General features: G+C 46.2%; 4 protein-coding genes and 2 long non-coding RNA genes across 16 annotated transcripts; 3 read left to right on the plus strand and 3 right to left on the minus strand.

The window, feature by feature from the left end:
* Window positions 1-220: 220 nt before the first annotated feature.
* Window positions 221-130,936, plus strand: RASSF7 (Ras association domain family member 7). Of its 7 annotated transcripts, XM_048854301.2 has the most exons (8): window positions 221-365; window positions 662-734; window positions 40,723-40,888; window positions 102,990-103,144; window positions 109,501-110,396; window positions 116,053-116,221; window positions 125,827-125,934; window positions 128,118-130,936. In XM_048854301.2, exons 4-8 carry the CDS (start codon window positions 103,042-103,044, stop codon window positions 128,147-128,149), a joined length of 1,308 nt encoding a protein of 435 aa, XP_048710258.1. In that variant the 5' UTR covers window positions 221-365; window positions 662-734; window positions 40,723-40,888; window positions 102,990-103,041; the 3' UTR covers window positions 128,150-130,936. The 7 variants fall into 7 exon arrangements, with proteins under 7 accessions (XP_048710258.1, XP_048710257.1, XP_048710259.1 ...); XM_048854300.2 differs by lacking the exon at window positions 40,723-40,888; XM_048854302.2 differs by lacking the exons at window positions 221-365; window positions 40,723-40,888 and adding an exon at window positions 393-411.
* Window positions 60,525-68,512, minus strand: LOC142072324 (uncharacterized). The gene is made up of 2 exons (XR_012668717.1): window positions 68,200-68,512; window positions 60,525-63,272 (listed from the first exon to the last, which is right to left on the minus strand). It is a non-coding gene; the product is annotated as an uncharacterized LOC142072324 (long non-coding RNA).
* Window positions 130,937-145,255: 14,319 nt separating the features above from the next.
* LOC125638899 (uncharacterized) lies at window positions 145,256-149,640 on the minus strand. The gene is made up of 2 exons (XR_007357315.2): window positions 149,467-149,640; window positions 145,256-148,226 (listed from the first exon to the last, which is right to left on the minus strand). It is a non-coding gene; the product is annotated as an uncharacterized LOC125638899 (long non-coding RNA).
* A 17,338-nt stretch (window positions 149,641-166,978) lies between these two features.
* On the plus strand, window positions 166,979-212,627 carry PHRF1 (PHD and ring finger domains 1). 3 transcript variants are annotated; one of them, XM_048854777.2, is made up of 18 exons: window positions 166,979-167,135; window positions 175,409-175,517; window positions 175,919-176,038; window positions 178,545-178,789; window positions 179,951-180,034; window positions 181,194-181,318; window positions 183,704-183,804; window positions 184,295-184,467; window positions 188,665-188,794; window positions 189,197-189,321; window positions 193,822-194,009; window positions 195,347-195,466; window positions 198,520-198,674; window positions 200,357-203,161; window positions 204,503-204,654; window positions 205,222-205,482; window positions 207,227-207,355; window positions 211,651-212,627. In XM_048854777.2, the coding sequence occupies exons 2-18, from the start codon at window positions 175,433-175,435 to the stop codon at window positions 211,786-211,788; spliced, it is 5,136 nt and encodes a 1,711-aa protein (XP_048710734.2). In that variant the 5' UTR covers window positions 166,979-167,135; window positions 175,409-175,432; the 3' UTR covers window positions 211,789-212,627. The 3 variants fall into 3 exon arrangements, with proteins under 3 accessions (XP_048710734.2, XP_048710735.2, XP_048710736.2); XM_048854778.2 differs by having other exon boundaries at window positions 166,980-167,135; window positions 204,503-204,579; XM_048854779.2 differs by lacking the exons at window positions 166,979-167,135; window positions 175,409-175,517; window positions 175,919-176,038; ... (3 more) ...; window positions 183,704-183,804; window positions 184,295-184,467 and adding an exon at window positions 186,538-186,651.
* Window positions 212,628-221,259: 8,632 nt separating this feature from the next.
* Window positions 221,260-239,197, plus strand: LOC125638690 (malignant fibrous histiocytoma-amplified sequence 1 homolog). 3 transcript variants are annotated; one of them, XM_048854782.2, is made up of 11 exons: window positions 221,260-221,299; window positions 222,963-223,842; window positions 224,457-224,748; window positions 225,784-225,970; window positions 227,337-227,527; window positions 228,860-229,341; window positions 232,492-232,649; window positions 234,405-234,564; window positions 235,729-235,799; window positions 236,867-236,973; window positions 239,008-239,197. In XM_048854782.2, exons 1-11 carry the CDS (start codon window positions 221,281-221,283, stop codon window positions 239,023-239,025), a joined length of 2,565 nt encoding a protein of 854 aa, XP_048710739.2. In that variant the 5' UTR covers window positions 221,260-221,280; the 3' UTR covers window positions 239,026-239,197. The 3 variants fall into 3 exon arrangements, 2 of the variants coding, with proteins under 2 accessions (XP_048710739.2, XP_048710737.2); XM_048854780.2 differs by lacking the exon at window positions 221,260-221,299 and having other exon boundaries at window positions 221,535-223,842; XR_012668858.1 differs by lacking the exons at window positions 221,260-221,299; window positions 235,729-235,799 and having other exon boundaries at window positions 221,535-223,842.
* A 1-nt stretch (window position 239,198) lies between these two features.
* On the minus strand, window positions 239,199-260,734 carry IRF7 (interferon regulatory factor 7). Its single transcript, XM_048854783.2, has 12 exons — window positions 260,521-260,734; window positions 258,624-258,760; window positions 256,571-256,733; window positions 254,035-254,242; window positions 252,994-253,082; window positions 251,546-251,594; window positions 250,377-250,574; window positions 248,294-248,530; window positions 247,048-247,296; window positions 246,071-246,454; window positions 245,575-245,693; window positions 239,199-244,561 (listed from the first exon to the last, which is right to left on the minus strand). Exons 2-12 carry the CDS (start codon window positions 258,644-258,646, stop codon window positions 244,412-244,414), a joined length of 1,869 nt encoding a protein of 622 aa, XP_048710740.1. The 5' UTR covers window positions 258,647-258,760; window positions 260,521-260,734; the 3' UTR covers window positions 239,199-244,411.
* Window positions 260,735-286,625: the final 25,891 nt, after the last annotated feature.

Here is a 286,625-nt window from a genome sequence, read left to right on the forward strand (position 1 = left end):
TCGTAAATGTTCCCAATACAAGTAGATGGAACTGCGCGGGTGCCTGCCCCACACAGTTATGTCCCTATAACTCACCAGCTGCCAGCTCCTGCTCCTCTGTGGGTTTTGTGATCATAATCATACTGGCTGCATGTCTCTGTCCCTGGGGCCTACTTAGGTCTCTGTTGATGTCACCATAGTAACCGTGCTAAAGGGAGGGGCAGACCACTGAAACCTGTTGCTGAGAGGCAGAGTGGCAGGAAAGAGCCATGTTTGGAGAGTGTAAAGCAAAGTCAGTCTAGGTCAGATGGGGCAGGCGTGGGTGATCCGCTTTCACTGTGTGCTGGAGAGAGATCAGTGGAGGAACTAGTCCTGGGAGTGGCAAGGTGACTGGACTGGACCCAGGTTTCTCTTTCAGCTGAAGGTGATGGGGTGGGTTAATCCAGTGGCTGCTGTTATGCCAGCTTTGTAGCAGCACATGCCAAGGGAGCTGGCATCCATGTCCATAATATCTGGAGTCGCAGCCATCTCATAGTACACTGCAGTGGGACATTGTGACATGGCTGCCTTGGCTCCTGATATCACAGGCTAAACATGATGATGGCTAAACAAACCTGGGGAGGGAAAGAACTTAATAGGCCACAGAATAACATCATAAACAGACAAAATCTCTATCTTCCAGAAAAATCCAGCAGGCCCTGGAACCGGCAGACTTGGATAAGCTGGCAGGAGAAAAGAGATGCAGGAGAAAGACCGTAAGTACTGAATGCTGCATGCAGAGTGTTTCACTTGTGTTGCTGGTTCTCTCTTATTTTTTATCTCATGCCGATCGTCTCATAACAGAAAGCTCCTATCCTGGGTCATTTCCTCTCACAACCCCCCCGTATCTTCCACAGGGCAGTCTGTCTATTCTGGTAGACCATAGTGAGAGAACTACTGTGTCCACCTTGGACCTTTGAAAATGTTGGCTCTACTGGCCGTCTTCAGTTAAAGGAGCAGATTTACCCAGGACTGGACAAAATCTAGGAAGCATTTATTTTCTGGGAGTCAGAATTTACGACTGTCTCACCCAGGTAACACTCTGGCAATGAGACTTTGCAAGGTCCTTTCACTTAAAAATACAGAGGGAGGTGGGTGATGCTTCCTAATTCATGGTTGGTTACGACAGCGACTGGGGTGTGCAGCTCTGAGATCAATGGCTCCAAAGCCGGACAAACAATTTCTATTTCCTGGATTGATCTTAAGTGCTCAGGCTTCAGTTTATTTTCATTTATTTTAGGACAACGGTTCTCAGAACCTTTTATTTTTTGCAGCTCTCTTCCTTTGTTTAGGTGAAGCCCTCTACATGTTATTAATAGACATGGGCAATCATAGGCATGGGCACAAACCAAAACCCCCGATCCAAACATCTCTTCCAAACTTTCAAGGATTTCTTTCCAAGGTTGGAGGCTGTCTTAGGGCTTGTCTACACAGGGACATTTACAGGCATTATGAATCCAGTATAATTATACAGTGCCCTCTTTCCACCACTCTTGTTGTGTAAAGGGGTATTAGTGTAACTGAGAATCAGGCTTGCCTAAAGTCACATAGGATAGGAAGCCTGTGTTGCAGCCAGGAATTGTACCCAGTGCTCTGAGTCCTAATCCAGTGATAAACCCTTCCAGAAGTTTGGGTCCATGCAAATTATAATGTCAACATACAAGCAGATTGGCTACATCACCAGTCAGAGATGCAAAGGAGAGGCTGTGCTATTCCATAAGAGAGACTAGTCAGCTTTGAATGGGAGGAAAATAATCGCTTGGCTTTTTCCTCTTGCATCCTTCATCCAAGGGATCTGGGCTGGGTTCCCTGGCCAGACCCAGGTGTTAGCTGGGTCTGGAAAGCAAATGCATCAGGCTGATAAATCAGCAGAGCCATTATAAATTAGAATCAATTTGGCAGACTGGGGGAGTTTTGCCCAACTCTAAAAATGAGGAGGGAAAGACCGTTCATCTCCGATGGAGGAGAAGAGGCTGAAAAGAAAGGAGAATTCCCTTTGTTAAATGTGGTCCCTGCAAGCCCTTGGTTATACCCCCTGCCAGGTCTCAGAACTGAAAGGCAGAGAAAAGAGCTTGTTGACCCAATGTTAACCTTCAACTGTCAGCCATTCAGTTTGCTGATCCTCACACCCCTCTCCTTAATCCCAAAGGGAGAAGGTACAAAGCCTACCCAGGGACTGTGCCATCTAATTAACATTAGGCTTGGGCAAGATTTTATCCTTCTTTGTGTTTGCAGCAACTGAAATTTAAATGGTGCTTTCGCTTGCTCATGTTCTAGCCTGGGCTGTCACTGGCCTTCATTATGTCCTAGCCAGTATATCTAATTCCTAGCCAATAACACATACAAAATGTAATGCTACTGAGCTGTATATCTGTCAGATTATTTAGTAGCAAAATAAAAGCCAAGTGTTGGTCATTGGGGGGAGGGGAGGGGTGAGGGGAGAGAAGGGTAGATCTTATAGGACAGAAAGCTGGAAAAGACCTCTGAGGCTGTATGCTCCATCTTTTGGCCAAAACAGGATAGTTCCCCGCGATGATGTAGATGAGAGATGGACTGATAGGGCCTGATTTCCAGAGGTGCTGGACAGCTGCAATTCCCACTGACTTCAGTTGGAGTTATGGATCCTGAGCAGCTTTACAAATGAGGCCATAGTATCTGACTGGCCATTGGTGGTCTCACTATAGGCTGACCTAGAAGGAGGGAAGGAAATTTAGACAAAGTTCCCCCAAGCCAATGGCTCATTGGGCTGATGCAGGTTAAGGCACGTCAGTTTCACAGCCAGCTGTCCACAGAGGCCTGATGTGGCCAGCATCACATTTGACTGCCTTTGACTGCCCTAACTTGATGGAGCAAGTACCTATTTTGCAGCTGGGTGAACTGAAGGTGGCCTTTCAGCCTGAGATTGACTCCAACTCATGCCCTTCAGGATGGTAGCTGAGTGCTTTAACCACTCAGCCAGTAGAAATGAAGTGGGAGGAGAGGGAGACAAGGGAAGACAGTGGGAGGAGAGGGAGACAAGATGCTGGCCTCTCTATAGCTTTTTGATGTCTAGGAAGCAAATTTTGCTCTCATTTATGCTGGGTACATGTACGCCTTAGTGACATGGGAATAGCCGAGGGTGAACTTGGCCCTAGGGATGGAGTGCTCTTATAAGTCACTTTATAGTGGAGTTAAAGCTGCGGCCACATAACTCCGCCTTGTGATCACTGTACCCTTCCCCACTAGAGCTAGTGAGCTTTAATTCTTGGCAGGGAGACTGGATGCCCCAGGAGCTTGGTAAAGGGTTATAGACTATTTTACCTTTCAGCTGGAGATTCAAGAACTCGTAGCGACTAAAAGTTGTTTCGATCTGATGACCACTGAATGGCATGAAATGAGCTTGACGCTGTTGGTTTGGTTCCCAGTGGACAAGTACCCACCTTCCCCAAAGGAGCATTACATGGCCTCCTTGTTGGTAAACACAGAAGAAGAAGACTGAATGAGCATGAAGACTGAACACTCCTTTGGCCGTAGGGGTGGTCCCTGTCTGCCAGGTGTGGTGGGACAGTATGAGGAGAATCTTATTCTGCCGTTTCCCATGCCATTCTGGCTCTGAGGATGAACCATGTGCATTGTATCGTAACATCTAGTTAAGGAGGCTGTTACGCCCCCTGCACACACACTAACAGTTTAGCGATGCCAGGATTGTGTGCCTGGATCATTGTGATCCCAGCTTCATGCAGGATCAAAGACACTAGAATGCGGCTTTCTAACACTCTCGCGTCAGAACAATCATCACATAGAGAAATGGGCCTGCACCAGAAACCCATGTATAGAGACTCCCTCCTCCGCTGCAGAGCTTTGGGGAAGTTCTAATCCAGGTCTCTCTAATGGGTCTGAATGAAAACCTGTAATCTGTTTGGATTCAGACCCACACTTTGCCTCTCTTGCCCATCTTTACTTTTGGGTAAGTTGTTTTTGATTAGCTACATGCAACTAACTATCTTTTGATGCCATGGGGAAGGGTTGTATTCGGGGCACTGACAACTGTGGTCAGTCGATCAGATTACCGGCCTTGTAGCCTTCCCCTCTGCCCAGACTCTCTGTTTCACAGCCTCTAGCTGTGCCAGCTTTCCTGATCCTGTTTGCTTAAGTAATTGGCACTGCATACCGTGGGTAATCGGATTATTTTTTTCTCTTCATAATTTGTATACAGTTCTCCCTTTCTCTTCTAAAGAGATAATTATGTAGCCTGTTTTTGTGAGCTGTCTAGGTATTTTGCCATGTCCTGACTGCAGTAACACACTTTTCCCATCATTAAATCCATTTTGTTTTTCTCTATAGACATTCCACTGCAAACACTAGAGAATTGACTCTAGAGCCCAATCCTGCTTTGACTGGGAGTTGAGGGGAAGAGACTAGATGACATAACAGGTCCTTTCCTTTTCAGTTTTTATTTTACCGTGGGTTGATATTTAAAAGATAGGGGGGAAAACCCCAACATAATAACACATTCTTTCCTGGTTTATTCCTTTTCATTATACTAGAGGAGAGGGGACCCATTCTGGAAAGTTTGGATCTAGTTTCAAACTTCCCTGAAGTTTGAAGCTATTTGGGCTACTAAAGAGCTAGGGGCCAGCTGCGATATTTGGATTTTGAACGTTGCCAAAGCTAATGTTTTAGTTTGAACTCCTCTCCAGGTAAAACTCCTCTTTTATTTATTTTTCATTAAAATCTTGGCATCTTCCTCTTGCCCAGCTGTAAATCTGCTCTTACCTCTCCACTCTAATCCTTTCCTTGGCTGCTAACATTATCATCCTCCTTGTTTCAGGGCCTGGCTCCCTACTGTTAGATCTCCTTATTGGATTTTTACCCTCCAATCTATTTAGTCTCCTCTGTGTGCTCAATATAGCCCTTTAACCCTTCAACACTCTTTCATCTCTGCCTCCCAACCTAGTTACCCTCCTGTGCCCTCCTCAACACATGCCTACAGCTCCAATTTGCATTGCTCCAAACAGTGTCTTTCAAGTTCCCTCCCTTCTCTCCAAATAATCATGCTTAGGTTTGATCTTGTTTTGCATGGCTCCTTTTTGTAAGCTGTCCAGAGAAGGCTTCTGAACCTGTATCACCGTCTCTAATCTCATTCTCTTTGTACACGATGGGTGGTTTATTGTAATCTCTTTTTCTATTTTTGGGTGGTGCAGCATGACAAAGATCAAATTGGTTTAAAAAAACCCACATTTTTCAAGAGGACATTGCCTAGAGATTTTAGTTCTCTGCAAGAGCCAAAAGGGTCACAATGCTCCTGGAGAGATTTTGGAAAGAGGTTAAGAAAGCTGAGACTCTTTCTTTTTTCCCTATAGAGGACTTGGGGTGATCTGATTTCTTACAGGAACTCTAAGAATTCCTCAGCCTCTCTCTGTTTTTCCACCCTTGTATGCCCCATCTTGCAGCCACTCTGAGCTTATGAGCACTAGCCAGAAATCCCTTCTGCACCAGACATTGTGATCTGCAAGAGGAGTCAGGTTTGGGCCAAGATTTCCAGTGGTGCCTACTGATTTTTGGGTGTCCAGTGGGAGGCACCTTAAAGAGGTCTGATTTTCAGAGGACAAATGCGATGCAGTTTCTGAAAACTGGGCCCCTTTTAGGTATCTCAAGTTGAGCACCTAAAAACAGAGGCACCCAAAATCACTAGTTGCTTTTGAAAATCTTGGCTTTGAGCAATTAAAAGCTATCCCTCTGTTTTGTCCTGTGTTGGGATCCATGCCCCAGGCTGGGTGAGAGAGCAAACAATCAAGACCAGAAACCAATCCCTAATTTCCTGGGGTGCATTACAGATTGTTAATTGCTAGACATCCAGGTCATCCTTAAAAGTCTGGAACTGAATCTTTACACCAAGAAAAAAATAATTGATTTTAGTCAAACGGAAAATTACAGAGCAGTCTGGGTTCCAATCCTGCCTCTGCATTGAGGCAAGTCTCACTGTGCCTTAGTTCCCTCTCTGTAAAATAATAATACTGTATGTATGATAGCAATACCCAGCTCTTATATAGCACTTGTCATCCATAGATCTAAAAACGTTTTACAAAGGAGATCAGTAGCCTTATCCTCATTTTACAGATAGGAAAACTGAGGCACGGAGCAGGGATGGGACTTACCCAAGGACACTCAGTAGGCCAGTGGCCAAGCTGAGACTAGATAGAACCCAGCTCCCCTGAGTCCTGACAGGGACTGACAGTGCGTTTGTTTAGCACGTGGTGGGATGGGGTCCTGATCTCAGTTGGGGCCTCATGGCACTGCTGTAACGTGCAGTATCTCTTCTCTGGATAAAGCAAGAGTTCAGTTCGCAGGGCTGTCCCTTCAGCACCACCTCAGGGCTAACCGTACAGTGATAAATGATGGGCCAGATCCTCCGTTAGTGTAAATCAGTGTCGCTCCGTGGCAATCAGTGGAGCCAGGCTGACTTACACCAGCTGAGGTTATGGCCCAAGTTGTCTGTACTCTGTGTGCTGCAGAACTGGCGATGATGTGGCACCTGTGGTATCTGTCTTGCCGCCCCCAGCCCAGAGAGCCTGTTAATGGAATACAGTCTCACTTGGAAGGAATGTGGAAATCCAGCCATTGGATGAATGACCATTGGTTCCCGGTGCTCTAATCACCCAGCCTGCCTTACAATAGAGGGATAAAGCAGCTGAGACAAACACTTCATATTCATTTTGTTTCACAGCCCCCACACTGACGCAGCACCATTATTTTTAGACAATCTGGTTCTTTGTTTGTGGCATGTCTTTATTCGGGCACCATGGAATGATAAGCATGCTTTATTCTGTGTGTTGGCCAAGGCAGCATGTTTATATTCAGAGGGGTGCTGGTGGTAGCAGTTTAAGTCGGAACACAAGCCCTTGTCTCACTGAACAGCCAGAGTGAGTGTGAAACACGGGGAGAAAGAGTCAGACGTACCAGTGTTCAAATCCAGAGACACGTGATCCATTTCTTACTATGCCTGGCTTTTCATCTTTCTGCGCCATTGCCTCCTGCAACCAGCCAGCCACTCCCTAGGCCTTGATTGGCCCATCTCCTCCTCCTTTTTGTGCCTTTCCAGCTACTTTGTGATCTCAAAGCCTTTGTCTCTATAGCACTGATATGTGTTGCTATGGCTAAGGCTGTGATTCACAGCAGTGTTTACATCTTACCTGTAACTGGAGATATATATGTGTGTGTTTGCACTGAGCACTTTCCCACTGTTCAGTTTTATTTACACTGGGGAAAAAAATCCCTGGGAAAGAGACCCTACTACAGAGGCAGGTGGGGCGGGGGGGGGGGGGGGGGGAGGAAGAGCTGTCACAGAAGGCCTAGTCTGGAGAAGAGAGTGATGAGCAAAAAAATAAAGGGTCAATTTGAGTGTGGGTGGCTGGTTGGTGGTGTGTGAGAGAGAGATGGTTTTGATTTAACTGGGATGGGTACATGGTCAAACCCAGACTGGCTTCATGGGAGGGGGAAGGATGTGTATGGAGTGTCTGTATAGGTGGGGGTCATATGTTCTGACCTGCACATCATCCCTCCATAGATCACATTTAGCAATGACTGCAAAACCTTGCTCTCAGCCCTATACTTTCCTGGGTGTCCGTTTGCATATGATATCAATGTGGATTGTAGGGAGCTTCTTTTGGGTCATGATTTGCCACAGAGGAAACTTGAGGAGATGAGTATTACCAAGAACGGCTGGGGAGGATGGAAGGAGGAATTCTTCTCAGACATCTTTAGTCCTTTTGTTTTTTGAGTTCCATTTAATGGAAGCTGCACATCTCAAGGTTGCTGCTGGCCTGGACCACAATTGTTTTCCAAAAACGAGACAGTCAGTCACAGTCCCACCTAGGTTGTTTTACTGCGTGAATGCCAGCTCTGCTGCCATGATGACAGCCACATCCTTTGGTACTAAGTGGATGGTTCCCAGTGCTTGTATCCCAGCTCGGAAGGTCAGATTCACACTCCAGGAAGTACAGGGTGCATCACCAGCTGACAATGGACTGGTTTTCTTCATTCTATTTTTTGCTCACCAACAACTTATTTCCACTCCTAGCCTCTCCCTTCCCATTGACCTGTCAGCCTGGATAGGACAGAGCAGAGAGGGCCACAGAGAGTACCTCTTGCCTCACCCAGACTGGGGGTAAAAATTGTTAGCTGCAAGTACTTTTACAAATGACCCTCTTTTATAGTATAGATGGATCCTCTGCCCACCCAACCCCTACTGCCTCCTGTCTCCTTGTGTCTCTATCTTTCTCTTCACTAGACATGCTACATGTGGCACATAGGTAGGAGAAAGCATACTGCATTCTGGGCTGACAGAGGGTCCTGCTGTCCTGTGTAGCCCTAGGCATTGGCTGCGGTACTTGGACTGCAAGTATAGCTGGTAGTGCTCTCTGTATCAGGCAGTCCGTGTTTAGCATGGCTGTCTGTCCCTAATAAAGCAACGTACCTTGCAGCAGTCGATGCTTTCCTCATCTTACTCCAGGTCTCAGATCTCAATACTAGGCTCATCCTTCTCTGATTTAATTGGGAGTCAGGGAGAATCCCAGGCTTTGGCTGGTTGCCATGTAACAAAACTAGCATCTTAAGAGGAAATGGGTCTCTTGAGCGGCTACATGGTTATGAACCCACTGCACATTTGGTTTCTTCCCACGCTGGGGGTCCACGTGTAAACTGGCTCCTTGGGAGAGGGACAGACACTGTGCATGTTGATGCTCTTGCCTTGTGCCATCCGGATTTGTGAGGGGATAAGGAGCAGGCGTTGCTAGGGCTCACAATTGTTGGCTGCTGTTCTGCTTTGTGGCCCAGCCTCTTTTCCACCTTTCCCTTTGCTTCCCCGCCACACTGCCTGGCAGTAGCCTCTTCTTTAGGTGCCTCCTCCCCCTTCTCCTATATGTCATGTGTCCATATACCCCAATTTGTAACTTCATTTTTTTTTTTTTTTGGACCTCTTCCCCCAACAACAGCAAGGACAGATGAGTTGCAAAGTTCCATTATCACCTTGTGAGTCTTGGCTGTGAAGATGGAGGCACCATGGCAATTTGCATATACTGATGATTATCATCTCGGGATGAGGGTGTTGTTCCCCAACATTAACCTTGCCTCAGATCTCCAAATTCCTAATAACACTACTACTTGTGCTCTGCCTGCAGCATGTGTTGATCAAGGCTGTATTGAAACTTCTGAACATTGCTTGGAAATGCAAGGTCTCAGTAGAGCTTCTAAGCAGTGCTGTGTCTGGCTGAAAAGATCCAGGTTGAAGTTCCTGAGTGAGGAGTAGAGTTAGAGGCTAGGCTCACTCACAGGACTACGTGACTGAAGGCCAGTCCTTAGCACACACCCTAAAAAAAATAGGGTTTTAAAAATTGTGACACCTGTCTTGGAAACTCAGCTTCTGGCTCACTCCACCCTGGAAACCAAATTTAACCCTGCAGTAACTCCACAGAAGGGAATGGGAGATGAGTTGGATCCCTCAGTGCTTAAATGAAAGGTCTCACTTCCCATAAAACAGGGATGTTTCTTCTTAGATTTCAAACTCTGCTGCCTAATTTTACATCAGCAGATATAGGATCTGATATAGCTCTGTCAGAGACCGAGACCTTTAAAGATGGAGAGCCCATGAAAGCACAACCATCGTCCATTAATATTCAACTAGGTCGTCAATGCTCTCTGACAGGGAACTCGCTCTATGTGTGCCGTTGCTAAACCCTCCTACAATTGTTAGCATGAAAGGGTCAGTGATGCACAGCTCAGCTTCAGAAATGCACCAAAGCCTGCAGTTCCTGTTCCTTCAAAGTGATCCCCAATTCTCTGATGCTCACCTGGTTCCTCCTTCAGGTACTGCAGAGAAGAATGTACCAAAGGAATAATGAAAAGCTGCAGGTGCCAGGGAAACAACTACAACCCACTTAGAAGAAATGCATATAGCTCACCAAAAGGTTGGCCTGGTAACAGTGCTCTGCATTACCATGGACTCCCAAGTAAGATTCCTGGTCCTGCCTCCCCAGGTTACCATGTGCAGGTAAAGCTGCCACAGCAGCATGCTCAGACCCTGAGGGAGAGACACGACATTGTGTTGCTGGCTAATCAAAGATTGATGCTGATGAACACCAAGGGGGAACTTTCTTCAACTTTTCTTAGCCAGTTTGTGGGTGGCTCTGAGATTAGTTCAAGGACCAGTGACTATAATGATTTATACCAGTAGAGGTTCAAACCACAGTGTTTTTGAGAAAAGATGGTCTAGTGGTTAGGCTACTAGTCTGGTGCTTGGGGGGATCTGAGTTCAATTCCCTTCTCCGCTACAGATTTTCTTGGGCAAGTCACTTAATCTCTGTGAGTTTGTCCCTTTATCTGCTCCCACGTAGTTAGTTAGTTCTGTTGTTCAGAAAAACAACCTCGGTGCTAGCCTCCTGGTGTATCAGTTTGGGATCTGATGATTCTATCATTGTTTGTAATAAATTGGCCTAGAATAATGGATCTTTTGTGAAAGGCTGACGAAGCTCTTGGGTTGTGTGGATAATATTATTAGACAAGTTTGCATTGATGGAATAATTCTGAATTACTTCACATAAACATGCATTCAATTAAGAATTAAATCAATACTTTCTGGGCCTTCTTCCAGATCCGGAAGTAGAGAAGGCACTCTACTTAGGGTTGGGTTTTATTTCTGTCAGCCTGTCTCTATCTCTAAGGACTTGTCTACACTACCACTTTTGTCGGTATCACTTATGTCACTCAGGGCTGTGAAAAAACCACTTCCCTGAGCGACATAAATTACACCGACAAAAGCACTGGTGTGGACAGCACTACATCAGCAGGAGAGTTTCTCCCACTGACCTAGCTCCCACCCCTTGTGGAGGTGGTTCTATTATGTCAATGGGAAAGCTCCCATCTATTATGTCTCCCTTCAGCATAGAGCAGCTACATGAGTGATCTTACAGCGGCATAGCTGCAGCGGTACAGCTGTGCCACTGTAAGCTCACTAGTGTGGACAAGCCCTACTAGTGGTTTCATATCGCATTTTGGGGGGTTCCCAGAGGGGTTGGCCCCTTAAAGAAAATTACATTGTGATGCTGCATCTTGATGTTGAATCTTCACGTTGCAGCACTGAGTCAGTGCATGAAAGCATTGTGAAGCTGCACCGTCATGTTGATGGGGCATTAGCACACCATATTAATAATTGGCTTTCCTGTGCCAGTCCCAAGGAGATATTGAACAGGAGCAGCAATGCTAGTCACGAAACAAACCAACAGAGCCTGGAAAACATTACTTACTTTCAGACATGGATTATTAAATGGGTTATTTTCCCATCGTTAAACCTGTCTAATGTTTCGTTATTATCCTTTGGCCTTTTGCATAGTAATATTGTAATTGTTGGGAACGAGGAGGTGTCCTCTGGGATCCCCGTCCATTTGATCTATTTAATCCTCTGCTACAAGGCATGTCTCATCTGATGGCCCCATCCTTCTGGCTGAATGGAACTCCTTCTGGAGCACATCAGCTCCACCCCGTCTCATCCACAGGAAGCTGCTCCAAAGCCAAGTGGGATACTCCCTCCCTCCCCGTTGTCAAATATGTCACATTAGCCACATCCCTGGAACCTGCTGCACTGACAGATTGGAATTGAGCTTGGCAGGCTGCTCTAGAGACCCCTGTGGTGACAGTGTAACCTGCAAGGAGCATGTGGATATTTGTCTCCCTCTAGGGGCTGCTCCACATACGAGGTTTATGAGTCTACGACTATTACTTCCGGTTTAAAGAGGTTTATGAGCCACGCTACTATTGCTTTAGCTGAAACAGTAATGGTTCATGCTTTCGCGCTGAGGTTTCCGATTCCAGCCCTGCTGTTGGCCCAAGCAGTGTCGGTTAAAACGGCATAGTGGAACAGTGGCTTAGCACATACAGGCACTATTCCTATTGTGTTTGAAACACTGGACATTTTATTTTCTTCATTAGTGTGGCCATTTAGTAGCTGGAATGATAAAACATCCCCAAGTGTAAGTTGCGGTCTAATAACCAACACTCCTCATTGATGGCCGGTGGTGATTTATCTTTCATCATTCATGCCTAATGATGCAACCCATTGTGGTGTGGGGTTACTATGCAATAATGCCCAGCCTGCTGTGCCATTTTATGTAACCATATAATTATAAGCTGGGAGGTGGTGTTTATATAGCTATATCTATAATAGTAATAATATAATATAATAACACTGCTGCTGTTCTTTAATGTCTGACTGGCTTGATCTGATGGAAAGGCAGTTCCCTTGTTTCCTTCTCAGCTACCCATAGGACGTTCCTCAGACATGCCCTTGTTTTATCACTCTGGTCTGCTATCATCCCACCTGTGGGGTCACTAATGGGGCTGCTGGCATTATTACCATTCCCCTTGGGTGCTACAGCGGTTTTATTCCTGTGACAGGTTGACTGGCCCCTTTAAGAAGGAGCGGGGTCCAGGACACCTGTGACTACTAGTCAGCTGCCTCCCAGTTAAGCTCAAGAGAAGGCCCCTGGGCCATATAAATTGGAGACTGGGTGAGTCAGAGCCTGAGAGAAGTAGGGCAGGTGAGCTGCCTGAGGCCAGAGGAGAGACAGAAGGTGCAGTAGAGAGAGTTGTCAGAGGGAAAGGGCTGCAGGAGACCTGAAGGAGGACAGTATATATGTGAGCTGCTGGTGATGAGCTCAGAGGAAGATTGTTGATGAGCACTGGCCATGGCCAGAGCTGAGGAGCCCTTGCTGCATTATAGAGAGTTTGGGCAGTGACCCTTATGAAAAAGGGAAAGATCCAGCTCCTCAGGGTTGCTGTGCCAGGAAGCAAGAGAGCTGGTGTGGGAGGATGGGCCCTGCTGAGCAGGGGTAGGACTTGCAGGTAGGGATACCCAGAAGAGTGGAACACTGTAGGAAGCCCTCTGGGTGAAGGGCTGTGGGAAGACTGGCCACTCTCAGGCAGGGAAGTGTGGAAATTGGAAATTGGAGCCCTGCATCGGGGCAAAAGGAACGGGGTGGGGGAGGAGGAGGACGAAGAGTGCGGCTGTTGACTCTCAGGTGGGTGACTTGGAGGTGAGGCCCCTGGAGATGGGAATGGAAACCCCCCCCCACCCCGTATGTTTACTGTGGGAATTAGAGAGTACTTTTATTACAAGGCTTTTGGGGAACTAATGCACTGGTGTATATGAACACACTAGGCCAAGAGAAGGGCTTTGTATCAGTCAGTGAGAGAATGTTCCTTTCATGGGTGGACAAACAAGGGAAACAAAGGCTGGGCCTGACATTGCAGGGTGCTCGAGCTGTTGCCGTGCCAAAGCTCCACACCCACTCAAGTTAAACAGCGTGATTAAAAAGAATTGGAGCATGAATTCTTACCCCCGGAACATATCCATCCATTGTTGGTTTCAGTAGACCCTAATGTCCATGGTTTTGCTGAGCCCAGAGGCCAGGATGGGTGTATGGACATTGGGTACTGTACAGGTAGGAAAACAAGTCCAGCAGGAAAAGGCCTATTTCTGAACAGCCAGTAAAACTCATTTGTCCATTTCTCTGACTGGACTGGATGATTCACCCTCATTGTTTTGTTAATTGTTTTAATAGCAGACACAGAGCTCTTTGTTTTCCTGCATTCTGTAACTAACAATGAGGAACCAGTGAGCAGCATATCATTCTCAGTAACACACTGTGCTGAGGTATGCGTTTGTATGCCTCACATCTCCACTATACCCTAGTAAATCAGTGGAATTACACTAGGATACAGTAGCTAAGGTAATGGAGTGGAGAATCAGGCACATAGACCATTCTGCATTGTACATAGAAGCCAAACTCACCCCTTCCCCGAGGTTTGGATTTATTAATGAAGAAAACAATAAAATAACTCATCTCAAATCTTCTCCCCAGGCTGTTTCTATGGCTCTTCCCTCCAGACTGCTGAGCCCACACCCTAGATCCTCTCTTCCTGCGAGAGAGCCACCTTCACCTCCCTTCTATTCAGGGCGGGTAATAAGTCCAGTGCATTAGTGAGCCAGCAGAACCTATTTAACCCTGGGATCAATACCAGCTAACTGGGTGGAGTATTTCAGGTAAACACTGCCAGCCTATTACAGTCACCAGCTATGGAAGGTTCAAACTTCCCCCATAGAACAACAGTGAGCTAAGCCCCACCATCGCTAGCCCACGAGCAGAAGGGGAGAGTGCTTTCTTTAATTTCCAGTGTGAACACCCCATGCATTTGAATGGGAACGAATGGCATGAAGGGGTCTGTAGCTGAATTGTGTTCCTCATCATCACCTGCCTTAGGAGGGATTTGGTATCGCTGCTGTGGATTGTTCAGAAAGCATATTATGGGGTGTATGAACTGAACAGAAGGACAATGGTGTGGTTACAGGTATCATGTCAGAATACACACATGCTGCCGCTGCTCCTGTGTCCCAAGGGGGAGAGGCACAGCTCTGCACCAGCCCCAGAAAGCAGTACTGCTGAGTGCATGTGTCTGCATTTGTATCTGTGGGGCAGATACAGGACCCAGAGGAGCTGCAGGTGGTTGTGCAGGAGCAGTGCAGGCAGAGGGATGGTCCTGGGGATGGCGAGAAAAGTCCGGATCATGTCAGTTTCCAAAAGAACTCACCACCAGGGCCTGGTGAGAGAAAACTCTCTTCATTCGCAGTCCGGCTGGCTGAGTCATTCGTTCTCCAGGGAAGCAGCTGTTGGATCTTGGGGTGGAATAAAATGGGGATGTGAAGAGGATGAGTAGAAAGGGCCAAGCTTTTGAATCCAATTTTGGTAGGCATGGGGCAGGCTTTAGTGCACTGGCTCAGCCTTTTCTATTCTCTCAAGCAGGGGGCTTTCTTTTCTCCCTCCCTCAGGGGCTGTAGCTCAATAGAATGGGCTTTTCCAGTAATAAGGGGGTGAAGGGGAGGGAGATGGAATTGCCCATTCAAAGGCAGCTCCCCCTGGTTCTCTGGACACTGTCATCCTTTTCACTCACACAAACGCTGGCATCACATGACCCAAGGCTGAGTGTGCTCCAGCCCGAGGTCTGATTGGTCACCAGCTCCTGTTTGAAAGCCTAGGTGGCCGTGGCAACGAGAAGCAGGCCAGCCATGCTTTCCTGGCCCCCAGAGAAGTGCCCCAGGCGCTGAAGAAAGGCAGGCGGCACACATCAAGAAGCATCAAGTGGGTCACCAGGCCTTCTCCAGGTACCTGCTTGTGTTAATTCCCAGCCGTCTCTTCCTTTCTGCTCACATGTTTGAGTTGCAGCTAGCTTTGAGTCTATTGCGGTGTGCATTCGGGGGTCACTATTTGTGTTAACTCGCTTGTCACATCACCCATCTGTCTCCTATTACCAGGAGAGTGCGCTCAGGCCACCCCAAATCTGTACATGTACAGGGGAACCTGTTGCAAGAGGCTATTAAAGAAATCCATCGCCTCAGACTGGTGTGCAACTACAAGTCAGACAGAATTGTAGTCAAAACTTTAAAATGGTTGAGTAAGAGAGGACTCAGGGCCAGATCCTCAGCAGGTATAAATTGGTCTAAGTCAGCACAGCCTCACTGATTTCAGTGCAGCCACACCAGCTGAGGATCTAGAATGTATGCTTACTAGAAATGCTCTTTACTGCAGGTTTGACTGTGGGACAGAGGGATATCTCAAGACGTGTCCACTGAAAAAGGCTTAAAAAAATACAAAATTATTTTAGGGGCTTCAGGGTTTTTTTTGTTTTTTGTGTGTGTTTTTTTTTTGGTAAGGTGAAAAATTAGTACTAGCAAGTGATGTCAGGTTGGTTTTGGTTTCATTGATTGATCAAAATCCATCAGGACCTCCAGGACTTGCAGTTATACTGGATACATTGTGCTTCAGAGAAGGTGGATTTGGGCTGTCTTGCTGAGAGAGCTTCTCTTGAAAATGATCACTTTGCTTTAGCACAAACGGAGAAAAACCTGTCTTATGTTCTGTTCTTCTGCAGCCTGGAGGAGGGGTGAGAAAGGAAGGGCTCAGTTAAATCTAGGGAAGCTGCTGTGGATTGTGAAGAGTGCATTGTAAAGAAGGGGCTGTCTGAGAAATCTGGCATGCAGAGTGCAGAAACAGAGGGTGAGTCCAATCATCCTTTGTGGGGGAAGGGCTCTTATCAGCAAGAATTGCAAGGTGTTGTGCAAAGGCAAAAAATCACAGAGCAGCATTTGTGAAAATATGAGCAAGCAAATTAACAGCATCATCATGCAAGGCTCTTGGAGTTATAAATCCTCTCTTAGGGTTGCCTTCCACCCCAGAAGAGCCCCAGTTTGTGCTGAGGGGGTGTTCTGCAGGCCTGGCTTGTGAAAGAGGACGGATACAGTCCTGAATGTATGATGTGACATCGTAATGCAGTGTCATAACACGTTGCGTCACTATGTGATGACACTGTCACAATGCAAAGATCTTTCTGTTTGCAGCTTATTACTTATATTGCAGTAGCACCTTGAGACCCAGCTCCCATTGTGCTAGGTGCTGTACATACACTTAGTCCTTGCCCCCAAAGAACTTGTAGATAGACAAAACAGAGGCAGTATTATTATTCCACATTTTACAGATGTGGCACTCAGGCACAAGATTTCCCCAACGTCACACAGGGAGTCCGTGGTCTCCTGAGTGCTAGTTCGGTGCCTTAACCACAAGACCATGCTTCCTTCCTTGGTCAGTTAAGGATCACAGAAGATCACAGTTTCCTTGTAGCTGATAATATCCACCCCAAGCAGCTCTAAGCTTGGAGGCAAACTTGTACTCTATAAGCGGGTTCTCATGTACACTATGGAAGGATTCCTTCATTCTGTGACACACTCATGCACCAGACTGGAAATATGCAGTAGTTTAATTTACATATAAAATATAGGTCTTTAATGGTTTTAAAAGTTAGGCAACTGGTGTACTGAGACTACTGCCTATCATTCTGACTGATATTGTCTCATTGTTTCCCTGTTTTTATTCCATCTGTCTGTATCCACCTGTTGTCTCTTGCTTTGTACGTGCCTTGTAAACTCTTCAGGGTGGGGACTGTCTCACTGTTCAGTGTATGTACAGTGATTAGCACAGTGGTGTATGATTGGGGCTGCTAGGCACTACTGCAATGCAAATAATAAATAATTAATGAAATTGAATAAAGAAAAGGAGTACTTGTGGCACCTTAGAGACTAACCAATTTATTTGAGCATGAGCTTTCGTGAGCTACAGCTCACAGACTAACACGGCTGTTCCTCTGAAACCTGAAATTGAATAGCAGTACAGTTGCCCTGTATTTATTCTGATAGTATATTCATTTTTATGTGGTCTTCAGCTTTTGATATACCAGAAAGTAAGCATGGGTAACACGATTTCTACAAATAAATTGTCAGGAGGAAGCGTCAAGTTGTGGCAGTCAAGCAGGGAGCATTTGTGGCATTAGGAAGTGAAGGTAGGCAGTTGGGAATTGTAGGAGGAGCACATTAGCTGGATGTTTCTAATAATATAATCAGCAGTGAAATAGTTAACAATGTTGACAAATTATTTTTAGGCCCAAAATTAACAATACACTGGGATTGATTGACCAGTTCAGCCACTTTTAGTGCTATTTTGTTCCGGTTGTCTTCCGATCCAAGGAGACATCACAGCATTCATTTATACTTGGTTCACATTTTCAAGGTGTTTTTTGCAAGCGTAAGAGCGAGGGAAGGAAGGAAGAGATCTGAGGTTCTGCAGCAAAGGTTGGATTCTACAACAAATTCTGCTGTCACAGAATACGTGGGATTCCAGCAGCCCATGTTCCAGCCCACAAATTCTGTTGTTCACAGGCCGTCAAAGAGTCCTGATGACATGGAAAGTTTGGGGGTCTGGGAAAGAGCTATAAGAAAACTTGCCACACCAATGGTGGAATAGGCCAAGAATTGAACAGACTATGTGAGGATACTGTTAAGAAGCAGGCCATTTGGGGTGATTTTTTGTGGGGGGACATCTGTCAAGTGAATTGAGTCCTCAAATGTACTTCACAATAGCTCATTTTAGAAAAACAACTTTTGGTTGCCATTGGCCTGCATTTGAACTAATGATCAAGAAATAGAGGCCCATGACCAATTCCTTGAGCCCTCTTATCCCTTTTCATTGCTTCTAAATGGATAATTTATCACCTGTTTTAAATAGCTTCTTCTCATCAGGGGAATTTGCCAGGCATTTTTAGCAAAAGAAAAGTGCTTTACACAGTGTTGCCAATGCACATATTTTTATTACATGATATTTGATACATTTCTTAGGAACCCAGAAGCTGGGGTTTTGTGATTATGTGAGGCTTTTTTTTTGTTTTGTTTTTTAAATAAAAGCTGATATTAACTTTATAGCCCTCCTGGTTCAAGAGAAGAGCTTCAGAATGTGACTCAAGTGGACCTTGAAGACTCAGAAACCCGATGATTAATGAACTGAGCCCAATGTGTGTGTGTTTTTTAAATTCCATGATTGTTGGCCTGATTTAGTGTGTTTAATGTTTGAGGTTGGCAATACTGTTCACATCCAAACCAAGACAGACCCTGACCACTTTATCCAATTATGATCTACTTTGTCTTCCTGGTGGGTCAAACAGGAAAATCTGCCAGATTTCAGGCTCTGGACAGTGTTGTAAAATAATCTAAGAACAAGCTACAAATCCATTCCAGGCAGTAAGCAGGAATTTCAGCTCTGTATTTGGCTGTTCTGTTCTTTTTAACTGGGGAAGCTAGTATTAGTGAAGAAAGGCCATCCCAGAGAATCACTAAATAATTTGTCTTTTCTGGTTTTTTTTTCTTTTTAAATGGAATAAACACGCACTGTCTCTCATGAAGAAAGTTTGATTTAATTAGGATGGGATTATGTTTTATAATGTTCCCTGTGCTGTTTGCGCCTGAGGTAAATATCTCTAGCAAATAATTACTGGAACAAGACTGTGGCTAATAGTAAATTCACTCCAAGAAGGTTTAATGTGGATGTATGCTATTGATTGGAGGAGCTGACAATTGTCAGTTTGTAGCACTGGTAATTAAGGTGGAATGATTTGTCACAAGATGATGAAGTGCTAATGAGGAGCTAGTGGACTGGAGAAGTTCTGGTTAATGCACATTATCTAAAGAGGTGTGTAGTTATTAGGACCGTAATTCTAACGGTAACCATGTATCAGGAATGATTTTTTGCCTTGTTTGATATTGCTGATATCTTGTGGCAATAGCCATTTGGAAGGTGCGCTGGGCAACCAGAAAGGCTAGAGACTTTTTTTTTAATGACAGGTTTCAGAGTAACAGCCGTGTTAGTCTGTATTCGCAAAAAGAAAAGGAGTACTTGTGGCACCTTAGAGACTAACCAATTTATCTGAGCATAAGCTTTCGTGAGCTACAGCTCACTTCATACGAAAGCTTATGCTCAAATAAATTGGTTAGTCTCTAAGGTGCCACAAGTAATTCATTTTTTTTTTTAATGAAATGCAGATGTTCCTGACATTCCTCAGGAAAGATTCCTGCTTGCCTTGGGTGCATGGATCTTTCAAGCACTGATAGATACCAGAATTTGGGGTTCCCCAATCTAAATAGGCTAATACAAGCTATACAGAATGGCCACTCAAGATACTACCTAGCCTGAGTGCACAGGAGAGCCCTGAGTTTTCACCCAGCCCTTGGTTTTAGGGCTGTCTCTCTCTCTCTTTCTCTCTCCCCCGCCTCCACACCCCCCAGTGCTTGTATTCATTGCAGCAACTGCACTAGCAAGGCAGTCGTTCTCCCCTACTATTTGTATGTTTTCAGTCTGAGTAGGTGCCAGGAGGGAAGCAAGCCCTCCATTGCTTGCTTTGAGCAGGGGGTTGGACTTGATGATCTCCTGAGGTCCCTTCCAACCCTGATATTCTGTGATTCTATGAACACATAACAATGGATCTACGCTGACTACTCACTGCTGCACCCTATTCCACCTTCTAAGGCTGGGACCATCTCCTCCACATGGCTAGCTCTTATGTGGTGCTTTTCATCAGCAAAATCTCAAAGTGCTCTACAGCGGTGGTCATTATCAGTCCCATTTTATAGACATGGAAGCTGAGGTGGGGGTGGCAGTGGGGAGCCTACAACATGAGCAAATCTTGAAGCGCACTTTATAGACAGGAGCAACTGGCTGGCTAAGATTGGGGCCATTTGAGATGGTGTGAAGAAGGGAAAGTGTTAACTGAAGATAGCCAAGGGGCTGTTACAACTGCCACCTCCACTCTGTCAGTACAGCAGCTAATCAGGTGGATCTGACACTCTGTGATTGCTCTGTTAAATTGACTCATTATTTACAGTTGTCTGCCAGGGCCCTTTCCAATTTGCCTGATTAAGAGGCAAAGAAAAGGAGTGTTTCTCTCTCCTTTTTAACAACTCTTCCTCTGGCATATGGACAAAATTACACACAAAATAAATCTCTACACTAGAAGATTGTCTTCCTAGGTTTTTTGATGCCTATGGCCGTATGTATTTTTTCCTGAAGCAAAGAGCCTGGTCCTATTTATGTGACTAAGGGTGGGATCCGCAAGGGGGCTGAAGCCTTGCAATGCCACCTTAAAGATCTGTTAGCATATTGGGGAACCATCCTAGTACCCATGGTTGTTTCCAAGGTTGAACAAAATAACATTGTTATGGGTGAGGATGAAATGGATGAGTTTCCCTCCAATATTCTGGGACCAACACAGCTACAATAACACTGCATACCGTACTTCTAGGGGGGGTTTCCTTCTAAAATTCTCTCCAGCTGAAGGGAAAGCAGTGCAGATGTTGGCAGCGACCACCACCTTGTGACAGCCTCCATCAAGCTAAAACTGAGAAGTGTGGGTCCACCAGACAAGGGACATAGATGTTATGATATTGACAAGCTAAAGTCCCTTGAAATACAGAAAGCCTTTGTTCTGCAGTTAAAGAACAGATTGCAAGCACTTGCAGACCTTGATGAAGAGGAGGGGAATGCAGATGAGGAGATCAACAAGAAGTGGGACAAACTAACAGCAATTTATAAAAAGAAAAGGAGGACTTGTGGCACCTTAGAGACTAACAAATTTATTTGAGCATAAGCTTTCGTGAGCTACAGCTCACTTCATCGGATGCATAAATTTGTTAGTCTCTAAGGTGACACAAATACTCCTGTTCTTTTTGCAGATACAGACTAACATGGCTGCTACTCTGAAACCAGCAATTTATAAATAGAGTAGAGAAGCCTGTCTAGGCTACAGGCAGAAGAGAAGGAAGGGGTGGATTACACCCAGCACATGGAACGCCATAGAAACCAGATGAGCCCTGAAGAAAAAAGTTTGACACAAAATCCCAGAAGCTAAAGCACAAGCCGTATAGCAAGGCACACCGGGAGGTCAAACGCCTTGTGAGAGCGGACGAATGGCATTATATTGATAATCTGGCACACAAGCAGAAGATGCAGCTGCTCATGGTGAACAAAAACTGTGTCATTTTGTAGACGGTTCAATCAGTGGTAAACGGCAGACACCAACAAACAGTCTCATCAGGAACAAACAAGGACACCTACTAACAACCGAAAAAGAACAAGAAGTTCGCTGGACAGAGCATTTCAAAGAATTGCTGAACAGGGAGCCACCTAAAGAGGAAGAAAATCCAGGAAGCAGAAGAAGATCTTGATATCAACACAGACACCCCAACTAAGGAAGAAATCATTCAAGCCATCAGATTGTTAAAAAATGGGAAAGCTCCTGGCAAGGATAACTTGAATGCAGAATTGTTCAAGGTAAATCCTAAACTAGCAGCATCTATCCTGGCCCCTCTATTTACATCAGTCTGGGAAAGGGAAAAAGTGCCAGATGAGTGGACCAATGGGGTTATAGTGAAGATACGAAAGAAAGGAACTCTCAGTGATTGTAATAACTGGCGTGGTATCACACTTTTATCTGTGCCAACCAAAGTATTGTGTAAGATCATAGTCCCGCATATATCAGAGGCAGTTGATAGCGTTCTCAGAAAAGAGCAGGCTGGTTTTCGGAAAGGGCGTGGATGTACAGGCCAGATCTTCAGTCTACGAAACATAATAGAACTGTGCTTAGAATGGCAACGGCAACTCTACATACATTTCATAGACTTTGAGAAGGCTTTTGATAGCATTCACAGGACCAGCCTATGGCGCATTCTGTGGGCACATGGAATTCCTTTCCATATAATCAACGTCATCAAAAGCTTCTATTTCAACTTTACATGCAGCATTGATCACAGTGAGCTCAGTTTTGAAGTCAAAACAGGAGTATGTCAGGGGTGTGTCACATAGGAAATCCTCTTCAGCATTGTCATCGACTGGGTAGTGCGGCGTACAACAGAAGACATGCCAAGAGGCATCAAATGGACACTCTTCTCATCCCTTGAAGACCTGGACTTCGCAGATGATGTCGCTCTCCTATCACATACCCAACACCATATATAAGAAAAAACAACTCGACTCAATTCATTCAGCCAGAAAATTGGACTGCAAATCAATCGAAATAAGACAGATATCATGACCTTTAATATTGCCTCACCATCACCAGTACGGATAGAGCAGGGGTGGGCAAACTATGGCCCGCGGGCCAGATCTGGGACATCAGGGCTTTGGGTCCGGCCCACAGGATTTCCCCCCATGGTGCCACAGGCCCCGCGCCGCTCTCAGAAGCGGCTGGCACCACGTCCCTGGGGCCCCGGGTAGGGGGGCGGGGGGGTAGAGGGCTCCGTGCGTTGCCCTTGCCTCCAGGCACCGCCCCCCGCAGCTCCCATTGGCCGGGAACGAGGAACTGTGGCCAATGGGAGCTTCAGGGGAGGTACCTGGAGGCGTGGCAAGGGCAGCGTGTGGAGCCCTGTGCTCCCCCCTCCCCCAGGGGCTGCGCAGGGACATGGTTCCGGCTGCTTTGCAGAGCGGCGTGGCATGGGGCCAGGGCAGGCATGCGGGGAGCCTGCCCTGGCCCTGGTGTGCACCACTGTCACCCCAGAGCCCAAACCCCTCCTGCACGCCGCCCCCCAACTCCCTGCCTACACCTCGCACCCTAACTCCCTCCCCTGGGCCCCTTGCCTGCACCTCGCACCCCTCCTGCTCCCCAACCCCCTGCCCTGAGCCCCTGCTGCACCCCACACCCCTGTGCTCCCCAACCCCCTGCCCTGAGCTCCCTCCCGCAGTCCGCACCCCTCCTGCACCCCTGCCCTGAGCCCCCTCATACACCCCATACCCCTTCTCTGCCCCAATCCCTTGCCCTGAGCCCGTTCCTGCACACTGCACCCCCTCCCACACCCCCTTCCGCACCCCAACCCCCTGCCCCGGCCCTGCATACAATTTCCCCGCCCAAAATGTGGCCCTCGGCCCAAAAAGTTTGCCCACCCCTGGGATAGAGGATTATGTTCTCACCAATGTAGAAACATTCACATACTTGGGCAGCACCATCAGCCAGGATGGTTGAACAAGCCAGGACATCCAGAACAAAATCAGTAAAGCCAGGAATACCTTCAGGAGCTTAAATACAGTCTGGAAATCATCAAAATACAACACCAAAACCAAACTCAAGATTTATCAGAGCTGCGTACTTTCAGCAATACTTTATAGTGCAGAATGCTGGGGAATGAGAAAGTATGACATGTCCAAACAGTCTTCATTCCACACCACCTGCCTCAGAAAAATCCTCCGTATCTTTTGGCCTAGAACAATCTCAAACCAAGATCTGTTGACACAGTGGAGGCTCTGAGTACCATCATTGCCATGAGGCGCTAGAGATGGATTGGTCATGTGCTTCGGATGGAAGCTGATTCCATCACCAGAGTAGCCATAAGATGGACACCAAAAGGCAAGCGAAAACGAGGTTGCCCAAATACAACTTGGTTAAGAGTGGTGGAAGCCAAACTGAAAAACCTGGGGCACAGCTGGGGAGCCATTGAAAGACTTGCCAGAAACAGACAGGAGTGGAGGAGCTTCGTCACTGCCCTAAACGCCAGAGGCATAATAGAAACATGATGATTGATGACTAGTTTAACTATGTAGATTTTTTTTTAATTGATGTAGATAAATCAGTAGACACACAGGGCCTGAATCTGCTCTCACTTACACTAGTGTAAATCAAGAACAGCACCCTTGAAGCCTGTGGAATTACCCCGGTGTAAAAAAGCAGTGATGCTGAGAGGAGTTTAAGGTTCCATGCACAGGGTATTTGCGACTCTTTCTCTTTTTGTGAACTTGTAAACAGAATTTAGCTCGTATATATGTTAGTGGAAACTGGTTAGATGGGCCACAAGTACCACAGGAGTGAATTTGCAGCTCTTAATCAAACACATGTTCATAAATACTATTCACCCATCTCTGCTACCAACCGCCTGGTCTTTTTGCTCCCTGTGTTATAAGCAGCTCGCTTATTGGAGTACGTAACTGACTTCCTCACGTGCACAAGATAAAGGAGATTATTCTAGCAGCAGTGCAGCCTAATGGATAGACTCCTGGACTGGGGCTCTGACCTGGGTTCTATTCCCAGCTTTGCTGCTGAGTGACTTTGGGCAAGTCACTTCACCCTTCTGTGCCTTTTGTAAAGCACTTTGAGATCCACAGAGGAAAAGCACTATCTGAGAGCTAGGTATATTCTACACCTTGCCATAAAGTGGGATGGCCTACTAGTCTGAGCACAAGACTGGAAGCCAGGAACTACTGAGTGGTTTTTTGTTTTTTTGTTTTTAATTCCTGGCATTATTACGACTCCCTCTCTGGCATCAGGCAAGTCACTTAACTTTTCTATTCCTCATTTCCCCCCCAGGTGTAATGTGGGGATACTAATTCCCACATGACAGGAGAGTAGAAAATAAGTTAGTTAAATGTTTCAGACTGCTTTGAAGATGAAAAGCAGTAGACATATAGTAAGTAACATATACAGTACAAAGTAACAGCTGTGTTAGTCTGTATTCGCAAAAAGAAAAGGAGTACTTGTGGCACCTTACAGACTAACCAATTTATTTGAGCATAAGCTTTCATGAGCTACAGCTCACTTCATTGGATGCATACTGTATGCATACTGTATGTAAATAAATTGGTTAGTCTCTAAGGTGCCACAAGTACTCCTTTTCTTTTTGCATATACAGTACAAACAAACTTAGCTGTGTATCTCACAGACTATGACTAATGGAGCAAAGAGGCTGCTTTAACCAGGGGTGTTGCATCTATCCCTTAATTAAGAGATTGTCTCAATTATCCCTTCAGTGCGCTGTATCCTCCTGGATGTGTAGTGAATGACATTGTAACAAACTGGCAGAGGTAGATGGAGAAAAGCTTGTCAGCCAAGTGAACTAAAGCAACATATTTAGTAGGAAATAGCTTTTCAGAGGACTCCAGTGGGTGCTTGCACTTGGATCTGGCCTGAAATAAATTTAGACTCAACTGTCCTCGGTATCCTAAACTTTATGCCCCTCAACACATAGGGCAAACCCAGAAGCTTTCCCTGGTCCCAGGCAGTGTTGTAAGTGGGTCAGTCTGGCATGAATAGTTCCCTGCTGTGATGAAGCTGTCAAGATGCAGAGATTCTTCCTGGTACGTCCCCCTCAGCTGGCATCAAAACAGACCTGAGCGGGTGGCCCCAGGGACAAACACTCTCGGGTGAGATTGCCATATAGACAAATGGGAGACCCAGACTAAAAGTTGCTACTTGTCCTGAATATTGCAGGACCTGGAAGGCAGGCTTACAGGAGGTGAACCGTGTATATGCAGGAAGGTACAGTGTGGGGTCCTTTTTCCAATGCACCTCAATCCGGATCTATAGCATGCCTTGCTGTTCTTATGCCAGGTTCCCCACCAGCTCTGCCAATGCATCTCCATCTGGACCTACATCACCTCCTGCTACTCTAGTCCTGAGCCCATAGCACGCATAATGCACCTCAGTTCTGACCCAGTGTCATTTGTTACTGCCCAGCCCAGGGGCACCCATTCTCACAGTCTTGACAGAGACGTGTGGTGTGCATATGAGAGACAAGGTGGGTGAGGTAATATTTTTCATTTTGGACCAGCTTCTGTTGGTGGAAGAAGCTCTTCTTCAGGTCTGGGAAACTTACTCCTCTGAGGCCTGCTCTACACTAGGAAATTAAGTCAGTATAACTCTGTCATTCGGGGGTTTGAAAAATCCACTCCCCCCTCCCCCATACAACCCAGTTAAACCAACCTAACACTTGGTGTAGACAGCATTAGGTGAATGGGAGGATTCTCCTGTCGACCTACTTATTGCCTCTTAGGGAGGTGGGTGGAGTACCTACATCATCTCCGGTCAGCATAAATAGTGAGCATCTTCACTGAAGAGCTATAGCATCTGCATGCACTGCTGGAACTCTAAGTGTAGCCAAGCCCTGGGTGTCCAAGCTAAATACAAGGTGGGACAGATTGTTAAACATAAAGGATTAACACATGTTGTAAAAAACCACTTAAATGAAGTGGGCACTTAACACCACTGCAGTCGGAGGACAAAAGAGGGTTAGTAGGTGAGAACATGATTTTTAGTTTCTCGCAGAGTTTTGAATTTACGTTCCCAGGCCTGTCTCCTGAAGGTCATGTGGACAAGTCCCCAACCCAGTTGTCAGCTATGTAGATATTCACAAGACATTTACTCTCAAAATAATATAGAATAAAAGGAAGCAGGATCACCAACCCCCAAGCCTTTAGAAATAATGAGTCCAGCCTCCCAAAATCATGCTATGTTTTTAAAAATATGGGTTTTTCTTATTTGCCCTCTAGTTGCTTTTTTTTTTTTTTTTTTTGAGCCTTTGGAATACACTCAGGTCATGACAACAAGACCTTTCTCCATTACTATGCATGTTAAAAGCCTTTTTTTTTCCAGTGAAAGGTGAGATCCTATGTAATAACATGCCACCTGGAGCTAGGGTTTTAAGAAAAACACCAAAAATTGTGAATTGATTGGGGCAGGAGAAGGGGTTTAATTGTACCGTCTGGTGGTTCCCTCTGCCTCTAACTCAGCAGAGTGAGCGGTACCAGTTCAGAACAGGCACAAGAGCCTGCTCTTCCCTGGGGAGCCCCATGAGTTAGTGTGTTTACCACATGCTTTCTCCCATGATCTATGTGCAACAGGCTGGAAGATCATTGGCCCTGCCCACCCTGCCTGTCAGGCAGATGTTTAAATCAGCAACTGATGTATCAGCTTTTGGATTAAGAAGCTGTTTAAAATGGATTCCCGGCTGGGCCCCTCTGTTTTAGCTTTGATGTGATTTCAAGCAACTTTCCTTGAAGTTTTATCTCTTGTTCAGCTATTTGCAGGTCCATAGACAGCTAGGAATTTACTTCCTCAGAAGCAGTGGCCCATAGTACTGATGGACCAATACTCCATATACAGTGGGAGTAAAGGAGAGAGGTATGTGAAATGAGTTTATTTACTGCCATCTCTCTGCTTCCCTCTATGGGCCTGATCCAAACCCCACTGAAATCTTCCGTGGGGTTTGGAACAGGCCTTGTATTACTAAAGAAGAGATTGCACTGATGCAGGTGCAGGAATCAATTTCCTCTCGGCTTTTCCTGGGGTAGTGCGCTGTGCCAGTCACTGTGGAATCACCACTAGTGCCTGGTATGCTACCATGGCACAGCTATATTCCTTAAGGGCTTTAAAAGTGTGAGGGTAACTATCCTCTAGAAGAGGGGTGGGCAATAATTTTCACAGGGGGGCCACTCCACAAATTTTGGTAATTTGTCTTTGGCCCCACATTTCTACTATATTAATGGAGAGGGTGCGGGGTCTGGGAGGGAGTTGGGGTGCAGGAGGGAGCTCTGGCCTGGTGTACAGTGTTGGGGTGCAGGAGAGAGTGAGGGGTGCAGGGTCTGGGAGGGAGTTTGGGTTCAGGAGGGGGTTCTGACCTGGGGCCAAGAGTTGGGATGTGGGAGGGAGTGCGAGGTGCAGGCTCTGCCCGGGAGGCACTTACCACAGGTGGCTCCTGGCTGGCAGCGCAGCGGGGCGCTCAGGCAGGCTGCCTGCATGCCGTGGCCCCATGCTGCTCCTGGAATCGGCCAGCTCCTGGCACCATGGCACATCTCCGCACGCCCCTTGTGGGGAGGGGAGCAGCGGGTCTCTGTGTGCTGCCTGCGCCCGCAAGCACCACCCCGGCCAGCCAATGGGAGCTGTGAGGACAGTGCGGGGGGTCGGGGCAGTTCATGGAGCTGCCTCTCCCCCACACCAGAGGCGCGCAGAGACATTCCAGCAGCAGCTGGCCGCTTCCAGAAGCAGCGTGGGGCTGCAGCAGGCAGGCAGCCTGCCTGAGCACCCTGCTGCGCCATGGGACTTTTAGCAGCCTGGGGCAGCCAATGAGCCTGGCGGGCCGCACAGAAATGTTAGATGGGCCAGATCTGGTCTGCAGGCTATATTTTGCCCACCACTGCTCTAGAAACACCTCCTTCCTTGGATTCCTCTCCTCCTCCTCCTGATCAGCTGGGAATGGGGATAATTTCCAGTCATGTTGTTGGAATGTGTTTTGGGTATGGCAACATTACTTAGACAATTGTGGTTGTTGGTTGCGGGGGAGGGGAGAGGGGGCAGCAATGGAAGACCTTCAAGATAGCCAGATAAAACATGATCTTTACCCACTGCTGTAAGTTTGCCTGAGGGTAACTTTTAATCAATTCTAAGTACCTGCTCCCAACTGCTGCCATCCTAAAGTGCAAGGTTCTCCCCATTGGTCCTTGAAAGTCTTTATTTTGCTACTTAAAAAACAAATGGCCTAACTTCTGAAAAGTGCCTAGGGATTTTTGGGTACCTCCATTTTCTGGGCTCATCTTAAATTCTGAGCACTTGCCCTTTGAAAATCAGGGCCTTCTAAGTTGTCTCAAGAATCACTAGTCAGTTACACAGGTTCAGTTTTATGCTCTGTTGGACACTGTGGGCAAGTCACTTGAGCTATGTCTACCCCACCACTTATGTCTGTATAACTAAGGTCGCTCAGGGGTATGAATAAGACACCCCCTGAGTGACATCAGTTACATTGACAGACGTGGACAGTGCTACCGCCTCTCGTTGGGGTGGATTCATTATGTCGATGGGAGAGCTGTCTCCTGTAGACTTGAGATCTTACAGTGGCGCCCCGGTCGGCTCTAGTATAGACGTAGCCTTAGACTGTCTGACTCAGTTTCCCATCTGTAAAATGGGGATAATAGGGAAATGCTATCTCACTGGGGTGTTGTGAGGGTGAATACATTAAAGGTTGTGAGGCACTCAGGTACTGTGGGTATGAGGGCTCTAAGTACTTCATGTATTAAGAGGTAACTGCTTTTTTATTTTATTTTTTTTTGCCTAAGCATTACAACCAAAAATGAAGTACATGCCTGAGTGTGCATGGAGGCAGTATTTCTATCTCCGCAGTGTTTGTGTCATGTACAAATGAAACCATATTTGGGTTTTATGATTTCTGTAGTCACTAGAGAACCCTAAATTAAGAATACAACCTTACAGGGTAGATCTTAGACTAAACTGTTTTCTCTCTAGGTAACGCATTTTTATTATATCGTTGCATTTCCAACTGTTCCAATTGCCTGAGACATGGTCCTGTGGCCTAACCTAGCACTACATTCCTGACAGGAAAAGTAAATAAGACACATTAATGTTTTGACCTATTTGCTGTTGATTTAAAACCCCTGAGGGCAGTGATGTTATTATAATAAAAGAAATTGCAAAACAGAAAATAAATCCCTGCTCCTCTGTAGCGTGTCTATAATAGTTATTCTCTGTTCCAGTAGCATGGAGGGCCCCCAACTGTAGTATCATTGTTCTAGGCCCTGTAAATATATCTACCAAGAGACAAACTCGGCTCTGTAGAACTTTGTCTAAATAGACAAAGGTTGGGAGAAAGGCAGTAATATTATCCCCACTGCATAGATGGGGGACTGATGTAAGCAACTTGCCTGAGGTCATACAGGCAGTCTGTGGCACAGCTGGAAATTGTACCCAGATCTTCTCAGGAGTTCTACCCCAGTGCCGTAGCCAAAAGCCCCTTCTACCTCACCCTGAATCATGTTCCACTAAGGATCCATGATAGCTGAGTTATCACAGACAGTGAGTGCTAGAGCATCCCATTGGAGCAGGAGGCTGCCAGGGGGTTGGCTGGCAAAAGCCCAAATAAAGGGGAATTGCCGTTAAGGTAGTCAGTGCTGCTTATTAACCTGACTCGGACTAGAGGGGGCATTCAGTACCCCCTGCTCACAGTTTGCTAATTCCAGCTGCAGCTCAACTTTCATGAAAACAAACTTCAACACAGGCCATAGCAATGCTGAAGTAAAGTCCCAGCAGCCTTTCCTCACCACTGGTTTTCGCATTGGATTGTGTCGTCATTTTAGGCCCAGTGAAGCTATCTATCATTTGATTAAGAACCAGGGCACAACCCCAGATTGGTTGTGAATTCTACACTTAGAGTTCACCAACCAATTATCAAGTGTAAACTCCTCAGGCACTACCACAACCTAAACATGGAGTCATAGAGCAGAGTACCCAAGGGGACTGTCTGTCTCAAGTGTGTGTATCTTCCTGATAGATGGTCCCTTATACCAAGAATCATGGCAACATCTGAAGAAGTGGGTTTTTTTACCCACAAAAGCATATGCCCAAATAAATCCGTCAGTCTTTAAGGTGCCACTGGACTCCTCGTTGTTTTTGTGGATACAGACTAACACGGCTACCCCCTGATATGTGGCAGCATCCAAGTTACTCCAAGTCCCAAAGGTATCTCAGGTCAATTGCACCTTACCTCTCACACTAAAGACAATGCTTGTAGCCAATCCTATAGCAAACTATATAAAGATTTATTAGGCAACGGAAACTAGAGTTACGTATAAGATTAAAGTAGATAAACACGGATAAACAAATGAGTTACAATCTTAAATTTCAAAAGGTGATACACTTCTATAACCAGCAAGCTCTTTGTGTCCTACAAAGCTAGCCCAGGCTAAGTAGTTGAGGATCTCTTGCTTATGCCAAAAAACATCTTGTTCCTCCAGAGGCCAAGCAGCGTAGAGATAATTGGTTCCTTCTTGGTAGGGATTTTATTCTTTTCTTCCCACATGCTTTTGACTGCAAAGCTCAGTCGATAAGGAACCCACTGCATGACTCATCTTTCGAGGTGGGGTGGGGCGGGAAAAGAATAACAAGGAAAGTCATTTGTCCTCTTATTGATAGTAAGTAAGAAAATTCCAGTTGCAATTTCCCACAATTGTCCCTCTAAGGATTTTTAATGAATCTGTAAACTTGGGGGTTGTACCCTGTGATTGGAGAATTGCTAATATAGTTCCTGTTTTTTAAGAAAAGGTGGGGGGCGGGGGGAAGTGATCCAGGGAAATACAGGCCTGTTATTTCGACCTCAGTTGTATGTCAGGTTTTGGAACAAACTTTGAAAGACAAAGTAGTTAAGGACATAGAGATTAATGGTAATTGGGATAAAAAAACCCATGGTTCTAAAAAGGTAGATTGTGCCAGACCAACCTGATCTCCTTGTTTGATAAGATAACTGATTTTTTAGACAAAGGACATGCAGTAGATGTAATCTACCTGGATGTCAGTAAGGCATTTGATTCAGTTCCACATAGGAAATTGTTAGTTAAAATGGAGAAGATGGGGATTAATATGAGAGAATTAAGGAACTGGTTAAAGGGGAGACTACAATGGGTCATACTGAAAGGTGAATTGTTAGGCTGGAGGGAGGTTATTAGTGGCATTCCTGGATCGATCTTGGGACCAACCTTATTTAACATTTTTATTACTGATCTTGGCACAAAAAGTGGGAGTGTGCTAATCAAATTTGCAGATGGCCCAAAGTTGGGTGATATTACCAGTACAGAGGAGGATAGGAATATCCTACAAGAAGATCTGGGCAACCTTGTAAACTGGAGTAATAGAAATGGGATGAAATTAAATAGTGCAAAATACACAGTCATGCATTTAGGGACAAACAACAAGAATTTTTGCTATAAACTGGGGACGTATCAGTGGGAAGTGACAGAGAAGGAGAAAGACCTGGTGTAGTGGTTGATCACAGGATGACTATGAGCCACCAATGGCTTTAAGGTGGTGGCATAGGTTAGAGCTTCTCCTCAGCAACTTTAATTTACACCAGGGCCTGGCAGTTCGAGATCAAGGAGCCGCAATTATCTGTTGCTCCCCTTTCTCTGCAGAGCTTGGGCAGGGTGAATCTGCCCTGATGTGTTCAGAGATCTGTTTCCTCTCATGGAGCAAGTCTGAAGCCTGACACTGACTATAAAATCCTCTCTTTCATCCCTGCCCATAAGTTGTGGAAAGGCCATGTGCGTCCTCCCCCCTTTATATTAAAACAACAGGAGTCTGGTGGCACCTTAAAGACTAACATTTATTTGGGCATGAGCTTTTGTGAGTAAAAAACCCACTTCTTCAGATGAAGACTAACATGGCTACCCCCTGATACTCCCTTTATATTGTTTTCCTGCCTGGCTCCTTCCCTTGCTGGCTGATGCTGTTGACAAACCAGTGTTGTCTGTGTAAAGGACAAGGCATCAAGCTCCCACGGCTGAAAGATTCTAGTTGGACTTTTGCCAGCAAGTGGGTGTAGCAGCTGGCGTGGGGAAGCTTTCCACTTGAGGGGAAGAAGGGAAGGAAAACTAACAAGAGATGTAGCAATCAGATGGCTCCGGACTCAGACCACTCTACCTGCTAGGTTGTTAATAATCATTTGCTCTTTAATAGTAACCCTCTGCCCTTAAATCATAAATCCCTGATGCTTACGTTGCCCTTTCATTCAAGGAGCTTAAACATCATTACAAATGTTAATTAATTCTCCCTACCCACCCCTTGCTGATGGGAAAATGAAGCTCACCATGTCAGATGGTGGCAGAGTAGGGAAAGCGAACACAGTAGTTCTGACAGCCAGATCCCTGCTCCAACTTCTAGAGTACCCACACTTCTAAAGTATAAAGAACGGGGGAGGGGGTTCATTAATGTGGCTCGCTGGGGCATGCCTACTGATGTCATATAAGGGGGAAAATGTAATGTCTTAAAATAGATAATTGGAGTTCATGCAAAATACAAAAGGAATGTCTCTTTTCACTAGTAGATTCCTCATTTTCCTAGTGTGTGGAGTAAACCTGTATTTGACCTAAAGCATAGAATGGAGTCTTGCAGGAGAGGGCAGTGTGGTCCAGTGGCTAGATTTCAGGCTTGGGAGTCAGGAGGCCTGGGTTCTATCCCCAATTCTGCCAGAGACTTGCTCTGTTACCTTTATGTGCCTTCAGTTCCCCCTCAGTAAAAATGGGGATAAGCTGTTTGAGATCATGAAGGTGTAAAAGCACTCTGAAAAGGGTAAGCATCACTGGAGAAGTTTGCCAGTGCAATAAAATACTGCCAGGGGTGTGTTGCTCCAAGTCTTCCACAATGAGATTGTGCTATAGAAATGTGTGAAACGTAACTTTGAACAATGACAAAGTGTAAACATAGGTAAAGCTAATTAATCATAGGGAAACAATGCATCAAGGTGTACAGTTACTCCCAGATCTACATTTAATTGGCCACTCAGATTCCTGCTGTTTCTCTCCCCCTCCCACACCCTGGGGTCCCACACATTCCCGTCACAAAAGCCTTTCCATGTTTATCACCCCACCCCTGAATACTTGGCTATGGTATTCAAAATGTGACAGATACTATGTGCAGGCCTAAGGGGTTAGCTTTGCTTTGCAGTTGGTTGCCCTGCCAGATACAGCTATCCCCTTTAAGGATGATCTTCAGAGCCTGTCAAGTTTCAGAGTAACAGCCGTGTTAGTCTGTATTCGCAAAAAGAAAAGGAGTACTTGTGGCACCTTAGAGACTAACCAATTTATTTGAGCATGAGCTTTCGTGAGCTACAGCTCACTTCATCGGATGCATACCGTGGAAACTGCAGCAGACATTATATACACACTCTCAATTATCCTGAATGAGCTCAAGGCTCTCCCTCAAGACCTGAGCATGCTACTCCCCCATGCCAGCACAGTTGGGAAGCTAAGGGCTGGGAATCTACCTGCTGTTTCCCAGCCCAGGTACCACTGTGGAGCACCAGCCATTCTCCAGACCTGAATTCTTCCTTTATTATAAAGTACTTTAATGACCCAACCTGCAATTGTGTTTCATTAAACTCTCCTTTGTCAGTACTGGTGGCTGATCCTAATCATACAACCTAGCAATGGGAGTTCACACCTGGACACACCTATCCCACCTTTTCCCTTCTTTCCACTCCATGTGGGTTCTTTCTGGGCACCCAGGCCTCACTCTCCACTGTGGGTTGTCCTTCATACTTGGATGAAGTGTGTGTGAAACAACCCCTAGTGTGATGGAGAATTCTGACTGGTAGCACTTTGCACTGTAAATAAATACAAAAGTTACATCCTTGGAGAATCAAGGAATATATTAGTTCCCACACTCAGGCCTCAAGCACATGTCTAACTTTAAGCACGTAAGTGTAAGTCGTCCCGCCATGGCACAACATGGGAGTTAAGTCTTAAAGTTACACACAAGCTTAGGTGCTTTTGCTGGATTGGGGCCTCGGTCCATGAGGAGAGGTATCTCAAATTGCCTCCACCAGTGATTGCCAGGCAATGATGTGCACTAACCACACTCAGCCCACCGCCTCTAAGGTTAAAATTGCTAAAAAGCTGGAGGCTGGGGGACGGAACATCTACATGGGGTAAGGACCCTGTGTCGGGGGACTGATGATGATAACCTGTTAGCCTGTTATATTTTCAAAAGTGAAAGGTTTATTTCTGGAGGCTGAGTGAAGCCCCAGATCAAAGTAGGAGAATAGAGGGTTAGGTTTCATAGACAAGCCAGGGCAGGTTAAATGCCTTTACTTCTGCAGAAAGATAGACAAACCAGATCACCCTTGGGAAGCCCGACCCCCAGTGGGGGACAGATTAGCAACGCCACTGGTATATTTACACACTTGGAAGGAGTGAGCGCCAGTCAGTGACTGTATCTAAGGTTGGGCTTGTGTGGTGCTGCAGTGAAGAGGCTTCTCCATGTTCAAAGGAGAAAGGTCAGGTCTAGATAAACAGTACGTGGTCCCAGTAGCTTTAGTCCCCATCACAGAATCACTGAGGTGGTAAGAAAAACTTTAACAGCTGTAGTGCTGCTTTTAAACCTAACAGTAAAGGATGGGTCAGGAGGTCACTGCTTCAGTGCCCCTGGGAAGGAGAGAACTTTTTCCTGGAATCCTTTGAAAACCTTAACTAAATTAGCGTGACTGCATTTGCTAAATGCTTGAGAAATCCAGATGGCTCAGGTCACAGGCTTCCCTATAAGCACAGACACCGATAACTGTTTGCATTCCCATACCCAGAGACATAAGTAATGGTGCTACTTCCTGGGATGATTATATAAAATAGTATATATAAAATAGTAGCCAATACATGTGAAAAATAAACATTGGTGGTATTTGGAGTTTTGTCTGGTATCCCCTTCTCTGCTCCTTCCTTTTTTTCTTTCCCTCCACCTTCACTTCTTCATCTCACCTCCTTTTCCACTATCTCTCCTTTTGCCCTCTTCTACCTCTACTCTGCCCTATGTCGCACAGCTCAGTTCACTGCTGGTGGTGGGACTGGGACATCAGTGGGGAGTTCTAATAAAGATAGACAAGAGCCTGAATCAAAACTCTAAATCCAAATAACCCCCTCACCTGCAAACTTTGCAGGTGGGAAGTCCTGAAACCTAGATCTAATTTTTTGTTAAATATTATTATTAGTATTTGCTGTCTCCTTTCCTTGTAATGGGATGAACCAAAGCTGATCCAAATTTCTGAGGTGTTTATTCACAATATGATTAGGATTTGGCCGCTCAGGTCTGTCCCCTAACTGGTATTTCAGGTAAATAGCTGATGCAATGGATTAGTAGATGATTAAACCAGTGGCAATCTCAGAGTGCTACTTATTACACAAAAATGTGGTCATACTGTTCCCTCTTCCCCAGTTCCCTTTACTCTGTTTCATTTATCTACTGGGTCTTGATTTTGAGCTCTGTGTGTCAGGGACTGTTTGTAAAGCACTTGGTGCAATTGAGCCAATGATCCTTGGCTGGGGCCCCAGGTAGTGGTGTAATGCAATAAATATTAACAACATGATAGGAGTGGAGGGGGAAGACAGCTACGTATGGCAGTGTCAGCTGTTGTTATTATTGATACAGCTCCATAGGTACAAGATGCTGTACAAACACATAAGAAGATCAGGGTCTCAATATCGGAGGTCTCTTACACTGTAAAGATCTGATCCTGCAAGGTGCTGCTGAGCTCCCTCAGTTCACATTCAAGTCACATGAAATGCTCAGGCTGCCCTGAAGTACCCCCGAGGGATGGGAGAACTCACACAGCTTTAGAATCTTGAAATTCTGTCCTTAGACAAGAACATAACCTGAGAAAGGCAGAACTAGAACCAAAGGCTGGGAGTTAAGGCCAGGCAAATTCAAGTTAGAAATAATGCACAAAGTTTTTAATAGGGAAGGTGATTGACCATTGGAACAAATGACCTGGAGATGTGGTGAATTCTCCATCTGTTGAAGTCTTCATATCAAGACTGGATGATTCTCTGGAAGATGGGCTTCTGCCAAACACAAGTGATTGGGCTCAATACAAGGGTCACAGGGTGAAATTCTCTGGTCTGTGTTGTTCAGGAGATCAGACTCGCTGATCATTCTGGTCCCTTCTGGTCTTAAAATCTTTGACTCTGAGACCTGACCTCTGTTTGGCTCTGACAAATTACAGCTTCCCAGCTGCTTTGATGTTGTATTACTTTTTATTTTTCATTCCTCTGGTTGTCCTGGAAACAGAGCAAGAAATACTTTTAAACAAGATCACTTACTTTCAAGGTGGCATCTTTCACAGCACACTCTGCTGCTTAGTTAAACAAAACATAATGGTTTTAAATTAAATTTCTCTTCGGGGAGTGGAGAACAGTTTTCATTTAGGGGGAGAGCTGGTTTTGAGAAACATGAAAAATGTCACCAGACTTCAAACTTTCCAAAAGTTCTAACAATTCCATGAAGCCTAAGTCCTCAATGAGTCCTCTCTATCCAATTACAGGGCAAGGTGAAGGAGGTTAGCATTGGAAGGCAGGTGAAACAAATTGGTTCGAAGGAGGAAAGGAAGCCAAATCCTTGTTTCGTTGAAGGCAATGGGAGTTTTGTTAAGGACTTAGGAAGGATGGCTGAGGAACTGGAGTGGTTCTTGGGAGTTCAGGTTTCAGTTCCTGGCTCTGCCACAGATTTCTTGTATAACCTTAAGCGTGCCATTTAATCTCGCTGTACTTCGTATGTAAAGTGGGGATGATAATATCTGTCTAGCCTATTTAGGTTGTAAACTCTTTGGAGCAGGGACTGTCTTGCTTTATGAATATATAGCACCTCGTACAATGGGGCCCTGATCTTGGTTGGAGCCTCTCTAGGTGATACTGCAATGCTAATAATAATGAGAATGACGTCAGTGGCACCAGGTTTTGTCTTGTGCAGAAATATGACTTTTTTGTGGTCACTGGATCCTCAGTTAAGTCGATCAAAATTACAAGACCTTTACTGCACATCTGTAGAGCACCGGTTTTTAAACTGCACGATTGACACCCTAACTGGTGTAGCTTCTCTGTGGAAATAAAGTAATTCAGATCAATGTGGGAAAAATTATAGTAGAGCGGCACTTTACAGATGACTAGGAGCTTGTTTGATTAATGTACAGGTTTAAACAGAAAAGCCACTCTGTTTCTGACCTGGTCGCTAACTGAGTGGTGGGTGAATCAGAATTTGGGCCATGTGGTCAATCCTTCATGCCACGGGCTGTGCGTGGTGTGGTAGCAGGATGCTCAGCCTCCACTGGGAGCAGTAGGAGGTGTCTGACACTGCTGACAAAGAACCCAGGGGTAGCAGGGTTGTGTTACAGAAGAAGGCATATCCAGTTCTCCTCATATAGAAAGACGAGTCAGCTCACTGCATGGCCTTTCAGTGTGGGGAATAATTGGGAAAATGTAAGAGCCCATCTGTCCTAATGAAAAACAAAACTGCTTAGACTGTTGGTCTTTCATCAGTTGAGACTGAGCCGATCACAACACGTCTTCCAATCTTCTCTCGCTCTGGCCATCCTTCACCATGCTTGTCCATATCTCCTTGTTAGGAAGTCATCCCACCTTTTTGGAGGCCGACGGCATGGCCGTTTCTGTTCTCGCAGATACCACTCGGATATAGCTGCGGTCCATCTGTTGTCCCTGAGTCGGGCCACATGTCCCACCCACCACATTTTGCTGAGCCTGCTTTCAACAACAACATCTCGCACTCCAGACTGCTGCCTAATTATTTCATTGGGGATGTGATTGCGGAGCGAAATGCCCAAAAATATTCGTTCCATCGCCCTCTGTGTGACAAACAGTTGATGTTCTTCAATCTTTGTCAGCGACCATGTTTCGCTGCCATATAACATTGCTGGAAGCACGGTCGAGTTAAAAAGATTCGCACAAGTTGTTTTGCTGATCTTTCCTTGGAGGATGTCCTTGATGTCATTGAATGCGTACCATCCAGCTTTTTTTCTGCGTGACAATTTGCCTTTCTGATCGTGGCGCATATTGACTTCCTGGCCCAAATAAAGTATTTATCAACCTCTTGGATCTGCTCTCCTCCAAGAGTTATTTGGGTTCTTGGCAGAACATCTGATCTCATGTATTTTGTTTTTGACCGGTTCATTTTTAATCCGACTTGACTACTTTTCGCGTTCAGTTGTTTAAGCATTCTCTCAAGCTGGGCTGTATTTTTGGCTATCAGCACAATATCATCTGCAAACCTGAGATGGTTTAGCCGCTTGCCGTTGATATTAATCCCACCTTTCAAGTTTGCGTGTCGAAAAACCAATTCAAGACAGGCTGTGAATAGTTTTGGTGAAAGTGTATCTCCTCGTTTCGCACCTTTCTCGACGGGGATTCGGAGGAGAGTATCGAACAGCAATATGTCTGTGCTGCAGCCAGAGTTTGCTTCCTTTAGTAATGTGATATATTTCGCGCTGATGCCCTGTTCTGAAAGAGCTTCAAGAACAGTGTTAGTCTCTACGCTGTCGAACGCCTTCTCATAATTCACGAAGGCAATGCACAAAGGGCACTTGTATTCCCTTGAACGCTCTAGTAGTTGGTTTAGAGTGAAGATCTGGTCTATTCTGCTGTAATTCCTTTGAAAGCCAGCCTGCTCTCTAGGTTGCTGTTCATCCAGGTTTCGCGACAGTTGATTTGTTATTATTTTAGTGAACAACTTATAGATATGCGAAAGCAGGCAGACCGGGCGCTAGTTCTTTAGATTTTCTCGATTGCCTTTCTTATGCAGCAAGATGGTATTGGACTCTTTCCAACTGGACGGTATCTTCTGGCTGAACCTTTGGGCGAGAGCTTTCCAAACTTTCTGACCTCTCTCCTTAAGCACTTCTGCTGTCAGACCATCCTTACCTGGAGCCTTCCCCTCTTTCATTTGATGGACTGCGTGACGGACTTCGCTGATGAGAACCGGGAGTATGTGTTCATTGGTTTGTTGAAGTGATGGCATTGGGACATCTATACGGTATGCAAACAGCTGGGTGTAGAAATCCCTGCAAATTGTCTCCATCTCTGTTCGATCAGTTACTGATTTTCTGTCCCTGTTCTCCAAAGCTGATAATGATGACCTGTACAATGCCAGTTCCTGTTTGAATTTTTTGAGACTTTTACGATCTTCAGCAGCCTTTAGGAGCTTTTCGGTTCGAAATTTCTTGAAGTCTTCCTTCAACTTCATTCGTATGAGCTTGCAGAGAAGGGAGTACTCAAGCCTGTCGCTGCCATTTCTTTTCATTTTCCTCCTCTTCTCCAGTAAAGTCTTTGTATTCTCCAAGATTCTTCCGCTAGCTCTTCTTGGTCTTTCACTCTCAGCTGATTTCACACAACGTTTCAGTCTCTTACTGAAGTTCTCATAATCGTCATCGCAGTCGTCCAGGAGGCTCCAATCTTCCCTAGAAATGTTTTCCTTCAGGATTGCCTCGTTGAAAGCTACCAGTTGGTGCCTTCTGTTCACCATACACAGCGCCTTTTTCTCCACCTTCACAGTGAATGTGAGTCTGGCTCTCAGCAGGCGATGAGCGCTACCGATATTGAATGATGGCACTACTGAAATATTCTGCACGATGCGTTGTCTATCAATCAGAAAGTACTTTCTGAAAAACAAAACAGCGTGTGTTATTCCTGCCACTTCTTGTCCAGTGATGCCAATCAGGGCCCTGATCGCCAGCAAAGTCAGCAGAACTGAAACTTTTAAACTGGGCAGAGCTTACAGTGAGACTTCAGTAGGTCAGGCGCCAATTCCTCAGATACTGTGGTGCTCAAATGACTCCGAAAAGCCTATAAATAAAGACATTAACCATGGATTCACAGCATGGCCCACAGTGAAACAAAACGGATCAGTCGTCAAGGGTACTGAGGAGCTGTGTAACATTGTGGTTACCTGGGTTATACTTCCCAGATTGCACTTGTCTGCCTTTAAGGCAGCCTGTCACACACTTAACATGGTATGGTTTATTTATTGCAAGACCCAAGGTCGCCCGTCCTCACTTCTGGTGTCAGGTTACAGCTCTTAGGTGGGCTTCTCTTCATGGAAAAATTTCACCCCAACATAGCACATGACCTCTTAGGCTGAGAAAGTGATTCTTTTTGTCTGTTGATGCAAATGCTTCTTTGGGAACACTTGGATTCTGGTATTTCCTATCTTTTCTAGGGCGGGAAAACCTCCTCTTGAGAACGTGCCCTTTCATGTGCTGAGCCAGGCAGCCAGTGTGCTGTGTAATTTCTCTGCAGTACATGAAATATAGCTGCTGAGTCAGGAAAGAACTGTGACTCAGAAACTCCAGGAGCATCAGAAGGTCAAGAGGTATACTCCCAAGGTAAGGAAAAATCCTCTATAAGAGGAAACAAGGAACGTATAGTGCAGTGTGCATTATATAAACAGGGCACCCTACTCAAAACTGAAATATAAGCTCCAGCTCCTTCACCAGGCTGCACTGGTTGGTTGGTCAAGAGGCAATAGACACATTTAGTGATAAACTTCGGGCACTGCAGAGAGCCTGATTTTTCACAAGTACTGAGCATACACTGCACCACTTGCGATCAGAGGGTGCTGAAGCTGCTTAGCACATCCTGAAAATCAGACCCACAGTGCTTAATTGTAGAGTTGGGTGAGAAGTGGTTTTTTTCCCCATGGAAAACTTCAATTTTGGCAGAAATTCAAATTCCAAAATATTTGCTTTGGAAATGCTGGTGTGGTGACTCATGGAGACTGCAGTTCGGGTGCCTCCAGCTCCCATTCTCCTTTATAGACAGGGATCCCGCATTGTTGGACTACATCTCCCATGATGTACTGTGGTCTCCACAGTTGGAGAAGGGAGGCAGTCCATCATGGGAGTCCCTAGCCATGGTGCATTATGGGAGATATAGTCTGGCCATGTCTACAGACCTCTGTTGGTATAACTACGTAGCTCAGGGGTGTGAAAGATTCACATCCCCTATGCTGATGCAGTTATGCCAACCTTGCCCCCTGGGCAGACAGCGCTGTGTCAAGGGGAGAGTTTCACCAGTTACACCAGTGCAGCTGCACCACGGTAGCACTGTACATGAAGACAAGCCCTGAGTACCTTTCCCAGGCCTGTGGAAGAGCTCTGCGTATCTCAGAAGCTTGTCTCACCAACAGAAGTTGGTCCAATTAAAGATATGACCTCACCCACCTTGTCTCTCCAAAATAGTTGTTGAGCATAAAGACAGTGGTAAATACAGTTAACATTTGAAACCCATCTCAGTGGATAGTCTCAATAACACATCAGCTTCCAAGTTCAGTGGAATTGCTCATATGCGTAGAGGTACTCATGTGCATAAATGTTCATAGGATTGGGGACTAAAGGACCATTTTGATCCTGAAACTGGTATGTTTTTATTTTATGGATCCTATAAGGTATCACACTGACCTCCTTTAGATTTTAGATCTCTTTTGGTTCTTGCTTTTTTTTTTTTTTTTTTTTTAAATTGAAGAAGTCTACCATACCTCAGACCATTTAGTTTGGTTCTGATCAAAATCGTCCAAGTGAGTCCAAACAAACACCAAGATATAAATCTTATCAGAATAGTCTTTTTTGTGTGTGGGGGGAGGCGGACGAGGCGGATACACTTCTGTTTCTTCTAGATTGTAAACTCTCCAGGGCAGTGGACTGTTTTATACTGTGACAGATGCGTTATCTGCTCTTAACAAATAATGAATAATAATAAATAGTAATCCAAAACAACAACAAAATTAATTTAAAAAATCACTTAAAGCTGCTGGGTGACAGGAATATACTAACCTATTGCATCACTTACAAACCCCAAGGGACACTGTAAGTCTGACACAGCTCACCCAACAGGATACAAAGTATTCTAGCCAAGTATAAAGTAATACATATGTAAGTATAATAATGTAATGCAGCCCAACAGTCCTGTAACCCGTCACAGAACAACCGCCACAATAACTAGGATCCAGCGTGAATACTATCCTTTCGCCAGTAATCTCAAAATAGAAACGCACCACAAAAACCTTTCGGGGAATAGAAAAACACATAGAAAGTGTACATGTTCCACTTAATGACACACAACCCCAGATTCTCTGTTGAACTCCACGCCCTTTGCACTTCTCAGGTATCACAGATGGAACCTCTGTCAGTTGTAAATAGCCAGTGGAGAATTTCCCTTGTGGAATTCCCCCTGCTGCTGTAAAGCTCCTGAGGTAGCTGCCCCCCACTGTCCAGCAAGGGATGGGGAAGGGGAAGGATGTGTCAGAGATGCTTCATAATGCTATGCTGGTCCTCCGCTCGCTGCTTTAACAAATGCTGGCACTGGTGGCGCAGAATCAGAGTGCTGGCAATTAGCTCCGACGCTTCCCCAGCAGCAAATTGTTGGCCCACAATAGAGAATCCAGCCCATGCTGTTTAGTAACAAAGGGCCTGGTCCATCCCTGCATTCCTCTAATGTCATACTGGTGTTATTCCATTGCAGTTGTACCAAAATAAAGTAATTTAGTGGCGAATCAAATGCAAAGTATCTTTGGTGCGGGGCGGGGGGAGATGAGTTTTGGATTATTTTTTGTAATCTGTTGTTTGCTAAAATCAGATAATGAATTTGGCACTGTACCTTTCCTGGAGAGTTAACAATCTTGGATCCCAAAGACTTAGTCATGCTTCATGTTAAACATGTGACAGTAATCTCATCAAACCCACTGACTTTGATGAGATGATTCAGATGCTTAATACTAAGCATGTGCACATAAGCCTTGGCAGGATCAGGGCCTAACAGATACATAGAGGATCGGAGTCTGATACACTTGCACCCATTGAGTAGTACCTTACCCTCAAGTAGCTTCATTGATTTGTGGAATCAGGTATGAATCCCCAGGAGTAAGCGGTTCAGAATCTGGCCCACAGAGAAGATATTTAGATTGTAGGTAGATATTCTATGTAGATACTGATATTTATGTTGTGGGCCTCATGGAAGAAATGGGTCTTCTGAGTGAGAAAATGGTGAGGAGAAACTATAACATCCACAGCACCAGGGATCTTCTACTATAGCCCTTCACCATGCTGGGAGGCACCTGTATGTTCCCAAACCTCCTTTTCTCCTTGTATCATGTTTGTTAAGTTTGTAGTGGGTAGACTGCAAAATACCTAAAATGAAGGGCCTGCCCCACAGTCCTTTAGTCAGGTCTCAGATCTTTTAAAGCTCTAATCCTTAACGGCTTTGGCAGATGATTGGAGTTTAGAAAACATCAAGTAGGCACATTTCATTCCAGGCAGTTCCTCTCTAAACAGAGATTATTTTCTCAAACCCCATGTAGATCTCTGCGAAGAAAGGCGACAGTTTTATGGCACAGCCCTATCGTTGGAAAAACACAGGCTTTTAATTATTTTTATGAAGCAAGTTTATCTTGCTGTGCTTGATAGTAACTCCCTGTTGGCTTTTTTACTCAGTAATAATCCAAATCAACATGCTGTAGGGATTTCCCTTAAAATTCACAGACTAAAGCCTGTAATTAAGGAATCTGGAATCTTATAAGCCGCTGTGATATGATCAGACTGACGTTTTGTAACCCTGGTTTGTGGAACATTTGAGCTGCTTCTCTGAGCAGTGCTGATAGAAAACTTTCCCATATGCCTACGTGAGCCATGTGGAGTCTGAACAATCTAAAACTAGCTCACTCTCACATTGAGATAATTCTCAGCTGATCATGGGCCCAGTCCTGCAATCTTTGAGTACAAACTGCTTTGATACAGAGAGGGGAGGATGAAGGAAGAAGTTGAATAAAAATATATGGCCTGGTTCTGCACTACTGAAGTCAATGCAATTTTAAAATCGACAAAGAAATGCTTTGTCCACGCAAATAGCCTGTGGAACTCATTGTCACAAGATCTCATTGCTCCCAAGAGCGTAACAGGATTTCAAAAAGGACTGGATATTTTTATGGATAAAAAGAACATCCAGAGTTGTAGTAGCAAGGCTGAAAAAGAGAGTTTGGGAGGGATATAAATCAGTCAGTTTATGGGCACAAGCCAGCCCCTCAACTATGGAGTTTAGGAGAAAACTTTGTTTGAAGACAGATTATGCTATAACCACCTACTGGAGGGTTTCTTACACTTTCCTCTGAAGCAGCTGGTACAGGCCACTGGCAGAGACAGAATACTTGTCTAGATAGAGTCATTCAAATCCTGTACGGCAATTCCTGTGCTCATATTGGAAGTCTTCCAACTGACTTAAAAGTAAGCAGCACTGGACCCATAAGGACTCCAGGTGCACTTGGTGAAAGTACCAGCTGATTAGCTGGCAGCAGCTCAAATGGTGTAACAGGTTGTTTTCTTACAGGTGCAGCTTGGATTACAGCAGAGCACTCCCCCCTTGTGTGGTCATATCAGCTTCAATTACTGTTGTCACCTGGTTGCCAATGAGGCCCTGAGCTTGAGTTCTCTGTGTGTGTATTATCTCAGCCATTGTCCTAGAGCTGCTTTGTTTAAAGAACCATTAACCTTTTATGGCCTTGAAGGATCTGAACCTTGGGATTTCTTTAGGCTTTTAAAAAGTTACTATTATTAGTCAATGAAAGTGGATGGCCAGCAATACTGTGACATAGAAAGCAGAGGAAGATTCACCAGGAGTAAAACATCAGAGAATATTTATTGACTTTGAAATGCTAACCGAGGAGATTTATGGTTACACTGCAGGACTGGGCCCTTGATACTAACTCTGCATAGATTTAGCATTGGAGGAGAAGAAGGTGGCCTCATAATTGATTTCTGTACTTAACTATAATGCTTAGCTGCAAGTGGGTGCTGGGTTTTAATTCTAAAACAACTGGTCTATAACACTAACTTTGAAAAGTGAAATAAACCTTCAGCACTTTGTAATGAACAACAGCATTGTATTCACATTGCTCTTTATGTATTGTTTTAATGGAGAAGCTGGTGTGCCAGTTAACTTCGACTAGAAAGGGATTTGTTTTTTAAATTGAAATGTGGTGTGCTCATAAAAGGTGCTAGCTTTACAGCCCTGGAAGCTGAGGAAGTTTTAAGCAGTGTTGTAGCCTTGTCAGTCCCAGAATATTAGAGAGACAAGGTGGGTGAGGTAATATCTTTTATTGGACCAACTTCTTTTGGTGAGAGAGACAAGCTTTTGAGCTTACATGGAGCTCTCTTAAGCCTTCACAATGCAGTTGGTAGTGCAACGGCAAACTGCTTTGTCTACGACAGGAAACTGGAATGGTCATTTTGTACTTGGAAACCGTAAAATGGCCCAGGTTTGCTGTGGTTCACAAACATAGTCTGAATTTTCAGTTTTGGAGTGAAACCCAGAAGTAGGGGAATGTGGGCTGGTTTGGGATTTCTTTATGGTTCCACATAGCTCTTCTCAACCCTCCCCCCATTCCCTGAGGTGGGAGATGAGGTGGAACAAAGGCCCTACAATGAACAAATAACAGGAGGTGATTTAAGATATGTAGGATAAATAACGCTTTCCATGACAGGTCAGTATTTTTTCTATTAACTTTTTATTAAACTTTAAAATACACAGAAAAACAAACATTATAAATGGTATATAAACTTCTCATAATGTATTAGCCATGTGCTAGCTAACCTTAGCTATACATTAAACATATCAGTACATATATAATATGAATGGTTAAAATCATATTAGTGTAGGACTTGAAGGGACCTCGAGAGGTCATCTAGTCCAGTTCCCTGCACTCACGGCAGGGCTAAGTATTATTTAGACCAGGGGTAAGCAAGCTGATTTGCAGAGGCACTCACACTGCCCAGGTTCTGGCCACCGATCCGGGGGGCTCTGCATTCTTAAACATTTTAAAAACCTTATTTACTTTACATACAAAAATAGTTTAGTTATATATTATAGACTTATAGAAAGAGACCTTCTAAAAACATTAAAATGTGTTACTGGCACACGAAACCTTAAATTAGAGTGAATAAATGAAGAGTTGGCACACCACTTCTGAAAGGTTACCAACCCCTGATTTAGACCATCCTTGACATCCTTGTCTAGCCTGCTCTTAAAAATCTCCAATGATGGAGATTCCACAACCTCCCTAAATTTATTCCAGGACAGGAAGTTTTTCCTAATGTCCAACCTAGACAGCTCTTGCTGCAATTTAAACCCATTGCTTCTTGTCCTATCCTCAGAGTTTAAGGAGAACAATTTTTCTCCATCCTCCTTGTAACAAGCTTTTATGTACTTCAAAACTTTTATGGTGTCCCTTCTCAGTCTTCTCTTCTCCAGACTAAACAAACCCAATTTTTTCAATCTTCCCTTGGAGGTCATGTTTTCTAGACCTTTAATCATTTTTGTTGCTCTTTTCTGGACTTTCTCCAATTTGCCCACATCTTTCCTGAAATGTGGCACCCAGAACTGGACATACTACTACTGTTGAGGCCTAATCAGCGTGGAGTAGAGTGGAAGAATTACTTCTCATGTCTTGCTTACAACACTCCTGCTCATACATCCCAGAAGGATCTTTGCTTTTTTTAGCAACAGTTACACTATTGACTCATATTTAGCTTGTGGTCCACTATGCCCCCCAGATCCCTCTCCACAGTACTCTTTCCTAGGTAGTCATTTCCCATTTTGTCTGTATGCAATGGATTGTTCCTTCCTAAGTGGAGGACTTTGTATTTGTCCTTATTGAATTTCATCCTATTTACTTCACACTGTTTCTCCAGTTTGTCCAGATCATTTTGACCAGTTTGATATGAATCAGTTATTTGTATTACACAATTTACAGTTTGTTTATAAAGAAAAATTATTAGGATAACAAAAGAATAGAAGCAAAATTCAGAGGAGGGGGATAGAGTTGTGGAGAGAAGGAAGTGGGCAGAGAGGAGGGGACAGGTCAGAATTTCTGATAAGAACATACGAATGGCCACAGTGGGTCAGACCAGTGGTCCACCTATCTAGCCCAGCAGTCACAGGCTAGGGACACCCAGAGCATGGGGTTGCGTCCCTGACCATTTTGTTTAATAGCCATTGTTGGGTCAGTCCTCCGTGAACTTATCTAGTTCTTTTTTGAACCCAGCTATACTTTTGGCCTTCACAATATCCCCTGGCAACAAGTTTTACAGGTTGACTCTGCATATTATGTGAAGAAATACTTCCTTAAAATCTTTGTTTTAAACCTGCTGCCTATTCATTTTATTGTGTGACCCATGGTTCTTGTGTTATGAGAAGGAGTAAATAACACTTTTTCTCCACACCATTCATATTTTTTAAGACCTTTATCATCTCTCCCCTTAGTCATCTCTTTTAAAAGATCGGGAATTTTCAACTTGGAAATCTCTCCTCATATGGGAGATGCTCCATCCCCCTAATAATTTTTGCTGCCCTTCTCTGTATTCAATTCAAGATGGGACAACCAGAACAGCACTCAGTATTCATATGTGGCTGTCCCATGGATTATTATAGAGGCATCATGATTCACTGTTTATTATATATCCTTTTTCTAATGGTCCCTAACCTTGTGAGGTTTTTGACTGCCACTGCAATTGTAGCTGATGTTTGCAGAGAACTGTCCACACAGTGCCTCCAAGATCTATTTCTTGAGTGGTAACAGTTGATTTAGACCCCCATGATTTTGTATGTATAGTTAGGATTATGTTTTCCAACATGCATTTACGAGCATTGAATTCCATCTGCCATTTTGTTGCTCAGCCACCCAGTTTTGTGAGATCCCTTTGCAACGCTTGGCAATTTGTTTTGGATTTAGCTATTTTGAGTAATTTTGTATCATCTGCAAATTTTGCCATGGGTGACAATGATAATGGTGGGAAAGAGACTTTCTCAATGGAAGGCCACCCCTTGACTTGAAGGGAATGCAGATCAGCCCCCCCCCGATTTGAGTGTAGAAAAGTAAGACATTTGAAAAGTGCAGGAGGGGACCTTAAAATCCCAGGCTTTTTTTTAGTGAGGGGACTAAGCCACAGGATAAGGAACAGGATCTGGATTTGGAAGACCCCAGGGCTTGGATCTGTGGCTTTTTGGGGGAGTGGGAGGGGGCTTTTAAAGATAGGGGCATGTGGCCAAAATTGGAGTGGGGTGGGAATTTGACCCCCCCCCCCGACCCAACGAGTGGGGGGGGGGGTGCTCAGCTGAGGGGCTGGCTGAGGAGCCTGGGCCAGCAGCATAAGCCTCTGGCTTTACACAGATCCCTGCCCACACCTGCGAGCCCTGGCAGGGCAGGGGGCGGGGCCGGGCCGAGCCGGGGGGCGGGGCCGCGCCGTGCAGAGGGAGGCTGCAGGTTGCTCAGACCTTCGCAGCGAGGAGTTGCGGCTGGAGACGCCGCCGCCTGAGCTCCGGCGATCGCCGCTGCCCCCCGCCACCGCGCCTTGGAGGCGCCGGAAGAGGATCGGGCCCGAGCTCCCCGCAAACAAGTTTGCAAAGGGGAGCGGAGAGCAGCCGCCGCCTGAGCTCTGTGTGTGTGTGCGCGGGGAGGAGGCGCTGCTCCTGCGGGCTGGGTGAGGTGCTCTGCCAAGAGGATTTGCTTTGCTGCGTCTGTCCCGGCTTCTGGGAGAGGAAATTCAGCCAGGTAGGTGCAGCTGCTGCTCGGCGATCGGTGCCCCCGCTCGCCTCCCTGCTTTCCTGTCCTGTCTCCCCCCAGGGCGCAGCCCACATCCACCCAGCGTCCTTCCTTTGCCCCCGGCCTCTTAGTGCAATGACTGTCCCTCTGCTTTCTCCTGTGGCCCCCTGGCAACCTGCTCCATTATTTTCTCCTCCCCGGAGGAAACCTCCTTTAGCTCTTTCTTTAAAATACTTTATGTATTTAAAAAAAAATCCTCTGTGGGCTTTTCACCTGGCCTGCCTTCTTGTGTGCGGCTCGTTCCGCTCCCCACATGCCACTCTTTGAGGTCTAAGTCCCCTTTCATCTCCTGGGCTGTTTTTAGATGGAAGTGCAGCCTGCTGTGAAATCAGATTATCTGGAGTTTCTGGTTTATTCCTCTTAAGGCAGAGGAGAGAGGGACACGGCTTGGGGGTGGGGTGGTGGAGGAGGAAATTCATTTATTCTTCTATAAGTACTAAAAAGTTCTTAGCCTAGCCTAGGAAGAGCTTTTAAATACAATCTGTTGAAATTAAAGCCCAGGGTGGGAATTAAGACATCAACAACAACCACCCACCTACATTTAATGCAGTGGATTGTCTGTCTGAAGCGATTTGCATGTGGCATAATCAGCTGCGGCTCAGAGACATGCATGCTACACCTTGTGTTTGGCTCACATGTATTTAACCTTTTACTTGCTGTCTAGCTAGCTGTATTCCCCCCCCCCCCCCGCCAGTCACTCAGAGTTGGTGCGTGAATAGAAGATTGTACCACTGGCAGACCTAACAAATGAATAATTCCATTGTATGTGCCGGCTCTGTGCCCCAAGACAGCCAATTGTCACTATCTCTGACATTCAGGAGATTTTGTGCCACCCCGGAATGGGTACAGGTGGCACCGGTTGCCGCAGGTTTAGCTTTTGTTGTGTAGGTAATTGTATTTACCCTCTCTTGGGCAACAGGATTTTCAGTTGTCTCACAGCTAGTTGTTAAGTTAAAACCAATACCGTTTTATGGCATAACTTCTGCATGGAGGGTTTAAACACTTCTTATGTGCCTTAAGTGGACCTGTTGTGGTTTTTGGTGAACAACAGATCTCTTTTCCTTCCACTACTATTTCACTCCAATGCCAGACAGAGCAGTAATAGCAGAAATATTGGGGAGAAGGTGAGACCAGTGTAGCCTAATACAGGTACTGTAAAATCTGCAGTGAGAGGTGAAATGGCCCCCTGAAGCTGTATCCATTTACCTTCTTTAATGGCTCTTTCCATTAAGACACACTACAGCATGCCATTGTACCTGTTCTACAAGTCTGTCTTCCTTGCTGCTGCTATGGGGCTTGTCCTGATTCCCTTCTATTCTACTCCTTATTGTCCCAGGCAGTCCCCTGGGTTCTGTTCCCAGTTCTGACACTGACTGGCTCTATGACTGTTGACAAATCCTTTGACATAGGTGGGCAAATACAAAGTAAAGCACAGTGGAAGGACTAATCTGAATTACTCCTGCACCTTGTATTCTAAATTAATTGTAACCCCTCAGGAGAAGAACCAGGGTGTCAGTGTGGACAACTCAATGAGAACTTCTGTTTAGCATGCAGTTGCAGTAAAAAAATAAAAGCAAACAATGTCAGACTGCAGAAGAAATGGACTAGAAAATAAAATTGCAAATATTATTATTTTAATATAGAAACCAATGGTACTCCTTGCCCTGTAAATGTGCCACAAGATATCCCTGATAACAAGAGCTTAGACTTTTAAGTCACTTATATGAACAAGAACTTCCATAGTCCTACCTTCTTTGCCTCAGTCTTCATCAAATGGGCATAATACTGAGCTATTTCCCAGGTTGCTAGTTAGATTCTAATTAACATTTGTAAAGTGCTCCTGATTTTCCCAGATGAAAGGTGCTATAGAAATGTAAAAGCTTTGTTCATCATCCATCTGATTATGGGCTCTCCAGACCCTTTATCCACACCCATGATCACACTGTCTGATCTTAGTCTGAACAATAACCTATGTTTCAGTAGCTCTGTCCCAGTTTTGAAAAAGTTCATATTTTGGTGTGGTTTATGATATAATTGAGGGTGTTTTTTAAAGCCTTTCCATTGCTAATTTAATGGGTATAATTTATGCTTAAGATGAAGACCTGACATGTCAGGTGTCCAGAAGTGAGTATTAATGTGGTTGGTCTACTAGGCACTTATAAAAGCTTTTGGGGAGGAAGAATATGGTTATGGTACTAGATGGGAATCAGCAGATCTGGGTTAATTGCTGGCTCTGCCACAGATGCCCTGTATGACATTGAGCAAGACGCTTAATCTGTTTATGCCTCAGATCCACCGTATGTAAAATCAGAATAATAATGTTGCTTTTCTCCATTCTTTTTGTCTGGCTGATCTATTTAGATTGTAAATTCTTTGGGGCAGGGACAGTCTTTTACTATGTACAGCAGGTAGAATAATGGGGTTAATTACTATCATAACACACAAACCCTGATCCTGGAAAACAGTTACATCTGTGTTTAACTGTACTACCTTGAGTAATTCTGTAAAGCTAAGCCCGTAAGTCTTTGCAGGGTCCTAATAATAGTCACTAATGTGTGTCGATCCTAGTAGAAATACTTTTGCTTTATGAAATTAATATCTTTATATGTTTCCCTCAGTCTTTCATCTTAAATGAATAAACAAACTCAAACTGATCATAAATCTTTACTGGTAGATAAGGAGGTGTAATATTCTGTGGTAGTGCCCAGTGGCAACAATAAGGATGTGCTAGGTGCTGTACAAACATGCAGTAAAACACTGTCCTCTCCAAAAAGCTTGCATTGTAATTTAATTTAGGAATGTGAAGTAGGTGAGTTAGTTTCTGTGTCCCTGCTGCATTGCACTTCCCTGAAAATAAGAAATAGGTAGTACCTACTGGGATTAGTCTTGGGCACTTGAGAAATAAATTGGGAGCAGTCAGTCCCTCCAGAGAAATGGTAGGTTTTCATTTTATTTGAAAATTCAAGTGGGCAGAGTATAAATGCGCAAATGCCATTATTTTTTTCCTTTGAAGTGAAATAACCTCTTAGCGAGGCCAGCTTCACGGGTATTATAAAAAAAAAAAGGGGGGGGGGGAAGGGAAGAAACGATCCAAATCCTGAGATCCCGTAATTTGTTTGTCAGCTTCAGGCGCAGTAATGCAGCTCCCATAAAAATTGAAATCTCTTAATGACCGCTCAGGATAAAATGACTTGGTGAGCTGTGCAAACTGTCCTAGCCATGACCCTCCTGGCATTGGCAGGGTTCTAAGCCCATTTACCATCTGCACAGCAGTGGCAAAAGCTACTCTCAAAAATGCATCCGATGAAGTGAGCTGTAGCTCACGAAAGCTTATGCTCAAATAAATTGGTTAGTCTCTAAGGTGCCACAAGTCCTCCTTTTCTTTTTGCAGTTACAGACTAACACGGCTGCTACTCTAAAAGCTACTTTGTGCTTGTCCTTGTGCTGTTTAATGTTATGAGTCAGCTTAGCCCCCCCCCCCCCCCCCCCCCCCCCCCCCCGGTGCAGCTGGACTTGAATTGGAGCAGCAAAGGCATGTGGGATGAATAAAAAATCATTTTAGGTTTGTCTGTGTCATCTTGAGTGATGATATTCTATTATAAATGATAAATCCCTTAAACACTGCACATGAGTTCAAGTGGAAGCACTGTATTTTTGTCTGTTTTGGAGGCTTTAGTTGGAGCACCAGAGTGGAGTCAGTTCTGATGTAGGAGGGTTCCAGCTGGGTGCTGGAATGATTTCCGTACAGCATCTCCATCTCTACAGTAACAGAGATGAAAAAATTCCCTGTTTGAGCTGGGTGCCGGGCTGGGCTGGGCTGTTGTGAGGACCACCCTGAGTTGAGCAGAGGGTGGGCTTGCTGGCTGGTGGAAGGCATGTTCGGCGGGGTGGGTGGATGAACTGAAGCTGGCATGGCCGGAGTAGCCCTAGAAAAAGGCTGATGTCTTCTGTATGATCCTTTTCCTGTTACTGCCAGTTCAAGGAAAGATGTAAGCTTTGAGGTTTCTCCAAATCTCTCAAGTACACATTGCCTAGGAGGAGCTCTTGGGACCAGAGAGAGTCTTGAATGGGGGCGAAGTTTAATAGAAATTGGCCAGTGTCCGTGTTTGCATCATTCCGATTCTTTCCTTCTGCAGAGTATGATTACGCTCATCATGTTTTTTCATCCTTAGTCCATAACATGTTTCAATAGGAATAAACTTGTCTTTTAATTTCCCTTGCCTTGTGACTGTTGCTTATAGTTACAAAAAACAGCGGTAGGCTGGTGGGGGAAGGAGCTGCCCTTTGATAGGATACTGTTATAGGGACATAGAGGAGGCCACTTAGCCTTGAGCACTTCATTGGAACAAAGTAAGTGTGTTTGGCAGCATAAACAAGCTCAGTTATCACGTGCTAGAAGTAACCACCAGTATCCTTGCTCTGGTCAGTTTGGGGAGCGGGGGGAGCTGGTTTTAACTCTGGTTCATTGTCCGTGCAATAGTGTTAGAGACAGGGCAGTTCTACAGTACAGAATTAAATCAGTATTACTAGGTCGCTTGGGGGGTGAAAGATCCACTCTCTGAAGTGACAAAGTTATACTGATCTAAGCGCTGGTATAGACAGCACTCTGTGGCCAGAAGAGCTTCTCCTGCTGGTAGAGGTACCACCTCTCGCGGAGGTGGATTAACTATACTGACGGGAGAGCTCTCTTCTCTTGGCATAGAGCATCTTCATTAAAGCACTACAGTGGTGCCGATGAAATGTAGACCTGCCTAGAGCAGCTGATCCTCAGAGGCACTGAGAACTCCACTTCCCTTAACTGCCATTTGAATTTTGGGTGCTGGCACTTCTGAGAATCAAGCTTATAGTGTGTTGTTTGGAGGGAGGTGGGAAGGAGAGTGATTGACAGCGTGTCCCAAAAGGGTGGGAAGGACTTATCAGAAATGAGTTTGCATGGATACAGTTGGGGAGGGAGAAAGATGTACTGAAGGTTTTGATGTGTTCATGGAAATGATCCAAAGAGGCATCTCTGACAAGATGTAACTTTCACCACTCCCTCTGATAACACAGCAGACTCCTAGCACAAATGCTACAGGATTCTGTGATGCCAGTAAGCTCTGGGATAAGAGAACTTTGGTGGTCCTAGTGTGGTAACCTCTGAAGAAAATTGTTTGTGCAGTCATAACTTGCAGTGGCTTGACACCTTGAGCTGTCAGCAGAGGAACACTGGGTTGTGCACACTTCCATTCATGTTTCCTCCTTGTTCCAGGAAAATTCAAGTCACTGTACTTGGAATCCTCAGTGGGGTACTGGGGATGTCCCTAAAGAAGGCTACACACAGTCACTTGTACAAGGAAAATGGGGGCTGGATGGAAATTGTGTGTGCATGTATCTTGAAAGCTTTATTGGAAGTGTATGGAGGGTAGAAGGTTCTCTCTTAAACGCACTTGCCCTGGTTATGTAGCAGTGTTTCTCATCCCATTAATGAAAAGGCATGACTCCCAGAGGGCAGGGGTGTGCAGGGCAATTTTGTAAGACATGGTGGGAGGCCTCAGATTTCACTTATTTGAAGACCTTTTGCCTGCTGGAATTCCAGGAATCCTTCACTGTGCTTTGCAGTGCTGCTCTCTCTGTCACAGATATCATGGGCTCCTCTGGGATGTCTTTAAAATAACCCCTATCTTATCTCTGAGTATGATATCTTGTTGACCTTTCAGCTGCCTTTTTTTTTTTGTAAGTGTAGGTTTTACTAAAATCTTTTTTCCTTCCTTAATAACAAATTTATGTGAAACTAGCCCTGCTTATTAATTGGATGCCTTGAGCCCATGCTTAACATGGCTGAGAGAATTGAGGCTTCCTTACCAACTGTAAATACACTTCAGTCCTGCCCTGTGCTTCCCTTGTATGTCTTGTGCATGGGGAAGAGGAGTGAGTGGTTGTTCAGAACAGACACACAATGTTCATGTATGTGCAGACTGAAGATGTAAATCCAGATCTCCAGGCAAAACAGCAACCCACAGCTCCTCCTGAGTCCTAAGAAATGTATCTGTTCCTAAATATCTGCAGATGGCTTGGGTAAAAAAACTTACAATATGAAAAATCTACTGCAGAACTTGCTGGTTGTGTCCAAATCTTCTGGCAATTGGCTCTGGCTACCTGGCACAATGGATCCAGCACAGTATTTGATTGAATGATCTGAGGATGCAGTGCCCAGTGCTCTTTCGGTTATTATGCTGTTCTGCCTCCTTTTGGTTTAGCACAATGAACTTCAGAGTCTCGGATGTGACATGCAAAGGCCTCAGATGACCAGATAGCAGACTGAGTTCACTTTTTAGCGTTAAGTTCCATTTTTCTGCTGTTCTTGGTATTTTTATTCTGCATTGTTGTTCTGATTTTCCCCATTGCCTCTGGGCTTGTGTACGCTAGGAAGTTTTGCAACATAACTATAGCAGCATAGTTAGTGGAAATCCTTCCCTAGCATAGAGGCAATTCTACCAGTATAAAAGTATTTATACAAGGATATCTTATGCTGGTTCAGAAAACAAAATAGGCTTTAATGATGTAAACCATCTATTATGTACTGGTAGAACTGCGGGCACCCTAGGGGCTGTACCTGTATAATTATCTTTTGTTTTTTTTTAAAAAGCATGCAACTTTGTGAACCCTCCTATCTGTGTTTAAACTTGGCTTATATTGCTTGAACTTGCTTCTATAAATCATGAGGGCAAACTAAGCCAATACAAGTGTGTCCATACGCTGCAAGCTTGTATGTAGACAGGATCACCTTACAGATGCAGCTAAACCCTTTTAACAGTGTCTACACAAGGGTCTCCACTGGTTCCCTGGAACTTGTGTGTGCAGATTAGCCCTACAGGGACCTGTTGGCCCTGGTTCCAGATGTTCTTGGGAGTAGTTAGTTCCACAATGGGTGATTGTAGCAGGCTGACCCTGTTTGCTTGAAACACCCCACCCTCTTAGCAGGTATTGATTGTGCTGGGTTCTGCTGAGTCACTGAGGTAGGTGGCTCACTCCCCCATCTTGGTAGAAGGGAGGTGGCAATGGCTTTTTGAGGGAGAGGAAAAACTAACTCAAGATTCTTAAACGACTAGTGGTTTTTGGGTGCCTCAAATTTTAGGTTCCCCCCTAAAAGGACCTGGATTTCAGAAAGTGCTGAAAATCAGGTCCCTTTCAAGAACCTCAGACTAGGCACCCAAAATAGGTGCAACCAAGCTTGGAGAGAAGTCTGGAGCTGAGCTTTGTTTAAAATAATTGACACCATGAGGTCAAACACTCAAGAAGGTGGTGAGGGGTGAGTGTTTGACCCTAGGCAGTGTGTAGACTTCTCTTTAGAACAAGCTGGGAAAGGCACCTGCTCATGGTGACATAATAGCCTCTCACATTACTTAATGTTAGCTTTGCTAGGATGATGACAATCACCCCACTGCCTAGTATCTGGCTCTGAACTTGGCTTCTTCATGCTACAACACCTGAGTCACGTGGTAATGATGTACAAGTTCCAAGCCTGTGACACGTTTCAGATACTTAAGTAGGCACAGCCTACAATAACTGGAGATAGACGGGTGATTGAGTTTCCTTGAAATAATAATTGAACAGATCGGGCTTGATATGCACCATGTGTAATACACAGGCATGCCTTGTGAGTCTTGCCTTCCTGAGAGCAGCTATGCATTTATATGCTGGGGAGTGTGTGTTTGCGTGTGTCTGTTTTATAGTGTTCATTCTGATTTAGTCACTGTTAGATCACTGAGAAATTGCGGGGGAAGGGGGAGAAGTTAGAGACAGTAATCTTACAAAAGATACATTTGCTTCATTCAGTATCTTACAGCTAGGTTAACTTAAAAAAAGGGTTCAGAAGAACATGGTTGGATCAGGGTAACCTGTGCAAGGTGGTAATGGTTAAAGCAACAGCCAGCCAGAAATATTCTCTATCTTGTGTTGAGTGGAAGTTAAGTTAATGTGTCACCACGAGTTACATGCATGGGAAGAGTCTCTTCCCCAAACTTCCTAATCCCAGTCTAGACCATGGACTGGAAAATAGTTTTCCCAAGTCCTGGCCTTGCAGTGTAGGCTTATATTTTACCAGACTTGCCTTCTTCCCAAGACAAGTTGATGTTCTTACACTTGCTGTACAAAGCAACGTTGTAAGGGGAATTGGGGTGGGTGGGATGGGGGAACCCCAAGTTTGGGGGAAGTGGGGCAGGGGAGTCCTGGGTTTGGCGGGGGAGCCCCCAGTCAGCAAAATGGCTAAGCGAGCCCAGCTGCTGGGGACAGGCTGAGGATGGGGGGGGGCAGGAGGGATAGCTCAGTGGTTTGAGCGTTGGCCTCCTAAACCCAGGGTTGTGAGTTCAATCCTTGAGGGGGGCATTTAGGGATCTGGGGCAAAAATTGGGGATTGGTTCTGCTTTGAGCAGGGGGTTGGACTAGATGACCGCCTGAGCTCCCTTCCAACCCTGATATTCTATGAAACACTCCACGTGGTTCTCCGTAGGCAGGTGCTGAAGGAGTTAGATACTCAATGGGCCTGCTCAAGCAACCATTGACGTTAATGGGAATACTTACACTGGGCTTGATCAATGATTTACCTGCCTTTGGCCATTCTGGTTTTGAGTTGAAGGGGGTGGGCGGGGTGAAGTAAAATCTATTTGCATGCTATTAAGGGGAATATTGTCTCCACCTATTGAAGTGAAATGCTGGTGGGGAATCTGCTTCAGCTATGGAGACTTCTGCATAGCGCAGTCTGCTCTCTGCTCCACTGGCTACTTCCTGACTTGAATCTGTCTGACCGTTCTGCTACAGCACAGTAGTGGGAGGAGAAAAGTATGTATATTTACTCTGTTTTAGCCTGTCTGGGTAGAGCAAATGCCTACAGGTGGGAGAACCAGACAAGCCTCCAGCTTGTACTTCTAGTTACCCAGAATCAGTATGTCAAAGAAGGTCTTCTAAGAATGCTTCCAGTGTTCTTGTTAGTCTAATTATTACTATAGGGAATTGTTTTCACCAACAGCTCCCTGGGGGTAGCAAGGGGCACAATGGGAAGTGTTTTGTCTTTGCTTGTGGCTGTTTGTGTCACATTGACTGACTATTTCAAGTGGGGAGCTGGATAAAATACATCTGCCATCTCAAAGAATACACAGTTTAGTTTAGCTCCGTGGTATCTGCCATCACTTTTTGGTTTGTATTACAGTCAGGCCTAGAAATCCCAGCTAAGATGCGGGATCCGTTGTGCTGGCACTGAGCAAACACATGGTAAGAGTTCCTTCCCCAAAGAGACAAGACAAAGGGTGCAGGACAGAGGCAAAGTGACTTGCCCAAGGTCACACAGCTGGTTAGTTGCAGAGCTGGGACCAGAACCCAAGTCTCCAGAGTTCCAGCCCCATGTCTCTTACCCACTGGACTATGGTGCTATACATCTGTATATGTTCATGGTGCATTTCATCCAGATTCTACAACAGGGACAGCTAAAGTTATCTGAAAGGTTTAGCTCCTTCCCCACTCTTAGCTGTATTCATTTATGTGACAATTGTTGCTATAATACTTATGTTTGACTTTTTTATATAGTCATAGGGCTCTTGAGTGCCTTCGAGTGTTTGTTGCTTACAGTAATTAACTTAATGTTACTTTTTTTTATTCGTTCCAGGTTTCTTTTTCTTGTACCTGTGTCCCCCTCCTTTGGACTTGTATAAATCTAGATCAAGGCCTTGCTCTTGTGACCTGAAGCCAGATCACTTGCTTTGACTGTTTGTTGTATCCATCCTTAGTCTCTTGTCTTGTAGTTAGGTCGTAACTCCTTGGGCGGGGACACTCTGTGTTCCTGGTTGGCAGACGCACTACCGTACTGTCCCGCATCAGGAATATCTGCCACAGTGCTAGATTCTACCTGCACTGATGGTTTGCCCCAGGGTAGCTACACTGTGGCCAAAATTCCTGTGCCAGCATGGCTCCCGTATCTTTCCCCAGAACTGACTCTACCATTACCTGTTTGGTTTTGGTCTAAGGGGGACAAAACTATATTATGAAACTGCTTTTAACTATACTTGAAATCTAGTCTGTTTCAAGAAGAACACCTGCCTCTTAGGCATCCTGACAATCTTTTGGATTTGCAAACATATTTTCCTGTATTTTAAAGTGGCTTTTCTCTCCCTTCATACTGTGTGAAAGACCCGCAATGAACAGGGGAAACTGTGAAATTGACCGGCTACAGTGTGCTGTCAAATGCAGAAAGTAAACTGAGAAATATTTTTTCTCTCATCACTTCCCATTACAGTAATTTTAGATGTTTAAACACAATCTTAGTTTACAAATATAATATATATGACTTAAGTTGATGTCCCTTTATTGGGTATTTAATATCAACCTAGAGAGAGAAACAGTTTAAAAATAAATAAATAGGGATAACATATATTTTCAAAAGCTTCTGAGACTTAAAGTCCCAAATGCCTGTCACTTTTGAAAACAAGACTTGGGTTCCTAAGTCATTTGCCTTTGAAAATGTTACTCTAGATTTCTATATACCCCCAATTCATGCTATGGAGAGGAACTGTGAAGTACCACGCTCTAAACTGTTCTAGTATGGTGCATATTACCTGGAAACTTTGTAAGCTAGCATCTGATGTAGTTCCACAGGTGTTTTAATGGCTCAGTGCCAACTTGTGCCAGCTGAGGTTCTGGCCCTGAGAACTTAAAATGCAACACCTACATACTGAGAAGGACTGGTTTGTCCGGTTCTGGAGAAACAGGTCTGTGTATAGCTAAGCTAGCATTCAGATGGGTCAGTCTTGCAGCCATAAATATGAGGATTCTCTGTTTTAGCAAAACAGATTCTAAGATTACAAATGCAACGTTAAAAAGCGCAGATAAATCAATGAAGCTGCAACAAACACAATCTTTGTTGCTTCCATTCAACTTCAAAACACCACCTTACTGTGAGACTGTGATTTGTATTTACTAATTGGAAGCTCTTTCTTTTGTACTGCAGCCCCCTTTTAACAGTTTATTTTTACAGGGCTGTTAACTGAAACTCAAATGCTGTTGTGGAGGGTGAGATAGCACCAGGCATTTTTGTGAAAGATAAGGGATTGAATTGCCTCACTGCAGATGTGGTGGGGTTTTAGCTGTTTAAAGAGCCCATTATGTACGTGTGTGTTCTGGTTAAGATTTATGCTACTTTTGGCTAATTAATCACATGTGAGATACTCTGAAAGCAGAGACTTCAAAAGTACCCAAGTGTCTTTTATCAAAGGTTTCAACCTGGATTAATCCTAGGTCTCTTGTTTACTTGATTGTGTGTATGGCAGAGGGGTAATTGCAACTCTTGGCAAACAGTCATTTTAAAGGCCTTTTTAATCCAGAAAGGTGTAAATAAATATTCATAAAGGTGTGTGTCTGCATATTTATTGAGTAATTCAACAGAGTTTCTCATGAGACACAGATAACAACTATTCAATACCTAGCTGCTTTATAAAGAAAATTGTGAACTGTTCTGGAAATACAAATAATCAAGATTGCACCAATTCTTGCGTAAAATACTCATTTCTCTGCTGCTACCTTCAATCCAGTTAATATTTTATATGATTGTAGATTCCTGCTCATCTCGGTGACTTATGTAATCCCTGCTTGTGGGGGGAGGGGGAGAGAACAAGGAAATCAATTATTTAAAAAAAAAAATTCTTTAGCTTGTAGTCCTTCTAGCTATTCTTGCTGGGTAGGAGGGTGTTCTTTGGGCCCTTACTCCATCAAGGAGATCTGCTCCCTTGGTGGCAAGAGGTGTGGGTACCCTAACAGCTGATTAAGCCCCTCTTGGCTTTCTGTAGCATCAGCATGCAGAATGGACAACATGCTTCACTCATAAGAATGGCCATACTGAGTCAGACCAATGGTCCATCTAGCCTGTCTTCAGATGATGGCTGGTGCCAGATGCTGTAGTAGGAAGAGACCCTAAGACATAAGCCCTGGTATCAGAGGCCTGATATGAGGCAGGACTTGCTCACAGAATCTGGCAAGAACAGGGCTGATACTGCAGAAATACACATTCCTAAAAAGTGCAAGTCACAAAGTACTCACGCAAACACATCCTGATACCAACTGGTACCAAAACATCCCAGTGTCAAGGATGGTACAAAAACATTCCTCAAGGATAACAGGAACACACTGACCCCTCCTAAAAGATAAGGTCAGGATAATAGTACGTAATAAAGATGTTTTGTTTGAACCATGTTCAAGGTAATGAGTAATAATACTCACGTCAGGGGACAGTAACTAACTATGTCAAGGGGACAGTACTAATTTGTTTGTATCAGGGTATAAAGATGTATTTCAGAGGGAGTATCTTTGTCTGGCTTAAGGAGGAACAGAAAGTCCCGCCGTTCACTGAGGGGGTCCATTGTTTCAGGCATACATGTATTAGTGGTCTGGTAAAGTCTGTGGGATACTAATACCGTGCTTCCTCGACAATAAACCTGGCTGGGTGCCTTCGTCCCTTAACGGATCTTGTGGTCATTGGGTGGTTAGCTTGAGGTCTGCCATGGCCAGCTGTCTGCGCAGTGCTGGGGCGGCGCACACAGGGAAAATACACACAGCCAAACATCTACCAGCATCTAACCACACTGGTGACCCATGACCGTTGATCTGGTAAGTAAGCGAGCTGTTCTCTGTAGAAATTGCGATCTAACATGACAGAAAACCACTGTTCAAATAAATCTCAATCTACCATATTTGAACAATTAAGTTGGCAATGAGCTAGAAACCACTGTTAAGTTAAACTTGGCTACTGCATTATTGCTGAACATCATTTACAATGCGCGTAACATTGCTAAACTGTTTAACCAACACACAGGTAAAAATCAACAAACGACAGCAAACCACATGAAGGCAAGGAAAAAAACAAATTGGTAAATTAAATTACACAATAACTACAAATTGGGTAAACAAATTCCCTGGTAGTACCAGTCACACTGGTTTTTACATTAGCTATTCTCCAGTCATCTGGTACACACACTGATTTAAGTGATAGGTTACAGACGAGTTAGTAGTTCTGCAATTTCATATTTGAATTCTTTCAGAACTCTTTGGTGAATACTATATGGTCCTGATGCCTTATTATTGTTTGTTATATCAATTTGTTCCAATACCTCCTTTATTGACACCTCAATCTGGGACAGTTCCTCAAATTTGTCACCTAAAAGGAATGGCTCAAGTGTGGGAATCACCCTCATATCCACCCTCATATCCTCTGCAGTGAAGACTGATGCAAAGAATTAGTTTAGCTTCTCCACAATGGTCTTGTCTTCCTTGAGTGCTCCTTTAGCACCTGGATTGTCCAGAGGCCCCACTGATTGTTTGGCAGGCTTCCTGCTGCTGATGTACTAAAATTTTTGTTTTGCTGTTAGGTTTTTATGCCTTTTGCAAGTTTTTCTTCAAATTCTTTTTTGGCCTGCCTAAGTATACTTTTACAGTTGACTTGCCACAGTTTATCCTCCTTTCTATTTTCCTGAGTGGGATTTGACCATCAGTTTTTTAAAGGATGCCTTTTGGTCTCTAATTGCCTCTTTTACTCTGGTTAGCCATGGTGGTATTTTCTTGGTCCCCTTACTATTTTGCTTTTTATTTGTGATATAAATGTAATTTCCATGCAGCTTCCAGGCATTTTGCTCTTGGGACTGTTCCTCTTAATTTCCATTTAAATAGCTTCCTTGTTGTGTAGGTCCTCTTTGTAAAGTTAAATATTACTGTGGTTGGTTTCTTTGGTATTTTCTCCCCTACAAGGATGTTAATGTGTTACCTTATGGTCACTATTACTGAGTGGTTCAGCTATATTCATCTCTGTGGACCAGATCCTATGCACCACTTAGGACTAAATCAAGGATTGCCATGCCCTGTGTTGGTTCCAGGACTAGCTGCTCCAAGAAGGAGTCATTAATGGTCTCTAGACATTTTATCTCTGTTTCCCATTCAGAGGTGATTTGTACTCAATCATTATAAGGATACTTGGAGTTTTCTGTTTTTGTAGCTTTTCTCATCTTGCTGATCATTTCACAGTCACTGTCACCATCAGTCAGGTGGTCGGTAGTATATTCGTACTGCTATCCTCTTGTTGTTCAAGCATGGAATTTCTGTCCGTAGAGATTCTGTGATATAATTTGATTCATTTAAGATTTTTACTGTATTTGACTTTTTGCTTTCTTTCACATATAGTGCCACTCCCCCACCAGCATGACCTACTCTGTTATCCTTATATATTTTGTACCCGTTGTCCCATTGATTACCATAGCTCCACCAAGTTTCTGGATGCCTATTATATCAATACCCTCACTTAATACCAGGCACTCAGATTCACTCATTTTAGTATTTAGACTGCTAGTATTCGCATACAAGCGCTTATAAAATTTGTTTGCCTTCATGTGACATAACTGAATGGGACTCATTTTTGTTCTACTATTTCTCTTCAGTTTCTACATTATCGACTTCTATCCTCTCCTCTCCTTATCTAGGATATAAAGAATCCCCCTCCCTCCCCTTGGTCTGAAGCCAGGAGTGGGCACAGGGCTGAAGCCGATATCTCTTCTCTCCCCCCCCCCCGAAGCCAGGAGCGAGTGCAGGGCTGAAGCTCCTCCCCTCCCCCCCCCCCCCCAGCCCCGTCTGAAGCAAGGAGCAGCACAGGGCTGAAGCCGGTGGCCACCCTTCTGCCAAAGCTAGGAGCCCCAAACACTGCCCTGCCCACCCACACACACACTGAAGCTGGGAGCAGCATGGGTCTGAAGCCCCGAGCCCATGGGCAGAGTTGTGGGGGCACAATGCAATTTCCCCCCCCAAATTGCAGTGCCTTACCCAGAGTGGGGCAGTCCGGGGACAGCTCCATCCTCCCCCACTTCCTGCTCTCCCTCAGGCCCAGGCCTCTGGCCAGGTTGTAGGTTAAGAAGCCAGAGCCAGGCAGCGCAGGGCAGCTGCTCCTCTCGCTGTGGTTCCATGGAGCGGGCAGCTGTGGCATTCCCCCGCCTGCTGCTGGTGCCTGGGATTGCAGCTGCTCCTCAGCTCCCAGCCCTCTTTGGCTGCTCACGCAGTTGGTAAGAGCCGCCCAGGCAGCGGGACCCGGCTCCGGGGCCAGCAGAGCCCTCGGGGAGCAGCCACTGTGAGGGGAGCCCTCCTGGCACACAGCCCCTAGCTATCCTTCTCCCTGCAACCTGAGCTACCCCCCTGCCTGCACCCTGAGCAGTTTTTTCAAACTTTGAGCTGAGTCCCCCTGCCTTTGAGTTATATTTTTTTTGGTTGCATACCCCCCACAGTCCATACAGGCCAGGTGGGCTGCTGAGGTGAATCGGGGGTGCAGGTGGCGCTCCCTCCCTGGACCCCGCTGTGCGGAGCTGCCTCCCCCCCAGATAGAAGTCAAACTATGCCTGTGCCCAAGGGGCCACCCCTTGGCCTGGAGCCCTGAGTCCCCTCCCCCACCCCCCTTGGGCCTTGGAGTTTTTATAGCCTGTTGAGGGAGGTCTCAGAAAGAAAAAGTTTGAGAACTCCTGCCCTAAGGGATGCCTCTGTCTGACCTGTTTGCTCCTCTGCACCTGTTGGCTTTTCCTCAGCCCTTAATTTAAAAACCTCCCCTACAAAGTCTTAATTTTACATGCCAGCAATTTGGTTCTGCTTTGGTTTAGGTGGAGCCCAACCTTCCTGTATAGGCTCCTCCTTTCCAAAAAGGTTCCTCAATGCCTAATAAATCTAAATCCCTCCTCCCTCTCCATTGTGCCATCCACGGATTGAGACCCTGCAATTCTGCCTGTCTAAATGGAAGCATTTCAGAGAATGCTACCATGGAGGTCTTGGACTTTAATCTCTTACCTCGCAGTCTAAATTCGGTCTCCAGGACCTGTTTCCTACCTTTTCTGTACCTATATATACCACAACCAATGTCGTCTTCTCAGAACTGCACTTAAGTCTACATAGATGTCTTTGGATGTTTGCACCTAGCAGGCAATTCACCATGCGGTTTCCCCGGTCATTGCAAACCCAACTATATATTTCTAATAATAGAATTCCCCCTATTACTGTTACCTCTGCCTTCCTAATAACAGGGGTCCCCTGCCCTGGAGAGGTAGCCACAGTGTGAGAGGATACCATGACATCATCTGGAAGGAGGGTCCCAGCTCTGGGATCATTTCCCTCTGTTCCAGCTTGATGTTCTCCTTCCTTTCATCCTTATTACCACAGAGGCTGTCGATCGGGAGGTGGGACTGTTCTACTGTGTCCCAGAAAGTCTCATCTTTGTATCTCCCTTAGCTCCCCCAGTTCAGCTACTCTGGTCTCAAGAGCCCTTACTTAATGTCTGAGGGCCATGAGTTGCTTGCACTGAATACATGCACACGCTGCCTGCTCACAGGGCTCCCATTGGCTGTAAGGGAAGGACTGGAAACTTAAAAACAAAATACAGCCCACTACCTAATCTGAATAGGACAGAATGGATATTTTCGCTGACCAGCACAGATGATCACTGCTCAAAGACTGTTTCTGGATAGGGCACTGAACTGGCTGCAACTGGGGAGACCTGGTTCTGTTTCTGACTCTGTTTCTGAGCCCCTTTGGGCAAGTCACTTCACTTCTCTATGCCGCTGTTTCCTTATCTGTAAAATGAAGTTACTTACCCCAAGAGCTAGTTGGTATTATCTGTACAGCACCAAGCACACTGTGGGCTCCCGTTAAATCAGGTACAACTGTTCATGATCTGCCATATTGGACTTTCACTAGACAAAGTATACAGCTTTGATGGGTAGCTAGATTCTACCCCAGCAATCCTTTAATATAACTTAGTTTAAGTAAGCCTTGCCAGACTGGAGGCAGTACAAGGCTTAACTCTTGCTTACTGTGCTTTCAAGGCTTTGGATGTTTGTCCATCTAAGACATTAAAACCCCCTGGTCTGCTCTCTGGCTAAATGGCTGGCCTCTTCTAATAGGTTTCCCCACATGGGTTGCCTGCCTCTGAAATGAGTTTTACCTACAATACCTGCTGTCACAGTGCTTGTTAGACTCTCTCCTCCTTCACATAGCACGAGTGCCTGCCTCAAATAATGGACAGATCTTTCCGGGAGAGAGGGCCTCGGAATTTGTGCAAGTTTGTTTCCAGAGCAGGATCTTGGAAGAATTTGGTTGCCTAATGCACAAATAACGCTAAGAGATGTGATTTAATGACTGGGGAGGGGAGCATGTCTGGTCTGTAGGTGACAGGCCTGCAAAATAACCAGTTTGAATAGCTTTTCCCATAGCCCTCAATGGGATGGGTTCAAAATAAAACATCCTCAAGACACAGCATCATCAGCACCCTTAGTTTTCCCATTGGTAGTTGGCAGGGGAGGGGGAGCCCTACCAGCAGCATGCCTGATCTGGTGAGCTGCTGCATGTCTTCAGCTTCCACTGAGGGGAAAACGGAATTGAGGATGTGCAGCATCTTGCTGGTACAAACTCCGTGCTGGTCAGCATTTAGCAGCAAGCCTTATGAGTTCCAGAGGTGGTTTTTCACCCCTACTTCTGCCACCTTGGGCACTGGGCCTGCCCTAATGTCCAATTTGATTCTGTCCTGCTCCTGTACTGAGAGAAGTCCGTTCACACAGTACAGTTGAGATAGACAAGAGTGGTGGGATGAGTGTGCTGGGGAGTTTGGTCCGCTACACCAGTGGCCTCCAAAGTGGGGTGCGCACACCCCGTGGGGTGCGCAAGACGATTGATTGGGGGGCACAGCAGGAGGAGCACTGCCAGAGGGGGGGAAAAAGGGGGGGCCCTGAGTCCTCCGGCCTGTGGAGGAGAGGGGCAGCCGCACAGCCAGCGGCCGCAAAGAAGCGGCACTTTTCCCTTCAAAGCCGGCTGGAGAGAAGCACCACTTTGAAGGGAGAAGCGCCGGTTTTCTCCAGCCGCTGGCTGCGCAGCTGTCCCTGCTCCTCCTGAGTCCTCTGGCCTGTGCTCACAGGGCCACATTCCAAAAGGGGCTTTAGAGCTTCAGGCCGGGGCCCCCTTAGCCCAGGGCCCTAAAACCCCTGCGTTCCGGGTGGCCCTGCCATCCGGGGAGGGGGCAGCTCCCAGAATCGCGGCGATGGGGGTGGTGCTGCGCTGTGCAGAGCCACCTGCACACCCCCTGCACCAAACAGGAGCTGCCTCAGGTAAGTGCTCTGCACCTCCTGCCTGCCCCAGCCCTGAGCCTCCTCCCGCACCCTAACTCCCTCCCAGACCCTGAGTGCCTGCTGTATCACAAAGTGTTAAATCAAGATTTTTAAAAATAATAAAGCATATTCAATCACGTTGCTCTAACTAAAAATATTAATAATTTTTTTTTTGTGAGAGCAAAAAGGTTTTTTGTACGGTTAATAAAATAAAAAAATATTTAAAAAATATTGTTTCATCTTTATCTCATCGCTTTTTAATTTCTATTTTTTGTTTTATAATTTACGTAATATATTAGTACAGTAGTACATGTATATATTTTATACATATACATATATTGGGGGTGCATGCTCAAATTTTTTAATGATAGGGGTGCGCAATCAAAAAAGTTTGGAGACCACTGCGCTAGACTGTCTCTCTATATTCTGCAAGGTGGCAGAGATAAGCTGCTCTCTTGACAGAGAACAGTCCCTATGTAATGATTACAAGGGAACGTTGGTGAGCCGTGTCCGGTTTTCATTTGTCTCTCCAGTTTGCTGTTGGGAACGCGAGTAGAACTAACCTTTCTGTGTATGTAACACATTTTTCAGGCAGCTAGTTAGTTTGGATGGCTCGATTTTGGGGAGTCCACTCTGACACATCTTAAAGGGGCCTGATGGTTGAAAAGATAGGTGCTGAACGCTTTCTGAAAAAACAGCCTCTTCAAGGTTTGTCAAGTTGGGTACTGTCAGAGGGCGTGCCTGCCTTACAGCAACCTCTTCTGGTCAATTGTGGTTCTGCTGAGGCCTGCCTCAGTTTCCTCTTAACTCTGACTCCCTTAAGTCCACACAGGCCAGAGATTCAAAACTTTCCCCCTTTTGGGGTCCAGTTTATTAAGTCCTGCACAAAGTATCTCAAAAGAGAACGCAGCCTTACCAAGTCTTCATCCCAGTTTCAGCTGAGCCCTGAGGATCTGTCTCTTCCCTTCAGAGTTCCAACACTCTTCTGTTCTGGTTGGGCAAAGCCCCCTCTGTAAGGTTCTGTCTTCCTGCTCTCCCAGCACCTCTTGCCTGTATTTTGTCTCTCTCCACAGGCCTTTCCTGCTGGTGTCTTTCCCCTGCTGACTCAGGGCCCCGCAGGAGCTGCCTTACTTCCCACAGTGTATGCAGGCATCTGCCTACAATCTGCAGCTGTCTCCCCCTTTATAAGGCTCGAGTGTCCTTCCCCAAGTCCTATTGGGCAGTCCGAAGTGCACTGGACCTCGTTCCCTCCTAAAGGGACCAGTCAGCTAGTGACAGGCATCTAAAATTGCTGCTCACTTCCGCTCTTCATTTAGACCTCAAAGTCCATGTTTACTGGGAAATCTCTAGCGAGGAAGGGATTGCCCCTATTTTATCTCCTTTGTGTATGATTGCACACATCACACCGCTTCTGCTTTGGGAGCTCCTGGGTGGGCCTTCTTCTGAGCGACTAACAATGCCAGGAGAGCTGTGGGGAGAGCACATATTGGGGGAATATTTCTAGAAAAATTGGACTTTTTCCAAACCCCTCTAATACGTATAACCCCTCCCCTTTTTTTTTTAAACTCAGAAGCCCTGCTGGCAAGAGCACCATCGGACAGAAACGTGTGTGCATACGTGTGTACTGGTGGATAGCAGACACACCATTGCCATTTCTTCTAGAATTGCTACCTAGGCAAGTAATCACCAAGTGCTTAACTATCTGGGAGGGTGCAGTTGCCCTAGAGGAAATCAGTGCAGAAGTTAAACTGTAGGGTTAAGGGTCTGACTCACGCCATAGAACCATACCTCATTCATTTCCCTGGCTTCCTTTTTTCTGGTCATGTTGCTAACTCTGCTTCATGTGGGGGGACAGGACTGCCATGGTGTCCTGAAGTCAAATTTTAGTCAATTTGGCTAGAGCTGATCACAGTGATTACAGCAATAGTTAAGGGTCTGCCAGCAAATCCCCTCGTAAATCTTGATCTTTATGGCCAGTTTCATAATTGTCACTTTTGTGATCTGTTCTCCCCACAGGATAGCTTCCGTTAATGCTAAATGGGATTTACACAAAGCAGCAAATAGACCTCCTCCTCTTCCCACCTTTCAGGCTGACGTGTGTGTGTGTAGACATGCTCTCGCTCACTGTAAATGCAGTTGGGCAACTTTTTAAGTTATCCAGCATTAAGCAGTGTAAAACACAACCTTTTTTTTTTTAATAGGTCATTGGCTTTCAAAATTATAATGTCCTAGGTTGGAGCAGCTCTAACATTGTCTAGCTGAGGGATGGAATGGCAAGTCGTTTCGTGGAGCTGTACCTCTTGTGCATAACATGAAGCAGCTTACAGCCGTCGCCTTCTCTGTCTAGCTATACATATGAAAGGCAGAGGAGCTCTAGAGGTTGGGTTCAGGAGCAAAGCGGTGGTGAAAATCCCACATGCTCTATTCTGTGTTACTGGGAAAAGGGAGAGTGTCAGGAGTTCGCCATCGTGCTGTCCCAGGATCCTGTTTGGGGGTCATCTCTTATATCTCCCTCTGGTTAATAGGTGTCTAGTGAGTTGGTAGCTTTGCTCCCATGACCAAAAGAGCAGAGGAGCTATAGGTATCATTCTTCCCTCCTGGTTGCTGCAGATGGAGAGGCAGGAGAAGAGGTATCTGGCCCTTCTTAGGGAGCATGGAAAAGTGTGAATGGGGGCGGCAGGCAGAAAACCAATGTGTCCTTGTACTCCACTGTCTGTATCCATCTGTTGTCTCTTGTCTTATATTTACTTTGTAAACGTACAGCATGTAGCCTAGGACTAGGGCATGTAGTCCCATGACTAGGACTCCTAAGCACTATGATAATACAAATAAAAAACAAAGAACTGTAGTGCTTGCCTTGGTAGGTTTTCCCAATAGCAGTAGAAAGCTGATTAGACATATGTAGTTTCACATCTGCCTACAAGATTCTGAACAGAAGCAGTGAAACTGAACAGAGACTTGTTAATTTCACATTGCTGCTTGGCAAAAGCTATGCATTGCAGCAGAGGCACTGGCTGTGTGCGCACTCAGGAAGACAGTACTTCATAACCTCCCATCTGAGAATCATGTGGAGGTCTATCTTTGCAATCAAAAGGGTTAGAAACTTAGGGCTTGTCTACACAGTGAGGTAATGCATTCTAAGGGGAGGTGTGATTTCTGAAGCACACTACTTTATTGCACATTAATTAGTTCACGTAGACGCTGCTGGCGCAACTAAACATTGCCTAGTGTGCTTCAACATAGTACTGTTTCAAATGACACTTAAAGTGCACCAACAGGGCCTACATCGACCAATTAATAGATGACGAGTAAGTGTGTTTTCGAAACAGCATACACCACACCATACTGTGTAGACAAGCCTTTAAAAACAGAGAGAACCTGAATTCTGCAGGTGGTGATAGTGTAGGCCCCTCACACAGCATGTCACTTAGCCAGGACAAATCGATTTTTCAAGCACTGCCTCTCTAGATGCTTATGTAGCCCTCATCACTCTAGTATCTGAGCCCTAGGTAAGTAGCCTCCATATTAAAGAATAACCATGGACCACCCTTTGATCATCCTTGGCCTATTTGTCTTCAAATATTTAAAGTTTGAAATCACTTTCTCTATTTTTGTAGTAGGACAGATGCACTAGCCCAAGTTTCTGTCCTTGAGTAAGACAATCATTGAAACAAGATTTTTCAAATCAGTTTCTAGTGATCCAGCAGGTTGTTGTATTGGGATGTCACTGGCAACTGCAGTTATGAGATGTGCAGATGCAAGGAAAACAGGCCTCCCTAATTAATCACTAGAGCATCAGTGTGAATTTTCTGCTGTATCTCATGGGAGTTACCAGCTTAGAAATAATAAAACTATCAAAGTTATGGACTCTTAATTTGTATGTCACACCTAATTTAGTTACAGTGAATAAAATACCTTGCATTTTAATTGAACAGCTGTGGCTGTGGGTGCTGGTGATGTAGTGTGGCTTTTTTTCCAGGTGGGTAGGTAAGTGGGGGTGGGCTATTGAACCATGGCGGAATATGCCCCTCTATCTACTCTGGAAGGTCCGAATCAGCAATTACCTTCTACTTTCTCTCCAAAGGTGACCCAGTTTATCTGCAGCAGCATTATTTCCTGGCCAGGTGAGGCATTCAGGTGCCTCAAATGTTGATATCCTTAATTACTGAAATCCTAACACAGCTCTTAACATCTTCAACCAGGCAAGAAATAGCTAATCCATTATTTACCTGGCTCTCTCTGTCTAGGTCGTTGTAACCCCTAGAACTGCTGCATTCATTAGTCCTGTACAGATGTATAGAGATGCACACGGACAGACTCATTTTATCTAGCTGCATTTTGCTTCCCTGAACACGACAGTGTTGATGCAGTCGCATGCTACCTCTATAAACTAATGCTACAGGTGACAGAAGCCCTACAAACTTAAAGCCTCTTTGCAGCCTTATGATGAAATTCTTAGACCATGCAGCTTGCACTGAATTACAGAGTCTTGTTTGAACTCTGCCGAGGCCCTGGCTGCATTCTGGATGGTTTTTGTTTTGTTCGCTGATTTTTGTGTGTGTGTGTGTATTTTTTTTTTTTCCTGCTAATTTTTAAACAAGGCCATTTAGAGCTATTTCAGGGCAGTAATAGGAAGGAACCATCCAGATTTCTGCTCTAAAGAGAACACTTTTAGTGAAGAAACTTCTCATGTATTACAGTAATGCCTATGGGTATGTCTCTACAGCAATGAATCACCTGCATCTGGCCCGGGTCAGCTAAGTTGGGCCCGTGGGGCTTGGGCTACAGCGCTATAAAGTTGCTGTGTGTATGCTTGGGCTGGAACCCGAGCACTGGACCCGGCGAGGTGGGAGGGATCCAGAACCAGAGCTCCAGCCTGAGCTCAAACATCTACACTGCAATTTTTAGCGCCCCCCTCGCCCTCCAAGAGCCTGTGTCAGCTGACCAGAGCCATCTGTGGGTCTTTTATTCCAGTGTAGACATACCCTTAGAGCAGTGGTTTTCAACCTTTTTTCATTTGCGGATGGAGGTGCAGACCCCTTTGGAAATCTTACTCACTCTGTGGACCTCCCCCCAGGGGTCCGCGGCCCACAGCTTGAAAACCACTGCCTTAGAGGCTCTAACTGAGATCAAGGCTCCCTTGTGCAAGGTGCTGTACAGAAACACATAGTAATCCAGATGCTGCCCCACAGTGTCAGTCTAAATAGATAAGGCAGACACAAGAAGTATCATCCCCATTTTGCAGATGGGGAGCTGAGGCCCAGAGTGACTTGTTATCATGCAGGAGAAGAGAAATGGTAAAAACACAAGCTGATAGAATTGTTTTCCAACCAGGCTCACTCTGAGCCTCCCATTAATTCCCTATATAAGTAGGCGTTGGGCCTCTCCTTCCCATAATCCTGTCTCTCTAGGAATACGACAGGATCTCTGAAAGAATGGTGCAGCCCCTCAAAGGAAATCCTGAGATCCTTACTTTGTTCTTGTTCAGGCAAACTCACAGTGAAGTAAACCAAAGTTTGCTTGATCAAGCAGCTTGGATCTGACCCTTTGCTCCTGGGAGGGACAGATGAAATGACCTTTGTGTACTATTCCTTTCATTCCCACAGGAAGCAGGGAGATCATTCTTATGGGTGTGCTGCAGTTCTGGTATTTGATTTTATTCCTCCCCCCACCACCTTTTTTTTAATACTTCAGATAGCGCTGTAGGTCCCACAACGATCTCTCTTTCTCATGGCATTTGAATTCCTGGACAATGGAAATGCCACAAGTTGTGGCCTTCCTGTGGAGGTGTTGGTCCCACAAAGGCTCCCAGAAGCAAAAAGGAAAAACAAACACAAATATGAAGACGTTCAAATTCTTAAACCTGAATGCAAATGATGTAAATGCAATACACACACATCTCTGGATCTCCCCCCACCCCAATGAAAGCTGATTGCTTCCTCAGTTTAAAAGAGCAAGGATGGCATGTGGCTTGGGACAGATTGACATTCACAATTTCCCCCCCACACTGAAGAAAGCTTTCTGGAACTTGCAAAGGAGGAAGAGACAGATTCTGTGAAGTTCCCTAAACTTGCTAATGTCAGTCTAATGAATGTGGAAGGTGCTTAGATACTCTGGTGGTGGGTGGCGGTACAAAACCCTTAAGCTAAGAGAGAGACTTGGGAAACTGCTGCCAGGAAATATGGGGAGAGTGGGTCAAAAGGAAACCAAGCATTCAGTCCCTCATTTTTAACAAACTAGGCTCCTGACTGGCTTCTGGGTGTTTGTGTTGCTCAACGCTGGCTCTTGTCATTAGAAATAACTAGCATGGGGATGCTTGTATACAGTGTATAATGGGGTCATGCTTTGGAATAATATTAGAGGGGTGGGGAGAAGCCTCTGTAGTTAAGTGGTGCTTTCTGACTGGCTGAAGACAATGGCCTACCCAATGTGAATGATCCCAAGGTACTGTTGTCTCTTGCTCTTTTATGCAACCGATGGGTTTGGAGTCCAGGTAACCCTGTTTAATAGCTGCAGACGGCATGCAAGTATTAGCTTCATATACAGGCTGCTAGGCAGGGTTTTGCTGGTTTCTGGAGCATGGAAGACCGAGAGGGACACTAGAGGGCTTGTAAAAGAGTTAAAAGGATACACCTGCATTCCCAGACACTACATGACTTTTTTTTTTTAATTTTTTTAACTCACTTCCTGCCTTTTAGGGATTAATTGGCACCTTGCCAGGGGATTATTTCCCATCACCCATGCTTCCAAATGTATGTGGAAATGCGGATTGAGCTCACTGCAGCACAATGCACGACCACGTAGGGATCTTAGGCGAGTTTGTCACTAGCAAACTCCTGGGCAGAAGGATGGCTGCTGGTGGGGAGAGCAGGTGGATTTGGGGTCTGGGCTTTCCCTCAGGAGGACCGTCCTTAAACGTGCCTTCTATTTATGCTTACCTTTATGCTCCTCCCACCCCTCCACTCCCCACCGGTCACCCCTAACTTCGGGAGCACTTTCCCATGCCTATTACACAACCAGCCTCTCTCCGTTCACATCTGGCTCCGAAGCTGAGCGAAGAACGAGGCTGGCTGGGTGAAGAGCCGTCCTCCCCATCGCCCAGGGCGCGCCGTGCTCAAACTGCTCGTTAAAGCAGCGGTGTGTGACCTTCGCAGCCTGGAGGTGAAGCGCTATTTCAGGAAGATCAAAGGGTCACAATCAATACTTGTAACTATTTTCCTGGCCTCTGCCTGAGCTTGTCCTGCTCTCCAGGTTGCTCCCTTGCCAGCTTCCCTCCTGGGTTGTGGGAACTACAGGGAGAGCCAGCCACTCCTCTCTCCTCTGTAAGGCAGCAGGCTGCCTGTGAGGAAGGGAGAGCTGCTGCAGAGCTCTCCCAGCTCAAACCCGAGCTGTTCTGGGGGCTGCAGGGCAGGTGGGGAGGTCAGCAGTGCCCCTGTTTCCTCTCATAGCAATGGGGCTGGCTCAACCGCTGCAGTTTTAGAAGTTGTGGGGCATGGCACAAGGAGCCCCCTTTCAATCCACAATCAGATGTACGTTTTCTAAAAATAGTTGCCCTCAAGGGCTGGGGATTGGACATTTCTTGGGGCAGGGATGGCCTCCCTCTATGTCCTGTGCAGCACGGAGTTTGGCAGGGTGCAGCACCCTTTAAATTACAGAGCATCTTGTGGTTCTGCCACAGGATTGTTTGATAGCCAATTGTGCTAGTTTATTTTCTTATATTTACAAGTAATCTGTCTCCCTGCTAGTGTACTGGCTATGCAGGATGCTACCTTTCGTACAGGGAGGGGCCTGTGGAAGCATTAAATAACTTTATGATGTGTCATTGCAAGCAGCTGATTGAGCTCTGACTCATAGTGCCTGCCAGCGTACATACGTGACATTGGCACGTGGCTCCTCTTATGTTCAGATCTGTCCGCACTCGGCTTTGGCTGGTATTTATAATTTTCCTGTCATCTGAATACATGGAGCTTCTAGTGACATCTGGTCAATAGTGAGGATTAAATCCCAATCGTCTCCATTCCTCCAGCTGTTACGCAGGCTTCCTCCACCAAAAACAGCACCCGGCATCTCTGCCAGCACGCCCTCAGCTTGCCGAAGAGTGTTGAGATTTGTCCCTCCTGCACCCTCCCTCATCACCTACTAACCGAGAGGGTGAATTGCAGATCCCTACTGACATCTTCTGGAGTAATGTCATGGCCAGGACCGTGGGCCCTCAACTGCCTGGTCCACACTATGGTGATGTTACATAAAGCTTCCCAGGGTTGCTACCATCAGCTCAGCCATACCCCTGATGGCAGCACACCTATCAACCAGAGCAGATATCTAGCCGCTGGCTATCTTTGTGGGAGAGGGAGAAACCCACTGTGTTTTTATGAGCTGAGAGGAGGTGAAAGGTACCTTCGGTCAAAGCCCCGTGGAAGCCATTGATGCAACAAGACGATCCCATCTTTGAACTTGCCTAGGATTTGCTTCTGAAGGGCCCTTTGTGTTCACAGAGGAAGCCATTGTATGGGGTGGTGATGGGCCAGGTAGAAAAACCTCCAGCCTAAGTAGCTATTTTTCGGGAAGTGCAGAGTCGTGACAGGGGCCTTTGTGCCTTAGAAGAGGAATGTGCTGACATCCAGGATGTTGTGCAGCATTCCCTCCTGTGCCAACGCTGAGCGAGCTGCTCTCGTGTAGTAGGTGTGGGTACTGCTGGCTGACATTTGTCATAAAATGGAGATTCTGTCTACACTGGGAATTTGCCATCAGCGTAGTTGCACAGCTGCAAACTCCTAGTGCAGACAGGCAAAGCCACTGTTTACACTGGTGGAAATCACTCTCTTGAAGTAGAGGTGAGCTGCAGCCAGCCTGTTGCACTTTACCTTGTTTATTGCTAGAGGTGTTGCACTGTTGCACCTACCCCTGCAATCTAGTAAAATACCTGACTATAGACAAGGCCTAAGACATCATAAGGGTGCATTGGAAACAGTCTAACTTCATATCCCAAAACGATTTGAGTCTCTTCCCATTAGACTTTTTTTTTTAAACTTCTGAAAGGATTCTCTTGCCACTGGTTCTTCATATCCCTCCCGTGTTCTCTGCTGATTAGAATAGTATAAAATGCAAAACCTCTATGGAAAGGCCGTGCTGCAGCTGAGATTATAGCCACCCGTAAGTGGGGAAGTACCTTTCCACCCCCAAGTCCATAAGGGGGTAGGGGTGGGGGATCTGTGCACTGATGTTGAAAGCATTATTGCCTTCAAGTAAAAAAAGTATTGGACTCTGTCAATCAGAAGCCGCTGATTTTGAATTGTCAGGTCTAATTAGGGTAGAAAATAAAGACAGTCTTTTTTAGCTCCAGGGTATCGTGACAGACAGCGCTGAACACAAATGAGCCTGGCTTAAGGGGCAGGGCAAGTGGTGGGAAGTGCAGATTAAAAACCAAGACGAAATGGCTAAGAGACTGCCTGCTATTATCTGGATGGCCAGGGTATTGCTTTTCCTTCCCCAAGGTGACCGCATCCGCCTCTCCCTCTTGCTGCCTGTGGCCCCAGTCCTAGCGAGAACTTTGTGGCACTCCTGTTGTTCTCTGCTTTGTGCTTTGAAATGACAAACCCTAATCCTCACGACAGCCCTGTGCGGGAGGTTGGGAGTAACCCCTCCTTTACAGGTGGCAAAAGTGAGGCGCATCCAGCTAGTGTTAGAGCTAGACATAGAATTTCAGAGGTCCCGTTTCCAGACCACTGCTAGATCATCGGATGCATGCAGTGGATCCCATGAAGTGAGCTGTGGCTCACGAAAGCTTATGCTCAAATAAATTTGTTAGTCTCTAAGGTGCCACAAGTCCTCATTTTCTTTTAATCTGGAGGTCATGACCCCCCACCAGAAGGGTTGCAGGCACATTTCAGTGGAGTTGTGCTCTGTGGTTAGACCTGTGGCAACGGAGGGGCACAACTCGAAGAAGGTCCGGAACCATGCCCCCTCCCGCCCCACAAGGCCACGCTGGACCAAACTGCCAAATACTTTCTGGGCTTTATTTTTGCCCTGAGCACAGGGATGCTGCCATTTATGTTAAGAAGGCCACTTGTGAGGTGTCATGGTTCAGTTAAAGTACTAGCCTTTCAATAGCTCAGTTACGTGGGTGCACTGGTAGGACGTGATCTGTTTTTTAAATGCACTGCATGGAACAGAATGCTCTGGGGAGCCCAGCGATTTCCATGCTAGAGAGGTTTTGTCAATGGGTCCATTTGGACAGCGGAACGAAATTAAAGATGGCCGGAGTAGACCTGGAAGCATTGTCTTCCATTTCCAAACACTGTAGCATGTGTTAGTTGACCCTGACCTCCCTTGCCCTCTTGCCTTTATCTAAACTGACCCTTAATGTCGACAAGGCCCCTGTGGCCAGACCCCCAGAATATACATGGGTTCTTCCACCATTCAAAAACATGACTGTGTTGCTTTTGAATGCTGCTTTGCTGTGTGTGTGTGTGTGTGTGCGCGAGCGTGTGTGTGGAGGGGAGCAAATTGCTTGGGGGCATGTTGGAGAGGAGCTAGATGGGAGGGCAGATGGTGTTGGAGGGGAAGGTGGGTAGGAAGTCTGGGTGTGTGCAGAGGGGAAAGCTAGGAAGGGTAGGGTAGGAGAATATTTTGCGATAGCCATGGTGTTTACAGTATAGTGAATTATATGTCAGGTGGGGTGCGGTTTGAATGGATGGATGCTGTGTGTGTTTCAATTTCCTTATGCTAGATCTCTTTATTCGATCTAGCCCCAGGATAGAATCCGACGCCTTCTGGAAGACTGACTGTAGTGTGACTGTTTTCTATGCAAAGAGGGCTTAATGGGTAAATACCTGGATGCAAAGTGGAAAAGGAGCATGGGTGCTAAGGTGATGGAAGGGCATGAAAGTACTTAGAGACACAGGTGCCGACTTTCCAAAGTGCGGAGTGCTCTGCCCCAGGCCCTGCCCCCAGCCCACCTTTTGGGGGGAAGGCCCCACCCGCACCCTGCCTCTTCCTGCCTCTGCTCCACCCCTGCCCCGCTTCTTCCCGCCCAGTTCCACCCCCTCCCCTGAGTGCGCCTTGTCCTCCCCCTCCCCCCAGCCTCCTGCACACTGTGAAAGAGCTGATGGCGGCGGGCGGGAGGTGCTGATTGGCGGGGCCCGCTGGCAGGTGGGAGACATTGGGAGGGTATAGGGGGAAGCTGATAGAGGGGCTGCCAGTGGGTGCTCAGCACCCACTATTTCCCCCCCCCCCCAGGTGCTCGAGCCCCGGAGCACCTACGGAGTCAGCACCTGTGCGTAGAGAGGCAAGGTATCTGAGGCTTTGTCTACACTGGAACTTCGTTGACACAACTTTTGTTGTTCAAGGGTGTTAAAAAAACACGCACCCCCAAATGACACAAGTTTTACCAACAAAAAGCGCCAGTGTGAACAGCGCTTTGTCGGCGGGAGAGCTGTCTCCTGCCAGCAAACAGCAGCTACGCTGAGCACCTGTTAGCAACACGGCTGTAGCCGCACAGCTGTGTCGCTAAAAGGTGAGTAGTGAGGACAAAGCCTAACTGCGTCAGGAAGGCATGTCTGTCGCAGCAGTGAAGAGGTTAACTTTTACCACCGGAAAAGATGGCAAACTGCTACCCAGGCATTTAATCTGCATGTAACAAACACGACAGCCGGCACAGGATGGACTTAAAACCTAGTTGCATGCCTAGTTCCAATACACAGAAGTTTGTTGTTTGGTGACTGAAGGTGCAAAAGAGGAATAGTTTATTCCAGGGCGTGGTTGATTTTCTGGCTTGCTCTGCAATAATTTACCAAAAGACCTTGTGTCAAACAGGGATGTGATTTCTTCTCCTCCCACCCTCCGCCAGCCCTATTATTTTGTATGATCTGTCAGATCAAAGTAAGTTGAGGCTCTCCCAAAGGGGAAGGGGGGAAGAGGGTAGTTTTAATTAATTGCCCCTCCCCTGTATCCAGTTTCATCAGATGATATTTTCCCGGCACCTGCTGCGATACTGAATCAGTCCCTGTCGTCGTGGTCTCTGCCAGCGGACAATGGAGCATGGTGTGAGTCATGCACCCCCAGCTGAAAGCAAGGGCGTCTAACAACATAAAGGCTCATTCTCTGCCCGAGTGGGGGCATGGCTACCAATACCCTACTTTCAAAAACAAACCCTCTTTTCTAAGTAGTAGTCACCCCCTGGGCCCCTCCACAACCCAACCCCAGACATAAACAGCGTGAAAGGAAAACTCTCTTCTTTGGCCCTTTTGAAGTTTAATGAGATTTGCTTGCTGCAAAGCTGTTGTCGGTTGCTGAGTTTCCCCACTACTGCCGGGCACTGGTCTCTGGCAGAACAAGAGTTAGCAGCCATTCTCCCGCATCAAGCAGTTTGGAATGCTCCTCGTGTAGGCGGCTGAGCCAAAGTTCAGCCCGTTCCACCCGGTGCTCTGGATTTTGAGTGACCTGCCCATTCTATGGAGGATGATTTACTTCATTTATATTGCTCTGGCGCCCAAAGACTCTGGTTGGGGCACTTTGGTCCTGGGTGCTGCATGGACACATTGGAACGTAGAGACCTCACCCTGAAGAGCTTACAGTCTGTCAGGTTCAGATACCGTATTTAGCCAAGAGAGGGCTCAGGTACTGTAACTAGCCAAGAAAAAACACTGTTTTCTGCATTTTTAAAATGAGAAGTGAGGAGATGGCTACTAGGTTTTCTGGTGGATAAAGAAAGCTTATAGGAAGGTAAAGTCCCTTTCTAAACAAAAGAAAGTCATGTCTGAAAACCAACACATTCCAAACATTATCTTTACCTAGTGTAGACACAGTTAACATGTTATTAAGGGTGTTAATCCTAGGATGGAAAATACGTTTTTAAACATACCTGTTCCTAAACAAGGCCTCTGGAGGTGTCTACTCTGCAATTAGACACCCCGGGCTGGCCTTTGCCACCTGACTTGGACTAAGGAGCTGTTAAATTGTGGTGTAGACATTAGGGCTCTGGCTGCAGCCTGAGCTCTGAGACCCCATGAGGTAGGAGGGTCCCACAGCCCCTTAGACTGAACCCCCACTAGCCCGAGTCAGCTGGCACAGGACGGGATGGGTGTCTATTTGCAGTGTAGACGTATCCTAACTGTCTCTGAATTTCACTTTGCGTCTTGTTCAAAACTGACAGTGTAGCCTCCTCTTCCTTTTCCCTGGTACTTAAGGGATGTCTTTGAGCCAGGATATACCAAGGTTTGGTTTGGGGGAATTTTTTGAGGGGGGAGGCAGAAGTTTGTGGTGGAAGGAAGCGGGTTTGGCACCTTTCAATATAAACAGTAGAAACAACCCCATGACTCTCCCCTAGGAGCAGATGTAGGGCAGGTCTGCACAACACAATTACTTTGGTATAACTGCATCGCTCAGGGGTGTGAAAAACCCACACCCCTGAGTGATTTAGTTACACCGACCTAAGCACCAGTGTAGAAGACAGCACTATGTCGGCAGGAGAGCTTCTCCTGCTGACATAGCTACCGCCTCGTGGAGGTGGATTACTGTCGGCATAGAGCGTCTTCATTAACGTGCTACAGAGGCCCAGCTGCATTGTAGCAGCTGCACCGATGTAGTGTTTTAAGTTTAGAGCTCAAAAAGAAAAGGAGGACTTGTGGCACCTTAGAGACTAACAAATTTATTTGAGCATAAGCTTTCCTGAGCTACAGCTCACTTCATCAGATTGCTCAAATAAATTTATTAGTCTCTAAGGTGCCACAAGTCCTCCTTTTCTTTTTGCGGATACAGACTAACACGGCTGCTACTCTGAAGTTTAGACCTGATATTAGTCTAAATTTTCCAAGGCCAAAATGTTGTCTGCTCAGAGCACACACTTCTGTTAAAAGGAAACCATCCACTGAAGAACTTCTCTCTCTCTCTCTCTCTCTCTCGAGTGTAAAATCGTAATGTTTCCTAACCAAACATTATCCTTCCTCCACTGTGCTGAACACAAGCTGCATTTTGTAAGACTGCCTTGCAGTGCTGGTCTGCTGATCAATATGGACTCTTTATAAAGAAGCATGGAAGTATGTTAGTTCTGGGGAATAAAATACCACATAACTACAGCGGTGATGTTCAAAGCTGCCTTGGCGATTTAGACAATCGATTCCTATTAAAAATCTCAGCCTGCATTGTTTCTGCAAACATACAAAAAACAGGTGATGCTCAGGGCTTCTCACTGTCACTTCTGCCTTGTGTGCTCCAGACATTCCTCTGTAACATGGCCATCGTGCCCGTTTTGCGGTTCTCAGATGAAAGAGCTTATTATACAATCGCAAGGAGTTGCTGCTGTTCACAGGGCTTGTCTAAATGCAGAGATTTCTCTGTCCGACTCATCAGTTTGAGTTGGTTACTTAATTAAGTCCAGCCTCCTTATAATTGAATGAACTAAAATGTTATTGGTCACTCTGATCTAACAGGTTTCAGAGTAACAGCAGTGTTAGTCTGTATTCGCAAAAAGAAAAGGAGTACTTGTGGCACCTTAGAGACTAACCAATTTATCTGAGCATGAGCTTTCGTGAGCTACAGTTCACGTTAGTCTCTAAGGTGCCACAAGTACTCCTTTTCTTTTTTCTGATCTAACAGTGTCTGCACAAGGGGTTTGCACCGATTTTAACTAAATTGATAAACAAACCAATTTATGTCAACTAGTTGTGTGTGTGTGGACCAAGCCTGTGCAAGAAGTGCACCAAGGCAGCAGCCATAGAAGGGGATGTTGGCAGTCCAGTGGCCTGTCTGTAGATTGGAGCATGAATTCCATTGCCTAACGAGCACCCCAATAAAAGCCTGATTATCCACAAGCTTTTCTGTGTTTTGCATACAAGGCTGCCTGCCTTGGCTGGTCTAGCTATTATTTCAGATTCTGTGAGGAGACCAAACCATTGCTAATGCCCAAAGGCATCTCTAATTGGATGTTTCATTTATAAATGCTGCTCTTGTCTGTGCAGGAAACCTGGGCAGGGATGCTTCGTTACAATAGGACATGGGGCAGAGGACTGGAAAGGACCCTCCTCCATGTCATCTAGTCTAGTTGCCTTCTATTGCAGGTCACACCATCATGTAGGACACCAGCACAACTTCTTGTGTATGCAACTAATGACCCTGGCAATTGGAGACTGCTGGAGAGTGAATAAACACGTGTTCGTTTTTATAGTGTCTTGTTCTAACTTTGGAAAACAGCGCCTTTTTGAAGTGAAGGACAAATACGTGTTTTAGTTTCATAGTTGTTTTTTTTTTAAAGGCCATTATGACCATATAGTCTGACCACCTTTAGAACACCAGCCATAGAATTTCATCCAGTAATTTCCACGTCAAGCCTAGTTATGGCTTGACTAAAGCATCTCTCTTGGAGTGTTTTAAAACTTTACATCTAATGGAAGCCTGCATCAGGAGTCTTCCAGCATCTTATGCTAGTTTAGGCTTAACTTTTTTTCCATGTGAGTGGTTGAAACTGAAACTCCATCATGAGGTAAAATCCCTTGGCTAGCAGATAGCTAGATCTCTATCATGTTGAGGCTTTTTTTTAAAAAAACAAAAACAGAAAAACAACAAACCAAAAACTAACATGCAAATTTGTGCCTTTGCTACTTTAAAACTTATAATGAAGCTAATTATAACAACATTTTTAATGCCACTGCTGCTAATTTATCTTCTTTGAATTTTACCCTAAAAGCCTTGAAAAGTAAGCTTCTGACTCTGCAAACGCCTAGAGCAGGTACATAACTCTTAGTCACATGAACAGTGCCATTGGAGTGAGTGGGACTACTCCATGCTTAAGTTAAGCGTGTTGCATAATTGTTTGCAGCATCTGGGGCTAACACTGTCTTTTTCTTTCTTTTCTTTTGGTGGCATAAAATCTTTTAATTTAAAAATTGTTTTAAAAAGTGCTTTAGTGTTAATAATTAAAATCTATTTAGACTTTTGATATGTTATATTGAGAACACTTTATACATAACAGACCAAAATTTTCAAAAATTAAGAGCTTTAAATTAGGCTTCTCTCCTCATCCGTAGATAGGTCAGAGTGGGATTTTCCAAGGTAGTTAAGTTACTTAAGAGCACACTGACTTCAAACTGCAAACCTAGATGGAGAGCTGTAGCCTTTTCAGAGCGGTTCTGCTTTTTTGACTTGTGGAAGTTCATTATCTGTAGAAAGGTGATAGAGGCTGAAAATAGCACATGGGCTGTTTGCTTATTGATTTGTGCATTTGAGTTTGTGGTGTTAATAAAGCCCTGGACTTTTCTTGATCAATGAAGAGGAGCATTTGAAGTTTGAAACTTTAGTACAATTTCAGATTTTATATAGAGCTTTTTTCCTGGCTGTCAATTAGGAAATGAATGAAAGAAGCTAGTATAGAACAGCCACATAAGCAATCTAAGACTCTAATATGGGAAGAAAGAACCACAGTATGATTCAGATTATAAAAATTAATTTAAAACTTTTTATTAAATAAAAATGATGGATTTGTATCCGCCCTTTTGGCTAGTGATAGAAACGTTGCCTTGCTCACAAACGGCACTATATCCTGATGCCTGGCCCACACATGGAAAAGCTTACAAAAATTTCCAAATGTTGACACCAGTTTGGCTCCACCAACTTTAGCAAAGCTGGGAGCCCTAATGTGAATGGGCCCCTGGTGTTTTCAGACTCATGCCAGTTAGACCCATTTTGAGTAGAGTTAGATGACACCATGACAAAACATCAGAGCTCTGTCTACACTCAGGCCATGTCTACACCACTGCTTATGTTGGCAAAACTTATATTGCTCAGGGGTGTGGGGAAAAAACCACCCTCCAGACATAAATTATGCCTGCATAGCAGTCGTGTGCACAGCGCTATGTCAGCAGGTGAGCTCTCTCCCGTCGGCACAGAGTGGCTACATGAGCGATCTTACAGCAGCGCAGCTGCATCGATCCAGTTGCAAGCTTACAGCGGCACTAGTGTAGACATGGCCTAACACTGTTGCTGCTGCCACTGTAAAGCTGCACCAGTGGTGGTTTCTGCATCCAACTTGTAGAGGAGGCCGAAGTGGCCACAGCAGTATGCTCTGAGGGTTTGTCTTTGCTGCAGTTAACTCAGGCGAGTGGCACCTAGGTTAGCCTGGTATAGGCGTGAGCGGCCACACTGCAAAACCACACTCAAGTGTCACAGATGCCATGCTCACTTGTGTGTTGTGAGCACTTCTGGAGTCACGTCCTGTAGTTTTTTTGTGCTGCAGTATCTGAGTGCTCTGATTCTTTCCCATTAAATTATGGGAGAACTCTGGTCTTCCTGGGCCCAGGGGGTAAATTCTAAAGACCCATGTAGCCATTAACTGGGAGTGAAGAGCAAAGCTGGGGGGGGGGGAACGTATCTTTCTGGGAAGGCAATTGAGTAATCCCAATTATTTCTCCCGGGATGCATCTTTTGAAAAAGGATGTGTGTAATGAGTGAGTGTCTGGGAGGATTAACTGCAAAGAAAGCAGTATAGCTGGGCAAGATAAAGAGGTTTGCTTTGTCTGAGATCTGGTGGCTTTAGAAAGCTAGGTCTATTTGAACTGGTTTGATGTTTCCCAGCAACTGGTAATACCTGTTACTTGGGATGGGGGGGGGGAGGGGAGGAGAGGCTGTGGGCTTTTATCTGTGTGAGACCTTGTTTTTTGGTTTTTTCTCTCACACTCACACACGACATACACGTGGGGAACCTGGCACAGCTCTTCCTGACTTTTGGAAATCTTTCAATTAAACCCCAGTGATAAAACATTTGAGATAAGCCCCTTACACGTTTGTGAAAGGATTACTGGACCTTTGTAGCCCAATTGTTCCACTGTTGGGTTACTAGGGAGGAAGAGAGAGAAATGGGATTGGGGGCGGGGCGTTCTCTGGCCTGTGCTCTGCGGGAGGTCAGACTCGATCAGAGTTTCCCAAAGGCTACGTCTCAACAAGGGTCTAGCTGGGTTACCATGTCCAGGGCCAGATTAACCCATCACTGAGCCCTGGCCTAAGCAAACATACACTTCACCCAGCCTGATGCGCACAGGAGAGCGAGCTCCCATCCCACGCTTCCCACTCAGTGGTGGCTCCGATCCCAGGGGACTGCGACCCCATGTGCCAGGTCGCAATGCCCAGAGAGGGGAGCCAGGCCCAGCCCTGCTGGGTGAGTGTAGGGCATGCTCACGCTCCAACCACTCCCCTCTGCACCGAGTGTCAATGAGGATTGTGGTGCCAGGATGGAGGGTGCAAATCTGAAATGGTGATTTGCACAAAAGGACACAATGCAGTTGGTGAGCCACCTTAATAAAAAGTTTGGGAACCCCCAGACTAGATGATCCTAGTGGTTCCATCTGGCCTTAAAATCTGTGTCTGCAAGTTGTCCATTGTGATTCTTTACTGGCTCATTTTACAGGGAGGATGATAGGAAGAGGGGGGAAGCTAATGTTTTTAAACATGTGTCTTGATACAACTTTGTTTTACAGTTGCATTCACTTGACACAGTTTCTTCACATCTTCCTATATCAGGATATTCTCTGAATTTTACCAAAGGAGTGGGAGGTGGGTGGGTGGTGGGATGAGGAGGTTTCGTTTATTGGTGTATTTTCAAAGTGCATTAACAGGGTTTTGAAAAGTGCAGACGGAGGCAGAGAAATTAAAAGAGGGGGACTGTGGAGTCAGGAGAGCAGAGATATTATTGTCCTAGAGATCAGTCTGGCAACTTCCATGGTTCCCCTTTAACAGAAATTGTTTGCGTTGCCCCAGCACCTTGGCGCCTCCTGGATTAGGACCCCATTGTGCTAGGTGTTGTACAAACACAGGACAAAAAGACCGTCCCTGCCCCAAAGAGCTCACAGTTGAAGTTGTCTTCCACATTACCATGTTGGTGACCTAAAGGATAGAGAGTTTTTTTTCTAAAATAAGAGTTCCCTTGTAAAAGTATCCCTTTAAAAGGATTTGCATACTTTGAATCACTTTCAAATAACATGCAAGAACTGAAATTCATCTTTCTGACACCAGCGCTGTCTTCCAGTGAGAGTTGACTCCTTTCTTACCTGATTTTGAATTTGACACTTCAGGCAACAAATGATTTAGTGCTTTGGGTGCTGGCCTGGAACTTGGACACTTAGGGTGAATTCTCTTCTCTGCTATAGCTGCCTTGTGTTGTCTTGGGCAAGTCACTAAGCTTCTCATAGAATCATAGAATCATAGAATATAAGGGTTGGAAGGGACCCCAGAAGGTCATCTAGTCCAACCCCCTGCTCAAAGCAGGACCAATTCCCAGTTAAATCATCCCAGCCAGGGCTTTGTCAAGCCTGACCTTAAAAACCTCTAAGGAAGGAGATTCTACCACCTCCCTAGGTAACGCATTCCAGTGTTTCACCACCCTCATAGTGAAAAAGTTTTTCCTAATATCCAATCTAAACCTCCCCCACTGCAGCTTGAGACCATTACTCCTCGTTCTGTCATCTGATACCATTGAGAACAGTCTAGAGCCATCCTCTTTGGAACCCCCTTTCAGGTAGTTGAAAACAGCTATCAAATCCCCCCTCATTCTTCTCTTCTGCAGGCTAAACAATCCCAGCTCCCTCAGCCTCTCCTCATAACTCATGTGTTCCAGACCCCTAATCATTTTTGTTGCCCTTCGCTGGACTCTCTCCAATTTATCCACATCCTTCTTGAAGTGTGGGGCCCAAAACTGGACACAGTACTCCAGATGAGGCCTCACCAATGTCGAATAGAGGGGAACGATCACGTCCCTCGATCTGCTCGCTATGCCCCTACTTATATATCCCAAAATGCCATTGGCCTTCTTGGCAACAAGGGCACACTGCTGACTCATATCCAGCTTCTCGTCCACTGTCACCCCTAGGTCCTTTTCCGCAGAACTGCTGCCTAGCCATTCGGTCCCTAGTCTGTAGCTGTGCATTGGGTTCTTCCGTCCTAAGTGCAGGACCCTGCACTTATCCTTATTGAACCTCATCAGATTTCTTTTGGCCCAATCCTCCAATTTGTCTAGGTCCTTCTGTATCCTATCTCTGTTCCTCAGTTCGCCATCTGTAAAATGGGGATAATAGCACTGCCGGGGGTGTTTGTGTAAAGAGGGTGAGACATTCAGATACTATGGTAAGGGGTCTGGGCCACATAAATACCTTTTAGATAAACAACAAAGAGGTGTCATAAAAATATGGTTAGGACTTCATTGGTCAAGGCAGAAGGAGAAACTGGGCTGAGAGGGGGATAAAGCTGTTAGTTAAAATTACCCCCCACACAGAGACCTGAAAATACTGGGGAAGGAGCATTCTTGAATAAAGTTCTTCCCAAGTCATCTGCCCAGCTAAATAGCTGTATCCAAACAAAGCCCAGGTGCTTTGGTGAGTGAGTTTGGTTTCTGATGCATGCCTGTTGTTATGCATCAGCCCATCAGTTCCTCCTTCCCAGCCCTCCTGGGATGCACAATAAAGAGGTATGTCCAACTGCGCTGGGTGGGGTGAGGGGAAGAAAGAGGCTCCCAATGAATGCCTGAGCTGAGGGTATTATGTGGGGGAAACTCGTTCTGTTCACAAAACAAAACGTTTGCATGGAAATAGCCTGTCTGACCTCTTGAGAATAGCCCCCCCTTTGTGCCTCCACGGAACAAAAGCCAAAAGCGTTTCCCTGAAAGGCCACATCAAGGCTCTGAGCTGCTTTGTATTATAAAAGAGGGGTTACTGGGGGGCTGCTAAGATCTGGGAGGGCTTTGCAGACGGGAGATGCTGGCATTTGATTTCCTGCAGAGTCCGGGGTATAAATTCTGCTAAAACCTCCATCAAACTTCTCCCAGTGCACCTTGCAAAACAAATCAGATTGGAAGTCCCTGAAAGGTGATACCAGTGAAGTACCAGCGGCTCTTCCCATGCCTTCCAGCGAGTGTTCTGAACAGGGCTAAGGGCTCAGCAGGCCTGGAGCGGTGGTTGCTTCTCCCTGCCTCCCCCCCCCCCCCCCAAAACAAGTAAGACAAACACCAGCCATTTGTGTAGGTCTGTAAAGCACTGTGGTGCTTCACAGATATTTGAGGAAGAGGAGAGACATACCCTGAAGACGTTGGTCTAAGGACCCAGCCCTGCAGTGAGTTCTCTGCAAGCAGATTCCTGCATCAGCTCAGACCCCCTAGTGATTTTAATGGGCTTCAGTCCGGGTGCAGGGAGCCCCATTGAGGTCAGTGGGGCTATGTGCATGGATTTCAGGAGTGGGGCCCAATTTGGACGAAGGCAGAACACGAGAGACCATGGAGGGAGGAGGATTAAATCCTATTAAACAGCAGGTGAATCACATCGGTTCTATGTGGCCTCTTAAGGCTGAGGCAGGTTGAGATGGGAGGAGTGGAAAGCCAAGCCAAAGGAGTGGGTTTTGAGGAGGGATTTGAAAGATGGGGAGAAGACGCCTGGCCCGTAGGAAGGGAAGGGTGGGGGTGTTTAGGGAGTAGTGTGAATTTGATGATCGTGTGTCCCTGGGACACCCTGGTCACTCTTTCCAGTGTATTTGTCCCATTTTTTTGGTACCCCTGACCGCTGTAAACTGCTCACCTGAAGGAGCTGTGTGGGCAGCAGCTGTCCCAATGACACTCTTGATAGGTTGGCTGAGTGCAGGTGGGGGGAACCCCTGCCCTGTAAACCAGGCCTCTTGTATGCTGAGCCTCCCAACCCCACCTCCCCTGCCTAAATCCTAAAACAAGGGCGTGCCTTGCACACAGTTGGTTGCACAGGGAAGAATTGGGCAGGGGTGGATTAAGAAGAGGGAGGGATAGACACAAAAGGATTGAGGCCCATCTTGTTAAAAGCTGAGGCTATGCTGAAAAGGCAGTTTGGTGGGCAGATCCTGTTCTGTCAGCAGGTTTTGTGCCTGGGGAAGGGTGTCTTGGGATTTTTGGTAGATGTGTTTTGAAGCAGTCTGAAGAATTTAAATGTTCCGTACATGGTAAGAGAGCATGCCCATATCTGATGGAAATAGATCATGGATTATAAGAAAATCGGCAAAAGTAGATTGGAGCAGAGTGAAGTGGCCCCACCTGCCCTCTTTCCCCTCCTACTTGTAGGAGGTGAACACACATGCTTAGTAGCTTTGGAGAAGTTTACGCAATTACTGCATGAAAGACGTCAGCTGTAGGAAGTGAATAAACTTAACTGAGGGAGAAAGCGTGTGTCCGTCCCTATTGTTTATCTTTCTTCCACTTCTTTCCCTGTCCCCCCCTCAAAAATCCTCACCAGTGGGCATGAACGTTGACAGCAGACTAAACCTGTTAGCACACAGACTGATGAGAGAGATGGGGATCCCAGTGTCCTAATGCAAAACAAATACCCTTGGAGCTGCTGAGATTCCTTCCAGGGTCCTCTCCTTAGACGCCGCTTGGGAGTTTCATCTGTAGTGTTTAGCCTTTGGCTAGTGAGTGTTAGACAAATTCAAAGGCCTCAGGAATTGCTGGGCCAGTGACGAGTGCTTGTATTTCTGATATCCCTTGAGCTCCATCCTCTGCACAGGGTGTTACTGCGGAAGCCGAGGGAGTGGAACGACCACCTGGCCCTACCTGTGACTGAAACAAACTTCCATTAACAATAAATGTCTCAAGCTTTTAAAAACAAACAAGCAAAAAAACTCCCTCACATTCTTTTTTTCTCCTTGCTTCTCTGTCTCCCGTTCTAAACCTCTTGCTGCTGAGAATGGTCTCTGCTGCTCTGCCACCTGGGGTATGTCTACACTACAGTCGCTGGAATGGTACAGCCACGGTGATGCAGCTGTGTAGACGCTTCCTACGTGGACAGAAGGGGCTTTTCCATTGTACGACATCGTGCATCAACTATGGGAAAGGGACTGAGAGACTTTTCCATTGGACCATATGAACGGGAACCATAAACTCACTGAACATTAAATCCCACCAAATGAGGGTCAATCCATCCTCCTCATCGTATCCGCTCATTATACTCCACACCTGAACATAGCCATCATATGAACAACATACCCTCATATCTCAATGTCTGTACTTTGACCCGTTAAACTTTTACTCCCAATCGGGGAGATTGCAGATTATGTATTCCTTATGCCACCCGTTCCTAAACCGAATTTCGCACCCCTTGATAATCTGTACCTTATTCCCGGATAACCAGAAACGTCTATGCTTAAACTCTGTACCGTTTTCTTTTTACTTCAACATCATCTTAAAAAAATTAAGTCCACTTCTCCAAGAGGCAGTAGCTAGGTTGACAGAAGAATTCTTCCATCAACCTAGCTGCATCTACACCGGGGATTAGGTTGACCTCATGATGGTACTCAAGGCGTGAAATTTTTCACAGCTCTGAGCGATGTAGCTAGGAAAATCTAATGTTTCAGTGTCAAGCAGGCTTGTCTCTTGTTTGTTGCTGTATTGTGGGAATGTCTTTTGCACTCTATCCTTCCCTTAATCTCTGATTTTTGGGAGTCCATAGGGGTAGGTCCACTGCCTGCCAGTGCTGCTGCTGCTTGTAGCTTTCTAAAGCAACAACGAGAAATTGACCCAATTCTTGTCAGTTTCAGTGCTGCCTATAGGATTCTGAATAGCATCCCTGAAAATTGAGGGAATTCTGATCTGGGTTTTACAGCTTGGCAGAGCTATGAATACCAGCGGAGGTACTGGAACTGCATTTGGAAGGTCACCTTCACAAGCCTAGAAACTTAATATAGTATGTTAAAATGAGAGTTTAAAATTTTGAAGATGACAGTACTTATTTGGGAGAGATTGCTATATGACTTCAGTGCTGGATTTTCTTCAAGCCCTCTTACTGGGGAACATTTAAGAACTTCTACTGGATAATAGACAGATGGAGGCCATAAGTTTAAAAAAAAAAAGCTTATCTACAATTGAGGCAGAACTAAAATCAAATGTTACTTCTGAAGTGCATGATAGAAGTTAAGAACATTACACTTGCACCTACTTCCCCTTTACATACTGGTTGTAGTTAATATTAAAAAATAACAGCCCCTTTTCCTCAGAAAATGTAGCCCAGGAGGAGTTTACACGTAGGCCACCGGTGAAGGGCCTTGAGGAGAGAGGTGCTTTGGTCAGGGCAGGAGGGAGGGAAAGTGTTCGTGTTAGGTGCTGGATGTTAGGTAGGTTGAGGAGAGGGGAGTCACGGAGGCAACAGGAGAGGAAGGAGAGAGCCTGATCTTGGGATTGGGAGGTGAGGAATGAAGGGATGAATTTTAGAAAGGCCTTTAGAGGGAGAAGCAACAAAAAGAACCAGTGAGCATTTGGGGGCGAGATGAGGAGGAGGCAAAGGCAACCCCAGCATTAGGAGGCTGAGCAATGAGAGGTTTTAGAGCAGTGGCTTGCAGACTTTTTTTCTGGGGATCCAGTTGAAGAAAATTGTTGATGCCCGTGACCCAACGGGGCTGGGGATGAGGGATTTGGGGTGCGGGAGGGGCTCAGGGCTGGGGCAGGGGGTTGGGGTGCAGGAGAGGGTCTGGGCTGTGGGTGCAGGCTCTGGGGTGGGGTTTGGGGTGCAGAAAGGGGTTCCGGGTTGGGGGGGGGGACGCAGGGCTGGGGCAGGGGATTGGAGCGCGGCGTTGGGGCCCGGACGTACCTCTGGCGGCTCCCAGTCAGCAGCGCAGGCGGGGTGCAGAAGCAGACTTCCAGCCTGTCCCGGCACCGCGGACTGTGCTACGCCTGAAGCAGCCAGCAGCAGGTCCAGCTCCTATGCGGAGGTACTGCAAGCGGCTCTGCACGGCTCTCGCCCACAGGCACTGCCTCCCCCCAGCTCCGGCCAATGGGAGTGCGGAGCCAGTGCTCGGGGCAGGGGCAGCGCGTGGAGCCCTGTGGCCCCCTGTCTAGAAGCCGAACCCGCTGCTGGCCACTTCTGGGGCACAATGAGGTGTGGGAACAGGTAGCACTGCCAATGGGATTTTTAACATCCTGGTCGGCGGTGCTGACCAGAGCGACCCAGTGCCTGACATGCCACGACCCAGTACTTGGTTGCGACCTGCACTTTGAAAAACGCTGTTTTAGAGGAGACGGCAACAGGGATGGGGAAGAGGGTGTTGGCAGAACCATGAGTTTAGTTTTTGCCATGTTTTGTACAAGGAAGTGGCAGGATCTCCATGAGGATCTGCCCTCAGCTTGGGCAGAGGGCAGGGGTGGGCAGGTAGGTTTGAGCTTGTTGGTGCACAAGTACAAAACCAGGGCAGTGGATGAGGTCACCTGAGGACGATTGTAGAGGGCACCAGTGGAGAAGAGAATCAGGAAGAGAACAGAGAGAGGCTTCAAGGAGATGTCCATGGCTGGTGTAGAAGGCAGAAGAGATGATGTATTTGTTTTTTCAGACAACACAACCCCCAAAGGTTTAACTTCCAGTTAGAAGACAAGTCCTTCTCTTTAGGGAGATTCGGGGAGGTCGGCTTGTTCTATTTGCTGTCCATGCTGCCTGCTGGTATTGCTTCCTCACCAAAATAGGCCAGGGCAGAGAATCACTTACCTGGGGTGAGGGAAGGAGTCTTATGTTAGCCATAAACAGAAGAGAATTGTTAGTCACTGTAGCTATTTTAAGTGATTTTAAAAAACAACCCTGCTTTATGATTAGCTCCAGTTCAGCTGGTTCCTCCCCCGCCACCCCACCCCCTTTGTGCCCTGGGAGGGAGACTGCTGGAGGAATGTGGGTTAATGATTGCCAGAAGTAATCAGCTGGCTAGGGCTAAACGCTTTTTTCTGACATGCACAAAGTAAACTTTGCTACCAGGGCATGAAAACAGCTGTGTGTGTCTGGAAGTAGATGGGTACACACACAACGCTGTGCCGTCCAGCTTTTCCTCGTCGCCTATCGAAGAACGGCAAGTGAGTCTGATTTTTGTGTTTTTTCGATAGCTAATGTCTACCTTGCGAAACAGAGTGTGTGTTTCCAGCAATACCTGTCAGACTATAAAATCCTAGTGGAGACGAGGCACAGGTAGTTTGTAAGGCAGTGTAGCTAGACAAGGTCAACTGCAGATGAGGGGTATAGGGCTGACCTCACCTAGCCACATCAAGGTACAAACTGCCGGTGCCTTGACTCAACCTGGATTGTCCAGTCAGATAGGCACTGCCACGTAACAAGGAACCAGTTTTTGCCTTGAAGACCAAATGTATGAGCTAATCTCCCTCCTCCACCTGACAGCGAGAGGGGGTGTAACAACCAGATGGTCTATTCAGTTGTTAAATGCTTTCCAAGAAATTCTGATGCCTCGAACCTGACATTGCTACAGAACAATCCATTTAGAAAATGTGACACGCAGGCAAGGGAAGGATTACCAATGGATTAAAGGAACGCTGTCCACTTGAAATATAGGCAATTTAAAAAATGAGTGAAATGTAGCTTGAGTTACCAACTAGCTGCCCCGAATCCCTGTACCTTTTTGGGGGAAGGAGGGGTTAATGTCCTATTTATTTAAATGTTTTTCTCTTCTCTGTCACTGACTCAGATTTGCACCAACAGTAGACTGTGAAATGGGCTATTTGATGTATTGCCAAGTGCAGAAGATTCAAGGAAGTATTTTTTCCTCTAATCTTTTCATTATAGTTTTGTGTGTTATATCAATAGTAGGATAAAAAAAGCAATGTGGCGTAAATTAATGCTGTCCCTTTAAGATAGCAGACCTCCTTGGGGTGGGGGGGACTAAGCCAGTTCTCTCTACCAGAGTAATGACATAAACTCGTAATTTTGTGGACCTTGCTCTCCGTCGCCTTCTGAAGTGATATCAGTAGGCTGATTATGAGGCGTGTAGCCATGGTGCAAGCAACGTTGTGGGTTTGGAGGGAGCCTGTCACCACCATCCATCCGAGAAATAACACGATGGGATAGAAGTCCTAGCAGAAGACCATATTTGCAGTCTAGCTGATGATATTGCCTTATGTGTGAGGGAAATCGGTAGTCGCTGGGGTTTCTGTGGGGCAAATATTGATCCTTCTCCTCCTCCTTTCCTCCCAAGTCCTGTTCCTCCCATGGAGCTGAGAACTTTAATATTTAGCTTGGGGTTCTCTGTCTGGTGTGTCTTCTCTTACCCCGTTCTGTGTCTATCCTCACCTTCCGTCCCCTATTGGCTTACTCTCTTGCTCTGCCTCCCTTCTCTCGCCTGGACTCTTCCTCCCTCCTGATCGTTTGACTCCTATATTGCCAGGTCTGTTTATTTGGCATCCCTGCCACTCCACTTCCTCCTCTGCCTGAGTCATGCAGAGTGGGACTGGGGGGGTGGAAAGCCTGGCACAGGCTGATGGTGCCTTGGGCGGTATTGACAAGTAGCGGCTTTGGTAGTGAGCCCAGGTGGGGAGCCAACTCTGAGGCTATGTGTGTGGCGACGTCATTGCAGGGATGATTGGTACAGGTGGGTCCTGAGTCACCCATGAGTCAGTGTCTCCTGAAAAACATTCTTGGGTTCTGTTGTCAATGTGACTAACCCACCCTGTCAAAAGGGCTTTGTGGTGGGCTTGGAAGCAGATGGGACCCATTGGCGTAGCGTGGCTCTTCCTGTGCTCTGGTTACACTTGTGCATGTGGACGTCTGACTTGGGCAGTGCCTCAGAGGATCTGCAGCTTGGGCGCAATTATGGAAGACGCTCTGGACTGCAGCTGGGGCAGGTGACTCTTTTAGAACCTTGTTCCTGCAAGGCTGGGCTCGAAAGAAAGGGGACGAACAAGGAGGATACAAGTGCAGACTTAGCGCTGCATCCAGACTAACAGGATGTCTCCTTTATTCTAACAAAGCATGAAGGGGGAAGCAAGAAATTAGAAAAGTGCTTCTGGCCCAAAGATTGACTCCAGCTACTATTACAGTCTCGGAAACCTGTGAGAATGAGGTGACATAACCAGGGCCAGTCAACATAGGGGATTGGTAAGAATAAAAACTAGCATAAACCTGCAGACTCTCCCAGCAGCGGAAATACATATTTCTTGTTCTTGTGCCACTGGATTGTTACTAGGGAGAATGGCCCAGCATGAACCTAGTTTCTTGGTAACGAGGATGGGAAATGGTACAAACTGAAACAAGTCCTTAGTTGTTATGAGTCTGACTTTCCTTGGGGTGACTGGCTGAATGCTGTGCTCTGCACTGAAGGCAATGGCTCAGCACGGAGGCTGCGATCGGGTCAGAGTGGTTGCTCTCAGATGCCATAGACTAAGTGTTGCCTGTAAATCCTTCTGAGCAGCGTGACTCAGTAGCTGTGCTTGTGCAACTGGGCTGCGAGTTTCCACGGGTCATGCTGAATGAGCTGTGACAGGAGTGTCTCGCCTCGCCTCGCGCGGGGAAGAAGGCAGCTGTGATACTAACTGCTCCCTGTGAAAAGTTGTTGTGCTTGCCCAGTTCAGGAAATACTGCCCAGTCTTTATCTCTGTGCCTACCAGCACAAAAATACAGTATGGTGGCTGTATACGGACCATCTCCAGAGAGAGGAAGCCAATGGGAGCCGAGAGTGGTGAGCAACTCTTGGCCCCCTTCAGGAGGTACTTGGCGCCTTCAGGATTGGGCCTTGTGGGAGAAAACACATCGTGGAAAGTAGCATCGGCACAGCTGAATTTGCAGGAGACCAGAGCGATGCACGTGAACTGTCCACTTGAATAAAGGCCAGATCCAAAGGACATTGAAACAAATGAAAAGAGCATCCACCAATTGCAATGAACTTTGACTAGGGCCCTAAGTGTTGGGGAAAATAGCTGGTCACTATTGGGTGTCTTAGGAGTATTGCGAAGCAGGAAGTGTTTCAATTTTCAATACCCCTGGCCATCTACAGCATCGTATTTATCTGCAACTTGACTGCTCTTAGACATGGTGTGTTTATTTCTATATGAAACTGTTGGCATTGAGCATCCATTGCCTAATTTAGAACCATGGTCCTATAGAAACCTGTGGAGAAAAACTGGCGAAAGCCTTAGAATTTGACCAGCCCTGCCATGCTTCCAAAGGGTTCCTTTCTATAAGGAGTTGTGCTCTGCAGGCATACTTGTGAGGCGTGCAAATAAGGAACCTTCTGATAGATCTGAGAATTATGGATCAATAAACATGGCTACATGGCTTTCGGTAGCTAATGGAAATATGTATGTTGTGGCTTGCTTGTTAAAAATGTTCTCTCGCATACATACTTGCATTTCTTTAGCATCATCAAGAGAGCCACCCTTCTGGGCCAGCCTGCAGATCCATTTTTTTCTGACTTCCTATTTGCCATTGATTGCATCACTGTAAAAACCTGACTTTGGGGACGGTTGGCATGATGATTCTCATTTGAAACTCATTTGACCCAAAAACTGTTGGGGTGGAAGGAATCCTCTCCGAAGCAGTGGCGGTCCAGTGGATAGGGCAGTGTACTGGGATTTGAGAGGCTGGATTCTATTCCCTGCTCTGCCACTGACGTGCTGTATCACCTTGGGCAAGTCACTTACCTTCTCTGTGCCTCTATTTCCCCTAGCACCGGACAACGCCTTGTCTATTTAGACTGTAAGCTCTTTGGAGGAGGGACTATCCCTTACTAGTGTATATACAGCACCGAGCACAGTTGATCTTAGTTGGAGCTGCTAGGCACTGCAGGAATGCAACAAATTATCATCCCAGGTATGCTGCTTAAATTGGGCTCAGCTGCTTGTTCCATTGAGGCCTAATAGTCTATTTGTGTTGGGATTGTTTGTAAGGCTTTTTGCATGGAAGAAGGGCTAGAAATGCATTTTTAACCAAAGCTGAGTGTCTGTCGCATCTAGTTCCCTCATGCAGCCCTCCTCTTATGCACTTGCTTGTTGTGTGCAGCACGTCAGGACACCATGCCCTCCTCCTGATTGAATAATAGGCCTGTGGCAACTAAAGCGATGGCTCACGTGAAAAAGCCATGTTAAGAAACTATTTTTAGCTGCCTTTTGTAGAGCTGGAACTGAAAAGGCACTAGCATCATATGGGCAGCCAGTTCTCCATAGACCCCAGTCTGAGAGCCTCCTGGGTTAAGGCAGGAGAGCTCACCACATGCAATCTCAAAGGCAACTTATAGGCCCTCTCAGCAAATCCAGGGAAGACCAGAGCTGACTTTCTAGGGTTTTAAAAAAGCAAAAGCGGTTGAAGGAAGCTTTAAAAGACTCAGCTTTCAGGCCTGCCTTTGTACATAATAAAGAGCACAAGCCCAAATATTTAAAATCCTTGGCAGGTCATTTTAAGTCTTAGGATTGTTCCAGGCGCTTGGCTGTGGGGATCTACAATAGCCAATTTATCAAAAATTAGTGAGCGTGATGTATACTGCCTACTAGAAAGAAGGTGAAAAACTCCAGCAAGCTAGGTAGCTATCAGTCCCCACAGTAGTCTTCATGGTAGCGGACCATGACACTACTGCAGAATGTGCAAAACCAAGACCGAGCTTACCACATAAAGAACCAATGATCTCACACAAACTAGAGTCCATGAGAGAGACTTCACACCCAAGTAGGCCAACTCTAGAACATGTCTAAGGTGAAACTGAAATGGAGACACCTCCCACCTCAGACTAGATGAATGTGTGAAAGAGAGAGCTCACTTAAAGTGAGGAACAGACTGTATGCAGTGTCTGTGGCTAACCAGTCTGTTCAGGTCTTCATGGTCGCTGGGTGATCCCCAGTATTTAAACTGTGCATTTCCAACCCTTCCTTGTGATATACATAAAGATGCAAACTTGCTATTGCTAATTGGATCCTGTCAAATAAGACTCTAGGGTTAACCAGGACCAACTAATATGCCCTTACAGTGGACAAGGACAGTTGTGTTTAAGGGCAACCTCGTGCTAAGTAGAACACGTGCATTAACACATGGGTTCTCAGCCTGGCCTTCGCAATAGCTTTCAGGAGGTTGTGACTATACTCCGTTCTTTGTGGCTAGATGGTAAGGATGGGAAGATCTTGCAACTTATGGGCGCAGGAGTTCCAGTACCCTTCTCTTCTAACCTGGGGTCAGGGTACTGGAAAGGTTGTTGTTCTAACTTGATACGTTTTTCCAAGTATAGAAATTGCCTCCCAGTGTCTCACTGTAAAGCATTAAGTAGCGAGTTTCACTCGGACGCTGATAAACTTGGTGGGGGACTCTGACAAAGACCCTCTACAATGAGTTTGTCAAAGGCAATCTGAGCTCTGAGGTTTTCTTCAGCACACTCCTCTGGTACATCTTGGAAACCTTTTAATGGCTTATGCTGTTTTGTAAAGGTCTTTTATTTCCTCCCAGATAAAGATAACTGGGAGTAAACAAAAAAATACCTACGCCATCACCTTTATACCCCACAGCTGGGGCGGGGAGAATGACTGAGAGCTGCTTTTTCTGCTTCAGTTATTGCCTGGAAAATCCCCAGTGAATTGTTGCCAACTCATTGGAGTAATTGAAATAAAAAGAAGAAATAAATCCAGCTAACCCACAAGAACCCATGCTCTCAGCAGAAATACTTGGGCACTTTCGCTGCACTGAGCCAGCCTCATGGAAGAAAACATTTCTGGCTGGAAATCTAATTGCCAGAGAAAATTCAGCAGCCACTACCCAGCCAGACACTGAGATGCCATCTTGTTCTGAGTTCTGTGTATGCTGGGCTGGGAAACCTGAACCCCTTTTAAATAGCCTGAACCAGTTTCCAGTAGTAACTTGGTCTGTACTCTGGCTGCTGTGGAAGGGGGTTAAATGGAGATCAGAGACTCTTCTAGGCTAGAGATGAGTCCAAACCATCTCCAGTCTTGCCAAAAGGTTCTATCTTGGTCTGAAATCAGCAGTTTGTGCCTATCTCTAACCCAGCCCCATCCATGCTGGTCACGCGCACCATGTTAGAACAGCTGGAATTCATCATGGAGTGTTTTTAAACCAGCTGTTCCCAGTCAGATATAAATTTTGGGGGAGACAAGGGGGCCTGGAATAGAACTACTTCACTGTTGTGTACAATGTGACTGTCTCCATGAGTTAGTTTCTCTAGTTGCTTTGGCTAACATAGTTATGTCTATCTGATTCTTAGCCCAATGGGGTATTGATCCTGTGAAACTCTTTGCCACAGGATGTCGTGAAGGCCAAGACTATAACAGGGTTATAGAATGAACTAGATAAGTTCATGGAGGATAGGTCTATCAATGGCTATTGGCCAGGATGGTGTCCCTAGCCTCTGTTTTGCCAGAAGCTGGGAATGGGCGACAGGGGATGGATCACTTGATGATTACCTGTTCTGCTCATTACCTCTAGGGCATCTGGCATTGTGACCCTCTATGGCCATTCTTATGTTCTTCTTTGGGTTCCTAAGGGTTACTGTAATACAAATTAATAGCTTTAAAATGTCCCTTCCTTCCGTCATCCCATCCTTGCCCAAAACTCAAACCAAGTATTTTTCAAGGTGGGTTTTGTTTTTGTTTTTTTTTAAATTCCATGATCATATACTTCAGCCCTTGCTGGCTTGGGGAAGTATTGAAATCCTGTAGGGAAGAGCTATTCCTGGGGTGGTCCTGCCCACCCTACTAGAGCAGGTGGTTGTGGAATCTTCCTCATTCAGCCAGGCTGCAATCGCCCTTATGTAGAGAGTTCAGATCAGAGGCACCAACTCCGTGGGTGCTCCGGCGCTCAAGCACCGGCGGGGCGGGGGGGGGGGGAAAGGTGGGTGCTGAGCACCCACCGGCAGCTCCCCCCAGTGCTTCCCGCCCAGCAGCAGACTCCACCAGTCAGCACCCTCCCCCGCCCCCCGAACAGTTCCCGCCCGCTGCGATCAGTTGTTTTGCAGCGTGCAGGAGGCTATGAGGGAGGGGGGAGGAGCAATGATGCGGTGTGCTCCAGGGGAGGGGGCAGAACGGGCAGGAAGATGCAGGGTGGAGCAGGGGCAGGAAGATGTGGGGTGGGACCTTGGGGGAAGGGGTGGAGTGGGAGCAGGGCCTGGGGCAGAGCTGGGAGTCAAGCACACCCCAGCACATTGGAAAGTTGGTGCCTGTGGTTCAGATAGACTTTGGCGAAGTCTCCAGACAATCTGTAGTTCATCCATCGCTAGAAGATACGTATGCAGTGCGTTCTCTTAAACACTCGTGCTTCTCGTTACACCTGCCTTCTCCCAGTCTTCTGGCAACAGCTGTGAATAGTTAAGATGTCAGAGTTAGTCACATACAGAGAGTGCAGTGGGTTCCTAGGTGGAGAGAGAGAGGAATTCAAAGCATTTAGCTAGTTGAGTTGAACCCTCCTCCCCCAACTTTCTAGGCATCTCCGAGCATTGTGTTCTCTTCTGGGTGAAGTCCTATTTCTGGAGTTTGCTTTGGCTGACAGCAGGGAACATACCAAGGTGTGGTATTGTGGCCAGCAAAGTGGCTTTCTAGTTAGGATTCCGGTGTGTGAGTAGCAGCACCAGATGTCCTCACTCGGGATTCTTTTCATAGTTTTGATAGGAAGCTGGATTTGATAGGAACATTCACACCATAGGAACGTTGTTGTTGTTGGAGATGTGGCTCACGTAATCTTTGTCGATCGGTTTCTGGTATCTGGTGTGCTTCCTGCCTTGCTTCACCCAGCAAGGACAAGGGAGAAGCAACCTGACACTTTTCATATTTCTAAAGCTAAAAGCACAAGCTGGAAAACACCTCAGATCTTTTAAATACTCTATAAATAAACCAAAACAAGGTGCAGACCCATTATGTCTTTGTTTTGCTGTACCACTGAGGGAGCCCAAGTGTAGAGTAGGCCCTGGTATACCAGGCACTCTACAAACACAGAACAAAAACAGTCACTGTCTTGAGGAGATTGTAATCTAGATATAAGACAAGCAACAACAGGTGGAGACAGACAGACTGGGAGCACAAGGAAACAATGAGGCAAAAGGCATTTTGTCTGGCCAATGTAGACAGAGCCAAATCATGCCTGCACTAGCTAAAATGTTTGCAGTGAACAACTTATTCAACTCTAACCCCTTTATTCTGCTTCCAAATTTCCTGTGAACAGTGAGTTTTATTGGTGAGTCTGTTAATTGTTCAGTCACTTTATGGGAACAAATTTTAGCCTACGGGCTGTTGAAAATACTTAGTGATAATTTAGGAAGGATGTGGACAAACTGGAAAAAGTCCAGAGGAGAGCAACAAAAATGACAAAAGGCTTAGAAAACCTGGCCTGTGAGAAAAGCTTAGGAAAACCTGGGCAGGTGTAGTCTTGAGAAAAGAAGACTGAGGTGGGGGACCTGATAAGTTTCCCAATATCAAGGGCTGTTATAAAGAGGATGGTGAGCAATTATTCTCCATGTCCACTGAAGGTAGGACAAGAAGCAATGGACTTAAAATGCAGCAAGGGAGATTTAGAAAAACTTTCTAATGACAAGGGTAGTTAAGCTCTGGAATAGATTTCCAAAGGAGGTCGGGGAGTCCCCATCATCAGAAGCTTTTAAAAACAAGTTGAACAAACACCTGTCAGGGATGGTCTAGGTTAACTTGACCATGCCACAGCTCAGGGGACTGGACTTGATAACTTCTCAAGCTCTCTTCCAGCCCTAAGTTGCTATGATTCTATGTTTTCAAACTCTGTGATTGGTCACCCAAGTTGCATGAAATGGTTTCTGCATTCTGATTGGATGACTCTGTGATCACAAGTTTCCTTTAACCTGCAGGGTGGGTGTGAACAAAGCCTTGCCCATTTGATTGTTGGCAAACAGCAACTAAAACAGAGCTGCAGGTTTTATTTGCAGCACTATTTGTGGTGGCTAGATACACCCAGAGCCTAGTCAGTGTTGAATTATAAACTGTTCAACACGGTTTCTAATCTGAGTCCAGCTCTGTCACGCTGGCTGGCCACATCTGGCAATTGTACCCTGTTCATTCCTGTGGTGTCTGAGTGGTCATGAGTTGTTCTAAAATAGGGCACAGAAGTTTAAATGTAGTTCTCCCATGGTTTAAAATCCCCATGTAGTTTAAAATCCCTAGGCAAGGTAACTGTTAGCTGATACATTAAGTACTTTCTCATGAAGTTGCGTGTGCATGGAGGATTATGGAGTCATTGTGACTTGCGCATCTTATCCCCATTGTTTGTTCAGGGTGGATGGCGGCCTGTGAAACTGCAAGAGAAAGACTATTGTCTAGTAGGGCTTAAAACCTGAGTGTAGCGTATCGTCTGCTTTGACAGTGGCAATGCTGGCAGCCACAACCAGCTATGAGCAAGAGATTCCAGCCAGGATTAACCTGAGACTGTCAGGTGAAAAGTGCAAGCTAGTGATATCTGTCAGATGCTAGAACTGTTCTCTGAGACCTCTCAATGTTACTGGGTTTACAATGGGATGAACAAATTCTTCTTGACCTCTAGGCCCAGTCCTGGACTCGAGACGTCTTTTGAGACAAACTAATTTCTGGCGGTCTTTACAAGAAGCCAGGGAACAGGGCAAGGGGCAAAGAGCTGAGCTGAGAATGGTTTCAAGCAGCTGGTTTTAGGTCCAGTCAAGTGTGGGATACCGCTTGCTGCTGTGGGATGATCGCACAGAGATGTTGGCATTATAGGTGTGTTCCCTCTGCCTTTAAAATGTCTTGTATTCTTCTAAAGCTCTTTGAAATCGGCTGCATCAAATGGTAGCTGGTCTTAGGCCCCCCGAAACATGGCTCCATTGGCTAACTCCCATTCTTGTCCTTAACAAACTGCCTCTTGGCCATTTTGACAAATGGGTATTCTGTAGGGGAATCTTGCATGCCTATTAATTTGATTGTTCTGAAGTGTTTAGGGGCTGGCACAGTAGATCAGACAGCACACATGAAATCAAGCGCTTGTTTCTCTATCCCTACAGGGAAGCCACCTTGCGATGGTCCAGAGAGTCTAATTCCTCTGCAGCTTTGGTGATGGAGCTGAAGGTCTGGGTCGATGGTATCCAGCGGGTTGTGTGTGGCGTCTCAGATCAGACCACATGCCAGGAGGTTGTCATAGCATTGGCACGGGCCATTGGTAAGTAAGGTGTTGAATCACCATGTCTGGTGAAGTTTCATTAATGACCTACATCAATTTTAATTGCAATACCTGAGAGAGTGCTTCTATACATTCTCAAGTCTTTCCTGCGATGTGGTCAAGGATTATTATCCACTTTGGAGCTGGATGAAACTGAGACATACAGATGAAGTAACTTGCCCAAGGGAGTCTCCCAGTGAGTGGCAGAAATGGGACTAGAACCCAGAATCCTGACTCCAGTCCCCTGTTCTCACCAGCAGCCAACGCTGCCTCCTGGTGGATTAGTTCTAGAAGTCTTACACTTCTAACACAAAAGGCTTGACCCAGGCCAGTTCTTCTTTGATGACAGGTTTTAACTTTCAACCTTTTAAAAATTTAAGATCATTAAAATAGTCCTGCTTCTGCCCCTCCCCCTCCCTCAGAACCCACCAATCTCTTCATAATTAAATTCATGTCCACATCTGCACAGTAATCTCCGGTTGAGGTAGCAGGAGACCTCCAGGGAGCGTGAGGCTGTCTTTGCCACAGGGAGGGCACAGCTAAACTCTCTAGATCTTTGCCACATAAACAGCATGATGCAAACGATCATCTGTGGGATCACAAGTGTGTTTAATTGCATTGGTACAGCTGTGTCTTTCAGCACTGCCTCACTTGGGATCTAAGCAGCTCACGCCAGGATGGGGTGGGATTGCTGGAGAAAGGGAGCGTACCACAGAGAACTATGTCAAACAATTGACCCGCAGTTCAGCAGTGGATGTGCAAGGGTCTTTGGCTGAGGTGGCTGCACCTACAGATCTGAAGCGGTGTATGTGTTTTCTTGCACAGCTAAGTGTTTCTGTTAGGGAAATTCTCTTCCTTCATAGGAGAGAAGAAACCTCCTTGGGCCAGTACCTGTCCATGTACTATAGTAGACTGTCCCACAGGACCCAGCAGAGCACGGATACAGGCAGGGTGTCTGTAGCTATTTCTCCTTTTCCTCCCAGACTGTGCATTAGAAATAGGCAGTGAGGTCAGTCATTGGCATCAGGAAATGATGCAGACATGGGCTCCAAAATGTGGTTCTATTTAATTGTCTCGGACCTAGATTCACAACAGCCTTTAAATGCATGCTTATATCCCATTGATTTCAGTGGGTCTTAAACAGATTCTTGAAGTGAAGCCCAGGCTTCAGTGCTTCGCTGAATCAGGATCTCTGTGATTTCCCATACACTCTTACAGATAAGAATGAAAATTATCTCCCAGCTCTGGAAAGTCAGCCTGGGCTCTGAGCCGCCAGCTGGATTCTTCCATCTTGCACAGAACCACCAGGAGTAATTGGGCCTTCAGCCACACCGTTGTTTTTGCTGGGTTTGCTTAGGCATGACTGAGCGTGATTTACTGTAGTAAACGGTTCTGTTCTGAGGCACAAGAAAGACTAGAACCCAGCTGTCTCCCTCCCACTTAGCTCTGTTGGCTCTGCAGGGCTAACCACAGGAACCAGCAACAGAAATGTTGTTTTGTCCCTGGAGTTGGCGGATCTAAGACTGCACACCTCTGATCTGTGAAATAAGGAGTTGCCACTGTTACATACTCACTTTATGCAGTAGAATGGAAACCGAGGCATGGCCTGCAGGGTTGTACCTCGATGTGGCCTTAGACACTGGGAGAAGGCCCTGGAGCACGTGCATAATTAAAGCACAGGCAAGCTTTGAGATCCCCTTTAATCTCCATGTTCTAAGAGAAATCCCTCTAATTGTACTAATAGCCCGTCCTTCACCGTCCCCTCCCGTCGGAGGATCCAGGAGTGCTTCACAAGCACTGACGAAGTCTCAGCACCACTGTGAGTGAGGCAGGACTCTGGCCCGGTTGTGCTCCAGGAGCTATTGGGGAGCTGGCTGCGGTGGAAAGTCAGTGGGTGAGCAGAGTAACAAAGCTTTGTTAGCGTAGCCAATAGGTGTCAGGTGCTGTTTTGCTGCTCAGGCTATGGGCATCTCCTCTTCTCCCCTAGGGCAGTAGCCAGCAGCACTCCCTGGCGTAACATTTGCAAGGTGCTGGCCCGAATGCGGTACTGGTGCAGACTTGGCGTTGGTCGAGCTGCTCCATTTTGCACTAGTAGAGAACATGGGCCAATGTCAGCCTCTCTCCAGTAACCCACTGTCCATAAATACCGAGCCCTGCCCCAGGAGCCCCAGCCTCAGTTGGCTTGTGAAAAGACCCAGCTCCACACACACGCTCTCTGAAGGCCCATCTTCGCTAAGGAGCTAACTCAACGCTGCTGCAAGCGAGAATCTGGCGGGTCTGGTGAAGATGCACTAAATCGGTGGGAGAGCGTCTCCCGTCGACACTGCACGGCATAGACGCTGCGATAAGTGGATCTAGCTACATCAACTTCAGTTACGTTATTCATGTAACTGAAGTAGCGTCGCTAAGATCAATTTACTGTGGTAGTTTTGCCTGAGTTTGCCTCTGGCTCTTGAAGGTCTCCAGGGTATGTCTGTATCGCAGTCATGGGGTGTGACTGCATCCTGTATTCCCGAGGTTGTTTTAATCCCGCTAGCTCAGGCCCCGGAGCAGTGAAGCTGCAGGCAGTGCCCACTTCAGCCTGGGCTGTACAAGTCCTCCTGGAGCCCTGGGTAATTACTCGCGGTACTAACCCATACTGACGCATGTGCTGCCATGGCTTCGCTGCTCCAGGACCCAAGCTAGGGAGATGAAAGCTAGCTTGAGTATGTCTCTGGGAGCTGCAGTCACACCCTGTGATTGCAGGATAGACATACACTCAGGCACAAGGACTCTCGTCTGGCTTCTGCTTTTAGGACATCACCTTTTTATTTCAATCCCTATTCATATGGAAGCTCAGCAAACGCTGTTATGGTGCTAAATAAGTCGCCTGGTGCCTGCCATAGGGCTGTGCCTGCTGGAGAAACTTGGGGTGGCTCTTGGAGGCCTGTACCTTAGCACGCCCTCCACTGTGGTTATAAATGTACCACCTTTAGAACATTGTCTCCGTATGATGGAGGCATCGCACCACATCAAACTGCCGACTCACTGGGACCTTCCGGGTGATGGTGGCAGCTTCAGGTTTGAGCCAGGTTCCTCTGTTTGAATTAAGCATGTTTGTTCTCCCATGAAGGCTGTGAAAGGTTACAGCAGCTGTGGAGGAGACAGACTAGTGTCTGCTTTGTTGTGAGGTTTTAAAAGTTGGCAAGAATGCCTTGGGACTATCTTTATAACCTCCCTTCCGCTTCCCCTGGGGACTGTCCAATTAACTCACTCCTTTTTTCTCCCCGTCCCCTCCCAGTAGAATTCAGATACACTCCTAACTTTCCCTCTATTCCACTCTGGTATATTGTCTTTCCAGATGTAGTCATAAAATAACCTATTGCATCAGAGAGTCATTAATGTCACATTAAATGTGAGCTATAACAGCCCACCTGGCAGGATGTCTTTGGAATTGTGGTGAAATCTCTGCTCAGTTGTTACCCATCTCTGCCCCCGTGTTTGTGGCTAACTCCTTGTTTGCACTGAAGGTTCCGTGCTGGGTTACAGGTGTACTGGGGGTGGGGCCTGAATTGAAGGAAGGGATTGCATGGGTAATGCAGTAATTACTAGGAAGGAGAAGGAAGAAGAGTCTGGCATCTCTCTGCATAAATCCCTTCTACCCTTAGCCGGTCAGATGGGCGTAGGTGCCCACCCATCTGGCCATGGGAGCTACAGTAATGCCACAGCCGTTGGGCTCCCAGAGGGAAGAAGCAGGTTAGGCAGCAAGGAGGATAATAAAACCCTGTCTTTGAAAACTGCAGTTAAGCATGAACTAGAGAGAGGCTCTGTTAACGTTCTGATTTGACACCTGTTCCTTGGGCTTCCAGCTGTGACAACCCCCCATCTTTAACAATGCCAGCTTTATAAACAACCCCGCTGCCCTGGCTTTGATTAGATGCACAGCTCAGGTTTTTCTTTTTTCTTCCTTCCTCCAGAAGGGCTGAAATTGGTGTTTGGCTTCTAATCCCAGCAGGGGACAGCAGTCCTACCATGGACTGCTCCTTGCCTGACAGATACACTGTGGTTGTGATTTTGAAAAGATCCCTATCTCCAGATCGCAGTTTCCGTTTCAGAATCTCTCCTTTGCGGATCTTCCCTCATGACTCGGAATGGAATAAAAGATCTTTTACCCTCCTGTGGCGGGACCTGGAGGACTCTTCATGCACAGATCTGGGTTCAAAGGGACAAGGGTCCCATGTGAGCCAGGGCTCAATCTCTCAGCTCGCTGAACCGTCTGTAGCATGAAATGGTGGCTTTGGCACCATTACACGTGGCTAGGTCCAGTCTGGTTTCCATAGCACTAAACACTGTACTGTGGTTCTTAGACCTCCTCTCTCATGGCGTTTCCGGTCGAGAACGGCACCTTTCCTTGGTCATGTTTGTAGCTGGGCGGCTGAGTCTGGCCCTGGAGCTCCCTGCAGCTTTATCTAGATGGGTGTTTGGATGAGTGTCATCATGTTAGTATCTGAGTACCTCGCAGGGTCCCAGAGCCTAGGCTCCAGCCCAAGCCCCAGTGTCTAAACAGCAATGAAACAGCCCTTAGCCCGAGCCCTGCGATCTCCAGCCAGCTGGAGGGGTTTTTAATTGCAGTGTAGACATACCCCAGGGACCTTCCTAAGTGAGAGGCCATGGCAGGTGTGGGAGCTGAACTTGGATTTCCAGAGTCCCAGGCGAGTACCTTAACCACAAGCGTCCTGCCTGCCTTGCCAGCCTGCACTGAGGGAGAGGAGAAGCCCTCCTGGCTTGTGAACTCCATAACGCTGTACTGGAGAGTGAGTCACACAGCAGGCGAGGCTGGGCAGATGTGTTCCTCCCGTCAGCACGCTGAGCAATGCAGGACAGCCCCAGGTTCTACCTCCTCTGGTGTTCCCTGGACACAAACAACAGTCAGTGGCCATGTGCTCTTCTGCAGGCAGAAGCCAGGCCATGGCCTGGGAGCGTGAGATACCCTATGAGTCACCCAGCCTGTGCTTGCAGTTTCCTTGAACTTGAGCTGTGCATGTTAGTGCTGATTGCGCTGTCTGAATATCCTGCGGGTAATGGTGAGTGGCAATCCTGTCTAGGGATTTGGAAATTCACTAAAATTGCAGCTGAAGTTTCCATCAATATGTGCTCCTGCCCTCCACCAGGTTACAAATGCCTCTGATCTGATGAGGCAAATCGGGTCTCCACCTGCAGCATCATTAATTGGACGTGCAAGTAGAGAAGCACCCCCATGCTCAGGGCCAAAACCTTGTGTGCTCGAAATCTCCTGACTCCATCTCAGAAGCATCAGAAAGTGTTTGAAGCTGAGTTATGATGTTTCTGCTCTCAGAAAACCTGCTGGCTCATGATCTTATTTAATGACTAATATCCTTTCCATCCAGCAAGCGGAGGCTGCAGTGGTACAGTGAGATAAGATGTTAGACAGGCCCTCTGGAGACCCAGGTTCTAATCCTGCCTGAGGTCACACGTGAAATGTGGTCTTTTAGGCTCATCTACACTAGGAACATTTTAAAACTTGTAATTCCCCACTGGTGGCTGCAAGGGTGGAGACAGTAGTATAGCTAGGGCTTGAAAATCGTCACCACTGTGTTGTCTAATCCTGAAAGCAGACAAACTGGTGGTGTGAGTCCCAGAGCCCCAGCAGTGTGCAATGGGTAATTACAGGACTTGATTCTCCTAGTGCTGAAAACACTGCTACTCAGTGGGGAGTCTTCAATGCCTAGGACTTGGAACCCGGCGGTGTCATTTCAGAAGAATTCAGGGGAATGGGGGCAAAGTTGTCAGTATATAGAACGTTGTGTGATTATATTATAGCCTGCAAAGTTGGTTGGGGGTGGGGGTGGAGTACATAGACCTATGAAAAGTCAGGGTGGGGGGAAGATGGATGCCCCTGCTTGGAGTGAAGTCAGATAGGACCAGGGGAGCCATAGGGCTGGATGGAGGTGCATTGACACAGCATTGTTTGGGAAGAACACATGCTGCCTGGCTGCAGCCACTGACATTGGTGGTCTTTGGTGGAAGCGGAAATCACCCCCCCCCCCCAGATTCCTGGTTCTTCTTCAAGTGACGGTCCCTATTGTAGTTCACTGCATCAGTGGAATACAGGGAGGGGCCGCACATCTCGAAGAACCTCCAGTTACAGGTAAGTTGTCCCCTAGTGTGGTGGGGAAGAGCTGCATTCAGGTAACGGCTGTGAGCTGTGCTGCCAGAGGCTCTACGTGTTTCTAATGCAGATGGGCTCTCGGGTACAGGCCGGGGGAGTGGAGCGGCTGAGCGTGATGAAATGTTGCCAAGTGTGATATTCCCCATTTCTCTCTGAGCTCCTAGTGACTCATCTGTTCTCTTCTCAGGCCAGACAGGAAGGTACATTCTCATCCAGAAGCTGCGGGAGAAGGAGAGGCAGCTTCTACCTCATGAATGCCCTCTGGAGTCGCTGGCCAAGTGTGGACAGTATGCCAATGACGTGCAGTTCATATTGCAGCGGACGGGCCCCAGCCTGGCCGAGCGCCCTTCCTCTGACAGTGCCCCCCAGGCTCCCGAGAGGACATTCATCCGGGCCAGCCTTCCCATCAAACCCAGGCTGGTCAGCACAGAGGTGCCCAGGTCCCGGGAACCTAAAAAGTCTATGACCTTTAACTTGGGCCCTATGGGCTCCAGCGATCGGCTTGCCAAGAGCAAGCTGAGACTGCACAAGAGGGACAGTGTAGACTCGAAGGACAGCACCAGTCGCAGCCATCCATCCAAGGAGGAGCTGTTTAAGACTGTGCTGCACCAGCAGGAGCAGCTGCACTCCTTGGAGGTGCATGGGGATTCCCTGGAAACGGACCTCAGGCACTGGGAGCAGGACAGGGGCTCCAGCCAGGAAGACCAGATCCTTTATCTGGAGCACCTGATCAGGCGGAATGAGATGGAGCTGGGCGAAGAGGAGTTCTGGCAGAGTGAGCTCCACCTGGAGAAGGAGTGCGAGAGGGAGCGGCAGGAGAAGGTGAGGAGCCTGCGGGCCACCATGGAGGAGTACACCCAGAAAATCCACGAGCTGACCACCAAGACGGAGGCCCTGGAGAAGGAGATCCAGTTAGAGATCACAGAGAGGGCCAGGCGGGCAAAGGAGGCTCCTGCAGATCTGGAGGACATGGCTGCCAAAATGAAAAAGGATCTGGAAGCCAAGACCAAGCAGAGCGCCCAGCTGGAGAGCAGCCTGGAGAGCGTGGGGAAGGCCTTGGAAGAAGCCGAAAGGAATTTACAGGTACAGTCTCAGTAACGCGTGCCCCTGGGAGTCAGCAGTGGAATGCAGCCGCGTTCCGCTCGCGCTCGGACCTTCCTCCCGAGCGGGGCCTAAACAAGACTGTTAGGGAGCTGCCCAGGGACCAGCTGCTGAACCTGGCCTGAAACCCCAGAACCCTCCTGACTGTTCAGACCAATAGAGAGCTCTTTGCAGCTCTGGTCGGGTTGCCATCGATGGATAGTGGGAGTGGTCTGGGCAATGTTACAACCCCAACAGTTAGGGTTCAATACTACTTGGGTGGATAGAAAGCCACTAGAAGTGCAGTATGGCTGGGAGAATTAACAGACCGAGGCTTGATCATGCAAATCAAAGCCCTTACGTGCCCAAGTAATCCCACTGAGTTCAGTGGTACCACTCCTATGGGTCCCTGCTTTGCTGCTCAGTGCCATGTGGGCTCCAGCTTAGCAAACCTTACAGTGCAGGGTGTGGGGAGAGGGACTGACTCTTGCGAAACACAGCTCCTCCTGATGTGGCTGGAACACTTGTGGACATGAAGACTCAAGGAGCTTGGCTTGTTTAGCCTAACTAAAAGAAGGTTGAGGGGAGATATGATTGCTCTCTATAAATGTATCAGAGCAATAAATACCGGAGAGGGAGAGGAATTATTTAAGCTCAGTACCAATGTGGCACGAGCAAATGGATATAAACTGGCCACCAGCAAATTTAGACTAGAAATTAGACGAAGGTTTCTAACCATTAGAGGAGTGAAGTTTTGGAACAGCCTTCCAAGGGAAGCAGTGGGGGCAAAAGATCTATCTGGCTTTAAGATTAAACTCGTTAAGTTTATGGAGGAGATGGTATGATGGGATAACATATGATGGGATATTAGATGGGGTGGGATCTGAGTTACCCAGGAAAGAATTTTCTGTAGTATCTGGCTGATGAATCTTGCCCATATGCTCAGGGTTTAGCTGATCGCCATATTTGGGGTCAGGAAGGCATTTTCCTCCAGAGTAGATTGGAAGAGGCCCTGGAGGTTTTTCGCCTTCCTCTGTATCATTAGGCACGGGTCACTTGCTGGAGGATTCTCTGCTCCTTGAAGTCTTTAAACCACGATTTGAGGACTTCAATAGCACAGACATAGGTGAGAGGTTTTTTTGCAGGAGTGGTGGGTGAAATTCTGTGGCCTGCATTGTGCAGGAGGTCAGACTAGATGATCATAATGGTCCCTTCTGACCTAAATATCTAGGAATCTATGTCCACGCTGGAGAGTGCTCATCGAGTGTGGCTCTTTGGAGCAGCATTGGCTTCATGGTGCTGGGTCATGCCTGCTCAGGCTAGGAGTGGGATCTGCGCAGGGAACACTCTATGGTGCTTTCCAGCCACACATCTTGGTGCTTGAGGGGCGCACTTGTCCTTCCCCAGACTGTGGTATCCGGGACATCCCTCCAGGGAGCACTTATGCAGCCGGTCCCAGGGTGCTGCGGGCTTTTCAATGGCTGTAGCAATGCAGCAGGGAAGACGGGAGGGAAACATCATTCCTCTTAAAAACTTTAAACCCAGGAAGATTTTATGAATCTCAGGGCAAAGCAAGGGGCCCTTTTTCCTTCTCTTCAGCCTGCTCTCCCTGCCCCCACCCCAAGTGAGGATCACAAGTCCTGAGAGGAAAACTCACTACACCTGAGTCCTGTATGGACAGCAGTTGCTACAGTGAGCTAGAGCTTCAGGTTAATTCGCTCATTGTGTAATCTTCTTCAAGGACTGTGGGGTGGGAGGGAGAAAATGCAGAAGAGCAGAGATCAGAGAATTGCCTTGCCCACCAGCCCCTTTTAAAATAGCAGGTACAAGAAATGGCATCTTTCTCCTCGTGTGTCTGGAAAACCTGTGGGACTGACTGAAAGCTACCCAGGCAGCTGTCGGGGGAGTGCACCTGGGCCTAGTGTTTCTGGACAGTTTCTCACACCCAGAGGGAGTCGCTTAGCACGAAGGCCTGGTCTACACCTAAAAATGGAGCGACCTAGCTGTGTTGCTCCAGGCTGTGAAAACTGTTTCACAGAGCGTGATGTTTAGGTCGACCTCACACACACAAACACACACACCCCCCCCCCCATTGCAGGCGCAGTGAGGTTGACGGAAGGATTCTCCCATTGACCTAGATACCACCTCTCACAGAGGTGAATCGCCTACACTGACGGAAAAACCACTTCCACTGATGTAGGAGGCGTCCACAGTCTGGTGCTACATCAGCACGGCCGTGGCGCTGTAGTGTAGACATGCTCTTGATCTGGCTTCCTCGTGCTATTTAAATTGGAGATCAGACCCTGTGTAGACCAGATCTTGCCCTCTTTTGTCTTCGTTGCCTGTGAAAAGAGCCAGAAGCCAAATGTGCTGCCTCGCTAACAGCAATCCCCAGCCTCTCCTCACAGCCACACAGTGGTGTAAAGGCTTCTGCTCTTCTGGCTTTAGGAAGGAATAAACCAAGGTAGCAGGTGCGGCTGGCATCCAGCCTCCCCAGGAACTCTCCTCTGACTGGTGCTGCTCTTGCGCTCTGCTTGTGGCATAAGGTGCTGGGGGTGGAATTGACGAGGACCTGTGCACACTAACCAGAGGAGGCTACATCTGAAACGTCCCAAGCCCCTGCACAGCCACTTGGCACTCGTTTGCCAGTAAAATGGAAGTTGCTGTTAGCTGTAGGACAGCACCACTTCAGCTGTGTCTACACTGCAATAAAACACGTGCGCCTGGCCCCGGTCTGCTGGTGGGGCTCAGGCTGCAGGGCTAGAAAACTGCAGGGTAGATGTGTGGGCTCCAGCCTGAGCCCAAATGTTACACTACAATTATACAGCCCTTCAAGCCCAAGACAGCTGACACGGACCAGCCCTGGGAGTCTTACCGCAGTGTAGACACCCCTGGAGGCCCCAGCTCAGAGCGGGGACTAGGGGAGAGAGAGGGACAATCCCCACCTCTAAGATGACAAACTCTATGGAACAGGAACCAGGCGCAGAGAGGGGAAGTGATTTACCCAAGGTCAGTGGCAGAACCCAGCCGTCCTGAGCCTCAGTCCGGACTCCTGGGCCATGCTACCTCCAGTGGGAGATCCGGATGGCAACCAGCTCGCATTTCTCATTGGAAACGCAGTGCCCTAACAGACTCCTTCTGGTCAAAAGCCTGGAGCGGGAGCAGGACAGCAGTCACTCCATGCAACAGGGAGGGAGAGAGCAGGGTGTGAACAGTGATGCTGGGCTAGGAGAGCAGCATGGGAGCTGGGCGTATGTTTGGCTTGGAACAACTCGGCAGCCCCTCTGGCTCGCTGGTGGCGCAAGGGCGCTGGGCTGGGTGGATTCTGGGGTCTGGGTGAATAGGTGGGCTGGGGGGTAATGTCTTTGTTCCTGTTGGTGTAAAAAGGCTCTCACCCCTCCTGAACTCTCTAGAAAAGCAGGGCAGCTCTAGTATGATGCCTGTTACAGGTGACGTTGCCCCCATTTCCCAGTCTCTTGTGTTCACCTAACCCCTGCCTGATTGAATGTAAACACTTCTTCCCCAGCCTCCCCCGGGACAGAGCAGCATTAGTCACCCCTCGCTAGGGGAGCTTCCATTTGCAGCCATCGGAGCATCTTGCTTGTTCGTGGGTGGCTCCGAGCGGGTAGCTGCAAAGCCTGTTTTGTAATTGTGCTTATACTTTACTTAAATAGAAGGGCTAAGCACACGGCTTTAGTTTTTCTTCCTTTTCTGTTTAGTAGACACTGGTGCCACCTTGTGGACATATGGAGAACTGACCATTCTCAAAATTCCTACTTCAAGGTTGGTTTGATTATCCCAGCGCAAAGTGCCGTTTTGCTGGTATGGCTCCGTCCACGTTTCGGAGCACTTTGCCAGTGCGGGATCCCAGTAAAGCGCTCCGAGTGTAGACATAGCCTCAGTCCATATCCTCCGACGGGAATGTTGTCTTGGCATTCCTGCTGATTAAATACTGACTTGTGATTATGTGTGTGTGACTGACCATCCGTGACTGAAGCGGTTTTGCACTCCGGTGTTTCTCTAACTTGGGCCCAGCAGCCGGTGGGGTAACCGGAGAGAGGATCCTGTTTGATTCTCCTTCCCCTTCCCCCCACGCTGCCTCATCTCGGAGGAAATCCTAAGACTACCTCCCGGCGACTCTGTTCTCCCGCCGGGCTGTGTGAAAGTGGAGTGACTGATTCAGGCTGCAGATGGAGTCAGTAGGTTTGAGTGTGCCAGTCTTGTCCTGAGATGACCCCTATTCCATTCTGATGCCTCTTGAAACCTCGTTCGCATTGCAGCTGACGCTGTGCCAGCTGCAACTCCGGGCTGAAGCTCCTGTAGTGTGGTTTCCCTGTTCTTGGTGCACAGACTGCTAGCTGTAGCCACAAGGATACCGACCTCCTTTGTAAAGCGCTTTGAGAGCGACTGAGGAAAAGTGCTATATAAGAGCTACGTATTAATGAGGATAGTGCTATAGACTATGCTCTGGTAGTGCATAGCATGGTTTGGAACCAAAGCTCTTCAAACCCTAATGTAGACAGGACCCAGCTTGGTTTCCTGTGGCCCCTTCTGCCCGGGGGTGGAAATCCTGTCTCTTTTGGTCCAGCTCTGCTCCATCGTCTTCTCAGGAATAGTTCCTCTGTGTCATCTGGATACTATGATGCAGCCAAACGAGAGGTCTCTCAAGGATACCTGCTTTGCTATACTTCCTGGGTTTCGCAAAGATGAGTTGGAAGGAGGAGGAGGAAGTAGAGGTGGGTGTAGTCAGAGCTCCAAATATGTGGCACCCAATGAATTCAAAGCGTGCGTTTGTATCTCTTTGCAGACAGGCGTCTCCACCAGAACCCTGCTAGGAAGCCTTGAGCAATAACCCTGCCTGCCTATGCTTGGCCAGCTGGGAAGCATGCTCTGTCTTTATCTGGGTCTGCCCTTTGCGAGAGAAAGGAGGGCGAGTGTGACAGGGTGCCTAGTTGAGTTTGAGTGCCGTGGGGTAGTGTGTCAAGAGGCTAAAAGGAGTTTGTGGGAAGGACGTTGCTGGAATTACACGCCCTGCTAGGTAGGGGAAGTAGCAGAAGGCCCATTCCAGTGAGTCTGATGAGGTGACTCAGAATAGACTCCTTTATCCCGGCTGGATAAGAGCCCCAGTAGGAGAAGTGGCCAGCTGGTGCGTCAGCCCCTGTGGCACTCACTGGTTTTTTTTCTGGCCTGGGTGCCCTATCTGAGTTTTAATTTACATTTAAAAATGAACAGCAGGCAAAGTCGGCAATGTTGCCTTCCGAGAACTGGCTTAATCACCTCGGGCCATGCTGGTTCTCTGTGTTGTTGTCAGGTCTGACCTCACAGGTGGAGGATGGCAGGTTCCGTTGTGGGCTTTGGAAGTATTGTGTTAGTGCAGCCCAAAAGAGGGCGTGTGAAGTGCACAGACGTGGTGGCCACTCAGCACAAGCTGGCGTGTTTGGTATTGAGAGGAGTGATGTTGTTTGCCCTCTTGGTGGCCCTGCTGTCTCTTGATTTAGGGACTCGGAGGAGGTAGTAGGATGAAAGGTGAGCAAGGGGAGGGGAATCAGGAGCCTTGCTGGCAGCTTCATCTCTGGAGGTCCCACTGTATTGATACCCTTTCTGCTCAGCAGATGAGGCACGGCTGTGGAGCTCATCCTGTTCACCCTGTATTTTGCAGGCCCAGAATCAAGAGCTGGAGGAGTTAAATAAGGAGCTGAGGCAATGTAATTTGCAGCAGTTTATTCAGCAGACGGGAGCCACAGTGACTGTTTTGCAGTCCAGACCTGAGGATGAACCCCAGCTGGATCAAACTAACCACGAACTGCCAGCCTGCCAGAGAAACGGAGGTCAGAACGCAGTTTGGAGACTCATTTATTTAAGGAGAGGGGCGCTTGCTTTAAGACCTGCCACTATGCTGGGCTGAAATGCTGCTTTTAAAACCTCCTAACTCCATTCTAACTGTTGTCATCTCCCTGAGATTTCCTTGTCAAGGTGTCTGTAGCTTTCTCCTTCTGTTACCCGCCACTGCCTCCTGTCTGGTTCCTTCACCGCTTGGACGTAGTTAAAATATCAAAGCTGGATGGACGCGACCAAAATACTTCTGTTGTTACATGTGTTGAGATTAGGGTCACCAGGGCTCCTGCTTCAGTGTCAGCCCATCTGCCATGTGGGCTGGGAACAGATTGTCCTCGCCATGGCTAAGTGCATTGTGGGGTTTTTCATCTTCCTTTAGAGCATAGAGCATAAGGCCCTGCTAGCGGCAGGATATCGGGGCTGGAGGACCAGAGGTCTGGTGTGATCTGACAGATCTGCGCTGCTGTAACTCACGACCTTGAGCAGTGTTAGATGCTGGATTTGGGGGTTTGGCTTGCTACCTGTGTACCCGCCCCTTCTACTCCTTTCCTAGAGGGAGCGATTGTGGGACAGTCCATATGTCAACACTTTCAAACCATGGTGCATTAAAACAGAAGTGGCTTCAGTGGGTGCTGGGATTATTCTGCCCCCTGAAAGACAGGTTGATTCTACTTAGGGGCCTAGGTATGGCTGTAGGAGCCTGTGCTGTAGGTACGGGCATTGAAAATGTTGTCAGTAGTGTCTCGGTAGGAGCTGTCAGCAAATGTGGGTGATAGGACTTGTCAAGGTTCCTCCCCCACTCTGAACTCTAGGGTACAGATGTGGGGACCTGCATGAAAAAACCCCCTAAGCTTATCTTTACCAGCTTAGGTCAAAACTTCCCCAAGGTACAAAATATTACACCCGTTATCCTTGGAATGGCCGCTACCACCACCAAACTAATACTGGTTACTGGGGAAGAGCTGTTTGGACGCGTCTTTCCCCCCAAAATACTTCCCAAAACCTTGCACCCCACTTCCTGGACAAGGTTTGGTAAAAAGCCTCACCAATTTGCCTAGGTGACTACAGACCCAGACCCTTGGATCTTAAGAACAATGAACAATCCTCCCAACACTTGCACCCCCCCTTTCCTGGGAAATGTTGGATACAAAGCCTCACCAATTTGCATAGGTGACCACAGACCCAAACCCTTGGATCTGAGAACAATGAAAAAGCATTCAGTTTTTACAAGAAGACTTTTAATAAAAAATAGAAGTAAATAGAAATAAAGAAATCCCCCCTGTAAAATCAGGATGGTAGATATCTTACAGGGTAATTAGATTCAAAAACATAGAGAACCCCTCTAGGCAAAACCTTAAGTTACAAAAAAGATGCACAGACAGAAATAGTTATTCTATTCAGCACAATTCTTTTCTCAGCCATTTAAAGAAATCATAATCTAACACATACCTAGCTAGATTACTTACTAAAAGTTCTAAGACTCCATTCCTGTTCTGTCTCTGGCAAGAGCAGCACACAGACAGACCCTTTGTCCCTCTCCCTCCTCCCAGCTTTTGAAAGTATCTTGTCTCCTCATTGGTCATTTTGGTCAGGTGCCAGCGAGGTTACCTTTAGCTTCTTAACCCTTTACAGGTGAGAGGAGCTTTCCCCTGGCCAGGAGGGATTTCAAAGGGGTTTACCCTTCCCTTTATCTTTATGACACGCCCCCCAAATCTCAGCTAGGGTGAAACACTGGCTGGGATTTCTTCCTGGAGCTCTAGGAAAACAGAGTTAATAAGACACATGCATCTCTAAATATACTACCAAGTACATAAAGACTAACAATATTTTCCACATCTCAAGGACGATTTTAACCAGTTGATTCTGGGAAACTTTCACGGGAGAGTGCATCAGCCACTTTGTTAGAAGCTCCTGAGATGTGTTGGATGTCGAAATCAAAATCTTGGAGAGCTAAACTCCACCGAAGAAGTTTTTTGTTAGTTTCTTTGACGGTGTGAAGCCACTTTAGTGCAGCATGGTCGGTTTGCAGGTGGAAACGCCGTCCCCAAACATATGGGCGTAGCTTTTCCAGAGCGTAGACAATGGCATAACATTCTTTTTCAGTGACTGACCAGTTGCTTTCCCTCTCAGACAGTTTTTTGCTGAGAAACACTACAGGGTGGAATTCTTGATCAGGTCCTTTCTGCATTAAAACTGCTCCCACACCACGCTCGGATGCATCTGTGGTTACTAGGAACGGTTTGTCAAAGTCTGGGGCCCTTAGTACAGGGTCAGACATGAGTGTCACTTTAAGCTTGTTAAAGGCCTTCTGACACTTTCCGGTCCACTGAACAGCATTTGGCTGTTTCTTTTTGGTTAGGTCTGTCAGTGGGGCAGCGATTTGGCTGTAGTGTGGTACAAATCGTCTGTAATAACCGGCCAAGCCTAAGAAGGATTGAACCTGTTTCTTTGACTTTGGGACAGGCCACTTTTGGATAGCATCCACTTTGGCCTGTAGGGGGCTGATAGTTCCTTGACCCATCTGGTGTCCAAGGTAAGTCACTCTGTTTAGGCCTATTTGACACTTCTTGGCCTTAACAGTTAGTCCTGCCTCCCTTATGCGCTCAAGGACTTTTTGTAGATGTTCCAGGTGGTCTGCCCAGGAATCCGAAAATATGGCCACGTCGTCAAGGTAGGCGACTGCATATTCTCCTAATCCCGCTAGGAGACCATCTACAAGTCTTTGGAAAGTGGCGGGTGCATTTCGCAGCCCGAAAGGGAGTACATTAAATTCATACAGCCCGAGATGTGTGATGAAGGCTGACCTTTCCTTGGCAGATTCATCTAGCGGTACCTGCCAGTACCCCTTGGTTAAGTCCAAGGTAGAGATGAACTGGGCCCGTCCCAGTTTCTCTAATAGTTCATCTGTGCGTGGCATGGGATAGTTGTCTGGGCGAGTTACAGCATTTAGCTTACGGTAGTCCACGCAAAAACGTATTTCCCCATCTGGTTTGGGAACTAGAACCACTGGAGATGCCCATGCACTTTCAGAGGGGCGGATTACCCCCATCTGTAACATATCCTGGATCTCCCGTTCTATAGCAGTTTTAGCTTGAGGAGACACCCGGTAAGGTTGGACCCTAATTGGGTGAGCATTACCTGTGTCAATGGAGTGGTATGCCCGTTCAGTCAGTCCTGGGGTGGCTGAGAACGTTGGCGCGTAGCTAGTGCACAGCTCCTGGATCTGCTGTCGCTGCATACGCCCAAGGGTCATGGAGAGGTTCACCTCTTCCACACCACCAGCACATTTCCCTTCGTAGTAAACACCTTCAGGCCACTCAGCGTCGTCTCCTCCCTGGGCTGTAAACTGACAAACCTTTAATTCTCTGGAATAAAAGGGCTTTAAAGAATTAACATGGTACACCTTAGGCTTTCGGTTGGAGGTGGGGAATGCTATGAGATAATTAACAGCTCCCAGGCGCTCCTGGACCGTGAATGGCCCTTCCCACGGTGCTTCCATTTTATGGGCCTGGAGCGCCCTTAAGACCATGACCTGGTCTCCTACTTTGAAGGAACGCTCTCTGGCATGTTTATCATACCAGGCTTTTTGTTCTTTTTGAGCATCCTGTAAGTTTTCTCTAGCAAGGGCTAAAGAGGTTCGGAGGGTGTTCTGTAGGTTGGTTACAAAGTCCAGAATGTTAGTTCCTGGAGAAGGTGTAAATCCCTCCCATTGCTGCTTCACCAACTGCAATGGCCCCTTAACCTCACGGCCATATACAAGTTCAAATGGGGAAAACCCTAAACTGGGATGTGGTACAGCTCTGTAGGCAAAGAGCAACTGCTGCAACACTAGGTCCCAATCATTGGAGTGCTCATTTACAAATTTACGTATCATGGCCCCCAAAGTTCCATTAAACTTCTCCACCATGCCATTTGTTTGATGATGGTAAGGAGTGGCAACCAAGTGATTTACCCCATGAGCTTCCCAAAGGTTTTTCATAGTTCCTGCCAGGAAATTAGTCCCTGCATCGGTGAGGATGTCGGAGGGCCAACCTACCCTGGCAAAAATGTCTGCTAGTGCCTGGCACACACTTTTAGCCCTGGTGTTGCTTAGAGCTACTGCTTCCGGCCATCGGGTGGCAAAATCCATGAAAGTCAGTATGTACTGCTTTCCTCTGGGTGTCTTTTTCGGAAAAGGACCCAGAATATCCACAGCTACTCGCTGAAATGGAACTTCAATGATGGGGAGTGGCTGGAGAGGGGCTTTGACCTGGTCTTGGGGTTTTCCCACTCTTTGGCACACCTCACAAGACTGGACATAGGTAGAAACATCCTTGCCCATTCCCTCCCAGTGGAATGACCCCCCCAAACGGTCTTTGGTCCTGTTCACCCCAGCATGGCCACTAGGGTGATCATGGGCTAAGCTCAAGAGCTTGGCCCGGTATTTAGTTGGAACTACCAACTGTCTCTGAGGATGCCAGTCTTCCTGGTGTCCACCAGAAAGAGTTTCCTTGTATAAAAGTCCTCTTTCTACAACAAACCTGGATCGATTAGAAGAGCTGAGAGGCGGTGGGTTGCTCCGTGCCGCCGTCCAAGCTCTCTGGAGGCTTTCATCTGCTTCCTGTTCGGTCTGGAACTGTTCCCTTGATGCTGGAGACATCAGTTCCTCATGGGATTGTGGACCTAGGCTTGGTCCCTCTGGAAGCGATATAGGGGATGGAGCTGTTTCTGTTGACTGTGAACCGCTCTCCGCTGGTGCACTATGTTGGGATTCAGGCTCCGGCTGAGCCTCTTGTGTAGGGTTATCGGCTGCTGCCAGTTCAGGTTCGGTGGGGCCCTCTGGTGTTGAGGTTGCAAGTACTGGATTCAGTGCTGACACGGGGTCTGGTGTTGGTTGTTCGGCTGGTTCCGGTTCTGGGACTGGTTCCGTCTGGGTCTCTGGGACTGGATCCACTACTGCTGTTGCAGACATTGGCCTGGGGTCCAGGTCCATCACCTCTGACTGGGTCCTGATAGAAGTTTCCGGAACAGAGCTAGGCCTCACGGCTTGTTTAGCCTGGCTGCGGGTGACCATTCCCACCCTCTTGGCCTGCTTCACATGATTGGCCAAGTCTTCCCCCAACAGCATGGGGATGGGATAATCATCATAGACTGCAAAAGTCCACATTCCTGACCAGCCCTTGTACTGGACAGGCAACTTGGCTGTAGGCAAATTGAAAGAGTTGGACTTGAAGGGTTGAATCGTCACTTGGATCTCTGGGTTGATTAAATTGGGGTCCACTAAGGAAGCATGGATAGCTGACACTTGTGCTCCGGTGTCCCTCCACGCGGTGACCTTCTTCCCGCCCACACTCACAGTTTCCCTCCGCTCCAAGGGTATCTGGGAGGTATCTGGGCCTGTGGACCTCTGGTGTGATTCCGGTGCAATGAACTGTAATCTGTTGGGGTTCTTGGGGCAGTTGGCCTTTACATGCCCCAGCTCGTTACACTTAAAACATCGTCCAGCTGACGGGTCACTGGGGCGAGGAGGGTTGCTGGAGAACGGGGTGGTGGGACGATAAGGGGTCTGGAGGGTTCTTTGGGAGGTAGGTGGGGCTTTGGGCGGCCCCCGGTAATAGGGTGTGGTCTGGGGTGGTCCCTTCTGGTCTCCGCTCCAACTGCGACCAGTTTTCTTCTTCTCTGCCACCTCCACCCATCTGGCTCCAATCTCTCCTGCCTCAATTACAGTTTTGGGTTTCCCATCTAGGATGTATCTTTCTATTTCCTCAGGAACACCCTCTAAGAATTGTTCCATTTGCATTAGGAAGGGCAAATTTACTGGAGATTCAACACTTGCTCCTGATATCCAGGCATCCCAATGTTTCACAATGTGGTAGGCATGTCGGGTAAATGACATGTCTGGTTTCCACCTTAGGGCTCTGAACCTCCGACGAGACTGCTCGGGTGTTATCCCCATTCTGACTCTCGCCTTGGATTTAAACAGTTCATACTTGTTCATGTGTTCTTTAGGCATTTCAGCTGCCACCTCAGCTAAGGGTCCACTGAGCTGCGGCCTCAGCTCTACCATGTATTGGTCAGCAGAGATGTTGTACCCAAGGCAGGCCCTTTCGAAGTTTTCTAAGAAGGCCTCAGTATCATCACCTGCCTTGTAGGTGGGGAACTTTCTGGGATGGGAAGTGGTACCTGGAGAAGGATTGCTAGGGTTTGTTGGTATATTCTGCTGGGCCTTTATCCTCTCCATCTCCTCCACATGCTTCCTCTCTTTTTCCCTCTCCTCCTCCACATGCTTCCTTGCCTCCATTTCTTGTTCCTTCTTCAGCTGCATGAGTTCTATCTGTCTTTCATGTTCCCTTTGTCTTTCCTCAGCCTGAAATTTGGCTAATTCGAGCTGTAGTCGAGCCGCGGATTTTGCCATTCTAACCTCTCTGTTTTTACTAACTTTACACCCGAGGTTTAGAAATAAACAAACAAAACTTGGCTGTAAAATTTTGCTGTGCTGGAATAGAATACCTATTCTCTGATAGTGATTGTCAGCCTACAGAAAAAGACAATTCCCTTGTCTCTGCTCTGGGCCCAAATTAAAGCAAAAAACCTCCAACTGCTTGGAAACCTGCTTACCCAGCCCAAAGAAAAAGCAAATGGGTAGAACACACACCCCCTATTTACTTTTAGGAAGAAAAGAAAAAAAAAACCTCTGGGTTGGAAGACTTCCCTGCAGGAGTTAAGTACCCTGCCTCCAGGCAAAGAAAACCTGCAATTCACAAGATAATCCCCTTTTGTCTCTGCTTGGCCACAAAGCAGAGAGAAACCAAGCTGCTTTCAGTTTCAAAGCTGCTTTCTGGACTTTCTTTCCAAAGAAAAAAAAATTTCCTTTTTAAAATCTGTATTTCTAGTTCAAAAAATCTCAACTGGATCTCAAATGATTTCAGGTTAATCCCACCACTGTGCCACCATGTCAAGGTTCCTCCCCCACTCTGAACTCTAGGGTACAGATGTGGGGACCTGCATGAAAAAACCCCCTAAGCTTATCTTTACCAGCTTAGGTCAAAACTTCCCCAAGGTACAAAATATTACACCCGTTATCCTTGGAATGGCCGCTACCACCACCAAACTAATACTGGTTACTGGGGAAGAGCTGTTTGGACGCGTCTTTCCCCCCAAAATACTTCCCAAAACCTTGCACCCCACTTCCTGGACAAGGTTTGGTAAAAAGCCTCACCAATTTGCCTAGGTGACTACAGACCCAGACCCTTGGATCTTAAGAACAATGAACAATCCTCCCAACACTTGCACCCCCCCTTTCCTGGGAAATGTTGGATACAAAGCCTCACCAATTTGCATAGGTGACCACAGACCCAAACCCTTGGATCTGAGAACAATGAAAAAGCATTCAGTTTTTACAAGAAGACTTTTAATAAAAAATAGAAGTAAATAGAAATAAAGAAATCCCCCCTGTAAAATCAGGATGGTAGATATCTTACAGGGTAATTAGATTCAAAAACATAGAGAACCCCTCTAGGCAAAACCTTAAGTTACAAAAAAGATGCACAGACAGAAATAGTTATTCTATTCAGCACAATTCTTTTCTCAGCCATTTAAAGAAATCATAATCTAACACATACCTAGCTAGATTACTTACTAAAAGTTCTAAGACTCCATTCCTGTTCTGTCTCTGGCAAGAGCAGCACACAGACAGACCCTTTGTCCCTCTCCCTCCTCCCAGCTTTTGAAAGTATCTTGTCTCCTCATTGGTCATTTTGGTCAGGTGCCAGCGAGGTTACCTTTAGCTTCTTAACCCTTTACAGGTGAGAGGAGCTTTCCCCTGGCCAGGAGGGATTTCAAAGGGGTTTACCCTTCCCTTTATCTTTATGACAGGACTGCGGCTGGGCCTCCCGCTGCATCCACCATTATGTGTGTGGTGGACAGGGTGAGTGAGAGAGACACCCAATTCCTGGCTTCTAGCAGCAGAGACTAGAGGAGACTGTTCACCTTCCCGTGGGTCTGGGGTGGAGGGGTGTTCCCATCTCCTGAGGTGATTGTCCCGGGGCTTCCCACCCCCTTTGGGCAGAAGTGACCAGCCCTGGAGAGGCACACGGTACACTTGAGCCCTCTCCTCGCTGTGGTGCTGCAGAGGCTGTTTCTGCCCAGCCAGGAGGCAAGAAAGAGCTGAAGTGGGGAGAGGCCCTGGTCTCATACGGCTCTGTTGCCATTGGCAGCTCTGCTCTGGGTCAGGAGCCCACGTGTCTGAATTGGCCGCTCTGCATTCTGGACGACTGTGTGACCTCACTAAATGTACGTGTCTGGGTGGAGAAGCAGGTGGCTGAGAAACTGAACCGACCCATAATTCCAAATGCTGTGGTAGCTGGCAGGAGGGGGAGAGGAACACAGAGCAGTGACAGTTCGCTGGGAATCTGCCTCCATTCAGTTACGGCTCTGTATCCCTGCGGGGCCAGTCCTCCCCTGGTGTCAATCCGTACAGCTCCACTGACAGCGGTAGAGTTGTGCCTGTTGACACCAGTTGAGGGTCTGGCCCTGGATCAACATCCTGCGATTCCAGAGACCAGTCTGGTGTCTCCTAACGCCCAGAGACGGAACTCGTCTCTGTTCTGGCCGAGCTGGGACTGCAAGCCAAAGATGGGTTCTTCACGCAGCCACGTGCAACTTTGGAAGCGGGGTGGGGAGTCCTTTCCTTCAGTGATCTTAGCTGAGTTGTGGCTGCGTTCATCCCTAAAAGCAGTTCAGCCTCTTTACACGGGAAGATGACATCAGAAGAGCTCTTGATTCCTAGGCTGAGTGCAGAGACACGAGTGCGACGGTGTGAAAAGCCCTTTTGCTGATGGGAAGGAAGCGTAAATGCTAGCTAGTTTTCAAAGTATTACACATGGTTTGTAACAAAGCGAGAAACACAGCCGCATGGGGATTTGATGCTATTCAGTTCAGGAAGAGCTGGTGTAAAGTCTGTCCATTGAGTTATATATTCGTGCAACTTCCACTATGACTTGCCAGATCTTAGCCGAGGAGGCGTTCGCTCGCCACTGGCACTGTGGATGCTGGAGCAGATGAGAGTTGTGTGTACTGATGATCCAGATCTAGACTGGAAAACCTGCCTTGACTGCAGCACAAAGCTGAGAATTCCCGCTGTATGAAGGACGTGATCCTGTGCAGCGGGCACAGTGCTATAAAGAACGCTTGGTGTGTGGGGTGTGGAAGGCTACAGAGACGTGTTTGAGACGGGGATTATTCACAGGGATCTGAGTTGAGGGTGGTGGAGGAAGGACATGGAACAAAGGTTTGGCCACTTCTTCCAGTAGCACTCCTTCTTGCTGGGCCATAAAGAAGCTGCTTTAGCATAGCCTTTAAAGGCTGCTCTGAGCCATATGAGTGGTTTAGAAAGAGGATCCCCAGGAGTGGAGTCAGGGTAGGCTTTTCTCCACAGTAATCTAGAAGAGGGGAAGCCCCTTCTGATCCCCCTTTATTACTGGGAAGAGTCCAGGCACAGGCCCTGGACATGTTTTGCATGAGCGTCCCTGCTGGGGAGCTCTGGACTGACCTGTTCCAAGGGTGCTAGCAAAACAAATCCAGCTTTACACTGAACCGTGAACTTGTTTTTCCTCCCTAGGCCTTCTCCATCCCAGCACAGACTCTCCTCCTCGACCAAGCGCCAAGCAGTTCCTCGGCCATCCACGGAACCTTCAGAACCCATTGGTGTCCAGCCTGAACCCCGAGGGTGTGTATGTTTGAACTGGCCTAAGCCCGGTTGTGCTCCTAATGCCCAATCTTGCCAAGCAGCCCTGCAAAAGGTCTAGTCTCCTTGCGACGGTGGCAGCTATCGCCTGCGTGGAGGAGGCTGTGACCCAACTCTCAGACCGTTTGGTGTTTCTCTCCTGCTCTCTCCTCCTTTCTCTGGTATTTGATTGCAAAACGAATAGCTGCTCTAAAACAGCAAAGGCTTGGTTGTCCTGCAGTGCCTACCGTAAATCCTTGTGCGTTAGGGCCCTTAAATAATAGTTAGCAAGCGGCAACCAAAGCGTGAGGGCTGGGATGGGGTCTGGCAGCCATACTACTTGAAACGATGGGCTGTGGGGCCATGGTGGCGTGGCGTGAAATAATGCATTAAAAGCATCCTGCTGCGTGATGTCTGCGCTACGGATAGGTGCCAATGTGACCATGATGCTTATACCTGGCAGCGTCCCCTTCTCTGCGTCCCACCACTAGGGAGAAGCTCGCTGCCATAGCAAGCGCTGCAGTTGACTTTGCTCCTGAAGCCTGTCTTTGCTGTTCAGCTAAAGGGTCATCTCTGCTAGTTCAAGCCTGTTAAAAACTCACTGGGTTGGGACGTTGTGTGCTGAGTACTAAGAGCTTCCTCACCAGCAAGTGACAGGCATTGCTCTGCACATGCAGGAACCCATTTGCCTGCACCCAGACTCCCATGATGTATTGCACTTCCAAAAGGACTCGCAAATCCCCTGCCCCTGTGCTGGTAGTTGCCGGAGATGTCCCGTGGGAGATCCCAACATAGAGCAGTTACAGCTCCCACCTGGAGAGTGTCTCTTGGTTTTTTTGGATTCTCTGCAGAGAATCAAGTTATTGCTGTGCCAGATCAGTTGGCCTGGTGCAGCATCCTGCCCCGACCAACGGGGAAAGAGCCGCAGCTGCCCCCACCTCCCTGTAATGCGCCGTCCCCTCTCGCAGGCCAAAGGACTGCTGCAAACTCCACCCATCCATCTGAGACACTTAGCCAAGGGGGTAGAGGTGCCACCGCCCAATGCCATCCATTTCAAATAAAGCACCTTCCTTCTCAGACCAAGTGGTCGCTTCTGAGTCACTCTCCTTTCTTCACCACTGATTGTGATTTTTCATCCTTCTGCTGCTCTTGCTGGTCCTGGTGGAGGGGAATGGAGACCTGCAAAGGAGAGGATTTAGGTCCTGGACCAAAGCTCATCAAAGTCAACAGGAGGCTTTCCATTGACCTCAGTGGGCTTTGAACAAAACCCTATAGGGATGTGTCTGTTGCCTGAATTTTCACTGGGTGGTGTTTCTTCCTCGTTCCAGCTGGTTCATGCTGGAGCGGCAGGGGATGGGAGAGGGCACGAAGAGGCATTGCCCAATTAGTTATTGGGAGGTAGAAATTTGTACCTTTGACAAGGGAGAGCTTCATGCTCTTCCCAGCAGCCCCCTTTGGAACTTGGCATCTAGCCCTACCCAGTCAACTCCAGGAAACCCTGGAGCACTTTCAAAGAGCTGCACAGGGCATGCCAAACCTGGTGACCCTTTCTTCCCACCCAGCCTATGGCACTGGAGAGGAATGACTTTGCACAGATCTTCTTCATAACAGCGCTTTTCTATACCAGGCCGTGGCATCTCTGCCCCTCCCCCAGAACCAGCCTGGGAACCGTCCAGTTAATTATGCTAATTTAACCTGCACCCTTCTTCTTGGTGCCTGTTCTCTTTAGCAAAAGCAAGTGAATTGTGCTGATCTTTTCTTTGGCCCTTTCCCCTCTCTGCTAAACATTTGCCCTTTTTAACATCCTAAGAGACAGTGACCATAACATTGGGTCAATATCAGAACACACAGCAGTGTACACTGTCTTGAGTACTTACAGATGCTGCATAACACGAGCATTTCTCCACGTAGTCCTGTCTCCAGTGGTACAGCAAAGATCCGCCTGTAATTCTCCCTTGTAGCATTTTAAGAGCATAAACACCAGACCTGGAATATTGTATCTGCTCATTTCACTAGCGGGAATCATCTTGGTGTCTGTAGGTTCATCTCCACTCCCTTTAGATTGAAGGATATAATTTTATATTGCAAATGCATGGTTGCAGCATACATCTTCCTTTTTTCTTTTCTTCTTAAAACACTAACCCACCAAGATGGGGTCACTTAGTTTATTTTTGTATGTCTTGCAGTCGTATCAACAAGGCAGAGCATCTGGAGGTAGAAAGGCCCAGCCACTGGAGGAGTGATTTGCCTTGCAAGTGTAACTGTATATAAGTAAAACCATGTTCCATATATATATATTTTTTTTAACTCCTTTGTATCATGAATGGATGTTGATGGCCATACGAAGTATTTTTACAGACTGATGTGTTTTAAATAACAAAAACAATTCCACCCCATTTGGATGAAAAAGACCTGTTGTATTTTTTTAAATGCTTTATCTATTTTTAAAAACAAAAAATGAAGATGCTAATATTTCTGGGAATCCATGTAGCCCTCATAAGATGCCTCAAACGACGAAAGACCCTTGTCGATAAAGCAAAGGACTGCCTTTGATGAGGGATACAAGACTTGTCTGGGCTAAACAAACTCAAAGCATATAGTGGGTCTTCTGTGCCATGCTCTGATGTTCACTTCCCAGGGGATATTATGTGCTACTACTGTACAATGAAGGAGCCATGGAAGCCAGGACTGTGTCCCATATAAGGCACTGTGACGCTCCTGTGGTCGCTCGTGTTAATACCCAACGTGAGGAAAATGGATGTTTATTGGGAAACATAAGGAACTATCCAGCTGCCTGGGAGATGGGGAACTCGGTTGGTGGTCCTGCGAAAGCCAGGTTTGTATGATCTGGGGGAGAAATTGTACAACCTGTTGCTCTTTGGACCAGGCAGAAGCATGACTAGGAGCTTCTGCCTGATGCTGAACAGAGTCAGCAAAGACTTTCCAGATGTGGTATAATGGGACTGAGGGGCTGATGATGATGTCTTGTGCCAAGTGCATCATCTTCCAACAGCATCATTTGCAAAGTAGAGAGGAGTTGAAATGGAATAGCTGGAGTGACGTCTAGTTCCTAATGAACCGCAACTCTCATATTTGTATTTACATGCTGGACCCCTCCTGCTTTCTAAAACACATTCAGGTCATTGAAAAAATGGAGGTAAAAATGTTGATGATTGAATGGCAAACTGGCATATGCATGAAGCTTCCAGTAGGACTATCTTTGCTACAGGTAGTTTCACCCTGACTTGGGATTCATTGTCCTTCAACCTCCGCCCATATAACTCCTCCAGAGATGTCTGCCTCTCTCTTACAGCCAGCTGAATAGGTTGCATGTCTACCTACCATGCCCTGTAACTCTGCAGAAGGTCTGTCTACACCTGGTTCCACATTGCAGAAGCCCAGTTGTACATCTAACTGAGCCAGGATTGGATTGTATCCAGAGAGAGCTGTAGTCTGGGGAAAGGAAAGTTGAACGCTTGCTCTGTGGGGAGTGTCTTGGCCGTTGTCCCCAATACTAAAATGTGATGTGTATTCTTGCCATTAACCAGTATTTCCAGCCATTCACCCTTTTCCTAATGGAAGTACTGAAAAGAGTAGTTCATTAGTTAGGTATTTGCCGCTCTCATTTGTCAAGACAGCTGTCTTGTGCCTGCTCACTGCTTACACTGGCAAACAAGTTTATTCAGATGGTGGCTTACTCTAACTTGAGCATCCCATTGGTTTTCCGCTGTGGCTGTCACTGCCCTAATTGGCCTAAAATACACAGCAGAGAATCCAAATGTTCCTCCTTGAAAAGGCTCTGGTTCAGAACCAGGCTGCTGTTCATGTCATACAATAGACATGAGCTAAAAGGAGAGGAGTAGAAGGGAAACAGCCTCTTGCTGCTATTCTGCACTTATTATGGTAGCACCTATAGGCCCCAATTGAGATCAGGGTCCCTAGGTGCTGCACCAGGTGTAAGATGACATAGTTCCTACCCCTAGAAGCTTGCTGCCTGGTCTTTCATTGTGGGTTCTCTTTACAGTTCCAAAGGATGGAACCCAAATAGCCCTTCCTCCTTTTAAAAAAACAAATAAATACATTCTAATGCATACTGCATTAGGAACATTTCTGATCTAGATGCGTCCCAAACTAAAGATGACCATTGTGTTATGTTTCTCCTCTCAGGGTGAGCAGCAGGCTGTGTTGCTGGCCTGAGACTTTCAGGAGCAGAGAGAGCAGTTGACTCCAAACATTCTGTAGTGCTCATTCATCAGTTTTTATAAACCTCTGCTTTCCAGGGCTGAGTAACTGCTTAGCTTTCCCTGACCTGTTTTACTAGGTGTGAATGGATACCATTCAACTTGAAACTCTCCAATGTGGGGGGAGGGGGAGCAGGGATGGTCAGAAAAGAGACTGTAAACAGGACATTGGGATTAATATTCACTCTGAGATTCATTGAGAGTTCCTTCCAGTTCTAAAAATCAAGCCGCTTTCTCAAATCTTACTCAATGTACAAATTGGATAGGGTTGACAGGCAAAAACATGACGTTTGTCTAAATGAAACAGGCTTGAACTGCAAGAGACTGGGAACAGGTGAGCACATCTTGGGAGTTACTTTTCTCACCATAATCCTGTTTTTTAAAGTGTTCTCAAGCCTCCATCAGAACAAGCTCTTTAACAAGTGCACGTTATTGGGTTGTGTGATATGGGGAATGATGGACACGCTGTCCAACATTTCATGCTGAATGTTTTTACTTGATGGCCAGTAAAAAATTTCTTTTTTAAAAAAAAACCCCTCTGTCCTAACAGGTTTTTCCGTATTTTAATTGTGAATTGGAAATGGGCAAGTCTAGGGAATGGGACTGGACATACCTAGAGGGCCCCAAAGTCCTGATTTTTGTTTTACAAAAGTCCTATCTACAAAATGTGACCTGGATGCTGTGTTCTTTGTAAAAACTTTCTATGTATGAATGTATTCTGTGTTCTCAAACATTGTCCGGTTTAAATAAACGTACAGAAAGGATTTGTGTCAAGTGATTTCCATAATGTGTGTGTGTGTGTGAGACTTCAGACACTTAATGGGGGCCTCTCTTGCTCTCCCACAAATGTATGTTTCCTTCACAGGTTTCTTGTTCATATTCCCCTTCACAAAATTATCCCACTTGCTTTCCATCTTCCCCGCAGAAGAAGCGTACTGGAGAATTCTGAAGTGCGCGCGCACACACTATTTGTTACAAGTTCCTAGCATCTGCAACCAAGATCTAGGCCCCACAGTGCTAGGTGTTGGACATACTCTTAGTGAAAGACCTGCCCTGCCCTGAACAGTTTACATTCGAAGGGAAGGATTTTCAAAAGCACTTCAGAGACAGGAGCATAAATCCCACTGACTTCCAATGGGGCTTGTGCTTCTAACTCAGGAGCTTCTGAAAATCCCACACAAAACAAACAAGGCAGAAAAAATACCCCCATTTTACAGATGGGAAACTGAGGCTCAGAGATTAAGTGACTTGCCCAAGGTCCCAGAGTCTGTGGCACAGCTGGGAACTGAATTCAGATGTTTTGAGTCCTAGTCCAATGCTTTATCCTTCTGTGTATGAATAAATACATACCCACTATAACATTTCTCTAACTCCTGAACACCCAATGGCTGGCTGCCAGGAATTGGACCATAGAAGGGTTTAGGGCAGCTGTGTTTGATATTAATGCACATGTACTCCAGTATGACCCTACTGTTCCTCCTGTTGAGCTGGAGAATACCAGCTACTCTGTATACCAACCCCCCTTGTTTGATTAATGTTATTGAATTCTATTATGGTGCTCTACTCATCTGAAACTCTGGCCTTTCCATGCACCTAGCTCCCTAATTGTCTGCTATTGAGGGAAGCTGAGCTGCAGACCTGCCCTGCCCTTTAGGCTCTGGTTTCCGGTGTGCTCTGCATCTCCAGTGAGATTACCCTAACCTGGAGGAGTGTTTTGTTCCCCCTCCACAACCCCAGTGGTTCTCTCTTAACTCTTCCCATCAGCCTCACTGGGCATGTAATATAATGGAGCTGACCAGGGCAGCAGGTAAGGCCTTGTGTAGAAGGAAGAAGTGTTGAGAGTGGCAGGGAGTTCTTTATCTTCCCTTGCTCTGAACCCATGAAGGGACAAATCCCCATTTGACTGGAAGTGCCAAGGCCCAGAATTGTAACCCCAAGACAATGTATATACATTGGAGTGATATCTTCATGGTAAGTAAGTAATTTTCCTTATAATCCCCCTCTTGCCATTCACATGTGCAGTGAATTAGAGCTTTAAGTATTTTATGAGCAAATGATTTTTACACTCATGATGCCTTTTCTAAAAACCCCTAAAGTACTTTACAAACAAGAGATGAAGATAATCGTCACTGAAATAGCAGCCATCTCTGGGATGAAACATGGCAGCTTTTTAATACTGCATAACGCTTTAGGACAGGAAGTGAAGAGTATGGTATTAGATGACAAATGCAGGGTGGGTTAGGCATAATGTGATCAGGCAAAGTGGAAACATGTAATTGGCTACCCTAGGTTTGATTCTTAAAAAAAAAAAAAAAATCACACACTCATGTGCACACATTAAATATCCACAGACCTGCTAACTGACCACTAATACTGATCTGAGCCTGCTCATCCTCCATCCAGAAAGCCTGAGAACCAAAGCCTTGGAGCAAGAATTAATAGTCAGCAGATCTGAACTCTCTCTTGGGCCAAGGTGGAGTGTGAGGTCTATAATAAAGGATCTGCTTGTTTGCAGCTGGAGGCAGTTAGATGCATCTGCCATCCTGTTTCACAAGGTAGGAGAGAAATAGGTTTGTTTATACTTTAAAGGAACCGAAGAGTAAATTTGCAGACAAAATATACTAGAAGAATAAACATTGTCATGTGTATAGCAAAAGAAAACACAGCAGACACCTTGATTGCTTACTATATTACTGACTGCTATTTAATGGACTACTGAAATGCGTATCTGCAGGTCAAAGTGTGGATTTTTCCAGGGACCCAAGCCCAGTTAAATTCCCATTTGCTATTAAATTCCAGTTTAAGCAGCAGCAGGGAGAAAAGCAGAGGAAGAGACAGACTATGGTGTATATTGCAAACAGACTTCTATTATAAAGCCCTATTTTAGCACTGTCTGAACCAGAGATTAAAAATCTGTTTGCCCTGGAACTTTTATCTTGAGGCAGAGGAGAGAGAACATTTCCCCTAAATTTGAAGAAGCATCAAACCTGTTTGAGTTGCAGGCTATTTAAAAAAAATGTAACGGATTTGAAATTTTGACTTGTGTAATGTTTTCCTTCCTTTAGTTCAACACCTGCATGTTATTTAACCCCTCAAACATTCCTTTGAACTGCAGCTCTCCAACAACTCATCCATCCACTGGCTATATAAAAAAACAACAAAACAAAAAGTTGTAATTAAGCAATGTTGTTAACTTCTGGTGAGAGCTTTGGGCTTAATCATGGCTCTGTGATTTCAATGGGAGTCTTCTGCCACAAGTTCAGTGAGAATGTAGGGGAGGGGTCTATGGAGGGGGATGAGTTTAGGAGTTCATAGAATCTCAGGGTTGGAAGGGACCTCAGGAGGTTATCTACTCTAACCTGCTGCTCAAAGCAGGACCAATCCCCAATTTTGGCCCCAGATCCCTAAATGGCCCCCTCAAGGATTGAACTCACAAACCTGGGTTTAGCAGGCCAATGCTCAAACCACTGAGCTATCCTTCCCCCCTGGAATCCATTCTGGCCTTGGCTCTGCAAGTGGATGGAGTTTGTTATAGGGACTGGGAAACCTCTTTGTACACATGGTTGCAGACATGGTGCTGCTAGAAAAACACTGAAATCCCACCTTTAACATGCGCGTGCACACACCCCCACACACAGGCAAAAAAAAAATTCCTTATGTTTTCAGAGTTTTAGGGTGAAGTCTCATTGCCACTTTTAACATGGTCTGGAACTGATTACTGTGAGATTTAAAAAAAAAAATTTTTTAATGCACTATCTTACTATGTCTTTTGCAAAATAGACAAGCAGAGCAATGAAACAAGGTCATTCATCTTCTAAAGCAGGTCAAAAAATAAGGGAAAAAGTTGGGGAAACTTTTGCCATTGCTTTCTGTAACTTTTCAGTTTTTCCTGGAAATTTTTTTAAAATATTTTTATAATGTATTTTTTGGGCCACCTGCCTAGTATGGGGTCACTTGAACTTTTTGTTTCCCTTCCTCAAGAGCTGTGACCTCTTCACTGCTGTGTTGGGAGAAAGCTGCTGCCACCTGGAAAACATCCTGTTTCACAGGAAATCGTCCCCTCACCTCGTGCTCAGCAGGGACGATTTCTGGAAGTAGTAATGGCAGAAAAGCTTTCTAGTAACAACAAAACATGGTAGCTTCCCGCGTTGCCTTCTGTAGATTAGGGTTGGTTGGTTGCTTGCTGTAGGTGTCTTTCCTCTGACTTTTTAAACCCCTTTTCATAGACTGATGGAATTTGAGGCCAGCAGAGACCATTGTGTTCACCTAGTCTGACCTCCTCCAGCACGGGTTTAACCAAGGTGCCAATAGCTCAAGTGTGAAAACGACCCTAACTCCCTAAGTGGCGTGATGGGCTAGCACCAGCTGGAGCAACTCCTCCATGGCTGCATCTGCACTGACCGTTTTCGGATCTCCCATGGCTGAGCTCTCAGTGGAGTAGTGCGGGGGAGGAGTATTACTATAGGCCAGGGGTGGCTGTTTGTGTTATTGGGTCTAGCCAATGCAATGGAAATACCTGTGCCTGGTGTACACTAGTGCTCCCACCGGTAGAGCTGCAATGGTGATAGACCATTCCTGGAGAAATCCTGAAGGAAGAGATCACATAAGGAACTGGGTGTTTTCGGAGGGGGAAGGGCTTACTAGTGTTGTCATGACTTGGACTAATGTTGGCTTATGTGCAAGGACACCACACCCTTTCCCTCACTGGAATTTCTAATTGGAACACATTCAATTATATCTGTCATGCTGCTTTCTTTCCCTACCGCCTCCCTTTTCTCTTGCAGCAGGTATCTGTGACAGCTAAGTACCCTGCCATGCTCTCTGCTCCCAAGAGATGGGGTCCTGCTAGTGTCAAAATACCCACCATCCTTCCAGGCAGCACAGGCAAAGAAGTAGCATAGGACAGCTCCGATTAGAGGGTGGCTTCAGACTGCAGTGGCTCAAATCCAGATGTGATCAGTTAGTGACTGAACACCTGGGGCCAACAGCCAGGCAGGTACAAAAGCAGCATTATATGGAGCCCCCAAGGGGAAAAGGAGCTATGGTTCAGGCTGAGTCCTGAGCAATTTGCTGCTTTTAACCACTCTTCACTTCCTCCTCCAAGGCAGGCTGACTAACTGTGGTCAGGGTTAGCTAATAAACCCTGGGCTCCAGCTGCCATTCTAAACAGGCCTCTGCTGTACTGTAGTAAACAAGCTCCCTTTAGCTTGATGATTGCAATTGACGTGGGAGGGGAATTCCTCTGGTATGCTGCCTTACAGCTGTGGAGATCAGATCTCTAATCTGGGAAAGTGGAGGGGAATCTTCCAAAGCACAATTCCCTGGGACTGTCAATGGGGTTTGTGCTCCTAAATCCCTAAGGCACATTTGAAAATTGCTCTTTGGTTCAGGAACAGCCCCTCTCTTGCTTTTAGCTGAACCCAGCCCCATACAAATTGATGAGAATGTTTAGCCCTTTAGCTGGTCCTCCTCTCAAGGCTCTGCAAGTGCTTAATTTAGAAGTTACCACTGCCCCTGAGAGGGAAATAAGTGTTGTCGGTGGGAATCCTGAGGCACAGATGCTTAGGGATGTATGTTCCTGTGGAGTTAGAACCCAGGTAGTCTCAATTTCCAACTACCAAACCCCATCAACTACTGGATGTTCATTACAATACTTGCAGCTTATTGCAAAGCATCAGACCCTCATGCTCCCGCTGGTTCTGTCTGTATCCCATCCATTAGTTACATATCTACTGTTAAACTTATAGCAGATCCCCTGCCCTTCTTTACGTTGCTTTACCACATGCTTGCTGTGGTCTGTTGGGAAACTAGGTTGGGGTCTGAAAGGTGGAGTAGGCTCTGTCTCGTCTGTCCTTACCCCCCTAAAAAGCATGCTGTTGGCCAAACTGTGCTCATCTTGTCTTCGTGTGTTTCTATGCTCCTCTTCCCTGTCCCTGCACAGGCCTAGAAGGGGGCAAATTTTGGGGCCAGCAGTTGGAATGAATGGACATCTCCCTTTGACCCATGAGCTCTCCGAAGCTGTAGTGACTCTGCAGGGCTGATGGTGATAAGCAAAATCACATTATTCAGTCAATTGAGCAGATGTGACTGAATCCACACCGGGAGCAGATCTATTGAGTAGAGAGCTGTCATTTTTACCCATGCTCTCTTCTGACCACCCTCTCAGTTTAGGTTCAACATGCTCTGAAACTCCTAAGGCAGATTCAGTGTTCGAAGCACTCAGGCTGCATTGGAAAGAAACTTTTTATTTCACAGTACCAGAGACTCACTGGGTTTGTGTATTTAGATGCTGAGTTTCTGCACGTGTGGCTGCTGGAGCATGCCCTCTGCTATGCACACATAACTTCCATTGACTTTTGTGGAAGGTTTTGCATGCATGCCAGCTCTAAGGGTGGAATTTGGCCCTTTCCTTCCAAATGCAGATTACCATGGCAAACAGGCTGGCTCTCTCCTAGTGACTTGCTGCTTGTGTCCAGGTTCTTCTCGAGCCAGTACTATTTTCAGATTGAGTAGTTGCTCCAGGCCACTTGCACAAAATCCCTATGAATGAATAGGTAGGGTGGCATAGGTCAGGGACTGGATGGCTGTGTAAGCCAAGGAACTTAATGATTGCAATTTGTTGAAAGGGCGCAGCAGGCCAAGAGTGGGACAGAGCTAAAGCTCACCACCCATTGAGTAATCAGCCAAGGAGGCAGATGCTGCTGGAAAGCAAACTGCTGGAGCATGGCATCCGATCTGCAGTATGTGCCAGAAAAGGAGGGGCAAGCAGGGAGATAAGTTTATGAAACACAGTTAGAGACAGAAGCCCCAGGGCCTGCAGCGTAAATAAAATCCAAGATGGGTTTAAGTTCTCAGCCCAGCACACTGCTTTGCATGGCAGAAGCTGAACTCTTCCCATTCATGAAGGAGAGGAGGGTGTTTGAGAATAAGTGAGCCTCCCACGCAAGGCTGATCTGAGCAATGGGCTACACCCATTCTGTATGGGAGGGGGAATCCCCTCCAAAAGGGGGGGACTTGGCTTAACATTTAGCTTTCTTCCAGAGTAAAAATGAGCTGCCTGGCTGCAGTGCGCTGCTTTCGCTCTGGTTTCCCACAACCCCTGCTTCAAACCAGTGTTTTCTCAACCCAGCTTTCTTCTTTTATAAATGAGCTATTTCTCAGTTATGTGCCTTTTGTCCTCAGGAAGTTAGATCCCTTGTGACTCCTGCTTGAATGTGAGTGACCCTGGTGTATAGTCATGTTTTCGCAATATGCAAAAACAAGTCCTCTTTTTCCTCACCCTCCATTCAACAGCTCACTTGTAGTGCTCTGTCCGAAGGCTCCTGCTTGGCCAGGCTGTGCATGGACTGCATAAAGGGGGCAAGTGTATTTCAATTCAGATTAGCAAAAGAAACTCTGTCACTTATAGGGATGGTTTTAAGAAAACCCCACCAGCATGGAACCTCAGCATTCTCCACGACTGGAGAGTCTGCTGCATTGCCCTGAATCAGAGCATTTCTAACTCTGCTGGTGGAGTCATCTCTTAAACATTGTTAACCATTTAATTGCTGGTTGAACTACCCAGCTCCTGTGTTTCGCTCTTACAGCAGGCATGTGGCTGTCAAAGGCCTGATTATTTCATTCCTGGGCAAGATGGGTCCAAGTTCGGATGATGGGAACACTTGATCAGGTGCTCTTTTGCTTACTCCCATAAGTGAGATGCTTGGAATTGTCCTCTCAGAGTAAGTGTAGGTGTGGAGAGGAGAGGGGGAGAGAGGCAGTTTGAAGGCTAAAGTGACATTTTCACTGCTACCAGCTACATCGTGTTAGATTCCGGCGATGCTGCTAGTGGGATTTTGTGGGCCTCATATAAACTGTTGTCCAGCCGCTGCAAAGGCAGTTGAGTTTAACAAGGTAATAAATGCCTTTGGTGAATGACCCTCCTTGTGTCTTACAATGTCATCTGCCATTACAAAGAGAGGAGTAAGGCCAAGTGGAATAGAAAATGTGCCCGCCAACTTCCCCTCCCTGAGTGAGACTGTGCTAATGTCCCTGGAGGATTCTATTGATGGTGGTAGTTTGCAAGTTGATTCTTGAATAGCGTCTCCACCGTTAGACAAACTTATATACAGATTTCAGTATCACAGTTCCCACTGTTTAGACAACAGTAAAGAGACATGGACATGCTCTCCTCTGCTACTTTTGCAAATCAAAGATTTTTAGATTACTTTGTGCCCCCTCCTTCCTTTACCAAGGTTGTGTTGATTGCAACCATGCCTATTAAATTCATCTCCCAAAGCACTTTGAAATGGGTTCACTTGGGAGTAATGCTTTGCTGGCTGCGAGTTACACCTTCACCAGCTACAGTACAGAAAGCAGGGCCCTGACATAATTAGTACCTGGAGTGAATGTAAGTGAGGGACTGAACCATATACGAGTGCGGAGCCCTGGAGTCCACCCAGGGCTGTAGTACAACTAGGACGGACTGGCTGGTCCTGCAGTGCAAGAGGGCTCTGTGATGACCTATATCAATCATGTCATGACACTTCTATGATTTAGGGAAGCTGTTTACAGCATTTTCTCTACTGCAGTTCGGGCTTCCTCGAGCCCTATCAGAACATCAGCTGTTACTGAAATGTGTAACAGGGAGCCAAACACTCTGATTTGATGTAGACAGAATCTAGTCTCATTAGCTGTTCTCAGGTGAAGGTCTCTGGTCACAAATTCACACCATCACTGTTCAGGAGAATTGTTCAGCCAATGGCCAATCCACTCCTCCTCGCTCAGCTCCGACTGGCCTGTTCTCTGTGTGAAAGAGGGAATGCAGAGCAGTTCAGCCTGACCCTTTTGTAGCTAGCACCGCTGAAATCCTCCCCTGGGGATACATTAGCCAGGCCTGGCACCTGTTTGCATGGAGGGCATGCACACCGAGTTCCGGGCGAAGGTTTCTGAGCTTTGTTCTGATCAAACTGAATTTTCTAGTCTCGGCTCTAGCCGAATTATCTCCCGTTTAACCCTGGTGCCTTTGTGCTGTAGAGCATAGAGGCTTGGACTGAAGGAGTAATCCAGGCAGTCTCCCCACTATCCTGTGTGCACACACCCCACCCCCACCCCATACCATTCCAGTAAGTGAGCTGAAGTGCCAGAATCCCTCCTGAAGTGTGTCGTCTATGGAGTTCTCAGTAGCTGGGCTTCCCTGCCCAACGTCCCCTCTGCTGTAATAGCTGGAGGAGTACTGCTGCACAACCCCGATCCACGCCAATGTTCCCTGAAGTGAGCGTTTGCTTCCAGTTAATGCCTTCTGCATTTAACCTAACAAGAGTGAACAGCACCTAGAGCTCTTAGGTTAACTAGCCACAGCTCTCTGCCTTTTAGCTCTTACATGCTCTAAGGCTGTGTCAATAATACAATTTGCCATTGAATATTTTATTGATGATTTGACTTTTGCTGCTTGCAATTCCCATTTCAAGGCAGCCTGATTGTTCCTAATTAAAATTTTATGCCCTGGGAAAACCCATTGTGCTATAGTGTAGATGATGCTGTCCTTTTCTAGGCCACGACAGAGCAGCAGGAAGGAATTATCCTGTGCTACAATATTTAAAAATATATTTTAAATAAAGCGCAGTGTGTGTACTGGGGATTGAGGAGGAGGGCTGCTCATGCAGTTAAGATGCTGGACTGGCTGTATGTGCTATGCGGGGATCTGTTCCTCGCTCTGCCAGATGTACTATGACCATGGGCAACTAGATGGGTGTGCCTCCATTTCTCCAGCTGGGGAAATGACCTCTTTCCTCCCCCTGGGGTGGTAGGAAGCATTAACGCATTTCTAGTTGTGAGGCATTCAGGTACTATGTTGTTAAAGCTCCATTGAAAAGCCTCTCAGTGAAATTGCTGACCTATACCATTTTTAGAAATCTTTCTGATGGAGTTTCCACACTGCTCTGTCCATGCCTCCAAACCAGCTTCTCTCACACCTGCTATTTTTTGTGTTAGAATTAATCTCTTCAGCAAAAGGCAAGATGTCTACTAATAGGTCAGGGATGAGCCCCCAGGACCACTTCTTTAGTAACATGTAAATAGTAAGGGAAATAAACTGATGACAGCAGATGTATTTGTAAAGCAGTGGGAGAGAGGATTTTAAAAAAACCTCAAGAGCCAGACACCCATGGGTTAGGACACTAGCGTGTCATTGCTGCTTGCATATGATCAAGTCTGCCAGTTACAAGTGAAGCGAGTTTGCCAGTCTCTGCATGTGAAGGCTCTTGCTAGTTATTGGTAAGACAAGCAGGAGCTGCCCAGTGCTGTTTCAGGGTGGGGTGGAAGGAGTAAATCTTGCCACATACCTGCCCCTTGTATGCCAAGGTAAAGTCAGTGCTATTGGTCCTTTGGTTCGACAAAATCCAACCCCTCTCCTCCCTCATTAATTCTAGAAAGCTGATGGCAGTGTGGCCGTTTTCCCACCAGTTCCTGACAGCTACAGGGCTACTGCAGCTGGTTGGCACAGTAAGGAAGAGCACAGCTCTCTGGGTATGGCTTCTAGAACAGCTGGGCTGTGTTGGCAGGTGGCCCAGAGCAGCACTTGAATGTAACCCTATGTGCAGCTGCAGTCCCTCTTCTTCCCAAGATGAGGAAGGGCTTGAATTCTCCTTCAAACTTAACAGGAAAAGAACGAACAAATGTCAGCTAAAAGACAAAAATTCCCTCTTGACATGGACAAATAAAAACAAGATGTCTGCAAGGAAAAAGAGTGATTAGGTGTCATAGTAATTATTTCCAGGTGGCTGGTGGGTGATTTTACTAGAAACTGGGAGTCTAAAAGGTAGCAAGGAGCGAAGGAAGAGAGAGAAATCCCTTGTATTTAAAATGCAGATAAAAGCCTGTCTCATGTGATGGTGTACTGTATTATTGTGCAGGCCCAACCCTGTCCTGAATCCTGTTTGTGAGGATAGAAGTGTTGATCCCCCTAGGTTGTTTACCAACAATAGTGTCAGTTACATCTTAACTGTCCAAAGAAGGCCAGAGGCCCAAGGTCTCTCAATGCCGTGTGCTAAGGGGTAATGCTCATGCTTTCCCGTGGTGTAGTGCAGGATATATGAGCGTGGCATATGCAATTCTCAGCCATAAGCCTCGTCACCGATGGCCTCAGAATGGCTGTGAACACGCTCTGCTAAATTAGAAGTGGCAAAAATACTGAAATTAGTCTGATGTTCCCTGGGCTGCATAAAAGAGAAAAAGGGGATTAAACAAGAAGAAATGGACACCCAAATACAACACCAGCCGTTTCCTTGTCTCACAAGTGGAAGGAAAGGTAACAACTCCTGCAACCTTTGATGCCCTCATCCAAGGTGAGCTTGCCATTGATGTAGGCTCTCTATGTCCTCATACTGAAAGCAGCTCTTTCTCCCCTCTGCCCCAGGAGTCAGGCTATGCCAGTTATAAAAATAGTATAGCCCTGGTATCAAGCTATTCCAGGAAGCCAAAAAAATAATGGCCTGTAATAAACGTGGACCAATCTCTGATTTGTTCTGAGGATTATCCCAAAAAGGGGGAACTGCGCTGCATGTCAACTGTTTTCCTCTTGTCCCCTTCACCCTGTAAAGTCTCCCTCAACAGCTGTCCCCCGCCTCCCCGCAAAGCCAGTTAATCTGGAACATTCACCATGCGTTTCCTCTGGACAACACGGGGGCCTTATGGGGGATACCAGAGTGATTTGGAACTGGTTGGCTGGATGCATTTGAATAGCAAGCAACTTTTGCCCACGCCTGAACCTGGTGTACACTGCATCCCCATGCTTACTCTAGACAGTCAGCAAGCTACAGCCCCAAGATCGCTCCTGCACCAGCTCCCACAGAATATAAAACTGCTGTCTGATACATCCTACAGAGCCAGTTTGACTAAAGAGGCCTAGCCCCTGGCCACAAACACAGGCAACAGGCATCTTTTGCTGCATTATGAGGGGGCAGAAAACGATGATGACTCTAGCAAGGACTCCTGTTTGCTTTAGTTATTTTATAATCTAGGTTGCTTTTGCAACTTCCTCCCATGTCATTAACAGAGGTAACTCCCTGGAGCCCGCAACTGCATACTCCTATCAGCACTTAAAAGTCAGATCCCTCAGCTGCTTCTTCCTGTTGTGCAACTCAGGGCTTTGCCATTTCCATTGCTGCAGTGGAAGGAAGAACTCTGCATCCCCAACAGAACCCCAAGGCCCCCCTCCTCATCTGCCCATTTAACCACTGCCCCAAGACCTCATGTTGTATCCACTAATCTTCCCGGCCAGAGAGAAATGGATGGGAATTCCTGGCATAGCTGCTGCTTGATCACTCAACAGTGCCGCCCTCTGGCTGAGTCCTTCCCTTCCCCAGCTAGGGATGGAGCGGGCTGCTGGCCTGGGGCTCCAAGAGTCTGTGTGGTCTTCCCTGTGGCATTGCCATGCACCCCCAGCCTTTGTATTTAAAAACAACTTAACAGCTACACATTTATATTTGAAACGCAAATACTATATAGGCAGAGCAGTCACGTTCTCTAAAAGCCAAAATGCCCCCATCAGCTGATGTAGATAGTACCAGTAGCAGCCATTATGCCAATGGATGGTTTCAGTCTGTTGACTTTGACTCCTAGCTATACTAAAAAGTCTATTACAAATGCTTTCAGCTCCCACTGCAAAAGAACTAAATTCATAGACTTCCAGGGACAGCCTTAGAGAGCAAGTACCATATTCAGACAAGCAGACTGTCAGAAAGGGCCTTGCCCTGCCCTTCAGTCCAGGACTACACTGATTTTCCCCCCAAGCCCAGCTGGCCACGAGCAATGTGCTGTATTGGATTTACTCTGCTCACCACAGTGGAGGCATTTGATTTTTAACCAGCTAGGATATACCGATTTATATGTCTTATTTTATATTATATAATGTAATATTTTAACTGGCCAATGGTCCACCTAATCCAGCCTCTCCTCTCTGAAGTGGATGAGTAAGATCCCCCTAATGTACCTACGGACTACATCCATCTGGAAAGCTCCTGGGTGGAAATGATCACAACCACGAGCAGAATTTTAGTCATCTTGTGTCAAGTACATGATTTTTCTTCAAAGGTCAGTGAGCCTGCATGCCATGCACTATGCTGGAATAAGTGCCACCCTTACTAGATGCAGACAGTTGTACTTGGCAACTCTCCATGCACTAGTGGCAGCCAGAAAGGGGGAAAAACAGGTTTAAAATTGTAGATCATAAAGGAGGAAGAGAGGTGACTGGGAAGAAAGAACATGGATGTAAGAGACAGGATGCAAAAACATAGAAACAGGCTACAGGGAGTAGTAGTTACACCCCTTTTCTCCTCATCCCACCCTAAACAACACTAGCGTACAGTGGGTTCTGTCTTTTTACTGTAATAGCCAGCCATATTTGGGCATCTGTCCACTCTTCCCACAATGAAATTAAAGATCAGAAATTTGTAGTATCTTGTCTTACATGCCCACCCAACATTCAACATAGCACAAGTTACCAAAAATACATGCATCAAACACTTCTAAAGTCATCCGCCTATCTTATTCCCAGTTCTTATGGCAAGCATTCTGCTTGTTACCCTAAAACACTTCACTGAGATTGTTAATGAGCTCTTACAAGCAATTTACTCTAGCTTTCTGGTTTCTATTAGGTGAAACAAACAGCAACAAAACACACACATTTTCTATGACTGTTTGTTTCATGCAAACTGCAGTTATGAAGTTGCAGTTTAGCTTCCCAGCCCCTGGTCTGACCCACTATGGCCATTCTTAGGTTCTTAATTCTTGCAAGTAGCTTCTACAGAGTGCATTTCTTCAGGATTCAGCATGTTATATAATGCAAGGTGGAGGGGACTAGCGGAAAATGCACCTGCTGGCCCCACGGCCTCTCCAGGTGAGTTACAAATGCTCTATTTATTGCTCCTGGGTGTACAAACCACAGAAGGGGTGATTTGTTTAAGCCATGAAGATCACTTGATTAATGAAGCACAGTCATAATTTTCCTCCTTATGATGAAAGTAGATAATTGCCTACCATGGTAAACAGAGACAAAATAGATTCTACCTTGCTTTATGATTTTTTTCCCCACTGGTTCTTGCTCTGTCCTGGAGGGCTCTGGGAGATTCTCTTAGTGGTTTATGGATGAGCAAGTTTCTCTCCCAATGGAATCTCCTTACAGCAGTGTTTTTTAAAAAGTATTATATAAGCTCCTACTTGCACTTATGTAAAAGTAACACAGACCCTCTTTTAACTTTTTGTTATTCTTTTATTCCTAACACACTAGCTTCTCTTCATTGATATTCAGATCTAAACGCACCTAATACACACCATGTGATTTGCAAGTGGCGTGTGCATTACAAACACACAAGGGTGCTTGCATTTCCTAGCACTAATGGTGAACTCTATTGGTCTACCAGCCTCCTTTGCAAGGCTTTGAAATCAAAGCAGAATAAATATAAAATATCTGAAGGATCTTTCTGCTAAACAGGCTTCATTTCAGCACCCTCCACTACTACAAGACACTCACTTCTCCGACTGTACACCAACGGCTTTTAAGCCCTTGCTTTAATTTAGCCCTGAACGTTCCTGTTGTAAATGTGAATTCCAGGTTATAGTATCTGTTTCTTAACAATTGCTAAGTTTTTATATTCTACAAACCCCTGCCCCCCCAGGCAAATGACACACAAGCACACACCATTTAACTGGGGGCAGAATTGTCTTTCTGAGTGACTATAACCCACCTACATCAAAGGTTTTTATGCTTCAAAGCTGAGAGGTTCTTCTCAGAGCTATTGGAAGAGGAAAGTAAGGTGAACATTTCAGCTTGTTCTAGTACAGACAGACACCTCCAAACACCACACTTCTTCAGCACAGCTAGTCCACTCCACTTTCCTACTCAAGCCAATGGACAGTCCACTACTGCCAAGGCAGTGAAAGCAGAGGCAAAAAACCCAGAGGCTTTAATATTATGTAGCAGAGATACTGAAAGGAAGGGATTTTCATTTTCAGTTGTTTGGGCCAGCCTATCATGCCTCACAGCTGGATCTGCTTAAGCTTTCATCATCCCAGGGTCATGAATGTAATAATGAATGTATACACAGTGATATTGTAGTATTTATTGAGAACTGTAGGTGACAACAGGTTAGTCTGATCACGGCACTAGACTCTTACCATAGAAGCATTTTTTTTTAAAAAAAAAACAAAACAAAAAAACAGCAACACGCCATTCTCCATGGGGAATAGACAAGGGGGGGGCAGGGGAGTTTATTGCTTCACACTCCCCACTTATCTTATTGGAGCTGCACAGGATGTGATACCAGTACAAGAATATTGTAAATTTGGGGGGAAATATGGTTCTCAGGTATGGTATTGTCACACTTCGATATCATAGGTAGAAATGCAACTACCACCTAAGAGGAATTTGAAATCAACATGTCTGCAAAGATGATCTCACACCCAGCAAGTATCAGCCTAGGGAGTCCACATTTTGACATTATAAAGCCTCCCCATGGCCAGTCCAAGGGACTCCTTTTCAGCACAATGCATGTTATAGACTATGTACACACATGAAATATGGAACTGTCCCATTGTATAGCTGTAAGTTTCAGTGCAGACTTATTAAGTGGAGGCTTCCAGGGCTGGCTCTACTCTTTTTTGTTCTCCTGAGCAGCGTGCCGAATTCCTGCCACTGCCGTGAAAATGCTCTAATGGCACATGGACGGCCGCCCCTTGCAGATTGCCTCCCCAAGCACCTGCTTGGAATGCTGGTGCCTGGAGCCAGCCCTGGAGGCTTCCATACCATAGCCAAGTTTTGTCCTAGTTTGAACTGAGAAAGGTGCAAAAGCACCAGGCCTGGTCTACACTAGTGGTTTTCAAGTTTCCCTACTGCTGTGTCCCACCAGTGCAGCTCTGTGAGTAGAATCACTTGTGTAGCTAAGCCACTGACTGGTGGTAATATAAATAGCAATCAGAGTAGAAGGCCTCAGAAACTCACATCCTCTGTTTGTCTGCAGACTTGTTGCATCACAGATATCTACAATACAAGAGTCCCCTGCTCTACCCTTCCACTGACCAGCCTCTTAACTGCCCTAGGAGAAGGTTGTTAATTCTCTGCGACCCAGTCAGTTCTCAGCCTCTCTATTGAGCAAGCCAACTTTGGGAGGGAGGTTATGAGCATTTGCAGATTCTTGACAGGGTATTTGGGGGTAGGGGAACCACAAACACCCTGATCCTATTTTTAACATCACAAGAGAGCCAGGCAGCTATTGTGTAGATGCAGCCACCAGCAGCTGCCAAAACTGCTCTCCTCCCTTCCAGGTTATTTGGGCTAAGAGGACACAGCTGTGTTTCTGACCCAGCCAGCTGGACTTAGTTACCGTGATCAGAGGACAGAAGAGTTGACTTCCTCTCAGGAGAGCAAACATGCCCACTTCAGGATGTGAGGGAAAAAATGCTTAGCAAGAATATGCTGCTCAGGAAGGTACAGACTTACACTTTCTCTTTTAAAGCAGTTTCTTGCTTTATCGGATTTGTAGCTGTATGAGAAAGACCTGACTTCAAACTTTCTTGTGTTACTAATTACGTACAAACAAACCTGAGCCTTTTCGGCCACTAAAAGAACCTCTCTTTTTTCTCCCCATGGGATGAAATGCTAGGTTTCCCCCAAGGGATGGCTGGAATGAAATGGAGAGCACCAAATCATTTCACAGAGGCCACTAAACAGCTATCAGTAAGCAGTATCTGGTCGCTACTAACCTGGCTTGGAGTCATGAAGTCATCTAGAAGTAAAACAGCCCCACACCTCACCCTAAGAGCAAACTCTGTAGCTAGTGAGTTTCCATAATGGAGCAAAACTGAAAGAACTTTACCAAACACAATTTGCTTGGTCACTTCCTCTGTCCTCTTTACTGTTGCTGTTTAATGCAACCACAAATATCTGAAACTTCCCTCTCATCGCCTTTGCTTTCCGCATGACGCAAGCAATGAAGTGCTGATTCTGCATTTGTGACATCACATTCTGTTGCTAGAGAAATGAATGGAGTCACTTGAGTTTTATCAGTAAGACTTCACTGCAGGATCAAATCAGGAGAGAAAACTGGCTTGGAAAGGAGCAGAGCCTTCATTTAAGACACAGCCAGCTACAAGAAACTGCAAAGGTGCTAAGAAAAACTGGAAGGTGAAACTGGTTTATGCTTTACTTCTAAAAGAGATTTAAGAGAGTCTTTAAAATGACTCACCAGGGCAATACCAAGCATAGTTTATTCTGTTAACACACCCTTGGCAGCAGGAGTTCAATTAGTCATTGACTGGGTACCAAGATGTCACTGGCTGGCTGAAGAGTTTCTCCAACTAACATGATTTAAACAAAACCCCAAGTCACTAGCTTTTTGGAAGGAATGGGTGAGGTGGAGGGAAGCAGGGTCTCATTTTCGAAGATGTGCTATCGCATTTGCGGTCTTCCCAGGAAGACTTTATAGCTGTTTCCTGTCACAGAAGCCCTAGTTCACGTCATAATGTATACACTTCACTGGGTCCTTGTAGCAGAATGGCCCAGAAGCATTAAGTCTTTCAATGCTCTGCCACTGAGAGGTTGCTAATTTAAAAAAAAACAAAAACACACAGTGTCTGAAAGGCACATGTATCAAGGGGAACTCATTAAACATAGTACAATCAATGAACTTATTTTAAGAAAAGGTACTGTGCTCCCTCTCAGCTTGAGTTTTAAAGGAAAGAAACAAATTGCAAGCAAACTTTTCTGAAGATTTCACAATAGTTCAGGTCAGTGAATTTGTCAGGGGCTGCTGCCGGGATGTGAACAGCTCTCTCCTACCAAGTTGATGGAAGCTAGGTGCAGTCCCCAGGATCAAGTAATGCCTCTTCATGGGGCAGGATGATGGCGTGTATACAGTGATGTCCGAAAAGCAGGTTAGCCGCTGTCACACGCACAGTGGAGTCTTTAACAGCACAATGTGCGTTAGTCAGTGGCTCACCAGCTTCTGGAGGATTAACCCAATGCAGACGGATGCATGCTTCCAAGAAGCCAGCAACAACCTCCCACCCCAGCACACTGACCTGAAACACAGAAGAAACAAATCAGATCAACAGCCAGGAAGAGACAAGCTACCATTATGCATTGAGACGTGAGAGTACTTTATTTATGACCTTCCCTAGCCTAGGCATAAGGCATGCAATCTAGTCAGTCCTTAGAAAGCTTTCATGCAGTGCTTGAGTCAGTCACAACATGCAATAGGGCTGGTGGTTTGATTAATTTCCTTTTGAGTGTGTCAGTAACAGCTCACAGTTCCCTGTCAGGTTAACTCTGAACTGGTTCCTTTCTCTCTAGCTATTTAACACATATCTTGTAACTTCAGCTCGAAGCTCCAGTGCTAATCAGGACCCCCACTGTATGACACATACCAAGCTGTGGTCCCTGCCCCAGAGTTTACAATCCAATAAAAAAATTTAAATGATGTAAAATACCCTACTACATCAGGTCCACCCAGAGTAGTATCCTGTTGTCAACAGGGGACAGCACAAGTCTTCAGAGGATGACACAATGCAGTCAGCAGTTATCACAGCAAAATCCACCTTAAGCACCCCCTTGTCTAAATTGAACACTTTAATCTCCAAGGTTTCCTATGCATTTTTTTTAAATGCCTTTAAAAACACCAACTGCTCAGATACTTTTACTGATTATTTGCCAGGTCTTGCTAAATTATGAACTTTTTTCCTTTTTGAAAGCCAAGTTTGGCATTTTGTTTAAATTGATGATTTTCTTTTGGGGTGGATGGGGGGGGGGGGAGAAGGGAGTGCAAGGTGCCGCTTATTTGAGCCGCAATGACAATGGCGCTTCAACGCTTGACATTAGGTTTCGAAGAGCCTCACCCCTAACATTCCCATTGCAAAACTGAAAGTGCCTCTGACTCTGCCCGGGGAATTTGGAGAGAGACACAGTCCGGCGGGGGGGGGGGGGGGGGGACGGACGACTTTGCACACACGGTCCATGGTTTGGGACGGGGGACTGCAAAGCCATGATGAGACCCATGGCCGGTGCCCGGGTGGAGGAACGGGAGAGCTGGCACTGGGGAAGAGTCCTGCACAGCCGGGCAGGAGGCGGGGGCTGGGTTTGCCAGGGAAGCCCGGATTTCTAGCTCTTTGCTCCCTTCTCCGGCAGCGCACGTTCCCCGGCGGGAGGGAAGCCAGGAGTCACCGCCTCTGGTTACCCCTCTTGGGGGAGGGGGGTTGGGTGCACCCCCAAATAACCGCGCACCCCAGCCCTGGCCGTACCCCCATTTCCCAGCCCCTCGCTCACCTCAACTTCGGAGGCGCTGGCAACTCCTGTCTCTGCCTCCCCCCGGGGCTCGTCCCGTCCGCGGCGCTGCCCCGGGACCCTGCCCCGCTAGGCGCCCCCTGGCCTCGGGCACCCCGCGTCCTGCCCAGCCAGCCCCGGCAGGAGCCGCCTGCAACTTCTCTCCCTCGCCCTGCCCATGCCGCTGCCGTGCAACCCGCCTTCTCCCTCTTTCCCCCGCTCAACCCGCTTCATGCAAATCACCCATTGTGACGCGCTGCCCCCGCCGGCCAATGGGGAGTGCGCCCGGAAGCCCGGGGGCCCCGCCCCCCGCCGCGCCCTCCAATCAGCGGGCGCCCCCGCTGTACAACGGGCTCGGCCCGCGCTCTTTTCCCCTCCCCTGCCAGTTACAGCGCGGGGTGCGGGCGCGTTCGGTTCTGCACGTCCTTATTTTAGGGCGGAACCATTTGTACCTGTGGAACCGTCTCTCACGTCCCCACCCGCATCCGACCCCGAGCTGCCCGTAATAGACGTCCCCAGCCAGGGGCTGGCTACCAGGAAAGCGCCCAGTAGGGGGAGAAGGACGGCACCCATTGATGTGGTGGTTGCTCCCATCCCAACACCCCCCCCTTCGCAGGGGATGCGCAGTGGTACGGTCCGTTTGGGCTTTGCCATGAGGACAGTGTCAATGTGCACGTAGCAAGCACAGAAGCAGCAGCAGGACAAGACCCTGGTGGCGCGCGGTGCTGGCTGTGGCTGCCCCGCCGCGCGCCACTACTCCTGCCGCTGCGCGTGCAAGTTTCCCTGCTGGCTGCAGCGTCGCAAGGCGAAGCGCTCGCCCTGAGCTGCACATCCCATTGCCGGGCTGTAGCCTTCTGCCCGTCTGCGCAGAGTGCGTGTCTGCCTGTGCCTGGGGGCTGTTGAGCGCTAATGATTAAAAGTAACGTGCAATCGCCTCCGCCACCTGTCCTCTGGAGAGGAGGCGGGGAAGGGAGAGATTTTTACAGTGCAAGATAGTGGATCCGATTTCCACAGTACCAGTCCTTCCCAAAGCACATCGTATGGAATCTTCTTTAAAGTGCAATGCGTAGTAATCTGCACGGAGAATAGATACGGTGTAGATTATTTGCATTGCGCCCCCGAGCTCATTATATGCATTGTACCAATACTCCATTGCACACAATGGGCTTTGCAGAACTAGTGCAGACATGGGAGTGGGGGGAGAACTGGTGCAGATGATATATGAAGAGGGCATGAAGAATTTGTACAATATGATAATATGCAATACAATAATCTTCCAAAGTAATCCTATAACAACACTTGATGAGGGGAGTTTCAAGTCCCTGGTCATCTGATAAATGTTTGTGACTATGCTATATGGACTGTCCACTAGATTGTAAAAATCCTTGGAGCCTGCATGGCTGGTGTTTGCAGTACAGTATCTATGCTCCTACCACTAAGCATATTGGTGATGCTCAACAAAGCGTGATGGGGAAATTGTACAGTACGTATAATTGTGTCTGTATGATTCTATTGAAGAGCACAAATGACACATTGCAGGGGGTTGGGGTGATTGTCAAGGTTTTAGTGTGGCCAAAGAAGTTAGCATTTTCCCCCAAAATATGATGGGCAAATTATAAGACAATCCTTTGAAGGTTTGGAAGGGTCAGATACATTCTCTGTAATCTTTGGGGTTTTGATGCTGTCCTCTGAGCAATTGTAGCACTTTTCACTTACATAGTATCTTTCACTTGAGAATCTCAAGAGTGCTTTACAAGAGTTAGGTAAGCCTAACAACACCCTTATGAAATAAATTATATTATACCAGAGTTATTTTTATGGATAGATGAACTAAGCCCCAAATAGTACCTTAGTTGAGGTTACACAATGAGTCAGTGGTAGACTCTGGCATGCAGCTTCAGCATTCTGTCAGAGGTGCAATCACAACAACCAACCTGAACCTGGAGTTTTTGGGATAGCTGGCAAAGCTAAGTGGTGGTCTTCAGGATCAAGATGAAGCATGGTATGCTGGGTCTTGCACTCTGCAGACCACCTTTCTGTAGTACTAATGAGGGAGGCTCTGTTCCATTTTATGCAAATTTGGTTTGACCATTAGAGTCTTGTAAAGTTGCCAGTGCTGCCTTCAGCTGGGCAAAGTTTGGGCAATCCCTGCCGAAGCTGGTGAGAAATTAATTAAATGTAGGAAAATGGCCACCCACCCAAACTTCAGAGAAGTTTTTGAATTATAAAAACATGATTAAGTCTCATAAATGTCTATATATATTATCACCCTTGTTTGGCTTAGAATCAGCTATAGCTTTTTTTAATTATTTTTTTTAATGTCCATGGTTATATTTTATATGTAGTGTCCTATTCAGCATTCCTTACTCAAGCAAAATTCCCTTGGGCCCTGATTCAGCTCTCATTTACACTGGCGTATATGCAGAGTAATGCCATGTAAGTCAACAAAGTTATATGGGTGTAAAAGCACTGTGAGATCAGAATCAGGTCCATTGACTTCACTGAGAATTTTGCGGAAAATGTAAAGATCCCCCCGCAGAGGTCATCAACAAGATTTGAAAACAAAAGCTTCAGCATCTTCTACCTCTTGAGGAACTCCATTAGCTGCTGGCAAGCAGGTATCATCTAGTAAATCAATCACTACAGGGGATCAGCTCACACAGGTTGCCAGGGAGTGCCAAGAACATTCACAGCAACACACAAATTATGATCAAACTATCCTCCACTAATCAGCACACAACACAACAGTAAGGGGAAGAGACAGGTGGTTTTAGTGTCCTCGGACAAGCTCTTTTTCTTACGAAGAATGCCATGGATCTTTATAGACCGGCATGTGGTTAGGTTGCAGGTTAAAGGCTTTTACATAGGAATCTGCACAGATCCAAGTTTATTTTCACTGGAAAGATGAAGGGCTGAGACAACACTGCTGAGAGGTGAACCGGGGACTCTCAGAATTTCAAACTTGGACATTTAGCTCACTACACCATCCCAACTAGGCTGTCTTTGCTAATTTTTGCTCCAGAGATAAATGTTACAGCCACGATGTGAACTCGCCAGGATGGGGTTTCTGAGGAGAATGTAGCTGCCGTTCTAATTATCACAGTGCCTAGCTGTGCGTGACACACAGTGGAGAGGAGAGCTTGGAGTAGGTTCAAATCCACAGGGTGAAGACAATAGGTGGTTTTTAGACAGAAGCCAAAGTCCACTTCCTCACTCTGCAAAAAGAAAAGGAGGACTTGGGGCACCTTAGAGACTAACAAATTTATTTGAGCATAAGCTTTCGTGAGCTACAGCTCTGATGAAGTGAGCTGTAGCTCACGAAAGCTTATGCTCAAATAAATTTGTTAGTCTCTAAGGTGCCACAAGTCCTCCTTTTCTTTTTGTGGCTACAGACTAACACGGCTGCTACTCTGAATTCCTCATTCTGTAACACTAAAGATATCACATGCTGTAATACAGAGAACTGGTGCTAGCCAGTTCATGTACCTCTGAAAGAAAGGTGCCCACCCAGCACTCCAACTAGCAAAGACATTTTCTTTTTTTTTTAACTCTTTATTTATTTTGGAGGCTTCAACAAGTTTACAAATCCTTGCCATGCAAACATCAGAACTGAAACAGTCCGTACAAGAGTTAGCTTTTGTTTACAGAGACATTATACAGAAATACTGTCATCAGAGCTTTCTATTTGACAGGGTGTTACTATATTACGGAGTAAGTAAGCATCATGACACCACCTATGTCATTTCTAGTGATTTTATTAACAGCAGTGACATCTATGCCATGACTCTCCACTGTGTGGGCAGTTTGGGGGGTAGGATGAGGGGCGTGTACTTCTGTGTGACAATGCAGATAATGGCAATCTCTGGGCCTTGGGAGCAGTCAGCTGTATGGATCTGAGGCGTCTGCCCGAGGCTCTGCCCATCTTACAAATACATCAATCTAGTCAGAATGGAATACGGAATACTGGGGTCAAGGAAGGCACTCGTCATCAGGAGGATCAGGAGGGCTTTGACAGCTAAAGCAAGACACTGTGGGGTCATTGGGGAACTCAGTTTCCCTCCTCAGTTTCATTTAGCAGCATCTTATGGGGGACTGGCACCTGTCCATTTGTCCTCCTCTCTGCAGCAGTATGCTGAAAACACAGCTGATACTATTAACCTGGCCTATGCCTGACCATGGGGATGAATGCCACGGAGTGCAGCACACTATAAGGGAATCTGCAGGATTAATAGTACTTTAAAGGAACAGAGATGGCTGAAGAGCATGTGCTCACTGGTGGCCCTTTGGTGTGCTGGCTCTGACTTGGGAGGCCACAGAGTGGACCCACAAAGCAGGGACTGATATGGTGCCCTACGCAGTTACTTTGCAGGACACAAACTTGGCTCTTTCTGGCCATTTGTTTTTGGCCTCATTTTGGAAGATGCATCACATGATTCCATGGTAACTGGTTGACCTAAGATTCTTTTTGGATGCTTAACAAAGGGGGATAAATTCAACTTATATAAGCAGGTGCAATCTCCTTAGAAGTTAATGGGAGTGCCACTTGCTTGCACCAGGGTTACCTTTGGCCCTGTTTTTGTACACTGAGTTTGTTGATTCTCCATCCTGCCTGAGTTCTGCTTGAGCACAGTGGAAAGGGAACCTAGAAGGCTGGCTGCTGTTTCCTGATCCACAGCTGCGCAGCCCCAGTGTAAGAGCCCTTCTCCCTACGCTCTCTGTGCCCCACACCTTGAACCTGGAACAGTCCTACAGCTTTCCGTGGGCAGAGCTCCCTTGGGCAGGGACAATTGTCCATTGGCCCTTTCTCAAAGTGGCTTTAAGGCCACTTTGTGCTGCTGTGAACCAGACTGGAGAATCTAATCCTGATCCATATATGCATTCAGAAATGAAGGCAAAAGCAATGATTTGTCTAGCCTGGGTGATCTTGTAAACACAGTAGAAGAGGAACTGAGGAGAACCATGTGAAAGCCAACTTGATCAATTCCTCTGCTGTGTTCCCTACTCATGACTTAAGTTCTGACTATGGTTAACAACTTCGGTGTTGGAGTTACTAGATCCTTCCCTCTTTCTGCAATACTTTTCATCCACCGGCTACATTTCACAAGTGCTTCAACCTTTTCCGTGAGTCAAGATGGACTAGTAGATGCATCCAATGAAGTGAGCTGTAGCTCACGAAAGCTTTTGCTCAAATAAATTTGTTAGTCTCGAAGGTGCCACAAGTCCTCCTTTTCTTTTTGCGGATACAGACTAACACGGCTGCTACTCTGAAATCTGACACCGATGTTAGTTTAACTTCCAAGACACACTTCATTCCCTTTGTGCTATGAGAGATCTAAAGTTTTCTCATGTAAAACGTTATCCTTACAAACTGTTGTTATTATTTATTTATTTATTACTTTATACTGCAGCAGTGCCCCTGGGCCCAAATCAGGGATGGAGGCCCCCTTGTGCTAATGAAATCCTATTAAATCTGGATGCAAGCCTTAGGTGAAAAGCAAAGGAGATCTAGAGTGTGTTTTCAAAGCAGCTCTGGGTGGCTTAGCTGCATGATTCCCACTGTTAATACAGTAAGTGTTGCACATAGCTAAATCTCTGTGCCTCATATTGAAAACATATAGTGTAAAGCAGGGGCTGAAACCAACACACCACACAGCAATATGGAAAGAAGCAGTGTCTCAATGAGCAAACAGCTCTAGTGCTGTAGTGACCCTGGGAAATGTGCAGGTCATAGTGGATGGCTTTGCTGCAATTGGATTCCCTAACTGTGGTGGGGCTATAGACGGAACCCATATCCCTATCTTGGCACCGGAGCACCAAGCCGCCGAGTACATAAACCGCAAGGGGTACTTTTCGATAGTGCTGCAAGCTCTGGTGGATCACAAGGGACGTTTCACCAACATCAACATGGGATGGCCGGGAAAGGTGCATGATGCTCGCATCTTCAGGAACTCTGGTCTGTTTCAACAGCTGCAGGAAGGGACTTTATTCCCAGACCAGAAAATAACTGTTGGGGATGTTGAAATGCCTATATGTATCCTTGGGGACCCAGCCTACCCCTTAATGCCATGGCTCATGAAGCCGTACACAGGCAGCCTGGACAGTAGTCAGGAGCTGTTCAACTACAGGCTGAGCAAGTGCAGAATGGTGGTAGAATGTGCATTTGGACGTTTAAAGGCGCGCTGGCGCAGTTTACTGACTCGCTTAGACCTCAGCGAAACCAATATTCCCACTGTTATTACTGCTTGCTGTGTGCTCCACAATATCTGTGAGAGTAAGGGGGAGACATTTATGGCGGGGTGGGAGGTTGAGGCAAATCGCCTGGCTGCTGGTTACGCGCAGCCAGACACCAGGGCGGTTAGAAGAGCACAGGAGGGCGCGGTACACATCAGAGAAGCTTTGAAAACCAGTTTCATGACTGGCCAGGCTACGGTGTGAAAGTTCTGTTTGTTTCTCCTTGATGAAACCCCCCGCCCCTTGGTTCACTCTACTTCCCTGTAAGCTAACCACCCGCCCCTCCTCCCTTCAATCACTGCTTGCAGAGGCAATAAAGTCATTGTTGCTTCACATTCATGCATTCTTTATTCATTCATCACACAAATAGGGGGATGACTACCAAGGTAGCCCAGGAGGGGTGGTGGAGGAGGGAAGGAAAATGCCACACAGCACTTTAAGCACAGCACTTTAAAAGTTTACAACTTTAAAATTTATTGAATGACAGCCTTCTTTTTTTTGGGCAATCCTCTGTGGTGGAGTGGCTGGTTGGCCGGAGGCCCCCCCACCGCATTCTTGGGCGTCTGGGTGTGGAGGCTATGGAACTTGGGGAGGAGGGCGGTTGGTTACAGAGGGGCTGCAGTGGCAGTCTGTGCTCCAGCTGCCTTTGCTGCAGCTCAACCATACACTGGAGCATACTGGTTTGGTCCTGCAGCAGCCTCAGCATTGAATCCTGCCTCCTCTCATCACGCTGCCGCCACATTTGAGCTTCAGCCCTGTCTTCAGCCCGCCACTTACTCTCTTCAGCCCACCACTTACTCTCTTCAGCCCGCCACCTCTCCTCCCGGTCATTTTGTGCTTTCCTGCACTCTGACATTATTTGCCTCCACGCATTCGTCTGTGCTCTGTCAGTGTGGGAGGACAGCATGAGCTGGGAGAACATTTCATCGCGAGTGCATTTTTTTTTCTTTCTAAGCTTCACTAGCCTCTGGGAAGGAGAAGATCCTGTGATCATTGAAACACATGCAGCTGGTGGAGAAAAAAAAAGGGACAGCGGTATTTAAAAAGACACATTTTATAAAACAGTGGCTACACTCTTTCAGGGTAAACCTTGCTGTTAACATTACATACATAGCACATGTGCTTTCGTTACAAGGTCGCATTTTGCCTCCTCCCACCGCGTGACTACCCCCTCAACCTTCCCCCCTCCCTGTGGCTAACAGCAGGGAACATTTCTGTTTAGCCACAGGCAAACAGCCCAGCAGGAATGGGCTCCTCTGAGTGTCCCCTGAAGAAAAGCACTCTATTTCAACCAGGTGACCATGAATTATATCTCACTCTCCTGAGGATAACACAGAGAGATAAAGAACGGATGTTGTTTGAATGCCAGCAAACATACACTGCAATGCTTTGTTCTCCAATGATTCCCGAGTACGTGTTACTGGCCTGGAGTGGTAAAGTGTCCTACCATGAAGGACGCAATAAGGCTGCCCTCCCCAGAAACCTTTTGCAAAGGCTTTAGGACTACATCTAGGAGAACCGCAAATGCCAGGGCAAAGTAATCCTTTCACATGCTTGCTTTTAAACCATGTATAGTATTTTAAAAGGTACACTCACCAGAGGTCCCTTCTCCGCCTGCTGGGTCCAGGAGGCAGCCTTGGGTGGGTTCGGGGGGTACTGGCTCCAGGTCTAGGGTGAGAAACAGTTCCTGGCTGTCGGGAAAACCGGTTTCTCCGCTTGCTTGCTGTGAGCTATCTACAACCTCCTCCTCCTCATCATCTTCTTCGTCCCCAAAACCTGCTTCCGTATTGCCTCCATCTCCATTGAAGGAGTCAAACAACACGGCTGGGGTAGTGGTGGCTGAACCCCCTAAAATGGCATGCAGCTCATCATAGAAGCGGCATGTTTGGGGCTCTGACCCAGAGCGGCTGTTCGCCTCTCTGGTTTTCTGGTAGGCTTGCCTCAGCTCCTTCAGTTTCACGCGGCACTGCTTCGGGTCCCTGTTATGGCCTCTGTCCTTCATGCCCTGGGAGATTTTGACAAATGTTTTGGCATTTCGAAAACTGGAACGGAGTTCTGATGGCACGGATTCCTCTCCCCAAACAGCGATCAGATCCCGTACCTCCCGTTCGGTCCATGCTGGAGCTCTTTTGCGATTCTGGGACTCCATCATGGTCACCTGTGCTGATGAGCTCTGCATGGTCACCTGCAGCTTTCCACACTGGCCAAACAGGAAATGAGATTCAAAAGTTCGCGGTTCTTTTCCTGTCTACCTGGCCAGTGCATCTGAGTTGAGAGTGCTGTCCAGAGCGGTCATAATGGAGCACTCTGGGATAGCTCCCGGAGGCCAATACCATCGAATTGTGTCCACAGTACCCCAAATTCGAGCCGGCAACGTCGATTTAAGCGCTAATCCACTTGTCAGGGGTGGAGTAAGGAAATCGATTTTAAGAGCCCTTTAAGTCGAAATAAAGGGCTTCATTGTGTGGACGGGTGCAGGTTTACATCGATTTAACGCTGCTAAATTCGACCTAAAGTCCTAGTGTAGACCAGGGCCCTGGGACATTCATGGGAGTACCTCCCTGTACTTCAATGGAGTAGTACTTGCTAACCCAAATGGAGAATTTGGCCCTTTGTCTCCAGCTCAGTTTCAAAACACATTGAAACCAAGAATTTGCAAAAGATGGAATTTATTTTTAAAGATGATCACATTTTGGGATGATGGAAGATGTCCTCCTCTGGTATACTGTAGGATAGGAATCAGCATGGCCTCTCTCCTTGCTAGGGTCATTGCCGAGGTGAAACTGGTACAGAACTGGCATAAACAAAGAGGAACAAAATTATTTTGTTTGCTCTGTTAGTGAAAAGAGACCAGGATTGGACTTTTCCTGTTCCCTATAATAAGAATGATTCTCTCAGCGGGCCACAAATGCTGTATGGTATCAAAACTGTGCAATTCCATATTGTATCCTAACAGTGTTTAACTAATATTTTCAAAATGAAGGGCTTGTTTTTCTTTTAAAGTATACAGTGGTTAGTGGCTGTTGCTTTAAGGCAGCCCTCTACCCCCCTCTCTCTTCATCTCTCTCTCAGACCAGTGAGAAAATAACAGAATACACTGACACATTCACTTAGCTACCTTTGGGATCATCAGGGAAGGGAATTCTGTTTCTCTCTTTCTTCAACTTCTGACAAGGTGCCAGCCCGGTGCTGGCCCTGGAACATGCCTGTTTCTTGGTTGTATGCGTGCACCTGTATGTAATTGCTCTACAGATTTCACAGATCCAATGCTTTATTTTGCTTCCTTTTTTCATAAATAGATAGGGCAGTTTTCTTGACTGACTCATGAGTAATGTGGGTTCAGTTCCCCTTTCCAATGGACTGTCAAGATTTAAAGACCTATAGAAGACTGTAGAGGATGAAATAATACAGGAAAAATTATTTTCTCCCTTCTTGTGTGATTTCCCCAGCAGGTGATCCAAACATTTGAGGTTGAGATCAGCTGTGCAGATTTGAGAGGGAAATCTCAAATTTTCAACCAGGAACTAACCTGATTACTTAAAAAAGATATATAAAAATCTTTAAATATTCTAATATATTATATTGTGTATTTATTAATTTTATTTCCAGTGAGTTATTTTATGTTAATTTCAGCTTTCCCTTCTGTAACATGTCTCAGAGGACCCATTACAATGAAGCCAGAACCCCCAACTCCTATGACTTTTTGTACAATTTTTATCAGGATAACCTCAGCAAATATTTTTGGCTGATATGTCACAGTGCATAATCCTCACCTGCCCATTCTTGCTAACTAGGTTAAAAAAACTCTCTAGCAAAACAATCTGATGGTGGAAGGAGCATGGTTAGCAATTGACTCAAACACCTCAGCTCCTGGGACAGGAAAATCAAGGGAGAATGAGAAAGAGGGTAGGGTATAGATAAAGTGATAAAACTATAAAGAAACCAATATAGATCCACACCCCTGTGATGTGATTCACTCTTGTTTCATTTACTTAGTTCTGTAGATAGTGGGCGTCAGTCCTGTAAATAAAGAAAGAGCCTGCTGTTTAAAACGGCATCTGATAACACAGCCTACAGTACAAACAGAAATTAAGCAAAGCTGCTACCCTGCTGGTTTTGTGTCTCTGTGCATCTGCTAGAAAATAGGAATGCTGCTACTGGCCACTTTCATTAGTAAATAAGAGATAATGATGGGGGTGTGGGAGATCAACTCAAATCCCAAGTAGAGAGAGAAACAGGATGTCTGACAAGGGAGTTACAGCAAATTCAGAGGTGTTCTGAGTGAGATCTGATAGGCTGATGGTGAACTCCTTGTTGCCAGGGGTCTGACTAGATGGCACACGTTCCTTCCAAGTCTTTCATCTATACATAGAAATACCAGCGTTTTCCTTTCAAAATGAGATTCACCAAACCATAGTCAGGTTTTTTTGGTGTGCAGGATGGAGGTTACATGTCTTTATGGGGTTAGAGAAAGATGAAGTCCTCTGCTTATCCACTGAACAAACCATGAGAGTCCAAGTTGAGGTGGGAGAGGATCACTTCTAGGGAATCAGAGGGAAATTCTGTTTGGCCTTCCTGGTGCAACTGCTGAAAAGGCTGGCACTACACAAGAGAGGATTTTGCAGTATTGACACCTTGCAGGCATGATGGACCAGCTGGGGGCCTGATCTAAAATTCTCCAAAGCCAATGGAGTCTTTTCAGTGGGCTTTGAATCAAGGCTTGGGGCACCACCAAACTCCTTTCACACTGCACATCAACCATCAGATGGTAAAAACTTCCAGCCTGGAGTTAAGCTGGTGACCCAGAAGCTCTATATCCTGTTGCCAATTCTTCTCCCTTCTATGGTCAACTGTTAGTACATTGACAGTGCAACAGCCATCTTGGGATCTTAGGCCCAGCTCCACAGAGGTATACAGGCTCTTAACTTCCATTGATTTCAATGCAAGTTAGGATCCTAAATACCTTTGTGAATCTCGACCTTAGGCAAAGGGTCTGCAGCCCCATGCAAGCCCCATCTACACTAGAGAATCACACTGCAACTGTAGCTCTTATCCCACAATGCCTAATGTTTATGATAAGGTATCACATGTATGTTTGCATCTGCTATATATTTGTTTAGTTGCTCCAATAACTGCTTTGAAATGTTCTGTCCTACATGGGGCTCTGAACTATGCATCATGTGAGGCAGAGGCCAGACACTCACACCATCAAAGCAGATGTCATGGTAAAGGGTCACCAGCCTTTCCCTGAGTCACTGCCTGCATTGAATCTGGGCCTGGAGGAGGCAAGAAGTGTGATATTACTCACAGGTGCTGACTTTGTCCTTTCCCGAAGAGTGCTCGACCCCTGCTCCACTCCACCCTTTCCCCCAAGCCCCTGCCCTGTCTCTTCCTGCCCCATTCTGCCCCCTCCCTTGAGTGCACCCCACCCTCGCTCTTCCGCCTCCCTCCCAGCACCTCCTGCAAGCTGCTAAACAGCTGATCCGTGGCGGGCGGGAGGTGCTGGGAGGCGGCACTGACCAGTGGGGCCGACGGCAGGTGGGAGGCACTGGGAGCACCCACAGAGTCAGCACCTATGATATTACTATTTAGTCTCCGTTATCATTGTATTTTCTTTGCATTCCCTCCCATGTTTTTAGAGGGGGAAGAGGATTGCTCTTGTTTGTAGCTGAACTGGCCCAGTTCAGGAGGGAAGCTATCCCTCCATAAATCCCAGTAGAGTTCTTCCCTCCACCAGTTAATGCAGTGGAGAATGTACCATTAGTGGCATGATGGGTGGGTGCTGGAGTACTATGAAGAAGCGACTAGGTGGGAGGTAGCTGGGGGATTGGAGGAATGCAAGGTTACCTTGTTGTGTCATCTTTTTCTGTGCCCCCATTCCCCAGCTCGCAGGGTCGGGGGAAACCCTGATAAAGCAGAATCAGGACTAGTGTGGCAACCCCCATTAAAGTAAGCACCTTGAGGTGTCTGTGTCAGCAGACAGACTGCTTACCAGCCTTTGAGTTTTGCTCTTTTCTATTATTCAGGTGAACTCTCATCAGGTGGGGATGAACTCCCACTCTGTGTATTGGTCACAGGTTTCCAGTGTGTTGTTAAAACCATATTTTTGCAGCATCCTTTTATGTCCTTCATCGCTGCTTTGGAGTTGAAGGTCTCAGGGATGCGTAAGTGCAGCGAAGCACAGGTCAGCTGAGCACTGCCTAGGTTCTCTCAGATGTGCATGCAGCCAGTAGGTGAGTGGTCATCAGCAGATCTTTTCGTCCTGCCTAGTTTCTATTCTCTGGCTGCATGGAAACAGCTGCGTTCTCTCCTCTGGCTCTGAGCATTAATAGTACGAGGTTTCTCCCTTCTATTAACTGTGATACGAGAGACAAGGTGGATGAGGTAATATCTTTTACTGGACCAACTTTGGTGGGTGAGAGAGACAAGCTTTCGAGCCACACAGAGCTCTTCTTCGGGTCTGGGAAAGGTACTCCTGGTGTCGCAGCAAAAGGCAAGCTGGAACAAAACATGGGTGGCGGGTCAACCCCTGCTTTGGGGAGGCTAGCTCGTCGGCCCTGCTTTTCCCACCACCCCCTGTAACAGGAGAAGCCCTGAGGGGCCTCCCCAGGACCGGAGCAGCCCTGGCCCACCTATCCCAGCCACAGTGGGCAGAGCTGCCACCCCACCGCCCCCGTGAGTGCTGGGCCAGACCCACCACCGCCAGTTCCCCCACCCCTGAAGGCCCTCCCCTGGCCGAGCCGCTGGCCCCCCGAGCCCCAGGCCAGCCCCCTGAGCACTGGGCCCAGTCGCCCCTGAAGGCCCCACCCCCCCAGCCAAGCCACTGGCCCAGCCGCTGGCCCCAGCGCCCAGCCGAGCCGCCTCACTCCCACTGGCTCTCCGCGTCCCTCCTCACACCCCTGTCCCCGAGGAGGAGGGACGCGGCAAGCAGCAGGGTGGGGTGTGGACTGGAGGAGACATGGCAGGCAGTAGCAGCAGGTGGTGGGGGCCTCGGGGAAGGGGCGGGGCCACCATGGCGACGGCAGCGCTTAGCCTTCCCTGGTCTATTATACCCACCGCCCCATGGAACAAAATGCCCTGTCCTGTGAGGCTGGGATACCTTTCCCAGACCTGAGGAAGAGCTCTGTGTGACGTGAAAGCGTGTCTCTCTCCCACCGGCAGAAGTTGGTCCAATAAAAGATATTACCTCGCCCCGCTTGTCTCTAATATCCCGGGACCGCCAGAGCTACAGCTACACTGCTGATAACATACATCGTCAGCGGGCTAGTCAGATAGGAGGGTGTGCTGTTCTTAATGAGTATAGGAGCAACCTCTAGTGGTGGAGCTAGTTTATTGTTTCCTTTATCGTACCCTCAAACGTGAATTTTTAGAACGTGCTAAGGCCAGAGTTTTCAAACGATCTCAGCACCCGCCACAATCAGGGCTAGACTTGCATGAGCTCAGAACGTTGGATGTGCCACTGTTTTGAAAATCTGGCCATAATGTCACTACGGGAACAGCTGTCCGCTGAGCCCTTTGAAAAACTTCAGAAGTGCTGAGTCCTTGCACCTTCAGTTGACTTCAGTAGGAGTTGTGGGTGCTCAGTAGTACCCCTATAAAACCAGGCCCCAAACATTTATATGCAGCAGTCTGCTTCTCATTCTTGTTCTTTTCACCATCCTAACTTGCTTTTTCACCATAGTCCCTCTGTCATTCCCAGTACTGCCAATCCCAGGCATTCAAAAATCATTAGTCACACCCACAAAAATCATGAAATTGGCTAAAAAATCACAAGAGTATTTTTTTTTTTAAATTTTGAGCGGGGTTTGGGGTTTTTTTGCCTTCTGGTTTCTAAGCATTTAGAGTACATTCAATTAACTTCTTAAGATTTTCTCAGGCTCTATAGATTCCAGCAGCTGGGCTTTTAGAAAAATACCATGTATCACAAGAATTGTGATAAAATCACAAAATTAGGCAACTCTACAATCCTCTTCCTTAGGTAAAAAAAATTCCAGGGGCTGAAATCCTGGCAATAAGAAGATAATGCACATTTTGCCATTGACTCCAACAGAGCCAGTATTTCATCTTAGATGCCTCCTAGTTTGCAATCTCTGTAGTTATGTCAAGATGTTCATTTTAAAGCCTTCCTCCCATTTTCACATGCTCATAACATTCTGAAAAAGTTTGGAGTTCAAACTTTCTATGCTTGGGGTAGCCCAGAGTCTGACGACGATGATTTTGACAGGTTGAGGAAAAATCTCTTGACCTATCTGAATTACTGGACAGTGAATAAATAGATAAATAGCTAAAATATGTAATTTTTTTCTTATCTCCAATAACTTAAGTATCTGAACTCCACCAACCTCTGTGGTCTTGTCTTCACCAGGAAAAAAGGCTTGTTCTTATCCTGAGTTATGTCGTTGGAGGCAAAATCCTAGTGATAGGGCAATTTGTAGGTTTCAACTGAGGTAGGAGGTCAAGATAACCGAAGACTGCCTCAGACTCTTTAACTTGACTAGGGTTTTCAGGGGTTGGTTCTAGTCCTGATGTTGTTCAATATTTTCATCAACAATCTGGAAATATTTATAAAATCACTGCTGAAAAAATGTGTGGTTGACACAGAGATTGGCAGAGTGGTAAACAGTGATGAGGACACAGCAGTCATACAGCGTGATTTGGATCGCTGGATAACCTGGGCCCATTCAAACAAAATGTGTTTTAATACAGCCAAATAAAAGGTCATAGTCTAGGCACAAGGAAAGCAGGCCATACCTTCAGAATGGGGGACTGTATCCTGGAAAGCAGTAACTCTGAAAAGGTTTTATGGGTCATAATGGACAAGCAACTTAATAAAAAGAAAAGGAATACTAGTGGAACCTTAGAGACTAATCAATTTATTTGAGCATAAGCTTTCGTGAGCTAATGCATCTGATGAAGTGAGCTGTAGCTCACGAACGCTTATGCTCAAATAAATTGGTTAGTCTCTAAGGTGCCACTAGTACTCCTTTTCTTTTTGTGAATACAGACTAACACGGCTGCTACTCTGAAGCAACTTAATGTGAGCTCCCAGCTTGAAGCTGTGGCAAAAAGGGCGAATGTGATCCTTGGATGTATAAAAGGGTGAGTAAGAGTAGAGAGATGACTTTATCTCTGTATACAGTATTGGTGAGACTAATATAGCAATGTGGCATAAAGTTTTGGTGTCCATATTTTAAAAAAGATGTTGAAAAACTGGAGAGGATACAGAAAAGAGCTACAAAACTGATTGAGGGCTGGAGAAAATGGCATAGTAAGAGTCTTAAAGAGCTCAGTCTTTTACTGAAAAGAAGATGGATAGGTGAGTTGAGTGTACAGTGCATAAGTACCTTCATAGGGAATTAAAAAAAAAAGGACTCTTTAATCTAGCAACAAAAATAATAATAATAATAATAAATAATAAAAAAGCATAACAAGAACCAGTGGCTGGCAGGGGAAGCCAAAGAAATTCAAATGAGAAATAAGGCACATTTTTTCTTAAGTGACAGTGATTAGGCATTGGAACAAACTACCAAGGGAAGGATGGATTCTTCATCCCTGGATAAAGACTGAATACCCTTCTGGAAAATATGCTTTAATCAAACACAAGTGACTGGGCTCAAAACTGGGGTAACTGGGTGAAATTCTATGGCCTGTGTAATATGGGAGATCATAGATTTTAAGACCAGAAGGGACCATTAAATCTAGTCTGAACAACAGTTATACAAAAGTCAAGTTAAGGTGATTTTTTTAATAATATGGGTAAATTCTTTTTGGTTGGTGGGTGTTGCCCTTTAATTGCTGGTGTCCCAGGCCTGTAGCCTGTAAATATATCCCTGAGTAAAGAAAGAAAAGGTAAACGGGAGAGATATCCAACTAGAAGGAAACATCCTAGAGCAGGGGAGGGCAAAATATTTGTAAGTATCTACATGGGGAACAAATATTTAATAATGGGCTTTTCAATCTAGCAGAGAAAGGTATAATATGATCCAATGGCTGGAAGTTGAAGTGAGACAAATTCACACTGGACATAGGGTGTAAATTTTTAATGGTAAGAGTAATTAACCATTGGAACAACTTACCAAAGGTGGTGGTGGATTCTCCATCACTGACCATTTTAAAATCAAGATTGGATGTTTTTCCTAAAAGATATGCTCTCAGAATAATGTTGTGGAAGTGCTATGGCCTGTTACACAGGAGGTCAGATGAGATGATCACAGGTCTTGTCTACTACACGACAGAGTTAGGTCGATGTAAGGCAGCTTACACCAACCTAACTCTGTAAGCATGTACGCTACAACATTGCTACCGCTGATGTAAGTCACCCTCTGCACCGACCTGCTCCACCTCCGTGAGAGGCGTAGTGCTTGGGTCGATGTAGTTAAGATCACAATGTACATGTTACTTACTTCACCTGTTGGCTGTCAGCCCTGCGTGGGCTCATAGGTGGTGCCCCTCTGCCTCAAGGCTGGTGGGCCAAGTTGTCAGCCCTGTGCAAGCAGGGTGGAGGGGGATCCAGCTGTGAGGCCCCCCCACGTCCCCAATCAGTGCAAGTTCTCCTGCTGAGGAGGGTAGTGTGGACACGAAAAACTGCAATAATTGTTGTGGTGGTTGTATATTGACCTAACTTAGGTTGACTTAATTTTGTAGCGTAGACAAGGTCACACTGGTCCCATTTGGCCTTGGAACCCATGACGGTGTGGACAGTGGGCCCAGCATGCCCTAGGCTGCAGCTCATGTGGCCTGTGGCCATGGCAGATCCCTGCCTGGCATGCGCCACCCCGATGCTGGCAGCGAGGCACACGGCATGCCCAGGGCGGTCTCTGGGGGCGGTGTACGGAGGATGGGGGCAGCGCCCTCGAGGTGTTGGTGTCTTGCTCCTAGTGGGACAAGCAAAACCTGGGTGATATGGCTCCCCTGCCCACTAGTATTTGCTGGGGCCGGTGCCAGGGCCCGGTGATTGGTGTGTGTGCCCCCCACATGGCAGCCAGCGCTACGGGGAAACCAGCCCTTCCCCCTAGCAGGGGGGAATGCTCCTCAGCAGCTACTGAGCTGCCCTAAATTTGTACAGGCAAACTACACCCTAGCCCCGCTGTGCACAGCCCAGGCAGGGTGGAGATACACCCTCCCCCTCCTTACAGCCTCCCAATGGTTCGGTCCGCTACTTCCCACTCTTCCTCCCCTTCATCCCCGCCGTAGACTCGATGGTTCAACCCGGCAGCTTGTGTCCCCGCCCTGTGGGGGAAGCGGCGCTCGCGGCGTGACCCGGAAGTGCTACGAGCCTGGTTCCGGGTGAGGATCCCAGCGCCGTTGCGTCCCCCCCACTCAGTGTCCTGGCCTAGTCTGCCCCCCCCTCCCCTCCCCCCCGTTCCTTGTCAGCCGGGCAGCGCAGCGGCGGCGCGTTTGCTGAGCGAGGCCGCGACGGCGGCGCTGGGTCTTCTCCGGGGGTGAGTCGCGGAGGCTGGGAGCGGAGGGCCCCGCCGGCTTAGCGCTCGGAGTCCCCCCCCGCCGGCTTAGCGCTCGGAGCGTCCCCCGCTCCCCGCGGGCAGAGCCCCGCCTTCAGGGAGCCCCGCGGGTGGGCAGCCCGCCCTGAGAGGCTTGCTGGAGGGTGGAGCGCGCGCGCGGGGCTCGGGAGGGAGACTCTGGCGCGCGCAGGCTGCGGGGAGTGGGGGGGGGGGCTCGGCGCGCGCTGGCTGCGGGGGCTTGTCCTGGCCGCTCGTCGTCCTTGGCCGCAGACCACATCGCTTCCCCGCACCCGCCAGCCGGCCTCCGCGCGGGCAGGGGACTCCACCGTCGGGCAGCTCCGCAGCGTCCCCCCCCTCCCCGCGGTCGCTCTAGCTCAGGGTGGCGGAGCCCCAGCTCCGCTTACATAAGCGGTAGCCACTGGCCTCTGAGAACACGACCGAGGTGCTGGAGGTTACATTTCAGAAACGCTGTTTTTTCTTTTAAAAAACAAAACAACAAGACAAACAGAACAACAACAGCGAGGGGCGCTTGTGGCACATAAGCGTGTTAGTCTCTAAGGTGCCACAAGGACTCCTCGTTGTTTTTGCTGATGCAGACCAACACGGCTAACCCCTCTGAAGCGGTTTTTCTACTAAACGAATGTGTGGCAGGGGCCGTTTTCTCCGTGTGACTTAGGGGGCAGGACTGCAGTTCTGTCAAATCAAAGGCTGACGATCTGGTTGCTGTCAAACCCACCCAGCAAGATGGGCTAGGGTTTTAAAGCTCAGAGCTGTAACTTCTGGGTGTCTCTTACTAAACCGTTAAAAATATTACTTAAAAAGCTATCTTATTGTAGTAAATGCAGTATCAAGCCTTTAGGCAGAGAATGTTAACATTAGTAAAGTACGGACCATCACAGAACTGCTTACTTCATTGATATGGGCACTGTGTGGCTTGATCTCAGTGTTTCGAATGTCCTCTGAAGTACAATTTAGCAATAAAACTGGATGTGAAAGACACACTGAGGTGAATATAGCTTGCCTCAGGGGTGTTGGGTGTAGTAATTGCCCTGTTTGCAGTGCCTCTTACTGATCATATGAAACATACAGAAAGATAAGAAAACTAGCTAGTTTTGTTGATATGATCACACGTCATTTATTGGATTGTGTGTGTGTGTGATATCAACAGCCAATGGGAAAAAGCTTTAGTTTTTCGCATGTTTTAAACTATTTTGTAATATTTAGAATTACTCCAGCTGGTTGGCATCTCAGCTATCTGCATAGGTGAGGCTTGCATGGAACCTTCATGTATACATGTCTACATGTATAAACTTTTCACAGCATTTAAATTGTGTGTAGATTTGGAAGGAGACTTTTAAAATTTGACCCTGTGGTGCTAATACTTGAATGTATTTTCCCCAAATATAGATTACCTTGTGTTATCTAATTTCATTTTAACATTGTGCAGATAGCACTGGTGCCTTGCTTTCAGTGCCTTCAGTTCTTTGACTGTAGTATGATTCTTGCAACTTAAGTTGCTAAATGTTATCTCTGATCTGATATGAGAGATAATCAAATAGTGTTACATAGCTATAATTCTTATGAGTATTATAGCATGATGTTTGCTACATGGATGCAAAGCGTTAAGGTAGTCCTGGGTGTTTTCAGACATCTGCAGGAAGGCAGACGATGGCTGTGGATAACCCAATCAGTGATACTTACCAGGTCTTGATCCCTGTATTGTTTTGTTGTATCCCCGTCCAAGGGGGACACAACTGATCTGTTTTTGTCCCTGTCCATAGAGGATGGGAGAATGGAAAAGCCTCAGGGGAATGATAGTGGAGAAGCTGTTGGTAAAAGGCGACTCTGTAGCAAAGAGAGATCAGAACCAAAAGAGGAGTGTGTGTATGTGTGTGTGGGGGGTGTGTGTGTGTGTGTGTACACAAAAGGATGCTGGAGGACCCTAAGACACAGGTCTCTCAGGAGGTTGAGGAAACTGGGGAAGCGTCTTGCTTGCAGGGGGGTATTTTTCCATATATCTGTATATCTTTTGCTTTTTTTGAGTGAAGTGTGCAAGGTTTAAAGATGTTTTGTAAAGTCTATGTGTTACTTACTTCAATTCTCATGAGGTCCCTGAAAGGCTAAACAGTACCACAGAGAACCAATGGTGGAGCTTGGGGGAGGGCATGCATAAGATATTGGGCAACTTTGAGGGGCTAGCACTGGTTCTGGGGCTCAGGGCAGCTGGACTGTGGGGTACCACATCCAAGAAGGGGTGGAGTCTATCCTGACAGTGGGCCTGAAAGGGTCAGACTAAGAGACAATATTTGGACACAGCTTGGACCCAGTGTATCTAAAAGCACATGGGAGCAAAAGATTGGGTCCAATACAGCAGTCTGATGTTGGCCCACAAGGGGATACTCAGCCAGTGCTGTAACATGCTGGTCTTTCACCTCAGAAGTGTCAGTGGGTTATCTGGTGAAAGCCACTGTAGGCCAGGGAGTGGATAATTAGGAAGTTGCAAACCTCCTCTCCTGCCTCCCATGTTATCTAACCACATGCAAGTCAAGTTCAACTGCGGCTTTCTGGTTCTCTGAGTTCCTGTAATAGTTTGAGATCTGTTTATTATGACTACTCTGATTTTAGCTGCTTTGGCCTATTTATTAGAGCATCTAATCATCAGAAGAATGGGAGCCCTTAAAGATCTCACACTAAACCATTAATACTGAGACTGCAATCTTTAGTCAAGATTCAAGTCTTGTAATACTGTACATACACTGATTGCCTTTTCTCATGCTGAAAGCTTGTCATATGGCTTCTGTCACTGGAAGCTTCTTTAGGCCAGATATTAAAACCCAAATCGGATGCTTACAGAGAGATCTGAAATAGTCTCAGATTCCTCATTTTGGGGGAAGAGGTGTCACATTTTTTGCAGTTATGGGTTCTGGGACTCTAGGAAGTTGATTATGTTGTTTTGCATCATTCCTTACAGTTATTTAAAATATAGTAAGGGCTTTGGTTATGTGGTTCTAGTTCCTAATATGTAGGCATAAGTCTGATTGTAATCTGCCTGGAATAAAGATTTAGACTTATTGTTGCAAATTCCAACATTATGTATAATGTAGTTGAAATATACAGCAGTAAACTGTAGAGGAATTATTGCTAACCCAAAGCTTATCTAATATGTCTAAGTCTATTGTTTTTTTTCCGAGTCAATTTAACTTCTTGTTGCTTTACATTCAGCATATCATGGTGGTCGTCAACCTGTGTATCTCCAGCCTTTTTCTCAGCCTCATGAGGTTTTGATCTTTATAACTTTTATGTGCGTTTTTAGTTACTGCAGCTTCTGAAACCTGAATCACATCCAGTGATTTTCTGATGTCAGACATTAAGTGGGAACTGCACAATTTCAGTACTATGAAACCCAAATAAAATAGACATTTCCTGGTTAGTGCAGTCTGGAAGTTACATGCCGAGTCTTTATGAGATTTAAGTTTAGTTGTAGGTATTCTCTGGTGTGTATCTTCCCGATTACTGTCATCAAAACAAAATAATTGACCAAAATAATGGAATTGAAAACCTCAAAGATATGAGAAAATCTAACTGACTTCTGCTTTCTTGGCTCATGAGTCTCTGTAATCCAGAATGCTTCTGCAAGTAGATTAAAAGAAATTTTTCATTTTTTTTAAAATGAATGGTAGACCTAAAGGTTGCTCGAAGTACCCAACATAAGAAGATGACAGTGCAGTTGGATTAAAATGTTGATTTATAAAAATGTCAGGGTCCTGGGTAATTTTTAAATGACCTATTATACCCCTTTTCCACCAAAACAGATTCATTCAGCATTTAATCTTTTGTTCCTTCAGAGAACCTCTTGTAAGTACAAGTTTGAAAATTGCTTTTTAACTATTTCATAATTAAATGTAAATGACTTAAAACTCTGTTTCTATGTTGAGACTAATAAATAACGTTCACAGGAAAGTATGGGGTTATGATGTATGTTATGGTAGACCTCACACTGTGCTGTGCACACACACCTACAGAAGACAGTCTCTGCTCTGAGTTCACAGTTTATAAAGATGAAGACAGAAGAACAGTGAGGGAAAGGATCAGCATACAAGCAGTGATCTGGGCAGCTGACATTTACTTATTGTTTTATATATAGATGTTTTATTAAGATGTTGCAGAGCTCATCTTTTAAATTTTTTTACAGCCACTTGAATTTTTTTTTTTTTTTTTGGTGTGTGTGTGTGTGTGATTATTTCTAGGGCTTATTTTAAATTGGTGTACATAAGATGTGTATTCAGGTTGTGTGAAGGGTGCGTAAACTATATGCACAGAGGTGCACTTCAGTATTTTTTATGAATTTGAAGTAAATAGTAACAACCTTCCCCCTCTTAGCTTTAATTTTTTTTGAGACATTTGTTGGGTTTGAAGGTAAGGGGAAAGAATTGTGGGAAGGGGTTGGGAGAGTATGATGGCAATATGTAAAGAGGGAGGGGACTCATAGGGGGAGAATGATAAGGCACAATGAACAGGTGTCGTGAGATTGAGTAACTGGGGATGTTGACAGGATGCAAGTGGACCAACACTTAATGGCAAGACACATCCAAGCAGAAAACATCCAGAGTGCAAGTTTCAGAGTTAGGTGAACATCAGAAGGCTGTGAAGGTCTCTTTGGGTTTGGTGGTGTGGTGGATGGATGCTGAGGGCTCTGACTTACACAGTACTATCACTGTGTAAGCTTCCCCAGCTTCCGTCTTACTCCACAAAGTCTGCTAGTGTGTCTCCGTCATGATCTGCGAGTGTGGTATTCCAGTAATGTTGCTTTCCAGAATAGAGACTGTTATTTCTGACAGCATGTTTAATTGTGAGGGTCTGGACAGCGTTTAAATTATCTTCACTTGTGGCCCAAACCAAATTTGCACCCGCATCTCCAGTTGTGAAAGGTTAACATATGTAAATGCACAAATGATATACTCCAGATCTGGTGGAAAAAAAGATCCTCTTGCTCTAAAAGTGGCTAGGCTCAGGCTCAGTGGGATTGAATTCCAGAAACAATGGACCTGAGCCATTGAGAAAATACTGCTCCTTAAATGCATTGTCGTTGTCAGTTTTTCTTTTAAAGGGCAGCTGTCGAATATGATTTTGTTTTTTGTGAACTCCATTGTTTGCTCTCTTTAGAAACTAGAATCTGTTTTAGCTTCAGTTTGTCACCTTCTATTTGCATAGGCTGTGTCTTCCCCCTTCTCTATCCCAAATTTCTCATGGAGCAAATGCCTATGTGAAACTTTCTTTTTTGGGGCTTGATTCTGTGTTCTTTATTAATGCAAACTTCCCATTAACTTAACTGAGTGTTTTGAGTACATTGCAAATGCAGAATGGGGCCTTGGTCATAACTGTGTCATCAGTTATATCAGGTAGGTTTTTGGAGTAACAGTGGCTAATTTGGCTGCGTTTGTACTTCATGGATACCTTTCATTGGAGAAGCAGAGTGAAAATATTGTACAAATTAAGATAGTACTAGTGGCTATGTCATTCCAAAGCAACAGAATGAATGAATACATGTACATTTGAAATCATGAAGACGTGTACTTGACCATTTCTTAGAACTATCATTAAAAGTTTGATTCTTACTCTTCCAGTTCACTTCTTGTCTGATTTTGTTGTTGTTGTAATAAGCTTCATAGGGATATTCAAGTTCATTTGTAAGCCATAGGACAGAGAGAAAAGATGGAAGTTCATGCTGTAAAGAGAGTGGGGAAAGGAGAGAAGGTGAACTTTATGATAAAGCTGAATTTTAGCTATGGATTCCGTAACTTTCACATTTTCTTTAAAATTTTGGACCTTTGATAGTTTGGAAATTGTGTAAAAGGGTGAGTGTGGATAATAACAGTCAAAAGATAAAGAGGAAATGCATCAACCTGGATTGGGATTAAAGATGGAAAATTAAAATAAAAGGTCAGGAAGTACAAATATTAAGGTTCTTACAGTGATGTGAACTTGGCCACATTGCTTGTCCTGTGTGTTTTGTGATGATACATGTAACATTAATAGAAATATTAACTAAATTCCAAGTTGTACTCTATAAATTTAACAAGAATTTCTAAGAAACTTAACCACCTCAGCAATGTAGCCTGACTAAAGTTGCTCTAGGAATCTTAGCTTTGGAATTTCCCAACTTTACCACAATATTATGGTTGTATAGTTAATGAACTAGTGTAGTATTTAATTATATTGTATATGATGGCTTTGAGACTCATTTTAAATACATAAATATGCACTACTGAAACTTGAAAAACTGATCATGGAAACTAGCAGTTTTAAGGTGCTTCTTATCCTTTCAGTTACATCACTTTGATTGACTTTGGCTGAAAGTGATTCAGTCTTCATCAAATGTAAATGTTTTTTAAACACCCCTGTTACTAAATCATCTAGAAGCTTAATCCTGTACTCAGGATAGATTCCCATTGAAGTCAATGGAACTTTTGACTAAGGATACACTTTTTGTTTTTTTCACTTAACATTAAAGAGTGCTTTTATAGTTTAGTCTTATGGGTTAGTGAAACCTGCATTTTTAAGGCTGTTAATTTAGTGCAGGGTTATGCTACATGGCTTCAAAAGGAAATGACTGAGTGAAGATGTGTAATTCAGGGCACATCATGAGCATCTCAATGAAACATACAGCGCTGAGATGTTTCAGAGCTTATTTTAGTATCTATTATTCGCAGTGGGAGGGAGAACAAGGCAACTAATTAGAACCTCATCACATTCATAGGAGAATTTCTATATCCCTTTTCTGAAGAGAGCCTCTAGGAATCCTGACATAACACATGTATTTTTAAACAAGATTTCTGTAAGCAAGCCAGAGATTAATATATTTAATTGTACAGTAATCTTTGTTTCTTAGTTTGTACTCGTAGCATGTGGAGTAAAAGCAATGGCTTGATTGTCATTAATTATGGATTTGTATCCTGGCACATCACTCAGTGTTTGTCAGTTTATTACCAGCCTGTACTGACCCACAACAATTAATTTTAGTTGCATTAGTGTGCACTAAACCATGTCTCCTTGTTTCTTTGAAAGATTGGTCATGGGATCTGTGGGGGTTTTTTGTTACACCTCATTATGGAGCTGTGCAAGGAAAAGACTTATTTAGACTGTCTGAAACACCGTGTTCTTTTGCCTGGTTTTTTGTCCTGGAAAAAATACTGAGATTGTGCTTTGGTACTTTAATAAATTCTTTTCAATTAGTCCTTGAATTCTGTTGAGAACTGGAATTTATGTACTCATGTACAAGGATTGGGTTCCCTTCAAAGGATACAGTGAGCTGTAGACTCTGATATCTGTAACTTCCTCTATAAATGGTCCACTCAGCTCCCTTGACATTCGCAAATTGACTTCTTGCCACTCTAAACTTTTAACAACCAGGGAAGCAAAAAACCCCTTACAGTTGTGGCTCTTGGATATAACATGGGATACTCTCTTTTCCCTGTTTTTGTTCTCAGTGGCCCAAACGAAGAAATTTTGAATTGTAAGTGTAAACCAAACTTGAGAAAAAGCTGCCTCTATTTAGCTCATCACAACATTCTAAAACTTTACTTGACAAAATATGGTTCTCTGGGGATCATGGGTGAAATGAATTGGAAAACAAAGTTTCTAGTTACATTTTGTATCCTTAAGTGTAGTGGGCGTGGCCACTTTCAGTAAGTGACTAGTTCGGGAGCCCAGTGTAAAGCCAGTTTCCAGCTGAAGTGAGCTGTAGCTCACGAAAGCTTATGCTCCAATAAATTTGTTAGTCTCTAAGGTGCCATAAGTACCCTTTTTTTTTCCAGCTTACATAAGTGATAAGTAATCAAAGAAAAATTGTTTTTAAGGAGTAACAATTGAAGTGTTTAACATTCTGCTTTAATATTAGTAGTCTTATCTTGGGATCTTGTGGTGCTGTCAGAAATGCCACTTTTCAGCAAGAGGGATGTCAGTAGGTGCAGGATTGAAAAACGTTAACTACAAATTTGGGAACAAATTTTACATTCTTCTGACCCATAATGTGTATCTCTGAAAACTGGAACAAGTTACACATTTGAGGGATTTGCATTTTGGCTTTTTCACTTAAAGCATGATATGCATTTTACAAACATCCTCTACAATGTATATACCTCTCTAGAGCCACTGTTTCTCATTGTGTGCTGAGCAGAAAATTATTATGCTTATTCAGACAGTGAGCTGTCAAACTTTTTAGAATGTGTGTTTTACTTGAGTCGTCTTTTTTTCAGGGAGCTGATTCCCAATGCCCTGCAATGGATGATGACAGTCAGGACGAACTGATAAACAAGAATGCTGCACTAAGCAAAAAACCAAATCTAGTGGTCCTGAGTGAAGCAGGTAGCTCAAACCACTCTCTGTACTTGTATACTTTCCGTTTTGGTTAGAAATAGTATTTGCCTATCCAAAATAAGTAGTATTTATAGATAAATATCTGTTCTGGGGGAGAAAAACTTAAATCTTTATGCCATCTCATAGGTTCTGTGCCTCCAGCTGTTGGCTTTTTTACACTACTAGCCAATTAAACACTGAACAGTGCCGTCACAGCTTGATAATAAATGATGTTCTGCAAAAAGCACCTTGGATAGCTGTCGTTTCAGTTTCTATATGAATTTGTGCACAGCAGGATTTCTGATACGTACTTGACTATCCCACATACTTTTTATTTGCAGTATATGCTTATTGAGTGGTCACGTGCAAAGTAGATGCAATTAGTGTTTTCCCTTTTGTCATTTTAAAAGAAAGCAATGATGGAAATAGTGGGGATTCAGAAGACGATACAGGAAGTGAGGAAGAAGATGGCACTGATGAAGATGGGGGTGAGGAGGATGAGGAAGAAGGTGAAGATGAAGATTTAGAGGGTGAGTCTGTTAAACATGCTTTTGTATGTTTGTTTACCTCAAATGTGTTTGATGGCTGGAAGAGAGAAACTGGGGCTATGGTTTTCCTTCCAAAAAGTAGCAACAAAATGTAAATCCAATGTTTATAACCATTTTCATGATTCATTAAAAGAGGAGTCTAAGCATTTTTGGCTCTTGTGTTTGGCTAAAATGCTAGTATTTAAGCTAATAAAGTAGAATTTAGTGACTGTTTCCCTTTCTCCAACTGCATCTTGGTAAGAAATGGCCTTGAGCCACTCTTACACATGCCATATAAATGAATGTTTTTTTATTAAATATTCTGTGACACTTATCACCATAGTATGTTAATAATAATGTACTCTTAGCACCTGCTAATTATTCAGAAGTCTTGTGTTTTTTCCCAATTCATTTTTAATTTCTATTCAAATGTAACTTCCTCGTTGGCAAAATGATGTTATGGAGGGTGAAGGGGACCCCCTGCTTATAAACTACAAACGAACCAAAACACACCTCTAACTTAACCATGGAAAGTAATCCACCAATTTTAGGTAATAAGTGGTGCAGAGGAGTCTCTCAGAGTCTAGCAGTGGAAATTGTTGTATGCTCAAACTAAAGTAGGATTTTGTAACTTCAGTTTCTTTTACAGGCAGTGGTAAAATGGGGTGTATGTTTGTTGGTTTTGCATTTATTACTCAGCTATCCATGCAGGTATTAAGTGACTGGTGATATTTTTGTCTGTCATTCTGAAAGTATTGGTGAAATGGACTGTGCTCAAGCTACTCTAACTGAAGTCCTGAAAGTGCTGAATCTGTGCTAAGTGCTTTTTAGGGAAATTCGTTAAAGAAATGCAGTGAACAACTATTACACTTGTAGTGCACATATTTAATTTCTTTCAGCATCGTCCTAATCTTCCTGGTTGTATGTTATATACCTTTTCCCCACCTGTCTGTCTTCTTATAGCTTGTATTCTCTCTAGGGCAGGGATTGTCTTCCTTTGTGTCTAGGAAGTGCATAACATGTTCTGGGTGCAACCACAATCTAAATAGGCATTTAAGAAAACTTAAAAGGAACAATACCATGTAGTTTCAAAAAATAAAAAGCTTGCAGCTGTTGTGGAATGCGCTCAGTTCTCTGCTGCTGCTGGGCCAATCTTGTCAAGTAATATGTTAAAATTGACAAAAGCAGTATTGCCTGGATTCGTTGAAGAACCAGAATCTTGTAGAGGCGTACTTGTGCCCTAGGTTGCATATGGAAATGCTGTAAGATTGCCAGCAATGCATTCTACAGCTTATTACAAAAAACACTTGATTTTTGTAAGTATGAGGTTACAAAGCTAAAATTGTGAGCATAACCCTTGGGAATAAAATGCTGTGACTTTTCAGGTTTTTCAAGGTGTGTTTGGCCTTAATAATGTTCACTTAAAAAAACCAAACAAACTGAAGTAGAGAGAAATTAATAGAATTTCACAATTATTATGTGATTATTGTCTGCTTATGTAGAGTAGTACTTTACTGAAACTGAAGTTCAACCAGGAGAATCAAATATTTTAGGATTTTAATTATTTCTTCCCCACAACCTGCAAGATGTGCTGAATGGACCAGAGTTTTCCAAGTCACTCTGTTTAGATTGATTGAGTACAGGTTTGATTTGAGCACTGCGTGCCAGAAAGATATTTATCAGTCCTCTAAAATAGTCATTCCTGAGCCTTGACTGTGAAATATATGATACACTATATGCTATTCCTGTTTTATGAGGAAAGTATTACATAATATTTTGGTGTTATCTGATAACTGCATTAGGAACCTTTCTGAAGATGAATTATGTATTTGTTGGACACTTAACCTTTCTCTAAAAATTGTGGATGGAGAAATGCCCTGGTATTTGCCTAGAATGAGAATTAATACTAGTTAGTGTGTGATTAGTGATTTTTGGATCTCAAATTTTGGGTGCACCACTGAAGACACCTTAATAGGCTTGATATTTTTGGAGGGTGAGTGCTCTGTACTTTAACGAGACTTTAATGTTTCTGGTGGGACACCCAAAATCGCTAGTCGCTTCCAAAAAATCTTGTTCCTATTCTGGAATGATTGGGAATGTCTGGCTGTGCTCTATACCCTTTAGAGTTCCTATGAAAAAGTGAATGACTACTCTTTTTGAATATTGTGTTGGAGAAATGGTACCAACCTGATTTATACTCTTTCACCACCACCAGCGATATACTTATTTTGCTGTCTCTCCTTTTAATCTTCTGCAAGACTAATCACAACTCTGATTACCGAGAGACTTTAATAGCATCCTTTTTTTTTTTTCTTTTTAAGGAATATCTAGTGTTTTGATAAAGTGGAGGGAAGAAAAAGAGGGAGAAAAATCAGTCTCGGCTTGTGATAAAAAGATTGTACTTACCCTTCCCTCCCAAAAGCATCTCCTCACTCAGGATTCTTTCTGGACTAGTGTCTTCCTATGCTGGAACCCCGCAGTACATTTAAGCTTTTTTTTTTTTTTAAAGATATTCAAGATTCTGAAGATGAGGAAGAAGATGACTATGCTGAAGAGGAAGAAATGGAAACTGCTGTTGGGGAAACAACCGTTTCTCTGAAAACAACGCCACAGACAAATGGAGGGGACATTTCTTCTGATGATGATGCTGAAAACTGCCCCATCTGCCTCAACACCTTTAGGAATCAGGCTGTTGGAACTCCTGAGAGCTGTGCCCATTACTTCTGCTTGGACTGTATAGTGGAGTGGTCTAAAGTAAGTCCTTTTTCTTTTCTTCTTTTATCCAAGATAGCGTGTTAAGCTTTCACACCTGTCTGTCTTCTGATCAGCCTGCAGTAATATCTTGGTAAAGATCTATTGAGTTATGGTAGGATATATCAGCAAGTAGCTGGAATATTCAAATCCACTTTCTTAATTAAACATTTTCAAAAACTTGGATACTGCTTTATTTGGCAGCGATCACATTTTGTGGAGGGTTAACTTATTTCCCTTCCTAGCCATTCAGTCTCCCTGCATCCCTTTTTGTTCCCTTCTCGCAGCTAAGGCCAAAGAGGGGTGAGATTTAATCGAGAGCAATGATGGCAAGATGACAAAGTGCTTCTGCTCCACTGTCTCTTGGGCTTCTGTTTTAGGAAGTAAGAAATTGGGCTCAGAGTCTTGATCTTAGGTCTCTTGCATAGTAGAGCAGGTCACTACCGAGTGAGTGGGTGACTTCTTGCATGTTTAAAAAGCAGGCATGCATGTTACGAGCCTAGTTTCATAGCTGCTCTGTATGGAATTTTTACTGACTTCAGCGGAATTTCTGCACGCTTATTGCAGAATCAGGCTAAATATCTGTTACATATTTGAGCATAGGGAAGGGCCACAAGAAGGCGGACTAGATGGTTTGCTCTGAAACTTACTTAGTCTTAATCCAGAATTAAACAAATAAACAGAAACGTAGTGTTTGCACTCAGTAACATTTTTCAACATTTTAAAATTGTTGATTGGCTGCTTCAGCTGTCATTGTCTCATTAACTCTGCCCCACTCCCAACCTCAAAAAAGCTTGTCTGCATGTCTTAAAAAAAGCAGGTTTTTTTTTTTTTTTTTCCCAAGGAAATGTTTGGCAAAATGGTTATACCACTTCGGCAATTTTGTGTGGACATTTAAATGACCTAGAGCTAACTTAGACAATTTAGTATGTACTTTTCTGCAAAATAAGATTCTAGTCTGGCAAGTCTGGTGTAAGTTGCAGCAGTCAAGGAATAAACCCAGGAAAGCAAACTTAAAATGTAGGTGTTTAGTCCTTTAACTACGATGGTACATATCACACAAGTAAATGGAAACAGCCCTTTTAAAACTGATTTGAGTTGAGAACTCTGCATATGACCCTAACTGATGGGACAGGTACTAAATTTTGGTTTTTTTCCTTCTAGAATGCCAATTCCTGTCCAGTGGATCGAATCCTCTTTAAATATATTTGCATTCGGGTGCGCTTTGGTGGTGAAATCTTAAAAAAGGTAGGCCATCTACTAACCTTCAAAAAACTAAAGTCCATGTAACCAGAAAATAGTTATTCAGAGATTTTATGTTTCTCTCATACAATTTATTTAATATTCAGTTGTTAGACTGATTGCCTCCATACTAATTTGATCACTTCTTTGGGAAAGTTTGTTTTTTAGCTTTTTAAAACCTTTTATCTAACTATACTAGTTATGGCACATCACAAAGTGTGGTGCCTTATTTAAGTCACAAGGAATGGGAATATGGTATGTTTAACTTTCATAACTACCTATTTTGCAAAAAAGGAATTAGATTGTAAACTGTTCTGGGCAGAGACCATCTTTGACTAAGTAGAAAGTGCCTAGAACTGCGTGCATGCTGCTGCAATACATTTAACCAAGGTTTATTCCTATTTGTATGTGGAGAGATAAGGCGATGGAACTCTTCACATTAGCACTGTTTTGTACTGGTAAATAGATGTGCAAGAGGAGATGACAGATCAGATAATGGAGTCTCAATTCCTAGCACCAGAGGTTCAATGTATTGATAACTTCTAATAATCTGTGGTCTTGATGAGTTAGCATTGTCCGTTTTTCTTTAACATGTCAGTCATCATACTGTCCGTCTTGAAGACAGAACCTCTCTCAGAATTCTAGGGATCTGGTGGCATCTTATCATAAGATAGTTTATGTATTTCTACTGTGTTACTACCATATTTCCCATTTATTTTAATCATATCTGTTTATGTGAAGTTAATTTGAAATAATCAACTCATAGTGCTACTTTCATAACCACCAGGGGTGTTTCTTTGTGGCATCCCACTAATGTCAAGGAAGTCAGAAGCATCTAAACTTGAAGTTTTCTTAGTTATACACCTCTTGGGCCTTTCTCATCTCAGTCTTATTCAGAATTGTGACCTAATGTGTTGATTTAAATGGCAGTTTTCTATTGCTGATGATATCCAGTCAAACCTCCCATAAATAAGGAAGATGGATGGTGGAAGTTGTAGCACTTACCTCATAAACGATCATGTTCTAGATACTTTGAATAAAATGGAGGTTCTATTAGGGTAGAATAGGCAGTCACTGTAGCAGTGAACTACTATTGTTGCTGATGTAACAGGGTGGATAAAAAGAACAGAAGCATCTACTTAAAATGTGAAACTCTCTTGTTTAGATTCCTGTTGAGAATACAAAAGCTCAGGATGGTGATAGCGGGGAGGATGATCCAACCTTTTGTGAGGTGTGTGGCAGAAGTGACAGAGAAGACCGCCTGCTGCTGTGTGATGGCTGTGATGCAGGGTAAGAAGAGTTGAAGGCCTGAGTTAGTTCCTTTGAGGTCTCAAAGAGCTCCCTCTGAGGGAGTGAAGTGGTTATAATTCACAGCTGTTTTTCAGTACTGAATATTTGTGGGCTACCATTCATAACAAGGAGATTATTATAGTGGGAGAGGAAAAGGGGTCTATTTACCTTTCTCCTCGCTCTCTTCTTCTTGTTTTTCCTTACTTAGAATAAGCAAAAGGTAGTATCTTTAAGGCAATTTAAAAAATACTCTTATTTTAAATATTTGAATACAGATGCATCAAGGTACTCAAATATAGCTTGCGGCTAAAGTCTCATGCAAGGATTTAAAGCTGTTACACCACTTGTATCAACCTTGCAAAACTGTCCATTGAAATTTAATAAATTGAATGGATATCAGTAAGTATAGCTTTGTTCGTACCTTCACAGTCTATAGTCCCCAGGGAACTTAAACATTCATTCATGGTTGGGATTGGGAGGTAGAAACTGTAAAGTCAGGCATATTGCTGAAACACTGAACAAATATAGTAAATATTTATAACTAAAGAACTCCTAACAAAATAAGATTTGATAAGTAGAACTCTTAACTTAACTCAAATTCTTACTTGTGCAAGTCTGTCCTCACTTTTTGTGTTCTGATTTTATTTTTTTTTAAGTGACTGTCTCAGCTAATTTTGCATGTAGTGTTGTTGTGGCCATGTTGGTCCTAGGGTATTAGAGAGACAACTCACTAATGGAAATTGGTCCAATAGAAGATAATACCTCATCCACTTTGCATCTCAGCTAATTTTGTTTTTCTCAAAATAAGTTTCACTCTTAGAAAGATCTGTTCTTTGCAGAACTACAACTTTTTCAGTGCTTTGTTCTCAGAAAGTGCTTTTCATCTCTTCTAGCTTTCTCTCGTAGGACGCTGTGGCTAGGATAAGTCCTAAAGAAACCTAGAATTATTTTCTTCAAATTTTAAGTCTCCTAACTTCTAAGATTACCTGTGTCTCAGTGATCTGAAACAGGAACAATAATTATATTTCCCATTTTTGTTCACTGTTCACCCTTTATAGCTTGTAATCACATATATAGGGTCATCCTTCTCTTTTAATGGAGAAAGTGTCACATGCTCCAGGAAAACAGGTCCAGATTTTCTGTATGTGTAAGAATTGCATGAGGGCTTTCCTTTGTGGCAAAAAGCATCAATTATAGAAACATACTAATCTGATAGTTGATATTGTCTTAAATCTGTGCTGGAGAGAGCCACTAATACAATGTATAACCTCAGGCATGTAACTCAGTCCAAGCATTTAGCTTTTTAGGTTGAGTAATTCACTGGAGAAAATCCATTTAAAACTGATTGTCTTGTAGCCATGTAGTTTGAGTAGAAGCTGCATCAAAAGATTAAACACTTCACTGACAATCCTGACTTTAGCTAATGCTATGCTGTCTTGTATTAATGGTGTTGAAAATGGAGTAGAATCAATAAAAGGAACAGAGTTGCATAATCTTAAAAAGCTCAGTGGTACAGCTTCTGTTGACTACAGTTGATGAGACAATTTAATCTAGTAATTCAAATCGCTAGGCAAATAACATTTTAAAATATTTATTATGGAATGAGCATTATCCCATTTTTTGTCTTAAAAATTGAACTGGACATATGCACCTCTGTAAAACGTTATGTGGAGGACTGCAAACTTGGGCCCCAGTTGTGTAGACAGCTCTATATGATTGAACCTTGAGAGCATGTGAAGCTCCTAGCCTGTGCAGTTACACAAGGTTGTGATATTGTGGAAAACTTCAGCAGATGTTAGTCGTCTCTGAGTAATGCCTGGATTATGTTTGATATGGGGCGGGTATTCAAAACTACACGATTTAAGAGGCAGATCCAGTCTGTGATGTGTGGCAAAGTAAAGATTCCAACAGTACCACTTATTTTAATCCTTGGAAACCAACATTATTTCAAGTTGATGTCTCTATTACCCTTTCCACTGCTTTTAATTTCTCCAAAGCACCTTGAAGTGTTTTTCCTGCTCTGTATTTGCTATCTCTTTCTGTGAATTTGATCCCAGTCACAACAAATACCCAACAAAACACGAAGCAACCATCAGGGGTGCAGAATTTTCTGAGGATTGGAGCTTTAAGTGGTTACAGGAACTTATGGAAATCCTGCAAGAATCCATGACACTGGTATAACTATCAGGAAGCATTATTGCTTTCGAAACTAATAGAAGCAGCTCCATAGACCACAGTTTAGGGCAGTGGTTCTCAGAATTATTAGGTGTCTGTTTGCATATGAGATGACTACCTTATATGGCCTTTGGATGGAAATAAAAAAAAAACAAAACTTTTTTCTTTCAGTGTTGATAAGACTCTCATTGTGTGTTGCTCTTGTATTAGATACCACATGGAATGCCTTAATCCACCTCTGAGTGAGATACCTGTAGATGAATGGTTCTGTCCAGCATGTGCACCAGCTAATGCTGCTGTTGCTGCTGCTGGTAAGTATTTTGATCAAATCACACTTTTTACTCTGATTCTGATCATGGAAAACAGCTGTTCTTTGAAGAAATGTTGTCGAGTTGTTTAGGCCCCAGATTTGACACCTTTGTTTTGGTGGGCAGCCGCTTTTGGGCTCATTGACTGGGAAAGCAGTGTTGTATATTAAGATTTTATTCAGCGATTGTAAGCTACAGTGTGGTGACTTGGAAGTGGGTCTATTACCAGCCCTAGCCTGGCTGGGAACGACAGGGTAGAAGCAACTCTTCTCAATGCCCAGCAAATCACCTAGCTGGCTGAAGGAGTGACGTTATCTGGCTCTGGGTATATTTGTGCTGCCTTCCTTGCCAAAGGGTCAGTTTGCTGTGATGTAGGGGGGGTGTATGTGTGCAGAAAACAGAATGAGTATCTTGATTTAGATTCTATAGTAAAACTTTCAACTCTTGAAGGAATGTATACTGACAAGTGACCCAGAGGGCTTTTCCTTTTCAGATACAGATCATGTGAGTGAAGAAGAGGTTGCTGCCCTCATAGCTGATGTCACCCCTACCACCAGTAGGCTACGTCTTAACGTCCGAACTCGAGCAATAGCCAGGACTCGGCAGAGCGAACGAGTTAGGGCAACAGTGAACAGAAACCGAATAACAACTGCACAGCAAATTCAGGTATTGGGAAGTGTCCAGATAGCCTAGAAATATGAACTTAAAATTTAAAATCAAGTCTCTGAAAGGCTCTCTTAAGAGAGTTAAAACAAGCCCGCTCATTACTAGCTCAGCAGGTTTGGTAGCAATGGAATTCTGATTGTCCAGGATTAAATAATTGCATTCTGGTAAATTGAGACTAATTGCAGTACCAGTTGTGCAGTGTGTGAGCAAATCATATAGATGCAAAATTGATTTGAGAAGTCCACTAATTTGCAGACCGCTCTGGAGACCTGCATTTTAATACTTGAGTCACAAGTGGAATTGAATTTATCCTTCTGAAACCCCAGAGGATATTAGTCCACAGTGCAAAGTCCTCCCACAGTTGTGCAAAACTGTTAGTTTTTTTTCTTCCGTGGTCATGATTGGAATAACTAGGGTCCTCCAGATGAGAACTACTGAAGTGCATTGAAAACTCAGGAAGCTCTTGTATAGGCTTTAGCCAATGCTGTTAGGGCTTCACTTGCATAAACCTGAAAATTCTTAATTCACGCCCCAACCTGTCATGGCTTATAGACTGTTTAGAGGTTATTTCTGTACCCATGACTGGCAGTATATCTTTGGGTTCTTTTTAATGGTCTCAGACACTTAATTTTTCAGTAACGCTATATGAGGTTATCCCTTCCCTTTCGTTTGCTGGAAGTACAGGAAAACTGGCAAGTTGCAAAACAATCTGTTTCAGTTGTTGAAAATATCTAAGTTGCAACCAAAACGTTCTCTACATACTTGCAAAGCTGCAAGCTTTGTCAAGTCAAATTCTACAGAGATAGTCAAACATAGATAAGAGAAGAAAAGGAGTACTTGTGGCACCTTAGAGACTAACCAATTTATTTGAGCATGAGCTTTCGTGAGCTACAGCTCACTTCATCAGATGCATACCGTATGCATCTGATGAAGTGAGCTGTAGCTCACGAAAGCTCATGCTCAAATAAATTGGTTAGTCTCTAAGGTGCCACAAGTACTCCTTTTCTTTTTGCGAATACAGACTAACACGGCTGTTACTCTGAAACCTGTCATAGATAAGAGAGAAGACAGTAGAAGGGAGAAGAAGAAAAAATAGGTTTCTTTTCATAGTCCAGTGGAGGGTGAGTGGGTGGTGATTGTCAGTTTGAGGTTGGTGTCAGTTTGAGTGATGCGCAAAGTGTCTAATCATCCTGAGGTCTGGTTTGGAAGAAAGCTGGATCAGAGGTGAGATGATGCTTCTCTTCCCTCCCTCCCATCCCCCCAATGGTTAAAGCTGGCAATCAGACAAGACAGTAAAACAAAATCTAGATGAAACCTGAGAAAAACCATGGCCTGATGCTCAATAGCCTTGATACCTATAACTAGGAACAAAAAATAAAGAAGAACAAAGTAGAGACATAAAGAAGCAACAAAATGACAAAAGCAGAACAAAAGACCAAGACTTTCCCTTCTAAGTTACTCAGTCTAAGATACCTTGTCTCGGTTTCCCATGGGCTGAGAAGTAATTACTTTCCTTTCAGAGTTTTCCAGTAGTGCATCTAATTCAAACAATGCTATTTAAAAACAGATCTTGAACAAACTCAAAGCAATCTGAAATATAGCAAAAAGTCCAGTCATCAAAACAAAGTGCATGCAAGGTTCCAGCATGCACTGGGTCCTCCTTAACATGGTTTAGGTTAAATGATCTTAGGACTTTCCCCAAAGAGCCCTAATAGGCCTTAAATTTGTTAGTCTCTTTTCTGGAGGTAGGTCATGCCAGATGGTATGTTGACACAACTCCTCACTCCCAATCTTCAGCCCCCCAAATTAAAAAAGGATCAATAACACAGTAAAAATCCCACAAAATGTTGGACGTACTTTTGAAAAATATAGATGAAAGTCGTTGGTAGATGATGTTCCCTTTCTCACCCTAGATGGTAACTGCTTAATACAGTCACACTAGAAAAGTGTTTTGAAATCAAAGGTTTTGCAGGGTAACTGCTAGTGCTTTATTATTCTCTCCCTACCTGTTGTTTTATAAATACAGTGTGTAGCTGTCTCCCTGCAGATGAGAGAGGTGGTGCACGGGGACTTAATCGTTGCATAGTAGTGCAAGACTGGGTGCCAAGTACTTCCTGTTCAAGAAATCATTCCGAGCTCCACTTCTCCAATCTGCAGAGATGATTACAAACTTTCCCTAGAAAGGTATTATTGCTCACTTCATTTTTAAAAAAAGCACACCTCTCTTACTCTAGCTGATACTTAAATTTGACCCGAGAGCTCAAGTAAAAATCCAATAGCTAAGAGAAGCTCTTCTGCTGTGCCCCATGGCACATACAGAAAGGTGTTGATTTCATATCCTCAGTTACCTCTAGTATTTGGGGAAGGAGAAACTTCATTGTGTAATTCATGCATTATTCCAGATGTACCTGGTATAGTTAAAATCTTCAATGTTTAGGTACCCCCTACTCCTCTCGCCTCCCACCCCCCAACAGAAAATGTTTGTGTGTGGCACATGTTGGCATCCACAGAGCTTAAAATGCAGTTCTGCCCTAATGAATACCTTTTAAAGAAAAAGTTTTGTGGGGTGTGTTTCACATTTTAAAGTGTGTTCATTAGTCTTCAATGCTAACACCACATTGAGATGAAATTTCTTCTGTCAGCTATAGTTTGTTAATTTCCCATTTTGTTTACTTTGCAACCATAAAACACTTCTAGAGCAGTTTTTCTGTCCTGTGTATGCCATGTATAGGAGTTTATATGTAAAAGTCATTTTTTGTAAGTTTGTTTACATATTTTATGTAAATATATACAAATGTAATAGGCTGGTACACTGCAAGCATTGTATCAGCATGAGTTATTCTAAAGTAGTGCAATAATATCTCTGAATTTATGGTGGTTTGAAATTGCTTTTCCCCTTGAACTCTCAATGTAATATGTGGTGTAGATGTGGCTTTCACAAAACCATAGCACTTAACCAAGCTGGTTAGGTTAGAGCAGTAGTTCTCAACCTTTCCAAGCTAGTGTACCCCTGAAGCCGAAGCCCCGCCACCTGGGGCTGAAGCATGTAACTTAGCTTCACGGAGCTCCCTGTGGCGTGGTTGCCACCCCCTAACACCAGCCCTGCACTCTGCAACTCCCCTAAATGCATCCTGTGCACCCCCATGTTGAGAAACACTGATCTAGATGAGTAGATATACCCCTGGAACACCTCTGAGTACCCCCAATGGCCCTGGATGAGAACTACTGGGTTAGAGTACGTTGTTGTTGTTTTTTTACCTTTTTACTAAAAGCTGTGCTACCACTGGACAATCAAGGGAGCTCTCTAATCTCCTCTGGATGATCAGAGTTCGGTTAGGTCTACACAACCCACCCCCCTTCCTGGGTTTCAGAGCCTGAGCTTCAGCCCGAGCCACATCTTCAGAGTGCTGTCTGTACAGCTATTTTTACAGCACTAGTGCAAGCCCCACTAGCCTACTCCTGTCAGCCCAGGTTGGCAGCCTGCTTCAAAATGCTGTGTAGAAATACCCTTCACGTCCTGAGTTTCGCACTTTAAACTCAGGACCTTCAGGAGCTGGATCTTGGAGGTGGGTGCGCACCTCTTGTGCAAGGGAAAAGGGACTTGAGCCATGAAATAGTAGTTCCTGCTTATTGCGAGGAAGTGACACTGAAGAGGAGTCTCTCTCTTATCCTTAAGCTCAGCTCCAGGATGTTGGTGTTGAGATTTGCCGCCTTTGGTGTGTCTGTGGGGGCTTAAGGGGAAAATGTAGCCTGAAAAGTGAGGAAGCTAAGATCTTGGGCCCCACACTGCCTCAACTTTGCTTTCATTTTTGGTCAGTATGGATTAGTCCTGCTTTGGGAGAAGCCAGTGGACAGTTGTGTGGGGTTGGGGAGGTTTCACAGTGACAGTGGATGTGATATTCTCCCAACAGAATAAAGCATTGGAGTAAAAATGTCCCTGGCTTTAAACATTGAGGCAGATTTAAAAAGCTATGTCAGTTTTCACTTGAGATGCAGCATGTGCTGGTGATACAAGTGACTTAATGTTAAAGGTGAACCATTTCTTGTTGACAGCCTGATTCATGATGGTCGGGGAAAAGCGAACTTTGGTGCTGAATCACAAATAGTTTTGTTGCACTTGTTTAAAAAGCAATCTCAAACTTTTGTTGCTCATTTACAATATGTATAACTTATGTGATTTCTTGTTCTGAAATGCAGCATGTGCCGAGGTATCTGATGTCTTCTCTTCTTGATGAAACAATTGATGCAGTTGCAGCAGGGCTAAGCACAGCGGTATACCAGCGACCTCTGCAACCACGGGCGCCAGCTAGGCAGAAAAGAAAAACAGGTGAGGGGATCAGAACCCTTCCAGGATTCCTAGTCTACAAAGTAAAAGGTTTCAGTGAACAAAGCATGAGACAAACTGAAAACAGTACAGTAGATATGTCTGCTTACCTCCATGGTACTGCATGATTACATCACTCTAATGCTTTTAAAGAGAACTTGTATTCAGTTAAAAACCAGTGACGCATTTAAACCGAGCTTTTATATCCCTACCCTTCCAACTGCACTATTTAATTCTAGTTTTTGGATCCTTTGCAGCACATCACAGCTTTTTCTTTTGTAAACTTGTTTGTAGTCTGTAGGGAAACTTTACGTGTGTGTGTGTGTGTGTGTGTGTGTGTGTGTGTGTGTGTGTGTACACAATTCTGCTTGTCAGTCAAATACTTTGCTATGCTTGTCTCTTCAGGTAGAAAGAAGAAAGCAGGCAAAAAAAGAACTCAGACAAAGTCTTCCGTTGGAAAAAAGAGTTCAGGGACATGGATCAAGAGACGTAAGCGTCGAGTAAAGAGGAGAAAGGGGAAGAAGATACGAGTAAGTTCAGATATCAGTTTATGCTGGTATAAAAAAGTCTCTGCCATTATTTTAATTTCTCTGGTGTAACACTGTAAGCCATCACACACTAAATACATTGTTTTAATGGCCACAAGCATGACTTGAATACAGGTGAATTATGTACAATGTATATAATATAGTCCTATGAGAACGATACTTAATAGAGGAGCTTTTTTCATCTATTTACTACTCAGTACTGTCTTCAGTAAATTTAGAACGTAAGAGCGGCCATACTGGGTCAGGCCAAAGGTCCATCTAGCCCAGTATCCTGTCTTCCGACAATGGCCGATGCCAGGTGCCCCAGAGGGAATGAACAGAACAGGTAATCCCTCAAGTGATCCATTCCCTGTAGCCTATTCCCAGCTTCTGGCAAACAGAGGCTAGGGACACCATCCCTGCCAATCCTGGCTAATAGCCATTGATGGACCTATGCTCCATGAATTTATCTAGTTCTTTTTTGAACCCTGTTATAGTCTTGGCCTTCACAACATCCTCTGGCAAGGCATTCCACAGGTTGACTGTGTGTTGTGTGAAAAAATACTTCCTTTCGTTTGTTTTAAGCCTGCTACCTATTAATTTCATTTGGTGACCCCCAGTTCTTGCGTTGTGAGGAGGAGTAAATAACATTTCCTTATTTATTTTCTCCACACCAGTCATGATTTTATAGAGTTCAATCATATCCCTCCTTAGTCATCTCTTTTCCAAACTGAAAAGTCCCAGTCTGATTAATTGCTCCTCATATGGAAGCCGTTCCATGCCCCTTATAATTTTTGTTGCCCTTTTCTGAACCTTTTCCAATTCCAATATATCTTTTTTTGAGATGGGGTGACCAGACCTGCACACAGTATTCAAGATGTGGGCATACCATGGATTTATACAGAGAAAATACGATATTTTCTGTCATCTTATCTATCCCTTTCTTAATGATTCCCAACATTCTGTTCGCTTTTTTGTCCGCTGCTGCACGTTGAGTGGATGTTTTCAGAGAATTATCCACAATGACTCCAAGATCTCTTTCTTGAGTGGTAACAGCTAATTTAGACCCCATCATTTTATCTGTATAGTTGGGATTATGTTTTCCAGTGTGCATTACTTTGCATTTATCAGCATCGAATTTCATCTGCCATTTTGTCTCCCAGTCACCCAGTTTTGAGAGATCCTTTTGTAGCTCTTCACAGTCTGCCTGGGACTTAACTATCTTGAGTAGTTTTGTGTCATCTGTAAATTTTGCCACCTCACTGTTTACCCCTTTTTCCAGATCATTTATGAGTATGTCGAATAGGACTGGTCCTAGAACAGACCCCTGGGAGACACCACTATTTATCTCTCTCCATTCTGCAAACTTATTCCTACCCTTTGTTTCCTATCTCTTAACCAGTTACCAATTCATGAGAGCACCTTCCATCTTATCCCATGACTGCTTAATGTTGAGAGTGCTAGTGTTCCTACTAAAAGAAAAGGAGTACTTGTGGCACCTTAGAGACTAACAAATTTATTTGGGCATAAGCTTTCGTGAGCTACAGCTCACTTCATCAGATGCATTCAGTGGAAAATACAATGAGGAGATTTTATATACACAGAGAACATGAAACAGTGGGTGTTACCATACACACAGTAACGAGTGTGATCGGGTAGGGTGAGCTATTACCAGCAGGAGAGAAGAAAAACCTTTCGTAGTGGTGATCAAGGTGGGCCATTTCCAGCAGTTGGCAAGAACGCGTGAGGAACAGTATGGGGGGAAAATAAACACGGGAAAATAGTTTTATTTTGTATAATGGTGCATCCACTCCCAGTCTTTATTCAAGCCTAATGTAATGGTGTCCAGTTTGCAAATTAATTCCAATTCAGCAGTCTCTCACTGGAGTCTGTTTCTGAAGTTTTTTTTGTTGAAGAATTACGACTTTTAGGTCTGTAATCGAGTGACCAGAGAAATTGAAGTGTTCTCAGACTGGTTTTTGAATGTTAATTCTTGACGTCTGATTTGTGTCCATTTAGTCTTTTACGTAGAGACTGTCCAGTTTGACCAATGTACATGGCAGAGGGGCATTGCTGGCACATGATGGCATATATCACATTGGTAGATGTGCAGGTGAACGAGCCTCTGATAGTGTGGCTGATGTGATTAGGCCTTATGATGGTGTCCCCTGAATAGATATGTGGACACAGTTAGCAACGGGCTTTGTTGCAAGGATAGGTTCCTGGGTTAGTGTTTTTGTTGTATGGTGTGTGGTTGCTGGTGAGTATTTGCTTCAGGTTTGGGGGCTGTCTGTAAGCAAGGACTGGTTTGTCTCCCAAGATCTGTGAGAGTGATGGGTCGTCCTTCAGGATAGGTTGTAGATCCTTGATGATGCGTTGGAGAGCTGGTGCAGAAGGTGATGGCTAGTGGCGTTCTGTTATTTTCTTTGTTGGGCCTGTCCTGTAGTAGCTGACTTCTGGGAACTCTTCTGGCTCTGTCCATCTGTTTCTTCACTTCAGCAGGTGGGTATTGTAGTTGTAAGAATGCTTGATAGAGATCTTGTAGGTGTTTGTCTCTGTCTGAGGGGTTGGAGCAAATGCGGTTGTATCGTAGAGCTTGGCTGTAGACAATGGACCGTGTGGTGTGGTCTGGGTGAAAGCTGGAGGCATGTAGGTAGGAATAGCGGTCAGTAGTTTCCAGTATAGGGTGGTGTTTATGTGACCATTGCTTATTAGCACCGTAATGTCCAGGAAGTGGATCTCTTCTGTGGACTGGTCCAGGCTGAGGTTGATAGTGGGATGGAAATTGTTGAAATCATGGTGGAATTCCTCAAGGGCTTCTTTTCCATGGGTCCAGATGATGAAGATGTCATCAATGTAGCGCAAGTAGAGTAGGGGCATTAGGGGACGAGAGCTGAGGAAGCGTTGTTCTAAGTAAGCCATAAAAATGTTGGCATACTGTGGGGCCATGCGGGTATCCATGGCAGTGCTGCTGATTTGAAGGTATTCATTGTCCCCAAATGTGAAATAGTTATGGGTGAGGACAAAGTCACAAAGTTCAGCTACCAGGTTAGCCGTGACATTATCGGGGATACTGTTCCTGACGGCTTGTAGTCCATCTTTGTGTGGAGTGTTGGTGTAGAGGGCTTCTACATCCATAGTGGCCAGGATGGTGTTTTCAGGAAGATCACCGATGGATTGCAGTTTCCTCAGGAAGTCAGTGGTGTCTCGAAGATAGCTGGGAGTGCTGGTAGTGTAGGGTCTGAGGAGGGAGTTTACATAGTTAGACAGTCCTGCTGTCAGGGTGCCAATGCCTGAGATGATGGGGCGTCCAGGATTCCCAGATTTATGGATCTTGGGTAGCAGAAAACCCCAGCTTGGGGTTCTAGGGGTGTGTCTGTGCGGATTTGTTCTTGTGCGTTTTCAGGGAGTTTCTTGAGCAAATGGTGTAGTTTCTTTTGGTAACTGTGTGTTCCTACTGTAGCACTGTATGAAAAGAGCTTCTTCATGTTTCTCATTTGGACCAGTAATGCTAGGGATTGAGCATTTCTGCCCCTAACTCTTCCACTGAAATCCCTGGGAAACAGGAGTTTCTTCACTCCTTCTGCACTATGGGAGAATGGGAAGTTAGTCTACTTGAACTAACATCTAAGCATATTTGCATGGCTTGCTGCCAAACCCTGGAATTAAACATATGGTTCAATGTATAAACTGAACCCTGCAGATTTCACACTCTGCTCTTGCGCATGAACTGCCACTTTTGTTTGACAGCAGTCCACGCTCACTTGAAATGTGAGTCTCCATCACCCTCTGTTTCTAAGCCCACTGATAAACTATGGAATTTTTACATCCATGTCAAACTTAAGGGTATGTCTACACTGCAAGCAGTACAGTGGCACAACTGCAGTGCTGCAGCTTGTCATACTCTGCTTTAAGTGGTGGTTATTCCCTACAGTTACAATTTTCCCTTTCCACTGTCTTTAGAGTAGTTAAGATCATGTGGAGTTTGATAGCATCCCTTTTGAACGACAGAACCTTGTGTTAAGGTATCGTATTTCAGAAATTAACTTGAGTGGTCTTTTCAATGTAATATGTGCAACTTACTGAGTGTATATACTAGAAGCATGACGTACAGGTTCAATAAAAATGTTTTTACACAGAAATGTAAAATTACCCTCATCAACCTATGCAAGTTCCATTTTACTGACTACAGTACACTAAATAAAAATAGTAAACGTTGCAGTCCTCACCATATCAGCTGGACACTAGTGAGAGAAGTTAGGGCCTCGAACACAGAGCACACTCATGCCCAACACCTGCAGGCCTCACGCATTCTTAACCTGCTTGCTCTGCAAACTTCAACCCAAATCAAAGTAAAACAATTTTTTGCAAACTGCCACATGCTTTTAGTGCCAGGTATCACCCCCTCTTCCCTCCTTACACTTGTAGCTAATTTGGATGTTGATAGAAGCCGATCTTGCAATGCATAGTAGTTAATAACTTTTTTTTCCTCACCCCGTCCAGGTGAAAAATGAGGTTACTGCACGCTCCCGTATTGCAAGAACTCTTGGCCTTGGTAAACCTGTACATGGAGCTTCATTCCCTTCTGTGTATAAAACAATAGAACCCTCACTTGGCCTTATGAGAGCAGATATTGGTGCAGCTTCTCTGTCTGTGTTTGGAGATCCCTATGAACTGGACCCATATGACAGGTAAGATCTTGGGATCAAGACCACAGATCTGATAATTTCTCAGATGTGTTTTAATGCTGTTAAAATATTTTAATACTAAATACCTGGATGCCTTCAAAATTAAATATTTTAAATATATATGTATTTGGAGGCGGGGTCATAATTAAGACTAAGATTATGTCACAGAGGTCACAGATTCCACGACTTCCAGAGATCTCTGTGACATTTTCTGCTTCACCCCGGAGCAGCGGAGCTGGAGCTTTCAGGTGGCAGGGGGCCCCCACACCTCTGAGCTGCTGCAGGGGGTGAGTGTTGGACCGCCCCCCACCACCACAGCAGGGCTCAGTCTTGGGCTTGCATCACCCCTTCAGTCCCATTTTTGTCACCGTAATTTTTAGTAAAAGTCAGGGACAGGTCATGGATGATTAACAAAAACTCATGGAAGCCTGTGACCTGTCCCTGACTTTTACTAAAAATTACGGTGACAAAATCTTAGCCTTAGTCATAATATTTACCAGTAATATAAAACTACAGACCAAAAGATGACTAGTGGTTGTGCCCAACTTCAGACTTTTTAGAGGGGCCTGATGTTCAGAAATTGCTGAGTATATCCACCCGCTGAAAATCAAGCCATTTTAAGAAGTCTCATGTCGGGCATACAAAAATCATTAGTCACCTGTGTGAAGCTACTTAAGTGTCTTTAGAATCTGATTCTTGTTAACTAACTAGTGACTGAATGTGATATTCTTTATTAAGAAGTAGTTAGCAAATTTTGGGGGTTATAATGATGCAGTGCCTTAACTCTAAAAGTACAATGAATCTGTGGGGTTATATGGGTCTCTTCTCTCCCATTCCCCTTCAATTTTAGAATCTTGAATCAGAAGAAATCCTGCCAGATCATGTCAAAATGCCACTTCTGAGTCACTTATCTCATGAATAAGTCTGAAACCTCTTTTTAAAGCTTAACCTTAAATTGAAAAAGCATATTTGACCATTGTCATTAAAGGGATACTGCCCATTTGAAGTCTAATATATTTTAGAAAAGATTTAAAGATTGTTTCTGATAAGACACCTTCCCTTGAATATCCCCCTAACTTTTGTGATTTTATAGTTGTGTTTATCCATATGTTAAAAAAAACGAAACAAAAAAACTTCCTTCCTGCTGCAGTTTGAGACACCCATACAAACCACTATAAAGAACTATTGTATGCAAAAAGTTAACTAAAAGAAAGGGAGGAAACTTTTTTTCTATGTTCTTTCAGGTCTAGTAGCCTTCGCTGTGGTGTCAATAGTAGATAATTGTTTAAACATGGGTTTTTAAGTTGACAGTTTCCCTTTGTGTGTGTTTGTGTCTGCAGTAATGAAGAGATTCCAGCCAACCCAGCTTCACCTGTGAGCGCCAAAAGGAGAATTCTTTCCCAGTCAGCATTAAGATCTCATCGGCCTGTGGCTAGACCCGTTTCTGTTGGACTTTCTGGGTAAGGCAGCCAAATTATTATTATTTTTTAATTGTATAAAAACAGACCGAAGGAATCTGGGTCATAAGACTGAATGAGCTTTTTGACTCTGGGTATCCAGAATCAGAGCACATTTTGGCCTTTCTTGGGCAGTTGCTAAGGAACTTCAACTAAGGCTTTGTGTTTGTCACGGAAGTCATGGATGCGCCTGGTCTGGGGGCTGCCTGAGCAGCTTGGGCAGCCCCCAAGCCAGGTACACTGGCCACTGCTGAGGCAAAGTTGGGCCCTCCCCTGCCCCCCAGCAGCAGGAGTTTAGGTGTCGGGGAGATAGGGGTTGGGGTGCGAGGCAGTGCTTACCTCGGGGTGGGGGGCTCCCCAGAAGGGTGACAGGAACTCCCCTCCCTGAGCTCCTAGGTCCACATGCTGCCTCTGCCTGTAGGCCCTGCCCCCGCAGCTCCCATTGGTCACGGTTCCCAGCCAATGGGAGCTGCAGACCTGGGGCTTGGGGTGGAGCAGAGGCAGCACATGCAGCTAGGAGCTGGGGTTGCTGCTTCCCAGGAGCTGGGCAGGGATCCTGATCAAGCCCCACCAACCCTTTTGAACCACCTCCCAGCACCCGCGGCACCCCTCGGGCTGCAATTCCCACCCCCCCAAACAACTGTGGCACCCCCCATGCCACAACCCCTCAAGTACCCGGCATGCCCCCCAGCACCCACCACGCCCCCAGGGCCGCCCTCCTGAGCCACCCTCCCCACCCCCAGTTTTAGTTAGAGGTATATAGTAAAAGTCATGGACAGGTCACAGGCTGAGAATTTTTGTTTATTGCCTGTGACCTGTCCATGACTTTTACTAAAAATACCTGTGACTAGAACATAGCCTTAACTATAATACATTTTACACTAGTAACAGTTCAGTTAGTCACATTGAGACACCTGCAGTTGGGAGATTTTTTTTTTAAAGCACTTAGCCTTGTGCTTTAAACTCTGTCATGCTTTCTTTGGCTGTCTTTCCTCGTGATTCACTGTATCCCATTTTTACATCCTCCTTGCTTGCTCCTCATTCAGTAGATCTAACTAACATTTTGAAATTTCAGATTTGGAAGTTATCCCTTCTTGTTCTGACGTGGTTGGGCCATTTGTTACCTTATATGTTTAAAATGCAACATTTGTCTGGGAGCACTGAGGAACCTGCAGTCTCTCTCAGTTAAAAATTGTGTCTGAGAAGTGGCGTGCACCACAAAAAAGGGTCCTCATATTGCACTTCAGAAGAGTGGGCATATAACTGGTTCTACACAATGCGGTGCAAGAAGCTGCATATAATCTGAGAAGGAGATCAGTAAACTAGCAGATGATTTGGGTGACTAATCTGTTTCCTCTGCCATTTGATAGAGGTTAGAAGGAGACTGAGGAAAGAGTGTTCACTTTTAACCTCTGGTTGTGTGTACTGGGCAGTCAGTGATTCAGCTTTCCTCTGTTCAAATAAGCAGCAGAATATTTGGGACAGTATCCCTTTAATAAACAGGAATGGAATGCTGGAACTGGGACGTTCAGTTGCAGTTGATTGGAGGAGTTGGCTGAAGGAAGTGCAGTGAGAGCTTCAGGATTCCAGTGTGTTGGTGGCTGGCGGAGACGGGACAGAGCTGAGCGAATGAGGGAGGCCGGGGGACAGATTAGGGTATGAGTGAAAGGAAAAAGGAGAGTAAAAAAACCACTAGAGCAAGGAGAAAGTGAGTGTGGGGGAGAGAAGACTGGAAACACACACCCACACCCACCCACCCCACTGGAAAAATAAGGGAGCTCCAGGTTGTCATCTCACTGCCCCGATGGTATGATGGGTTTAAGTGGCTGCCTGTCTTTAGTTTGCAAGCAAGATAATCTCAGGAATAATGTGGTCATGCCTCTTGGCTATTTGATATTTTTCTCCACTTCCCCACCTCTCATTTGGAGGAAGAGGTTTTGGGAAGTCTCAGTGATCCTGTGGGATGGCTTTGGGGGTAGCTTCTTGTTCAGAAGGCAGAATTACTTACCTGTAATTCAGCAGCTCTGAAGACATCACTTGACTGAATTACTGCTCATCTTCCCATCAGAGCTAGAAGGCAAACATTTTTACACTATCTGGTAGTTCTGTCATGTAGGCATAAACTTCTGGCACAAATAATACTTTAAAGGTTGGACTGCTATTTGCGTTGTGCTCATCATGAACTGAAGTGGAGTGCCCCAAACGGCACTGAGACACTGGCACTTAGTCTGCCCTTCAGCTGTGCCTACTGGTGCCTCAGTGAGCCAATAATATTTGAGAGTTATGGAAGTTCTAGAAAAAAGACCCAAGAGTAGGCATCCAGTAAAATGATGTCTCCAGAGGAGACAAAGTATAGGTAAGTAATTTCCCTAATGGTTAGGTAATACAGGGAGAGGGCTTTGTGTTGTCTGTAGTTGAGCCCATTAATCTAGCTCTTGGATTTAATTTGTCATGCACTCCGGTTCTTTTACAATAGGTGCCCATAAACCACTAAGTTAACTTAAGTAAATTCTATGAGATAGTAATATAGGTCTGCTGAAAAGTAAACTGGGGAATGGGGAGGAAAGGTTGAGATAGACCAGACAGCTATGTTGGGAGATATGCTTATGATAAACTTCTGAATGACACATTATGGTTATTAAAAAAATTAATAAGGTCTTGGTAAAAAAGTGTGTGTTTTTCAAGCAATTGAGTGACACTTCCAAGTAGTTTTATTTCAGATGGCCACTGTAGTGGCTGAAGGCATTTGGCTTTAATTCTGATTTCATGCTTCAGAGCATACTGAAGACATGCAGGTATCTGATATAACCACTCACTTTGCCATTGTATGGCACCAGTCCAGAGAGTAGGTATTTTGACCACCTCTCAGCAGAGGGCAGCAGAAGCTGAATGCCTTTTGTGAAGTCAGCTCCTATAAAGGGAACTGTACTGGCTGAGCACACAGTTCTTTTGCAAGCCCCCAATAGCTGATCTTAGTCTCATTGTAATGTAATCCATTTGTACAGTCTGAGAGCAATGTAAAAGTAAGGAAAATGTAACCCATCTGTAACATGCAGGAGAAGTGTGCCTGTCTTGATTCCTGATCAAGAAACAGAAGCTTCCCCTGCGCCTGACCTGTTGGGAAGCATCCTGTCTGGACAGAGCCTCCTCATGATGAGTGGGTCTGATGTGGTCATCAACAGAGATGGTTCACTAACAGCAAAGAGGGCAGGTGAGGGTTTGGCTTCAGTTCTTAATTAACTGTTTCGTGTTTAGTCACATGGGTCTCTATCCTATAAACACTACATATGTGCTTAACTTTGAGCATATACATAAACGTTTATGGGATCAGGGTGGTAGGTAGTAACTAGGGTCAAAATAGTAAGCTTTTGACATGTACACCCATGCTTCTGTTTTAATTGCATAGTGACAAGGTCATTGGAAGAACTGGTTTAATGGGAGGTGGTGGTTGTCACTGTATAAGTAGGGCCCTACCAAATTCACAGTCCATTTTGTTCGATTTCACGGTCATAGGAATTTAATACTTGTAAATTTCATGATGTCAGCTATTTAGATCTGAAATTTCAGGGTGTTGTGATTGTAGGGGTCCTGACCCGAAAAGGAATTGTGGGTGAGGTCGTAAGGAGGTTGTAGGGGGTGTTGCGGTGCTGCTACCCATACTTCTGCGCTGCTGTTGGCGGCGCTACTTTCAGAGCTGGGCAGCTGGAGCATGGTGGCTCCTGGCCGGGAGCGCAGCTCTGAAGGCAGAGCCGCTGCCAGCAGCAGCACAGAAGTAAGGATGGCCTGGTATGGTATTGCCATCCTTACTTCTGCGCTGCCTGCCAGAGCTGGGCCCTCAGTTAGCAGCCGCCACTCTCTGGCTGCCCAGTCTGAGGGCAGCAGCACAGGACTATGGGTGGCATGGCATGGTATTGCCACCTTTACTTCTGCGCTGCTGCTGGCAGGGCGGTGCCTTCAGAGCAGGGCCCACGTCCAATAGCTGCTGCTCTCTGGCCGCCCAGCTCTGAAGGCAGCGCAGAAGTAAGGGTGGCAATACTGTGACTCCTCTAAAATAACCTTGCAACCCCCTCCCCTCCTACAACTCCCTTTTGGGTCAGGACTCCCAATTTGAGAAACACTGGTCTCCCCCTGTGAAATCTGTATAGTATGGGGTAAAAGCGCACAAAAGACCAGATTTCATGGGGGGAGACCAGGTTTCATGATCCGTGACACGTTTTTCATGACCATGAATTTGGTAGGGCCCTATATATAAGTACTGCACTGTAGCTGTTTTGTCATTTATCACAACTCTCAGTGAACTGGATTAAGCAAAGGGAACTTAAAACCCATTTTTCCTGGAATTTTACATGTTTACTGCCTTCTTATTTGTGAAGTACACTGAGCTATCTGTTCATACCATTTACAAAGTACAGCGATGAAGAGCTGGGCAAGAAAATTAAATACTTGGTAGGGTAGGTGCTGTGTTCATATATTCAGGTACATGCACTCTCCTGACTTAATCATTCTTATCTTGGAAAATATCTGTTCATATTGAAAACTTAAACATAATTCTTAAAGCTAATTGTTCTTTAGTTCCCCACATATCGCTGTCCACATACGTTAATCGGTCTATGGCTAAAAGATTAGAGACCATCTCATTATATGGCCTTTGGTGTTTCCAAGTGCACTTTCTACTCTACTAGTGATATTTGATTGCCACAAAGACACCGTTGTCCAACATAAGCCTTGAGCATTTGACTAAAATGGTAGTGGGTGTGGTGGCTTGCTGTTGCCAAGAATGCTTCCACAGGCAAAAGTGGAAGATTAAGACTTGTACAGAGTTAATGTTACTTTCATTTTGGAATAAAAGAAGTAAATGTTGAAAAGAGTAACTTTTTCTTTTGTATGTTTTAGTTCCGTCACTGCAGAGAAACTCACTTAGTGACTTAAGAGTAGAAGATGGATCAGGAGAAAATCTTCAACCAAGTACATTGCACTCAGGGACCATAGCAAGCAGCTCCAGTGCAGAACCTTCAGTTTCATTGGGGCTGAATCCTCACACCACCTCATCAAGCTTATTTTCAACATCATCCTCATTAAGCAGGTTCAAGAAGGCAGTGAACCCGGCACAGACAACAGCGGGAAGAGCAGCTGTTAGATTAGAATATTCAATGACTCCTAGATCTGTTCAGACTCTCAGTGTGGCAAATCCAAGCAGACCTGGTCTAAAATCAGATGAAATGTCTAGATTTAATGGGGATTCTAAACATGCAGTGCCCTCTTGCTCCACATTTTCAAAACCCTTCAACAGTAACTCTAATTTGAGTTCAAAAAGTGTAGAAGTGAGACAGCTGCTAAAACCAGCAGCTCCCAAGAGGCTTGATATCTCTGAGCTTCCCAGGATACCAAAGATTAAAAAGGAAGTCGTCAGCAGGCATTCGGAATCAGAACCTTCAGGGAACCAAAACTGTGACATCCCCAGTTCCTGTATAACCCAGCTGACTGGCAAAGGGAGCACTAATCAGTCAGGAAAAGGTAGCAAGATGGAAAGCAACAAGTCAAATACCAAGGAATCTCAACAACAGACACACACAAGTGGAGGCTCTTTTTCCACAAATACAGGTGTCTATGGGAGTACAACACTGCTGGGGTCATCCAGGAGTAAAGGTGTAAGCTCTTCTTTTGAGAGCTTTAAGATTAATATTCCTGGAAACGCAGGGCATTCCAGCAGACTGTCTAATCCTGGGTTTTGTAATACCTTCCGCCCTGTAGACAACAAAGTGCAACAGAAAGAGAATCCTTCCCCTCTCTTCTCAATTAAAAAACCAAAGCAGATCAAAAGTGAAATATTATACGATCCCTTTGATCCAACAGGCTCAGATTCAAGTTCAACAAACAGCAGTCCTGAAAGGCTTGTCTCAGGGGTGCCGCTAACAAATATCACCAGAACCATTTCGATTGAAAGTCCCAGAGTTCAAACATTTCAAACTGTACGTCGTTTTACCCCTTACACGGTAGAAAATATCTTTGGGTCGGGTGCTGAATCATCTGATGTTCCATCAAGTAACACAGAGTCTCATGATGATGTGACAATAGAGGGTAGGATTGTGGAACAGATCTCCGATACTGAACAAGAAAAAATGGATGAGGAAGAATCTCAAAGCAGTCCCTGTACTTCCTCTGCAGTCAAACGAACTTCTAATCTGGAGTATTTAAAAGAAGAAAGCAGAGAAAGTCCTCGTGTGTTCTTTGATGCAGAAGACCTAGCTAGAGTTAATATGAAGCTGGAGCCAGATAGCCACTCTAGTAATGATGGGCAGCAAAAAATCCATAAAAGAGAACAAGTGGAGAGAGAGACGCGTTCCCGATCCCGGTCAAACTCCAGCTCCCGAAGCCGGAAAAAATTGAAAAGAAAAAAGACACTCCTCAAAGAACATAAGAGAATCCCATCAAGGTCCAGGTCAAGAACACGCTCGAAGGAAAGAAGCTCCAGGTCCGCCTCTTGGTCAGCTGAAGAGGACTACAGTAAAATGCGCAAATTGAAATCCAAGAACAGGAGGTCTTCTAGTGATCGTTCCAGTAGTCATGAACGATCAAAAAAAAAGAAAGCAAAGGATAAAACGAAAGACAAAAAAGCAAAAGGTTCCTGGTCCAGGGACAGAAAGAAATCCCGGTCACGCTCAGGGAGTCCTGACAGCTCCTCTTTTGAGTTTTATGAAAGTCGAAAAAAGAAAAGGCGATCTGGCTCTCGATCAAGAGGAAGAGAGCGTTCCCGATCAAATAGCATTGAGAGAACTAAAAGGCGGAAGCACAGGAGAGACAAAAGCTATGAGAGATACGATAAAAAAGATAATAGCTCAAGGCCACGGGAGAGAAAGAGATCAAGATCCAGGTCACGGGAGAGGAGAAAATGGAGATCTAGGTCACCCTCTGTATCGAGGTCAAGGGAGCACAAAAGCACTAAATCTAGAGGGAAAAGGCCACGATCTAGATCACGCTCCAAGGAAAGAAAGCACAAGCCAAAAGAGGGGTCATCGCTTTCTACTCCAGAGAAGGATCAGAGGTCTTCAGATGACAATATATCTAGTGTTTTTGTACATTGTCATTCTTCGAAACAAGAGCTGGAAGAGCCAACACCAGAAGATGTTTCCTTAAACCTCCAGTCAGCCAGCATACCCGAAAAGGAGACTCCAAGAGACACTGCTGTACGACAGGAAAATGCCCAAGAGAGTGCAGAGATGGAGCAAATCTCTGAGGAATTTACAAATGAAGCTGCGCCCCCGCTGCCAGAGAACACACATTTTCTTGCTTCACACGACAATATAGATGCTTCCCTTGAGAGGGAATTAATAGATGGGACTGATTCAGCTGTGGTTAGTAGCCACAACAGTGTGAACCTGGAGGAGACTACAACTAAAATAGAAGATATTGAAGTGTGTCCATCTCTAATAGAATCACCTCGAGAGAAGGAAGTTATTGTGCAGGATGAAAGTGACGCAACACCAACCCAAAGCTTATCTGAAAATAAAGTTGTGGAGTGTGTGAAAGATGCTAACGATGAGTGCCCCGAGTTAGATAAAAAAGCCAATGATGTAAATAAGCCTGAGCTGGAGGCAGTATCTCAGGGTCCTGTGTTGAAAGCTAAAGCACTTGTGAAAAGGGTTACATGGAATTTACAAGAGGAAGAAAGTGATGCATTGACTGCTGAAAAAACACCAAGTAAGTTTGTGGGGTGTGGGGGGTTTGTGTGTGTTTTGCCAAAAAAAAGTCATAACTAAGGATATGATTTGGTCACAGATTCCATGACTTTAACAGATCTCCTTGACTATTTTGGCTTGGGCTTCAGCCCCACCATGACCATGCCATGATTCTGTACATTTTTGCTATGACTTCTCTGTGAATTTTGCCTAATTTTACTGTGACAAAATCATATCCATAATCATAATGCATTGAGTATGTTGTCTGTAAGGGACCGTGTTGGTGAAATAGAAAGCTGTCTCACACTTGTGTAGTGAAACTCTGAAGAAAAGTCATTGTCATAACTGTGTATGTCTACCCTACAAGCAGCACAGCTGCAACTACACTGCATAGATAGTTGCTACAGCTATGGAAGGGGTTTTTCAATTCCTGTAGTAAATCCACCCTCTTGAGAGGCAATAGCTAGGTAGTCGGAAGAATTCTTCCATCAGCCTGGCTGCATCTATGGGGGGAGGGAGGGTTAGGTTGGCTTAATTACATCACAGAGGGTATGAAATTTTTCACAGCCCTGTGCGATGGAGCTGGGTCAATCTAATTTTTAGGTGCTGACCAGGTCTCTCATTGTCTAAAGTGACCAGTGGCACAGATAACTGCTCTTCACTCTTGTTAGCCCTACAGAGCCAACACAGCTAAGAGGGACATAACGGGATTTTGTTCCTTCTTGTGCATCAACTGAATTGTTTGACAAGTTCCAATCAGTTATACTTGTGCAAACCCAATAAAAACAATAGGCTTACACAGATGTCTCTTGGCTCGTAATTGAAAGGCAGTGAGATTGTTCAGGTGTAGCCACAGACCTTCTTTGTCTTGTGGAGCCTCAGTGCTGTGTGTGATTGTGATGGAAAGAATCCAGCTGGACTCAGATCCCAGGTTGAGTGTGCAAGACTGGGAGAAAAATCATCTTTTTACTTAGCACATGTGATATGGAAATCAGTGAGACAATATGAACATAAGTCTGTCCTTGCAAGGCTGTTAAACCTCTTTCAGAGTAGAACTGCATCACAAACATCTTATTGGGGCATGATTTTCAAAAAGTGATGAGCAGCCTCTAAAATTCAGATGTTTCAAGCTGGTCACCCAAAATCACTAGTTACTTTTGAAAATGTGGGCTAGTGTGTGTAATCATATTTTCTTTTTGCAGCTGAAAATCCTCACTTAGCAGAAGTTGTGAAATATAAACTTAGTCACTGCACAGAATTCTTTCTTAGCCAGTCACATCGCTAGATCTTACGGCTTGCTTTGTACTTGTGATGCATTGGGTTTATCACTGTTGTTAAATGCTTTTTTTCTTGGGAATTTTAGGAGTGCCGTTTTACAAACTTCAGAGAGCAAAGGAAGGGGCCTGGAAAGCAGAGGACTTGAGCCAAACATTAAATCAGGTGCAGTTAAATGAGCCTCCTCCAACCAATTATATGATTCCTGAGCCTATGTTTCCTGATCTAGATTCCTCTCAGGTTGGTTCTGACTCCAAAAGCAAAGTGTCATGGAAGGCCATTCCACCTCATCCGTGACCTCGTTGTGCCCTGCCCCTTTCATTACAGAATTCTGCTCCTTCCTCTGCGTGTAGTACATTCCATACAGCCCATGCACTTCAGCAATCCGCTAACTGCTTATTCCTTCAAACCGTGCTCACACTTAGATTAAAAATCAAAGTTCATTACTTTACTTTGCAATATACTTACAGCTTCTGTTTTCCAGCATTTATTTGCCCCCCAAAATCTTGCTTTTGGGGAACAAATTGTCTTGCTGTAAAACCCAGCTTTTTGGCCATGGTTCATACTATAAATGCTTGTCCGTCTGTGCTGCCCGCCAGTGAGAAGTTGAGTAGAAGTAGTGCTGGCTGCTGGAGCACAGAAGTCTTGCTGTGGCATGGAAACCTCAGCCCTTTTGACTTAAAGAAATGTTTAGCAGTAAGTCACTTCTCTGTTTCAGTGGGTAAAAGCTGCTTTTAAATTCCCTAAACTCTGCTTTTCTGCACTGTAATATCAAGAAGCGTTTGCCAAAGTGTCTCTATTTTGCAGGTATACAGTCAAAACATACCTTTGACACCACCTCTGCCCTCAAGCCTGCCACCCTATGCACCAGTCAGTCAGCCCACAGTTCAGTTCATAATGCAGGGGAGTCTTCCTCTGCTTGGCTGTGTGGCAGGACAGAGTTTGACTCCAGAGCCAGACAGCCTGGCTACGGCTTCTGAACCAGGAAATCAGGCTGCTTCGGTTGGAGACGTGGAAGAGAAAATCAAAGCACCTAAGCCTCCACTGGATAAAACAAAAAATGAAGAAGTGAGTGAAAGCCCTGATGTTAACATATATCTAGAGTTATGTGCTCAGGCTGTGCCAATCCCACTGAGGCATTTGTGTGTTGTCATAAATCATGAGCAACACTTCCGTGGCTTGTCACTATAATCAGAAATGAGAGATGAATGAGATGTTCTGTTTTGTTTGACTTGTTTTAGGGTCACAAATATTATTTCATGCCGTGTGACTTCACTGTCCCTAATGCCACAGAGTGACTAACTTTGCTTTGGATCACTGTGCTGCCAGTGGAACACTGGACCAACCTTGTCTTTGGTTTATCTGGGTCTTCCTCTGTGTGACAACTCTTTTGTGTGTCAGACCCATTCCTAGGTCTCTACCCTAGTTAGTTTCACTCTGCAGCTTCTGCTAGACCACAGGAGCAGACCTCTGCTGTAGCTGAGTGCTCTTAGAAAGAGGAGGTGAGGCTCTTTTCTGCATAGCCACCTACCCCTCTCTCCTGCCCATCACAATGAAACTGACTAGGACTGCATCAGTTTCTTGCTTCTGTTTGTTGGCATCAAACCACCACAAGTGTGAAATTTCTCTGCAGGGGTGTTTGAGTGCAGTTTAAAACATTTGGGATGCTTGACCTACTATCAAATGCCAAATGGTAAATTCCTGAAAGCCAGAATGTTCAAACTTGGATAAATACCTGAATTAATTCTCTTCTGTTTTGAAATGGACATAATTTGGGTACAGCAGAAGTCTAGATACTTTAGTTAGAGAATCATAGAAATGTAGGGCTGGAGTGGGCTTCAGGAGGTTATCTAGTCCATCCCCCTTTGCTGAGACAGGACAAAATATACCTAGACCATCCCTGACAGGTATTTTGTCTGACCTGTTCTTAAAAATCTCCAATGATAGAAATTCCACCGCCTCCCTTAGTAACTTATTCTAGTACTTAATGATCCTTATAATTAGAAACTTTTTCCTGCTATCTAATCTAACCTAACCTAATTTCCTTTGCTACATATTAAGTTCATTACTTCTCGTCCTACCTGCATTACATCCACTGCCAGTGCCTTGATGCTGAGTTGGGTTTCTTGATTGGATTCACTATCTATCTTTGGGCCTGTAATAGTTATTAACACCTAGGTGCAAGTCCTAAAAATCACGTTTATTATATCTACTGCTGGGTCCATAAAAAAAGGCTTACTAACACTGATAATCCATGACTGAGCAGCAATTTTTATGTAGTGTGAATTCAGTTGCAACAGAAGAATTGTAAGCTGCTTTTGATGTGATTTGTAATACTTTATCTTGGAGACCTCTCTACTACCTATGTTTTCTGTGTAATGTTAGGGCTATTTGAAGTTGAAGTGTTATCTTCCCAGCTGTGAATTGCCTTCATAAACAATCTCAGAGCCTTTTAGGTACTCTCTTTATCAATGGATGGATGCTTCACATTCAAGGCTGCTGGATTAGGGAGGTTAGTTCAAAAAATTAATAAACAAGTGAATTGAGGAATGACTGTCAAAATGTAGTAGAACCCTCATTTTTTTTTCAGAGTAACTTGGCACTGAGCAGGGTTTCACTGGAACAGGAATTGTAGTTTGCACAACGTGTGACTTTCATTCTAGTTCACTGTAAGTGGGTTTCACTGCACTTGTAACTCTTTAAGTCTTGAAATAAATCTTCACTTTGTCAGCTGACTTTTTTAATAGGGCTGGACTTGGGAGGCTGCTTACAGATAATCTTGGGTTACTCATTCTTCCTTTTTGCTTTATAGTATATGAAGAAACTCCACATGCAAGAGAGGGCTGTGGAAGAAGTGAAACTTGCCATTAAGCCCTTTTACCAGAAGAGGGAGATTACCAAGGAGGAATACAAAGATATTCTCCGAAAAGCAGTACAAAAGGTAAAAAAAAAAAAAAAAAGAAATGTTTACTTTTAAAACAGAAGGGGAACTGCACGGACAGTTAGGTGCCAAAGCTTGGATTACATTTATAAGCTCTTGTAGTTACATGCTGTAACAGAGTGGCAGATTCTAGAACTCTACATGGGATCTTGCAGAGCTTCGACATAAGAACTAGGTGTTTTAGGCAGTGCTGATAGCATCACCTATTATTAAAGTTCTCTGACACTTCCCGTTTTAATACCCTGTTTTTCGGTTGCTAATAACTTTGCCAAGCTTTAACTGGTTGGGCTGATATTTTCCATGTTGGGGTTCTGCCTCAGGCTGAATTGTCTTTGGAAAATTTCAGCCAAAACAGTCTCATTTCCAAGACTGAGCTAGGGAAGTATACGCTGTTTTTCTCCTGCTAAATTCTGTGACCTTTTCTTGGAACAGCACATGTCCCCAAGCTTTGGAGCAGGGACTTGACATTTGGCAGGAGGTGGCCTTTTTGTCAGAGATGTGCCTTTTGCCATCCCCCTGAAAATCTGCCCAAGTTGTAAGACTTTGAAAAATCGCGGTTCACGCGTACTTGGGCTTCTTTAGTTTTAGCTTCTAAAATAGAAGAAGATTCTCAATTCATTGAGCTCATTTGAGCTTCTCTGAGTGCTGACCAGGCTGCGCATGTACCATCCCCACAGCTCAGCTGAGCATGTTCCCTCCAGCCCAGAACTCCAGGGGAAAAGCCAGACTTTCCTTGAAATAGTTGATCCCCACTGCTCTGGGGTGGGCTGGGCATTGACAGTGAGAGCAGGGAGTTTCTCTCTCCTGCACTCTCCCTGACCTCTCCCTGCTGGCATCCATGTAACTTGGAGGAAGCATTTGATTCAAATGCAGAGGGAATAAAAACTGGACTGGGGGAGAGCAAGGCTGGATTCAGGCTTAGTGTCTGAGACTGGGAGGGGATGGGTAGGGGAGAGAAACTGGCACGGGCTGGGAAGAGACTGAGATTGGGCAAGGAGGCAGATTCAAAACCAGAGGGAGAGAGACTAGAACTAGGAGCTAATGAAGGAAATGGAGGGGTGGCGAACAAGAGCTGGGGGTGGAACATTGATACTGGATGAGGAGACTGGGCTGGCTGACTGGGCAAGGAGCCAGGGATGGGGTAGGCAAAGGGAGGCTGAAATTGAATGAGGAGAATGACTGTGAGTAGGAGTCAGTGAGGAGGAAGCAGGAGAGAGTGGACGAGGAACTGGGAGAGGGAGAGACTGGCAGTGCATGGGAGAGGTTGGGATTTAGGGAGCCTGGAGGGGGTTATTAGAACCGATGGGGCAAGCAGACTGGGGACTGAGGAGTGGAACTGGAGATTGGGGAAACAAGGCGAATGGTACTGGGATAAGGAGCCAAGGGTATGGAAGAAACGGAACTGGGACAGGGATGGAGACAGGGCAGAAGGGATCAAGCTTGGGAAACGGGCAAAATATTCTGTGCCTACTAGATGATACTCACCTCCTGATTCTAGAATAGAATTAGAGATTCTTGAGTCTCGCCATTCCTCTGCTGTCAGCAAATATCCATGAATTCTGTTGGCACAGTATGTGTCTCATCCTATTCTAAATGCTGGTCCCTATAGAGGGTGACAACTTACTACTGTCAGGTAGTCTATTAGGTCTGTGCAGTTGATGTAAAGGTTTTAACCCTGCTGCTGACCCATAGGGATGTGTACATGATGCCATGTAATTGAATTTCTATACTTTCAATTTGCTTTGTTGAAAAACCTAGGAAATTACACACAGACTACATTTTAAAAAAACATTAAGGTTGGAGAGTCAAGTACTCGGTTAGGAAATGCCAGAATTCAGGTTGCTTGTGCAACTTGAATTCAGCCCTTTTGTGTGTTTTCATTATCATGCAGTCTTTAATTACATGATCATGCAGTACAGTGCTCAGTTCTTGAGCAGCTTTTAATATTTTGTTTTATGCTCACTGTTCTGTGTGTGGCTTTAGGCCTTTTTTGTTGCTCGCTAATCAAATTCTTCAAAGACACAATTATTATTTTCCTCATGGGTTTTTCTATGGCATTCATCACAATAGTATCCAAGTGCTTCACAAATATTATCTTCATAATACTTCTGTGGTGGTGGTGAGTGGCATTATCCCCATTTTGCAGATTGGCCTCTCATGCCACAGTTGCCTAAAGAAATCCACTATTTTGAGTGCCCAATTTGAGACACGTAGAGCTGATTTTTCAGAGTTCTTAGCCTTATAGAGCACTTCATACATTCAAAGCACAGCTCCTGGTGACTTCATGCTCAGCACTTCTGCAAGTCAGCCACTCAGAAATTAAGGAACACGTAATTATTGATCACCTGTGAAAAGTTTCATATAGGTGACTTGCCCAGCATTACATAGAAACTCTGTGGCAGAGGCAGGGATTGAATCCAATTCTCTAAGGTAGCATTCAACTGCCTTAACTATGAGATTGCCCTTCCTCTTCCTGCAATCTCCTGACTCCTCCATTGCACACATTCCAGCTTCTGCAACAGTTTAGGCTGGGGTCCTATAGACAACAGGCTGCTTCACTACGCAACTCTGATTCATCACTAGAGCAGATCCATCCTGTTCCCTGAATGAGGCAGGAGGCCTATGGAACATATAATATGTGGATCATGTGTTTAAGACCATATCAAATGCATAAACACAAGGGGGCTGAATTAAGGTTGCACAGGCAACCTGAATTCTGGCATTTCCTAACTTTTGAGTGTTTGACTTTGCAACTGTAAAACATTCTTTTAAATAAAAAGAAAAGGAGTACTTGTGGCACCTTAGAGACTAACCAATTTATTTGAGCATGAGCTTTCGTGAGCTACAGCTCACTTCATCAGATGTTTACCGTGGAAACTGAAAGTCTGCTGCAGTTTCCACGGTAAACATCTGATGAAGTGAGCTGTAGCTCACGAAAGCTCATGCTCAAATAAATTGGTTAGTCTCTAAGGTGCCACAAGTACTCCTTTTCTTTTTGCGAATACAGACTAACACGGCTGTTCCTCTGATACCATTCTTTTAAATGTAGCTTTTAGTGTTGTTATTTTGGGTCATTCTGTCTCAGGATTTTGAATTCTGCATAGAGATGCAGAGATTTTGCCAAGCCACTTGGACGTTATGTCCAATAAGATTCATTGTAGGTACATAAGAGGAGTCAGTCTTTCTGAAATGATGAGAATCATGCTCCAGTGACAGAAATCCTCCAGGGAAAACCTCAGAGGAGCCCTTTCTGCGGCGCAAGCTTAGACTGACATCTGTGTTCTGTTATGTTTGAGTTACCAATAAAGCCAGCTAAAGCAGAGGTGGGCAAGCTTTTTGGGCCGAGGGCCACATCTGGGTGGGGAAATTGTATGCAGGGCTGGGGCAGGGGGTTGGGGTGCGGAGTGTGGGAGGGGGTGCGGTATGCAGGAACGGGCTCAGGTAAGGGATTGGGGCAGAGGAGGGGTGCGGGGTGTATGATGGGGCTCAGGGAAGGGGGTTGGGGTGCAGGAGGGGTGTGGAGTGCAGGAGAGGGCTCAGGGCAGGGGTGCAGGAGGGTTGCGGGAGGGAGCTCAGGGCAGGGGGTTGAGGTGCAAGAGGTGTGTGGGGTGCGGCGGGGGCTCAAGGCACGGAGTTGAGGTGCAGGAGGGGTGCAAAGTGCAGGCGGGGCTTAGGGCAGGGAGTTGGGGGGGCAGGGGTGCAGGAGGGGTTCGGGCTCCGGCCTGGTGCCGCTTATCTAAAGCGGCTCTGGGGCGGCAGCGATGTGCACCGGGGCCAGGGCAGGCTCTGTGGGGGGACCACAGGGCTCCATGTGCTGCCCTTGTCACGCCTCCAGGGACCTCCCCTGAAGCTCCCATTGGCCCCGGTTCCCTGTTCCCGGCCAATGGGAGCTGCGGGGGGCGGTGCCTGGAGGCAAGGGCAACCCCCCCGCTGCTGCCATCGCCACAGGGACATGGTGCAGGCCGCTTCTGAGAGCGGCACTGGGCCTGCGGCACCCCGGGGGGCAATCCCGCGGGCCGGATCCAAAGCCCTGAGGGGCCGGATCCGGTCCACGGGCCATAGTTTGCCCACCCCTGAGCTAAAGGATACACTTGGAGTTCACACAGTGCTATATGCTGTCTGCTCACATGTTAATTTTTTATGCTTTTTATCAGCTAGTGTTTCATATTACACAATGAATGCATAATTGGGAAAGCAGGTCTGAGGTACAAATGGTAGTTTGACATCTGTTTCTCACCCTTCTGGACACTTGTAACAATATTTATTAACTGAATGACCTGTTTTTTGCCCTGTAGATTTGTCATAGCAAAAGTGGAGAAATCAATCCCATGAAGGTGGCCAATCTGGTAAAGGCATATGTTGAGAAATACAAACATATGAGGAAACACAAGAAGACAGACACTGAAGAAGATCTGCATGAAATGGAGAATTGAAGTAAGATCCATCATGAGGCAAATTGGGGTTATCCTGGCCAAGGACATTATTCTGGAGGGAATAAATAGTCTGCAGTTGCATCTCATTGGAAAGAAGACATAAAGAAGCTGGGTATAATAGGATTTATCTGCCAATGAAGCTTGAATTGTTTTCCACGTGGGAATAGAATTTCTTGTCTTGAATGAACTCCCGTTGTAGATCCAAATGACAGAAATCAAATGCCCCCAAACCAGCAGCATAGTTCAGCGGAGACTTAGAAAATATTAAAACTTTGGGGGCTCTCAAGTTGCTACAGTTTTTAGGGTTTACTTTGATCACATTTTTGGTCTGTGCACCTGTCTTGCTAACAGTTTAAAACTGGACACCATTTTTATATTCAGAACATAAAGAGAGAGACTGTTTCCATTGTGTTATTTATCAAACTATGGATTGTCTTTAAAAACTTCTCATACGTTGATTTAATACTTGAAATGTGGTATTTTTAGCCTGGTCGATGGTGAGTGAAACTTTGACTCGCTCTGTCGTACAGGAGTTGCAAAAGTGAGCTAACCTTTATAAATTGTCTTCAGAAACCACTGCTCAAGATGTGGCATTTATTTACATTTTGTTGAGTATCTTGTTAATGAGAATCTTAAATTTTTTTTGAGGGGGGGGCAGATTATGTTGCAATTTTGTAAATAACGTGCCGATGGTTGTTTTTGCGTTTTACTGAGCTGCCTTTCAGAGAAAACAAAGAGCAAAGATTGTGAATTTTCAGTAACAAGCTTGAGGAGTGAGAGGGAACGATGTACAAAGCAGAAATGTGAAAGAATTTATAAAGTTATTTTGAATGGTTTTAGCCATGCAGAAAGTGTCATTTATTTGTCCTTATCCTTGCATCTTACTCTTTCAGTAGCTATTCTGTATAAATCTCCACTCTTGGGTCTTAAATAGAGCCTGGGGTATCCTTTTAAGGCCTGGCCTACATCTAAATATTAGATTCTCCCAGCTACATCACTCAGGGCTGTGAAACATTTCATACCATCTGCAAAGTAGTTAGGTTTGCCTAACCCTTTGTGTGGCTATGGATAGTTTGACGGAAGAATTCTTCTGTTGACCTAGCGACCACCTCTTGGAGAGGTGGAATACCTATATTGATGGGAAGATCCCTTCCTTGGATATAGGAAGGATCTACGCTACAGCAGCACAGCTACACTGCTATAGCTGTTCCGCTGTAGTGTAAACATACCTCTAGTGTCGGGTGTGTAATTTCTTGAATTAACGTGTTACCTATTTTTAGGATTTCTGGTGCTCACATTATTGAGTTACAGCACATGTAATGAGTTTTGAACACCTCAGATTTCTTCATAATAGCAATGTTTGTCCCCAGGTACTGCAGAATCAGGCTGACACAAATCTTTTCCAAGACAGATGCCTAGAAAGTAATGGCTGATGAATGGTTTAGGTTGTTTTTTGGTGGGTTTAATATGCTGAACTGATCAGTGTCCATGTTATTGTTTGGGAAGGGGAGGGAATTATATGTAAGGAAATTAAGGTGGAAACGATTAGGCTACAGATCAGGAAAGGGCTCTGTCATAAGAATTAGAATATAATATACATGACTGTAGGAAGCTGTGGAAGGTAGGTGTAGTAAAATTTAGAAGACGAATGCTTACCTAACCTCTTGGAGCACATTTGGATACACTGTGCCCTACTGATGGTGGGTTCATCTGCCAAGAACAAGGTGCCCTCTAGGTGATCTCATTATTTTTAATTAAATAGATAGATAAATCTGAGTGCGTTTTTTGTTTTTGGCCAAAGGGTTTAACTAAAGCTTCACATGTGACAGAACTTCCTTAGCCGCTCTTATATTGCCCTTCTGAATATCTTCAACTATCTTATCTTTCCAGTATTTACCTTGGCTTTCTTTTTCCTCTGAGCTCTGTGGTTGGGTCATGATTCTGAGTTGCTACGTTACTATTTGATTTTAAAAAATGAGACACTCCAGGTAACACAGGGCTTTACAGTGTGTGTAAATAGCCTGGATTTGTGTGCATAATTGCTTGGCGTACAATACTCCAGCGGTTCTCAACCAAGGGTCCAGGGCCCCCTGAAGGGACCCTGAGCAGGTTTCAGGGGGTCCACCAAAATAAACCAAAGAGCAGGGCCGGTGTTGGACTTGTTGGGGCCCAGGACAGAAAGCTGAAGCCCAATCCCTGCCACCCAGGACTGAAGCGGAAGCCTGAGCAACTTAGCTTCACAGGGCTGCCTGTTGTGTCAGGCCCCAGGCCATTCCCCTGCTTGCTACCCCCTAATGCTGGGCCTGGCTTTTAATCTACTGTATGTGCAGCAAAACTGTTGTGGCAAAGGTGGGCCATGGAACTTTTATGGCATGTTGGGGGGGCCTCAGAAAGAAAAGATTGAAAGCCCCTGCAGTACGCTACCCTCTTACGCCTTCATTAGCCTTGGTAATTGGTATGTGTATGTAACTGGAAGCTGATTTTGGTTGACTGCAATAGTAGACCAATTAAATGGTTGAAATTTTCAAAGCTCCCCAAGGCATCTAGCCACACTACTTCCAATAATTTGAATGCAAATTGTGTGGCTGAACACCCTAGTTGGCTCTAAAAAAAATCTCAGCCCATGTTTTTTAAGTTCACAGGCACTGCCACCAAGGTGGGGGAAAAGAGGGAGAAGTGGTCTTCTGTCCTCCTGCCCACTGCCCAAAAAATAGCAGCATTCGCTAGCTTGTAGATGATCCCGACAGCACAGCTGCAGGGCTCGTGCACAGCTCTCAGATCTGGTCTCCCTTTTATTTGTTTCAGCACCACATGAAAGAGTGAACATTCTACTTATTTGAATCGGATATTGACCCATTATTTAAAAAAAAAAAAAAAATCCCCAAACCCACAGCTCGTTGGGCACATTTTTATTCCCCTTGCTGCAAAGCCTTTATTTTGGTCCTATCGTTCAGGGCCATATGGAAGCAAAAGAACGTCTGGACAAGATGTTGAAGTGAGCTCTTGTTCTGAACTGGAGCTTGTAGAGTCAATCATCATGTTGGGTGCGTGTGTACTCTGTGTAACTACTTTTCTGATGAATTGACCACTAAAATGTTAACACTGGGGGTGCTGAGATGTACATATTGCTGCCAGACTTTCATAAAAAAAATGTGGACTTTTAAAACAACTTTTGACTGTTTCCTAATTTGTATTTTCTTGCAGCATCAGTCTTGAACTTGTCAAGAATTGTTCAAAGGGAAATGTGGTGGTGCTATATGTTAATAAAACATATTACCAGACGTATTTATTACAATAATAGGTTTGAAATTCATCACCCCTTTATGTAGGGCCGTACCAAATTCATGGCCATGAAAAACGCATTGTGAAATCTGGTATTTCGTGTGCTCCTGTTCTATACATATTTAATGGGGGAGACCAGCATTTCTCAAACTGGGGGTCCTGACCCAAAAGGGAGTTGTAGGGGGGTTGCAAGGTTATTTTAGAGGCTCGTAGTATTGCCACCCTTACTTCTGCGCTGCCTTCAGAGCTGGGCAGCCAGAGAGCAGCGGCTATTGGCCGGATGCCCAGCTCTGAAGGCACCACCCTGCCAGCAGCAGCGCAGAAGTAAAGGTGGCAATACCATGCCATGCCACCCATAGTCCTGTGCTGCTGCCCTCAGACTGGGCAGCCAGAGAGTGGCGGCTGCTGACTGAGGGCCCAGCTCTGCAGGCAGCAGCGCAGAAGTCAGGGTGTCAATACCATACCAGGCCATCCTTACTTCTGCGCTGCGGCTGGCGGCAGCTCTGCCTTCAGAGCTGGGCTCCCAGCCAGCAGTCGCCGCTCTCCAGCTGCTCAGCACTGAAGGCAGTGCCGCAGGTGGCAGCAGTGCAGAAGTAAGGGTAGCAGTATCGCAACATCCCCTACAATAACCTTGTGATACCCCCCCCAAACTTCTTTTTGAGTCAGGACTCCTACAGTTACAACACCCTGAAATTTCAGATTTAAATAGCTGAAATAATGAAATTTACGACTTTTAAATTCCTATGACAGTGAAATTGACCAAAATGGACCCTGAATTTGGTAGGGCCCAATTTATATGTGATATCACCTGTGGTAGGATTACATGGTAGAAGGAAAACACATCAAGGCATGCAGTCTGCGTTTGCCATGCTCTCAGGTTACAAGATCACAAGTACACAGATATAGACTAGAACTGCTCTGCCATTGTTTGGAATAAACACTTGTTGAGATCAACTGCATGAAAAATATGTATAAAAGTACATAAAGTGTGTGAATTTGTCCTTCTTGTTATATTCAACATACCAGGAAATCTTATTTATTTAACTACGTCTGTGTTTACGTTGTTGCATGCTCTTTGACATGAACTCAGAACTGTCTCAACTGAATACTTCATAGATTAGGTAATTTAGTTCAATGGTACTTGGATATCTCATTATGTGGCTTGAACAACCCTTTCCCTTACATCTGTCCAGTTTTAAAAGGAACACTGTCTAAAGAACCACTAACTCAGAGGTTCTCAAACTGTGGTCCATGGACCACAGTTCCCTCTAAGGTGCACTCCTGGGTGGCTGCCCATGAGAATGAAGGTCAGAATCCCTCCCAAAGGGGTGTGTATGTACGTGTGTTTTTGCCCCTCACTTTTAAAGTCCAGTTACCTTTTGAAATGCATTTTCCCTAATTAGTGGACCTGCGCAGGTGTGACTCCACTAATTAGGTGCTTGGACTGTGGAGAAGATGCACATGTAAGGTGAGGTGGTGAAAGGGGGGAAAGGGGGTAGTTGGGAGGGGGCAGTGGAGTGAGAAGAGGGGGTGGGGGGAATTTGGGATGTGCAGGGCTGAAAGAGACGACTTTCCCCAGCTCCAGGGCTGCGGCTGCCAGGGAGAAACGGCCCTCCTCCCCAGCCTCAGCTCTGTGGGTGCTGTGGCGGGGGAGACAAGGCACATCCATTGCCTTAGAAAGGTAAGACTGCTGATATTAAAATATGAGTAGTGTGCTTTTATTTGTAGAACAAAAAAACTTTATTATTAAGGGTTTTTTTTTTTATATAGCACTTTTATCCAAAGCGCCATAGAATAGTTAGCTAATGGTACAAACAACGCTTGGAAAGATCATTAAGTGGTCCGCTGACACCCTCAGCAATTTTCAAGTGGTCCGCAAAAAAAAAAAGTTTTAAGAACCACTGCACTAAGTGAATGAAGGTGTATAACACAATGCTGTTAAAGGCAAATGCTATTTTTAATGAGTCACCATTGGCCTGGCCTGGTACTGGAACTTCTTGACTGCCTTCAGCACGTCACGTGTATAGAGGCTTTTTGGGAGAAGGAATTCTAGAAACCAGATGGCAAGAGAGGGGAGCAGGAAAGGTTGATCTGCATTTTAACAAACAACATGGAACCTCTTTCACCATGAGACTCCATGTCTCCGTCCTCATGGTGGGAAGGAACTTTATCTAGGGGTGACCTTCAGGAAAATGCATTTCAAAAGGTAACTGGACTTTAAAAGTGAGGGGCAAAAACACCCGTACATACACACTCCTTTGGGAGGGATTCTGACCTGACAGTCTGGTCAGCCGTGTTGCTGGGAACACATGGTAAGCATTTCACCTTGAACTAAGTCTAATTTAAGTTTTAGTTACTAGAGAACATTTTATCTTTTTCTCTTGTAACCATTTGTGACTTTAACGCCTTGTACTCACTTGAAATCTATCTCTTTGGAGTTAAACTTGTTTTATTCTTTAATCAAACTAATCCAGTGTTGTGTGTTAAACTGAATTGTTTGGTAAATCCAATTGAAATAGTGAGTTGTATATTAACCCCTTACAGGGGCAATGAACCTATAATATCTGAACTGTCAAGGAGAGGGCTGGTCAGTGCCGAGCACATGTTTTTAGGGAAAATTCAGAACTAGGAGTGTGATGGGGTCAACCTGCAGGTAGGAACCAAGGCTGCTGGAAGCCAAAGCACGGCTAACAGGCTGCTGGGGTCAGAGTTGCTGGGCCAGGGCTGTTGCTGTACACAGACCTCAGGGTGTCACTGGCAGGCTGATTGTGAGTGACCCAAGTTGGGAGTTAAAATAGTAAAGCATTGTGAGACACCCAAGGTTGCAGGGTAGGTGGTGACACAACCCCTGACTAGGTTTCAGAGGAACAGCCGTGTTAGTCTGTATTTGCAAAAAGAAAAGGAGTACTTGTGGCACCTTAGAGACTAACCAATTTATTTGAGCATGAGCTTTCGTGAGCTACAGCTCACTTCATCAGATGTATACCGTGGAAACTGCAGCAGACTTTATATACACACAGAGAATATGAAACAATACCTCCTCCCACCCCACTGTCCTGCTGGTAATAGCTTATCTAAAGTGATCAACAGGTGGGCCATTTCCAGCACAAATCCAGGTTTTCTCACCCTCCACCCCCCCACACAAATTCACTCTCCTGCTGGTGCTAGCCCATCCAAAGTGACAACTCTTTACATAATCAAGTCGGGCTATTTCCTGCATAGATCCAGGTTTTCTCACATCCCCCCCACCCCCATACACACACAAACTCACTCTCCTGCTGGTAATAGCTCATCTAAACTGACCACTCTCCAAGTTTAAATCCAAGTTAAACCAGAACATATATGCCATCATGTGCCAGCAATGCCCCTCTGCCATGTACATTGGTCAAACTGGACAGTCTCTACGTAAAAGAATAAATGGACACAAATCAGATGTCAAGAATTATAACATTCATAAACCAGTTGGAGAACACTTCAATCTCTCTGGTCACGCAATCACAGACATGAAGGTCGCTATCTTAAAACAAAAAAACTTCAAATCCAGACTCCAGCGAGAAACTGCTGAATTGGAATTCATTTGCAAATTGGATACTATTAATTTAGGCTTAAATAGAGACTGGGAGTGGCTAAGTCATTATGCAAGGTAGCCTGTTTCCTCTTGTTTTTTCCTACCCCCCCCCCCAGATGTTCTGGTTTAACTTGGATTTAAACTTGGAGAGTGGTCAGTTTAGATGAGCTATTACCAGCAGGAGAGTGAGTTTGTGTGTGTATGGGGGTGGGGGGATGTGAGAAAACCTTGATCTATGCAGGAAATAGCCCGACTTGATTATGTAAAGAGTTGTCACTTTGGATGGGCTAGCACCAGCAGGAGAGTGAATTTGTGTGGGGGGGTGGAGGGTGAGAAAACCTGGATTTGTGCTGGAAATGGCCCACCTGTTGATCACTTTAGATAAGCTATTACCAGTAGGACAGTGGGGTGGGAGGAGGTATTGTTTCATGATCTCTGTGTGTATATAAAGTCTGCTGCAGTTTCCACGGTATACATCTGATGAAGTGAGCTGTAGCTCACGAAAGCTCATGCTCAAATAAATTGGTTAGTCTCTAAGGTGCCACAAGTACTCCTTTTCTTTTTGCAAACCCCTGACTAGTCTGGGTTGCACCCAGAATTGTGATATGTTCCCATCTTAGTATCAGCTGCAAACTTTATAAATGTACTCTCTCTGTCATCTTGCAAATCATTTATGAAGATATTGAACAGAACTGGACACAGGACAGATCCCTCTTGATATGCCTTTACAGTTGACTTTACGGCTTGAACCATTGATAACTACTCTCCGAGTACAATTTTCCAACCAGCTGTGCACCCATCTTATAGTAGGTTCTTCAAGGCTGTATTTCCCTAGTTCGTCTCACATGATATTCTCATAAGCATTGTCAAGCCTTACTAAGGTCAAGATATATCACATCTACTGCTTCCCCTCTACACACAAGGCTTGCAACCCTGTCAAAGAAGGATATTAGGCTGGTTTGACGTTATTTGTTCTTGGCAAATCCATGTTGACTGTTACTTATCACCTTATTATCTTCTAGGTGCTTACAAATTGATTATTTTACTCCATTATCTTTCCCAGTACTGAAATTAAGCTGCCTGGTCTAGAATTCCCTGAGATGTCCTCATTCCCGTTTTTATAGATAAGTAGGTACTATATTTGCCCTCTGGGATCTCTCCCATCCTCCATGGATTCTCAAAGATAATTGCTAATGGCTGAGAGATCTTTTCAGCCAGTTCCTTTAAGTGTTCTAGGATGTATTTTTGTCAGGCCCTGCTGACTTGAAGATAGCTAACTTAACTTCTTCTTTCTCTATTTTAGCCTCAGATCCTACCCCATTTTGTTAGTCATCCAATCACTGTTAACCTTGTTGGTGAAAACTGAAACAAAAATGCATTTTGTCAAGTATCAGAGGGGTAGCCATGTTAGTCTGTATCCACAAAAACAACGAGGAGTCTGGTGGCACCTTAAAGACTTAACAGATTTATTTGGGCATAAACATCTGAAGAAGTGCTTTTTTACCCATAAAAGCTTGTGCCCAAATAAATGTTAGTCTTTAAGGTGCCACCGGACTCCTTGTTGTTTTAAAAAAGCATTTCACACTTCACCTATTGCTTCATTTTCTGTTGTCTTTTCCTCCTCCATTGAGTAACAGGCCTGTCCTGTCCTTGGTCTTCCTCTTGCTTCTAATGTATTTGTAAATGTTTTCTTATTGCACTTTTCTATCCCTAGCTAGTTTAATCTCATTTGATGCCTTGCTGGCTCTTGTTTAGATGTTTCGGCCCCTGCTGACCGTGGCTGATGAGTGGGTGGCCATTGTGAAGTTGAGGGCAGGTCCAGACAGTGCTTTGGCTTTAAAATGCTGTCCCTGCTGAGGGGGCCTCCGGGAAGAAAATCTTTGTCTATTTTACATGGTCTTGGAAATGCTTGTCGGATGTCAGTTGCATTCTTGGCACCTCTGCCTGACGTCCACATGTGCTGAACCATGTATCCTTTTAACCATAGTGTCGAGAAGGCTTGTGGCTGGTCTGGACAGCATGGCTTGGGCATGATCTTAGAACTGGCATGTAGATCATGAGCTCTTTGGGGTAGAAACTGTCTGTCTGCTATGGTTTGTACAGTACTTAGCGCAATCTTCGTTCCTGGTTGGTCCCTAGACACTACTGTGATAAGATTCCTAAGAATGGTCATCTGTCCCTGAGAATGTGATATACATTGATGTTAATTGCCCCTGAAGTTGGCTGGGGTGTGGGGATAACCAAGCCATGTGTCGTTAGTATGTTTACTGCTTTTCTATCACGCAGCCACCCTGTCCTGCCTTTCAAAAGGCAGTTCGTTAGGAAAGGACAGCAGCCCCTTTGAGGAGCGAGGAGAAGCAAACTTACCAACACCTTTACCTGCTGTCCCTGCTAACTGGAGGCTGCTGGAAGTGGACAGCTGGGGTCCCAAGGGAATCTCTCCTTCTTACTGTGTGTACTAATGAATACCCAGTTCCTTCTCACTGTGCCTTATGTAAGAAGGGTGATAAAGATATTTTGAAATCATCTTCTAGGGTGGAGGAGGGAGGGCTCAAAAGAACATTTCCACAGGAGGTGGGAACTGCAGAAGGGACGTTTGAGGTTCAGAAAGGATCCAGCTGCTGCAGGCAGGAAAGGACAGCATGGCCCAGCAGAGAGCCTGTGAGTAGCAAACGACCCCCTTTCCCTATTTCTTCTGCCCAGCCCCAAACTCCTCCTGGTGGGGGGGAAGGGAGGGAGGAAGTGAGATAGATTTGCCTTTGCTGTTTCACTCACTGCCCCAGCGGGGGAGGGGAGGGGGAATGGGGAGAGGCAGATGTATTTTCTCTGCCCTATGTGGGGATGGAGAGGGGAGGATGTGGGGGGAGGGGGGAGAGGAGGGGTGTTAACTCTTTCTCAATGAGGGGTGAGACCTCCCAAGGATCTGTACTGTGGGGAGAGTCATTTGAGTTCAGCTCCTGAGCTCCGAGCTGTGTGTGAGGATGCACCACAGCCGTAGGCCCAGACAGGAAGCAGAACGGAGAAGTTGGTCTCATTTACTTTAGCTTAGAACAGCCCCCTCTGCCCATGGAGAGACCTCGCCCCCCCAGCATTTACCCCTCTGCTGTAGGCACCCTTCCTATTTGGGCTGGGGATGGCCAGCTAGGCTTCTGCTTGAGGGGTTTAGTCCCTCTGAGCCCCCAGGGGTGATTCTTCACCCAGCTGCTCCTCCCACCCAGACCTCTCTGCTCACACCACCAGTCCCTCTGACGCCCTGGCTGCCAGCAGTTCCCAAGCTGTAACTCCTTGTGTCTGCCCCCCTCCCTCCCCCCGGGCATCCCAATATATCTGCCTGGGGGGTCCCTAGACTTCAAGGGCAGTGAGGGCCTGAGGGAAGGTCCTGAACTCAGCTCCTGACCACTGAGCCGTGAATACATCTAGCTGGCTACAGCTGCAGTGGTGTGCCTCACGCTGTGACCCTGTCTGTTGCCAGCAAAGAGCGTGGGTCGGCTTAGTAGGTTCCTGAGGGGAAACCCATTAGTGAGCACTCAGCAGGTAGCATTTCTAGCCGAGTCAGCCCTGAGCCGATTGCCCAGGGGCCCTGAGCCGTTGGCATGAAAGATCCCTTGGCACTTTGGGAGAGAGTATGGCTTCTTTAAACTTGTCTCCTAGTCAAATTTCAAGTCAGGTAATTTAAGGGCTGCTGTGATGAGGTTGGTGATCGATTGTTCTCCATGTCCACTGAAGGTTGGGTAAGAAGCAATGGGCTTAATCTGCAGCAAGGGAGATTTAGTGTAGATATTAGGAAACACGTTCTAATGATCGGGGTAGTTAAGCTCTGGAATAAGCCTCCAAGGGAGGTCGTGGAATCCCCGTCGTTGGAGGTTTGTAAGAGCAGGTTGGACCAACACCTGTCAGGGATGGTCTAGGTTGATGTGGCCCTGCCTCACGGGGCTGGACTAGATGTCCTCTCGTGATCCCTTCCAGCCCTGCAGTTCTACTGTCCCTGCAGCTTCAATCAGACACAATATTCATGTCCTCTTCCCGCCTGTCGTCTCGTGCTGTGTAAGGGGTGCAGGGCAGGTACCGCTAAAACCGCTCCCGTGCTTCACTGCAGCAGCAGGAGCAGCTTGTCATTGGTCTGTAAATGACCCTTTAGAGTTTGTGATGTGCTCTGAGCCCCTTAGGGAGGAAAAGTGCTACATTAACGTGGGGCTAACGGTGCTCAGCCACCAACACGTTCCTTTCAGACCCCTAAATGAGCAGCCAGATTTCCAGGCGAGAGCAGTGGGAGTGCTCTTGGAAATCAGGCTCACACGCTGTAATGATCTGTTCCGTCCATTAGGTCAGGAGCAAGATGACCGCGCGAGTAAAGTGACTCTCTCCACGATGAGGCTCAGAGTCCTGCCTCCTACGGTCCTGCAGGACCCCAGAATGGAGAGCCTGAACCTGGACCGGAACAAGCTGAAACACGTCGCCGGGATCTCGAAGCTCGGCAACTTGAGAAAGTTGATCTTGTCCAAGAATGAGATCGCGGACTTCCCCGAGGAAATACAGAGCCTGGTCCACCTGGAGAAGTTGGAACTGAATCAGAACCAAATCCGAGTGATCCCGGAGGGGATCTTCTCCTGTCTTCCCAGGCTCAAACACTTGCGGCTGAGCAACAACCGCCTCAGTGCTCTGCCCAAGGACTTGGCCACCTGCAGCAGCAGCCTCCAGTACCTCAACCTGTCCAACAACTTGTTCCGAGCCATCCCCCAAGCTGTCCTGGAGCTGGTGAGTTTACAGGAGCTCTATGTGCAGAATAACACGTTGCGCCAGCTCCCCAGGGAGCTGTTCGAAGGGAGGCCGCTGAAGATGTTCAAGGCAAATGGGAACCCGCTGCGGGAGCCTCCCAATGAAGTCTGTGCTGGGGGCATCCAGCAGATCCTGAGCTACTTCAGCCAGCTGCAGAACTGCCATGTGGAGGAAGACAGGAGGGTGAAGACCATGTTCTTGGGGGCCTCGCTGGCAGGAAAATCCACGATCTGTAAGAGCCTGAAGCAGAGGCAAGTGGTTCTGGTGTCTGAGGAGGAGCGGACAGTGGGGATTGAGATCAGCGAATTCCACATCCAGGACTTCACGTTTCTCTTCTGGGACTTTGCTGGGCAGCTGGAGTACTACGTGACCCACCATGTGTTCATCACCCCACAGGCCCTCGTCATCCTGGTCATTAACTTCCAGAAGTAAGTGTTATGCAATGGGTTTGTTTGAAGAGCTCGCAATCTAACTAGCTCAGACAGGCACAGGGTGTGTGCGTGTGTGTGGGAAACACAGGCACGGAGCAGGGAAGTGACATGGCCAAGGTCCCGCAGCAGTGCTGGGGATAGAACCCAGGGCTCCCAAGGTGCAGTCCCATGCCCTGTCCACTATGCATGCTGCCTGCCCTCTCTGCAATGTGACTGCCAGCCCCTTGGATGGAGATCAAACTCCTTTTACAGAAGCCACTGAACAGCTGCTGTATCTAGTGCTGATTGTGGAATGTATAAGTCTACACCAGTTGGGCAGTGCCTATAGAATGATCATCCAGTCTCATGTATCCAACACCAGCTATTTTAGAGGAAGGTGTTGAGATAAGCCACTGTTCAGTGTATGTTGTCCTCTCCTCTGCCTCATCCATAGAGGAAAACGAGTCTGCTACAGACCCCAGTTAGGAGACACAGTCCTTTAGCTCAAGCTGTAGAGACACATGCTCTTTACTATGGCAGCGTTGTGTTCAATCCTCGGGATGACCCAGAGCAGATTGTCACGCCCTGCACTGGCAGTAACTGGCTGAGTGTTGGTTTGATTGATTCTTCAGGTACCAGCTCAATAATGACATCTTCCAGGAGCTGGTTGGCTTCTGGATCAATAACCTCTTCATGCGAGTCCCAAACTCCGTGGTCCTGCCCGTGGGAACCCACACAGACTGCTGCACTGAGGAGGAAGTGGAAGAAAAGAAGCGGGACATCATGAGCAAGATCCAGGCCATGCTGGAGGAAAGGAGGGCAAACCTCGCCCACTTCATCAACAACCTGGAAAGCAGTGAGGAGTCTGAGTTCTACGTGGACCAGTGGGACCGACTGAAGGAGATGGAGAGCTGCACCTTGACTGTAGGGCTATTGATTGGTTATTACACAGCACTATAGGTGTACACACTGCTGTACAGGCCAATGGGAGACTCAGTCTCTTTTCCAAGGAGCTTCTAGTGCTTAGTCCCAGAGAGGTTAACTAAATCTCTGCTTTTAATTTAATCTCTGGATCATGAGCCCATCACTGGGGTACCCCCAGGCTATAAAGAACGGTTATATGGTGAATTTTGTGGAAACCTGTATTAGTAGAGCTGCTTTATTTAAAAACAAGGTGGACAAAAAAGGGAGAGGATGGGGGAAATATTTAGCAACAAATTTTGACTCCTCCCGCACTTTTTCATCAAAATTCATAATTTTTTGTCAAGTTCAGAGTTTAAAATATTCTGTCCAACCTGCCTTAGTATTAAGAAAACAATTTCATTTTGTTTTTTCCCCTGATACTTTCTGTGTTTCTCTTTTCTTCCCCCTCACCCCATCTCTTGTTCTTGGGGACATCTTAATGAAAACAGAATTTCAAAGAGCTCCTGTGTCCCTGTGCCAGCTGCTTATTCTTCCCATGAAATTAGACCCCTCTGGGACACTGCTCTCTATCTAAGGCACCTATATGGGCCCCGAGTAGTAGGAGCAATCTCTAATATTTTAATCCTTGCAACACTCCTGGGCGGTAGGGAAGTACTATTATCCCCATTTTACAGATGGGGAACTGAGACACACAGGAATGACATGACTTGCCCAAGGTCACAGAGGAAGTCTGTGGAAGAGCTGGGAATTGAATCTATGTCTTCCAAGTCCTAGACCAGCACACTAACCACTGGGCAATCTTCCTTCTCAGCCCATGATTACTAGCTGCTTAACACCTTTATAAATGACAGACAAAACTCCCCCCAACACCACAACCCACCAAAATCTGTCAGCATTTGGCTTTCGTCACCAACTGAAGAGGACCTTGGTACCCGTTATGTATTAGTACTTGCTTGAGCATCAGGGCTCGAGCTAGACAGAATATGGCATATGGCGCCCTGAGTGTTCCATAGTAACCGAGTGCTTTCCTTCCAGATTTTAAACCTTGTTCCCGTCAATTGCACTAATTACTGGGATATTAAAAAACTTGAGACTACTATTTTGGAGCATGTCAGGAATGAAGAAATATTTCCTAATGTTATCCGAGTGCTGCCCCCTGTCTATAAGGAAGTGGAAGCGGCAATCGTAGATACTGAGCAGAGTGAGGGGACAGCAGAACATGGTAGGTGTCGATAGATCATCTCTTCTCCCCACCACCCTTTCCCACTGAGAGTTCACCGCGTTAGGGGACCTACGCCACAGCCACCATCTTTTTGGCTAAGGAAGGCTGGCCAAGGACTCCCTTTGATGCCCAATAAACTCACTGCTCCCTAGTCCACTGGAGACACGGCGGCAGTTCAGAGATTCAACACCGTTTCCAATCTAGGAGCTAAGCCGGTGGTGGCCTGTAGCAGTCCCAGGCGCTGCACGGCTAGGGGGTGAGAGATTGGGAAGCAAACCCCGTTCTATTGCAGGGCAGAGCATTGAACCATATTCTAGTCAATTCTGTCTTCCGTTTATTCCCGCGTCAGCACAATGGGGGCTGCGATTTCACTGTATGTCTAGTAACTAAGGAGCTCTGCTGTTTCCAGCCAGTGACATAGCAGCACTATCCCTGCACATGGCCAGCCTAGTTATGTTCTAAAATAGCCCACCTTGGATTAGCCTAGACCTAGAGAGGTTCTAGAGATAATGAGCAAAGTGTATCTGAGAACCAGAGACTGGGGAGGCAGCAGGATCTCCTGGCTGCAGTGTAGATCATTCCTGTGCCTGCGTCTATTGGCTCAACCTACAAGAGCCAGGGATGTCAGACACAGAAGTTAGGCTGAAATGCCATCTCGGTGCTCCAGGCTCTGTTCCTCTTGTGTGGATTTTCTCTTCCTGTGTTGTGCGGAGTAAGGGGAAGTGTAGCAGCCCCAATGATCAGTCTCCACTCTGGGCTCATTGGGAGTAAATAAGTCCATTCTTGTTTAAATTGGGCTAGATTGAGCTGCATTAAGTTCCTTAGAGGAACATATTGGCAGCGCACAGCCAAAGGCCTGATCCTGCAAACACTTCCTCATGTAAAGGGTTAGACTTCAGTGGAGCTACTAATCTGAGTAAGGACTGCTGGACTAGGTCCGTAACGGGGAGAGCTGTGTATTTCAGTAACCTTTTCAAAGAGCCTGGTACATATCTGTATACGTGTGCATATCTAATTACCTCTGGCTTGTTCTGAATACTCCTACCACAGCCCTGCAGTGAAATAGCTGAGAGTTGGACAAGCACCCTGGGTACTGTCATGCAAACAAAGGCACTCAGCTTCTCTTCTCCCCGCTCCCCGCCGCGCCCCACCCCCCACCCCTCCTGGTGCTTCAGGATTCCTGAGTCCAGTTCTGCCAGAAGTCGCCTTTGACCTGGAGTGGGATTTGCCAAGACCTGGGTGTTAGCACTGATATATGTTGGCCCTTTTAGGACTCAGCCTCGGGCAAGCACCCACACACTGGCATTTCAGCTGCTGTTTGAAACCCTGTGTTAATAGTGTCCATGTGATCCTGTTCTCTCTCTAGGCATAATGGACCTCAACCACTTACTTAGTGAAATCACCCGCCGAGAGCACCTGAGCCATCTGGGCACAGAGCTTTTCCGGGACATCCTGAGATACCTCCACCGCATCGGGCTGATTATATGGTATGAAGAAATCAAGCAGCTGGAAAGCACAGTCTTTCTCCGGCCAGCCTTTCTAATAACCATGTTCAAGGTGAGCGTATGGGTCCCTGTAGAACCCTCCCTCCATGACCAGGTTATTTCTCTGGGAAGCAGTGTCCTGCCTCCCTGCGTGTTCTGTTTCATGCAACCCTGCACACCATTGTCCAGGCACAAGAGTGATGGGTGGTTTGGAAAGAACAAGCCTTAAAGAAAGGCATTTTGCTCTCCAGCCATGCCTCAGTTTCTGGGGCAAGTCTTGGAGATGGTCTTACACTTACTAAGGCCTATCCGCTGAGTTTCTCAAAGGACTTTGCAAGCAATCAATGACGTCTAACAAAGTTGTGTGAAAGAGTCAGCATTATAGGTAAATGGAAGCAAAATACCTAAGGTCATGCTGCAAATCATGGACAGGAATAGAACCGACGAGTCCCTAATTCCAGTCTCCTGATCTAACCACTGTGATGTGGACACTGTCTACTAGGAACTGGACTGAGGCCTCTAATTTATCTTCACAGCCAGCAGATTTAAACATTTTATTAAAGCTAATGTTAAAATTATATAATACACAGGTTAAGGAACGAGTGTCTGCACATCTCGGTATAGTGCTTATCCACAAATACAAAGTTTGGTTTAAAAGTCATAAGATACTTATAGTGCATTATCTGTAGTAATCCAGATTTTGGTGAATAAATTTAACAATACAGTTAGACCCTGCTCTTACCAACCTGGCTTAGATGATCCTCTCCCCAGTCTCTTGAAGCCATCCAATAGCATTTGAATTTATCCTGAAGAGCGAATGAATGCCTCTGATTCGGATTCTCCTCCCCTTGCCCCCTTTTTAAAAATAGTCCTTTTCGGCCTCAGTTCAACTATGCAAAAAGAAAAGGAGTACTTGTGGCACCTTAGAGACTAACCAATTTATTTGAGCATAAGCTTTCGTGAGCTACAGCTCATTCATTGGATGCAACTATGGCCTCTGTTTTCCTCGTACTGGTGTGCGCTGTGTAGAAGGAACCTGGTCCCATTCCCTGTGATTGCTGGAGGAGCCTTGTGCCTGCTGTGTTGCAGGGAGATGAGGCTAGGAGGAAGGATAGGGTGCTAGCCGAGGACTTGGGAGAACCAGGTTCAATTCCTTGCTTCTCTACAGACTTTTTCTATGTGACCTTTGACAAGCTGCTTAATCTCGGTGCTTCAGTTGCCCATGCATAAAATGGGGATTAGAACACTTCCCTCCCTCCTCATGGGTGTTGTGAGGATAGATACAATAAAGACTGTGAGGCCCTCAGATATAATGGTGATGTGGGTGTTGTAAGTACCTAAGCCAAACTGCATCCATTACTGAAATCTTCCCTGGCTCGCTGAGCTTTTGTTCCTTCCCGTTCAGATCCTTGTTAGATATCGCCTGGTGCAGCAGCTGGAAAGCATCTCCGTGGACCTGCTGGTGGGAGAACACGCTACCATCAGAGACCAGTCCAACTGGGTGTGGACATTCAAGTCGAAGGCCATGCTGTGCCAGCGGGCCATGCGAGCCTTGGTCAAGCACCAGCTCTACTTGGAAGGGATGAAGGACGTCTTTGAGGAGATGGTAGGGCACAAGGCCCAGAAGGGGAAGCTGTTCAGCCTTCTGGAGCACTTTGAGATCTGCCTGGAGGTGAGGCATGCCAAGGACCTCAACCCAGGGGCCAGGGAGTTTGTGCCAGGGAAGCTGTGGGAAACAACGCAGAACTGCCGTGAGGCCTATTACTTGTTTCCCACGTATCTCAACCAGAGCGAGGAGGTTTCTGAGAGGTGGGGAGGAGATCATCTGGAGGATCTCCACATCCGGGCCTACTTCTCACCTGAGATCCCAGAGGGCTTCTTCCAAAGGTAAGAAGCCAGCCCACTTGCCTTGGCCATGTGAGCTGGGGAGCCTGTCAGCGCAGGGGTCATTCCTTCTTGTCTGTCTGGGAAGCATGTAGTTGGTACTAGTATAAACAAATACATTAATTCATAGCTATCAAAAGGAAGGTTGGCCTAGTGGTTAAGGCCTTGGACTGTGCCTCAAGAGATCTGGGTTCAACTCCTAGCTCTGCCACAGACTCTGTGTGACCTTGGGCAAGTCAATTCATCCTCTCTCGGAGCCTCGGTTCTCCATCTGTGAAATGGGAAGAATGATTCTCCCTCTGTCTGCCTAGAGTGGAAATCTCTTTGGGTGGGTACTGCACCTGGCCCAATGAAGTTATGAACTCAACTGAGGCCTGCAGGTGCTACTGTCATATAAATTATTAATAATAGGGCATGTTAGCAGTGTACTGCCCAGGAATTCATAACGCATGGTTCTCATTTGTGTTGATTGGTGCTGCATGTGTAAGTCATTGCATATTGTTTTGATCACATGCCTCTCTATGGCTTTATTTCTATCCAAGCGGGTGTGCCAGTAATCCTGAAACGCCGGGAGTTGGCAAACCACATGCATGTGGAGATTTGTGCTGGGAGGTGGGTTCTCTGGAGCATTGGTCTCCAGCCTTTATGGGTCTGCTAAGTCATCTATTAGTATGTAGAAGAGCTGAACAAAGTAACTGCAGGGAGCATTATGGAGGGGAGAACAGGAAAACGGGGAGGACGCTTTCATAATCCCATTTGCTGAGCCATATTCTCTTTCACAAAGAGCCAGCAATGGCTGAGCTTCATCTCTTAGAGAGCCCTGTTCTAGAAGAGGCATATATACTGTGCAAGGACTCATGGGGAAGAGGGAGATATGGTCTAGCACACCCAAACTACTTCCACAGACCTAGCTTGTGCTCCTTGGAATCATCCCTTTGGTGGGGCAAAAACCAAACTCTGGATGCCATGGTGAAGGAGTGCATCTTCTACTTCATCTCATGAGCTCAGACAGTCCTGGGTGACTTGCTGGGTCATTGCCTTCCCCTTTGAGTCTGGCTGTCTGTGACTTCTGAGTTAGCACAGCAAAAAAACAAATCCAGCTAGGGTAGTTTACCTTTCTGGTTGATCTCTGCTTACAGCTGGGGCAAGGCTGAGAGTCAGAGTCATTGTAATATGAAGAAGTTGTGAGGTTTCCCTCCTCCTGCAGTTCAGCTGATCTTATACCCTGTAGGATAGCCCGTCTCCGAACCTTCACAAACACTCCTCTTCACCCAGTCATGGGGATGAGTTTGGACACAATGTGTCATGATCTGGATTCATCGCCTCTTGAGTTAATTATCAGCCATATCATACCATCCAGTCAGGATCTGGGGTTCCCCAATATTCAAAGGAACATCTAATTCTATTCTCACTGTATAAGTTTTTATGGTGTACTCATCACTGTAGTGACTACGCATCTGTCACTTGTTCTCTCATCCTCTCACTAAGGGAGAAGTATGTGTAGTGGAGTGTCTTGTTTTGGTGGTAATTTTTTTCTTTTCAGTTGGCCACCAAGCTTCAGTTCATGCAGCTTTTAGAGCATTGAGGGGTTTTGTTAACAGCTGGTGGGGAAGCTGGGCCTCTTTGCTGAATGACACACTAGAGCCCAGGGCATTTCTTCCCTTCCAGAAAATGAATGGCAGACTCAACAATCCATTCTAAAGTTTCTTATCTCTGCATAAAGAAGTGATTTGTACCCAACGGATCCATGTTGGCAAGGTAGCTTGTTCAAATCAGTGTCATCTTGCTGCATCAAGAGTGAGAGAAGCAGGAAGAGGCACTCTCCGAGATGCGTGTATGAATCCATCCATACATACTAATAATATTGTGGTTTGCCTGTGGGATTGTTAGCTACCCAACATGTACCAAGCACTCAGGCTGTCTGATGTATGGGGCAGCTATTTACTTTAGGAAGAAGCTTTTGACTGCTGGCCTTTCTAGGGCTAGAAGGGAAGGAAAAGCCAGCAAGAAAGAGAAACAAATGAGTGAGTGAGTTTGTGTGTGTGAGAGAGATGCTCTAGGAGAATGTGAGTCTTTGTCAGCCTCTAGTGGCTGAGCCTCAGAAGAAGTTAGTGCAGTGATACTCAGACCTCAGTGATTCAGGAGTCAAATAAGGGATCAAAAGAGCCAAAGGAGCATGAATTCATTGTTTCATTTACCACAGTACAATATCTTCATATTTAAAAGTATGACGGGGAAATATCTAGTGTGTGTATATATACACTAAATATTATATACTAAATAATACATACTGTAGGTGTGTGTGTTCTCTCTCTCTCTCTCTCAGCAAAATGACTGACCAAGTATTAACATTTTATCAACTACAATTGGTTAATAAAATAGTAAAAACATCCTGATTGGTTAATAACTTAGACTGGTAAATAATTAAATCACAGTGTTTTAATATCCTGTGCTGCAGAGAGACACAGGAGGTGCTTGTGACTTGCGAGCTTCAGTCCGAGTATCACCGGGTTAACGAGTAGGACAGCCCAGAAAACATTTCAATTGTTGCAAAAAATGCAGAGGCTTTGGAGTTTTTTGTTCCGAAGTGGAACGAAACTGACACCTTTCAAAATTTGTTGTGCAAAGAGAGACAGAGGCTCCTCCCACCCCAGACTAGCCAATGGTGATTGAGGCACAGACCTGGGATATGGAGACCCAGGTTCAAGACACTACTCTGAATCAGTCAGAGCAGGGACTTGCCTCACCCCTGAGTTCTGCACTATTCTGGGCACTCGGTCTGATTTTTTGACCAGAAATTCCATCCTGGATCCGAAGACCTTTGCTGATGAAAGTTTTTTCTTGAATCTGGAACATTTTCGCAAAAAGTTTTGATTCCAATGAATCTGCATGTTGAGTAGAAAAATTCCCAACCAGCTCTCTTAATGGGTCTGCTCCAGCTGCTAGCAATGGGTCTCAGTCCTTTCGCTCCAGCGGTAGATGCTCATGTTTTTAATATAGTATGAGAGGTCCCTGGTTCAATCCCCATTGTTGTCCCAACTGGGGTTGGCTACATATATTCTGGCAGCAGGTGGGGCTGAAAATAGTTTCCATGATGCTGGAGGGCAGAACTGTCTCAATCTTTTGGCTGATGTCTCTCCAATCTCATTGCAGGCTCATGGTGAAAGCTTGCTCCTTCTACTCGGCCCACTGGATTGCGAAGGTCACTTGCCTGCTCATATGCAGTGGCAAACCCTTGCTGATCAAAGAGAACAACCAGAAGGGCTATAGTTATATTGAACTCCGGAGCAGAAAGCCAGCGCAAAGGACAGGTGAAAATGAAGGCACTGATTTCTCTACTGAGTATGTTCTCTTTCGCTTTCCCTGGCCTGGGAGTGGAGGGTAGTTGTCCGCTTGCCATCTGCTTTCGTGTACTGCACCCAAACTCCCCTAAACAAACTGGCACTTGTGTTGCATGCTGGTCCAGTGCATGTACAGCATGATCCCCACTCTTGGTTAGCCACAGCTGGGTTGTGTCTCCAAGAGTTGAACTCTCTGAAGCTCCCTAGCCTACAGAGAACCATGTGACTTCCCCTGGCTTGTCCCATTGGAGCATCTCTCTCTAACCTGGGGAAACCCTGATTAATAGAACTTCCAACTTCTTAAAGATTTGGGTGTTCCCAAGATCTTAATGAAATCAGGGTCCCACAGTGTCTCTCTCAAAATAAACTGCCTGGGATGACAGGAGACCGATTCCACATTTAAGATCAGGTTGAGATTTTTCAAAGTAAACTTTTTTTTCTTCCCTTTCATTAAGTTTTACGTTTTACCTTGGCATGAGGAGCAATATCCTCAGACCGCATCTTCCCTGTCCTTGCTGGCGGGCTGGAGACAGAATTTTCTCAGCCTTCAAAGGGGAGAGCGAGACTGAAGTTTTCACAAAGGGAACTCTTCTTGATGTTTGAGTTACACAGACATTGACTCGCACAACCATCCCCTCCTAAAAGAGTTTTAAATATTCCCTCCCCTCCAACGGCTCAGTGTCTTAGTGTCACCGTTTTCTGGTGCTCTAGCAGAAAGAAGGGCCTCACTACCATAATGGGAATAAAAGCAGGAAAAATACTTTTAAATAAAAGTTTGAGGCCATAAACTCTGTTGGGCAAGAACTCTGTTTTTGTTCGGTTTATACAGTGCCTAGCGCCCTGGGGTTCTGGTCTATGCCTGGGGCTGCTTGGTGTTATGGCAAGACAAATAATAAGCAAAGAAGGGCACGACGTGGCTTTTGGGGACTGTTTTTTGGTCCACCTTCTGTTGTGGAAAACGAGTCACCTCATCTGTTTGGTTCAAACAGGCTAAGGTCCTTTTTATTTGAATACAAGCACACAGGGAGAGGAAGACAGAGATGATCACACACAGGTGCCCCCTTGGTCTCTCTCTGCCCTGCCCCTAGAATATCAGCCTTCTATAGTTTTTTATCATTCAAGTCAAATGATACGTTTCCTTAATTTTTATCACTCAAGCATTGTTCATAAAGCCTCATAAGGAGCCAAAGTAAACAGGATCATAATTAGCACTGTGCTGACACACTTTGTCGTTATCAAGATCTGCAGTTTGCTTGTGGCAGCGTTTTGTCTAGGGGCTTTTGCAGGTTTGAAGGGGGGGGTTGCATATAATGGGCAGCTAGGGACTTGAGCTAGCCTAGAGGTTGGCCTAGTTCGTTATCTGGGTCAAAATACCACGGCCCAGCATATGCAAATGCTCTTAGCTTAAGCTAAGTCTTACAGGATGCCGGCCTGTAGGCCTCTTGCGTTACCACTCTTGCCTATGCTGCATATAGTGCATAGATCTTGTCACAGAGTGGGATGGGGTCAGGCCAACAATACTTTCCCCCACACTTTAAATTGCTCCTCCAGGGTGTCTAGTCTGGGTGAACTGGAAAGAACTCACCTGGTGCAACTGTTCGCCTATAACCCAGCCTACAAGCAACTCTTGCCTGCCCATTACCATTTGTGCTCTAAATGGGCTAACTCAGTCCAGGTAACTGTGATGATTAACAGCAGCCGGTTCTTTCCCTTATTCATCTAAAGAATTCCAGTTCACATGGGATTTTTTCATGGCGATCATCTTCATCATCCGGAAGCTCTCAGAGGAGTGGCCTGGTCTCCACATGTGCATGAAGGCACCTTGTCGAACGGCAGAATGTCCTGCAGAATTTTTCTGGCCAGATGTGGATGACAAGAACACAGTGTACGTATGTCCTGTAACCTGTTTTTCCTAGAGGAAATATCCGCAGTGGGGGTGTGAGCACCTGCTACCACAGTACAAATGGTGATCAGTTCTAAAAACAGACCCATTCTTTGCATGTCTATAATACCTTCCATCAGAGCAGAGCAAGTCACATTACAACGGTCTGAATCCTCACTGCATGCCAGTGAAGCAAATAACTACGAACCCCATTCTACGGAACAGGAAACAGAAGCGCCATGAGGTTAAGGACACAATTTTCAAACTTGGGTGTCCAACATTGGGTACTTGAACAGCTATGCAGCAAAGCACTTAAGTGTGTGCTTGACTTCTATTATTATTTGTTATTTGTATTGCAGTAGCTCCTAGAAGCCCTGGTCATGGGCCGCATTGTGGTAGGTGCTGTACAAACACAGAACAGACAGTCCCTGCCCCAGACAGCTAAGTAATTCAGCACCTAATCGTTGCTGAATCAGGCCTTAAATCCGAATTTAGGCATCCAAACCAAAGCAGACTGGCTTTCAAAGGGGCGGAGTGCCTCTGAAGTCCCATTGTTTCCACTGGGAGTTGAGTGCTTCTGAAAATTGATCCACTTTGATTGTGGTGTGTAAATAGGGATTATGGGTGGGATTTTTCAAAAGCACCGAGCCTGGTCTAACTCTGCTCCTTTTGAAGTTGGCAGTGACTTCAAGGGGAACAACTCTGAGCCCTTTTGGAAATGGGACCCTACATCTGTATTTAAACACCTAGCTTTGAAAATTGTGGTCCTTCTTTGAGTGACCTCTGCATATTCCCACTCCCCTATTGCCACCGGCTTGTGGCCCGGGTGTCTTGGTCCCACAAGCAGGAATATGCAGGGGTTCATCTCAAAGAACTCCATTTGCTGCTATGTAATCTTCATTTTAAGTGGCTTGGCAAAGGTCTCTTAGGAAGCCCATGGCAGAGCTGGGAATAAACCCCAGGCTACCAGTCTAGTATCTCAACTACAAAATCCTCCCTTTAGACCACAGGCAACATTTTCTCTCTCTTTTTTGTCCATAACATTTTAGAAAGAGCAGTTGTTTAGAAATGATTTGTTTTGAATCCCAAAGAGTCTTCCATGGCTGTAAAGGTGTTTAGTGGCACTTTAATTTAGTTTTTTTTCTTTTCCTTTCTTTTTATTTTAAGGACGAAGGAAGAAATTAAAACTTGTGGAACATGTGGCCATCGGTTTCGAACTGAGCTGCTTTTACCCAAAGGTATGGGCAGAGGGTTAGAATCCTGCTATAGCATAGGGGCCAGTTTCTGCCACAAGATGAAGGTAGAAGGATTTCCTGTGTGTCCTTGTACAAGGAGTCACTGAGGGTATGTCTGCACAGGGATAAAAGCCCCACGGCTGGCTCAGTCTTGTTGGGCTCGGGCTGCAGGGCTACAAATTGCTTTAGACGTTCGGGCTCGAGCTGGAACTCTGGGACCCTCCCCCCTCGCAGAGTCCCAACATTTGGGCTCCAGCCTGAGCCTGAAGGTCTATACATCAATTTTTCAGCCCTGGAGCCTGGGGTCAGCTGCTGTGGTTTTTTTTTTTTTTTTTTTTATCCCTGTGTAGACATACCCTGAGTCGTCGTCTTTCTTTGCTGTGCTTCTCCATCTGTACACTGGGGGTGCTAATACTTCCTCTGTCTCTGGTCTATGTAGATCATGAATTGTTTGGGGCAGGGCCTGTCATTCGCCATGTTTGCACAGCACCTAGCACAATGGCACCCTGATCTCAGTTGAGTCTTCTAAGTGCACGACTGTAATCAGATAAGCATGACCATAAGCATGGTCAGGGCTTACAGCAACACAAGGCCTGGGAATTGGGTTCTTATCCCAGCTCTGCCCTGACCCGCACAACCATTTTTCCTTAGTTTCCCCATCTGTAAAAGGCCCAACAATGCAGTGTCCTACAATCCATCTCTGACAGGCAGCTCCCTAGTGTTAAGAACTGCTCCTAATAAACTCCCAAGTTTCTCTGAGCCATTTTCCCCACTCTTTTTTATTTAAAGACCACTGTGACTTGGCGGCCAGCTCCTGCTGGCCCCTCGGCTGTTCCCTTACAACAGGCTTCTGTTATCTGCCTCTCACGTTCTGGCGCAGATGCGTAGCTGGTATAAATCGCCCTAGCTACACTGAAGCCAGCTGGCACTGGCTGAGGCTCTGCCTCCACTGCCAGGAGGGATGAGTTAATGTGTCAAGCACTTTACACTGTCAGTGGGGTGGGGGGTTTTGGGGATTCACTCCATGGCTGTGGCATGGCAGGCTGATGTCTCCTTCTCTTTCCTTTCAGTTCCAAGTGACCTGGAGGTTCCGCAGCCCCCGCCCCCTGCTCACTATTATGTCACTAGCTATGGGACTACATCTTTCGGCCCCAGCAGCATCCACGTCAATCGCCAGGTAACTTGGCTGTAGCTTTGCTCCTCATGTTTTGTTCTTGGCTTCTGGCTTCTGTTCTTTCTCTGTTGTGGGGAGCTGGGCTTGTGCTAACGCCAGCTCCCATCCTGGTCAATGAGAAGAATGGCCCAGTGGTTTAAAGCACCGACTTGGTATTTGGAAGACCCAAGTTCAATTCCCTGCTCTGCTGTGGATTCCTGGTGACCTTGGACAAGTCACTTAGCCTCTCTGTGCCTCAGTTTCCCATCTGTAATATGGAAATAATAGCCCGTCCCTACTTCCCAGGTGGGGAAGTGATCTATTGATTGATACACTCAGATACAGTGATGATCAGGGACAGATAGATGGAATTTTTCCATTGATTTTAAAGGGAATTAGAACGGGCCCTAGAACAACGAGGGAGCTGAACTGAAAATACCCACTCTGGAACACTGGTCAGATAGACTTCATAGAGCCGTCTGTTTCAAGCCCAGAACAGAGCGATGTGGTGGTCTCGTCAGACCAGCTGCATAACACAGTCCATAGAACCTCACCCTGTGATTCCAGTGTCAGTCATCCTGACTCAGCATTCGTCCTGATGTAGCAATCCTTCTTTATTAAGGAATACAGCTAGCTTGAAGGATGCCTTTCTGTCTCTGCCCCTCTTCCTGATCAGTCTTTCTGCGTCTATCAGTGTTGTTCCTAAATGACTGGAGACGCTGTATGTTTAGGCTGAGATTTTCTAAAATGGATGGGAATTTTTGGGCATCTAAATCCCCAGGTGGACTTTGAAAGCCCCATCCTTGATGTATATAAAAATCACTTGGGCAATGGCATGTTAGATTCTAAATCCATGGAAGTCAGTTCCTTTAAATGTGTAATGGGTGTGTAATCTGAGACCGTCCTTGCAGTGCTCAGCACAATTTAGATCATAGTGCTGTTGGCGTATATGGGGTGAGAGGGAAATTATGTCCCAAGGCGTTTATAATCTAAGGCTTCGGTTCTCCAAGGTGTTACCTCCCCATGGAGATTCCCATGGAATTGTCACCCAATGACCCTGTGAAGGGCCTGAGTTAATGAGGGTTACATAAGGAGCAAACAGAAATGAAAGTTAAACCCTTGCAGCATCGCTCTGCCAATTGCCTTGTGGATGGTTGAGCTGGCCTTGGTAAAAGCATTGTGGCGTGGCAGCCCTTGGTCATTGTTCCAGGGCAGCCAATAATTTTTCCCAGTTCCCAGCCTGCATAGTTGGGCTGGGCACTAGGGAAACTTGGTTGTGGGCAAGGGGGAGAATGAAGGAAGCGTCCTTTCGTCCCCACGCCCTTGGCATGATTTGGAACCCCATGTCTAGAGGCTACTTCAGCCCAGATGGCAGCGATCCCACCACTGTCCAGTGCAGGGAGCCCCTACAGAGCTTGGCCATCTCACGTGGGGTGTGTACCCCTTGTGTACTTCTCCCCTCTTGCCCAGTGGAACTGCACTGGTTGCATTACCAACCAAGGGGAACCCTGCTGTCTTGGGAGCTGGATGCACCTGGGCGCATCCTTAGCTGCACATGCACTCACAAAAGGCACTTTTCCAAATCTTCTCACTGTGGCTGTTGAGTTGGTCAGTGAAGAGGCTCAGGTCTTGCTTCAGGCTTTGGAAACCCCCCAGTACAATGTGTGCTGCACAGTCTGGCACATGGAAGCAGCAACCCCCCCCTGGATTTTTCCCTTGGAAGATGGAAATGCTGCACTGTGAACAGCACCATAGAGCCAGGCTGAGGTTTGGTTTATTTGATTTTACTCAAATTCTGTTTTCCCTCCTTTCTGAAGGAGGCAGTGCTCCAGGGACAGGCACTGTGTACTTCTTGGACGCCCTAGGGGGCTCTGGGGTTGGTGGTCTGACAACTTGATAGTGTTGGGTTTTTTTTTTCTTTCTATTTAAGTGGGGTTCTGAACTGGAACTCCAGAGCCAAATACTCCCAAACTTTGGGCTGCTTAAACTTCAAGTTTCTTTGCTTTCTTGCAACAGAAGCTGCAACTCTGCAGTTACTCACTGTCTTTCTTATTTCAGAGTATCTTGGACAAATGACTCGGCCTGCCCAAGAGGTCCATTGAGAAGGACGTCCTTTTAGCCAAGACTCCTAGCGTGTTGAGCGCCACGCTAAGCAATCTCTTAAGCGCTCTGTACAGCAAGATCCATTTCACTGTTTGCAGTGTGTGTACTGGCGGTGTTGTGCAATAAACAATTTCTACCCACTGGAGGACAGTGGAATGTCAGTTTATTTACACAGACACAAGAGGGGAAAAGGGCACTTTTCCTGCCCGTGCTGATGCATAGATGAGCAATGTGAACAGAGAGCTTCGCTCACATCAGTAGCTGAAAGGTTTGCACTACTCAGAATACACACAAAAAACTGGCACAATGTATAAAAACTGACCTGGTGTTAGAAGAGAATTACAGTTGGCCTCAATTACAGTTCTAAGAAACATTTCTTAATGAAGACGGAAAGAAGCTTTCAGATTTTGTGATCCCTTCAACATTAGCAGCTGGAGCCAAAGCCCACTGAACCCCTTTGGAAAGGCTCCTGTTAAGCTTTGGATCAAGGCCCTGTTTCTTCACTAAGAAACAATATTCACCTTATGCCTGTTAACGAAGAACCAGAACTTCCGGGTCTTCTGATTTGCTGAAAGCATGATTTGTGTCAGGAGCTATGCCAGTTTACAACCTCTGGGGAAGCAGCCTATTTATTCCATCATATGGGAAGTAGCAGTCATTAACCAAGTATCAAAAAGTACACTACAAAAATCCATATTTAATTAACACACTCTCACTGATTGCCTCCCAAAGGTGCAGTGCAGAGGCTGATCCATGAAATTTGATTTTCTGGCTTAGTATGAAGCAGCTGGTCATTAGTGTCCTTTTATTTCCTACTTCCTTCTGCAGTCCAAGTTGTGGAGAGAAGGAAAATGAAGGGCTTTAATGTGTTGCTTTGTGTGGAACTCCCATGATCACAACTGAGGTGTGAGAGAACACAATCAATCCCCCCTGTACCTGTGATGCGAGTTAGGCAATTTTTAAATCAAATCACAAGGGTCGTTTTATTAAAAAGGCAAAATAGTCCGTAGCACCCAACTCAGATCAGCTTGGCATTTCAGGGCAATAGCGAGAGGCCCTTCTACTGTACAGCTTGTACTGAGGCTGCCTCCCTACCCAGTTTGTGTCCACACACGCTCTTGGTAACGCAATCATGTTGGATACACTGTGCTTTGATTTTTCTCATGAGCATCATTATCAGGCTATAACTAGGTTCTAAATGGTCCTTCCTCGTTACAGCAGATAACGAGGAAGGACCATTTAGAACCTAGTTATAGCCTGCTTCTGAAGGACTGGCTTGTGACTCATCCATCCCTCCCACACACCGCACTAACACTGCGAGACAAGTTACGCCCTGTCAGGCTACAGTCTCGTTAACCACTGAGTGTTCTCGGGCTGTGCAATCCTTTCCCAGTGAATGCAATGCCTGCTCTACAGAGAGTGCAAAAACCCTCTGGCTGCGTGAGACATGACATTAGAAAAAGGCATATTACTAAAGTCAAATGCTACTTAAAGCCTTCAACACCTGAGCTAGAAGGCACCAGACCTGCTGCTGCTCCATAGAGAAGAGGGAGAAGGGGCTTGGCACATCTTGCCAGTTGCGTGTGGGGCTGTTTTCAACCCTGCACACCTTGACCTGCTGCTTTCATGTCTCCCTCCTCTTGCCCTTGTCTATCTCCTCCTCGTGCTATAGGCAAGCAGCCCCTTGAGGCTGATTCACCTCCCCCTGGAATCGTTTACTTTGGCCACTGAATTCAACTGGAGCCAGATTAGACTCCTAAAGCCTTTCTGCTCATGCTGGAACGACTTCTGTGAGGCCAACAGCAGCAAAGACCAACCCGCTTGTGGTGTAAAACTGAACTCCAGTACAAGATGTCAGGAGAAGAGCCCCTCTCCACTCTCAGGCTGGCTGGGGGAGGGCTGGACTGCCACACCAACTGAATTACACCCTAGCCCATGTAAAGGGATTTGCCTCTATTTGGAAGTCACAGTTCAGCTGCAAAGCCAAAGGCCTCGCTAGCTGCTCAAGTGCTGGTCCTCTAGGTCAGCCCCAGATTGGACCCACTCAAACAGGTGACATTCCATCCAGGAGCAGGGAGTTGTACACAGACCTGCAATCACCTACATTTACTAGTGATTTGTGGGGGGCAGAGGGGTTCAGTTTGTGGGTGCTGGCTTGACACCTTAAAAGGCCTGACTTTGAGAGAGCAGGTGTTCTACATGTTCTGACAATCAGGCCCTTTTAAAAAGTGTCCCAGCGGGGCCCCCAAGTCACTTTTGAAAACTTAGGCCAAAGTCCATTTGGATGACACACAGAGCCCTGTGCTAATAAAAGGAAGCTAAAACATAAACATGCCCAATTTACCTAAGCAATAAAAAAAACCTAGGGAAAGTACCACAGTGGGGCAGGTGTTCTATAAATTATACTTTAATATTAGTGCTTAACATTCTGCCAGACACACCAGGTGAAATCCGGGCCCCTGTGATGTCAATGGCAGGACACCCGCTGAATTCAGCAGGGCCAGGGTTTCACTCACCCTTTGTAAGGTATGTTGGGCTCCATCAGTGCATAGGTTTGGGAAGACCTGCTTCCCTGATTTCTATACGCCCCCTCCACCCCTTCTTTTTTTTTCTTAAAATGCCCTTGCCTGCTCAAAGGAAGGGCAGAGGATGAGACTTCCTGGAGTCCATTAATTTTTCTATTTAAATCAAACTTTCAGCTGTCAGTCCTTGAGACACTTGCATTTTTGAGACTCACAGCTCAGTCAGGATGACCTGTATAAAGATCCAAGCAGCCTTAAAAGGAAAAGGAGGAAGCAATTAGAGCTGCTGGTGAGGAGGCCAACCTCCGTGTGTGTGTGTGTGTGATACACGCACACATTGCGATGACCAAGTGGATTGCCACTCGTTTACGGCCTCACTCACCCTCAGTTCCTAAACTCATGGAATGCAAGAAATTTCAAATGACATATCACTGAAACTACCCAGAATCATATTAACACAATAAATATATACAGCTCAGAATTGTGGGCAGGCAAAAAGAGGAAGATAAGCTCGTCTCCCTCTTGCTGCTTTCCACAGATGCTCAGTGCTCAGATAACATGCTGATACTCAGGTGTCTTAGCAATAGCAACCCCTAAGCTAGGACAGGGAAGGGTCCTAAAGCTAACATCTGTAGTTGCTTTTGGAGGAAAACAACATCCAGTGTGCAATGTCAGTTTCATACAGGTCTCCTGTCAGAGTCCAGCCTGCTTGCCTGGCAGTAGTCTACAGCAGTCGGCCTTCCCCTACTGGTCCAGTGTTGGTCACGACCCAATGTCTTATGACCCATCCCGCCGCACAAGCGGCGTTGCTCTGATCGCACATCATCACTGTGGCCACTAGCGCAACTGTTCACATGGGCAGAGCACCGGTGGCACTTAGTGCCCGTGCGGCTGTTTGAAAGGCAATTAAGGTGTTGAGATTTTGGCTACACTGCAGTTTAAAAAAAATAAATAAATAAAAAAGCACCCCGCCTACACTCTGGGTGCCCCTGACAAGCATTCTGAAACTGTACTAAATAAATAAATTACCAAAAAAAGAAGAGGTGCAGGAAATAAGGAGCATGGTGTAGGCAGCCAGTGAACCATAGTTTAAGAACTGCTGGCCTATGCCCATTAAAACAACAGGTTACCCTGAGCATGTATGGTTAGGAAAGTGCCAGCTTTATGGATCTGTGCCTATGTATGCTGTGTGTTCATCAGATGACAGCAGGCCAGCGCGTGCGTGCTGTGGTGTCCAAGGGAAGCGGGACAGAAAAAGGGGTAGGGCGGCGGTATGGTGGACTACAGGAACATGGCATGTTTTTCTCTTGTGTGACTGTGCTTTGTGGGGCAAGAAGCTGGCAAAGAATGAAGTGGAGTGTTGTCGGTGTGACTTGGTTCAGGCAGTGACCGCCCCCTGCTCAAGGACGACAAGGAGTTGTAGGGCGAATGGGCTCATACAACACGCGCAAGGCCGAGCGCGGCTGGGCCTGCAAACTGAACTCAGGCAGAGTGTGGAGAGGTTAGAATACAGTGTTCGGCGCTAAACTTTAATTTATTAGCCGGGCACATTTGGGGGAGCAAGCTACTTTGGAATAGGACTGATCCTGCTCCCAGGAAAGTCAATGGCAAAATTCCACTGGGAGCAGGACCAGCCTCTGTTGTGGCTTCCGGGCCTCCCCTCCGCTACACTGTTCAGGGTGTTACTCATTCTCCTCGTTCCCCTCTCAATGCATTGGGGTAAGGGGAGGGCCTGAGGCATGGCACAGCTGTTTAAAGCAGCCCTCCTCGAGCTTGCTTACTTCAGCTGTCTGTATGCTACTTGGGCACAGCTGACGTGTCTAGCAGATCTACCGAACCATGGGTGCTTCCATTTCACAGATCTCTGACAGGCGAGCGCTTGAAAGGGACATAGCATGAGGAGAAAGTGGAATCTGTGTCTTCTATAGGGGCCTCTCCCCTGTTCCTAGCCCTGGGTGGGGATTTTTCCATAGTGGTCTATCAGCTGATTAAAGCTCAGATCCTCAAGTATTTAGGCTCCAAACTTCCATTCAAATCAATGGAAGTTAGGAGCTGTGGCTAAGTCACTGTCTGACGGATTAGTTCACCTTGTACCAACCCTGTGACCCCAGGAGAGCTGGCCAGGGCTACTGTACGACCCACCCCCAGGACTCCTGCTTCACTCACGTCAGCAACAGGCGGTGATAAGGATTTTTTCCCTGTCACCACCCTTCACTCAGCTTAAAACCCAGCCAGCTCAGCCCAGACAGAGACACAAGATCATTACATTGCAGTGCTGTAGATGAGTATGCCCCACCCCACTGTCGTTTCCCTCCCCGTGCACACCCTGACTTTCTTGCTGAACTCCTGAAGCAGAGAGGAAGATTCTCTTGCTTCTACCTTCAGAGCACAGTGTCTGGTAGCCTGTTTATTTCAGCTGGGGAAAAAAATCTCTATTTTCAATTGGTGGCCCTGAGTAGGGAAGACTGAGCTGTCTAGTGCTGTAATATCTGAGCACCTCACATACATTTATCCTCACAACCTTATGAGATAAGGAATTGTTCCCATTTTACAGATGGGGAAAGTGAGGCCCCCAGCTGCAGTGACTTGCCCAAGGTCACTAAGGAGGTGGCACAGCATGGACTGAACCCAGGTTTACTGAGGCCAGTGAAGTGGCTAAGCCACAAGGCCACCCATCATCTCACACACACACTTCCTGATGGGGGCAAACTGATGCAAGTGGGCAGGGGAAAGGCGGCAGTGTTTTCAAAGGCAGGCCAGTCAGGCAGAGACCTAGGCAAGGACGGGCCAATGCTGCTCTCCCACGTGCAGATCAGATCTTAGGGAGGGGAGGAGGTTCAGTCAATCTGCATGTTGTACTGCTCAATGAGGTCATACAAGCTGTTGAAGCAGCTTGACACCTGGAGGCTCACATTCCCGCTGTTCAGGGACGAGGCTCCCTCCCGCAGGGCCATGTCATGGACATACTCACAGAACTTGGGCACCAGCTGCAAGAGAGAAACAAACACCCCTCAGGAGGCGTTCACCTGTGCCGCCACATTGCTATGCATTGCCTCTTTTGAATGAGCCACGTGAATGGCCCCGTCAGAGCCTCCATCTGTTCCCCTGCCCCAGGGGGTGACTGCTGGGGGAGACATGCTCTGTCAGCAACGCCCAGAGACAAGGAAGTGAGGGCTTGCGGTGCAAGAGTGTGGCAAGTGCATCTCTCACCTGTCTGGCAACCCCAGATTCAGCCCTGTGCTGGCTGCAACAGCCTGCTGTGGGCTTTGCAGGCATGCAGAATAGCCAGGGTACAGGTCGGTCTTGGCCACAGCTTTTCTGTGCCTGATCCACCTCTTCCTTCCTTAAACTTACACTCTGCAGCGAGGGCTGCTGTGAAAGCAGCATAGGGCTGGCTCTGTGACTGGACCAAAGGGGTTTCTGCACTGGGGCTATTCCCTAGAAGGCCCTTATGCCTACGCTGCAGCCCCATCAGATCGGTCTAGGTTCTCATCTTGGTACCCGTCATGGTAGTGTCAGAGTGCTAAACGGTATGCGTTCCCACCCCTCCCAAACAGCGGCGAGCCAGGACTGGTCTGTGCATTGGCAGGGCTCACTGGAGGGGAATTTGGATAGTCAAAGAGGACTAATAATTAAGCTAGAAAGAGATGCTTAGTTACCCTCCCAGGACTGTAAAGCTTTAGAGGCAGAGGAGGATTCTCCACTTCTTGCCATGTGGCTGTGAAGCTGAGTGGGTGGGGGGGGTAAATCTCTCCCCGCTGGTTACTCAGGGATCTCCACTCAAGCACTAGCTCCTCACCAGCTACATGGACCCATGGCCACTCCACGCAGAAGAGGGGCGCAGCCTCTTAGCGGCTGCACGTCAACACTGAAGTCAGTGGAGCTGGCCATCAGTGAACAAACACTAACCCCTGAACCATCCCGCCAGAGACGAAGGATGCTTGGCATTTAGCCATCACTTCCCTCCATAGCTAAGGGAGAATGATGTTTCTTGGCTCACCTTCACTAGGATTAACATGGCCTCCTTGGGCTTGGATTTGGAGAAGCACTGCCCAAAGCCAAGGTAGATGGTGAAGTCGGGAGATGCAGCCCTTTGATGTTCCTTAAAATCCTTCAGCTCTGCAGAAGGAAACAGGATGGTTTTAGTAGCACAAGGACAAGGCAGGCATTGGGGTGGCTGGATTAAATAAACTGCCCTAGGATGGTCAGGGGACGGTGGCCACGAGAGGAGCTTTCCAATTAGGAGATTCTGGGGCTCCCTCACCCTTGCTCCTGGCCATTCTCTCTTCTCTCCGAAGCGCCCAGGCAAAACCTGGAGCCCAGTGCTTATGCAGGCTGGGCTCCGGCCCTTGGTCAGCCTACGCGCCTCGACCACACTGGAGCCCCATGGGGAAAACGTATGGAAAGTAACGTCTCTTGGAGTTTCTCTCAGCTAATCTAACTGCTACCCGTAAATCTGGCCCCATAGAGTAAGCCACACCCGGATGCAGACTCACCCTTTGAGAACACCTCATAGTCGAAGATCTCCATCTCGATGCCGCGTGGCAGCAGCTTGGGCTCAGGGCTCTGAGCCATGTTCACCAAGTGCCTGGAGAGGGCCCAGAAAACCTTGCACTTATTCAGGCGCTTGGCATAGATCTTCTTGTGCTTCTGCTCCAGCAGCAGTCCTGTGTTCAAGAGCAGCTGCCTGGTGAACTGGGCCTGCTTCTGGTCAGACAGCTCATCTGGGCTTGGGAACTGGACCACCTGTGTGCAGCTCGGAGCAAAGGTGGGGTCCTCGTTATTGTACGCGAAGAGGCAGCTGCTGGTGGCCACCTGCACCTCATGGAGCGGCCTCCCTCGGTAATAGATGGTGATGTCCATAGTGGGAGGAATGGTTTCTGCAAGAGACGAGGGAACGCTTGGACTATATAGGGCCTGACAGGAACAGGTGCGCTCTGGTTCCGAACAGGCTGCTTGCCAAGGGCCCGATGTAATGCTCACTGAAGTCAGTGAAGACACTTCCACTGACCTCAGTGGATGCTGGATTAGCCCCCAACATGCTGAGCCCATTGTCCCCATGCCCGGCTGCCACTGGTGTCCTTGTTGGGAGTCTCAGCAGAGCATTGCCTTGGCATTATGGTACCTGTCCATCCCTGCAGTTGGTCCCCATGGAACTTCCTGGATCCCCCTCTGCAAGCGGAGACGGGGCTGCGGAGATGTGGATGGGGGTGGGGCGGGGTATCTATTTCAAACCTGAAGCCGAGATGTCTAAACCTCCAAGAGAAGTGAAGAGGGCCCTCTAATCTAGGGGTGGGGTGGGAAAGGTCGGTGCCATTCGGTTCCAATAGCTGTGTTTTCCTAAAGCTTTGACAAGTCTGCCCCAGTCCTTGTTCACCTTCAGAGGGAAGAGGGAGGGGTGGGTGACGGATGTACTCTGTGCTTGGGGCAGGTCTCCTTCCCTGGGGCAGGCAGCTGGGGTGGTGTCACTGACCTGTATTGTTCTGCGATGGCACTGTGTTGGGGGGAGGAGGATGCTGCTCTGGGAGAGGGGCGGCCAGCAGGGTCAACCTGTTCTGCTCGGGGGCTGCCCACTGATTCGCCGGCTGGTGATAACTGTTCTCTCCCAGGCCATTCAGCGTCTGATAGATCACTGCGTTTCCTGCAGGCGCTTCGCTCGGGAAAGTGCTCTGGACGCCCGCGTGGTTATTGTAGTGAGGTCTCCCTGCAAACAGGACTTCCGCTAGGATGGAGAACAATAGGCTTGTGAGACGGGTAGGCAGTAACGAACCCGTTAGTTTCTGCTTAGCTCCGCTCTTTTCACCCACTCTCTTCTACAGTCCCTCCTGAAAACCCCCTGCTTTAAGCCCTAAACTGTCTGTCCAAAGGAAAAAAGGCAGTTTTTAAAGAGAAGGAAACAATATCATCATTCTGACAAACGACAGTACTGCCCAGATGCCCGCACAGCGTCACTGCTCGGTTGTTTTGCTTTTGCTGCCTCCCATCCTCCACATTTAGACTGGAAGCTCTTTGGGATAGAGACTGTCTCCCGAATGCACCTCACGTCCTGCTGGTGCGGGATGAGTAATTGCAAGGGAATGGGGGAAGTTTTAGATCTAGCAAACAGCTTCATTTCGGTGCTGAACGGGAGCTGAGCTCTTCTGGCAAACTGGCTTCCTGTGCAGGATCAGCTCTAAGTAGGCTTGGCAGAGCTCGGTGTTTATTTCTGAGAACTGGAGGATAATGGTGATTGTTTATTTTTAAGCATTTCCCCCCTCCCCTCCCCCAGTTTAAATGTTCACAGTTGTGGGAAGTGATGGGAGGGGGTCAGATGGCAGGGCAGGCCAGGCCAGGCAGTAATTCTTTAACGACTGACCTTGATTTCAAAAAGCTAAAGCTTTATAACTGTTAGAACCCGAATTGTCGACCTCACTGGTCAAAATGTGCACAGCCCATAGCCCTAAACCAAACTCTCGTGAATTGTTCAGCAGAGGAAGAAAAATGCTGCTTCTCTGCACATTTCAATTTTTATCGATGGACTATTTATTCCTCGGTTTGTGTGTAGAGTGAAATCGATTACCGACATTTACCGATAAAAATCTAACCCTCCGAAGCCTAGTTCCATATCTGCTTCATTTGCTATTGGGGGGGAGCATAACCTTCCAATGATCCGACAAGTCTTTTCTGTCTCAAGTGCCTGTTTACACCGGCCAGCTCTCAGATAATGGGGATATACTGACCTGCACTATTAAGAAGCTGACTTATGCCAGGAACTGTTCTGGATGGGAGGGGCTGCTGTAGAAGTGAGGCCGCAGAAGGGTCGTAAGCATTTTGCATGGGTTGGGTCACCCACTGGCCAACGGGTTGGTGATAGTTCTCCACTGGTCCATTTGCCGCTCCGCTCCCCTGCGGTGGGTAGCCATTTTGGCCCATATGTTGGTTTGGATAGCCTTGGCTGTCTTCATATGGTACTTCCCCTGATGGAGGGCGGGGAGGGGGAAAGAAACCCAGTGTTAATTACCAGAGTTGGGTAAGGCACTGCAGCATGCTGGCCATTACATTAGACAATTCAATAGCTGCTGAGCGTGCTCGCTCTCTCCTTTTGGAAATGCTGCAAGATCTTCCTATTGGATAAAGCTTTACCATGGCAATGCCCTTTGCAGTATCCACCACTCCCCATGCTTCCCAACCCTAGCCCGAACCTCACTTTTGGGAATCCAAACAGGGAGGGGAGATGGATTTCATTGCTATTGACCGACCCTGACCTCGGGGGTTGATCCACCCAGATGCAACACACCCGATGTGGGTGAGTGGCTCAGTGCAGGGCCCTTGCTGCCCGCAGCTAGCATAGGTCTGGTCTTGGGGTGGGCAGGGTGAATGACCCTTGCCGTTTGTTTTAGTTTTACAGAAATGGCCCCAGAGCTTCCCAGCCTGAAGGTCAGACGTCTCAGAAAGAGCAGGGGGGATCCCAATCCAAAATTTGGCTTGCTTTCCACTGCTGAGGCAGGCATGGAACCTACCCAGCAGGACTCCCATGGTGTCACCAGCCCATCTTGCTCTCAAATCATCATGCAAGTCCCCAAACATAACCACCCCCCTGCCCCCAATTTGGGGCTCTTTTTATTTGCCTTCTGGTTTTGAGCCTCAAGTTCACGGTTTCAAGCTTTTCTCTGCAACCAGAAACTTATTTCTAATTTTTTAAATGAAAGGTGGGAATTTTGTCTCATCACATGACTCCAGGAGCTGGGGCTCTACAACAAGATATCAAATAGCCCAGGACTCAATGCTTAAAATCCTGAGAGTGGGCAACACTGTTCGCTTATGTGGGGGAGTCCCCAGCAGGAGCCAGAGTGAGCACAGCTGGCTCCTAGACGTCCTGCCAGCAGCGGGCATGCAGGAGGAAGGGGTCACAGCTGGAGCTCTAGCCTATGGGGCAGAGAATCAGAATGGCTTTTGGCTTTCCTTTCTCCTGGGCAGCCCTGGATGACTGTGTGGGGAAGGGGACTAAGTCCTTTGCCAGGCTTTCCTCCAGGACCCACACCGTGCTAGTCAAACTCCTGTCCCGCTTTCCCTACAGCTCCCATAGCCCCACAGGGAAGAGAGCAACCTCTCTCGCCTGTAATGCAGCAGGCAGCCAGCAGGGGTGCTGCTGAGCAGCTGCAGGAGGGAAGGGAGAGTAGCCGCTCCCCGTCTTTCTGGCTCACATCAGAGCTGCTGAGGGAGATGCAGTGGGTGTTGGCTGGGCAGCAGCATTCCCAGCACCTTGCTGCAGCAACCAGGCTGACACAAACACTGCATTGCAAAGTCACATGATGCTGCTCAGGGACACATGTTCGTTGAGAACCAAGTACACATTTTCTTCTATGCAGTCGCCCTTGGCGCACAATTAAGAGCCTCAAGGGCCACAGGGTGGGGGCGGGCAACACCCCTGCTTTAGATCCTCTTCATTGTTTTTGCTTGGATGCTGTACAATAACCTGCCACTTGGTTTCTGAGCTGAGTACGTGGGCTGGAGCAGCTGTTGAGAGGGATACCTCCTAGGCACCTCCCTGCAGCCCATTGGCTTCCTGTCTGGAACTGCCCGCGCTGTGGGAGAAGGCTCTGCTGGCATGGGACGGTGAAGAACCACAGCTCTCGACGAGCACATCAGAAGGCAGGGCAGGATTCCCTCACCCCTGGAATACAATGGGACTGTCCCGACACTCCGCACCCAACATTTCTAACACAGGCCTAGGAAGTCACTGGGAGGTCCAGTGAGAGCCAGCTGTATTATGAAACATAGGTGCCTCTGGGTACAGCTCTGCTCTTTGGGGTCTCAGCCTACCTGAACCTCCATCCAGAGCCCACGGCAGCTGCTGCGGGCTGCAGCCACTCTGGGTTAAGCTGCACTGTTGCAGAATCCACTGGAGTATGTCGGGGCTGCACTGGTAGCCGTTTGGCACCAAATTATTGGTGGTGTAGCCCTGGGACAGATTCCTGCCAGGGTCGTAGGCTGGCCTTTCGTTCTGCACGCTGTCCATCTCTGTGGAGCAACAAGAGCCGAGGACGGTCTCAATCACATGCACGTCTCTATGCCTGTCACAAGTTTTTTCTCATGCACCTCTCCACCTGTCCCACTAGAAGCTGGTTTTCCTCAGGAGTTCGCTTTGCACAGTGGAAGCCTGCAATAGCCCTGCTCCTGCCCATGGGGTTTGGCTAGGACCTCACCATGCTGGGCCAAAGCGAGCTGTTGGGGGTGTGACACTGTTGGCCAAGGTCTGTCTCCCCAATGACCTTGGCACCACGTTTGAACCTGCCCGGGGCTGTTGCCCCTGATGGCATCACGCAGGGGTTCTTTGACAGACTTGTTGCCACAGACCCACCGACTATGGGGCAGTGTCTTTGATAGCTGGGTTAGAAATTGATCTTGAATAGGCTGGTTTTAAAGGCAATCAGACCACAGTCCAACTACTGGGCACTGAATCTGAACTGAACAAGGATTAAACTTGACTGCTTATTCGAGCAAAGGTTTATCAGCTCCGCCATATTGTTATTCTCTCTTATCTCCTTCCCAAGCATGTATTATGTTTATTCATTCCTGTTCTATTCGATTAGAATTAAATGCAACACCGACCTTCCACCAGAATTCCAGACAAGGTGGAAAAGCCGCAGGGCTATTGCACTAGGAAGCAACGACTTTGATTCAAAGTCTGTATGCCTCAGGATAATTTCCTGGCTAGTTCATCCTGCTTCCTGCCCCAGGGCATGTGGAAATGCCGAGAGACTCAACCAAGGTGCTGAATAGATCAGTGGCAGAGCAGGAAAGAGAACCCCGGGCTCCCAACTCTCAATCGAGTGCCCAAGCCTTCAGTAAAGAGATCCAATTCAATGAACAAACAATGGAGGAGCATAGGGCCATATGCAGCACCACGGTTTCTATTCTGGGTTTTATCTTCCGGAATCCAATCATTTACACTTTAAAAAAAAAAAAACAAAAATCAGCAAGTAACTTACCTTGGGGAGGGTTTTCCAGCGACATCTCCAAATCTAATTCTATCTGCGGCTGCAAAACAAAGCACCCAAGACCATTCTCTTTGTTTTATTGGATTCATCACAGAGATGTGCGTGAGAAAGTGCATCAGTGAAGCAACACCCCTACAATTAGCTGGGCATTTCTGCACCCATTCACAGAGAGGCTTTGACCAGCGAAGTGGATTCAGCCATGGCCTCATTCTGTTGCTAGTCTTGCTGCTTCCCAGTGGCCCAGCAGAAACATGCAAGTCCCAGCTAAGGCCAGCCTGAGCCAAGGAGAGTGGCTACTCAGATATGCAGGCAAGCCAAATACGCTTTGCGTTCTTGACTTGAAGACGCATCCAAGAGGGAGGGGCTGAGAACCTGGGAGCCTGCTTGACACAGGGATAAGCACCCCTGATGCAAATGGTGGCTTTCTTTATGGACATGAGGGTTTGTAGCTATGTTGGCATATGGCCACTGGAGGCTGGAATGGAGACAATTCCCCCCAGTGTGATCCAGGGGCCAGATTCTCAGCTGCTGTGAATTAGAGCAGTTCCACAGCGGCCAATAGAATCCTCCCAGGGTCTTAGGCCTACATGAGAAAGCTGCACCAGGTTAACTTAAAACTGATTTGAACTAAACCGCTCCAAACAACTGGGTGGAACTTATTGCAGTTTAAGAGGAGCTTATGCTAGTTTAGCTTTAAACTGATTCCCAACTGACTTAAGCTAAACCAAACCAAGACTGATTTAAACCAAACCAAAAGTGTCTGCACAAGAATTTGCCCTGGTTTAGCTTAACTGATTTTGAATCACACCCTTAGTTAAATTTTAGACTTTTTCCTGTAGACAAGGCCTTTGACAGACACATGGTTCCTGGAAGAGCTGGAGGGGAGAGAGTGTGTCCTGAATGTGTGGATGTTTTCATGCCAAAATCAGAACAGGTAATTTTTATTCCCTCCTCACCTGAATCCACTGTGTGGATGAAAAGGTTACATGGTAGCAGACAAAAGCAGTTTTCCCCCAGGCAAAAACTCTTTCATTCCGTTGTGGAAAACTTTTTTCACACAGTGAGAAGACTGAGCTGGATCATCTTCTGTGATTGCAGCTCAGGAGCTAGCTGTGTGTGTATTTAGATCTGGTGTTGCAAACATGACTTCTTGCAAAAAGAGATGCATGATCATTCGCCTAGCTGTTTTCCTGGGGCCAGATTCTGTCCCTGCAGGGTATAAGCAACTCCCAGGGACATTGTCTAGAGACACATTCACATGGAGGGCTCTAGCAGTGACGTTGATTGAGTCAGAACTCTGCAGCGTGGGGGTGGGGAGTTTATCCCTGTTAATTTCCCATGAGCCACTAAGTTTAGTGAAACGTTATCAGGTTCTGATGATTCCAGGGCTCCTTCAAGCTTAGCACTTCCCCAGCTTCTCCCGTCCCCAGTTCTGGTACCTGCAGTTGCTGTGGCATATGGTGATGCAGATTAGGGGCTTCTTCAGAAGGGGGGCTGATGTCTTCTTTACTGTCATGCAGGTTATTGTCTAAAAGACAACAGCAAATTACACAGGGATGGGGAGGAAAAAACCAGTGGTTTAGCAAATGGAATTTCTCACACGGGAAGTTAAGCATGATCCATAGTTCCAAGAAGTGGGATTTGCTCAGGGCTTAAGGCCCATATGTTGAAAACTCTTCACTAATTTGGATTCCCTCAAGTTTAGGAGTTCAACTGGAGACACCAAGGGCCTAACTTCTCAAAGGTGACTGGTGAATTTGGGTGCCCAACTTGAGACACTTTGAAGAGGTCTAGTTTTCAGAGGGCAGATGCAGACCCCTTTCTCAATGTCAGGTCCCTTTACGGTGTTGAGTTGTGCACCCAAAAAATTAGTGGGCACTTCTGAAAATGTTGCCCTTAATGCCACCAGTTTATCCAGTTCTTCATGACCTTCTGCACACTTTGTTGGGAAGCCTTGAAAGCTGCCCTCATTTATACCTGCGTCACCATAGCCTTCACAGCTCCATTGACTTTACAGGGTAACGCGTGTGCAACTAAGTTAGAATTTGGCTCACGGGGTTTCCTCAAAGCAGAAATCTGCAGGAGAAGGGCAGTGAGATTGCCCTCGGAAAACATCCGGTACGGTTAGCACTTCTGCCCTACCAGCAGGGAGCAGCACTAAGCACCATGATCTCACGCCAACCATGTCACCCACAGTTCAGGCCACAGGCCCTAATTTTCAAGAGTATTCAGCAGCTCCCATTGACTGAGAACGCTAGGAGTTGCTGGGGGACAAGTATTTTTGAAATATTGCCCTCCCCTGCCCTGGTCACTTTTAAAGGCAGTTACCTAAAATCCCATCTCTCCCACATGACGCCACATTCTATTCAGACTGGATCTGGAGTGGTGCCAGGCAGAGAGTAAAAGAAAAGAGCTCCTTGCACAAATCAGAACCATGTCTGTCTGCGCCTGTCTTCAGCCTGTATTGCCAGCATCCTTACTTTTAGTAGTCGTGGCTTTAGCGGCTGCCACAGCATCGGGGCTTGGGCTGATGATTTTATACACTTTGTGAGGGTCCTCGGAGGTCTTTGAGTTGTCCTGCATCATCAGGAACATGTTTGTGCTTCTCAGGGCGCAGCGGAAGTTGGCTTTCCACTTGGCCGGATCTTTCAGCTTTTCGTTGTACTTTCCGCTGGTTATGGCCCAGGCCTTTCCATAAAGAGAGGGATTGGGGGAGAGAAGACAGGCAGGAAGGCATTAGAGAAGGAGCAGTCTGTCAGTGCCGTCAAGCAGAAAGCCATGTTGATCTTAGCCCCACGGGCAGCAAGGCATGAAGATCTCTGTACAATTCCTTCCAAGCTCTCTATTAGCACCGTTGGTTTTTTTAAAGGATCCGTCAAGCACTTTGCCGTAAGTGTAAACCTCCTTTCCCGCCACAACCTCCACTCAGACCACTGTGGTGGAGTAATCTTTCCCTTTTTGTTACTGTGGTCCAGGACTCAAACACCCAAGAGCTTAGAACTTGACCCAGCCTCCTCCTAGGATGCCGAGGATTCTGGTGCTGATTTTAGCATGATTTCAGACATGTGCTCTGCCTAGGTGCATATACAGTCTCCCATCATCACAGCATCTGAGCATGTTGGACAGTGGGTCTAAATACAGACATGCAGCGTACAATGGAGAAATACTAGGCAAAATCATCAGTGGATCCCATTTTCCCCCTTCCCTTTTTCTTATAAGGTACCCCCTCGATTACTGTTGTTCTGGGCTCATTCATTACAATAGGCTACTTCCCAACTGCTCTGTATTATTATTTATTATATAATGGTAGTATCTGGGGCCCCATGGTGCTATGCACCATACAAGTATAGTGATAGGCCCTGCCCTGAATTGCCTACGATCTGTTAACACAGTTCTGTCCAACTCTTTGTAACAAGCCTGAAAATGAGATCTGTCTCCTGGGTGACTATTTTTGTTTTCCAAGGCACATGCCCGTTAATTGGCTGCCATGGGAAAGATCACAAACAAAAGTTAAGCAGAATCAACTGGGAGATTGTTTTGGCCTTTACCAGCCGTGACACTGCAACTATTGTAATTTTCAGTGTGGTCAGACAGCCCAGCTTCAGGATTTCTGAGGGCTGTTGCCAGCTCAGTCTTTGGGAGGGTCTAATCCTACTCTTAGCCGTGCCTAGTGCTGGCTGAAACTGGAATTCCCATTCTGCAGGAAATTCTGAAATTTCGGGGGGGCGGGGGGGGGGGAATCATTCTGAAACGGAACAAAAAAAATGCAAGTTTGAAATTTCCCAGGGAAGGAGAATTCTGAAATTTCGTTTCAGAAAAGTGACATTCCAAAACATCATTCCAATCTTTTGGAAACCTTTCCCTAGCTCCCTGAGCTGCTCAGAATCCCAGCCACCCACCAGGCAGGGAGCGAGGCAGGTTGGGGAACCTGGAAGCGGGGGCTCTATGGAACTCCCCCTGGCAGGCAGGGTGTGATTAGGAACCTGCCTGGTTTCCATCAATATTTCACTGAAGTTGACACACATTCCGGCAAAATGTTTCCATTTTGACAAATCAGCATTTTCTAACAGAAAAACGTTCCATCTGAAAATTTCTAACCTGCTTGAGCTGAGACATTTCCTGTCACATCTCAACACAACGTTGTCCTCTCATAATGCTCAGAATTTATCTAGGAACCTTTCAATTGCCTGTAAGCTGCAGTCTGCAGGGAAGACCCCATTAAAATGTGGAAAGTCCAGGAAATTCCAAAAGGGGCAGAAGCCCTATTATGATGTATAGAAACAGTCTTTTAAATAGGAGGTATTTATTAAAGAAAATAACTGAAACGACAGGCAGAAACAAGCTTCCACGCTGCCTGAGTTCCAGCTTTGCCTTTTGTTTACTAGAAACCACGCTCTACTTAGAAACATTCAGCACATGGGGCCAGCAAGTGACTGGATGATGTACTGCAAGGGAACATGTTACAAACCATACCAGGGTCATCGGGGTCCTCCCACAGCCATGGGAATTGAAGCTGGTCATTATTCTGAGGCCTGGTGTGCATTCTGCCAAGGAACCCTTCTGTGCTCTGATACCCTGGTGGATGGATACTCCATCGAATGAAAGGGCACTAGCCAATTACTGCCCGGTGCCACACTGTGACAATGATGCATCCTTACAATCACAGAATATCAGGGTTGGAAGAGACCTCGGGAGGTCATCTAGTCCAACCCCTGCTCAAAGCAGGACCAATCCCCAATTTTTGCCCCAGATCCCTAAATGGCCCCCTCAAGGATTGAACTCATAACCCTGGGTTTAGCAGGCCAATGCTCAAACCACTGAGCTATCCCTCCCCCCAGTGCAATGGCATCACGCAGTGACACACCATTATAAGGCAAATGTCACAGAGCAACGTCAGAGCATTGACACTGATCGTTTTGCCAGTTCTTCTTAATTAGTTACCCTGGACTGGGACTGGCTTCTGCAGGAGATGGGGGTTGGTGGGGATGGGGAAAAGAGAATCATTTGGGATCCTACCTTGAAAATCTTGTAGTCATTAGGGTTGATATCCTTCCTGGAAGTGTGTTTCCAGGGGATGCGAAACTGAGTGTGGTCCTTGTCTACCCAGCAGAGCCCCTCGTAGTTTTCACTGTTGATCTGCTTAATCAGCCACCAGGCAAACCGTAATTTTTGAGAACCCCTGTAAAGACAGAGACAGAGGTTATGCCAGGCCTATTGGCCAATGGCAGATCAAAGACCAACCCCTGCAAATAACAGCAATCGAGTAATACCAGAGCCGCCAGGGAAGACATCTGCTGTTCCAGCTAAGTGTGTACAGCTGAAGGAGAAAATGCAGCCCAAGGAAATGCTGCCTTCTCCCTGGGAATGAATGGGGAGGACAGAGTTGATCAGCTGCAGGTTTCTGTTGCTGGTGAGCGCAAACAAGCAACAGCTGCTAGGCATCTATCAGAAGAGATAAAAGCGCACACACAAGGTGGATGTGTGCAGTTATTCTGAAGAAACACGTTCACAGAAATGCTATAAATGGATTGTTAGTCAATAATTAATTAATATGAAAATTAGGTGCCTCAGTGCTGCAAACTCCCTGTGTGACTTGGGGCAAATCTCTATCTTCCTGGGCCTCCATTTCCCCATCTATAAAATGGGGATGACAATGCTTCCTTTCCCTCCCCGTGCTTTTTGTGTTGTGTACCTGGTCTATTGAGTACATCTCTTTCCATATTCGAACGGAATTATTGTGGGGAAGTCACATGGACTGTTATGTGATACATGGGCAGACCAGATGATCACAATTGTCTCTTCTGGTCTTGGAATCTATGAATTGATGAGTTTCTACAGCACTGTGATGGGGCGTCTGCCCCACACTGGCATCCAAGGGGTTAACAGGGCCCAAGGAAGGCTGCTCAAGAAGCAGCCAATAGGAGAGTGGCTGTGAGGAACAGCCAATCAAGGCCCAGCAGGCCCTTATAAGAAGAGTCGGGTCAGTTACTCCCTAGAGTGCAAGAAGGGAGGACTGGGTATCTGGCAGGCAGAAGGAAGCCTGCAGCCTGGACTGAGCTGTGTGGCTAGCAGGGACCAGAGAAAAGCTCCTGGCTGGCTGCTGGGATTTGCAGGCTGAAGCCCTGAGGGAAGGACGAAGAGGGTGCTGGGACCACGGGGAAGTGGCCAGACAATTGGCTGTAGTTGCCACTGGGAAAGTGGTGGGACGGTTAGACTGCAACATTTGCCCCTGGAAGGGGGGAACGCAGATCATGACACGTCCAGAGGGCTGGGTCGTGACGAGAATGCCGCAGTCCTTGGAGTGATGAGGGTCTGGGAGCAGAAGGGACACTGGGTGAAGCACCACTGGGAGTAGGTGTACTGACCCGCAGAGCTAATCCCCAAGACCAGCAGGAGGCGCCAGTGTGGTGAGCCCTGGCAAAGCACCTAGCACCACTGAGTTCCCATCTCACTTGGGCCCTCTAGGCTCAGATCCTCAACGGTATTTAGGCACCTAGCTCCTGTTGATTTCAATAAGAGTTAGAAGCCTAGTTACTTTTGCAGCTCTGGGCCGTGGGCACGAAGGGAATACAAATGATAAAGAAAGGGCAGGCACTCCTTAACTTAAAATACTTCACGGAGATGTTCCCATTCCCGTTTCCTGCAGCAGACAGAAGTGGTCATATTTCACACTTCAGCAAACCTGTAATCATGACAGTACTTTTGCACGGCAGTCTCACGTCCAATTTGGCAGTGGCGCCTTCCCTTTAACAGAGCAGCTAGTCACCGGGCAGCCATGTGCCACAGTAGACAGCCGCTTAGGTGAACGACGGCGACCCTTACAGCCCGGAGGGCCAGTCTCCAGCAGTTCCTTGGCAGATATCAGCCAGGCATGGCTGCCTTTGCTGTCCGCGGGAGATAAGCACAAAAGCTGTTGCCGTGGGATCCACTTGCTCAGGGGTGTGTCCTTTCCGGCCTGCCGGCAGCGGTTACAGCCAGATAGTGCAGGCCGCACTACTCCCACCGGCTTGTGTACGTCACCCAGGCTGCACTGACCGCACCCGCGTCCGGCTCCCCCAAAGCCACTTACCCCTCGCTCTCGGATGCGGCCATCAGGCAGCCAGTCTTGGGTTAATTGCAGGAGGAAGGGTTGGGGAGTTCGCTCCTTTGGTACCAAACGGAATTCTTGCGGGTGAATTGGAAACCTCCAAGCAGGACCTGTATGAACTGGAGGCAGATGCAGGGAGAGTCACTCACATTCGCCGCCATGATGGAACCCCAAATCAACTCCTGTGTCAGCACCGGAGCCCTCTCTGGGGTGTGCTGACAACCACTCGAGCAAGGCGACTGGTGGCTTTGAGCCCCGAGCCAGGGCAGGGTGGACGGCGGGGAGCTCGGTTGCCCAGCAGAAACCCCCAGGAGGTGCCAGTCTCAGAGAAAGGGAGGGGCACATGCAGCTGGCAGGCTTTGCTGGCAGATGGAGCCATTCCTCTTTGTACTGCATCTGCAACCCAGGTGCAGTCCCGCAGTCCCTCCGACTAAGAGCTTACAGACTAATGAACAATACTGCTGCTGAGGAACCAATAGTTAACCTGACTTGCTGGGGTGTTTCTTATAACGCTCCTCTCTAGCTTCCTGCTACAAACCACAAGGGAGGGAAGGGGATTTGCAGACATGCTGAACCCTCAGCCCTCCTTGAGTTTAAGAAAAATCTTCTGCAATTCATGCCACACCTTACTCTCCACTGTATTCCAATGTTACACAAGATCAGTCCCCCTTCCCCCTTTACTCAGCTGGTACCCATCTTCAGTAGAGGAGACGGCTAAGCTATCTCAGGAGCATCTAATGTCTGGCTCTTGAGCCAACCCAATCCCGGCAGCCTGTCTCATCCATGCAATATCAAATTCCCCTTACTGAGAGCTGAAGTGGTTCACAAGGTGAAGGCATAAGGTATTTGGGTCAGGAGATGCTAAATTCTAATCCTGACCCGATCTCTGATTTGCAGCATGATCGTGTGCAAGCTACAAATACCTCCATATGCCTTAGTTCTCCCGCCCCCACCTTTCTATACCTTAGTTTCCCCATCTGTGTAGTGGGAATAATGATTCCCACCTATGGCACATGGATGCTGCAGAGATCCAGCAGAGATATTCTAAAGTGCTTTTGCAAATGCAAATTGCAATGCAAGTGCTAAGTGAGCAACTATAACTGCTGAGGAACCAGTGTAAAAGTTAGCCTGCTGTTTGGCATTATGCAGATGGGAAATAATAGGTATTTCAATCTAAGCACTGAAACACCAGAAGTCTGTATTATTCCTTCTTCCCCTGAATTGCAAACATGGTGCAAATCAGCTGAGTAATGTATTGGTGACATTCATAGAGGGAAGAAAGGGGAAGCCACAGCTGCAGGCTGAGGCATGAGTCTCGTCAGAATATATTTAGCATTTGGAGATATACTTCTGCCTGCCTTTCATCTGAGGCGCGCAAAGGCCTTTGCAGATATAGGCGAACATGCCTCAGAGCACCTCTGCAAACCACAAGAAAACAGAGAGGAGGAGGAGGAGAGGGATCTGCAAAGCTACAGTTCATGCACCGTCAGGAATCAAAGTGTAGAAAAGGAATTTCTCTAGCTTCCATCCTCCAGCACAATTTGCAGCACTTGCATAAAATCTCTCTCTCTCTCACACACCCCCTACTGCACTCACACACCCCAGTGCACGCACACTCTCACACGCCCCAGTTTATGCACACTCTCACCCCTGGTGCACCAGTTACCAAGAAATCCAGCCAACGTTTGTATCTCCTGGCACCCATTCAAAACTGCACTGTTGTTTCAAGAGAAGCTACTGAAGGCAGCTTTATGGGATTGTGATGAATTCTGCTTGCTTTTTCCACAGAAGCTGCCAAATCTCTTATTTTCAATTCCCTCCTCCCACTGCTCCCCAGCTCTAATCAGTTAATAGCATCAGTAAAAAACAGATCAGTTACCTTTGCTGTTACCAGAGGATGTTACCAGGGATTTTGTGAATAGTTGAAATATCAAAGTATTTCCAGCAACCAGTCTCCCTTTTATACTCTTCTGGACTATGTCGTCAGCCCAGCACATTGGCAACAGTGTTCGCGGGATCACAGCCTGTAGCCAATCAGAGCGGACCCTGTACCAAGACGGGGGTTAATAAAACAACAACATGAAACTTCTTCAGAGCATATTTCTAGTATAGCTGTGATGATGCAAGTGGTTTCTATTGGTCCTGCCCAAATATGGCACTTCCTTTCCTGGAAATCACATGATCTTCTTGAAAGTAAAAGTTTCATTTCTATAAAGCAACAAGTTTCAGAGTAACAGCTGTGTGAGTCTGTTTTCGCAAAAAGCAACAAGGCTCTCCAGAGGTGGAAGGGCCCAGCCAATCTGCTGGGCTATGTTTGCAAATGCAAATGTTACAATCAGCAGTCTCAGGGTGTCAGGGACTTCTCCAAAGCTGTTTCTGCAGCAACAGCAGCTCCTCCCAGCTTCATTACTGGGCACTAAAATTTTCTTTCTTTCTTTCTTCATATAAGATTAAATAAAACTGAAAATGGGAAGCTTTATATATATCATTTATACAACGTGTCCATGTGTCTTGTTCTGCAATCCCAGAACAGAAACTTTAATTAGAAATCCTGGAAAACGTGAAGGAATGGAGATTTTGAAGTAATTGGTTCTTGCTTTGTTTACCCTGTTCTGTAATAATTGCAGAAGTCTGTCCACAGCATTCAAAGCGGGAATCTAAACCTAGCCATTGGCTAATAACACAATACATTTTATGTAAAAGCCTCAACTTCACACAGCAATTATTAAACCTGTCTACCAGGTAAATGATAGCCTCTGACTCCTCATAGTCATTTGTGCCCTGCTGCAAAATGAGATCTGTTTTCAAGAAACTATTAAGTCAATACTTAATTACTAGTTCATTCTTTTTATATACCTTTTGTATATAAATTAAATTTGGGGTAAATACAGTATCTGAATATGGAGTAATATATAAGCATTTTCCTGCAATGCAATTTATTTGCCTTAAATTACTACTGTATCTAATTTTATGTTCACATGTTGGAAACCACCTTGGTCTATTTCCATGAGCAAGCACTTGCCTTGTTTAGCATTTTTCCAGTCCAAATAAAATCTGTTATAAGTTTTGCTATTGTCTCTAACATCACAAAGGGTGATACTTGAGTAACATATAATGTCCTTTGCAGGATTTCCCTTCAGGCTAAATTCAATATTAACAAAGTGGACAAGGACAAATACATTCATTCATCTGTTCAGATCAGTTTTAAAAGAATTATAAAAATTAGAGATGGAAAAGCCAAATTAGATTACTGTATCTTGTCCACCTTCCACCTTGCCGGTTCAGGATTGTTAGCAGCTTTGCTAAATTCTACTTGTCCAACCAAGGTGAGAGAAATATGAGTCACTTTTTTGTTCATTATTATTTTCATTCTTGTGGGAAAGGACAGATGATATTCTAGGTTGGCTGGTAAATTTTATTTCAATTTACAAGGCTACCTTTTGCTTTATTTCGTTTTACTTTGTCTTGTGTTTGGTAGGTTTCCATTACTTCTCTTGGGAATGGTGATCTTACCATTAGGAATGTTTCCTACTGTTAAACTGAAGTTCTTAATTTTGCCCTATTACTCCTATCTATTAGAGGCATCACCTACATTTTGGAATAGCTCCTCAGACCACAATAATCAATTATTCTCCTTGATGTTTACACTCTTCATGTGTTTTTAAACAGTTGTTCAGACACTAAGCCTGGGATATTCTTCCTTACACATTGGCAAAATTTATGTGACTCTGAAGATTCAAATACTTGAATCCCTTTAAAGGCAACTCATGTCCTTATCTCCTAGCAGGAGGGCTACAACAGTTAGTGTATTTTGTAAAAATAACTTTTAAAAATGGAAAAGGGACCAGAGTAATTGGAGATTGGCTCTTAAGCATGGTAACCTTAGGGTCTGAGATAAAAATCAGCATGTCAATGCTAAAGCATGTCAGTGCTAAGCATGTTTAACTCAACAAATTTATTTTAATACCCATCAGATCAAAATATTTTTTCATGCCTATGCTTATGGTCATGAAGAAAGATGGTGAGATGGAACAGCACCCAGATCAGCCTTCTGATTAAGGAGAATGTTTCTGTAACCACAATTATAGATGTAGGAGCAGCATGTAAAATCCTAAATAGGAATATGTTTCACTGGAAGGAATTCATATGTAACATGTATATCTACTGCTTATCTACCGTTGATTAAAATGGGGGAGGGATAGTTCAGTGGTTTGAGCATGGCCTGCTAAACCCAGGGTTGTGTGTTCAATCCTTGAGGGGGCCATTTAGGGATCTGGGGCAAAAATTGGGGATTGGTCCTGCTTTGAGCAGGGGATTGGACTAGATGACCTCCTGAGGTCCCTTCCAACCCTGATATTCTATAATTCTATGATTAATTGCAACGGAGATGTGTTCTCTACAAAACCAGGGCAGACAACTGAAACCTATCACCATATCCGCACGATCCCAGGAGCCAAGGTAACATTGAGACCCTACCGAATCCCAGCAGCCAAAAGAGAAGAAATCAAGGCCGAAGTAAAGAGAGTGTTAGAATTAGGGGTTACTGAAGAATCTTACAGTCGGTGGTCCAGTCCCATTGTTCTAGTGCCTAAACCTGACGGTACCACGAGATTCTGTCATGACTTTCGCCGACTGAATGAAATATCCCAGTTTGACGCACACCCCATGCCACGCATCGACGAACTGGTTGACCGACTGGGTAGTGCCCGATTCTTGACTACACTGGATCTGACAAAAGGGTACTGGCAGATTCCTCTGACCAAAGAAGCTAAAGAAAAGACAACATTTTCCACCCCGGATGGGCTATTCCAGTACACCGTCCTCCCTTTTGGGCTACATGAAGCCCCAGCCACATTCCAGCGCCTCACGGATAAGCTGCTGCGCCCCCATACTAGTTATGTAGCCGCATACCTAGATGATGTCATCATCCATACGCCAGACTGGGGAACCCACTTGGAGAAAGTTGAGGCAGTACTGCGCACCTTAAGGTGGGCTGGCCTCAGTATTAATCCCGCTAAATGCACCATAGGGCTAGCAGAGGCTAGGTACCTGGGATATATTGTGGGAAGGGGCATAGTGAAGACCCAAACGAATAAGCTAGAGGCAATTCAAAACTGGCCCTGGCCGACCCAAAAGAAGCAGGTCCGTGCGTTCCTAGGCGTGGTAGGCTACTACCGACATTTTATTCCCCACTTCACCACTAGGGCAAGTCCCCTAACGGACCTGGTGAAGGCCCGAGGTCCAGATACGGTAAAGTGGACCGACGCAGCAGAGTGGGCATTCACAGACCTTCGGACGGCCCTCTGTACTCACAGCCCCAGACTTTAACAGGGAATTTATTTTACAAACAGACACTTCCGAGGTGGGGTTGGGGGCAGTTCTGTCGCAAATGGTGGGAGAAGAGGAATACCCGATCCTCTACCTAAGTCGAAAGCTTTTCCCAAGAGAATAGAAATGTGCAGTAGTCGAGAGAGAATGCCTTGCTGTCAAATGGACTATGGAGACACTGCGTTATTACCTCTTAGGCCAGCGATTTACTCTTGTGACGGACCATGCACCCCTCCAGTGGATGCAGCGGAATAAGGAAAAGAATGCAAGGGTCACCAGTTGGTTCTTATCCCTGCAACCATTCCAGTTCTGCATACGGCACAGGGCTGGATGCCACTATGGCAACGCTGATGGTCTGTCACGAGCATACTGCCTGGCATCCCTAGTTGCCCAACTCTATGGTGTTGAGCGGGGGGGGGGGGGGGGGAGGAGATATGTGACGGGGCAAGGCCAGATGGCTATGGAAAAGTAGTGGGAGATAGATATATTAGCTCCAGGCTAAACAAATCCCTGGTACCAGGTTAAGTGAAATGGCAGCTGCTCCAGGTCAATTAAGACACCTGGGGCCAATTAAGAACTTTCCAGAAGGCAGGGAGAATGCTAGGTTGATTGGGACACCTGAAGCCAGTCAGGGGCTGGCTGAAACTAGTTAAAAGCCTCCCAGTTAGTCAGGTGGTGTGCATGTCAGGAGCTGTGAGAGGAAGTTGCGCTGTTGGAGAAGCTGAGTAGAACACACCATATCAGGCACAAGGAAGGAGACCCTGAGGTAAGGGTGAAGTGGAGCTTGAGGAAGTGAGGGCTGCTGTGGGGGAAGTAGCCCAGGGAATTGTACATGTCATGTTTCTAAAAGGTCAGCTACCATAGCTGATACTATTAGGGTCCCTGGGCTGGAGCCCGGAGTAGAGGGTGGGCCTGGGCTCCCCCCCCCCTTTGCCCCCTGATTAATCACTGAGACTGGGAGACAACAGAGACTGTGCAAGGAAGGATAACTTCTTCTCACCTCCCTCGCTGGTTTATGATGAAAATGGCTCAGTAGAGTGTGACCCTTGTCTCTAGAGAGAGAAGGGTTACGTGGAGGGTCACAGTGAGCCTCTGAGGCTAGTGAAATCCGCCAGGAAACGTGGGACCCACGGAGGCAAGGACAGAGCTTTGTCACATAAGAGACTGTGCCATTGTTTGTGTTGCATTCCAAATGTGAATTCCAGCATTTATCTGCGTACGCTCCAGCTGCATTCACGGCCTTCTAGGTAGCTGTACTGAATGGTGGAGGGATTAGTTGGAGCAGGCTGGCAGAGCAGGCAAGAGATGCATGTGTACTTTGAGGATGGTTTGTTTTCAAATATAATTTTGTGTCAGTCAGTCAAGGCTTTCCCCTGCCCAGGTGGTGTCCTCAGAGCGGAGGGCTTCCCCCTCTTATATGCAGTCTCCTCACCACATGCCACACCTTCCTCTAGCAGCAGAAAGTGAGGACCATTGCTTCTAGAGCCTACCTACATCAGATGTGCCTCTACCAGAAGGGGTTGCTAAGGAGCAGCATACAGCCTGCTATTTCAGGACACGCTCCATTTGCTCATGGGATGGCAATTGTTCATTAGACTGCCCGCCCAGTCCAGCCGGCTGCAGTTATACAGCCTGTGTGCATTCTGAAAAAGGATCAGTGAAGCTCTGTTTGGAAAATGTCCTTGCTTCACAGCACATCTCAGGCGCCCCAGTGCAGCCAACGGCAACCATGCAGGAGCAGAGCTGGGTGAATGATGCAAAGCACTCCCCAAAAATATGGGTTTGAATTTCTTAACCATTTCACTTCAGCCTTACTTACGCCCTTTTGATGTTTGTGTCTCCTGCTGCTCCATCTGTGTTATGTGCCCCCCCTCCGTTGTGCATCCAGAGGAGCCAGGAGTCAGCTACCGCTCCCAACAAAGGGGGCTGTCCTTTAGCCTCAGCTGCAGAGGCTCATTCTTTAGCGCTGGAGGTGGTGTTGTCAACTCCCAGTGACAGACCAGGGGGCTGTTACATTAGCTTTCTGCAAATATTCACGCCATCGAGTTTTGCTGGCATGAATATTTGTGGAAAGCGACTATTAGGGTCGCGCATAGGAGGATTCAAGGAAACGGAGTGTTTCATTTGCAGCCGCAAGAATTCATGCTGGAAGTGCTCGGCTGCTCACCCATTCAGGACACGGAATACCGTGTGGCTTTTGTGACCAATCCCTACCAAGCAGCACAAGCGTGAACACCGAGCACTCATGATTAATGCAAGAACTTAGAGACGATTCATTAATAGAGCAGAAGAAATCGCAATCTGAGCATGAGCAGAGAAAAGATGTTACGTTAGCCTAGCGAGTTCCATAATGCGAATCGTTCACTCGGCCCTGTGCAAGCTCCATTAATTTAGGGACCGGCTTCACCCCCAGATCGTAGCCCCTGGTTACAGTAAGCTCACATGGAGCAGGGGTTGCAACCCCTTGGCCCCCCTGCACCAAGTAATCAAAACTAGCTGCTGGAGCAGCAGCCCTAAAAATTGATGGAGCCAACCGGGGCAAGACAGGAGAGACACAGATTCAACTGAAAGTTGTTCAGGGCAGGGGCTGCGTCTTGGTCTGTTTGCAGAGTAATTTGCACAATAGGGGTCCTGAGCTGCATCCATATTGTAAATAGTCGTAATAATAATAATTCAGTGCTTCTCACACGTAGCCTCTGCCTGGATTTCACAGCTGCCCTTCCTGCAGGGGTAAATCTTCCCATTCCAGCGCAACTGCCCCTGCAGACACACCCCTCATGTCTACAGGTGGGAATCTGGCCCCTAACTGGGCAATAGTATTTTGCTCTTTATTGCTGCATCCCCTTGCAGAGCTTTCAAAAATCCTCTTCCTGGGTGAGATTTCTTGCCGTGCTCACAGACACCAGAGGAGGCAGCTTCGCCACCTCTCACCTCAGTACCGAGGCAATGAAATGTGTTCATGGGCAGACTGGAGTCTGCAAGGCTGGATACCTGCCCAGCTTTCCCAGGGGGAGGTAAGTAAGTGCTCTGCCCGACATAGAAGGTTAACTCGCACTGTAGCCACTTTCACAGCTCGGCATCCCTTAATCCCTCCGCCCGCCGTGCTGCGTGATAATGGTGGACCCAGCCGGCAAGTTGTGGCAGTGATATGATGCTTTGGCCCTTATGATGTCGCTGAAGATCCCCGCGCTCCCTGTGGTGTTTTTTAGATGTACGCTGCTGATTTAAGCTCCTGGAGCAAAGGCAGGCATGTCCCTGGGGGCCTGTACTGCATCAGAAGGATGTGCATTAAAAACCCATTCAGCTGCCGCTGTGCTGGCTGTGCTGTAGAGCCGCTTTGCAAAATTGGTATGAAAATGGACCAGACCAGGCCCAAAATTGAAGGGCTGGACTTGGTGTAAAAGCCCTGAGATTTGGGTTCAATCCCGGCTTTGCTACAGATTTCCGGTGTGAGCTTGGGTACATCACCTGATCGCGCTGCGCCTCAGTTTCCCTGATGTGTACTAATGGGGATGGTTCCTTTCTCCCACTTTTTGTCTGTCTTGTCTATTTAAACCGTAAGCTCTTCAGGCCAGGAGCTCACTCTTTGCTGTGTTTATGCACCATGGAGGCCTGATTCTGGCTGAGGCCTCTGGGCTCATACACATAATAATCACATTTGCAGCACAGGTGACTGTAATAGGAGGGGAAAGATGTTTTACCTGCCAGTCAGGGGGAAAAAAATTTGCCCTGGGCAAAGGTGAATAAGCTTGACATATTTGCTTTATATTATGTGTCCACAGGGTATGAGAGTGTCAGTATATGAATGCATCCTTTCACCCATTGCTGAAGGCAGTTCTGTGATACTAGCGAAGTCCTTGATGAACCCTGTCCAGAGAATCTCTCAGCTTGTCAATCATAAAACAGGCTTATTTGGGATGTAAACGGAATTGACCGTACGCTGGTGCTGCTGTCGCCTCCTACTAGAAGGCCTTTCGCTCCCTGGGGCCAATCCTCAGCTGCTGTCAGTTGTCACAGCCCCAGCTGCAGTCAGTGGAGCTGTGTCATCCCATTCGCACTAGCTGCCCCCTCTTCCACGCTCTTCCCACAGGCATCTCTGCGGAACGGCCTCCCGCTGTGGCCATCCGGTTCATGGCAAACCCATTGTCCCATCATCACGCCCTCTCACTTCCCGTCCGCGTTGCCCCCGCCCTGCCCCCCTCATCCTCTGCCCCAGTGCAGGATCCAGGAACAGGAAAGAATGTTAATACTTAAAGAAGTGTATGGGTTGTACGTTCATTGCCAGTCTGCACAACCCAGAGGGCTGCAGGGCTGGTTTAACCATCTTTGAGTGGAGGGGCAGACCCCCCCCTCATTTATTACAAAGAATGCTGGAGCTGCAGGACGCTTCTGCGGTTGATCTCAGAGCCTGTCCTGCTCTAGCAATGGTTTTGGATTTTCCTTAGGTTGGGGATTTCCCATTGCTATGCGGCTTTTCACCCCGCCCAGCCACCATTCGCTCTTTGAGGCGGCAAACTCTTCCAATCCAGGCGGGGCAGGCAGGGTTTTTTCCGGTAGCCAAAAATTCCCATGAGATTTTCCTTTTTTGAATCTAATGTAGTTTCCCAGGATTCTTAATAATTCTTAATAATAAGATCAAGTAAGTTATTCTTATGAAGCTGCTCTAAACTTAAGCTCTGCTGTCTCGGGGCCCTGGGAAGCAGAGACCAGCCCTGGGACAGTACACTCTGGCTATATGCCTGCCTGATTCACCCTCCACGCTGGGGCCTGGCAGCAGAGCTGATGCAGAGCCTTTACACCAGTTCTACATGGGCTGGGGAGCCAGCTGTGCAGGGGGTATTCTCAAGGGCTGGCTTCCACGTACGTTAAGCTCCCTTTATGCTGCCAGAGTAGCTTAAAAGGGCCTCAGGTTAACTGAGAAGCGAGGGCCCTCTGGTTTCTATTCTCTCTTCTCAACACATCCCCAGAACTCCTGCTCTCGTACCAAGAATCTTTCCCAGGGCTGCGGCTGTGGCTGCTGCTGCTTCCCTTTGTGGTGACTCAAAAGGAGAATTCTTCCCTAGCATTAACTCCTTTGCAGGCTATTGGTGCTTTCCTCCTCCCCCTGCCTGTCATGGCTCAAGTATTTCATCTGCATCCACTTATCCTGCCACAGGAGATGAAATGTCTTTATAATGGGGAGCTGGAGGGGAACCCCTCTGTCTGCCTTCCCACTTCTGTACAGCTCTTTTCACCCCTGGATGGCAGAGCACTCCGACAGCTGCATTACACTGGCAATTAACTAACTAAGGCTCCTGAAAGGGAGGTGAGGGTCATTACCCCTGATTTACAGATGGGGAAACTGAGGCACAGAGCACTATCACTTCCCCAAGCTTACATGGCAAGTCAGTGGCAGAGCTGGGACTAGAACTCGGAGGCCAGATTCAGATTCACCCTGGGGGAGCAAGTGTGACTCCCTTGCAGCTGCTGCAGTGGGGGAGGGGGGGACAGGTGGGATTCACCCGATGGGAGCCCAGGTGAGATAGTGGAACAGTACAACTTCCCTCCATCTGGCCTGGCCTTGGTTGCTCTGGGGCCAGCTCTGGGGTTAGCCTCTTATAGACATGTGGCTGACTTCAGATCTCTCAGCAGAGTAAGGGTGCATCCTTGCTTCTCTGCATCCTTACTCATGGACTTTCTGCAGCCGAGGACCCATAGCTGTGCATTGAATCTGGCTCCAGGGGTAAAGCAGCTCCTCAACTTCTGCTCTAACGACACACACACACAATCCTTGCTTCCCTTGTGGATTGCTGCTGGACCTGATTGTCGCACAGCAGTCATACATGGCTTGCAGGACATGTGACAGGTCCCCAGATTACTTGATCCTGGATGTTTGCACCCTGATGTTGTTTCGGGGCGTAACGATGCTGCAGCTTCATGGCTTGGTGCTGCCGGTGTTGTCTTATGATGCCAAAATTCATGGATTCCAGACCTGCTAGGGTGGTCAAAATTTGAGGTGCTCAGCATGCTGGCGAGCATTGCCTATGGACCTCAGTAGAATTATTTTGTCCTACAGGAAAAAATGTTAAATTTAGTCACTGTGGTGACTCCCCTCATTTGATCCCTCGTTCCGAAATAAGGTATTTGAGCCTCTGCTTCATTAAAATCAGACCACTGTAGAAATGGCAGGTGTGATCCAGGGATAAGGTGCAGACAGGGGCACAAAAACACATCACAGATTCTGTACAGGTGCTATTTCCTGTAACACCTTGGCATTCCATGGATGCTTGTGGCTTGGACTTTGCTCCAAAAGCCTCCACACTGGGGTTTTGAGTTCTAGATCTAATCTCTCCACAAAAGGTCTGTTACCCAGCACCAACCTCACTGTGTCTGTGGGGGGGGGGGGGGGGGGGCCACTCACATAATGCAGCAGGAAGGGTCACGGCAAGTGTTAGCACGGCGGGAAAGTGAGAGCAGCAATAACAACTCCCCTGCACCACGTATCACCTGGGGCTCTCAGAGCACCAAACAAACAGTGAGTGAGCCTCACAGCACCCCGTAGGGCAGGTCACTACTAGCATCCCCATTTTACAGCAAAGGAAAGGGCCAGAGGGTGCCATTTATCCACTGCCCTGTGCTGGAGGCGGTGCTGAACCACCAGTCCCCAGGGAGAGCTCAGGGAGGTACAATCCATTCCTGAGCTCCCTGGCATGCAGGGGGGACACGTGCACTGCACCATCCCTTAAGAATGCAGCCTGCCCCACTCCATGGACTGGTGCGAAGGGGGACAGGGCCATGGCCCTGCATGGTGGGTTCCACGGGAGAAGCCTCCTTGCACTCTCCTGCCCATTCTGTGCAGGGGCCGGGGAAACTGGTCCCTAAATGACTTGCCCATGGTCACATCGCAAGTCAGTGGTGGAGTTGGGAATGGAACCCAGCAGCTGTCTCCCTGCCCCTTTCTCTAATCATACTATTATGGGTGGCACAGGACTCCTCCATTTGGGGAGGCTGTGGCCCCGCCTGGCCCCCCCCTTGCCTGCCCCTTCCCCTGAGGTCTCCCCCCTCCACCCGCCTCTTCCCCCGAGGCCTCCGCCCTACCTGCCTGCTGACTGGCCAGCCAGCCCCTCACCTGCATGTGCCTCTTCACCCCTGCCCCTGAGGCCCCCCATGAGGGCAGAGCGGGGACGGGAAAGGGCAGGGCTCTGGGGGAACAGTACAAGCGGGAGCGGGGCCTTGGGGCGGAGTGCGGGCGGGGCCATGGCCCGGGCACCCTTTCAGCAGCAGGCTGGCTGTTTAGGGAGGCTTAGCCTGCCTTGGCCTCTTACACATACCCATGCATACTACCTCTCTTGGCCTAAGAGAGGCTGAGACGCTGAAGTCCCCAAGCAGGGGAGAGGGAAAAACTGAGTGTCCTCTATGCCACGGGAAAGCGTGGCAGGTAGGCTGAAGAAGAGAACAGCCCAAGAGAGGTTTGGGAGGGCTTCCCCTTCCTGTTGTTCAACAATAGCGTTTATATTAGAAGAATGCTGCCACCCACACAGACAGCTCTAAGCTCTCCCACTCTCCACTGCAGGAGGTGCAGCTGGGGAAATTGGCACTAGTTCCCTCTGACCCAGTACAAAGAAATCGAAACTATAAACTTGGAGGCAAGAGACAACCTGATGAAAGGGGAACAATAGTAGCCCAGACATAATGAGAGGGAAGTGATCCCTGGCTTCGCTGTGACACAAATGCCCCTGGATCCTGGCCTGCACTTATGCAAGCAGATGCACACATGACATTAACCCATTCAGCGCTGCACCACACACTGCTACCAATGCTGCTCAGAGGTGGTTTACAGGAAGAGGGTTTTGTGTGACATTGGGTAAGTGGATGGACAGGGAAGTTGCATTTTCCAAGGGCATGAGCCACAACAAAACTGTAGCCTGGAATACGGACGCAGTAAAGGTCTCCCGTGTATCCTGATAGTCAGTACTACCCAAGTGTTATTTTGGTGCAAGCCAAAAGGGTAAGTCTGTACATTTACAATCCTTAAAACCCTTGAAAACACACATCACTCCACACAGCAGCTTTGTGAGCCGGGTTGGTGGTATTATTTCTGTTTTACAGATGGGTAAACTGAGAAGGAAATTTGAAATGATTTGGTCAGGGCCCCAGTGGAAGTGAGTGTCAGAGCGGGGCATAGACATTCCTAGCTCCCAGTCCTGTGCTCAGAACACTAGTCCATGGATCTCCCTCATAGCCTAGTGCGACTCCAGGTAAAATGTATTCAAGTACATCCGTGATGGGCACAGTATAGATCACTAGTTAGAGAGACGCCAGTCCTAGTCCAATTAATATGTTACATGTGTACTAAAGCACAGCGTGACACTGCTATAATACAGTGCTTCTCTTCTGCTGTGTGTGTGGGGGTGGTGCAGCTAACCCAAGTGTTTGGCGTGCTTTCATTTTCTTGAAAGCATAATTTGTCCGTGCCAATGAAGCACAGGGCAGTGAACGCTGTCAAGCCTATTGGCTGTTGACAAGCAGCGTAAGAAATGCTCAGTATTCAAATACACTTCTCACAATAACGTCAACATGGGAGGATCTGCAGGACTTGGGAGACTGGTAATGGGACTCAGTCTTTCATTGCCACAAGCTCAAGTCTTGTCCTGGGCAGGCCAGCAGTTTCCATTGGACGGTTGTTGAGTTGTCTCCTTCTAACTCCTAGTGGACCAGCCTTCGCAACTGGTGCTAATTGGCCCATTTGCCAATAGCGTTGGTCAAGAAGCCAGAGGTCAATCTTTCAGTCAGCCTGATGTCACCCCATATACGTAATTATCAGGGAGGAGTACCAAGCTATCAGACCCCCAATCCTTGCTAGTGGGGGGGGAGTTCACTCGTCTCACCCTTCCCCTTTAAAACAGGCCCCACCCCTATAGTAGGGTGCTCCAGGCCACTCAAAACAGCTGCCAGCATGTGGCTGAGAACTTCACCAGGGGAATCTCCTAGAGTGGTAAGTGTTGTGAGGTGCAATGGGTACCAGATACCATGCCATGCTATGTTCCTAGCCCTGGTATTTCCTTTCAAACATGAGGGAGGGGATAAGAGCAGGCTTGTGTTGCCTGTCCCATAAAGCATGAACCCCTGGTTTTGTCTGTTAGTTGGCAGCATTACTGGTCAGTTGTTCTGCCAAGTGAAGGTAGTTACCCATTTGCTGCTCAGACATACCAGAGGAATTCTCACTAGAGCCTTTAAGAGCAGGGCCAGCCTGGGCTTCTCAGTGCCTAGGCGAAGAAAGACATGCGAGTCCACACCCACCTTTTCTCTCCCCCCACCCCCATGGTTCTTTACCCACCCTCTCATTTGGCCTGCTGTGTCCTCCCTTGCTATGTGAGTGCAATGCTGAGCATAGAGCGCAAGAAAGGACAGTTGCAATCCTTGCTCCAGGCAAGGAAGCGGGGGCTGATCCTTGGGCTGGCAGACAGGCTGGCTGCATGTAGGGAGGTGGCAGTCCTGTACCACTTCGTAAGATGCGGTGACTGTTCATTGGGAAGTGAAGATGAAACCCCCTCCAAACCTTATGGTCATGGGGTCATTGTCTGCATCAGATACCTGCAAGCAAGCTGTAGCTCACGAAAGCTTATGCTCAAATAAATTGGTTAGTCTCTAAGGTGCCACAAGTACTCCTTTTCTTTTTCTGAAACCTGTGTTACCATAGAATGTTCCAGAGCTCAGATGTTAGGTAAGAGCTCTCTCCTTCCCTGGCAACCGCTCTTGGTTCATTTGACAGCTCCCACGTACCACATAATTACATGCCCTTGCATGATAATGGGAAAACTATGTAGCTTCTGCAAGTACTCTTAAGTACCAGGTGCTGTAGCTTTGACCAACCATCAGGGAAATATAATAAAGAGCTTGTGAAAGAGGTGCTAATTAGAGACTCTCTTGCTTACATCTCCGCCTGGAGAAAGATGACTTTAAACCACTCCCTTTCCCACCCAACACTAGCACTGCAGACCAGAGGATTAGAGGGGCTTTGACTACCCATGATGTATAATGGCTTATCCACTGCCATGCCTGAGTGGGTGCAGCAGGGTGTGAGCATACAAGATCTGTGTGCAATTGTGTGAGTAACCTGGCTGGAGGAGGAGCTGAAGGTGATGATGAGTAAATAAAATAACACCCAAATTGAGAATGGCAAGAGCCATCTGCAGCCTGATAAGCAGCAATCTCTTTCTAAATGGTTGGTGTATGTTTATAAGGGGTCCTATGGCCTAGGAGAGCAGGACCTCCTCCCTCTGGTGCCCTTCTGTTCTGCTGCTGCCGCCAGCAGTAGCCAGTGAGGATAGGCGGCTTCTCTCCCCAGGAGCCCTAAGTATTTACAGGCATGGAGTTGAGGCTTCAGTTCAGACACACATACACATTCCCCTCAGTGTGGCAGGGTTGAATGCTGCAATGAATTGCTAGGCTGTTGATAACAGGATCTTGTGCAAAGAGTTCCCTTTTTTTGCTTTGCTCTGGTGAGTAAAGAAGGGGACTGGAGAGGTCTCGCAGTGAAGATGGGGCCAGACACTTAAAATGGCAACATCTTATTTTGAAGGTTGTAGATGGGGTTTTGCTGCCCACTGAGTCCATGGTTTAGGATTATGTGGTAATCATGGAATGGATATAAATGGGATCCTCCTGGATTTCATCAGCTCTTTTTTGTCCTTAGACTCTTATTCTGATGTGCCTCAGTACCTCAAGGGGTAGGTGGATTGCTCCTTATTTGTAGCCAGGGTAGTACACAGAACTCTAATTGGTGACTTATGGATATGTTTCTATGGCTTTCGCTTTCTAGGCCAAGCTGCCTTAGAAGTGACTTCCTTGATCACATTTGTAGTGAGAGTTGTGTTGCTGGGGAGACCTGTAAATGCCGGTAGTTTTGATGATGCATTCAGTCGAAACCCACTATAGCTAAATACCCTGCTGATATAGATTGATGCAGCTCCTGTGAGGTTAATGGAGCTGAAATGGTCTACACCAGCAGAGAATCGAGCACCACCTGTTAAATTCGAGTCCATTAACTCTTATTTCTCAGTGCTGGATTGTTGCCTCTTGCTCTGGGAGGATTCATGTTAGCCACGCACTCTGTTGTACCAATGGCAGGAATGTGTTTCCCCTAATTCCACAGCAAGCCTCTGTGCAGACAATGCTTTAGGTGCTTCATTCTTCTGTATATACCAAGCCTTGCTCTGACTTCACCTCTCCACTGCTGTAACTAAACGCTGTGGGTTGATTGGGAAGTGGTGTGGTCACACCTCATTATACAGGGTTCCAAGCAAAAGAAATCTTGCCGATACCCCAGCAAGCTGGGGCAAGTGCTTGGTACCTGCAAATAGGTGACAATTCTGGGAGTCCAGTAAAGGACTGCCCCTTCCTCAGTGCACCAATGTTACTATGAAGATGACAAATCCCTTAATTCCTGACCAACTGAATCCCTTCACAGCTAATCTGAGGTGCTCGGTTACAACTGTGATGTGGGTGGTTAGAAGAACCTAGGTCAGCCTGGCTTGCTGTGCTTGTCTCCAGAGCAGCTGGTGGCCTTTGGAACCAAGCTTCTGGTTACTCCATTAGAAAAGGACACCTCCCTGAGGGGCCCATTTAGTTCTGCAGCAATTAAGATGGAAGGGTTAAAAGTAGCGCCAATGAAGAGATGAGCAGACACTCTGAACAAGACAGGCATTGGCCTTGAAGACTGTTGCAGCTGTATGGGGGAGGAGGGGAATTCACCAGAGAAGTTATTCCTGGGATTCAAGGATTCTGCTATAAAGAGTCTAGTTTCTGGAGTCTGTGTTTGGAAGGGGAGACACTGAAAACAGTCTGTGGATAATGTTCTACTAACCAGTTGTGCCTCCTATGGAGGAGATTACAATAGCTATGCCTGGGGAAGGAGGCGAATGGGTGAGACGTACTTTCCACACTGTAGCTAAAGATATCAATTTAATTTGGCCCAGACAGACTGCAAATAATCCCTGTTAAGAGGTCAGAATTTGGATCTGGTTGTTTAGATCAGCGTGGTGCTGAACTTTAGTAGACAGCAGGATTTCTCATGTCTGGCTCAATCCTGAAAGGTGCTGAGGCCTCTGGCCCTGGTCAGCAAAGCACTCAAGCACATGCTTAACTTTAAACATGGGAGTAGTCCAATTGATTTGAATGAGATTACTCATGTGCATAAGGTAAGCATATGCTTTGCTGGAGCCCTTACTGTAGATCAATCTCTTCCCTCTGAACAGGCTCTGGCTGGTCTCCTATCCCTCTAGGCTTCTGGAATCCATGTGCCAATGCAAAAGGCTCTCTTGTCATGTAGGAACATAGTCAACCAAATGCCTGGCACTGCTGTGACAGAAGGAAACAGGTGGGTGATGCTCGTGATTTACTCTCATGATTGACATTTAACCATACTCCCCACCCCTCACACACAATGGGAAAACGACATCAGTTCAGAAACTCTGAACAATGCTGTGGTCCTCTGACATCATGTCAAGTACTCTCATATGATTTGATGCAGGAGATGTAGCAAAATGACTGGCTGAGATTTTCAGACACCCAAGTGACTGGCACAAGTCCTGTTGAGTTTCAATGGATTTGTGCTGTTAAGTTGCTTAGGCATTCTTGAAAATCCCACCCATCGTAGGGTTTTTGACCAGGGGATATTTCCAAGATTTCTTCATAGTAAGGGGCTACTAAATGAAGAGCCTGGCGGGGAGAACAGTGCAGGGTATGTTCTCCTTTTCAAAAAGACACGCATGATTTCCCTTGCAGATTAATTCAGGTGGAAGCCTGCATCTGAGGTTAGTCTATTCATCACACACATTGGCAAAAGATCTAGAACAGGGGTTCTCACACTGTGGGTTGGGACCCCAAAGTGGGTCGGGACCCCATTTTAATGGGGTTGCCAAGTCTGGTGTTGGCCCTGGGCCCCAGCAAGTCTGAAGCCCAAGCCTTACCGCCCAGGGCTAAGGTTACATGCCCCCCCGCCCAGGGCGGAAGCCCTTGGGCTTCAGCTTTGCTCCCCCACCCCCCCCAGGGCTGTGGGGCTCAGGCGAGCTTGGTCATCAGTCCCCCCCCTCCTGGGGTTGTGTAGTAATTTTTGTTGTCAGAAAGGGGTCACGATGCAATGAAGTTTGAGAGCCGCTGATCTAGAAGGTTTTAATGGGAAGTAGCTGTCAACAGGAGGCTTAGGTGGCAGAGAACCGCTCCGGTGGAGGGGGAATCACAAAATATGGACCTTGTTTATCAGTGTTAATAACGACTGATTTCTTGGGCTAGTTTCTAGGAACAGAGAAGAGACTCAAATAATGCAGATGTGCAGTCCCAGCTCTAAAGGATCCCAAGAAATACTTTAGTCTCTGGGTACTGCCATTTCTTCTCCAGCACTTCTGGACGATGAACTGAGTTGGACAAAGCAGAGCCATTAGTTCTGCAGACTTCTTCAGGGTTGCTGGCCTGTACACTTCTTTGTATATACAGTTGTGTTTGATAACTGCATGCCCATAAATAATCACCTTTTTTAAACTAAAGGTGACCTCCAAGGTGTATGGTAGGAATTCATTTGTTTTGGGTTTTTTTCTTATAAAGATTTTAATACCTTCCGTCTAAAAGGGTGGGTGGGGGAGGGGAGAAAGTTGGGGAAGTTTCTGCTTGTTTGATAAAGTGGAAATCTGGTCTTTTCTGCCATGGAGACAGTGTAGCTGTGACATCACAAGAGACGAGAGTGAAAGCTAAGCTAATGAGAAGTAATGTTTAATTGGACTGTTTGAAACTGTATTTTTTATTAGTACTGTTTAAGAGCAACAAATAATGATCGCTTGAGGGAAAGGTAGCCTTTTCTTAAAGAATCATTTCCCCCTTACTTTTAGTTGAGGTGTAACAGCTCACAGCAAACATCACCTGAGACCCCCACCCCAAGAAATCCTCTGGCAAAACAAGATGAGACTTGACATTCTTGATATTTCTAATGTAAAAAGAAAGCTGGAACCCACCTGTTCTTTCTGCTACTTAAAGCTTACAGGTGATTTCTTTACTTCATAAAGAAAAATGGAGCACAAACCCAATTAAAAGCAAAACCCCCTCGCCAGTTGCCCTTAAGAGATGGGGATTTGAACAGATGCCTGTGTATACACTTAAGGGCGTTTTCTTGAACTCTTGGATTTCTGGCATGGCTGTATCTGTTTGCCAGATGGCTTGCTGGGATCTTATTTTTCCACTTCTAAAAACACATGGGCATCAGGCCCAGGTATGATAAGCTCAGAACCCCTCTTATGATTTATTTTGAATTAATCTAGTACAGCATGGAGTCTCCCTGGTGCCTCAGCAATGTCGTCCCCCTGCTCCAGGCTGGTGACTGGTCTCCCAAGTAAAATGTTGTAAGTGCCATTCCTTGAGGTCTCTATACAGGACAAAGCTCTTTAGAACATACCATAGGGAGTAATCTGCCCTGGCCCTGAGGAACGGACTAGTTGATCTACTAGGTCAGTCCTTTCTCTAATTTCTACGTTTACATAGCTAAAAAATCCCCCAAACCTGCCAGCTTCTAGCTACATCTTTCTGATTGTGTCGATACCACTTTTAAAATCTGCTTTATATGTCAATCTTCCTCAGCTAGGTTCTGAAACTTTATTTTTATTTATTTATCTTCTTTTTGCTGTTGTGGAGTAACGTGTTTCTGGGCTTGATTGATTGTTGCCATATGGTTCCTTAGCACCATCTTAGCTGGCACAAAGGAATCTAAGCTGCCTCTGCCCGCAATTCTGAGTAGGGTGGACCAGAACAGGAGGGCAGCCTGGCTGGGCTGTTCCTATGCCTTGGCGATTCTTCTCCCCTGTCATGGCAACAGGGGCAAGAGGAGTGCAACTTACACCTGCCCTACCCTGTGCCAGGGGCTGAGCCAGCCCCAAGAGATCCTGGGTAGGGGAGGCATATGGCCCTTGTCTCTCTCCCTGAATAGTTCTAGCCCAGGCGTGAATCTGTCCCTCTGAGCACCAGTGATGATCTCCCCCTTTAAGTGAGGGGACCACGGCTCTTGTGCATTTGTTATGGTGCATGTAGCCAGCTTAGCATCCTGTCTCTGCTCCTGCTTCTCATTAACTAGCCGGTCTATGGGACCTTGGCTGCCGCATTCGCTCAGTTTGCCCTTCAGCCACTTTCCCCTTCCACTGCTTCACACATGAGTAAGAATACAGTGAAACTGTAGTGAAGCTACTCAATTCCCTTAGGGCATGGCTGGCTTTCATACTGTATGCAATGACTTGCAGCTATTTCCTACAGGGGGTTACCAGTTTTTCAGTCTGCTTCCTCTGCTATTTTTTGTGGTCATCTGATGTGCTGAAATGGGTTAGAAGAATTGGGGGACAGCAGTCTATTTTAATGATCAGTTATTTATATAGTCCATGCTTCTTATAGCACTCTGCACTGACGGAGGAGTCATCATCAGAGGATCTTAAAGCACTTCACAAAAGTTGGCGATATTCGTTGTGTGCTATAGATGAGGAAACTGAGGCACATAGAGGCTCTGTGACTTGAGTACCGCACAGGAAATCAGTGGCATTTTGAAGTAGAACCTACATCTCTTGAATCCCATTCTCCAATCATTAGACTTCTTTCATACTGTCTCCCATTGCGGGTTTAAATTTACCTTCTCACACCTGTCCTCCATTTAATCTATGGACAAAGGAGACACAGTCCTGAAGGATTAAATGCTACAGAGCTGGTGATCTGAAAGTCAGGAAGATAGGCTACTGCTACACTATTGAAATTCAACTCCCATCTAGTACAGGCTGGTAGGGCTGAGAGCTGTTGTGACCAGATGGCTATAGGGTGTTAACTATTTTATATGAAATGAGTTGAATGGTCTCATTTCAGCATCTAGCGGACAGGAGTCCATGTCCCCTAAATCACCTGGACAGAGATGTATGCATTCTTGAGAGCTGGCTGTCTCTGGATCTGATGCTGCAACCCTTGAATTTCAAGGATTTAAAATACTTGGATTATATTCCCTAGTCTAAACTGAAGTGCACCAGGATTCTGTTATCATTTCACATCACTGCTTCTCCCACCTGGAAAACACTGGCCATTTTGTCGACGTGCTTTTCTAGCTTTCTCAGTCTTCATTGTGTTCCAAGGTTCTTGCAGCTTTAGTGTGGGATACCTGGATTAGTCACGAGTGGCAAAGCCATGAGTGAACTTCCTGAACGAGTGCCAGTAAAATTGTTCTGCTGCATTCTGTATGTGTTGCTTGAGATTTTCAAAGCCAACTGCCAGGAGATTTAACCATACAACTCCCCTTAAAATAGGAATTTCATGGCTGAATCCACTACGTCAGTGGTCCCCAAACTGTGGGGTATGCCCCCATAGGGGGACACAGTGGAACAATTGTGGGGGGGGGAAAGCGCAGCCTGGGCCTGCCCCCAAAGGGGGCAGGGAGGGAGCATGACCCAGCTCCAGCCCCTGGCCCCCCCACCCCTGGCCAAGGCCTCCAGCTCCCTGGGGCGGCAAGACCAAAAACGTTTGGGGACTACTTCCCAAAGTCGTTTTGAAAATCTCATCTTTTTATATATATTTGTGCATGTGTCTCTAGAGTTGCCAATATTTGTTGGATGTATTCTTGGAGATTTCATCACGTGATATAATCTTTAATTAAAGATTAATCTTAATTCCTGGAGACTCCAGGCCAATCCTGGAGGGCTGGCAACCCTATGTGTCTCTGCTTTGTATTAGGTAGGCAGGTATCCTAACTTAAAGCAGTAGCTCAGGCTGAGGCTTACTGAGTGCCTTATTATAAATGCCTTCTGTTAGGGTCATGAAGGACTTTTGATATCAAAAGCAAACTGATCCTGAAATTGCTGAAGTTAAATTCTCTACTTCTGCTGATCCAGTATAGACGGCAACAAATTGCTTAGACATCCGCATCAAAGCGCAATTCGCTGGTCTTGTGGTAAACTGAGCTTCATGGAAAAATTCTAGGGGGAAATCAGATCACGTGTAAAGGCTATGCGAAGGACGTGATCCATAACCCATTGAAAAATTCCTATTGAGTGACTTTTGGATCAAACCCCACATGTGTAACTTTGTTTCAATGTGTGCTCCAAGGAACAGAAAATTCCCACGCCTGATAACCTTCCAAGAAGAAGAGATACTGAGCCTCAGGCTGAGGGAGCAACTCACCATCACCTCAGACTGTCTGCTATGGTGTTACAAAGCATCAGCTTCAGGCCAGGCTCCCTTTCAGACTGTTAGGAGTATATATGCACCATGCTGCTGACAACTAACTTTCCATGCTTCAAGTGGCACGAGTGCCCCTGGTACTCTGTACCTATCCAGGGATGCTCCAGACACTCACTGCCAGTATCTCTGCATCTAAAACAGTGTCTATTCAAACGCTCCTCTTGGCCTACATCTGCTGCTATTGACTTTGACTTTAACTGGAGCCAGAATAGGCCAAGGCTGGGCGCCTTGGACGATCCAGTCCTAGATCACCTGCAGCACAGGATGCTTTTCGCTTAGCATGAACCAACGACTTCCCTCTTCCCTAGACTTCAGAACAAATGTCCTCCACAGCATTTCTCAATGGAAGGTCTATCTGCATGACTGGGGAGCGAAGGTCTCCTGACTCAGGACTGTCCCTCCATGTTTGAGGAGCACACTCCACAGACCATCTTGGCCAGTGTTTGCTTCAGAGCCTAATGATGTGTCATGCAGGCAGGCTTGAGTGATCAGAATGGGTTCAGGTAAATCTGAAACCCTGCCCCTTCCCACCACAGGCTACTGCCTTAAAAGCCCTTCCCTCATGGGCACTAGATACACTATGTGAATTCTGCCTTCCACCCCCCGAAAAACCACACTCTTCTCCCAAACCCCTCTGCCAAGCCTGTTAGGTGGGGTTAGTCCCATGAGGCAGGAGGAAATATGTTCCAAATGGTGTTTTTGGAGGGAGGCGAGGGAACACTGTATGGAGGCTGCCTCTTAAACATGAGTGGGCTGAGGGAGGAGCTCTTCATACCCCATCCAGGTCTGTGGTAAAGTAGAGATGACCTGGGAGAAGAAGGTGGTGTGGCCCTGTGGCTACAGGCATAGCGGCATTGTCTGAAATGGCCCTGTGATGGAACTGTGGGTAACTGGCTGCAGTGTGATTGTAAATGAGCTATTCGCTGGTTAGGTTAGTTTTCATGCTGTCACTTGGACAGCATAGGGGTCACTGAATGTGTTACGGACCTCCATGATGTCCTGTCCTGTGCCCAATCAAATGTGTTACCTGTACGGGAAAGAAGTCTGATGCCATCCAGTCATCGTGTTTTGGGTCTTCCAGGAGGGTCTCTTCCATGCTGCATTCATAAGGTCAAAGTCGAAGATGATTTTCTCAGGAGTGCTGGTAGGCATTTGGAGCAGATACCAATATTACCTTAGAGGGGTGGACCTGTGTGGTTTGAAAATGGATCTCTCTGTTCAACTTGAATTCATACCATTCGTTTTTGATCATTCGGAGATGCTTCATTGGAATGGTGTCCAACTTCAAGTTCTTTCTTAAAGTTGGCCATCTTTTCAACAGAAGGGCCAAGGTAGGTGAAATCACAGACACTGTCGACTGGGTGACTGTCACTAAGATGACACAGCCTGCAGCGTGTTCAAAATGGACAACCAGAAGATTTTTGGTTTTTCTCCCAATTAATTTTCAGGCCAACTCTTGCTACTGAACTTTTCAGGGTTTTAAGTGCTTCAGCTAGTTTTTCCATAAATTTGGCAACTAGCCCTGTGTGAATGGCCAACAGCTGAGCTTAGAGCTGGGCATTTCTCTGCACTGCCCTCTGCAAATTGAATTCTGACCCAACTCTTGAAGGACGGGGGAGGGAAATGACTATCCAATCTAGAGGTTGGTCTAAATCAAAATCCTTGACCCAAATATTCTGAACTCTGGTGACATCTGGTTCTGCGTGCCCCAGATGGCCCACATCTCTAAGGACTGAACAAAACCCTGGCAACAGACACCCCAGAGCTAATGATGTCTAGATACAGCCCTGGAACACCGCTTTGGTTAGGCCTTTCTCTCATAGTGGGCAGGCAGCTAGTGAACAAAGACTAAGGGGACAGTGCTGATAAAGCAGGCAGCCAGCAGGAATGATTGCACTAAAACGCAGCCCCCACTTTATTCCTACCTATCACATTGACTGAGCCCCAGTCATGGTATGAATCTTTACTGGGGCAATGGAAAGAGAGATGGGGGAACCTGTGTAATGGGATCCTGTCTTTGGGCTTTTCTTATGCTGAGACTTAACTGATCTTCCACCTCTCCAAAATAATGATAATCTTTCCAGGTCTGTTTTATGTGCTATGCATGTAGGGCTGGATCCAACTCCCACGAAAATCTTAGACTCACATTTATAGATGAGTTGGATTGGCCCATAGAACTGTCAATGTGTGACATGCTGCCAGCCACAGAAGACGGTCACTGTGCTAGATGCTGTCCTCAATAGAGGATGGAGGAGATGTTATGCCCAATGTACTTGGTCAGTCAATTTATGTCCCCTCTCTATATTGAGAGGTAAGGAAGTGGGGTTTTCCTTCCATGAGAGAGGTGCTTTTTTTTTTTTTTTTTTTTTAATCGTTGGAAATTCTGAGTAGGGGAAGAGGGTGGAATCTCATTCAGAAGGAAACTGCTGCCTAATTTTGTGAAAGCAACGTGTATGGTGCAGCTACATTGTGCCTGAAAGCTCTGCGGACCCAAGTTTCTTGCCTGAGGTTTTGGCTGATACTTGGCAGAGATGATTCAAGCAGGTGTCCCACCCACAGCGAGCATGGATCTGATAGCCGTGATGAGGCACAAGGACAGGAAGCTCTTTCGAAGCCAGGAAGGGAAATCTGGCCTGTGGTGCTGACCACAAACAACAATATGTTCAGTCAAGGGTATGGCAAAAAATAAAAACAACTTGCTGACCAGGGTTTCCTTCCATTCAAAGACCAATCAAAATGTGCAGAGATATTGGTTATTTCCCCCATGATAGGCAGAGGGAATGAGTGTACTAGAAAGAGGAAGCTCTACAAGCCCTACAGACTGCAGCTGGTTTACGGTAATTCTCTCTAGGTTCTCCAGTGTGCCTCTGGCTGGTCTGGCTTAGGCTGGCCTACACTTAAATCTAGGGGCAGAGCCAGGGGTCGAGCACCCCTCCCAGCACAGCGGAAAGTCGGCACCTGTGCCTTCTACTATGAGAGGCAGGGTGCAGCACAGAAAAATGGAGGGAAACCTGCCACTGAAGGATGGTGGAGGAAAGTGGCGAGCAATTGAGACAAAAGGATGTTCCTACTGATTCAGAAAATACTGAGGCCAAGTTCTGACCCTGCTCCAGCAGTATCATGCAGGCTTATAGCTAACTCAGCCAACCAGCTGGGGAGCAATCTTGATCTGGAAGCCAGAGAGAGATGATTTATGGAGCCTATAATGTATATTTCAGAGATGACTTTTTGACTCTTAATCAGGCTTTAAATCCTATTTTGGAATCAGCCTTGGTGTGCTGCTGAAAGGACGGTGGATATCTCAGATGGTGTTTGGGCTTGTCAGGAGTTAATCAGAGGCTTGCCTAGAAAATGGCTGGTGAGGCAAAGTATGGGTCAAGAATCAGAGCTGACAGTGAATGTCCCTGTATTTTGAGCGTTTTGAGTTCTAGCTTGGCTCATTAGTGAGCAGCCAGTGTGTTTTGAAGTTTGAATACAGAGGGTTTGAGCAGGAGTTTAGTGGCACACAGGCCTAGTGGCGTAGGTTCTCTGCACAGGGGTGAATTACATGTCCACACTTGGGGTGGAAGGCCCTCTTCCACTGAGGGCCCACCCACAGCCCTTCATACTGCATCCAGCTACTTTTAAACAACCACTACCGTAAGAGCAAGTGGAGAAGGGCTCTATTTTCTTGAATATGACACACACATCCATATTGCATACAAAGATTCTTTTTACCTAGTGCAGTTGTGGCATTCCTCCAAAAAAAACAGACACATAACAGCCGTCCTGGCCAGCAGCCAGTATCAGTGAAATAGTCATCTCTTTGAATGAGTCTGGAAGATAGGTTGAGATAAAGAATATCCTATTCCCAAATAAGGAAATGCAGAGAATTCCAGGGTAAGGGCTCCTGGAAAAATATGAAAATTCCCTGTGATTCATGCAGGTAGATTCAAAAAGTGACTCCTCCTACCCCACAGCTGAAACTGCTTAAAGGCCTCTTGACATGGACAAATAGAAGCAGGAAAAGGTTCTAACCTAATGGTCCTATATGTCTGTGTCTGTTTATGGAGCACCTTTCATCAGAAGGATCTTAAAGTATTTTGCAAACTACATATATGCAGGCATTGCTGTCTGCCACCATAATGGTGCTGGCTCTGGGGAGGAAAGGCAGCAGCCAACCAGAGTGACACCACACAACAGTGCTAGTGGATGCTTGCCCGAGGCTGCCAGATTAAAATCTCTACTCTCCCTCGAATTGTCATGGGATCCTTAATGGCCATCCAAAATCTCCTCACAGAGAAAACTGTGTGGAATTGGATTTGATCTGCCTCAGGCAGATAGAGGGCTGTGTTCACCCTGTTGGATTTGAACCAGTACTTCCAGGCAATTTGGGTATTTCCAGCCAGACACCAAACAGATACCGAGCCCATAATTATAATTTATGCTTATTGGTCTACCTCTAACAATCAGGTGCAAACAGCTTGGGCAGAGTGAATCATTCCTCAGAGCCAGATTCAGCTCTACACTGGCACAGAGATAGTGGAGGCCAACTGCACCTTCCTTATTCAGAGGCTGTAGGGACTGGCGCAACCCTGCTTCAGTGGCCCCTGTGGGCTTCCTGAGGGTGCAGAATAGCCAGGATGCAGCACTGGCCCTTTCCTCCTCCTGTGGCTCCTGCCCTGGGCCCACTCTAGAATGAAGCCTGGTTCTGCAGCTCCCTGAGGGACCTTCATAGTGTGCATCCCCTTTGAATCACCCTAGCTAGTGTAAAGAGACTGGAGCACAACAATAAATAGAGGCCAGTGTCCATTCCAAGAGTCATCAAGGACAAGACTTTGCAGAGGCTGGCTAGACCTAAAGTGGGTTCATACTTTCCACAGCTCCTAGCTAAACCGCACAACAATTCAAGACAGGAAGTAAATACTGTATCCAATTGAAACCAGTGGGGAATTTCGTCTAGGCAACTGGAATTTGGGGAAACTGCCAGGGCTGCTATGAAAAGTATTGGATCTTTCGCGATCTAGTGACAATCTCATTGTTAGATGTAAGAAAGTGCAGAAAGGCTCAACTTGATTGATATATATGGTACATTCCTGTATACCAGGATCAGTTTGGTGCGTTTTTTGTGGCATTCCTCTTGTTGGGAACACTGGGGCATGGCCACTAGGTAACTCGAGGGGATGGAAGACCACGAGTGTCGATGAAGCCCCCTCGCACTAGGCCCCGGTGTCCTTGCCCCCCCCCCCCTCCTGCCTGGAGGCACTCACAGCAGCTCTGCGTGCTAGGCCCAAGTGTCCTTGGCCCCCCCCGCCTGGAGGCACACACAGCAGTTATGCTGAGAATCTGCAACAGTATGTTGCAGAGTCAGACTGCCTGAAACTAAGCAAGGCCAAACAGGGGAGATATGGAAGAACAATGCTGAATAAAGCAGCTTTATGTATAGTTTAA

This window comes from Caretta caretta, chromosome 6 (genome assembly GCF_965140235.1).
Source record: "Caretta caretta isolate rCarCar2 chromosome 6, rCarCar1.hap1, whole genome shotgun sequence".
Taxonomy (NCBI): domain Eukaryota; kingdom Metazoa; phylum Chordata; order Testudines; family Cheloniidae; genus Caretta; species Caretta caretta.

What these genes read in the sequence shown, in the direction of transcription:
- RASSF7 (XM_048854298.2), top strand. Translation starts at nt 93,038, where the DNA reads ATGGGTACACACACAACGCTGTGCCGTCCAGCTTTTCCTCGTCGCCTA. An exon ending in CGCCTATCGAAGAACGGCAA is followed by an intron (nt 93,100 to 102,989) that starts GTGAGTCTGATT and finishes CTATCCCTACAG; the next exon opens with GGAAGCCACCTTGCGATGGT. An exon ending in AAGCCGAAAGGAATTTACAG is followed by an intron (nt 110,397 to 116,052) that starts GTACAGTCTCAG and finishes TGTATTTTGCAG; the next exon opens with GCCCAGAATCAAGAGCTGGA.
- PHRF1 (XM_048854777.2), top strand. Translation starts at nt 175,433, where the DNA reads ATGGATGATGACAGTCAGGACGAACTGATAAACAAGAATGCTGCACTA. An exon ending in GAACTGGACCCATATGACAG is followed by an intron (nt 194,010 to 195,346) that starts GTAAGATCTTGG and finishes TTGTGTCTGCAG; the next exon opens with TAATGAAGAGATTCCAGCCA. An exon ending in GTTTCTGTTGGACTTTCTGG is followed by an intron (nt 195,467 to 198,519) that starts GTAAGGCAGCCA and finishes TGTAACATGCAG; the next exon opens with GAGAAGTGTGCCTGTCTTGA.
- LOC125638690 (XM_048854780.2), top strand. Translation starts at nt 222,581, where the DNA reads ATGTCCTCTCGTGATCCCTTCCAGCCCTGCAGTTCTACTGTCCCTGCA. An exon ending in AAAGCCAGCGCAAAGGACAG is followed by an intron (nt 232,650 to 234,404) that starts GTGAAAATGAAG and finishes ATTCATCTAAAG; the next exon opens with AATTCCAGTTCACATGGGAT. An exon ending in GTGGATGACAAGAACACAGT is followed by an intron (nt 234,565 to 235,728) that starts GTACGTATGTCC and finishes TTTTATTTTAAG; the next exon opens with GACGAAGGAAGAAATTAAAA.
- IRF7 (XM_048854783.2), bottom strand. Translation starts at nt 258,646, where the DNA reads ATGGCCGCATCCGAGAGCGAGGG. An exon ending in GGCTCTGGATGGAGGTTCAG is followed by an intron (nt 248,531 to 250,376) that starts GTAGGCTGAGAC and finishes GCCCTCCATCAG; the next exon opens with GGGAAGTACCATATGAAGAC. An exon ending in TCAGCTTCTTAATAGTGCAG is followed by an intron (nt 247,297 to 248,293) that starts GTCAGTATATCC and finishes TCTCCATCCTAG; the next exon opens with CGGAAGTCCTGTTTGCAGGG.